This window comes from Athene noctua, chromosome 17 (assembly GCF_965140245.1).
Source record: "Athene noctua chromosome 17, bAthNoc1.hap1.1, whole genome shotgun sequence".
In the NCBI taxonomy this organism is placed as follows: domain Eukaryota; kingdom Metazoa; phylum Chordata; class Aves; order Strigiformes; family Strigidae; genus Athene; species Athene noctua.
Genome location: NC_134053.1, coordinates 12,442,102 through 12,686,496, shown reverse-complemented (window position 1 = coordinate 12,686,496; position 244,395 = coordinate 12,442,102). Strand labels below are relative to the sequence as shown.

The 244,395-nt window shown below is 46.5% G+C and overlaps 8 protein-coding genes and 2 non-coding genes across 23 annotated transcripts; 2 read left to right on the top strand and 8 right to left on the bottom strand.

Annotated features, from left to right (window-relative positions):
* The first annotated feature begins 10,460 nt into the window (after positions 1 to 10,460).
* BICDL1 (BICD family like cargo adaptor 1) lies at positions 10,461 to 58,539 on the top strand. 4 transcript variants are annotated; one of them, XM_074920782.1, is made up of 10 exons: positions 10,461 to 10,805; positions 15,534 to 15,749; positions 42,869 to 42,985; positions 45,016 to 45,162; positions 46,176 to 46,355; positions 46,666 to 46,884; positions 48,049 to 48,192; positions 51,427 to 51,557; positions 54,188 to 54,308; positions 58,336 to 58,539. In XM_074920782.1, the coding sequence occupies exons 1-10, from the start codon at positions 10,461 to 10,463 to the stop codon at positions 58,534 to 58,536; spliced, it is 1,821 nt and encodes a 606-aa protein (XP_074776883.1). In that variant the 3' UTR covers positions 58,537 to 58,539. The 4 variants fall into 4 exon arrangements, with proteins under 4 accessions (XP_074776883.1, XP_074776884.1, XP_074776886.1 ...); XM_074920783.1 differs by lacking the exon at positions 58,336 to 58,539 and adding an exon at positions 55,187 to 55,432; XM_074920785.1 differs by lacking the exon at positions 46,666 to 46,884.
* Positions 58,540 to 66,068: 7,529 nt separating this feature from the next.
* Positions 66,069 to 79,073, bottom strand: RAB35 (RAB35, member RAS oncogene family). The gene is made up of 6 exons (XM_074920787.1): positions 78,923 to 79,073; positions 75,095 to 75,145; positions 74,212 to 74,335; positions 66,975 to 67,099; positions 66,756 to 66,880; positions 66,069 to 66,205 (listed from the first exon to the last, which is right to left on the bottom strand). The coding sequence occupies exons 1-6, from the start codon at positions 78,972 to 78,974 to the stop codon at positions 66,077 to 66,079; spliced, it is 606 nt and encodes a 201-aa protein (XP_074776888.1). The 5' UTR covers positions 78,975 to 79,073; the 3' UTR covers positions 66,069 to 66,076.
* Positions 79,074 to 84,969: 5,896 nt separating this feature from the next.
* Positions 84,970 to 128,202, bottom strand: GCN1 (GCN1 activator of EIF2AK4). 2 transcript variants are annotated; one of them, XM_074921023.1, is made up of 58 exons: positions 128,184 to 128,202; positions 125,577 to 125,679; positions 124,873 to 124,936; positions 124,165 to 124,296; positions 122,936 to 123,044; positions 122,117 to 122,215; positions 121,899 to 122,033; positions 121,352 to 121,420; positions 121,157 to 121,265; positions 120,669 to 120,743; positions 120,283 to 120,411; positions 120,002 to 120,052; positions 119,491 to 119,589; positions 119,039 to 119,212; positions 117,345 to 117,497; positions 116,479 to 116,571; positions 114,944 to 115,019; positions 114,609 to 114,768; positions 113,493 to 113,682; positions 113,247 to 113,371; positions 112,729 to 112,907; positions 112,460 to 112,553; positions 111,578 to 111,691; positions 111,183 to 111,381; positions 110,544 to 110,699; positions 107,664 to 107,845; positions 107,300 to 107,380; positions 106,672 to 106,815; positions 105,838 to 105,965; positions 105,478 to 105,667; positions 104,989 to 105,059; positions 104,044 to 104,209; positions 102,875 to 103,069; positions 102,437 to 102,683; positions 101,691 to 101,812; positions 101,265 to 101,379; positions 100,652 to 100,831; positions 100,100 to 100,320; positions 99,245 to 99,313; positions 98,961 to 99,099; positions 98,656 to 98,852; positions 98,171 to 98,313; positions 97,270 to 97,387; positions 96,886 to 97,101; positions 96,385 to 96,549; positions 95,820 to 95,981; positions 95,275 to 95,367; positions 94,885 to 95,028; positions 93,644 to 93,913; positions 93,257 to 93,370; positions 92,503 to 92,733; positions 91,697 to 91,890; positions 91,010 to 91,124; positions 89,769 to 89,865; positions 88,662 to 88,810; positions 87,968 to 88,072; positions 86,278 to 86,496; positions 84,970 to 85,676 (listed from the first exon to the last, which is right to left on the bottom strand). In XM_074921023.1, exons 1-58 carry the CDS (start codon positions 128,199 to 128,201, stop codon positions 85,551 to 85,553), a joined length of 8,013 nt encoding a protein of 2,670 aa, XP_074777124.1. In that variant the 5' UTR covers position 128,202; the 3' UTR covers positions 84,970 to 85,550. The 2 variants fall into 2 exon arrangements, with proteins under 2 accessions (XP_074777124.1, XP_074777125.1); XM_074921024.1 differs by having other exon boundaries at positions 88,662 to 88,807.
* A 334-nt stretch (positions 128,203 to 128,536) lies between these two features.
* Positions 128,537 to 131,877, bottom strand: RPLP0 (ribosomal protein lateral stalk subunit P0). The gene is made up of 8 exons (XM_074920981.1): positions 131,844 to 131,877; positions 131,567 to 131,670; positions 130,905 to 131,080; positions 130,720 to 130,807; positions 130,294 to 130,440; positions 129,653 to 129,838; positions 129,161 to 129,301; positions 128,537 to 128,777 (listed from the first exon to the last, which is right to left on the bottom strand). Exons 2-8 carry the CDS (start codon positions 131,618 to 131,620, stop codon positions 128,610 to 128,612), a joined length of 960 nt encoding a protein of 319 aa, XP_074777082.1. The 5' UTR covers positions 131,621 to 131,670; positions 131,844 to 131,877; the 3' UTR covers positions 128,537 to 128,609.
* A 648-nt stretch (positions 131,878 to 132,525) lies between these two features.
* PXN (paxillin) lies at positions 132,526 to 179,889 on the bottom strand. 4 transcript variants are annotated; one of them, XM_074920942.1, is made up of 13 exons: positions 179,804 to 179,889; positions 154,055 to 154,281; positions 153,462 to 153,577; positions 151,383 to 151,522; positions 150,809 to 151,010; positions 150,137 to 150,272; positions 142,513 to 142,920; positions 141,836 to 141,916; positions 139,485 to 139,655; positions 138,967 to 139,140; positions 138,322 to 138,403; positions 137,821 to 137,969; positions 132,526 to 135,813 (listed from the first exon to the last, which is right to left on the bottom strand). In XM_074920942.1, the coding sequence occupies exons 1-13, from the start codon at positions 179,814 to 179,816 to the stop codon at positions 135,547 to 135,549; spliced, it is 2,166 nt and encodes a 721-aa protein (XP_074777043.1). In that variant the 5' UTR covers positions 179,817 to 179,889; the 3' UTR covers positions 132,526 to 135,546. The 4 variants fall into 4 exon arrangements, with proteins under 4 accessions (XP_074777043.1, XP_074777045.1, XP_074777046.1 ...); XM_074920944.1 differs by lacking the exons at positions 141,836 to 141,916; positions 142,513 to 142,920; XM_074920945.1 differs by lacking the exons at positions 150,137 to 150,272; positions 150,809 to 151,010; positions 151,383 to 151,522; ... (1 more) ...; positions 154,055 to 154,281; positions 179,804 to 179,889 and adding an exon at positions 143,454 to 143,707.
* A 4,336-nt stretch (positions 179,890 to 184,225) lies between these two features.
* Positions 184,226 to 184,366, bottom strand: LOC141967636 (U4 spliceosomal RNA). The gene has a single exon (XR_012634722.1). It is a non-coding gene; the product is annotated as a U4 spliceosomal RNA (small nuclear RNA).
* Positions 184,367 to 184,817: 451 nt separating this feature from the next.
* LOC141967637 (U4 spliceosomal RNA) lies at positions 184,818 to 184,958 on the bottom strand. Its single transcript, XR_012634723.1, has one exon. It is a non-coding gene; the product is annotated as a U4 spliceosomal RNA (small nuclear RNA).
* A 99-nt stretch (positions 184,959 to 185,057) lies between these two features.
* Positions 185,058 to 193,695, top strand: SIRT4 (sirtuin 4). 6 transcript variants are annotated; one of them, XM_074921085.1, is made up of 6 exons: positions 185,058 to 185,109; positions 186,996 to 187,192; positions 189,554 to 190,059; positions 190,736 to 191,030; positions 192,170 to 192,372; positions 192,835 to 193,695. In XM_074921085.1, exons 3-5 carry the CDS (start codon positions 189,560 to 189,562, stop codon positions 192,332 to 192,334), a joined length of 960 nt encoding a protein of 319 aa, XP_074777186.1. In that variant the 5' UTR covers positions 185,058 to 185,109; positions 186,996 to 187,192; positions 189,554 to 189,559; the 3' UTR covers positions 192,335 to 192,372; positions 192,835 to 193,695. The 6 variants fall into 6 exon arrangements, with proteins under 6 accessions (XP_074777186.1, XP_074777185.1, XP_074777184.1 ...); XM_074921084.1 differs by lacking the exon at positions 185,058 to 185,109 and adding an exon at positions 185,993 to 186,095; XM_074921083.1 differs by lacking the exon at positions 185,058 to 185,109 and having other exon boundaries at positions 186,848 to 187,188.
* A 9,691-nt stretch (positions 193,696 to 203,386) lies between these two features.
* PLA2G1B (phospholipase A2 group IB) lies at positions 203,387 to 205,193 on the bottom strand. Its single transcript, XM_074921409.1, has 4 exons — positions 205,150 to 205,193; positions 204,916 to 205,075; positions 204,088 to 204,215; positions 203,387 to 203,508 (listed from the first exon to the last, which is right to left on the bottom strand). Exons 1-4 carry the CDS (start codon positions 205,181 to 205,183, stop codon positions 203,387 to 203,389), a joined length of 444 nt encoding a protein of 147 aa, XP_074777510.1. The 5' UTR covers positions 205,184 to 205,193.
* Positions 205,194 to 207,463: 2,270 nt separating this feature from the next.
* On the bottom strand, positions 207,464 to 238,475 carry MSI1 (musashi RNA binding protein 1). 2 transcript variants are annotated; one of them, XM_074921619.1, is made up of 15 exons: positions 238,270 to 238,475; positions 237,974 to 238,014; positions 237,762 to 237,843; positions 237,564 to 237,648; positions 232,775 to 232,816; positions 230,965 to 231,057; positions 220,358 to 220,406; positions 218,295 to 218,377; positions 217,535 to 217,652; positions 215,826 to 215,906; positions 214,489 to 214,545; positions 211,523 to 211,591; positions 211,242 to 211,396; positions 210,698 to 210,763; positions 207,464 to 209,758 (listed from the first exon to the last, which is right to left on the bottom strand). In XM_074921619.1, the coding sequence occupies exons 1-14, from the start codon at positions 238,326 to 238,328 to the stop codon at positions 210,722 to 210,724; spliced, it is 1,056 nt and encodes a 351-aa protein (XP_074777720.1). In that variant the 5' UTR covers positions 238,329 to 238,475; the 3' UTR covers positions 207,464 to 209,758; positions 210,698 to 210,721. The 2 variants fall into 2 exon arrangements, with proteins under 2 accessions (XP_074777720.1, XP_074777722.1); XM_074921621.1 differs by lacking the exon at positions 214,489 to 214,545 and having other exon boundaries at positions 238,270 to 238,473.
* Between the last annotated feature and the right edge of the window lie 5,920 nt (positions 238,476 to 244,395).

Below are 244,395 nucleotides of genomic sequence, written 5' to 3'. Positions count from 1 at the left end.
ATTCATCTATCTTTGCAATGTCTTTGAATCAAGACAGTGAGGGAAATATAAAAATGAATTAGATTCTTCACATAAGGCTACATCTGACACTAACCTAAAAGAGGATGATTAAAATAGGCAAAAATTATATTCATTTAAACTAAGATGTTCTTTTAATAATGATGTGTTTCTGAAAGAAACCAGATAACCCAAATATGTGGGGAGAGAACGCAAACTAGCTCACAGCTCTGAAATAATGCACATAAGACTTTGATGACTTTTCTCTTCCTGCACAACAAGGCTGATTTCAAAAGCTCTTGGCAGGCAAAGGTCTGGAAGCTTTATAAAACAACCCGATCTCCAAGAGAGAGGAGAATCACTGTCCAAAGCACAACAGGTATGAAAGGGCAATCGGCCAAACAGAGCTCTGCTGGAGAGCCTGAATTGCTGTAGAGTTTTATCATAGCCTCTGCATCTAAGATGAAAGGCCATCAAGGAGGCAAAATATGCATGTGATCTCTGTATCATTTTACAACAGCATGTCAAAGTATTCATCAATCCCAATGAATAATGTTTGGCTTCATGTTTGTCACATCTCTCATATGTCACGTCGCAGGTCACACTGCTTTCACAAACCCCATGGGAGAAGTTGACTGTGAACTCAGTCCGAGGCTGCACTAAATGTTCATAAATGTCATTTCCGATGAGACTGAGCTTGCCTAGTCTCTGCAGGCATGGAATTCTATCAAATTTTAAAACAGGAAACAAGGATAGAAGATACTTTATTAAGGTAATGCTCATAACTGAATTTCACCCCCATATAGATCATGTGTGGGTGACTATTAGATTTAAGCAGTTAACTGCATGCTGAATATGTTAGTGACAAATAAGGTCTATGCACTTCCTAAAATGTCTAGAAGTATGCAAAGCAATAGTATGGGAAAGGCAAGACAGAAAGACAAAGGCAACTTTTAATCTTAGGGTTTATTTTTAGGTCATACATTGAATGAAGGTTTGGCTTTCCCACAGAACACCCACACCCACGCAGCAGAGCAAAGATTCTGACGAATGTGATACCCAGAGTATCACAACTTTCTCCATGGTTGTTTTTTTCATATAATGTAGTTAGTTAATTAGATCTCCTCTGATCAATCATTGAATTACCGCTTCAAAAGGCATTATGATATGATGAGAGTGCCTGGCGGCAGTTAAACACTTTGATTTTTCTGTCCTAACACATTTACAGCTAGTGTGAACTAGGTCCTCCCAGCAGGAATAAATACTTTCTCTTTTTAAAATTACAATTTGTCTCACAATTTAGAAACGGACCAGAAAATTTACTGTAATATGGATTCATTCTCTCCCCTTCTCCTTTCTGGTATTTAAGATTAATCACTTTCATGTTTTCCATGTGTCTTATGTTTTGATCTCAAGCTCTTTGGAGCTGTGACCTTCTCTCTTGCTCATGTTCTATTCAGCTCTTTTAACACCATCACTGTTACACATCTGTGACTTCAGCTGTGTTACAGCGTATCCTTCCTTGATCCTCAGGAGTCTGTCCCAAAACCCCAGGAAGTGTGGTTATTACAGAAAGGTACTAACAGGATCTCTTGTTTTCCCCTTGCAGCTTGGCTGTTGAAGAGCATTTGTGGTCTAAGACTGTAGGTCACAACTTCAACACCAGATTTGTGCACGGCCTGCGTTGGGAACTGTTGGCTTCTCTTCACCGCTCTGTGGAAGGGGAACAGGGATTACAGGGCAGTGTTACCCCAAGGTTGGCCTCATAATAGTTTCTGTGAAGAGCTTTGGACAGTACAGGACGAGATGGTATGCCATTTTGGGAAAAGTCTGGTTTTGCTGCCTCTCCGAAAGCAGATGACATTGTATGTGTAATATTCAGGGATCTTTGCATAGTGCTGTACAGAGGAGTTCTTATGCCAGCAGTAAAGCAAACAAATAAAAAGCTTTCAGAGTCGTGCTTCTGTTAGTGATACATGTCCCCAAATGGGGAGAAAAGATGCGTTATTTTTTGGAGCAGTATAAATGATGGAAAACAATTTACTTTTTAACAGTAAAGCAAGACGTTTGCCAGATGAAAGAGAGCTGGACTGTAGTATAGGAAGTTCTGCAGTTGCCTTTCTATCAGGACAGTGCAGTCTGCAGGTAATTAAACAACAGAAACCAATACCCATAATTCAACAGTATGTCTTAGCTATTATTTGCCAATTCTTTTTCTTTTGAAAACTCTTATACATAAATATGAGTTCAAAATGGAAATTACTCATAACAAGTTTTATTTCATCGTGAATTGTTCTCATACAGCAATATGCTACCACATTTGTAAAAAAGAAGCAGATCTCTCTCTGTCACTGCCAGCCGAAGCTGACCTGCACTCTTACAAAGCCTGCTGGTTTGAATTTGAATGTGCTACCTGTTGCGTGGGCAGCAGACCCCAGGGAGATGATACACCAGTCCAGCAGCTCTGCGTTCTGTGAAGTGGAAAGGTGCTGACAAACAAGAGGACTTAGAAATCAGCAACTAAAATGAGAAGAGACAGGATTTTCATTTTTCTGGAGAGATTAAGACCTGGGTATTTTTACAGCAAGGTTGATTACAACCCCTAAATTAAACCCCACTACTCAGACAGGGAAACACTCTTTTCCTAGTACTTGCAGTGTTCCCCAAGGCCAGGAAAGGGGAAAGACACATTTCCAGGTGCCCTCCAGAGCTGAGAGAAGGAGAGGTTTCTGCTCCAGATCACCCTGCAGAGCCACTTTTCCTGGGGCCCTGGGAGGCTGATGTCACAGCCTGCGGTATTCACAGACACTACTTCACTTTCCAAAAGCTATTTTAGGAGGAATGGGCATTTTGAATAGAAGCAACTTAAATATTAAGAAGTTTTATTATTTACTTCATTCCTTTTTTAGTGCTGGTTTCTTTCTGAACACCCGTTTCAAGGCAGAGGACTCTTGTTTCTCATGAATTAGTATTTAGTAAATGCTATGAAGCATTTTATTACTTGGTCAATATTAAGAAACAATATCTGGCTTTTCCAGCTTGAGCTGATATGGACAAGGTGAAAAACAAGAATGTTTCCAAGTACAACCCTGTTACCATAACGCACACTGACAGACATCTCACCCTGCCTGTCCCCTGCCTGGCCTCTGTATCTGGATGCCAAAAAGATCAGGCATTTAGCTTCAGGCTTAAGATGAGCACGTATAAGGTAACAATGTTCTTTTTAGTAACTGAACTCTTTAAAAGAAACAAAAGTAAAGAAACCACAGTTTGAAAGCATGAAAAAGGAGAAGGATGCTGGGGAATAGCACTGACTTACTCATGCTAATGCAGAGTCCCTCAACTATGTAGAATGAGCTTCAGCTAACCAGGAGCAACTTAATTACCTCTGTTCAATGGTTTTCCACCTACATGTATGTCATAGTTCATGCTCTTAAAAAGTGTTGAAGAAACATCTCTGGGGATGAAAGACTGATCCTCTCACAGGTAATGGGTGCTGCAAAAACTCTTTCTGAAAGCTTCTGTGCTGCACATATCCAGGATGCCTCCAGCCAGGCAGGATTGTCTGGCTCCTGATGATGTGACAGTTCAGGCTCTGTGATTTTTTTCCAGTGCTTGGGATTAGTAAATAAAAGGATTCCTTTGCACCAGTTTGAAAGCATAGGTTTTGTTTGGACAAAATACCCCAAACCAAAAACCCCTCAAGGCTGCCCATTCCTTTATCGTAAGGCAAGAAACTAGCAATAGATGGGGAGGAAACTGTTAGCACACACACAGCCTCTCTGAAATGTTTAAATGATTGAACAGGAGCAAGAGGTTCGTGTATCAGATTATCAATCTCTTGCAGTGTCCAGTCCCCCATAAATCTTGGTCTCAGAGACAAAAGGACACATCCTTCCTGCCACAGCCTCAAGCAGCATTGACCGCAGCACAGCCAGGGCAAGTTTTTTGGAGCTCGTGAGCCCTGCAGATGGAAGAGAGAAATGTTCTCCAAATCCAGCAAGGTCAGCAGGGGGGTCACCTAAACATGAACAGGAACAAGCTCATCTTCAGTTGTGCATACCCACTGGTCACACATTCTCTAATGAGGGACAACAACTGACCAGATCCTGCACGGATACAAAGGTGCTGGCATTTGCACCAAATAGTTAATAGGCCCTAAGGATTACTAATGACACAAATAAATATATAGCTAACTAAAACCCTGTTATCCTGTACTTTTTACTTTCAAACTTCTTGTTCCCAAGAAGTGAATCAGGCCTCTCTTCAGATAATTTATAGAATACCAGTTTCCATAACAACATAATTGCTCAATGAAGCAAAAATACCTGGCAGAGTTGCCGTTATCATGAAATAATTGACCACAACAGTGAGTGAAGAAGGCTGCATTAAAACCAAGATTGCTTCGTGTCAACATGGTCAATTGAAATCCAATAATGCTAGATCAAAGACTATCGTTCCTAACATGAGTCATTATGAATTGCAGCATATCCATGAGGAGCAGAGGATAGTGAACAAATATTTTTCCCCACAACAAAGCACAAAGTCATGTCCAATCATTTAATGGTTGCAGAATTCCATGGTCAACACCATGACAGGTGATTTTAGGACTTAATGGTTTCCTATAAAGAAATACAAGCAAAAATATCTCACTTGGTTTGTGTCTTCATTTGAACAATCGCACAGGCTACTTCTTCTTTTTTAATAGAAGTGTTTGTTCCACAAAGACTTGTCAAACATCGTCACGTTGTAAGATTCAAGAGGGAGTAACTCACACCCACTGCTGAAAACACCTACTTCATTAAAAAAAACCAGCCCTAGTCTAGATGTAGATCTACATCTACCCATGGAACCATTACATCTTTACTCCTTCTGTGGAATGCAGAAGCAGCAAGGCCAGGGCCAGGTTTGTGTGGGAGTGCTCAGACCTAACACCTCTTAGGTGGGCATGTGGTGCCCACCCTGTGCAGCTCCATCCCAGATCTGCTTTGGACCCTGGTGTTCTCACCATATCCCTGGGACATTCTTTGCAGATTCTCTAGCTGAGAAAGCTTGAAGCAATGAGAAGCAGTGCTGCAGCCACTCTGAGTAGTGTATGTCTGTACCATGATGCTGAAGGCACAGTGGCCATCCCTGCAGCTGGCACAAGAGTATGTGAGGATGGGAGCCCTCCTGGAGTAAGTGTTGGAAGATTGTCCTGGTAAGAGGGAGCCAGCTTTGTCCCTGTCTATGTCTGGAGTCTACCTGGAGCATGGTAATTCAAGAAGGAGCCCTAAGTCCAAAGTGGCATGTATGTCATATGGTTGGTCATGGTCAGGTGTTAAACAAAGTCAAATTGCTGCTGCGGTACCCCAGACAAATGAAGCTGGCCTGAAATACTGGCCATGCAACTCCACTAGCTCCAGGGTAGTTCTGCTTGTTCCCAGCACTGTCAGCTTTGTTCTGGAGAGACCGTTACAGCATGCTTCCAAACTCCATAGCTCGAAGTGACTAGAAGCTGTAGTACAAAGTATTTACGTCTCTAACTCATAGATGTCTCAGCGTGATACTCATATGTGCCATATAACAAGTCAAAACTATTACCCTGTTCTTTTCCCTTTGCATCCCTTGTTCCTTACATGCAGGCAGTAGGGTGAGCACAGTGTGATGTCAGCTTTGTCCTTAGGCAGTCCTGAGTCACCCAGGCCATGCTTTATACCCTTAGCAGTCAAGGGATTTTTCCCCTGACTTAGATGTTATGAGTCACCTTGGTGGATGAGTGGTTTTTCTGCTCTAACTGACGTAATACTGATGATCCAGGGAAACAACAAACTTGCCGGAAACTCTGGGGATCTTGAGCCTTGGGAAGAATCAGTATGGTCTTTTATTTTACTACATGTTGCTTGGCTAACACTCACAACAGCTTTCTTTTCCCTTCTGTTTAACTAGAAATTTCTGTTCTCCCTCACCAACCTCTGAAAATACACTTTCCCCTCTTGTATTTCCTCTACCCAGCACCAGGGAAAACCTGAGCACACACATACTGGATAGCTTTGGATGTTACAGAAGCAAAGACAAAAAAAGGTCACACATGAATCTTAGCTCTGGCTTTGCAGTTCTGGCCTCCTTCGAAAGCAAGGCACGTATTTCCTTTAATTATTCATCTGGGTAACTGCGAACTCTGAGCAAACTGTCTTAGGCTGCCTGCACCTCTTGCTGCCCATCTTCCTGCAGCAGGAGGCTGTGGTACACTGAAACACCTCAGCACAGAGGTACACAAACAACCAGAATAACTAAAACATTTGTCATAAATAAAGTGCAGCAAAGCACAGAGGAAAATAAAGTAATTAATCATTCAAAAAGATGAGAGAGAGAGCATGGCAAAATAAACCTGAGAGCTTGTGCCATCTCCCATGGAAGACTGTCAGCCCACTGTCAGGAAGATTAAGGATGGTGATGGGAATTCCTCTCACCACCGTCAGCTTTAAAAGCACAGGGCAGTAATCTACTTTTACAGGTCTGGTTCTGGCTTTCCCGCAACATGTCTTTTTCTCCCCTTACTCTAAGTGAAAAAGGATGATCCCTTGCAGTGCTTGTTTTCTGAGTGCTGCCCTCACAGCTGAGATTAAAGTATCGATTGAAGCACTTGGACTTTTATTGGATTTGTGGCTTTTCTGATGTGTGAAAAATGTTTTGTGCTGCTTAACTCGTACAGTCCTACACATTCCAGTATTTGTTGGTATAACCACCAAAGGTCCAGACCCTCTGCCATGCCTCCTTTGTGAAGAAACCAAGTGGTGAAACCCCTAGAAGGCAGAATATTAATTTCAAAGCACCAGTTTTAACAATATACTTGACACTGGGCTTGAAGAGCCTGCAACAGCTTAGAGTTCACCTCTCCTTGACCCTCTGGGGAGGACAATACACACTGCCATATCCATAGCTTAAGCTGGATTGCCTGTTTCAGTATCTTGCTCCTTTAGAAACCTGGTTAGCAGAGCGAACTGCACTGGCAGATTGCCCTGAATGGCTCCTTGCGTTAAGTTCTCCACCATCCCCATGGCTTAATTACTGAACTGGGTAATTGTGGGATGGGGAAAAACAAGAAGGAGGAATTACTTAGCAAGGACATCAGTGCTGTCCTTTTTCCCCATACAGCATAGAACTTTTCGGTACTTGGCGTTTCTTTTACAGCCCTGCTAGTTTTTCACCTGAGCAAGAAAAGAATGACTGCTCCTTTTACCAATCAAAAGAATGATTGCTCCTTTTAAGGTGATCTTACACCACTCTTTTCTACTAATGCTTTATTTTCACCCTTGTTTCCAAATACCACAGCAAAGGCCTTCATATGTCCTGGACAAGGTGACATTTTTGTGCTATGTGATGACATCACTTGCATCAGTCATTTTCTCTCAGTTCTCGGTGTGCTTGGATCAGTCTGGCTTTTTTGAATTTTCAGAAAGGGTCATCCCTGTGGTGATTTCCATGCTGAAAGGTAATTTGTACTGTACACACAGGAACCTTTCACGCTGCAGGACAACAGCTCCTGAAAAGCTTGATCTAAATCTCCACAAGAACTACCCACTATTTGCAGTTCTTAGTACCTGAGTAATGAAGTCTCGCATCAGGCTTGAGCAGTGCAATTTAAAAAAAGCCCTCCTGTTTGACTATGTTTCACTTAACATTGAGTTTCACTTAACTCATTCTCCTTTTTTCTAGGCTGAGGTTCTCCAAAGGACATAACCAAGCCTAACTAGGGCAAGAATAGCAGAAATGGGAGTCGGATGTCCCACCTATAAACAGCAACTGTCTCAGCTCTCAGCTGAAATACATCTCAGAATCCTAATAGATAATGCCACCATGTATCTGTAAAGAAACTGTACTGTTGTCTTCTCAATAGTTTTTAATAGCTATTTGATTGGGATAACGTACAAGATCAAATACTAGTAAAGTAACGTACAAATGAGTTTTTAAAAACAGTAACGTAATATATTTCTAAAAAGTAAAATCAATAATTAAATTCACAGGGCAGTGGAAATTTTTTTGAAATGGAAGTTAATAACAGGTCGTGCTATGAACAAAGCTTTAATCCAAGGTTACTCTGGATAACACTGTTACATTTTGCAGTCAATAGGCCCTAAATGAGCATTAAGCTTGTATGGATGCCCAACTGAAATGGTGGCATATCTACTGATTTATATGTGCTTTTTCTCTCCATCCAGGCAATGGCTTTTTTTCATCCCTATCCTAACAGCTGCAGCTATACGTTTTGTCTCAGGCTTTGTTTGGAGGATTAAAACCATCTCAGTATAATCTCTTTTTGTTTTATACACTGAAGGAAGCATTAGAGATGAAAATTAATGCCACAATGGATTTCATTAATCACACCAGAAGGCTTGGTTTGCTGTAGTAGGCACTTCCAACAGAAGGTGCTCACAATCAGTTTAAATATTAAACGCCCTCCTGTGTTTAAATAGTGATGATCAAATCTGTGAACGCATGGTTCCTGTGTCAAGACAGGGGGATTCTTTTAAAAGGGCCAATACTGTTCAAATCACCTCACCTTATGGTGAGTCCCGCTTTCCATCAATTTAAGCATCAGTTGATGGCAAGGACAGAAGGTCTAGCAAAATGGGTGCCTGGGGGAATTGCTACGAGATAAAGAAGGTGTCACCTCTGGGTCAGCATTGCAAAAGAAATCACGGTCCTAATAGCCAACGGTTACCATTGTGGGACGGGTGCTGGCAGGCAACACGGAACGAGGTACCAGGTCTCTGCCCGGTCTTTGGAGAGCAGGTGCTCGCATTACCAATAGCGTTAACTGATGCTGCCAGGAAAAGGGCCAAGTATCGACAAGGGCTGCCGGGGTGTATTGACAAGGACAAGTATAGAGGGCTGTTGGGGTGTGTCCCCATGAAAGGCTAAGTCCCACTGGCAGATGGCCAGGGGGAAGTTTGCATTCCCACAATTCATGCTCTAACCGTCACGAATAATCAGCAGCTCTCCAGGGCCCTGGGTCTGACGCGAGGCAGGAGCCAGCCCTGCTAGAAAACTGCACCAGCCACCAACGGTCCCAGCCAAAAACATCCTTGGACGGATGTGTTGGTGCAGTTGCATACAGATGAGCATGGTCTAAGTTAATCTTCTCTAGGAGGAAGGAAAGGAAGCCCCACGGAAGCATGGTCTAAAGAGAAAAGCTGTAAAATTCATTTCTTTCTGCAGAAGCTGGGAGTCAAAAGCAGAGGTTTCCTTAAAAATGCTTTTGTTCAATCACTATTAAAGCCTTGCCTGAAATTAAAGTGTCATTGGGAACTGAGGAAATGCAACCTTAGCAAATGTGACAATATCCAGTTTTACCCCACCTTGCTCTGCCTCAGCCTCCCTCCTGTGGCAAGAAGCGATGCCTGGATCTAAGCTGGGAGAAAGCCAACAAAACCCAAACTGAGAAAACCGACTGGTCCTGCCCCTAATAGTCTCCTCCCAGAGAGAAAAGTGCTACGAGCAGAACTGACTACAACTCCCGATGTTCACTGAGGCTGCTTTTAAGACAAATTTTATCCGGGAACATCCTAAACAATGTGAAATTGAAAGCAAGCCCCAGTGGTTGTTGGAAGCTGTAGTCAGCTCTCCAGGGGGGAACTACCGAGCAGAGGGTCCTGGGCGCTGCTCTGGTGGCCAGAAGAGCCCAGGCAGGATCTGGAGGAGCGGGCAGGGAGCGGGCAGCAGCGGGCAGGCAGCGGGCAGGCAGCGGGCAGCAGCGGGCAGGGAGCGGGCAGACAGCGGGCAGGCAGCGGGCAGGGAGCGGGCAGGGAGCGGGCAGCAGCGGGCAGGCAGCGGGCAGGCAGAGGGCAGGGAGCGGGCAGCAGCGGGCAGGCAGCGGGCAGGCAGCGGGCAGGGAGCGGGCAGCAGCGGGCAGGCAGCGGGCAGCAGCGGGCAGGGAGCGGGCAGGCAGCGGGCAGGGAGCGGGCAGGCAGCGGGCAGCAGCGGGCAGGGAGCGGGCAGCAGCGGGCAGGCAGCGGGCAGGCAGCGGGCAGGCAGCGGGCAGCAGCGGGCAGGGAGCGGGCAGGCAGCGGGCAGGGAGCGGGCAGGCAGCGGGCAGCAGCGGGCAGGGAGCGGGCAGCAGCGGGCAGGCAGCGGGCAGGGAGCGCCGCGCGCGGCGGGGGCCAAGCTCCCTCCTCGGCCTCTTCAGGACACCCCGAGGTCTGGGCGGGGGTTGGCCTGGGCCTGCCGCAGGAGCGCTGAGCGCCGGCGGCCGCGGGCCGTTCCGGCGGGATCGGCGCCCCGCCGGGCAGCACCGACCCCCCCGCCGCCGCGGGGCCGCCGGGCGCCGCCAGCCCATGAGCCGCGGTGCGCGGGCGCTGCCGCCGGCGGGGCCCGGCGCCGGGGGGCGGGGGCCGGGGGCGGCGGCGCTCCCCGCCCAGCAGCCGCAGCCGCGGGCCGGGCGCGGGGGGCGCAGCGGAGCGGCGGCGGCGGCGCGCAGGGCCATGTCGGCGCCGTGCCTGCGCCTGCCCGCCGCCGGGTCAGCACCGGCGGAGGCGGACAGCGCCGGCGGCATGGAGCCGCCCGCCGCCGCCGCCGCCGGGGCCGCCGCGGCCGCCGCCCTGGAGCTGGCCCTGGAGGAGGAGCTGGCGCTGCTGGCCGCCGCCGGGGAGCCGCCGGAGCCGCCGCCCGCCGCCGCCGCCCGCGACCCCGAGCTGCTCTCGCTGATCCGGCAGAAGGAGAAGGACCTGGTGCTGGCGGCGCGGCTGGGCAAGGCGCTGCTGGAGCGCAACCAGGACATGAGCCGCCAGTACGAGAGGATGCACAAGGAGCTCACCGACAAGCTGGAGGTGAGGCCCCGCCGCCCTCCTCCCTCCTCCCTCCCGCGGCCCGCAGCGCTCCGCAGGGGCCCCCGCTCAGGGCCGCGGCCCCCGGCAGCCCCGCGATCTCTCCCCGCGGAAAGCGGCCCCTTCCGCGGCAAATCCCGGGGGCGGCAGGCGGGCACGGGCCCTGCCGGGCAGCCCAGGAACCCCCCCTGGGCGCCATGGGGAAGAAAGGGTCTAAGAAAACCCTCTTAGGCCTGGGGGAGGCAAATCTGCTGCTCTTCCCCCTCGCCGGCTCCGGCTGCCGTATCGGCCCGGGGACGGGCGGCAGCACCTTGCTGCGAGCCGGCGCTGGTGTGCCCCAGGACCCGGGTACCACCTGGGCGAGGAGATGTGCGCTCTGCTTGCCTCACCTCGTCACGGAAATGCCTCGGAAGTTAAATTTATACGTCAGGTACTGAGCTACAGAGCATATGTAACCCTTACGCTTGAGCTGTAGCAGCTAAGGCATTAGGCATGGCAGGAGATAAGCCCTAATGATACGTCTCTCTTAGCTGGTTGCTCTGAAAAATACCTACAGGTATCTGGAGAGAGCTGTTTGCCAGCAACTCAGTGAATTGTGCTATTTATTGATTTTTAAGGATGAAATAGAGCTAGTGCAAAGAAAAAGACTTGTGCAGGCAGCTTCTTTTGCAACAACTCTCTCGCACAACTACATCAGAGAGCCACTATTACCCCCATTCTTTTTCTCAGAGTTACTCTTGAGATCTTAATTCTCCCAGCAAGTAATACTGCTTAGAAGGCTGAGAAAAAGCCTCTCTCACCTTTCTGTAGAGAGTTTGAACAGTGCTGGATTAACATTCAAATTTCAAGTCCCAGTCCTACACCAATTCCTTCCGCACAGTCCTGCATATCCCTGTGCTCCCTCCTCATGGACCTACATCTCTCAAGTTCAAGAGGATTTGTGAAATTACTGTACACCCTTTGTTACCCTGACAAAACTCCTCTCTATTATGAAATTTAGCACTTCACACTAGCTGATCCCTTCCTCTTTGCAGAGAAATCTCTCTGTATTTACTATTCTGGTAGAAACAATAGTGAAGGTGACATTTGCTCAGATTGTTGTTTAGTGGCACTACTGGTCAGATTAGATTTTCTCAGAGTGTTAAAATTTGCCAGAGCTCATGTTTTCAGGTTGATCTTTAAGCAAAAAGAGACGTATGTAGCACGCTGACGTGGTTTTCCTGATGAGTTGGAGTAGAACCTTTCTTACCGTTAAAGGAAAAATGCACAAGTTTAGGTACTCACTGAGCTGCCTGTTAGGGAGTTCGGGAGTCTGAAATACCACTCACTGTTTGCAAAATGCAAAGATGAAAAGGAGAGGGGGAAAACTATGACTCTATAGTACTTTAAATAACATCCCTCAAACGTATACCTCTGCTCTTATGGGCCCATTCAGAAGGTGAATGAAGGGATGGTAAACACAATCAATTGTTTACATCTTTTCATCCCATTACTATTGCTCTAACTTTCCCGTTGAATAACTGATTGCTATTTTTCAGGCTACCCATCTGATAGGAGTTAGTGTTATCTGCTTAAGGGTCAGATTTTTTCCGCTGGGTTTGGCAGATCTAAGACAGTGCTCCTTCACACACACAAAAAAATCAAGCTTGAAAATTAATCTTCTACAACACAAGCCTGGTAATCCTAGCCTCTGCAGATTAAATGTTGGCCGCCTCCTGTTGCCACTGAAGTGAACAAAATTTCACAGTAAGCTTTTCAGTTTTGGAGGAGCATGTAGGAAGGACCCACATCTTGTTACCTTCCTCCCTATGCTGAGAACTTTTTGATGATGACCAGAAGCAAAGTCTCAGATGAGATCCTTGGTGACAGTTGCACCTGATGTAGTGATGTTTAAGTAGTGTTTAGGAGGAGAGATTTTTCCCCCAGTTATTGGTTCAAAGTTGGTTACAAGAGCTCAGTGAAGCCTCTCCATTTCCCAACAGCCAATGTGCTGGCCTGCTCCTCTGGTGCTTTGCCTCAAGACTAAATATGTTGTAGCTTTGTGGGTCCATTACTGAAGTGCAGCATTCCTGCCATAAACCTACTCTGGCAACTGTTTCACTTCACGGCCTGAATTCAAATTCATTTCTAATCATGGAATTGGAGTCCTGTAATAAATTCTGATATGTGATCCTAGTCAGTTTTATCCTCTGTAAGGGATTAAAACAGCTAATACCTCTATTCCTCTGACACAGAGAAGCTTGCTGTGTCCAAGCATTTTACAGTATGAACCATCTTTATCAGCTGGGAAACTCCCCTTTGCTGCCATCTCTTTAAATGAGGACCAGCCCAGTTCATTTAAGTTGAAGAGAAGCTGTTTTTAGAAGAAAACATCTTCTAGAAAGCAGTTCTGTGTAAAAATCAGTGAGCACCTAGTGGATGGACAGACACCCAGAAAACAAGAAATGCCCCTACCGAGGAAAGCAGTTTTCCCTGTCATCACTACATGCAAAAAAAACCCTATCCAGATCTGCAGCTATGCAGGTGCTGGGGTAAGGGCAGGTGAGGGAAGACGGCTGCTGGGGGAGGAGGAGGCAGGAGGAATCGGTCAGCATGTCCCATCTGTTTATCCTCCCTCTTTGCAACAGCCTCTCTGTGCCCCACTGCACTGTTCTGCTATCTCCATCACAACAGAATAAACCTGATATTCTTTGCCACCCCCTAACTCCAACCTTTGTGACGGCTGGTTTTTGGAGCTGTATGTAGCATGGATTTTCTTTTGCAGTAAAGGACTAAGGTGGTTTTCAAATGATTGACAAGGCTTATTGGTGGCTTCTAAATCACATTTGGCTATGTCTGGGGAACTTCAGCTGCAGTGCTGCTCCTCAGCAAGCTGAAGTTTCATCTTCCATTTAGAGAAGGCCCTGGATCTTTCCAAACGTTGCCTAGCAGTGAAGGAGACAGAGCTATAAAAGACAGCATTTCCAGTGTGCCACTAAAAGTGAAATTGTGGCTGCTCCAGCCACACTTAGGCTACAAATAAGATTTCTTTGCAATGGTTTTCATGGACCTGGTGCTGGGATCTCATGCCTACCTATTGCATTAGAAATAATTATAATAATACTTAGCTCTCTCATTTGCAAGAGCTGTTCACTCTTTTAGTGTCTGAAACACAGGGAAGTACTTTTGCATTGGGCCACTGTTTTAAATCAGCTTTCCCTTACATTTGAGGGTTTTCCTGAAAGTCCTGAATCTGCAGAGGGATTTGGAAGGACACAAGCAGGGTGCTGCTACACTGTGCTGGAAGAAGCATAGGAAAGGATTTGGAAATAAGATTGAGAAAGAGAAAACATGCATCTTCTTTAGAGCAAGAGGTGGAAGATGAGTGATAATGCAGGCCAGAGGGCTGCTGGAGAAGTGGAGAGCATTGACATTCAGACCTGCTCAGGAAGGTGGCAGAGATCCTGCAAGGGAGGCTGTGTGTCATCAGCAGTAGGCACCCAGGGGAAACAGCCACCTCACAGCCTGTGTTTCTAAAAAGCAATAAAAAGCCACTTCACATAAATGCAGTGCAATTTTCTTTTCCTCGTAGCAGGTTTATTTCCCCTCCTATCATAAGTGCCATAGGGATTGCTCACAGGGGGATGGATGATACACTGGAAAAAAATGGGAGAGTGCTGCCAGTGCTGGGCCCAGTGGGTTTCTGTTCTTTGCCAAGACACATTCCTAAAGGCTGGTGAATCTGACAGAGAGTAGCAGCAGGTTGTTCTGGGGGACAGAGGACAACGAACAAGGAGAGGGCTCCTGCTCTTCTGGTTTCCTTGTTAATCCTGGGACATACCCGTGTCCCCAATCTGTGACTGTTGTGAAAGTGTGCACATGGCTTCAGTCACCAGGGGAAATTCAAGCTCGGAGTTTCAGAGTGGGGATTCTTTCAAACGGGCACAACATATATCTGGTTTGACCTGATTTGCAGCTCTGTTTTCATCAAGGCCTCATTTAACTGAGCCTGTAAAACATGCAAAAGTTCCACTAGATTCATGCTGCCCCTCATTTTCCAGCCAGTCCTAAGCAAAGCAGTCTTCAGAACTGAGAGTAGTTTTCTAAAAAACCTGCAACCCAGAATGGGCACGAACGTATTATCTACAGAAACTACTTCATTGCGCCCATTGCCATTCTGGAGCAGACTGCATCAAACAATAGAGTTACTGTGCACTATCAAACTACCAGACAACTAATTAGGTCAGGAATAGAAGGAGCAAATGGATAGATGATTCAACTGTTGTTCATAAGCCCCATATGACGAGAAAGATGCCTCATCTAGATTCCTCATCAGCAGTAAGGATACAGTTTGTGTAGTTTTGACTATAAAGGCAATTTTAAAAAGAATTTGCCCACTGCCCACTGCCACTGCCCACTGAAATATTGCTTTGGAGTTAAGCTAGGCTCTGCTAAATCAATTGGCCTGCTTGACCTATATATTCTGCCTATTGACATGCAGCCTGCTTTACTCTTGGCAGTTATTTCAGTAAAAATTCAATGTGCTGATCTCCAAAGGCCAAGGACAGGCCAATTGCTGAAAATGGAAAACAAGTTTAGTGCCAGGGACCTGCCCTGACATGGGATTACCACACTGTAGTACCATTCTCTTTTCCTGCACATAGTGTTTCAACCCCAAGCACAGAGGAGGAGAAGAATGCAGAGTTCACTTTTTTCCTCTCTTCCTGACCTCTTCTCCCCACTGTTATCTAGCACCTAGAACAAGAGAAACACGAACTAAGGAGGCGATTTGAGAACAAAGAAGGAGAATGGGAAGGAAGGGTGTCTGAACTGGAAAGCGACGTGAAGCAGCTGCAGGACGAGCTGGAGAGGCAGCAGGTTCACCTGCGTGAAGCCGACCGCGAGAAGACACGGGCCGTCCAGGAACTCTCCGAACAGAACCAAAGACTCTTGGACCAGCTCAGCAGGGTGAGTCACCGCGGCACGGTGAGGGCAAGCACCCAGCCGCCTCGGTCACGGGAAAGGCTCGCAGCTCTGCAATAAACCACCCATCAGGCAAATAAGCAGGAAAGCTTCCTCTTTCAGGAAAAAAAAAATGGTTCTGCACCTGGCCAGATTACACTGATGTCCCTATAAAATATGCTGCCTTTAACCTGAATTTTACACCTTAAGGAATGCTGCATTTCATTGGCAAAACAGTTATGTTTCTGGGTTGAGTGATCGTTCACTGCATAGATATCTCCCTCAACTGTTTTTGTATCTAAAACCGATTTAGAAAAATCTGTTTCTAATTTACAAATAGGCTGAGCAAACGTAGCACACAAGAAAAAGGCTAACCTGTGACAGCGAGGTGAAAGGCTTTTCGCTGGCCTCCTTTTTTGGACATACATTGGCTATAATGTAGAACTGAACATACCATCTCATTCTAAGATGGTGTGTCCCTGCAGATAACTTTGCCATGGTTAAATGTGTGAGAACCTGCTGAAATTCCTTGGAATGGCATGTTTCAGCAAAGAGCTTAATTTGCCTCTGAATGAAAGGGGATTTATAGTGAGGCTGCTACAAATGAGCCTAATTGACTGAATACTTCCAGCACGGGTTTCTTTCTGACAGCAAAAGACTTAAGTTTCTGCCTCCTCTCCCAGAAGTTAACCTGTTTTCTAGAATTAAGAACTTGGGTTTTTTCTCCCCACTGTACAGTTAGTACAAGCCATAATTTTAATGCCCAAGAACACAGTTACTCCAGAAGATGAAAGCATTTTCTTTTCACCAGTTGCTTACCCCCAAAATAGCATAGAACAAAAACACACACCACAGACTCATGCTGAAGAGGCCCATCTAATGTTGTTAAGAGCACATTTCAGACTAGATTCTGTCAGAGGTGAGTCTCTGGGGCTGACACAGGGATCACCTAACAGAGGGTCAAAACTTCAATCACAGCACTAGAACCACAAGACTCTGATATGGGCCAAGAGTACAGGTCTCTTCACTCACCCTACGAAGTTTTCCTGTGCCTCTGGGGATGAGAAGAGCAGGTCTTGGGTATAACACTCTACCGGCACTTGAGGAAATCATTCCTCATTCTGCTATAGATTTTCTTGTCGAGTACTAAAAGGACACTTCGTCTGTGGGTTCAGATTTTTTAACTGGCTTAAAAAAAAAAACAACAAACAAAACAAAACCCAAAAAACTCCAAGTTCCTTAACTCAGGAACACTGCTAAATTTATCTGTGTTTTTAAAGCAGTTTCTCCCAAGTGTAGCAGATGAGCTAGTGAAGATCTTTCACCTCTTCTCTGAACAGAGCATATTTCACATACAACATGGATGAGAGATTCCACTCAAGCCCTTACAGAGCTCCTGTGTTGTGCCAGGTTTCTTATCCAGGGCTAAGAACTCGGCTCCCATCAGATTTGGTGACCCTCAGTCATTTTCTCTGTATGCATGATTTCCATCATGCATACATCATGGGAAATGTAAGATTTGTAACGGTCCCAGCATAAGCACAAAGTGAAATACCAGTCTAGGAGGTATGAGAGAAAAACCAGACAGCTTGCTTTGGGCTTTAAACCGCATGGGATTATCCTCACGTGACACGTGTGCTAGAGGAGCCTCTCGCAGCCCAGATGCACAGAGCTGCTCAGCTTAACCATGTGCAAAGGAACCACCAGGTTAGGTCTACCAGCATGGTAGGTCCAAGCATAGGTTTTGTTCCCTTAACTCCATTACTGTCAGAAATAGGCTTCATCTGTCCACTTCAGAACTGTCACATCCTGGGTAAAAGCTGATCTTGGTGCTGCCCTCACTGCTCCAGTCCACCCCAGCTCCCAGCTTGGAGAAAACGACTGTTTTTCTCCAACGCAGATGATGCAGACTGATAGAGACAGCTTACGCTTGCCAAGGCACGATTCAGTGCTCATCGAGTTTGTCACCTGGCCAAAACTTGCTACTAACACAAATATAGCAATGGATATAGCAAAGGTGTAAACACTCTTCCTAGAGTCATGAGAATCTGGGCAAATTGAAAAAAGAGTTGGGAGTGGTCTGTTGTCATTCACCCAGGGCTTTGGCTGAGGCTTTTTAAAATCTCAGCGTTATATTAGCACTTGATTACTGGGTGCTTAGTATTCCACATTTGCTGTTTCATAGTTCAGCTACAGTCTTATTTGTCTGGTGTCTTATGCTGAAGAGGTTATGCCTGTAATACTTGGGGGCAGTAGTAGTGGTTAAACCCTGCACCCACATAGGTCTGGCTCCTGTAACTACTTGGGCTTTCAATAAATAAAACAGACAAATACAGCTGTATGGATGTGCTTGCCTACAGCTGTATTGCATAGGCTGGACTCTTGCTAGGGATCATGAATTGAGTGCTGGGAGAGGAAAAACTCTACAGAGAGGTGGTGTTACAGCTTCTATGAACTTTGAGGTGTTGCTGGTATCTTCCTTGTGTTTCTGGTTCTACATTTTGCACCTGCATTGTGTGTCACAGTGGGTTGTTTGGGAGGAGAGGGTTATGAGAAGTCTGTCATAAGGCAGTGAAAGCTTTATTCAGGGCCTCGACTCTGGCTTTGCTCACGGGACAAAGACAGGTTGCTCTCTGGTATGAGCCATTCTACACTAATAGGTACTAGCTCTTTAAATTTGAATTTCTACAGTTTTTAGCAATTAACACCTCGTGGCCCAATTTCACAACACATGAGCATCTCTCTCCTGGGGAAGGTATTCCCCTGGCACTAGGCTGTATATGTGAAATGACAGCCTCAGCCTCACCAGCTACCAGCACACATGGTCCTGCTTGCTTCTCCAGGGTCCCTGGGCTTCAGCCCCTTTTATCTCAAAGCAGGGCAGCATCCACCATCTCCTTCATCCTACCCCTCCTCCTTCCTGCTGCTGTGATATTCTTTCACCAACTAATTAAGCTTTAGGACGATTTTTTAACCCTGGCTTCCCCAGAGATGAAAGGCCAACCCAAGCACATACTTTTTTTCCAGTCTAAACCTGGCGCAAATGCTAACCAACCAAGCATGCAGTCCTGCACACCCACACAAGGATAGCAAAAGGACCTGGAAAGCTCTCTCTTGCAATTAAAGCATGGGACTGAAAAAATCCATCCTCAATTCTGGCCAAGACCAATAAGGAAAATTCAAGGATAGTGATTTTAAGTCTGTTCCAGTGTCTTAAAAATGGGGATAAGTGACTTGCCTCAGAGTCACCAAGAGGCTAAAATAAGGTCCAAAAAATGATTTGAGGTCTTCAGATGAGATGATGATATAGGAGAACTTTAAATATCTAATAATAGTAAGTAGGCTGTAAGGAACTTAGCCTCCTCTTGAAATACAGCCTTTGGCATGGTTCTCTGCTTTTAGCAGAACGGAGATACTGCCTGGGGTTATAGCAGTATTAAACCATGGGGAAATTAGGTGGGCTGGACTGAGAGCTCATAGTGAAAGACATGATTCAGATGCCAAAGATCAAGTTTAAGATCTCCACAGTAACCTTATTTTTTTAATTTGCTAAGTGATGATTAAAATCCCTTCTGCATGTTAATTTTATTTCCCCCCCCCACCTCAGCACAGCAAAGCATGTAGTAACTCTAAGCAGTTTGTCCACACCAAGCTAAATGCTGATTTTACCTGGGAGAACTGCAGAGCACATTACAAGCAGTATGCCAAGGTACATACCACTCACCATAAATGCTTAAAGATAAAATATAGGAGTCAAAGTACAGTTTTACTGAGAAAGTCGAGGCTTGGGAATTATTACGTGTTCTGTTTCCAGCTCCTTCAGTCTCCCATCTGTTTCAGTTTCCCATGTGGAAAAAAAATCCTATACTTTCTGTCCTTTTATGTTATAAAATTTGGGGGGAGTGGGTATAAGGAAAGGTCTTCTCTTACGTGTGCCCACAGCACCTAACACAGCAAGAGTCCTGTCCCCACCTTTGCACTTTTAGGAGCTACTAATGCACATAATAATGACAAGCAGCCCTTCTCCTATAATGAGGCAACATATTACTACTTTGTCAGGAAGTGAATGAAAAAAGACTTTCACGCTGTTTCTAAGTGGCTTCACCAGATGGCTTTCCCACACATTTCCTGCTACCAGGCTCTGGGCTCCTGTAGCTGTTTGCTGCATGTAGCTTGGGCAAGGATGTATCCTTCCCAGTTCAGTTGGGCTTCTTTTATGGTACATAGAACATAAGGAAGTAATTTTACAATGTCAAGCTCAGGTAGTTTTTGCAATGAAAATCTGTTTTCAGTGGCAGGAAGAAGCGTGTCATCTTGCACCGCTGAAATAGCTCTTTGTGTTTAGAGAGGAGCTCTCGGCTGCCACAGCATCCCTCAGAGGGGCCCTCAATCACCAAGTTCTTATATTCACTCAGCATCTAGTGCCAACGTACTGCTACAAAGAATGAGGTGTTTCAAGTCAATCCCTCCGGTACAGCAAGAAAATAATCAGCCAGCCCACAAGTCTCCAAAGGAGGTTTTATTTGCTAGCCACAAAACCTTCCTTTCAGTAATATTTCAGTTGAAGGAGTTTTGTTTCTAACTTTGCGCTGTAACATGCAGCAGAGCTTCAGAGGACTGGAAGGCACTGCCTGGCTTTGATTTGAGAGAAATATGTTTTTATCCAAGAATGAGCTGACCGTATTATATTCTCCTTTCCATATCACTTTTAAATACATCCTTGTGTGGTCAATGCCACACTTACAAGGGAGGTGGCTCTGTTCTCAATTATTGATTTGAAGAGACTTTTCTGAATGGCTGTTTGTTGAGTCTGTCAGCATAGGAACAATGTTAGTTTTTAGAAATCCGGACTTATCACTGGAAAAAGTTAATGGAACAAGTGTGCTGGGCAAGATTCACTGCTTTTGCTAAGTCAGAGATCTGTAGCCATTACATCATAAGATAGCGTGTCTTTAATTCCTTATTTTATCTGTACAGATGCTTAATACAAGCCTCCTTATGTTTCTTGATTATTAAGTTGTCTCCAATAACCCAGCAGGGTATATTGGGAAACTCTGTGCTTAGCACAGGGACAAGTAAGCCAGGCTGAATTTAAGTACTGCTTTGGGGGGGGTATTTTTAAACAGAAGAGGATCCTGAGTGAAACTAGGCTCAAGAAGAGTTGCTTTGACTAGCCCCACATTTCAAGGTGCAGATCAGTCACTACACCAAATTATTTTTATGAAAACGTCTTTGCTGTGTCTCAAAGTGTTTACTGAACCTATTCAGTAAGGAGGAGCTTACTGTAAGGAACTCCCTACTGAACTACACAGTAGTGTCCTGCATAGCCAGCCTTGAGCAGTCTCTCACCTGTATCACCTCTGAGCAGTCCAAATTCAATGGGGGGGGAGATTGCACAAGAAAAGGCAGCATCCCTTCCTGTTGAAGGGGCTGAAATTCCTACTTCTCATGGCAGCTTAAGTAGGGCTGCTCACTCCTGGGGGGTAGGCAGGCAGCCCTTCCAGCATTGTTTTCTGCCTGGCATAAGGCACACACATTACACATGGTGAGACAAGAGGAAAGCAGGTACCAGCACATGACAGAGCTAAACACTGAAACCAGCAAACCTCCCATTAACCACATCAAGCACCCTGCAGCTCCCTGTCACTCTAGAGCATCAGCAGATGCCAGCACCACGTAACCAGATCCTCAGTCACCCAGTGAATACTGATTACTGCACATGCAGGAAAGGCTCCTTCTCACCAGCTACTTCTCCCTTAGCAGACAATACTTGTTAATAATTCAGCTTCATGCCACATCAGGACTAGAGTGCTTTCTATGCTAAAGCTGTAAATATAGGACATGACTGCAGCTGTCTGTTCTTGCCTGCAAAGTCCTTCAATGAAATGATTCAGTGCCCTAGAAGGTAATGAAGAAACATCTTGAGGTCACTGCTGATGGTGGTACTCACCCACCATCCATCTAGGGGAAGGGAGACAGGCAGAAGAAAGGCTCAACCCTTTGCTAAGAGTCTGGCCAAGCCTGCAGCACCCATTAACCCCATTTTAGGACACCCAGAGCTTCAGTAGCTGAAGCCTGATGGAACAGGGCCATCCAGACACCAAGGCATAAATTCAGCAAACACCAAAGAAGTCATTTCAGCAAAGACTTGGGGGGGGGGGGAGGCACTCCTGTGGAGTCTTCCCAAAGATTTTGCAAGTTTTACCCTTGTATCCTTTGGTTTATGTACTGATGAGCACTGAAGGAACAGGCAGAAAGCTGTACACAGAATAAAACAGGGGCTCACACTGCTACTGAACAGTAGCAAAGCCCTCCCCAGGGAAAGAGTTAAAAAATTACTATTAAGGTAAAAAAATGTTACTATTAAAGCAGTGAAACTACAGGAGTCCTTGCTCATGGGAAAAAGAATAGCATCCATCAGCCCCAGGGTCTGGGTGGGACCCTCATCCTCTCCCGGAGCAGTAGAGCAGGTACCCTGCTATCCCCAGGGTCCCCTTGCTGGTTGCTAGATGACAGCACACCACAGTCCCAGCTGGTGATGTTGCTGTGGCAACCGGCTGTGATTTCTCTGCTTGTAATGCCATGACAGTCAGCAGACACGCAGGGAGACGCACTTGTGACGTCCGAGGCAGGCGGGCAGGTGGCAGAGGCCTGTCTGCCACCCCCATGGGCTCGACTCGCTGCTGGAATGTGTCCCCAGCATCCACCACTTCATTCCCCCCCCCCCCCCAATCCCCCCCTTTCCTCCCCTGTTCAGAGTAATTTTTTCCCAGCAATCACCCTAGAGATCTCCCAGTGCAAGACAGCCTGTTGTCCACACCACCCACAATAAGCTTCTGAGTCTGCTGGTGGAAAAGGAAGCATTTTATTTCCTAGGTAAAAAAAACCCTTATGAGCAGGTCAGTCCACACCAGGGTGATTCCACCAGGGCTTGGCACAACACATCTCCCCTGCGAGTCCAGCTCAGGGAGCACAGCGCAACAGAAACGATTATCTGCCAGAGGCACTTGACCTCGAGCTGTGTATGGCTCTTCTCACATCCTCAGAGGCTTGTGGTGCCTGGATGGAGCAGCAGAGACTGGCCCCATGAGACATGCCTAGAGCCCAGACCTCCTGTCCCCACGCTCTGGGCAGCACATCAGCAGGGAGCGAGCATCCAGAGCACTGTCTAGGACAAATGAGTGGTACGGTAGTCAGCCATACGCTGCTCTTCCCCACACTTCAGCTGAGCCCAGCTCACAGCCCAGCTTTCACCTCTAGCAAGTGGTTCTGGAAGAGATTTCAGAAGTTTCCACAAAGCTTCTGCCTTGAGACATTAGCAGCACCACTAAGCTGTGAACATCTGAAAGCAGCAATCCAACATAAAACTGAAGTTGAACTTGTTCTGGGGTGAGGAGATAAAAATGAGAATGAGTCCCTTCCTCCCCTCTTGCCCTGCACTAAAAATTTCAAGTGGCTATTCTGTTTGGGTCCAGGTCTTTATGTTTATAGGAATTGTTTTATTATGCAGTAGCTCAGGGGTAGGAATACGTGGGCAGAAGAGATTTTTTCAAAATATTTCTGCTTATTCACACTTGCTGTAAACACTTCCTCCAGGAGATTTGAGAAAGTAGGACACAGAAGGTGTTTGCATCCAGCCACTGCATTACTAGCTAGAGCTAGAACCAGAACTAAACATGATTGAAGTCTTTGCAAATATCTACATAAGAAAAACCCAATTAAGAGCATTTGATCTTTAAAGAGCCATTCTGGGTTATAAAGTTTGCACACCTTATAATGAAAGTCTTTAAATTCCTCTTTTTAAGTAAGATTGCTTTTTCTAAATGCAATTTAGTAGACAATAGCTCAAGAGGGAGGTCTCTTCTACACTGAGGTTTTTTTGCCAGCTGTATTAGGTGCTCTGATTACCCATGAAATCATAGAAGCCCCTTGCAAAACAGCCTAGAGCTTAATCAACATTTTGTTTAGAATGGCATTTTGCAAAACCCAGTTTATTTTGAGCACAGATCTGGGATCAGCAAGACTCTCTTGCTGACTTCTGATGGAAGCCACAATGCAAAACAGAGCTGGCTTATGCTTGGCAGTACCAGCCATGCGGATAGGAAATGCCACCGTAGATGGGGAAGAACTCACAGATTAGTACATAAATTGGGTGACCTGCATGAGACCAACTGCTCCTAAGTATGTCAAGAGAACATTCCATTTGGAGGAGATACAGGAGATACCCAACAATTTCATTAGGTCTCCTCCTGTAGAAGCTCAGTTCTGTAGTTGCAGAGATTTGCACCATATTTCCTTCACAGACAGGATCCCCATCAGTGCCTGACAGGGGGGACTGCCAAGATCAGAAGTGCTGGGAATATTTCCATGAACTGGTCTCACCATCTCCTCACGGTTCTCCCCTGGAAGGTTCTGATGTTGAAACATGTAAAGAACATTTTGAAGCGGAAGAATTACTTGGATAGTTTTAGCTAGGTTACAATTCTACCAAGATTATTAGCACAGTAATGCAGATGTGTAATAACTGTAGAGCTATCGCAGAACAGTTACAAGATCTGAGGGTATATGGGTACCTCAAGCATCCAGGTCACTTGAATCTGCGCTTTAAATACCATTTACTAGTTCCACCAAGCAGTTCATCTGACCTAAAAAAAAAAATCTATCGAGTTTTTTCTTGTTTCCACCTTCCCTTTTGTTCCTCAGTCTTTCTCCCCTCCTGGATACATCTCAAAAGTCAGTTGAAGCTTAAGCTATCACCAGTCTCAGGCTGATAGTTGTCTCTGCAGTTTTGTTCCTTATCTGACATGAGACCATGCTATCCCTCAGTTCCTTTGAGGTTAGCTTGGCCTCCACTTACAGTACACCAAGAGGGAAAAATTCAGCCTCGTGATTTCCTTGCTCTCTACATCCTTGGAAGTCCGTTCCTGAATCCACTTCCAGACTTGGCACAGTTCTGTAGTAACACGGGTGCTTGTCAAAAGCTATTCCATTTGGCAACTACATAGCATAAGTTGTTCATGTTTATTTGTTGAACAAAGCACCATTGTATTTGGTTGCCTACAAGCTCAGATCAAGGAAAACTGAAATTTTCTGCAACTCAAGAACAGTGGATTAGTTGCTCACACCAGGGCCACAAGGCAGGTACAAACTTTAAGACTTGCTAGAGGGAAGGTTCTATTTCTTACAGAATAAATCCATAGTCCCAGTAGCTTTTGCAGGTGAAGTGTTTCAGGACCAAGTAAACACCCACAAGTTTTAACAGAAGGGGACCTTTTGAAGAAGTACTTAGAGTTCTCCTTTGTTTCTTTACTTGGTTAGCAAGTGTTTTGCATAGATTTTATTGCAACACCAGAAAACTAAGGCACTGAGAGACTAGGCAATGATGGTCTGTAAGCCAACAAACCAGATCCTAGTAAAGGAAAAGTCTCCCCTCCACCTAGGCAGACCACACGAGAGTTTGAGCCTTTATCTGACAGAATGGGGATTAATTGGGATTTTTTGTGTGTTTGTTTTTTAAAGTATAGATTAGGAATTTCATGAGATATGTTCTTTACTGAAAGTGTACTACCCCAGGAAGAGTTAAAGATTTATTCTCTATGTCCCTTACAAAAAGGACAATGTGTAAAAGTTGCAGGATAAGAATTAGACTGAACATGAAGCAAAACCATCCTAGCTGTAAGGTTAGCCGAGTAGAACAGATGGCCCAGAGATTCTGCAAGGTCTCCATCAAAGTAAGCTTTTGGGAAATGACCAGTCAGGGAGGGCCTGGCCAATTTTTGCCTTGGCATGAGAAGAACTAGGCAAAGTTAAGTTTGAAAGAGGCCTTCTGTGGTTTCTCTTTATACAGACAAGACTTTAAGTAACATCAGGTCAAGTCTTCTTGCTATTTATGAATATTGAAGCAAAGAGGCAGAGAAGCCTGAAGGAATACTCACAAGAAATAAGTGATCTCTAAGGCTTTGGAACAGACTTGTATTTTCCTCTACATGGGCATAAAGTAACTGAAGGGTGAAAGCAAATGTAAACAGGGGACTGTTCAGAGGTAGGTTCCAACCCTTGCTTGAACATGAGCCCTTGAACAGACTCAGATACTGAGGAGTCACGCTTTCCAGCAGGTTTATGTTTAGATTAAGCCAAATGAGAAAGCCCAAAATGACCATGTTTGTTCAAAAGAGATTGTTTGTAGAATTTAGAAGTGTGATATTTATCAAATAACATCTATTGATCAGCTATGAAGTTGTGCAGGTATTTGCTAACTCAAATTATTTCTGTAGTTTTTGCTTCTATTCCAGAGAGATTTATTTCCCTAGGCTTTACTGGATGTTGTATTTCACTTTGTGCACAAATTCTTCCTAAATGTTGTGCTTCTTACTTTTTATTTCCCTCTCCACCTTAGCACAAGGGACCAGACATCTTAGTGAAGACCTTTAAGAGCTCAAGGCAAATGCTTACGATATTGGTGATTTCATTAATACTACTTCATCCTGGGGCCTTTCTGTGCCTGAAGCACGGGTGCCATGGGCCCAGGCCCTCACCCTGCAGAGCTGCAGACAAGGAGGTATCTCCCAGTCTCAGGCTGCTTCACCAGCCTCTGCTGCAAGAAACCACTACCCCCAGATCTGCTGAGCTACCCCATATTCATCTCAGTCTAGGCAAGACAGCCCAAAAAGCCACTATTCAACTTGCTCAGGCTCATCTGGCTTGTTTTCACAGCATGGAGGAATGGGCTCAGCCCAGAGGGAGAGGTGGAAAAATAAAATACACACTCGGGAACAGCTTTTTTTTTTCCTGCCAGTTGCAATTGTATATCACTGGACCTTTTAGAGCTAAGTAAACACAAGCATCTCAAGATCTCCTAGGCAGCACCCTGCCTTCACATGGTGCCCATGCTGGACACAGACCCCAAAACAAGCAAATAGAAAATGGTGCCATTTAAGAGCAGGACTGGAGGCAGGCAGAAACATTGCTCACAAACAATTTTGTTGACTGGCTGGAATAGACAGGCCAAGCACCGTTTTACTTTAAACCCCTTGAAGGGGAGGCAGGTGCCACTGCAGTAACCTCTACTGAGATTGTACAAATTGGTGGCTACAATCTAAAACAACTCCTCAAAACCCACCTACAGCAGATTAACAGGTTGATTTACTTCATTTAAAGAGGCCGCCTCCATTCCCAGCATTATCCAACCCAGCAGCTCAGAGCTGCTTACCAAGATTAACTCTGGCATCACAAGACACAGCCCATCAGCTTCAGGCTGGCACTTAGCAGCTCCTTCCTTTCAAAGAAGTCATTTGCATCAGGCTTTCAAAACTTGGGAAATTCCTTCCGTTTTCCCATCCTTCATAATCCTTCATCAAGAGAGAGTACCACAGACTAAAATGGTCAAGCTGGGGGAGAGGGAAGGAGACAGGCAGCCTTTCTCCCTTCAGGACAGGTCACTGCCTCACCTCAACACAGGGAAGGAAGATTTGCCCAGTGTGGGACAGTTCCAGACCACACAGCTTTAGTGCTCCTGGTTCCAGACGCTGGCTCTGCCCCTTCTCATGGCCAGGAAGCACATTGCCAAGAAAATATTTTGATGTGTAAAACAGATGATTCAGAAGCCTTCCCAAGCATTAATTTATTCAAATGAAGATATCAGCTCTCCTGCTTCTTTTAATCTCCCTAAGCAGAGCTATAAACCACCCCAAGTCACAGAAAATGGCCAGATTAACCAAAATGCCTCTTCAGACCCACATACCAAGTAGCCTGTGATGTTAACCCTTCCCAGGGAATGTGACATAAGCACCCAGAGGCATCTGGCTATGGTGCAACTGGGCTCACCCTGGGAACAGGGAAGGAGGAAACAGTTGGTTATGCTGGAAAGCCATTGACAAAGCACAAACGCAGCGATGCCTATATTCACTCTTCCTTCCCCTCACATGGCATACGAGACATTTGCATGAGGCACCTGATAGTATTTCAAGCATGTGAAGCGGACAGTTTTCATTAAGCCTGTGTCAGCACTACAGACTGAAACGGCTTGTTTATACTTACACAGTCTGCTGATGCCGCAAAGTACAGACAGATGGGCAGCCATCTCGCAACACCACAAAAGCCTTGTCTGCCCCTTTGTGCAACAGTGAATGAGGCCACTACAGGATAAGTTGGAAACATCAAGACCAAGTTGCTGCTGCTTTAATATCACAGGGAAATTTTTTGCTTGTGTACCAACAGTCTCCCATATTCACCACAGAAGAGGCAGTACATCAGAAACACTCAAATAATCACTTTTTGATGCATTCCACCAGCATCATTAGGCTAATGTCCATAAATACCCTTCTCACATATCTTGTCTCACTGAGATTATCCTTGTCTCCTTGGCAACTGTCAGATGATGCATAATGCTAGCAGGGATTAGCCCCAATGAGCCTTATAACCCTCCTGTAAATTCCTACTCTATGAAGAGACCTCGCCAAAGAGTCTTCTTCCCTGGCAACATTAAAACGTTGCCATAAACAATATTAAATACAAGAACATTTCAGTAAACCTGAGGAAGGATGAAAACTAATATGGAGCTTTTTAAGTGGTAGTATTTGTCTTGTCCTTCAAACAAATAAGTTTGAGACATGTGGATATACTTTGGCATTTCACAGCTTGACAAGTAAAGCTGTATTTTGAATCAGTACTTAAGACAAGGCTTGTGCTGAAAACTTGGGCTCTAATATCCTTATCTCCTTTGTCCCTTGGTGCCAGTGGAGATCACACTGGGAAATGCCAAATCCCCACAAGAGCTTAACAAACTTACGCTATGCTTTAATCTATTAATTTCTAAAAACTAGTCTGGATTCAGGTCAACACTTGAAATTCATGTGCATACTCTGACACCAGTTGTACTGAGACTTTCTTCCTCGAGCAAGCAGCTATGGGCTGCACCCTTATGCCCCATCCCTCCCTGCTGCTCAAGCAGACATGACTATAAGGAGGACATAGACCTACTGAGGTGACTTCAGAGGAGGCCACAATGATGAGTGTGGTGGACCACCTTCCTTGTGAAGACAGGCTGAGAGAGTTGGGGATGTTCAGCCTGGAGGAGACCTTATAGTGGCTTCCAGTGCTTAAAGGGGGCTATAGGAAATATGGGGAGGGACTCTTTATCAGGGGGTGTAGTGATAGGATCAGGGGTAATGGTTTTAAACTGAAAGAGGGTAAATTTACATTAGATATAATGAAGAAATTCTTTCCTGTGAGGGTGGTGAGGCCCTGGAACATGTTGCCCCAAGAAGTTGTGGCTGCCCCCTCCCTGGCAGTGTTCCAGGCCAGGGTGGATGGGGCTGTGAGCAACCTGGGCTAGTGGAAGGTATAACTGCCATGACAGGGGTTTGGGACTAGATGGTCTTTAAGGTCCCTTCCAACCCAAACCATTCTGTGACCAAAGTATCAAGCCAAGGAGGTACTGCCCCAACACCACAAGCTTTCTGCAAGTGGAGCATTTCTCTGCTCCATACCATATTTGGGCCTGGTGAGGAAGCAGCTGTTTGTCTCCTGGTACCCCACTTGACCTGCCTGGGCACCCAGAGCAGGCTTTTGCCATGCGTGGTACTAACATCATACAGATGAGACCTGTTCCCATGTTGGAAACACAGAGTACACCCGCACAGGGAGCCAAGCAGCACTGCATTGTATGTAAGTGTTAAAGGTTATCACTATCTAAGTGATAACAAACAGCCTGTGGTGCACAAGTGACACAGTTAAACTGCTTGTCCCATCTTGGGGAGATCTGTTCTAATTCAACAGAACAAAAAAAATTCTCTTTGAGCAGAGCCAAGGAAAGGAGGCTAAAAGAAGCACCAGCCTCAGCAGCAAAACCAGACACACTACAGCAGAAATAAAAGTATTTCTGTAATTAAACAAACAAATCTCTGTCACAGTAGTGTGTCTATATATGAATCCAACACTGTACCATGGGTGGTATCTATTAAACTAATCAAATAGAGAGAGCTAGGACAGAGGAAGGAAAAAACATCTCCAAGATTGTTCCAGGAGGTAGGTCACAAAACAGCCGAGCCAAGGGGTGATGGGGAAGCCAGTGTAGGCAGGGTAGTGACAGGCAGAAGAAAATCCAAGTCTTGGCATAAGCTGGTTAGCAATGATGCAACATGATTTCTTTGCATGCTTCTGTGGACCTGTCTGCTCCCCAGCCATCTGCCAACTCCAGCACACACCTCATCACGTGCAAGGCAGGAGGGGGAAAAGGGGTCAGTGGCTTAAGGCAGGTGATTTTTAGCACAGATAGGATAAAAGTCTTCCTAACTCACGTGCCTATATATCGTCAGAAGTTTTAAGCAACACCATTTCAGACTCTCCTGCACACAGCAAGCACTCAGTAGACTTAGTATTGCTACCACACACTTGTGCACAGAGAAAAATTCAGCTACAGCAGCAGTAGGAACAAAAACTGCTGTGAGCTGAATACCATGGTCTCCTGTCATGGATCACATTCTCTTCTTGCCTGAAAGCAAGAATAAAGTTAATCATTTATATGCAGCAATCCCAGGGAAGATCCCAGTTTAAAATCCTACTGTAGGAGCATAAGAACTGGAACAGTAGATTATCCCGTGCTCAAGTGCAGGATAATCCACACACTCGTGTGAGGCAGCCCTCTTCGCTAAAGATAAAGCGATAAAAGAACACTACCAGAAAGCAATGAAAGTTGCCAGCGTTAAAGTATGAGCACACTCAGGTCTCTCAAAGTGAAGCACACTCCAGCAACCCAGTAACTTGTCAGGGAGACTTCGAAGCTGAAGAACAGGCACTACCACACCACTTTTGTCATGTTTTACTTGGTGTACTTTAGCTCGTCTCCTGTTACCTAGATGGGGCCAGAAAGCATATACACACTCATCAGTACTGACATTTGCTTAAAAGCACCAGAGCCAAAACCAACAACATTTTCCCCTCCCGTTTCTCGCAGAGGGCTCGGGTAGGCCTTTACATGCTGCTCCTCCAAGGCAAATCACTGAGGGTGAAATTAGGAAAGAAAGTATGCTCCCCTTTCTCTGATCATAACAGCTTTATCAAGGATGCTGCTTATTTACAAAGCCTCAGCCATCAAACCTTCAGCCACCAGGTAAAAACCATCTTTTCTCAGCACCAGACACACAGGACAGGCTGCTAACTCTCACAGCCTCTGTCAGCACAAGGTTTCCCAATCTAAGATCTCAGGTAGGGCTTACAGGTCTTCACACCCCAGTGCTGGTTTGTGAGCAGCCTCATGCTCGGTTGCCCAGAAGCCTGGGCTGCAGATCCTGCCCCAGTGCCCCTCTCTGCCTGGCACCTGCTCCCCAATGCACACCCCAGCCCAGGCTCACCACGAGCTTGCTGTGGCTGCATGGGGTCCATTGTCAGAAAGCAACAGCCTCAATGCCAAAACCCCACATCTTGAACGATTCTTACCCCTCTAAGCAGCATCTCAGACCGCAGGGAAAAGGGCTTTCAATTCAATGACGCCTGACCTACATTTGCAAAACCTTGGCTATAGGTGCAAGTCTAAATATAGCACGTGTGTGCCAAATTTGCTGCCCACAGCCAAGCACAGAGGCTTTTGTCTGCAACAGTTCCAGTGGACATGCCGTTGTAACACAGCTGTTGGAAGAAAAATGTGCTATAGCAACATCCCAACAGCATTGCATCTCTCCTCCACCAGAAAAATAACTGCATACATGAAGCGTTGGTGACTGAGGTGCCTTCCCCCATACAGGGCCATCCATGCTTTATGTTAAGTAATATTGACAGATACACCAAATCCTGAAACTCAGAGAGAGGGGCTCTTTCCAGTCCCTGATGATTCCCCTGCATGTCTGTGATCTGGCAGAGCCTAGTATATTTTATACAACATCCTACAGTACATGCTGCACCCACCTTTTTTTTCAGCTAAGTTTGCTCTCCGCATCTACTTGCTTTATTTTTTATTTCCAAGCACAGCTTTTTGTAGGACTTAACGTACCAAAATGCCAGTGAGTTTGCCAAAAGCTGTTATTTGAATAAATTCATGCAAAAACTTTTTAAAAGCTAGATTGTAGGAGGACAAGGCTCCAAGGAGATCCACATTCTTGTTTCTGGACCCTCCCATCCTCCAGAGACTCCAGCCACAGCAACACCCATGCAGTCCTCAGGGAAGCACTTCACGTCTCTGGCTGACACATGCATAAGATCTGGCCATTTAGAGTAGTACTCAGCAGTTTACCCAAAGCTGGGGTACAGGTGTTTGGAAAACTTATCCTTGACTTTGAATACACCTGCTGTGGCTTAATTTAGCAGCTCTGGCTCATGCTAGAAGTTACTATTACATATTTGCTACTCCATACTGATACCAAGGTGCAGACTGCTCTGAAGGCCAAGCCCCTGCCCTGAGGATCTACGAATTAAAGACCTAATCCCCTTAGTGCTTACATCTGTGGCACTGCACAAAAAGGTAAACAAGTACTTCTGTGTTCAAGCATCTGCTGCACTGAGTCATAAGCTGAACCTTAGTGGAAACAGAGCAAAGCAAGGCTGAGAGGAGACAAGTGCTCATGTACTTACTACATATGGTGATGTACAAAGTATAGATCTGTATTCAACTTCAGATCAGAGTGCTCAGATGTTATTAGTAATACACTGTAATTATCTTTTTCAGCAGTCACCAAGAGCAAGGTCTGCCTTGTGCTCAAGGTCTGCTCCAAAGACCTTACGCTCCAAACAGATCTTTTCGTGCTGCCAACAAGGGGGAACAATTCAGGAATAGCTGGAGGCTGCTGAAGTACAGGAAGCAATATTGTTAAGTTAAATGGTATCTCTAGAAGCTTTTTGTCTGTAGGTATCCAGCACAGTCCTGTTGTGTTTAGAATGATAAATCAAATACTAGCTGACCAGGAACGATTTTTAAGTAAAATGTTACCCAACAGCTCCTGAACAATCCTTCAAGAAAGCCATTTCGGACATTTATATTTAAGCAGAGCAATTGTGACATACTGCCATGTGGGGGTTTTGGTTTTTTTCCAAAACTTTGTGATGGTCTTGCTAATTTTTATGGCACTGACCTTTCATTTATGACCCTCTGTCAGTGATAAAAACATTTAGTAAAGAGAACACTTTAATGGAATAGTTTGTAGCTCCCATACTGGCCAATATTCACTATAGGGTTTGGGTTTCCTTATTTTTCTACAGAAAGCAGCCACAAGTTTTACTGCATTGACTAGGAGAAATAAGCCTTCTGCACAGAACATCTATCTTACTTTAGTCAAGCCAAATTCGGGGGGGGGGGGGGGGGGGGGAAATTATATATATATATATATATATATATATATACACACACACTTTTTAGTTCTTCCTCCTCTGGGTTTTGAAATAAATCCATCAAGTTGTGAAAGAAATGAGCAAACACATCAGTACTGTTTTTAAGAAACTTCCTGATGAAAGTTATCGGGAGTCATTCTTGGCAGGGATTTAAAAGCTAATAAAACATCTCTCAGGTCTGTCTACCATAAAGTTTAAATATATATCTATGTTTTATAAAATGTTTTCTCTCTTCCCGTCTGAAGGCTTCCTGAGAGATTAATATATTTTAAGCCAGCTCCTTGATTTCTGCCCCATCTTTTCTGACATCCACTCATTTCACACGTATGGGAATGGACACCAGTATTTTTGTGTGCTGCTGGCTTGCCATCACATATTAGATATCCCCAACAGAACTCAGTTAATTTTCTCTGAAATAAAGCAGATAGAGTGCTTAAAGCCAGAGTAAGAGACTGCAAAAAGCTTAATTGTCTCTTGCTTCCAGGCACAGACATTTGAGTTTGAACACCTCCAGGTTTAAAGTCTTAGGCTAAAACAATTTCATAAAAAAATAAATTCAAGAATGGAGATTTGCTGTCCTGACTTCTGCCTACCAGGGGAAGACAACAAAGCATCTCCAAACAGGAAGGTATATTACATTTCTCTTTGCCTTCATCATAAGCGTCTGCTTCTTTTTTCAAAAGGTTTTAGTGACCAGGTTAAGTCTTCATGTTTCCAGTTCAGCTATTTCCAAGCTAGTCAGACATTTTGTATTTCATTAGGCTATCATCTGACCCACACTTATGGCTCACTAGACATCTACTGGAAGAAGTGTTTTTCATCCTTTAGCTCGAGTAGAAAAGTCAGACTGATCTTAAAAAAATCTGCATTAAAAACCTACATCAAAGGTCATTTGGCCAAAATGCTCTATCAAAATAAAAATATGCCTTTTATCAGGGGAAAAAATAACTTATTCATTAGAAATGAAGCATTAGAAGTGCATGAGAAGTTGTCTAGGAGAGCGGACTGCTGAACTTGATGATGCAAAACACAGACCATCCAACTTTCAAAACTGTACCCCTTCACTCTGCTAGGCCAAGGCAAAGCTTCAGAAACTGCAGTCTCACAGGCGTGAAGGGACAGACTTTAACCTGGAGGACCCAGACCCCCTTGCAACACACTGGACCAAAACTGTACTCCACTGATACTAATGTGATGGTTCCTCTCAGCTCCACTTTAACATCAGCAAACTCGATTATTTAAGCCATAAGCCTTTCTGCTTCCATTTACAAATAGGTAACTAAAGCGCAGAGGAACAAATGCATCATTCAAGGTCGTGTGCAGCATCTACACAGAACTAGAAGAGCCTGCTAGTGTTACACTTTATTGCCCTATTCCTTCTCAACAACCAAGTTGCTGCCAACGAGCCCCATATCCAGCTCTCCATTCAGAGCCCTACAAGACACCAGCCCCGGGAGCCACCGTGCAAAGCTGTCTCATCTCCCACACTACTTCTGCGAGCACAATTTGCATAGAGAGAGCAAAAGCCACTGCGTGCACTACTTAGCATTGCGTGTCCTCCAGGCACACTTTGTCCTCCGAGTTATCTCCAGTGCTAATTTATTGCAGCATTCAAAGCAGCGGGCCTCCGGCAGTCCCTCCCACAGGAAGCAGGCTGACTCATTTTTCCACACGCTGTACTTTCCTCTCCACAAGAGCCAAATGCTTAGGTCAAGAATAAACCACAAAAAAGGGAGACTCGTGTTTAAGCACCTCCTAAAACATGTGCACAACCCACATCCACTTGTGAAGCTCTTTCTTTCATTAAAACAATGAACCTAGAGACACTACACCCAGATAGAGTTGCCCCCATATGGCACACAACTGCCTCTGCTTCTGCTCTGAACAGCAGTTCCTAATCCTGTAAGATGATTTAGCCCAAGCTAATGGGTTTTGGCCTCAACCAGTTGTCTGAGCTCATACTGAAAAAACAAGATGAAGACCACCATTTTGCATTCATTCCCCTAAGCTCTTTGCCAAAGTATTCAGATGTTTGCCTTGCAAACTGATTCCCATATATCAGCTAGCCTTATAGAAAGGGAAAAAACCAACAATTACATTGCCAGGAAAACCCTGTCTACTCCTTCACACTTATGCTTAGTGATGCAGCAAGAGTTCACTAGCCCTACTGAAAGGATTTTTCAAGGATGCTTGGAAAGAAAGAAGTAACAGTACCTTAACATGTCTGAGTATTAACATCAGTTAACTTCAGCACTACTTACAGCCCTCAGAAACATGGAAAGCAACCAAAGTTAGCCAAAGCAAGCAAGCACTTCAGCCCCCAAAACAGGCAATCCAGCTTCAGGCTGAGCAGGTTCAGGTTTTGTGGAAGTTTCCACCAAGGAGCTGAACATCTCCACTCTAACAACACTTCTATACTTCAGCAAGTAGGCATAAGCCCAGCCCCACAGAGGAAAAAAAAAAAAAAAAGAAAAAAAAAAAACCCCACACTTCTTCCCTGCTCTTTCTTATAGCCAGTTCCCCCATTGCCCTCTGCATCACAGCTGTGAGGCATCTGAACTGATGTGTGATTAACTCATTGCCATCCACAAGAGCCCACTGCATGACTGGGGTGTGTTGAGAGAAAACTATGCACATTCTTGGTTTATTTTTATTTTAAAACTCAGGTAAATAGGAGTGAGGTCAAATGATACACTAAGCATTGCCTGCTTGTCCTACAGAAGGGAAAGGGGAGCAGATCTGCAGCAAAGAATTCACTTTCATGCAAGCAAATAAAATATCATATTGCCAAAATGTCATGACTATGGAAGTAGTGCAGATCGTAGCATAAGATGCCACTGCTGTCCTTTGTCTCACAGAATCCTCTCAGACTAGGTTTAATTCTACAGCCATGAGGCTTTTCCCATCAGTAATGGGTCCTGAGCCTGATGCTTATAAAAGAGTAATTCCAGTGCTTCTCCATTACTCAGACTCCTTGCTTTGGTAATTAAGGATCCTCATAGTTTAGATCTTTGATTCCCTTTTTTCTTGACAGGTCCATTTTTTGCTAAAAAAAAAGCCTATTTGTTTTCTCTTTTGTCCACCTACTCTGTTGTCAGTATAGGACCCCCCAACCAACCTAGCTGGCCTGTGCTTTACGTCAGCCTGTTTCCTACTGAAGGGAAGGCTCATCAGCCTGTGACAGCTCTAACAAAGAAGGCCAGACAGTATGCTACAAAATCAAACCCTTTTGTCTAAGCGGTTAGGGATCTTTTGGATCCTCTGAATAAGAAGAGAGAAGAAATAACCTGGAGGAGACCTGCAGGGGTGTAAAGACCATTGCAGGTAGTTGAGTGTGAAGCTGTGTGGTACAAAGGCACCAAATGCCATATACGAAGTAATTTTCCTGAATTACACTGAAAAAGGCGATAGAGGCAGGGAGAGTGTGCTACATCCAACTCACAATTTCACATAGACGTTTGACTTCAGTGACAGGCCCCAGTGAGGACACTTGGGGCTGGATGCTGCATGTCCCTACAGTGGCCGTCTCACTGATCTTACCTAAACAAAGCAGCTGGGGGTCAAAACCAGGAAGGACACTAGCAAGTGGGCTGATGGGTGCTATGGCAGGTTGCAGACATGGTTCCTGGCAGAAAGAAATCTGTGTTAGGAAGTAAATCTTACCTGCAAAGCAGAGCAGATATACTCTGGCTACTGGTATTTAATCCACCTGCCAGTCTGCTTATAGCTACTGGATATATGAGGTATATATTACATAACATTATCCTAGCACTTTTATAGTCTTAAAAATCCATTTATTCTAAAAATACCCCATGGGATCAATGTTAATGGTCTCTGTTGGATGTTTACAACCAGAATATTTTGGAAGTGTTACAGATTTCCTGAATTCTCATTGTTCCACACAGCTTCTCTGGGCAGTGACAGCTCTCACACCAGGACCAATCTGCTACGTACTTTGTATAGTTACATTTCCCCACATCTGGGCAGTAGCAGAGCGAGGGATGAGGCACAGAGAGGAGGATTCAGCCCCACCACATCATTTGGCAGAGATGGGGACAATGCTGGCCCTGGCCATGATGCACAACACTCCCCAACTTTGATGTCCTGTGCTGCACTGGGGAGCAGTGGGAAGAGGTTCTCTGGAAAAAAGCTTAGCCAGGTCATCCTCCTCCTCCTTCAACTTTGGTGCTCATGGGACTGTTTCTCACACTTTTTACCTCACTCATCACTGCCAGACAGTGTTTTGTCCTTTCTTAAGTACATTTTCCCAGAGGTGCCACTGGCATCACTGGCAGGCTCGGCTGGGCCCTGCTGTGGAGCTGTTGTGGAACCAGCTGGAATGGGCTGTGTCCAACATGGGGCAGCCCTAGCCTCTCCTCAGAGAGGTCCCTGCAGCCCCATTGCCAGTGCCTGGCCACCTAGATCAAATAAATTCCACCCCTTGTGCCGGTGAAATGTGTATTTAAGAACTGTTATTAAAATAAACCCCTGTTGCACACTGTTCACAAACTTCACTGATGACATCAACCACAAAAAAAGTCTCACCAAAATCAAAGCGGCCACATCACAACACCACGAAGGTGGGCAATATAGACACTCAGTACAGCCCCACCCCTCATCCCTTCACCACTTTACAACAGCAAAAAAATTCCCACTATTAATCCAGACCCTGACAATGGCCGGTCCAAGCTTTGCCCATTACATCTCCCAGTCACTGTTTTTGTTTCAAATTCCTCTAATGGTAAGTGATCTCCCTGTCTTTGTCTCAACTCACAAGCTTTTCCATCTTATTTTCTCTCCCATCGTGTTGAGGAGGGGGAGTGAGAGAGCGGCTGGGTGGGTGTCTGGCCAACCCACCACAGTGCCATTGCTCTTCTCCACACCCGCGTCGGTGCTGCCATAACGGGCTGAGGGTGCCACGTCCCAGGGGCTATCCATTGGGGAATCCCTCCTCTGTGCACATAAATCAGCAAAGGCAAACTGAAGCCCTCGAAAGGTGATGAACAGTGAGCGCCAGTATGATGCAAGCACTTTCCTGGATAGAATAATGCTTCAATGAACAGTTTAAAGTTGACCTTTGGTATAAAGCTCTCAGAGATTCCCTAATCGGGCAACCTCCGTGTATGCAAAATATAGACGGTTGCTTATGGTACCAGTGTGCCAAGGGCTGGAAAATAGCCATGGCCTCACCTCTTTCTTGGCATGGGTCAGCCCAAAAATCCAGGCTTACCACCACCACTGGCAGACCCCGGCGTGCCAGGGTGCCGGTTGCGGTGGCAGGACACCAATCCCAATACTCTTGGGCTTCCCTCGGCAGCCAAATTAATGTATTTCTTTAAATTATTATTCTAAAGCAAGGTGTTTGTTGTTTCCTCCTCTGCTTGCGTTTCAGTAGCCAAATATATTTTCCTCCCAGAGAAGAGCTGGGAATCCAGGAACCTGAAGCCAGGGGAGGCAGCGATTAGTGGTTTGAAGTGTTAATGGTACCACAGTGGGAACGGGGAGTCCCTTGAAGTCAGCTGTTAGCAAATTAATAAAAGGGGGAACACTCTCCTGAGTGTTACAAATTTAGCACTAATTAGGACTTCTCTTTCTTAGCTATTTTAGGCAAGAAAATCTTCAATATCCTTTGTTAAATTTGAATCATCTTGTTTGTAGAAGTAAATCATACGGAAACATTGGTTTCTTCACCCAGCTACAGTCTATTAAAGTTTTTTCATTCTCCTTTTCTTTCTGACATGACTTATAGCTGGATATTTTGTATGCAATTAGTTTTAGTTAGCAAATTTTCCCCCGAAAGAGGGTTTTCATTGAATGAGACTGACCTACAGGCCGTTCATTTCTCACAGTCCATCCCAAACTCTTCACAGGAGTGCCAGTGCTCCAATTTATTTACATTTATTTACATTTATTTAATTTATTGATTGCTTGTATATTCCAGATGTTAAACCTCACAGAGTTATTGTAACTGGTAAACCATATTTTTCCTACCAAATATGTACACAGTTTTGTATATTTTAGCACTTCAGAATTAATCACAAGAGAAATTTAATTAGGATTGCAATGAAAAAAAACCCTTAATTAGAGCAGAGGCCAAAATGTCCTCCTGCTCTTCCTTTCTTCTTGCACTGCCCAAATCTCATCTAAACCTTGCCTGAAGTCCAGAAAACAAATCTCACAGCTGATTGAATATATCTAATTGATGTCTACACTTTTGCAGATATGTTCCAAACTCTGCCTGGTGGCTGTGTTGTCTAATTTGCCTATACCCGGGAAATTAATTCTTTCTTAAATACAGAATGTGGGGCAATATATTTCTGTCTTTCTGGAAAGAGTATTACTTCGCTCTCACTAAATATGCTCATCATTAAACAATTGATGTAACCACAAAAGGTTTTAGCTTTTAATGTTTAGAAAAACACTTATGGGGAAGAGAAAGCCCTACAGTTTGCATAATGAGAGTAGAGGCAGACTGGCTGAGGAAGAAGAAACTAGTTTCAATTCAACAAAGGCCATAGCTTATTTGAGGAATAAAGGAAAAATGTAGATAGAAGGTTGCATCTTCTGATGAGAATAAGTAAAAGAGTATGTTAGAACTAATCAGTAGTGAGCTCATGATTTAAAACACACATGTACACATGCACACATGTACAGCGGCGTGGAGAACCCAAGTAGACACTGTATGAAAATATGCCATAAAGCCCAATAAATACTGGACAGTGTCAAGGCGGCTTTCCATATAATAATGCAAATTGATGTTAAAATCTAGACTTTGAAATCAATTAGAAAGGGTAGCTCAGCAGCAGTATTAATAATCTCTGAAGCAAATGTAGCATGAAAAGGGAGTTTCCATGGCCAGAGCTCAGCTCAGAAGACTTTGTCACCTGTATATGAAAAGTCAAATCTTTGCAAAGGTGAGACTAAAGGTATCAGTCATTTCCCTATCTTGAAGAACTGGATGAAGACTTTTCCTCATTCTCCTGTGGAGGGAAACACATGATACAGTCATTTCTGTTTACTTCCATTAAACAGCTGGTCACAGAGAGTATTCTCCACTGTATGAGGCTAAAGAAAGTATTATTTTTGCTTTTCTCTACTGTAGGATATAGGATGTGAAAGGTGTATGCTGAGGTGACACAGTAACATCCTGTGTGCTTTAGGTCCCTAAATGCTAACAATAAGTGAGTCGTGAGTCCTTTCTTTCCCCCAGTGGGCTGTAACTGCAGGAATAAGATGTGTGAGCATGTAGGCTGAGCAGCAAGTAGATAAATTCCAGATGATGATTTAAAGCAAGTGAATACAAACCTTACAGTCCTGCATGCAGTCTAGTACTGGAAAGGACCTTTGAGGTCAATTCATTTCCCTTCTGTCGTAGGCAGCCCTCTGAAAGAAACTGCATGATAAAGTGATCCAGCTCCATCACAAAATTAATTTTTGCCACCATTTCTCCTACTGTAATGGTGCAGGAGGAGGAATACTACTGCAGCTCCTTGGAAATGTAGAAATCTTCCTATTCCCAGCCTTAATATACTCTTACCCAGTTTATTCACATCATTTTTTTTCTGCCAAAATTGTGCTTCTGCTTAAATAGCGCTTCTCCCTTCTGTGTGCTTATCCGTGATGTATTTATAGGGAGTCCTCTCTCAGCATTCATTGCATGAGATAAAACAAGCCATCCTTTTTTAGTCTCCTTTCATATAACAGACTTTCCACGATCTGGATCACCCTTGCAGCCCACCCCTTCACCTGCTCCAGTCTGAGCATGGGGACCAGAACTAGCAACAGCAGCTATACATTGTCTTACCATGGAATTTTACAATGCCATTAACACTACCTTTTTCTCACTGCTATATTGTACATTTATACTGTCTGTACATAGAATTGTTCTAGCATATAAATTATGTTATACAATTAACCATCAAATATTGGTGTGTCATCTCATCTGGTACCACTTGTGCTCCTTGGGAGTGTGGTCAGCATCTTGCAGGCAAAATCCTTTGGTGCTTTTCATCTGGTGCTTTTTCATCCTTGATGGCTCCTGCAGAGTATTTCAGGATGAAGATGTTTCAGCAGTCTTTACAAAAGCAAGTGAATCATTCAAAAAAAGCACAATCCATCTATCTTATTTAGTGTCACCAATTAATTAATAGCTGCTCAGGATGCTTTGAAATCTATAGCTGCTTAAAGAAAGAAAAATAACCAACCCCTTCCTATAGTGCTGTGCTATCATTATATTTTGTTTACCCTGCTCATGGAAAGAGGCTTTATTAAATAAATGAGGTGAGGGCAGTATGTAAAGGTCTCTGATGTGAGGCTTTAAAGCACAGGAAAATCCAGGATAAGAAGGGAACTAAAAACCAATTGGTAGTCAAGATTATTTCTTATTGTTGGAAACCTTTTCTCATTCTAGAAGCCAGTGGTCAGAGCCTGGCTGATTTTGGTGGTGGTGCTTCTGTCTTCTGCTGCCCCTGCCCCTGTGGGGCAACCACAGCTTCCTCCGCTTGATGGAGCTTGAACAGTCATTTACCTATTGCTTCTGATTTGGATTATTTTGCTGCAGACTATACAAAATAAGGAACCATTTTTAAACGGGGGTAGTGTTGCCTTTGTGGGCAGCTCAGGCTGGGTCTGTGTGCTCATTCCTGAGGTCACAAGCTGCTAGAGCAAAGTCATTGCACCCTTTGGTGGAGCTGCTGCCTTGGGCTCCCTGTCAGCCAGAGCAACCTGGGTCAAATCCTAACCTGCATTTGCCAGACATAAGGATGCACTCTGAAACCTGCCCACAGCTGCTGACCTCAATGCGGTTTTTCTCCTCTTGCCCCCATCCCTCCCTCCCATCTCACCTCCCACCTCCGCTGGTTGGCCATAGGGCTCTGCCTGTGCCCCAAGCAGGACAGCAGTGCTGCCTCTTGAGGGGGATCAGTTCACTCCCAGATAATTTGCCAGAGGGGGAGATCTGTGCCTAAGTGTAATGGAACCTGATGGAGGCTAATTAAATAGAAAACCATCCATTTGCACTGTCTCATTAGGGATTTGTCATAAAAACCTTATGTTCTCTTACAAGCCTAAACAAGTGTGTTCACCGTGTAAAAATCAGCCATAAAGCTGTCTGGAGAGTAGTTAACATGTCTAAGCTGTCATTTATATGCGCTGTCTGCAGCCTGGATCCTGCAGGTAGGAATGGCCTTACCACTGTCCTCAAACCACCCTGCATAAATGGGACATCCCTCCTTCAAAATGGGAAAGAGGGCCAAGCCCAGCAATCCTGCACCGACAGTCGTGTGGAGCGGATGCTTCTCCGTCTGGCCCTGACAGGAGCCAGAAATCAGAGGCAAAGAGCACTTGTTATTTTAGACCGTGCCAAAGATGTTCAGAGGTTTAGAAAGCATATATCTAATAGTAGTGTTTCCTAGGTGCTATGGAGACTGGCTGCCCTCGCCTTTGTGAGTGGCCTGGTCTTCTTCTCAACCCCAACTAGGCTACTATTTTTGAGGAAAACTGAATTTCCTGCAGGACACAGGAGTCATCATGCTGTTTTTCAGTGGAAAAGAGTTACGGGCTGTGTCCCCTTGGCTGTCCCAAGGGAAAAAATGAGCATGATCTAAATGGCTGCTGTCCTCAACATCTGTCCAGGATGAGCTTTTCCCTCACACAAACTGTGCAGGCTTCAGAGTTTCCGCCAAAACTAGGGCTTCTAGGGCTTGTGCAAAGTCATACCAGGGCAGATCTTCCCATGGGCAGGAGGAGGTAACTGCTTTCAGTCTATGGGATGACCCCCTGGGGTAACGCCAGCTGCTGTCTCCTTGCAGGCGTCGGAGGTGGAGCGGCAGCTCTCCCTGCAGGTCCATACCCTCAGGGAGGACTTTCGGGAGAAGAATTCCTCCAGCAGCCAACACATCGTGAGGCTGGAGAGCCTCCAGGCTGAGGTGAGTCACCTGCGCTCAGGCCTTACGCCTTCAGAAGGTGGCCAGAGCTGTTTTAACTTGTATAATGAACCCCTCTGAACTGAGTAAACAAAACCTGCTGCTTGGAGCAAAGAGAAGGATGGTAGCTGTGGGGCGAAGGACTTCCCCAGTGAGGACTTTTGCTGCAACCCAGGGCTGGCTGGGGTGACATGGCCCAGCTTCCACCGCTGCCTTGACCACAAGTACGCCTGCAAAGTGAATGGATGAGAATGATCTTCCAGGAGCTAAACCATGGCTGTGCTCTTGCAGGGCTGCTGCCCAGTACAGATTAAACTCTGGGGCATGGTGGGAAGGTCTGCAAGGGCAGTTTTTTTCTGTTTCTCATGGTTGCAAAGAAAGCAGCAATCCTCTCCTGCCTCTGAGCCATGCATGTGGGAAAGCACGGAGCCCCTGCCTGTTTTAGCTCTGGTACATTAGCAGGAATGATATTACCTTCCTTCCTCTTCCCTTCCCTGACAAGAACTAGTGAGTAGAAAATGTCCAACTCTACTACCCAATCACTTTTTTAATCTATAAGCTGTCTGGAAGAGCTTTTCTTAAAATCTCTCAATTTCTTCTTTTCTCCCACTCCCACCTGCTCCCTGCTGGTCCCTCGCCTTTTCTTCCCCTCCCCTTGGCGTGGAGCAGCAGGTCCTTGAAGTAAGTATGGAGGCTGAGAAAGGGTTTGCCTGCGCGTGCATCGCTGCTGTCATGCATGCCTGTCACTGTGCATGCCTCACCTTGCCTCCTCGCATCCTTCCTGTCTCTTGCTTTCCAAATCCCTTTCCCCCTGTGCCCTTCCCATAGTCCAGGACGCACAGCAGAGTTTTTTTCTCCTATATGGTCATTCACAGGGTGTTCATTACTGGTTTAGATACCACACATGAACTCTTCATACAACCTCTTATTTTACTTGCACCCCTTTTCTCCAACCCATGCAAATCATGATGGTGGTGGGAAAAGACATCTCAGAAACCATTAGTCACCTAAGAGCAACTTTCTAATACCTACAGCAGCCTTTACCCTGGAGAAAGAGCAAGTCCACACACTTTGCTAATATTCCGTCATGCAGCCAGATCTTTCCAGCAACCTGGAAAGTAGAAAAGAAACACTATCCCAAACAGGCCAAGAAAGCCGTTGGAAGTTGCTGAATTTGTCTATGGTCCATGAATTGAAAGGAGGCCATGGGGAATATTTAGGGTTATGTGGGACTGGTAAATGGCATACTCAGTCCCCAGAGGTTCTGTGTGTACTAATCTGGGAAAAGGTTCCTTTTTCTTGGTTAAACAAGAAGTGACCTTGGCTAGTGCTGATTCATCCTGTGCATTGTTCCCAGCTAACTGAATCACAGAGGTTTTGCTTGGCACATTGTCCTTCTTTACCTGAAATTGCTGCCTTTGACAATTAAAAGAAATGAACCAATTTTAAAGCCAACTGATCGCTGGGAGACTAAAAATAAGCATGGCACAGAAATGAGTCTTCACAATAAAAAGACAGAAAAATCCCTGGTGGGGCCCTGGCAAACATGCAGCAATTAAGTAAAAGCGTACAGGCGGTGCTGTGGCACAGCCCTGCAGGGAGCAGGATCCCCCAGACTCACCCAGTGGTCTCCAGCACCCGTAGAGGAGAAAATGCCACCATGCTCAGTTGGGGAACAGACAGTAAAAGTAACTAGTTTTGCCCAGTCTTGCAAATTTTAAGGTAAAAGGGGTGGGCAGGGCTGGTCTCCGCTTAATGCATTTGGACATTTCTGCCTGCTTGCTGGCCTCCTCCCAGTGCACACCCAGCCCCTTGGGAGCTGCCCCTGCAGCCTAGGGAAGGAGGGGTTTCCTTTCAGAGCCTTCCTAAGCTTTAAACCACACGCAGAGATACAGTTTCTCTTGTACAGGTATAGAATACCTAAGTGCATACTTTTGCTTTTTGCTGTTTCATTTCTCTCTTGGGAATGTGATTTCCCTCCTCTCTGCTCCCTGGCAAGTGCAGGGTCTGACACCACCTCTCTTTCGCCGCAGATCAAAATGCTGACAGACAGAAAGCGGGAGCTGGAGCATCGCCTCAGTGCCATGATGGAGGAGAACGACCTGCTCCAGGGAACCGTGGAGGAGCTGCAGGACCGAGTCCTCATCCTGGAGAGACAAAGCCATGACAAGGACCTGCAGGTGAGGAGGGAGCAATGGGACAGGGAAGAGGGGGGAAATGAAGTAAAAGATGTAGTCTGGGGTAAAATTGACCAGGAAGATAAATAGGAACTGGGAGACAAAACAATTGCAAGAATAAAATGGCTCATGTAAACATGGCAGCAAGCAATGACCTGTGTGTTCCCTGTAGGGACAGATAACAGGAGCCACAGTGGGGCATCTTGACAGCAAAGAGCAGCTTGAGAGGGAGATCTGAGCAAGGGAGTGGTACAGGGTGCTGGGGAAATGAGGTAAATGTAAAAAGAAGCAAAGAACTCTGGTTGCAGTTCATTTTACTTAATGTTTTACTAGTAGAGTTGGCTTCAGAAGGGGCTTCTTTAAGCCCCACTGTCCCAGAGGGCACTCACCGGCCTCGTAGCTCTCACTGCTGAGATGGTTTCCCAGCAAGCCCCATGGTGTTCACAGCCGAGTGTCACCAAATGTCACTCCCCAGAGAACAAGCTGGCACCTCTGTGGCTTCAAGGCATCTTAGTAGAGAACATGATTTTTCCATTTCTCTTCTGTGGATTGACAACCACTGGTTCCCCAGCTCTTCAAAACAGCCCTGAATCTTTTTTTTCCCTTTTTTAACATATATTTGTATTTATATATGTGTATAGATTTTTTTTGAAAACATGTCTATATTACTCTTCTTTTTGGATTTACTTTCTGGTGTGTTGTTTTGAGCAAATTTTTTTACCAGAGTCCCAGCTTCTTCACAATGTTCCTCATTTTAGTGCTGATTAACCTGCTATTTTTATCTTTCAGGATATTCTGGAGTCTAAATAGTGTCTAATGACATTTGGAGATTAAGCTCCAATAAATAGCAATACCAGCCAAGAGTACTTTCCTCCTGGCTGGAAACCCTCTTTCATGACACCCATTCCTCCCTTTCAGCTCCTTCACAAACCAAGAGGTTCACCCAGTCCCTATCACCTCCACTAATTTATTTTTTTTCCTGCTTCCTCGACAAATTGCTTGATTTTCTTTTCAAGCTACACCAAAGCCAGCTGGAGCTCCAGGAAGTGCGACTGTCCTACCGGCAGCTACAAGGAAAGGTAGAAGAGCTCAGTGAGGAGAGAAGTCTCCAGAATTTCAACACAACCAGCACGTCCCTGCTATCTGAGATAGAGCAGAGCATGGAGGCAGAGGAGCTGGAACAAGAACGAGAACAGGTATTTGCCCTCCAGTTCCTGGGAAAGCCCATGAACCTCTGTGACCAGCCCCAAAGGGAGAGGAATTTTAATGCATTTGATCTGGATTTGGAGCTGAACCAAGAGCCAGAAAATTGAGGTTGTAGTCTCAGCTGGGGGATCAACACCCTTTTGACCATATGAAAGTAAATCTCCACATCCATTTCAAAACCAACATAGTGAGCTAGACAAATATTTGTGAGGTTTGGCAATCACATGCCTCACTTCACCATGGAAGGAGGATCTCCATGGCCTCAATGTCCCAGGCTAATGTCAGGCTCTCTTGTTCCAGCTGAGGCTGCAGCTCTGGGAGGCATATTGCCAAGTGCGATATCTCTGCTCCCATCTCAGAGGAAATGACAGCGCAGACTCAGCAGTCTCTACAGACTCCTCCATGGATGAGTCTTCAGAAACCTCATCAGCCAAAGACGTCCCAGCCGGCAGCCTACGGGCAGCTCTCAGTGAGCTGAAAAGACTGATACAAAATGTGCTGGATGGGGCAGACTCCACAGTAAGTTGGTGGCACAGAGAGACCTTGACTTGTGCATGTCCCCTTGTCCAGGTGACAGAGCTTGCTGCAGGTTTCCACTGGATCCTGAAGTCCCTAGTCTTCAAGAAAACCTCTGTGGCCCACAGAGATGGGCTGTCACAGGGCACAGCCTGCTCCATGTGTCTCGAATGGTCAGCCAAGAGCCAAGCCAGCACATGGGGTTTCAACCTGCAGTGGTTAAACTGCCATAACTTTCAAGCTCATACAACCATCACTGGTCTGGGAGACATTCTGGAAAATTAATGAAAGTAGGCTTTCCTTGAGATTTGCAGTCAATCAGAGTTTCAAAATGGAAATCTTGCAGATTGCCTTATACATCACAGGTCAGTTATTTCTCTTAGGATCTTCCTAACCTCGCTCTATTAGCAGTAATATCACAAAAACATCGTAGCCCCAGTGTGGTTAGGTTCTGCCCCTGAGAACTGACACTCGGTACAAATGTCTGGGCAAGAGCTGCCAGACTCAAACCCATTGACAGGTGAAGGATTTTGCTAGCACAATTTGGTATGGTGGGCTATGGTCCTGGGGCTGCTGGAGAGCAGGGGATGACATGGGGGGACCCCTCAGCATCCACAGGAGTACAGAGTCATGAGAAAACACCTCACTTTTTGAAATGGCTCAGATCAGGCCTATTTCCATCACCCACAAGCTGTTTTCATTGCCAGTATGACTTATTTGAGATGCCGTGGTAAGATGGTGCAGACCCTGCAACTGCAGACCCACATGGGAGTAGTCACCCTCCTTGTTTCAGTACCTGCAGCAGCTGGTAAGAAGGCTGAGCATACAGATGAAGTTGTATTTGTTAAATAAAAACCAGAGAGTCCTGCAAAAGTTCTACAAACATGGAGACTGTAGCCATATATTACCACGTGGTTGGTAGGTCTCTGTAAATGTGGTTTATGCTAAGGTGAGAACATGTCTGCGTGTTCTTTTATCATGTGTAGAAGCAGTACCTTTGACTGAGCTTATTTCCATTGTGGAGGTATACAGGAACAAAACTGAAACTCTACCAAAGTCACATTCACACTTTCCTCTTCCTTGTTTAATACCCCCATCCCAAACCAATTATTGCAATTGCCCGTTTTAAAGTGAAATCTGAGCAACAGGTTTCTCTCCCACTCTCAGAGCTCTCGACGAAGCGATGATGACACCTTAGAGGAACAGATCAGGCGAACAAGTGAGGATTCACGAGCCCTGAGGGAATTAATGGAAGGAGAACGGGGGAAACTGAGGCAGAGTTTGGAGGAGCTGCAACGACTGCACAGCCAGGTTAGCAATTCCCACACTTTACATGTGGTCTTGTAACACCAGTGTTCATTCTCCAAGCCATGCCTTCCATAGAAGAGATCAACATGATAAATAACCCAGGAGGATTTGGGCCAAAACAAGTTATGACTGGATGAGGAAGACTCTGTTAAACTCAGTGCAGAGGCTTCATGCATTTAGGATCAGAGTTTTTTGACAAGTTGTCTGGGGCCCATCCCAGACATCATTTCAAGCACCCAAACTTCCTTTAAACCTTTCCCCAGCCTGTTTTTCAGCAGATTGTCTTGCTTAAATTCTTCTCAGCAGAAGACCCCAAAGCAGAAGGCTGCTTGATATGGAGTACTGGAAACCCATAGGTATCCAGTCTGACCCATCTTGCTTGCAGTAAGCCCTTATAAAGGGTGTGTGTAACTGCTGGATGGACAAAACAGCGCTGCTCTGCTGTGCATGGAGCAAGGCTGACCCCCTCCCACAGCAGCATCACGAAACCCTCATAAATGCACACCCAGAGAATCTTAATCATGACCAACCTGGCCCCGGGCATCACCCCAGGGCCAACAGGGGCAGGCTAAGGCTAAGACAATCTCAACAGTAATGAGTGATCCAACCCCAAAACCAGCACCATACCCAAAGCACAGAATCAAACTGCATCCACACTGAATGTAGCATCGTCTGTCTTTGAGGTCCTATGCCAAAAGCAACAAATGGAGATGCTCAGAAATCCCTGTCTCTGTGGGACAAGACTCAAAACGCTGGATGGGATCTGGAGGCTGCAGCAGAAGCGGCCTTTAGCGCAGCTGCTTGTTCAGCACCAGCTGCCTTGGAGCAGGGAATGGGATTAACGCCCGTGGCCAGTCTTGCCAAGAGTGCTGTATCGCCCTTCCACAATACCCTTTTGAAGGAGAAAAAAGAAAACACATCCCTGTTCAGAAAATCAGCACAACCTGGGGTCTGACAGCCTTGTGTATGGTTATGGGAGCTCCCACCATGGGGCCAAAGGAAAAGAGTGAGAGCATCATTAAATACCCCTGGCAGTGATGGCTGCACATGTATGAGGGTGGGAAATAGTCTTGCTGACAAAGCAGCTCATTAGAGGCAGATTGAAGTGAGGGAGCAGCCCTGGCACCCATCCTTCCCTGAGGACTGCTCCTCTCAGCAACGTGGCCACAAGAGACACCTTGGAGGGTGCAGACTTGTGCCCCAGTGAGACGTGAGCCCAGGCGCTCCTCTGGCCGTGCTGCCATAGTCCTGTGCACCACCCACAGGTCCCCCTTGCCCATAAACACACCTGACATGGAGGAGACAAGGGCTTGATCACTGCAATTTGGCCATGCTGACAGAGGCCATTAGAGGCTTATTCACAGATTAGGAGCAACCAGCTTGGTTGTGTAGCTGCAGCACCCCCTTCCACACAAGGCCTTGGCAGGACAGCAGGAGGGAGCAGCACCTGGTGGTTCTTCGCTGTGGCTGATCTCCCCAAACTCCCCAGCCAGGAAGGACCAGAGGATCCGCCCTGGATCACAACTCTGGATCCCCATCTCTGCTTTTAGGGGTCCCTGACTACCAAAACTCTGTATGTTTAGGAAGCAAAGGGAAGGCTGCTGGTTTACATCTCACACCTCTGTTATTTGGAGAGAGATGGGGCATAACTACAAACGCAGCAGACATTGCCCTCAGAGGAGCACTCCAGCCTCACACAGCAAGTACACCTCTCCCGCAGATTTTGCGCATAACCCAGCCTCACACTTGCTCAAGGTTAATAACTATTCTCACCTCCCATAGAAGAGGCAACACTGTCTTCAGTTCAGTACTAAAGAAAATTGGTGCACATGGAAGTCTGGTCCACTCCGGGCAGCAGTGCTTTACTGCCTCTGCACCCCTCTGTGCTGTCACTGGTATTGATACAAGAAAAGGGGAACTTCTCTTAAACAGCTTTTGGGACCTTGTAGCACCAAACATTCATGCCTGAGAGCAAGGTGAGCTGGTAGAGACAGGAATCACCCCTGCCTCTGTCTACATTGGAAAGCAGTTTCATATTTTCTGCCTGGCTAGATTCCTCCATCTGTGGCGTCCCATTCTTACCCAAAACACAGACAAAACCAGTTAATACTCAAAACCTATCCCCAAAGGCCGGTTTTTGGGCCTCTTGATCTACTGTCCCCTGGAATTTCAGCAAAAGTGCTCAGCACCTTTCATATAGCTCCCACCACTGCTCCCCATCACATCATTGCCCCGAGGTGCATCCTGTGCTGGGCTGCAAGAGGGCACAGCTGGGGCAGCCCCCCCGCCCCGATTCCCTGGCAGCCCCAGCACGCAGCAGGGAGCCTCTGCACACACACAGGGCACATTCACACCCTCCTTCCCCCCAGACCCAGCCACGCCGTGCTAACGGCAGATCCTCCCACGCTGTTGATGCGATGAGCCCTTTTTGACTGTCTGCCCTCTATTTAAAGATTTCTTTGAGGATGCAAGCACTACTGAGCTGCATTTAAAAAAAGGAGGTGGGTCAAATGCTGGAAGGGTTTCCAAGTGGTGGAGTAGCGTAACGGAGCATGTGTGTGCCCTAGACAAAGAAATTAAATGTGTATGAAATATTGCAAAGCTGTTGCATGATTTCATACCCTATTAACTCACTCTGCACAGGACCAAAACGATAGATCATTTCTCAGGCTATTTAAGACTCGACACATATTTTAAAGTCTAATTAAAATCGTAAGATGTGCCAGTAACACCTCAAATGGCGTGAAAGGGAATTTTCACATCCTTTGTCTTCAGCTTCATACTACTTCAAGAGATGTAACGGCCCCCTCCAAAAAATCTTACTTGCTGCTAAATGATGATTGCAATAATTTAACCCTGGAAAGATCAGAATACAACAGGCAGGCTCAGAGGATGCATGCATAAGACAAACCACTTAGAGAGGGGCAATATTTCAATGCTGATGCCATAGGTCCTGCCTCACACAGCTGCACAGCGTTCAGTGCAGTTGTTGCACGGTACTGAGGCTGTCCTGGCCACCCATCTTGCTCAAACCAGCACTGCCGGCATCTTGGGGCAAGCCGGCACACCTCATGGGGGGTTGCACCAGCACTAACAGCCCCCTTCCAGCAGACACAGCTTCTCCTACAAGCACAGGAGCTCATCCTACAGGTTGGCTCACATGGTCTTTTTTTCCTCCCCACTCATGATGAATTTGTCTGAGAAACCCCGGGTTTCACACCCTCCCCCTGCCCACAGGTCACACTGCTGAGTGTGGAAATGACGACGCTGAAGGAGGAGCGGGACCGGCTGCGAGGTACTGCTGAAGACAAGGAGACAAGTGAACAGCTCCTGCAGGCCATCAGGGACCGAGATGAGGCCATTGCCAAGTAAGTAGCATGAACAGCCAAAGCCAGGCTGGGTAAGCATTTATGGAGTGCCTTAGCAGGAGGTGGGTTTCTCCCACCCTCCACGAATTTCAGAAGTTGTTACAAAGCGATGGAGTGAGTCTCAGCTTTGCTGGCACTGGGAGATGCTCCCAGGAGCTTGAGAGCAGGGCAGGAGATGCTGATTTCCAGAGCTGCCTCATGGCAGGATTTGGGGCATTTAGGAGGATGCTGTGAACCATATTTTTTCCATCCCTAGTGCTGGTCCAAGTTACAGCAAGGAGGAGAGGACTTCAGGGAACTAAATGGAAATACTAGGTCTGCCCTATTTGTCATATTTTTCTTCTTTTGCTCTTTCAGACACACAACACTTCTTTCCCGCCCATCCCCATTACAGCCCTGCTTGGGACCTCCTCCCTAAACCAGTTCTCTGGTCACTTGTTCTCCTTTCTTGTTGCAAGATCTTTTTTGCATCTCCAGTCCTGTACTGCTCTATTTCTCCTTTCAGGATTCTCCCATTGTTTTGACTCTTTATTTTCCCCATCCTCCTTGCAGACCTGTGCAGTTTTACTACCCTGTACCCCATACACCACTTCCCTGGCTCTGTGCTTGGACTTGCCACACTGTCCTGAGCACTCTTTGCCCTGAGGAGAGCAGCAGAAACATTGACCTTCCTGTTCTCTAGGTAGAAAGGATACATCTGATAATCTTTTCAATAAGCAGATGGGCCAGAACACCACCAGTCCATCTCCTTAAGAAATGTCTGATACTCAAGCCTTCAGCAAGAGGAGAAACAGGAGAGCAGTGCACCTCTGGGGATGTGGGGAGCAAAATCAGCATGCACAACCCCTTCATCTATTTTTTTAAGTGACCCAATCATCATCCATGCTGCTCTCACCCAGGTAGCCAGCTACCGAATTCCCATCTCTCTCCTCTGTAACACCTCCATCTGTTGGCAAAAATCAGGATCATCCCAGCTGCACTGCTGGGTGCAGAGATGTGGTTCTGACATTTCCAGTGCGTGTGGGTTGCTGGTTCTGCTGTGGCTATGGCAACGCACTGCCACCGCTATAAATCCTCTGGTAATATCCAAGCAGCAGTGGGGAGCTTCACAACAAAAGGCTATTTAAGGTGCTCAAATCCACAGCCGGGAGTGGAAGGGTACAGCTTCTCCACGGCGGTTAATGACCCTGCTGGGACAAAGCACTAATATTTACGGCTGACTGTCCTGCAGTGGCAGGAGCCCAGAGAAAGGGGGACGTGACAAGTGTGCATGGGGGAGTGGAGGGTGATTAATGAGCAGAAAGTGGCTGCAAGTGAAAGCAGACAAGAGCGTCTTGTTGCTAGACATGAAAGCATCCCTCCACAGACTAAGGGGGCTGCTGCCTGGGAAGCTCGTGATATGCTTCCCACCTCGCACTTCAAGGGTTAAGTCACTTTTGTTGAAGCCCTCCCAGAAAAAAGCCCTAACTCTGAACAGAAATAAAATCACTGCCTGAGGCAGACATCTGGCACGGAAAATTTTTAGCTTGAAGCTGAAGTTTGGCGACACGGGAAGAAATAGGAAAATAGGATCCTATAATAGGTGGTGTTAAGCAACCGCTACCTGGAATATAAACATGAATTCCCAAATTGCTGCTCTGCTGTGGAGCACAAGGGAGCTATTAGGAGGTGGTGAATTAGCTACAGTTAATAAGATGCAATTATTTCTCCCAAAAATGTTTGCAAGAAAAGATGGTTCCCAGCAAGTCATGTTACAGTTTCCCATCACGCAGCAGCTAATTGAAAACTTAAGCTTTGTGCTCACCTGTGTGCTCCCAGCATTTCCAGGCAGTTCAGGAAATTGCGCCTTCCTAGAAGAAAATTCCTGTCCACTAGGCAGTAGCAACTGGAACATCTCCGTCCCTGAACACTCGGGGCCCTTTGAGCAACCTTGGCCGTGGTATCACATCCCCGGGGGCCATCAAACGCCTGGAAAGAAACACAGCAATGGTGTTCCCAAGGGCTGACACAACCCCATTGAAACTGGGAGCTTTCCCTAAAGTATAACATTTAATTAAAACAATTTTAACAGTTTGTCATTCTTAAAAAGCACCTTTTGTGATAAATTTCCTTCATTCATTCCTTCCTTCAGTCCAAGTCCCAACTGAAAGTAGGTTATACTCTTTGAAGTTCATTTATTTGTTTTATATTGCAATGTATTGATCAAGTGATCAGACACAGATCATCTGGTTTTTAGCACATACCATTTCTTTTCCTATGCATTAGTAGACAGAAGAAAAGGAAAAAATATTTATATGTAGATTCTGTCTTGTTCTAGATCCCCGTTTTTAATGGCAGATCCTGCACATTCTCCAGGCATGCTATATTATCTTACACAGCAGTATGTCTGAATATCTTTTTGTATTCTTCATAGCGTGCTTACCAGAAATCTGCTGGGTTTATAGTAATGATGTATACAGTTCTGTCCCACTCCTCAGCTTAATAGATTATCCAGAATACAAGGAAGATGAACAGTTCAGGATACAGGGACTTGCCAGTGAAAGAAATTGTTGACTTCTCCTCAAGGATATGTTTAACACTTCCTCTAAAAAAAAAAAGAAAAACGCCCCAATTTCTTGCTCTCCCCCCAGGAAGAATGCGGTGGAGGTGGAGCTGGCCAAGTGCAAGATCGACATGATGTCCCTCAACAGCCAGCTGCTGGACGCCATCCAGCAGAAGGTGAACCTCTCGCAGCAGCTGGAGGCCTGGCAGGTGAGCAGCCCCCAGTCACCACAGGGCAGGTCTGGGTGGCACATGTCCCACGAGGCACCTTTGGGTGACTTTTCCCCCCTCCCTGTGGGTTTGCTGCACTCTCAGCCTGAGAGTCCATAGATAGGAGTGTTTGCTTTTGGCTCTGCAGGAGTCAGTGATGCAGCGGGGGGTGAAACACAGCCCTCCCCTGCTCAAAGCCTTTCAGCTGTGAGCTGTTAATTAACTACAGGAATACCCATTTAAAACAGAGAAACAAACTATCTCATGGCTGCATGCAGCGTGAGTAACATATGCTTTGCAGAGTAACCTGCTATGGGGAGGGAAGGTGTCCATGCAGGACATGTCCCGGGGAGATGCAGCCTTGGGGACGCGTGGGCACAGCACATCCTTGCTTTTCCATAACGGAGTGGAAAGGTGGGAGGCAGAGAGGTTGTGGTGATTGTTTTGCGGTATAGCTGCACGGTTGTAATCAACTCAGAAGATGTGGCAAGATGGAGAAGCTAAATCCCAACCCTTCACCAAGGTAAAAAACCAAAACCCACAGAAGTTCAGTGGCTGCCCTGGAGATGCTCTACTTGGGGTCAGTGAAGGCAGAGAGCCCTTGGGAGCAGACAAAGCTGTGTCCTCCCAGAAAACTACCACCGAGGGAGGGCTACTTTAATAGAAAAGAAGCAGATACAAGAGAAAAGGTCCAGGCCAGTTATAGTCATTTGTTGCAGTCTATCTATCAGTCTATGCAAGACCCTGACTCTACTAACAACCAGCCTGACCGGTAGAAACCTCTCCCATACAACCTCACTCCTGTTTCAACTCCACTGTGTTTTCGTTTCTCTTTTTTTTTTTTTTTTTTTTTTCTTCTCTCTTTCTCCTGCTTACAGTTTGCTTCCTCAGGGCTTTTTACTATCTGGCTCCTTTGGTTTCTGATCTAGTGGCCTTTCTCAGTTCCTGTACCAACAGCTTTAGTCGTACACCCCTCCTGCCTTTGAGGTGAGCTCCCTGCACCTTCGCCAAGGACCCACCACCCCCTCGCCTGCTCCATTTGCTGCCACCATCACCCACATCCATCTCTGTCCTCACCATCATCTGGCCAGTGGGGGGGTCTCCATCACCCACCGATATTCTGCACACATCCACCCAGCACCAGGCCAGGGCACAAGGAGCACAGCATCCTACACCCCGTGCTGACGCTTTGCCCCAAAGCCAGGCTGAGGTGTATGTATCATTAATGCTCTGTATTCAGCATATCTGGAAAATTTCTTGAAACACAGACTGGGATTTTACTTTTCAGCTTTGTTACTTAGTAAGTGACATTCAGGGCTCTGCATAGGAAATGTCTGTATCCAAGCTCTGCTTCTGTTTGGATGGGTGGTATAAATTGAGACCTACTTACTAGCACATTCAGTATTTAATTCTGGAACATCTCCAGCTGAGGGTGTTAACAACAGGCATTTGCCTTCTCACTTCACATTATGTCATCCAATTGCAGCAATACAGCAACTCCAATCCTGCTCCCATCAGCACTCTGAGATGAGGATCAGGCCCACTAGCACTGCAGAAAGTTGTCTCCAACATACTGACCTAAAGTGTTATTACGCAGTAGCAAAATAGTTTCCAAGCACCTAATGTCCCCACAACAGAAGCTCAACCACAGAGGCACCAAACAAATCAGGTGATTTATATATTTTGGGGACTATTTGCAAAGCTGAGTATTTCCGTTAAAATGGGATGAGATTCTCTGTTTTAGCTGGGCATAAATGGAGGCTTTAATCTGATGGAATTTTGCTCTTGCACACTTCTAGTCTGCGCTTTTCCAAGGACCATCAACAAAATTACAGTTTTCTGTAGGCACATAATCATACGGACTATAAAGTATGCTAAAAGCAAAATCCTTCATATCCGAGCCTCGCACAGGAGAAGCACGCGAGTGGACGTGCACCTCACTCCCGTGCCTAATCTGACCCCCACTGGCATTCATCATTATCTGACTAGGGGTAGGGAAGGAACATGGAGCAAACTTGAAGTGAAGAAGGCTGCTTCTCTGAAACGAGAGCTCAGTGGCTTCAGTGCAACAGAGACAGGGCACAGTTAAGTTAGAACATGCTGCAGTGCCTGCAGAGAGCTGCAGCTGGCATGGCCACAGCCACCAGCCTCCGAGGTCGCCTTGGGCAGCTCCAACCCTTATCTCATGCAAGGGAGCCCAGCTCCAGCTCTCGAGGAGGATACATGCCATTTGCACCTCCTTCAGCCTCAAAGAGCAGAAACTCCTGCACAGAACACACCTGTGCCACGTTATGCAGCTTTATGGGGCCACTTTATCAGGCAGGTCTCACACTGCTGGTGTTTGTCCTCCCTCTGTGTCCCCAGACACTCCTGTGCCCCTGCCCAGTGTCAGGGCAGAGACCACAGCTCTGCACCAGCCTTGCTCCACACAGCTACCCCGAATCTCCACAGCCAAGTGCTGTGCTCTCCGATTCACGCATCAGACAGGCAGGGACCCGAATGTAGTGCGCTCTCAATAGTGCATACTGTATTTTTATATATATATTATTTTCATATATATATAAAAATATAAAAATCATACTCATCCCCTGTTATGTGGTTAACCAAGGACGCAGATCTGCCATGCTGGAGTCTGGGTGCCTTCAAAGTCCAATACATTTACACATGGCAGCTTCACCTCTGGAAACCTGTTTCACCTTAATGCTGATGTTTGCCTTAACCTCTTCAACTCTCCCTCTGCCTTTCCCCTTACCAGCCCTGCTCTAAAAAGATCCAAAGCTTCCCCAGTCCACGTAGCTCTGCACCCTCCTGCTCCCCCAGGGAAAGTCTGCATTCAGGTCAAGACCTTTTCCCTGCAGAAAATGCTGCAACAAGAGATTAGCCATCGTTCAAGTTTCCAGTTCAAATTGACTGGTTTTGTTCCCCATCGAGTTACAGAGCAGCTGGGGCACCCGCTAGGTGATGGCAGCACCTTCCCTTCTGTCTCAGTGCTGCCGTGATGGACCGCCCTGCACCAGGTGCCAAATGAACAGCACCTCCACCACTACAGCCCATCCAGAGTATCCTTGTGCTCACCAGACGGTGCCCTCAGTCCTGATTGGGACCAAACTGCTGGAGAATCGTTGATTTTTCCTGTGGGGCTAGTTTGTATACACGTGTTTTCACTAAGCTACAGTTTAAATATGCAATTGTAGCAGAAATAATGGCTCTGAAGGTTTAAAATTTGTAGAATTGATACCCAGGTTTTCAAGGAACACATTAGCATGTCATTAACGGCAACAAAACTGACTAATTATTTTGCATAGAGCAATTTTACTGTGCTGCAAACATGGATGAAACCAGAGTGTTTCTGTTACCTCTAAAAACCCACAGTGGTTATTCATGCCAAGGTGTCAGTCAGAGAGCTCCCACTGCTCGCTGGCTCTAGGGGAAGGAGGAGGTCTAAGGGAGGAGGGCAGTTCTCTTTGGTAAGTCTGGTGCAAAACCCGCATGGGGTCTGGTGGTCCCACGCCTGCCCCAGCCCCCCGGCTCCCAGTGGCACCTTCCCCAAAGGAGCCCCGCTGAGTGGCTGTGCAGGCAGCTCTGTCCTGCCTGCCTGCTCCACATGGCAAGCACATAGACCTGCTCAGGACAGATATCCTTACTTTTTCTGGCATTTGCTTTCAGCTGCATTTGTTCTTTTTTATATATATTTCTCGCCCCAAAGGGGACTTCTGCACCCGGAGACAGCAGAGAAACAGCGTTTAGGGGTGTCACAGAGTCCCAAGTAGGCATGATGCTCCTCTGCGAGACCACCTGAGCAATTTATCCCTCAAAACTGTGATTTACCTTCCTGGCTCACTAAAAAGCCTCATGGCAGCAAGCAAGGTTGAGCCTGCTGCCTGGTGGGGAGCTAGATGTGTCCCCACTCTTGTCATCCATCCTCCATCTCATCACAGCACGTTTCACACCCATTTCAGCCGAGTCCCTGCGCAAGCTCCCTTTGAGCATCAGCTGCCACTAACCCTCTCCTCTCTCTCTGCTGCAGGATGACATGCACAGGGTCATTGACCAGCAGCTGATGGACAAACACCCGAAGGAATGGAGCCAGCTTGCTTATTCCTTCTCCAGTGGCTACGGCGCAAAGCGGAGTGCCAGACCCTCCCCCGTGTTCAGGCCGGAGCAGCAGGGGGACGAGCCCGTTGGGGCAGAAGGGAACCGTCTCTTCTCCTTTTTCAAGAAAAATTAATTTGAAAAAGAGAAACCTCTCCAACAATTCCTGCTTCAAGATGGGGAGTGGGGCAGCTGCCCAGCTTGCTGATGGACCCAACGCTGATCCACTAAGAAAAAATGAAGGGGGCAAAGGAGTTAACCCTTGAGACTCTGCACTATTTACACCGCACCTGGTCTGAACCAAATGTTTACATGAACTGGAGATTTGCAAATTGACAATGTGATACTAATAGAAAGAAACTTTTCTTATTCTTTAAGTGAAGTGATAAACTTCAGGGTATATTTTAGGCGCTTTGACACAGTCCAGTTTCTGCTGTGAAGAATAATCTGATTGTCTTAAAAGCATTCTCATGCTGGAGAAGGAAATAAGCAGCCCCAAGACAAAGCAGCACAGGGGATTGAGAACTGCCGTCACAGCGAGCACAGGGGGAAGAAGAGGGCTGAATGCAAGAGAAGAGAGGGGAGTCCCTTAAACTGCCCTTTGGTCCTGGCAGCTGTGATGTCCTTCATCCATCCCACTGAGACTGGCATCGCTCTGGCCCCAGCATTGCCATGTTTTGACAAGTGTAGCTTTCTCCATGGTGGAAGTTGAGTGGTCACCGCAGATCCTGCCTGGGCGCCATCTCCCCTGCGGCTCTGCGGAGCTGTCACCCCTCGCTGGGAATCCAGGCTCCCCGCAGATCAGGGCACTTGTAAGATTGCTGATGTTACTGTCTTCTCTAGCTCCCTCCTGTTACAGAGAGGTAAGAGTTGCAGGGTCTGTAGTTACACAGAATATTAAGAATTTCTCCTCAAGAGGCTGACCATCTACAACAGATTTCAGGCTGGATAAGACTTGTAGATGTTCAGTCCTAGGGCACCTACTGTCCCTCCAGTGGCCAAAGGTAATTGTGGAGCTTCAGCAAGTCACACATCTCTTCCCCAAAGCCATGTACTCCTCCCAAACAAAGTAAGAAACCATTTTAACTGGATAGGCCCCTAAAAAGCCTAACTAATAATTCACTGAAAGCCTACTTGTAATGATGTCAGTAGGTCTTTGACACTGGGTTGACAGACTTGACCCTCAGAAAACACGCAGGCATCTACCTTCACTAAAGCCAAAGGTGATTAGTGTCTCTACAAAGCTCTGGAAAATCTGCAGTTTATTCTGCCCCACACAGTAACGTTAGCTGTGGCCTAAAGAAAATAATGAGTATTTGTCCCTGCCTGCAGATCATTTACTACTCAGCCCTTCAGTGAGTAGGTAGCCAAATCTCCTTCTGATCAAAGGTGATCAGAGCCCGCTTTGCTGTAAGCGTGACTTAATCAACAAGAAGGAACGTAGCTTATTTGGTGTATGCACACAGCAGTGCTGGAAATCCTGCAATGCTTAAGTAGGGGCCTTCCCTATGCACTGGATAGTCACCTTACAGCTCAGCTCTGTCACAGTCTGCCATCATAAACCAGCGAGGGACGGCAGCCTAAGTTCAGAGATGTCCTGCTGCTGTCATGCAATTTTCACACGTTCTCCCAGCTCATGATACCCACAGGCCCTAATTTGTTTCCCTGCTGCTTTAAAGAGGCTACCACCTACACTGTCCCACAGGAGACAGAGCTAGGTACACACTCAGCTCTGCCCCGCGCAGCAACTTAGGTGCTAACACACCATCCTACAGGGAGCTGCTATCTCTGCTCACTACAGTGACAAGCTTTCTGCTAGAATTAGGCATCAAACACCTTCTTCTAAGAAGCAGGTAAGAGGTTGGTGGGTTGGGTTTTTTTTTAATTATTATTCAACTTATCTATGGGATAGAACATCCATAATACCTCAGTACAAATATCCTTTCTGCCTACAAAGATTTGAGCATCCTTGCTAGCATGAAACTACCACTCTGGTATGAAATCATCATCTCGCACTGAGGTAGCTCCATGTTGCAAGGAGCAGAGTACTCTTTGGGATTGAAAACGATGGTGAAAAGCTGAGTGGTGAAACCCATTTACTTGAAAGCAACGAAACCTGGATTGCAGATCCTGCTCCAGGAAATACTTTGGTAAAGCACCACCAACACAGCTTGATGCTTACAGGGAAAGGAGTCTGGAGTCTCACAGGCAGGGAAGGAAACTGAACTGAAACATCTCCTTTCTAGGCGATGCTCAACTGTTGTGTATCTGCTTGTATCCACTGGTGCAAGTGCGGGAAAGGGACTTAGTGCAGTGCCAAGCATGCTCTCAGGATGGCAAGTCCTCATCCTCCTGTCTCGTGACTCCCAGCAGGGCAGAGACACGAGGCATACGCTCAGCTGTCAGGACTGTGTTACGCCCCTATGCATTAACATCAACTTTGATACCTGCAAAATTAGGTATGGGTTCATGGATGCCAGCGATACCTGTGAATAGTTGTCTTACACACTGTTGGAAAAGGATGATCTGCTTATTGTGGGAGAGCCATGTGAACATCCTGGTCCTCACTGACCTTCTTTCTGCTGTCAGTTGTCACTTCCCAGGCCCCACCAGCTCTCTTCAAGCCACATGCCCAGCAGCTGTGTGAGACTCTACCCCCACGAGGACGGATGGATGGATGCAATTCTAAGGCAAAGGCCTTAATTCATCCAATGATAATACAGTAACAAGACGAAGAAAGGTGCCTTCTGCTACATGTTTGCTGAGAGGAAAGTGACTCAGTTGCAGGGGTAGGCCATTGAAATGCACAGCACATCGCTTCATTTAAGGAGGAACCTACCTTAATCCCATTGCAATTTTATTTATTTAATGACAGCGATGGAAGAGATTGCGAGAGGAAAGGCAGCATGTTCTAAGGTGCCAGTTGGGTATGGTTTCTTAAAACTAGCCCCTTAACCCTGAAGACTTACTTGCACTACTAAACCCAGAAAGACAAGAGAATTGGGTTTAATGAACAGGACAACACACCAAAGGAGACCTCCTTGTGCTGAGCTGCTACTCAACCAGAACAGAAACTGCCTTAATATAGCAGCTAGGTTTTCTTGTTTTGTCTTCAAAAACCTCGTCGATGCAGTCCTTCACGTTCTCATTTGTCATGTCGTGTTTTGACAAGGTCCTGACTATTTCACCTTGAGCTGTCATTAAAACACTCATGTCCATCCTGTCGTGGCCAGGAGCCTGGAATCATCCTTGCAGCGTTGGGTTAGATAGAAGACACTCGTGATTCTTGATACTTCTAGGACACACATGGCGTAAGGGAAACATCTGCTCCAGTGAATGAGATGGAGGAAGCACATTAATCCAGCAGGTACTCAAGATCCCAAAGTAGATTTAAGGAGTGGGATCAGCAACTCTAAATATAACATTCACCCTTGCTTTTGAGATAACAGTATGTCAAGCAGTAGTGCTGCACAGTCACTGTTCAAATATTGCACAGAGAAGAGATGCCTGCTGAGATTAAGGTTACAAAGAACTTTCCCACAGTTAAGTAACGGGTGATGGTTTGGGCAAATGTTTATTATGCTAGCCTAAGGGAAAAGGGATCAATCTCCCTTTAGTAAACTCTGCAAGGGAAGCAACTGTAAACAAGAAACAAGTAAGAGTAAATGTAAGGCAAGTCACTAGCACTTTATCTTAATACAAACTTAAATCAGCAACTTGCCCTCGAGATGAACAATAGATCAATTAATGACAACAGAATAATTTTGCACAGAAAAGCAAGAAGTGAGGTTACAGGCAATGCTGCACACACAAGGATGTGATAGCTGCACGCACCTGTCCTACTTAAAATGGTAAATTCCAGATATGCCTCTGCATCAGGCAAACTACCCCCCACTCGGCTATAAAAAGCAAGATTGTTTTAACCAAAAAGCCAAGAAAGGAAGTGTCTGGGTGCTGCAGCAATGATTCCCTTAGATTGAGAGGGGAAAAAGCACACAGCAGGGACAAGCAGAAAGAATGTATCTATAGATATGTACATATACCACAGTGCTGTAATTTTTGTATGTAGCAGTAATGTAAATAAATGTATGGTTTTTATAAGATGCATATTATAAAAATCTATAAAGGCATATTTTTAGTAAAAACAATGCTCTACTTCTTTTGTAAATAGTTCTCTTCAGAATAAAACAGATCATTTATACAATACCGTCTCAGCTCTCAAGTCACTGTTTATCTTGCCTAGCTGCAGAACAAGCTCACTTTTTGCACTGTCATCTTAACACCCAACAGCATCTTTAGTACTTCATCACCCAAGAAATTCAGCCACGTAAAGCACTTGCATGTGTTCAGAAGAGAGCTGCTCTGGCGAAAGAACATTTGAAGCATTTGTATCTCCTGCCACTCAGAAAAATAGAAAGGCAAGCTTGTAAATCATCTCCACCTTCCAGCCATTTGTATCATTTACTGGCGAGACATTCAAGACTTCAGCTTAATGAGTTTAGACACAAAACACAGATGGACAATGAAATACCTCCAGCTCACGCCAGCTGCAGGTTGGACCATCTACGTATCCTCAGGATTCCCCCCTACGTAGTCATACCACAACTGCGTGGACAGAAGAAAAGGCACCTTCCCACAGCAAGTTTTCATCACACTTCTCCAGGAGTGAGGACTTGCCTTCCACAGCCTGCTTGTGCATCAAGGGCAGGCGGGGGTAGGGGAACGCTAAGGGCAACAAGCACAGCAATGGCCACGTAGTTCCTATACAGAAACACGTACATTCATTTCCTGGGAAAGCAAGGAGAGACTCCAGACACTTCTTAATCGACTCAGGGTCTGACCCCTGCTGCCTTTGAGAAGCTTTCAAAGCTCACTCAACACGTCTTGCTGAATAGAAAGACAAAAGGTTATAGCAAAATCATGAGCATCTCACTTTCACACAGAAATAAGGTTACCAGTTCCAGTTTACTCTTTCATTCACATTTAAAACTAGAATAGCAACTAAACATTCGAAAGCATTAATTGTGGCTTTGCCAATAGCCCCTCCCAGGAAAAAAAACCTCTACATACAGCAGAAGAGCTCACCCCTGGCTTGCCACCCTCCACCTCCAGATGCTGGACAGCAGAGGAAACACAGCCTTGAAAAAGATTTGGCAGCTTGTAACCTTTATTTTTAGTTTTTTAAAATTATTTAAAAAGCATAATTAGAAACTTTCATTACAGAAATAATCCTAGCAAACCAGTTAGACATTCCATTGCTCAACATTTAGGAAACTTCACATCAGCACCACTAAAGAGACAGTCCCCACCCCTTCCAATTGAATAGTCAGTGGCAAGAGCAGAGAGGTAACCGCTCCTCTACAGCCAGCTCTAGGAAAAAACAAAAAGAAAAATTCCACTTTAAGCCAGGAAGTTAGACACCTGGATTGGCAGAGTTCAAACCGTGGTCACAAAGACCTGGACTCAAAGAGGACCAATTTTTCCATTTAAGAGAACACTCCAGGCTTGGGTGCACCATTTCCTCATTTTATTGCATCATTTCCAGTAAATTCAGACATTTTCTTTAATTCTGCCTGTATGAAGTTACTCCCTCCTAGATCTGCACACACGCTACCACAAGAGTCCCAAAGTAACGCAGGTGGACCCTTTAATCTGAAAGTGGTAACCATCACCGGACAGCTTCATTTCAACAGGAAGGCTTTGAGGACTGGCCCAGCTCCTTCCTTGGGCACACACCACATCCGACACCAGAAAGCAGACAGGATGGACTGGTGTCACTTAAGCCGCCACTTTCCATAGCTGCTCAAGTCTTACAATTATCAGAGCTCACACTAGCAATATCATCCCAGCTCATTCTTATCCTTGGGTTACCAATGAAAGATATGTGAAGAAAAGAGATGGGTGAAGGCAGCTGGATACACACTCCCAGCACCTGAACCGATTAAAAAAAGTGTTACACATTCATTGTTTGCATTTTTTAAAAAGTCTTTAAAGTGATTGATTGTGATGTGATTGTATGATTAGGGCTCTTACCGCAACCCATAAAATCTAAAAAAATGCAGGCAAAGTAAGTGACTAAAATTTAGCCTCTCCTGGGGGAGTGGGAGGAAGGGAGAGAAGTGGGCTGATTCAAAGCTCATGGACATCAGTGAATCATATCCTACCAATCTAAGGCCAGTGATTCCATAGGGCCACTTACTGACAAACAGTACATCCACCTTCAAGGTCTTAAAGGAAGTCATACCTTCCAGGCCTTTTAGTCATTTTAAGAAAAAATTATTTTTTTATTATTATTTAGGCAATTATTCAGGTGCTGAGCATGTACTTTCAGCCCAAACATTTGATATTTTAGTTACACACACATACACTCTCCACCTTTAACTACATCTACTCAGGCTGATGAACTGAGCTCTTGTTTTCCCAGAAAGGCCAACAAGGGCCAGGAAAACGTTGCTGAGCATAGCGAGACCAGTTTGTTTCCAAGGGTGATCCTCCACCACCACATAACCCAAGCAAGCAAGCTTTCCATTTCTTTACATTAAACAGCAGTCCTGCTTTCTAACAGAAGAATCCTGGGAATGATCCTGCAGCAGCTTTCATATTCAGACATCAATCCAGAATGGCTGGATTTATTTTCATGCCTTTTCTCTCTCAAAAACAAAAGCTTTGCCACCAAAATTCACATTCAAGTTCAGATCACCTATTTGTAGACAGGGAAACAAGGAGAAGTTTGGGGTTTTTGGCAGAATCACATGTTGTTTGTTGTTCTCAAAAGAAATGGACCCTCACTTAGGACCCTGACAAAACCAGAAGCAGAGGTCAAAGGAGTTAAACTTTTTTTTTTTTTTGTAAAAAAAAAAAAGCAAAGTTTTATCCAAATAAATCCCACTTCTGCAGGTCAGTTTGTTTTTCAGTATCTTGATACGAACTAAAGGAGAGCACAGGTACAGCTGGGCTGCAGCACACGAAGGTGAAACCCCAGGCCCCGGCCACAAATCTGGATCATGGCAAACTGAAATTCAAGGCCCCAGCAGCAGCACCAGCTGCCAGCCCAGGGGCTGGTGAAGTGAAACCCCCAGCTCCAGCAGCAACACCTGCAATCCTGGTACCTAGAAAAACAAAGCCTGAGCCCCAGTAAAAGCCTGGAACTCCAGGTGAAGCCATAGGCCCCAGGGGCACCAGCTGCCAGCCTGGAGCCCAACAGAAAGGAAGCCAGAGACCCCAGGAAGCAGTTGCTGCCAGCCCGGGGCCAACTCGAATTAAGAACTTTGCACTATTTCTTTAAAAAGATGAACTCTGCAGTCCATGATTGGTTGACATTAAGAAGGCATAAGCCAAAGCGACAACAGGGAGGCGAGGCTGGTTAAAGCAATATACATTATATACAAACTGTTGGGTTAATTAGTCCACTTGGTAGGCAACGTCCTTCTTGTCTACAAGGCGCACTGGAATGAGCAGGGGAGGAGAGGGGGGCAAGATTCCATCCGATACCTTCTTGGCACTGAAGTAGTAAGGTGCCAGCGCCTCTTGATAGAAAACATGGAGAAAAAATAATCTTTAAATAACGGCACAAAACTGAGAAAGTCCTCCCAAAGCCTGCCCCAGTGGAATTGCCCGAGTCTAGCTGGAGGGGCTGATCTGTCTGAGAGCAGAGTCTCTGCAGCAGGGAAAGGGCATTAGCAGCACCGCTTCTTCCTTTTACTGTTCTTCGTTAGCTTCACCACATCATTCTGTTGCTGCTGTTGCTGCTTTGCTAAGTTTTCTTTCTTTGCTCGCAGGACTAGCTCTGTAATGCAATTAAACATCTGCAAGAGAAACAAGCAAGTTCAGACCACCCAGGAACTCGGGCTAGCTTTTGTGGGATGCTGTTCTTTTGAAATAATTCCATTCCTCCAGATATTTCAATAATGGTTCAGAGATCTTCCCCTGCCCACTACAGGCCAAGTAGAAATCCAGTACCTTCCCGACCCACTCCCAAGTTAAATCAGTAACACCTCTATCCCCTTTCCCAAATCAGTAAACAGAAACAGGTCAGTTTGGCAACTGAGGCCAGGAGTGAAGATTACTTTTAGGAGGTAGGACTGCCCATTCTCCCTAATAGCAAGTCTTTCCTGAGGGCATGCCTAATATGTTAGCACTAAAGCTAGTGAAAATGCAACATGGGATCCTTCATTTCACTTCCCCAACTCTTCCAAACACAGTTGGATGTCTCTTTTTGACATTCTACCTACTCACTTGCAACTTGCATAAACCATTTTATCTTTCTTCCTCAATGGAAAGAACATAATTGATATTTTTTCCCAAACTATTATCCCCAAAACAATTTTATCTATACTCTTCTGCATATTATATTACCTCTTCCACATTAATATTTTCTTTGGCGCTGGTCTCAAACAATTGGATCTCCATCTGTCCAGCAAATTTATAGGCATCTTCTGTTTCTACCACTTTTCGCTCTGGGTCATCATTCTTATTTCCCACTAAAAGAAGGAAAGAAAAATAAAAAGTCAGCTTGGTACTTCAGCAGGTCAGCCCACTAAATAAGACGTTGTAACTCTCTGGTTAGCAACTTACCTAGTATTCGGCAGACATCATCACAGTTTTGATTAATTTCATGCAACCACCGTTTTACATTCACAAAAGATTCTGCACTCGTTACATCGTAGACAACAATGACTCCATGGGTTCCTCTGTAATACCTATGGAGAGGAAAAGACAACAAATGTTAACTCAGGTTGTGTATCATCTTCTTGGCTCTTTCACTTCGCTTCTACAAGATTCCTAACAAAGCTCCAACTTACAGCAAACAAGTGCCCCATTTTCTTTCCACTGGGAGTCATTTAGCTCTCTTTCAACAGCTAGATCACATGCTATTCCTCTAAAACTACAGAGTTCCCTGCTCAATTAGTCTATACAAGTAGGTTTCAAAGTCCAAAGACTGCTGTTTACTTCCTTATTCAGGTTCACAAGACCCTCAAAGACGATTACTGTCTTCCAGCTAGGTGACCAAAAGGTAGTGGTGCCCCCCATACATCCTCAGAACTGGCTGTGATGCAAACTTCCACATTGTACAAGCCACATCAAGTTTTTGCAATAATTTTTTTAACTGTGAAAGATCACTTACAGACTAAAATTTCAGCAGATCTCCAAATATACTCAACCCTCACAGTTCTCTTGCGCTCACAAAAATTTCTGTCTTGTTGAGCGACTGTGTTCTGATTACACCTTCCTACTCAACAGATCGACTCCATATGTGCATTCAATGCGCTCTGTTACCTTTAGCCATTAAAAATAAACTTCATTTCAGTTTATTCCCATTAGTCTTGGGCAACCAGCACCTTTAAAAGATGATAAGCAATTCTGATATGCAGGAAAATTGTCAGAATTAAAGTTCCAACATTATCACCTGCATGAACCTGCTAAAGGCGGACAGTATGCGCACCATGAAAATGTTAGATAAAAAAAGGAAGCTCCACCTTCTCAGTTTTCAGCCACATTCATGGGGCTACAGGGTGTTTCCCCTACTTCAAATTAGTTAGCTTTGACCAAAAAAAAGTAACTGAAACAGTGGACAGTGAGGTCTTCACCAGCATCTAGTTTTGATTAGCCTTATTCTTTCCCTTTTATTTCCTCTTCTTTCTTAGGATCAATATTAAGATTTTTAATGAACCAAATTCAAGATTCCAGCATACCAGAATTGAAGATTTTCCCCTTAAACTGTGACAGCATTTCTAGACTTTGATCTCTTACTATAAGTGCCTCTCCCAGCGCTCTCCCTTCCACTGCATTGTCGATGTCCACTGTGACCGCTCTGGTCCTCTTTGAAGGAGTTATTCCAACTCAAGCACACACACCCCTGACCTTCAAAGCCTTTTACTCTAATCCAAATGCACTTTCAGAAGATCTCAAAGCTTCTGCTCACCTCTGCTACTGATGCGCTTGAGCAAGTCACTCTTTTCTCCACCTTCAGCCTCATCAACCCTTGTGTAACAGAAGCCACCTGCCTTTGCAAGCCATCAAGAGAGAGTTCCACAGACAGGCCTGTATCACACACGGAGCACACACATCTCCCCCACCCCCTTGCTCTCATGATCGCTTTGTAGTGATAGTCACCAGGTATCAAAATTCCTCTGTGACATGACACATACTCTATGGAAGCAGGGGAGCCCGCTCCTACTGCCCATCTGGGCACTTTCAGAAGACAGTCAAATACTTCTTCCATGCCATAGTCTACCCGTGATTTATGCTGTACATTCACTTTCCTTGGCAAGAATTATCACCCGTAAGAACTACCTATTCCCAGCCCCTAAGAGATCTTGCACTTTCAAATACTCTAGTCCATTTGCAATTAGTTCCTTTAACAGTTTTAAAACTTGCTACTGCACTGCATTTGTGCTTTACTTCATTACAAGTTCAACTTTATTTCATAACTTAGATCCTTTAGAGGAAAAAGTATTCCACAGCCTGAATCCACACGTTGCAAAAATAAACCATCCTCTCCTGACACCAACATGCACTGCACACTGGCTTTGATGAATACTGTTTTGTGTGATAGCATCAGAAAGGGAAAGATCTCCAATCCTACCAACACACTAGATTTCTCTAAATCTGAACAATAAATTAATTATGTTCAAGCTCTCCCATATCACCTAATAGTCTTTTAATTCAGCAACCCTCAGGCCGACCTACTATTTCCTCCCTAACACTGAGCATTACATGTGCAAAGACAACACTCAGCCTTTAGAGAAACGCAGTGGTTCAGCTACACCTACGCAAAGCTGCTTCATTCTGCTGTGCACACCATAAAACCATGCCTGGTATCCCAGTCATCCAAACCAGAGGACCCAACAGAGCACCCTGCTGCTCCTACCTTGCCCACGCACCTAGGTTTTCTTCTAAGCAAAGCATATGATGGAGGGGAGTAGAATAACACGCACCCTGCACATACAGATCCCACTCCTGACGTGTCATCAGCACAGTTGTCGTTTGCTCTCAGGGATGAGGACTGTGGGCTGGACCGTGCACCACAGACCACTACGGCATTAAAAACTGCAGGAGCTGGGAGCTCCTGCCACAAAGCGCTAATATTGCCAATCCCCTCAAAAATATTTTCCTTTGTGCAAGACAGCAAACCTTGACTCCTGCTGAGCTCCTACGAGCATACAGTGCTTCTATTTTTAGAAGGGAAGATTGTCTGGCACATCGTTCTAGAAAGGTTGCCAACCCCTCATCTACACTAAAATGTCATTTTCTCCACTGGCTGACATTACCTTTTAGCAGCTTGAGAGATAAGACCATGACTACCTTTTATTCTCTAACTCTTAAGCCCCATAATACACAATTTGAATTCTCAAAAAGCTAGTCACGCTATTTTCTACCACTTATTAGATATAGCCTTGTGTCCTAAATAACATTTTAGGCTTAACAAGTACAGCAACCCCAAGCGCAGGACAGTACTACAAAACAAAATCTAATTTATCTTACCCCATACTTCAGAATGATGCACTGCAGAATTGCTTTTATAACAAGTTGTAGGCTTTGGCGAGTAGAGAACAGATGGGGCTTTTGGCATTCAGGGAGGAGTAGGTGTAAATTTTGTGCTTTTGGCAATCAAGAGGTAGTTGAGGCTTTGACACTAGGGAAGGAATGCCTTATCTTCTTCCCATCCACATTTTAGGGAAGATGGAGACCATAGAAATGACAGCAGAAGAGAAATGAAGTTCTCAATCTCAGCCTCCCATTCAAGGGCTAAATGACTGCTGCTAGCTGTCCTCTACATATGTGCGCTAAAGCCTAAAAAGCCAGTACCTGCTACCACTCCTAGTGATAAATACATCAATGAAATACAGGGGAAAAAAAGTTATAGAACAGTTACTCATGTTGAGAGTGTCCATGAAAGTATCCCATTGAGGTAGACAACCAAACCTGACCTGTATATGCCCTTGGATGCTTGGTAGTAGTCAACTATCTTCCATATGGTTGGAAAAGTTACCTAGATCTAAAGGCTTTACACTTATCTTTGGTGTGGAAAAGGCTTAAGAATGATAACACCTAAATTGAAATAAACACAGTACCAATTAAGTTGCTTGTTCTACCTACAGAATTATATTTAAAGAAGTTTAAAGACATAAGCTTACTGCCTTTGAAAGATCACCTACTAATACTGCAAATTCGATACAGAAAATCTTCAGAACTGGTTTACCAAACCATCATTTCCTTCAGCCATTTGCATTCTCCCCTCACATCTCAGAAGATAAACTTTCTAAGCAGAAGGGAACATTTTGCCATTCATTGTGGTACTGCCTACTACAAGAAACCAGTAAGAAAGTTCTCAGGTTTCCTCTAGTAAATGCTTCCCAAGATTAGCAAACAACTAGTTTCATGAAGCATGACAGTAGCTACATCAGATTTAGAAGAGACAAAGTATTATTGACTGTATCAGTTCAGTGGGGCACATGTTCATTTTTCGGGGGGGGGGGGGGGGGGAAGTAACTGGCCAACTTTAAAGACAGGTCACTGGTTAAATCCAACATCTTTGTTAATATTCCACTAGTTTGTAGTATACACATTTCCTTGGGTTTCAGTCCTCTAGAATTCTAACCAGTTCCAGAGACTTCTAATAATCTGTTTTCATACTCATCTTTTTTTCAGGTTCCTGGAAGCACATCTATTGTCACAAGTCAGTTGACTAGTCTTTTGACCATCAATATCTGGTTTACAAGACACAGCAATTCTATAACCTCAAAAAACTTATCCCTCTCTTGAACGTGCCATTCCACACAAACACACAGCAGAAAATCTCTCTGCTACCACTATTCATCCAGAGCTAGCATCTGACAACTATTAAGAGTCCTGAATTAGGACAAAGCAGTCCTATCTATAAGAACAAATCAAGGACAGGAACTGGTTGTTCATGCATCTTAAGTATTCCTGCTAATACAGCTGAGTCCAGGCATGCTAAATCTCTGGTGAATTTAAATGAAATTTAGAGCTGATGATGTTCCATGCCAAACAAATTCACACAACTTAGCCTCTTCTCCCACTAGGCACCAGCTATCCCAGTATTTCCACATTTAATAGACAGCAAAACCAGCAGCTGTCTTTTATACTTCCCAATCTGAAATTCTGATCTGGTTTATTTCTCCTGTTTTGCTGCAAAATACTCCAGATCAACTTGACTTATGTTCCCTTAACAGTTTTATTCTGTTCTTGTGTAAAATCAAAATAGTATATAACCTTTTAATGTTTCCCAATTTTCTACGACTAACTTCCTACCACCTCTACCATTTTGCAATTCTAGGTCTACACAGCAGTAATTCCAACCTATTACTATTATTACCAGATGGGCTCCAATTTCAGACTTCCTTGCCAGGCTTGGCTCTACATCAATCTGAACTCTACCTTTAACTATAAAGGGACTTCCTAGACTACAGTAATACCGAAGGAACGCCTTTTTATATTGTTAACCTCAATCTAGTCAAAGACTAAACAAAGACTACTACAGTGTTGACAGTGCACTTGCAGTTCACCCATGACTTGGTAGCCAAGCCCTTTTGTAAGTAGTAGCATGGTAATTCAATTTGTCACTCAGTTTGGGATAAACAAATCAGTCACAGTATTACTTTGTCAATTAAAAAAAAGATAGAATCATTTCTAAAATCCAAATCTTGTTATCGCCTGTTTTTATAGGGATATGTTTAGGTCCAGAGCACCTCTTGAAAGGTATCAGTGAACACTAGGCAGTCAAAGCTAGGGGACCTAGCAGCAAGAGGAGTCCTTGTGACAATGTAACCAGCATTCCCAGAGTGCTTTCCTCAGCACTTCAAATGCATTTGGACACAGGAACTTCTTTGCTTAAAGTTGCACAAAATTAGTATCTTTCTTCCCTGACCATGGAAGATTCTGTAAGTACTTTGCCAGAGACAAGGCAGGAAAAGTGGGGCCCTCACTTCCCCATGAGTAAAATATACCTCGCTTTGGTAAAAAGCTATGCAAAAGAAAGCAGTAGCAGAGTTCAAACAGGTCATGGTGACTTTATAGCATCCTTCCAGTACCTAAAGAGGGTCTACAAGAAAGCTGGAGAGGGACATTTTACAAGGGCATGTAGTGATAGGACAACGGGTAATGGCTTTAAACTGAAAGAGAGTAGATATAGATTAGATATATGAGGAAAAACTTCTTCACTGTGAGGGTGGTGAGGCCCTGGCACAGGGTGCCCAGAGCAGCTGTGGCTGCCCCCTCCCTGGCAGTGTTCCAGGCCAGGTTGGACGGGGCTTTGGGCAACCTGGGCTAGTGGAAGGTGTCCCTGCCCAGAGCAGGGGTTTGGAACTAGATGTGCTTTAAGGTCCCTTCCAACCCAAACCACTCTGTGATTCTATGGCACATATGCCTTTGAACCATTGCAGCACCTCAATTTTAAACGTTAATCAAAGAAAGAAAAAAATTTACATAAAACACTGCACAAAGTCTGATCTGCAGCTATTCCTGTTCACAAAAGGAAGCCTCCTTTCCTGGTATTCCCCATTCAGTGCCGGATACCATGGCTTTTTGAACTAGCTGGCATCAGCCCCACGAACCAACCGTCATTAACGCAGCCCTGAGTCGTGTCAGGGAATCAGAAAACAGGAAGGCCATTTGCTGACTCAGCACTAATTGGGGCACTCTGTGACTACTAGCCTGTGCACACAGCTGATGGGAGCCGCAGCACTGCATTGCTGCCTCCCCCTCACCACTTCCTGCCCAAAGCTTTCTGCAGCACTGAAACAAGAAGTGAGGTCACACACAGGAACCCTACAAGAGGCAACCAAGTTTTTTCAAGCTAAACACTTAAGAAACAATGGAAGTAATCCAGTAATATCCGTATAGGAGCGCAGAGGAAAGGGGCGGTGCACACATCAGGTTCAATTTTGCCATGTCTAGCTGTTTAGGTGTAACACAGATGCAACCAATCTCATTATTTTTATGTCTGAGTAAGTTAACCAATACATCAGCTGAGAACGATCCTCCTCTCAAATAGGAGCCAAAAGAGAAGTCAGTCATTAAAGTGAAACACCTAGGTCTTTCAAGAATCATTATTTTTTGTTAATACCCAAAGGAAACAAAAGTTCCATTTCCAAGGGTATTTTTTCCTCTTCCCCTAGTGCCATGGTAAGCAGTCCCTCCTTTATTGCAATCAGTTTACAAACATATTTTATTCTTAGTTGCCACCGCTGCAGCTCTGGGTGTGGTTTCTTCAGGAACAGGAAAAGCTGTGCACACGCTGTTCGAAGGGACAATGAGCATGAAACTGAACTCGAACCAAGGAAAAGGTTAACTTCATGTGGGTGTCTGCTTCAACAGAACCCCACACAAAGAGAGCCGCTAAAATGCATTTGTCCTAAAAGAAAACTAAATATTGGAAATCCTGTTCTTCGATCTCAAAGCTATTCATTAGTTATATGCACTCTGTACTTCTGCAACACATTCAATCAAAGGATGACCTTCTTGGACAGGCTTCAGAGACAAGTTTTCTCTTATATGCAGAACAGCAAAAGAATTCCAGTTCTACCATTTGGAAACTAGCAGCAGAGGAATAAGACAAAGCCATCACAGAAATACACAGGAGAGTAAGGAAATCCGAAAACCCAGTTTCAAATCTAGCCATAATATCACCACCGCTACCAGTTCTAAAACAGCTGAGAGAAGTCCCACTGTACAGACTGCAAAGCTACCATTAGCAAATCAACTGCAATATTAAAATGTCTAAACCATAACTCTTAAGTTCTACAAGATCCATAGAAAGCTACACATCACAAAGCCCAGTTATACTCACGTTGATGTAATAGTCCGGAAGCGCTCTTGTCCAGCTGTGTCCCAGATCTGTAGCTTCACCTTCTCTCCATTGATCTCAACGGTCCGGATTTTAAAATCCACTCCAATTGTGGTAATGTAGCTGCCTGAAGGGAAAGCATGGGTAAGTGAGAACCTAAGTCTTGTTTATTTTGGATGTCCCAAAGCACACTTCTGAACACTATTTGGCAGTAGCTCTCAGACCCTGTTGAAAGGAGAAGAAGGTTCCCCCTATCTGCTTATCATTTAAAATTCCCTATCAGGTCATGCTGATCTGCCTATTTTTATCTGCAGCTAATAGCATTTTTCTAGCCATAAAGCCACTTCTTTCATGCCACCCTTAAAATTTAAAACTCAGTGTTACAAAATAAAATTATTCTTCTACTGCACTGGTGGTCAAGAGTAAGCACCCACATATCTCAAGAAATGGACAGTAACTACGCAAGTATTTAACTTGTGAAAATTCTCAAAGCTTTGCTTTAAACGCTCATGCAATCACTTACTTTGAATACAGTCTGTTCTAAGAGTTACCTCCTAATAAATTAGTTATGTCACAAATGTAAGTGGTTTAGCCACAATATTCAATCAAACTAAATCCCAAATGGCCAATGGGAAGTCTGCACAGAGTACTAAAAAACCTAAGCTATTTCTGGAACCATGTCAGTATTTAAATACTGCGGTACTTTCAGTCGCAAATGATCAGAGAGGATTGCTTGTATAGGCTTATACCAAGAAAAGCAAAGTTAGAAACATAATGTATTCCTCGTACAGTTATCAGTGGGTAAATGCAGAACAACTCCTTGCCAACCAGCAGCACTGGAGCAGACCTTGACCATTTCACTTATTGAAGTAAACAAAACACTCACCTGAGAACGTATTATCTGCAAAACGCAACAGCAAACTGCTCTTGCCCACACCTATGACAAACAAAGACAGCAAGATCTTTGAATACAGTCATCTTCGGTGTCAGGTAACAACAGTTATTTTGCCCATCCATTGCACTTTTAACTCTAACTAGGATATTTTCCCAGCAGATAACTTAGTAGCATCCACCTTGACTATTCATCTCGGTACTCTCCTCGAAGATTTCATCAAGCATGGTGCAGTCATTCCGAGACTTGGTATGCTTCTTGTAACAGTACAGGGGTGTTCTGGTCCCCGAAGCTTCCTCCAGCCCTCAGCAAACTCTCTAACAATAGCTTCTGAACTGTGGTCAGTTCTAGGAGGTCATAGAAGAGTAATAACTAAAAGCAAGTTTATGATCAGTAGGCTTACATCTGTTAAGGAAAGATCCAAAAATGAGTACATCCTGCTAATTAACAAGTACTCAGAACACTGCTCTAAACTACTCTATTGAATTCCATTTGCACATCATGCTTACCACCACTGCCTACCTCCCATTCATTATGCTGTGCTGAATAGCAGTGGAGTTTGGACTACTCTGACAATCAGGCTAGAGTTTGGTACTATAAAGCTTCTGTTATCATGACCATAGTTTAACAGAAGCCTAAACCAAACAGTAGAGTTGGGAACCATTGTTCTGGATTGCCATCCAAAAGAGGCTTGTTCCCGATCTAGCAGGAAGGACACATACCTTTCTGAAGTTGTACCTTTTGCCAAAACGTCCTATGAAACATTCCTCTAAATGCTCTGAGTACCACTTCATCCAGGTTTTCCTTAAATGATTGTTTGCACCCTGATCACACCCTGCTGCAGGGAAGCATTTTTCACAGTGCTTCAGAAAAGAATCGTAAGAAACTCATCACTGCACACCCAACCAAGGGAACCTGAGTATCAAAATGCTTCAAACTTGTTATCTCTGCATAACATCTCTGCTGTTAATGTCCCTTCCCGCCTGAAAAGAAGTCTGCTATGGCATGAAGAGGAAATTCAACTTCACCGAGGTGATTATCTATTAAATCCTTTAAGGTAGAAGTTATTTAGCTAATTATTTTGATGATGTATGACTTGCAAGTTCTTCTTAATAGAAGGCCTATGCAAAGACTATACAGAACTCCAATAGTTCTCAGTTGCTGGCATCTGAAGATAGCTACCAACAAAAAAACAGCCAAACTAAAAATCTGCACAATACCAGTACGCCAGTTCTCATTTGTAAAGAGCTTAAATCACGAGACATCTGAAGAAGCCATACTCATTTCTAGTTGAGTATTACAAATCTTTAAAGAAAAAAAGAGAAAAAATGCTACTAAAAAAAAAAAGTTACAGTGTGCATACACTGAATACCTCTGAGCTCAAAAAAAGGTAGCAGAGCAGTTCCTGAACTTTAACAGAGGACTGGTTATTTAGCAAGTTAAACCTCCGCAAAATACCAGTCAGCTAAGGAAAAATAATTAAAAAAAAAAGAAAGGTTTCAGCAAGTACTATGCTTCTTGATCAAGCAGCCTTGGCCTCCAGCTTAGTAAAAAAAAAAGTAGATGCTGGAACCCACAGATTTGTCAGATCACACCACCTTCTTAAAACGTCAGCCAGGCTATGCTGCAGAGCTGCATGGGCCACACATGACCACTGCTTTATCAGACTGTCCACTGCTGCACAGACAGTCTTGTCTCTACTGCTCTCAGCACTCAGGCAGCTTCTAGAGAAGAGAAACCTCCTGAACTCAGGAAGTTCTACATGCTCCTGATGACAGCGATCTCACTAAACAAACACTGCCCCTGACCCACAATGTTCATGTATAGAGAAACCACACTCTTCATGACCCTCCACTTCCTACACAGAGTTATTTGAAGGTCTGAAAAGAGAAGGCTAGCAGAGCTTCTTTGCTTGTTGAAGACAGAAAAACAAAAGGAAACAAAAAAAGCCCTATTTGCAATCAAAATTAGAAGCAAATTTCTGTGTCATACTGGTTTCTAAAATCCATATCTTACTGAATGGTAGAGTGAATTACAGAAGCACATGCAAAGCACAGATCATCTGTATTATTTTTAAATATATGGCACACCTGAGATCACCAGCAGCTTTTCAAGATGACCTGTTCTAAAAACACACAAACCTACTACCTTCTTGACATATTTGCATACAGGGGAAAGCAGATGAGACAGAATCATCCTATGCAGTATCAGTCCACTTCTTATTGCATGGAATAAACATCAATAAACAAGGCAAGCAAACTGTTTTGTGGAAGCAGGGACAAAGCCTTCCCATTGGGGCTAGCAAAAATTAAAAAGAAAACCAATACTCAAACTCCGTACTGAGATTTAATTACAACACCAGAGAACCCCCAGGTAACCTGACAATTCTCACACTTTTTTCCTCTCACTGGATACACTACAGAGACTTCGCTCAAGAAGTCTCAGCTAAGAAATTTCATTTAATTGGTTAAAGTGAAAAGTCTTCATCAGAGTTGTCACCATCCTGTTTATCTTGCCTGAACAGTTTTGAAACTCATCAGCAAGCAACAGTGTTACTGCTCTACTCAGAATGTAGCATTTGGTTTAATAATCCATAGGCTCCCAAAACTGCCTAGGGCTTTAAGCTATCTTGAAGTTGCTGCCCCTTCTCCCTATTCCTTTTATATTTCTTCCTGCAGACACAGTTTGGTATGGAATAAAATATTTTTACATACAGCTAAAGCTTCTGGAGTTGACAACTGCCAAGATTGTGCAGCATTACACTACTACCCAAGAGCCATGCCTCACTGCATGCTGGGACCTGCTGCCTTATGGACCACACCTCTATTAAAAAAAGAGGGTGGATGCCATCTTCTCTAGTTTATGGAAATTAAACTGTAAGATGTTGGAGTGTTACCAACACTGAACTGGACTGAAGGCAGGAATCTTCCCAGGCCCAATTCCTATGTACCTAGACTAAAGCACAAGACACAGGCTGAGTTCACATGCTACCCCTCCAGAAGTTTCCAAAACTGCTACAGAAGTATTTACAAGTCTATTTCGAAAAATCTGTAACTAGCCTTCGTCCATAACCATTTTATGTATTTGCATCATATACTATACCTAGAAGTACACAAAGCTACCAGCCCTTTAAAAATTTAGTAAAAAAAAGTGACAAACTCTAGAACTGAGACTTCAGGCTGAAGGACAGAAAGAGTCTGAAGAAATAATTAAGATAATAAAGAGTATTCATATGCAGTAGTTGCCACACTGGAAACAATGGTCCCCATGGCTGAGGAGCAGCCAGCCCTTCCCATCGATGCCTTAAACTGCTTGTCACAGGGGAGGGAATTCCCTCCTCATCCCAGCAGGAGATTAGTGGGCGCCCTCAGAACATGCGGCTCGCAAAGGCTGATACCAGCACGAACGCCGATGCTGTCCTCACTTATGCGTGTCTAATCTTCCTTTTCCTAAACCTAGCCAAGCTATTTACCATAATATCCTGTAGCAGCCAGTTCCGCAGGTTCATCAGATAAAAACTTACGAAGCCCAAGCAAAGGCGCCTTCTCATTCAAAGCGCGGGGTCCCCCGGCGACCCGCCCGGCAGAGCCCAGCGCCGCGGCACCGACAGCACAACGGCGGCGAAGCCCCACCGCCGGGGAACCGACCCCGACGGCCCCGCGAGTGCCCCGGGAGGGGGCCTCCCTCCCCGCCTCCACCGCGCCGCCCGCCCCGGCCCCGCCACCGCCCTCAGGCCCCTCACGGCCCGGGCGGAGGCGAGGGGCGTCCACCCCGCCAGCGGCCTACCCCCGCCCCCGGGCCGCGCCGCCCGCCCGCCCTCACCGCTGTCGCCGATGATGAGCAGCTTGAAGAGGTGATCGTAGTCCCTGGCCATGGCCGGGGCGGCGGGAGCGGCCGCGGTCGGCGGAGCGATCGGGGAGGGGGGAGGGGGCAGCGGCGGCGGCTCGGGGCCGGATCCACTTCCCGAACAAACAGCCGGAACTGACAGCGGTGCTCGCGCGCATGCGCGGCGCCGTGCCGGCGCAGCTGGCCGCCTCGGCCGGCGACGCGCATGCGTGGCGCTCCTCCCCGCGCGCATGCGTACTCTCCGCGGAGTGCGGCGCCAGGCGCCTGCGCGGGAAGCGCGAGGCCCGCCCGCCCCTTCGCCGCGGCGGCGGCCGTTGCGCATGCGCGCGCTCACGCCTGCGGTTCCTGGCGCGCCTTGGCAGCCGTGACGGCGCTGGGAGGGATGGGCCGGCGGGGGCTGTGGGCCTCTCTCCTCCGCGCTGGGGCCCGCGCCTGCTTTCCCATCCTCTCCCTGTGCTGAGCCGCCAGGTCACCTCTGGCAGGCAGCACCTCGGCTCCCACAGGTGCTCACATGCGGCCTGTGGATGCAGCAGGAGGGACGGCCAGCACCCGGAAAGCACCAAAGGTGTGTGGGAGCCCCAGTGCTTTCAGGCACTGTCAGCTCCACTCTCGGGAAGGCACGGGAGCAGACCACAGTGGCTTGGAATGTGTTTTGCTTCTTCAGGATGCTTGTGCACCAAAGCATCAGGTCTCACAGCTACAGAAACAGATCCCATCACGGCCTTCACCTGCAGGTGAGGAAGCCCACAGCAAAGTGATATGAAATACCCAGGTGTGTCACGCTGGTCTGGCAATTCAGGCTGGTCTGCAATTAGATTCCTGAGGGTTTTTTTAATCCAGAGATGTGCCTATATATGGCTCAGGAAGGGCCTTGACCTCACACACATTGGCAGCTGTGCCTGCACCATCCACAGCCCAAATCCACAGTTTCAGACAGCACTCTTACCTAACGCACAACCAACCTGAGTAATTTTGCTATCGGTTGCACAAATAATGACTAGGCAAACTGCAAGACTATGATCATTTCTGAGGTGATCGCCCCTTCTAGGTGGAGACCTGCCCTAAGAAGAGTGTTGGTTTTCTCTTTGATTATTTTTCTACAAAAAGAACTCTTGAGAGCAAACAGTGCAGTGTGTTGATGTAGAATACATAAATTACTTAGGACTTGCCAGTTATTAAGGCTTTTCAAGACAAGTAAAAACCTAATAACAAAAGACACTGTGCTAGGTATTGCATCTATCTTAAAAGTAATTTTAGTTTAGCATAGATTCAAACCAAAATATTTACATTATTTAATTAAACTAAGTTGATTTTTAAAATTTTAATCATAAGTTTACAATTCATTGACACAAGTATCTCATTAAAATGCATTTGTTTTTCACAGAAGAACAGAGACCCTTATGGTCAAAGGAAAGATGACACACAAATCAAGGACAGTTAAAAGGACAGTTGAAAATACCAATCCATAATGCTTTTGATAATTACAATCTAAGCAGTTGTTCTAAAGATGCTTGAAGAGTAGGATGCACCTGCTTTGAGGATCTTTTTGGTAGGACCCAAGGACAAGTAACAGATGGAAATCAGTGGGACATCCTGACTGCAAACTATCAGTGACATTGTGAGGGTGTTTGTGCATCAGAACAGGTTGCGCAGGGTGGTTGTTGAGTCCGACACCCCTGGACAGGGCCCTAAGCAACCTGCTCTACTGGACTGTGCTTTGAGCACAGGGCTTGGACTAGCTGAAATCCAGAAGTGCCTTCCAGCCACAACTGTTTTGTGATCTGTGAATGTTTCTTAGAGAATGACGGACAGTTTTTAGCAGTATTGCTTTCTCCCTTAACATTGACTTAAAAGCTATTGACCCTTTTCTCTGAATTTATACAATAGGGTTTGGTTAACAGCAATACTTTTTAAGGCAGTTGTCTCAAACCAATTCTAATTTCCTATTTCTTTTGCAGAGAATATTGTGGTATGGTTCCACAGTTATATTTGTCCAATTTGTATGCAATTCATCTGGAAACAAACCAATCCAGTATGGCTAAAATAGCATGTTTGGGTTGAAGATTTTTTTTTAGCACGTAAAATTGGATCTTCTAAGTACTTCTGATCAAATATAGCTAATGTCTCTGGTTTTAATTATAAACCTTCCTTAATCTCAACCTTCAAAAAAGTATTCTAGCCTTCAAATCTTACCCCTGTCAAGTCTCACACATCCCAAAATCCACTTAAGATGACCTCCATCTCACATTCACTCTGCAATTCACGTATTTAAAACACCACACTCTATAGCTCATTTTGCATTATTCTCAAATATATGTTGTAGCTGAGGAGCAGGAGAAAGGCTGGAGTGTTACCAGACATGAGCATGTGTTGTTTAACAGACTTAAGCTCACAGAAGCCCTGCTAGGTTTGCAGCTAGCCCAAACCTAGTCCAGTGCTAAAGCAACCCCCACCACATACTAGCCACCCCAGTAAATCACTGGAGCAACCCATCATATGACCCAACATGTGCCCTGAGCATCAGGATAGCTGAGGACACTGCAGAGCTGCGGGGAGATCCAGCATAAAAACCACTAGCCCAAACCCAAAATTACAATAACTCATATTACCTTTATTTTTAAGCTCATGAAACCTTATCATGTGAAAAGTGTAAGACAGCATGATGTTACTTAATGAAACAGACAGTACAAACAGTGACTTACCTAAAAAAAAAAAAAAAAATTTGAATATTTTATGCATTCACATTTGTCTCTTTTCCATTGAAATTTTTAGCACCTTGTAAGTTTAACCATCTCTCATGAATTATTTTTTGATCTTGAACTACACGCAGTTCAGCTGTCACTCAGAGACAATTGCTTGACAGTTCAAAGATGTTATTACAGTCAATTGTGGGGAAAAATTATCTTTTACTGACAACTGGTATTTTTAAGACATTTGAAATGAGAAAAAAATTAATTCTTTAGTCTCCAAGTTGGCACAATCAATTTATCAGATCTCATGTTGTAGCAAAAATTATGGGTATTTTACCTCTGATGTATTATATTGCAGTGTATAAATAGTTTAGTGAAAAGTAGCTATCAAAATCCAAATTCAGTGTTTCACTGTAATTGAAAAATCAGCATATTCTCAGTAAGTGCAAGTGAGCTGCTACTTTTTACTCCTCCCCCTCAGAAAAAAACTAAACAGAGTGCAGAAATTCAGCTGCTGTTTGGAAAGATGAATGAATTTTTCTGCTTGCTGCTATGTAAGGTGGAAATATATTCATCAGAATACCCTTAATAACAAAAAATATTATTAGCTAAAATGAACAATTAACAAGTTAATAGAAAAAGGCTACTTAACTGTAATTTTCTTTCATGTATTTGTGTGGAGCCAGCAGCTAAGCACCATGAAGCCACTTGCTCCCTCCTCCCCCCTCCCCATAGAGAATGGGGAAAAAAAGTAAAATTTGTGGGTTAAGAACAATTTAGTAAGTGAGATAAACTAAAAGATAATTAATAATAGCAATGAAAAGGAAGATAACGAGAGAAATAAAACCCAAGAAAGACAAGTGATGCACAAAGCCATTGCTCACCACCTGCTGACTGACGCCCAGCCAGTCCCCGAGCAGCGATCAGCCCCTCCTGGCCAACTCCCCCCAGTTCATATACTGGGCATGATGTCCCATGGTGTGGTGTATCCCTTTGGCTAGTTGGGGTCAGATGTCCTGGCCGTGCTCCCCCCTCCAGCGTCTTGTGCACCCACCCACTGGCAGAGCATGGGAAACTGAAAAATCCTTGATTTAGGATAAGCACTACTTAGCAACAACTAAACATCAGTGTGTTAGCAATATTATTCTCACACTAAATCCAAAGCACAGCACTGCACCAGCTACTAGGAAGAAAATTAACTCCGTCCCAGCCGAAACCAGAACAAACATCAGTTAGAATCCAAGATAAAATAGGTAAGCCAAGGTGCCCATGATCAAGAGCTCAAACAGCCCTTCTTCAGAGAAACTTGCAAAAATTTTTTTTCTTTCTTTACGTCTGCAATGGAGTGATTCCAATACAATCACTGAGCTTTTTACCACCAGTTTAGTAGTTTTTGAATGGCATAAAATTTTGTATGTTTCAGCACACAGAAGTTGTTGCACTGCATGGTTTAACTGCTGTTGTCCTGTCAAAATACAGCTATTTCACTATAGGTGAAACTAATTCCAGTGCCCTGAGACTGCCAAATCCTTACAAGCATTTAGTTGAGTTTTCATTCTTTGATACTGTTACCAATTCAGCACAAAATATTGTTAAGATGGCATAAGATTTGCAAGGATTTTGGAAGGCAAAATCAGAATTAAAAACTACCCTCAGAATGGAGCTATTATGAAATACATAGAATACTATTTCAGTACAACAAGTTCAAAGTGCTGCAGTTTCGTACTAATAGCCAACTACATAAACACAAGATTGAAAATAAATAGCCAAAGAGCAATTCTGTAGCTTGGCTTCATAGGTGATCACAAACTAAACAAACACATCAACAACACTGAACTGTTGCAAAACAAAGAACACCCAGACCTTGTGTCGGGACAGACAACAGTGTGGTACACAGGGCTTACAAAGACATCTTCTCCCCTAGAAGATCCAGTCCAGCAGTGGACATCATGAGGCCAGTATGAATTAGAATGGAACAAATGCAGAGGGCAGCTGGGTAAGTTTAGAAAACATGAAAATCTATGAGAAAGACTGAGAAAATCTAAACTTGTTTCATCCAGGAGTGAGAACATTAAAGTGATGATGCAGTTGCTGGAAAAATGAACTATTTGCAATGTCTGTGGGAACAGGACAAGCAGTAATGGTCTCAAGTAACAGCAAGGAGGATTTTTTTTTTTTAGACACAAGGTAGAGTCTGACAGTCAGAAAAGTTTATATAATGAAATAGATGGCACATAGAGGTTATGGAATCTCCATCATACAATGCTGTAAAAAACAATTATATGGAGATCAGTTAGGAATGGTTTAGTTGGAGCTGAGGTGAGGGGTGAATAGCTCATCTTCCCAAGTCCCTTCCAACGCTATTCCACTGACTCCTACAGCAAATCTCTGTAGCCAGGAGCCTACACCACAGGGTTAGAAGCTGACATAACATCAAGAACATTTTGACAGGTTCTTGTAGTTTTGACCAGAACAAAGCACAGCACTCCCAAACATCTACTCAACTGTATCTTGCTCAGGCATCAGTAAGATCAAATGTTTTTCTCTTTGCTGCTACTGCCATAGCAATCAGCAAATTGGTTCTAGCAGAATGGGTGCTCCCATGTGGTTACATTTTATGCTTTCAAATTTTATGTGTAGTGTTGTGTTCTCCTCCCTTCATCATGGTTTACATGCAAGAGAGATTCCACACACACACACACCACCCCCGCATATGAAACAGCAAATCTTAATGCTCTGGCTTCTCAGGTGCAACCAGCTTCTGTGTAGTTTCATAAAATAGGTAAGGCTCACTTAACTATTACTCTACATAGAATGTAAAGCTCATTTTTCCTTCTAAAAATTTGTATTCTGCACCAAGATTTTCACTATTTCCATCAAGTGGCATAAAAGGTATTAGTAAATTAAAATGAATTTTTAGAAGAGAGAATACATGTGGCCAGGTAAAATAAAATACTGCTTTTCTTGGAGCAGTACAACTCACTGACAAAAAAAAAAAAAGCTGTATGTTGAAAGTGCCAAGTATCTTGTGAAGCCTTTGAAGACATAAAAATAGAGGACTTTTCACAAGTTGAATAACTAAAAAAGCTGTCTGTAGCCAAAAATATGTTGGAAATTAATAGGAGTAATTACCTACAAATTTCATTAAATGTCAGTTCTGGCTCGGTTTTAAGCCCTAGCTTGCCTCAGTTTTGCAAAAGATTTTTATAATTACAGTGCTACCCACTCCACAAACTATGCCCTAGAAAAAGCAGGTCCAAAAAGTAAATTGTAGTGTAAGGTTGTTGACAAATGAATTTGTAAAAAGAACAGTTTACACCAGAAGGATCAAAGTCAGAACCTTTATTAAATGTTCCTTCTTTAATCAGACTGCATTTAATCCCCCTTTCGCATTTGTGATTTCTAAGGCTATTTTAAATACTTTGTTTTACAGGGATTTTCAGTCTTCAGAACCATCACAAGCAGCAAGTTAGCAGTACACAAAAACAATACGCTTTAACTTTCACTGAGTTCTATTCGTGCTTCACAGGGTCTGTGGAAAAGACCAACAATACTTCCAGTACTGGAGTTTTTGCACAGACCCTGGAAAGGAAATAGTGTCACCAGAGTTTAAGCCTGATGTGCTCTAGCCACATCTCACAATTGGCCACAATTTACCAGTATTGATTAGTATATCTGTTTCTTGCGCATTATCTGTTTCAAAAAGGGGACCAAATTTTCAATTTTCAGCTAATGTGGGTCTCATTAAGGCTATTCTGGTATATTTGATACTAAAATACTCTCTGGGAGTCCTTTTCATGAAATCCCATCAGAATTAACATTTTCAAAAATGAAAACATTTAAAATAGGTGTTTGAGTTGAAATGCTGATGCAGCGGTTGGTTCAGTGTTTTCTTGTCTTCTGGAGCTTTATTATCACGTCAGTATAGTATCATCTATCTGTTCATCAGAGTCAGCCTGGCCAGCCAGCTTCTTCAGAGACCTCCTGCAGCTTTCGTTGAGAAGCTCCAAGCTGGCAGCATCTAGAATCTTGGAAACCGACTGTGGAAGCAAAACACCACCAATTACCAATTCCTTATGACAGACCATTCAAAATAAGAATAAATGTAAGTGCCTTACAAGCTGTGTTTATCTAAAATCTTTAACATACCAAAATCCTTCATTGGGTTTTATGATTCCAGACATGGGAACTATACAAAAGCAGCTAAGACTTAGAAAAGAGGTCTAGAAATGGATGTACGAGGTAATCCATCCAAAAATACTCTCCCCCTAGCACCAGTAAAGCTGCAGTAGGATTATACAAGTGACAAAAGTGATAAACCAGCAGTCCTAGGTAAGGTAACTACAGTGCAGTAAAGGCTTAAGGCAGTTTGAAAGCAAGGCTTTCAACATGGGAGGTATGTCAAACCTTCCTTTTATTAATACTGAACCGTAAGGTTGTACAGTATTGGTATTGCTTATTTCTTCAAGGCTCAGCATGAGAACACTGATGAAGGCTTAAATGCTAACAGGAATGTCCCACTCCATCTATTCTGTGAGAGGCTGCCAGCACATCCAGAGGCTCCAGGCACAACACTGAGCCATGCGCAGAGTGCTGTGACACAGCCTTCCACCAATGATTACATTTTCTTCTGCCTCATACCTCAAGCACTTCTTCACCCGCTCTCATCTTCAGAAGATTGACAATAGCTTGGTCGCTGTAGGCTCTTACACTGGTGTTTTTGTCCTTTGTGTTGTCCAGAAGCGCTTTGAGAATTGGTTTAATTGTCTGAGGATCCAGTGAGGGAAGATGGTTTTTATTTGCCCACCAAATCATCTTTTCTGCAACTAACTTTATGTCACTGGATGAGTTCTGAAGACACTGAAGGAGACAAAGATGGACTTAAATTCAGATATACCAAGGACGGGTATTTAAAGCAGTAGTTCGGGGTTTTTTTGGTTTAAGTATGTTAAACTATCACAAGAATTTTCAACTCACAGGTACACAGGAGACAAACTTGTTACCAACAAGTCTGACTAAACTGTGTGACAGTAAAAGATGATCAAACCTTGAAAACAAGACACCTTTTGAAAAGAAAACTTCTAAAAATGTGGTTGATGACAGGGTCACACACTGCTCTCAGTTGTCTCAGGAAATGACAGTGACCACTAAGTGCAGTAAAAGCTGACAGTGTTAGCACCTCTGTAAAATAAACTCCAGCAGCAACAGCCAAGTCGATCTCTGGTTGGAGTAAGGTACATTTCAACAGCGGATTTCATTTCAAAATTAAAAAAGAAATTAGAGCTTTGTATTTTTTATTTAATCTCAACACATCTAGAACTTGAAAGCTAACATCTGAACATTAACTGCATTATTAATACTGTGATAAAGGTATTGTGACAGCTGTGATACTTATATTTGAATACACTACTATGATACAAATTCATATATAAGTGTAGGATTTCAAACAAAAAGTCTGCTTTGAAGAATGATGGCCTGCGTCACGTCAACTTGCATGTTTCAAAGTTTTTCAAGTAAATTGAGAAGAAATATAAAACCTGAAAGTATAACACATTTTTATGTAAAACAAAGATGACAGACAAAATAAAAAACAGCTTTCCCACTCCAGCACTAGCCCTCACTCTCTCTCCCCCTATCTTTTCTAAGATGTTAAAAACATCCAGAGGTTCTAATGTTCAAAATTCAAAGACACTTGGCAGGGCATACAAAACAAAACATGCACACACCAAAAGAAAAGAACAACCAAGAAAGAAAGGCATTTTGAGGTAGAATATTTAACTAGGTATGAATTGAAAAAAGTGTTAACTTCAATACTCTCTTATCTCAGTCTTTCGGAGCTACTCCCACAATAGTGGAAGTCACAAAATACTTCAGCAAAATCAGGTAAGGTGAGATCTGGTATTTGATGCACTTCTGACAAAGGCCATTAGACTTTTAGCAACCTTAAGAAACTGACAACTCCCCCCCCACTCTTCTCTGCTTCTTTGCCAGCTGTTTGTTACTGCAAAGGAAAAAATTAACTGATAAGAATCAAAACTGACGTTTACCACAGAAAGATCAATAGTCACATTTCCATATTACAGCAAGGGTAGTGGTATTGTATTCATATCTGCAAAGCAGGCTGCTAAAGTGATTCTGTACTTTGCCACAAAAAGAAACAATCTAGATTTTCAGGGATCAGGGGATTTAGAGCTTCACAAGCTAAGGCAACCACGTTTTCAGTTTTCATGACGGGTTACTATACAGAGATTTGATAGAGAAAGCCACGTGTGAGTTAGCTCAAAGAAAGATCACGAGAGCAACACCAGGTAGTTATTGTAAAAAGTCTTACCTTAATAAAGAGGTTGGAAAGTTTTGGAGGTAGGTTCCCTCCTTCTTCCATGTGGTATTTCATAAGAAAGCCCATCCCTCTGATGCCACTAACCGCAATAGGAATCTTCAACGTAAAGACAAAAACTGGTATTACCACAGCAGAATTCAACAGCCTTTATAACTAGGCTCATGGGCTGGTAAGACTTTGTGGAAGACTAAACCCATCTTTCAAAAAAACTGTAGCATGCAAAGCAGGAAAACTGAGTTATTATTATTGGGTAATATGATGAAAAAAAAAATCAAAATGCGACAATAAGCCACATGAAATGAGGTGGCAGGCCCCACAGAGCTCCCAGGTTCCCCATACCAAGTTACTCATTCAATCCTAGATTTAAAATCTTCCTCCTAAAATGAAATATTTGCACTTCTTGTAAACCTGGACCATGAATGAGAACTTTAATAGGGAAACAGAAGCATCATTTACTCCAAATGAAAGCTACTCTGCAGCTGAAGATTATTTAATCTTCGTCTCCACAGAGATCAGAACAGTCGTGTAATTTCACTATAAAAACTGCATCTCACCAAGGGATAATCTTCAGATTGTGCTTGGCAATTTTTGTTCTGTTTGGTAACAGAGGGACCCTGCACACCTTTTAAAACCACTCCCAACAAGCGCTTGCAACAGAACTCGCCCACTCTCATGTAGCACTTACCCTGTCAGCCGTGGCATTGCTGAGGATCATCTCCTGAACACTGTTGTAGTATTTGGGGGAACACAGCCTGCTAGGAGCTACATTTACAGCCACAGAGAGAGCCAGGCTTCGTCCGTGTCTCACCATCCAGTCAATGCCAGAGATATCTGCTGCAAAGGAAAGAAAAGAACAATAGCAAGGCTCCTGCTGTCCATTCCTCTTCATCTAAGAAAGTTTTCGTCAATTCACTTCCACAAAATGAAATACCAAGCAGCATCTAAAGCAATGCCTTGCTTCCTCCACTCCTCCCCAGAAGCATACAAGCAGCGCTGAAATGCACCACCTCTACCAGACAGGAACACCTTCTGGGCAGATGTGGAAATCAGACACAAACAAGTGACTCTGTATTGTTCAACCCAGTTACTTCTGACAGTCTTGGTCACACATAATCAGCCCCACATCACTTACTGCATGAAGGAGCTTGTCATCGGAATTACACAAACTTTGACTCTCTAACAAAATTTCAGGTCATCTGTAATTTGAAACTAGCTAACAGATTCCCTTTACAATTCCATAGAGGTGAACAATCCCACAGCACTCCCAACCACTATGAGTTCCTACAAAATTCATGCTTTTATCTAACTTAGAGGCAAATTAGTTAATTCTCCAGAAGTACCAGATGTGGTCTGCAACAAGCATAAGCCAATCTAAGATCACAGTGCCATCGAAGAAGGTGGAACAGCCCTCCCATCCACCCTGCCTGAGCATCTTGTTCCCTCCCAATATCTCTGCATCGGCACTGGCAATCACTCAGCCATGCTGGTACTTTCATCAACGCATATGAAAACAAATTCAGAAAAAAAGTCCAGGGAACCTCAAATAACAACCACCAGCCTGTGCTCAACTATGCGCCAGGGTGCACAAATGAACAGCCATGAGCAAAGAAAAGTACAAGAAAATTTTAGAGTAGAGATTCAGGTTTAAGATAAAGATAACCTAAATAATAAGTCACAATAAATAAAGATAACCTAAATATTTAGTCACAAAGTTTTCCTGAGCCAGTGATTAGGAAGGAATCTTCCCCTGCTTTTAGAATCAGTTCCAGTCACTATGAACAGCTTCACCTACCCAGTAAGTGCTGGTGGAGCACAGTACTGAGCTCCTCTTCTGACAGAAACGCACACAGTTCTGCTAAGCAGCCAGCTGAGGCCATGCGGGTGGCATCCTAACGGAGAAAGGAAGAAAAGAGTAACACCTGTTGAGATCTACACACATCAGAGATAAGCGGCAAGAAAAGCAAGTGACAGAAAATGATACGAAATAAAAAGAGGAGGAGGAAATAAATACTATTCGTAGTATTTTATTCCTACTACCTGTGGATTGCTGTCGGTTTGCAAGGTTTTTTGTACATAATGGAACTTAAAGCCAAATCCACAGTCAAAAAAACAAGCAAGAGACTGAAGAATTACAGACCTTATGTAAATTCTGATTTGTTAAATGGAAAAGCCATAAAGATGAAAATGAATGTTTTAAAAGATGTGTTTAGATTCAGTCTACAAAGTAAGCATTACTTCTAGCCAGCTTATCTCTGTGATAAACTCATTCTACTTTTTAATTAAAAACTTCCAGGCTTCTGATGTTTTGGCTTGCTTATGTGACCATCCCAACACTACTCACTCTACTGAAACTTACTGTCCAGTAACAATTTTTCAGTTATTCTGTTTCTAGCATGCCAACAGTTGCATGTCAATGTTGCACAGACTAAAACATAAGGAAGAAATTACTAGATGATTAATTTTCATCTCACAGATGATATTGTTGTGATCTGCCATATATAGAGGACCCTATATTAAACCTGCAGAGCTTCTTGCTTTTTGGAGAAAAATCTACCATTACCTGAAAAATTTCTCACACTAAATGATAAACCCTACCTGAGAGCCTACAAACAACATATGTGCATATAGTGAAGGTATTGCAAGTCTTCTCCAAGATAAAAAGCAAATCCTGACTTCAGAGCTGCCTCAAACACGTTGGTGAGGAGCTGCAGGTCAAACCCACATATAGGGTTGCTAAGGAAACATTTAACTCTCAGATTTTCAGTTACCAGTGACTGGCTACAGATCTCGAATTCTTGCACCTGACTCTCAGCTAACACACTACAAGGTTGCAACAAGATTGATTTTACAGACTTTATTCAGTTAAGTGAGCAATGCCCAACTACACACTTTATATAAAGTTTCTTTTCACTCCATCATTAGTAATTTCCCCTGGAAGTTGTTTTAGAAAATAATTCTGTCAGAAAGTTCAGATTTTAAATTTAGTAAGATGACTGTCTACAGCAGGGATCCTTCAGCTGGCTGAAACAGTACCTCATCATGTCCCAGCATCCCCAGAAGCACTGTGCTGATATTCTTCCTAATTGCAGCATCTACTTTTGCACCAGCTCCTCGTGTTACAAACCGCAGAGCTTGCAGCATTGTGTCCCTAGAAGTGATCACAATGTACAGTCAAGACACCGCCTCTTCCCACACCCTAAAGAAAAAAATTGAGCTCTGGATACTTGGAACGGTTTCTTACACAGCAATTACACTAACGTGCCTTACAGTTTAGGAGACTGATACTCTCTGCATTGCTGAAAACTCCATGCTAGAGAATATTTCCATGTTTGTGTACTTGTGTCTGCCTGTTACAACATACATAGTTTTTGACTAAACATTTTAAAGTTCTCAAATCAGGAAGTTCATTTCTTAGGGATCTATGCACTTAGGATACAAGAACAGCCACACTACTTCAGGTCAGACAGACCATACAGCCTCTGACAGTGGGCTGCAGCAGGTTGCTGGAGGGCGTGCAGGAGAGAGGAGAACTAGGCAGATGCAAAGCAGTGCTTCCTGATACACTCTTACAGCTTAGCTTCTGATCCAGGAAGTCCTTATCATCCACATTCTTTGTTTTACAACTCTTGATTAACAATCAACTGCTTTCACTAATAAGTACATCTTACTCTCAGAATTGGGAGTTCTGTTCATTTGTCCTAGCCCTTTCTGTCAACTTACCTGATGGCAGAGTCATCACTGGAACGAATTCCATTCAGTAGCTCCGTAAAGAGAGGATCCACCTTCACGTGGATGACAATGAGTTTACCAAGAGCATCGGCAGCTTTAAGGCGAACAGCACGGTTTGAGTCTTGTAGAGCTTTGGTGAAGGTTGTTTGCAATTGGGGCAAAAATGGTTTCAGAGCAATCTCAACCTACACCAGAGATGAAAAGAAAGGAAAACGGTGCGTTCGAGTTTGAAACAGTGGCTAGAAATCAAAGCCTGAAAACAGCATGACCTCTTCTATAGCAGTTAGTTATCACAAACAGCCCTTATTCAGACCTAATACACTACTAAAATAGGAAAAACGTGCAATTTTTATCCCTTTCAAATCTAATCTTATTTTCTGTATACTGAAATACAAGGGTAACATTGTTGGAAGACTTTATACCATCATGAACAGCTTTTTGTATCCAGAGAACTAAAAAGCTCCACTCAGTTCAAGGATACATAAGATGATCATCTTTGCACTTAATTTATAAAAATGGTGGACACAGGAGAGATTAACTACATGGTAGTTTTTAATCACTTGAAAGTGGGATCGGCATTTAGCAATATTTCTAAAAGCCCAGTGATTCAAGCATTGGGAGTTTTTTTGGTAGGCTAGAAGCTGCTGGAAGAATACGATCAAGTTACAGTGCCATTCCTAAATATCAAATCCACACCAGCAGACATCCAAGCTGTATTTACATGAACAGCAACAGATACTTCTGAAGGTTACCATGGAAAATGTTCACTAACCACAGTCAATTACTTTGAATCTTACCTTAGCTAAAAGAAGGCTTAATGTTTCAAGCAGAGCCACTTTGACATTCCAGCTGAACCGATCTCCCAAGATCCGAATAAGTGGCCCGGTAATGCTCACCACAGATGGTTTAAGAGCTTCAGCAGAAGTCAGCTTAATAACCAGCCCTAAGGCCTTTGCTGCCTCCTCCTTCTGCTCTGGATTACCAGTTAAAACACCTTCCCGCAGCACCAGGAGTATGGAAGTCACTCCCTGTCATGAGAATTGGATAAGAAAGCTTAGAAGCTAAGATGCAAAAAATATGTATCTTATTTTTGCTCCCATTATACACCAGATGCACAAACTTGGGAGAGTTTCTCTCAATTTCCTGTTGACCTTCAGCTGCCTGCTTCCACATTTACAGAGCTACTTTTATTTGGTTTGATTTCATGCATCTCTGCCTTACTAAGCCAGTTGCTATGAGAAAAGTGGTGGCAGCTAAGGGAATTTTTAAACCAGAGAAATTTGGCACAGAAGTCCAGCATTACTCCCCCACAAAAAGCAGCCAGCGACCATGACTTACACGCATAACAGAACTGTCAAAGATCTTCTTACAAGAGGAGTCTTCTGTAGGGTAACTCAAGAGCAGCAGTAACCTACAAGAAGTCTCTCCAACATACAGGTTGTTTGCCCAAACAGTCGCTGCTTGTAATTGCTGTAAAGTCCTATCAATCAGTTCCCCCAAAAGGTGGGCTATTGTGGCTGTGACGAATCCACACTCATCCTGATACTTTACCTTCTTAGGAATACAGAATCCTGGCACATGCTCGCCTTTGGCCTCGTTCCCTACGATCCGGATATCCTTGTGCAGATCCTCAATAAGAGCAAGCTGGTTCCCCGCATCTAATTTCTGCAGGAGAGAGGGATAAGACAAAGATGAGGCAACATAGCAACCAGCTATTTTTTGTGAATTCTTCTCAGGTGTGTCAAAAGACAACACCTGTTCCCTGCCTCCTCACTCACACAGCTGAAGTCAATCTCATCCTGCAACTCTCAAATCTTTGCAGCATTTGCAAATGTCAATGTAGTTTACAATCAGAACAGAAGGTTCAATCTAGGCAGTATTTTACCAGCTATCCCCATTTTCTCATTACCACTGGAACCTTTTTAAGCTACCTCTCACCTTGGTGATGGAATTAAGTGCATCCCAGCTTTCATTCAGAACTACAGGGTTGGTATCATTAAATAGACGTATCAAGCCTGAAACCAGGCTCTTGAGATGACCAGTATAGTCTGCTTTTGTCTTGGAGCAGTAGATATTCAGAATGACAGCTGCTGCCTGTCTCATTCCCAGCTCAGGGCTACGAGTAGCTTCTAGTAAATCTTCAGTTATAATTCTTTGTCCAGCGTCATCTTCCACAGACAGGATTACAGACTGGCAGTTTGCCATCTCCTAAAGAGTCCAAATTAACTTTATGTTAACTCTCAAACAAAACAAAGCCAGATTTAGTCCCAGGTTTTTTCCATGTTATCCACAGCATTATCTCTTAGACAAATACTACAACATGTTCCACTTGCTAATCATTTCTCCTTAAATAGCTGGTCATATCACCACCAAAGGCTCGATTCAATCCTGGAGCAGAGATAGGTGTATAACCAACTCTCAAAATTTAACAGCTGACCAAACTCTGCTGAACTGATTGCTGCACGGGTCACTCTTCAGCTGCAGAAGGGCTAATTTACAAAAATTAGAGTAGCTCAGTCTCCCCCATCTTACCCAGCAGAGACTGTGGGTCTTGTCAGATAACATTTCTTTTATTTAGACAGTTTAATGCTGTGTGTCATAATACTAATTAAAAGCACATCTGTGGGTACATTAGAGATCTCCAGGCAGACTTGGGGCTAGAAGCTGAGCTAATGGGCATCTACAGCAGACAGCCAACAGGACTGTGTCACTAACATTCCTAATTCACTAACTTATGTACATGTCTATCAGCAATCACAACTCCAGGATATTCTCTGGAGTCCAAATACCAGATGTTTCGGAAAGCAGTACAGGAGTGCTGTATATGCAAAATAGGAGATTTCCTCCCTTCAGCCCTTTAACCTCTCAGTCTTCTATACCAAGAATAAATACAAAGTTAACTAGACACTGGCAGTTCTCCAAGAAGAAGTAAACTGAGAATTATATCTTGTTGCAGGCCAAAGAGACTTTTATATGGATACAAATAGATTTGGAAAGCATATGTTTTTCGAGTCACAATATGCCACCAGGCAAAAAGACTCATCCTGAAGAAGCTAATGGACTGAATTAAAACATGCAATCTGTGAATCTAGAGAACACAGATTCTGTGCTGGGAAGTAAACCCGAAGCTCTATCTTCAGGCAACCTGTCATAACAAAGAGCTGAGCTGTGCTACTTGCCAATTGCTCTTCACTGGTCCCCAGCTTCTCTTTCAGCGCAGACATCATAGCAGGCAGGATGACACTCAAGTGCCGAGTCAGAGCATCCCCTGCCACTGATGAGAGGAAAGCTAGCACACGGGTGTTCACAGGGGGAGTAGTCAGCTAAAAAAAAAAAAAATAAAAAAAACCGAGACAAAGTTTTTTCAGAAGGAATCTCACTTCATCTACAATATAAAAAATTTCTAAGTTTAAATGCATCACAACCCAAATGACAATGTTTTGAGCATACAATCAGAAGAAAATTTCAAACTATGCTCTTCCTTTTGGCATATCAGTCCAAAGAAAACTGGCAGCAAGCAGCGGAAAAAGACACAGTTTTGAAGTTTAAAAATTTGTTTCCAATTGTACCTTTGGCACCAAATAAGGCAGCACCACACGGCTCTTGACAGCCATAACTTGTTTAAGACCATCCACAGCAAAGTCAGATGTCTCTTCATTATCCTACAGGGAATGATAAAGTTACAAACCTGAGAGATGATTTGTGACACCAAGCTAAACCCTATTTCAAGTGACAGTTTGCCATCTGATCATATAACGAACACACAAGTCCTTCTATCCCAAAATGCTCTCATATTATACAGCAAAAACCTAAACCAAGCTCTTCTGTCACATCAGAAAGATTTTTCGTATCAGGCATGGTGGCCAAGCAACTTAAGCAGGTGACAGCAATTCTCTAGCAGAGCCTGATGTAGCAATTCTTGGGCCTACGCTTCAGCCACAAGACCTTCCCCACCAACAGCTAAGATGACTCCATGGAGGAGACGAAACAGAGCTTCCATTCCCTGGAAGGTCTGCCAGTACAATCCTGCTTCTCCTTTAAGCTAATTTTTCAAAACCTATCCTACAACATCATTAATCAAATTCTTGAGTAATGTTGAGTGAGCAATGCTTACCAGCTGCTTCAGCAAAAACGGCAGGATATCTTCAAGAGCTTGATGTCCAATTGTTGAGTGCAACTGTTCAAATGTTTTAGCTGCAGCCTCTCGGACTTCTTCCAGAGGGTCACAGAGTGCTTTTCTCACTGTAGGAACGAGGGACTCAGAGAAAAGCAGTACCTAAAGATGTAGAGATAAAATTACAGAATGCCTAAAGCACAACAGACACATGCATCTCAGTAAAGTAGCTAAGAATATAGAATTTGCACAACTGAAACTGAATTGCAGTTTGCTTGAAATATACTGGAAGAAGATCAGGACAAATAGTTGCAGTGCTCTAAGGCTACCTAGTGGATGATTGCTATTATTATACCTCATAGAAGTAAGAGCTGTGCAATGTTTTAAATTTACCGACAGATACAAACGCATACATTTGCCTGAACAGCAACTCGTGTTAGTTACAAGCCCCGAATTCAGTCCATAAAACAAGCACTAGCTGTATTATTCTGTCTCAAGTGTGATACCTGCGTCATAACATGAATATCTAGGAAACTGGAGATTTCACTTTCTACACGTAACTTACCGCATCCCTGCTGGTAGATTTCATTATCTCACTCAACCCAATGCAGACTCCTTGCCTCTCATCACTCTTGTCTGACCTCAGTCCATCTTCCAGAATAGGAATGATTTCAGGAAGGATCTTCTCTCCTAACTTTCGGACAAGGTCTCCTAACGTCCGTGCTGCAACCTGTCCTCAAAAATGTATTAGTTAAGTGTTTTCCTGTTTTATAAAACTTAAGAAGGTCAACTGCAAACGAATGTTAACTTTTGACCATAAACTACTGTTCACAGTATAGACAGAGTAGTAGGAATGGAAACACTGCTATTATAAATAACCATAGAAAAATAGTTTTACTCTCATCACAGTTGCCTTCAGCAAAGAGAGCACGCAGACATGCTCATAATCAGAATGACATTAACAACAGCTTTGGAGTGGTTTATAGAAAAGAATTATCCTGTGTTCTTCAGGGATTAGTTTATACAGTCACCTGCAGTAACATGAAGGCATTACTCAGTCTCTCACCGTTCGCTTATCTGCACAAGTACTGGCCAAGAATTTCAGCAGAAGCCCAAAGAGGGTTGGCAAAATTTCACGCAGTGTGCGAGGAGTGTTTGAGACTACAATCTTCCAGACGTGTAAGGAGGCTTGACGCACTACCAGCTGGGTGTCAGAGCGGCCCATGTACAGCCCTGCCAGCACCCTGTTCCTCCTCTCCACACCAAGAGCATTTATAATAGCCTGAAAAGAAATATCACAAAATTGTATTATCCACTCCCGAAACTTACAAAAAGAACAAAAGAAATGATTATTCAGTATGTCTTTTCAGCATGCTTTCCATGCTGGTTTAAAAGAAAAAAAGGAAAATTTGAAAAAAACTAAAGGCACAACAGACGAGAACAGCTTTACCTTGTTAGACTGGGCTGTTCCAAAGTTGTCATCCTCTGAGGCAGTTTCTGTGGTCATTTTTCCAGTGACTCCTGAGATATGGAATAGAAGATCTCCAAGGAGTTGAACTGAGCTAAACCTGGTAACAGAAGCAACAGGGTTTTCAGGCAGTACCTGTTCAAATAGGACAGTACATTAAATACAGATGTGAGCAAAATGCAAGGCAGAGAGCTAGGTCAGCACTGAGATGCTGCTTGGGCCAATATGCAAGATCAGTCTGTCTACATGGCTGAGAAGCAGCCTGCTAAAGAGAAAGGGAAGGAATGAATTCCAAGCTGGAAGGGGCTGAGAGAATTCTCGTATCAAAGCAATGACTCAGGGAATAGCCTGGGCTCTAAAAAGGAACAAGACATTGCCAGTATCTGTCTCAACCCAAAAAAAAGCCACCTGGAATAAATGCACTCATCAGCACTTAGATGACACAAGCCTTTTAGTACAACTAATTTTTGAGCTATTGCTATTAGCTGTGAGCACTCCACTGCACATTTCCATACACCAGAGAACAGTAACTTATTCACCATTTTGAAAAACGAAAACCAATATATGAGGACTACATACTGCCACATCAACTGCCTTGGCAGTGCATTTCAGAGTCACTACCAGAATTAATAATCTAGCAGGAATGCTTTGCAGGTACCAGGAAACCTGATCCACAGCTGGCAGGGCTTTACAGACTCAGTGCTATAAGGAATCATATTCAAATCATATTCAAAATCATATTCAAATCAACAAGCAAAGAGAGACACTTGCTTTTGCTTTCCAGGAGGTCTCTGCATTTTTTTCAGGAGCAACTTGGACTCTAGATCACTCCAGTTTTTCAACTGATCAAGAAATGTCTGTGTATAAGATGGTTATCCCTTACCTTATCCTCCACAAGTCATCAAACAGGCCATCCTCAAGCTGTGGCAGGAGAAGTGCAATGGCAGTCTCAGCATACATACTTATGATTCTCTGCCCAGCACGCAGGGCAGTGTCCCGCACAAACTCATTCTCATCTGCCAGTGCCTGAACAGAGACAGAAAGATGTCTGTGAAAGCTGGGGTTTTTCAGCACAATATACAAAACCAACAGTAGGAAAACAAAATCATGTTTCCTCTCTGCTGTGAAAAGTAAATGAACTATAGAGTTGTGAACAAAGTTGTTTCACAAAGGTGATTTCAAGAAATTACTAGTGACTGCAAAAAACAAGCAAATAACTTGGAAGAAGAAATAATTTATTTTTTTTTTTTATAGTCCAGCCATGCTGGACAAGTCTCTACACATCCCACTGGAAATGATGCTTAAAATACTCTGGAGGCTTCTTTTTATGTTCTAATAAATAAAACTCTTCAGGCCTTTACTACATACCTTAAGGATACAAGGAATGATGGGACCAACATAAGGAGTGAACTTGTCTCCAAAAGTAATTGGCAGGTAGTTGAACATCATGATATAACCATCTCGTACATGTGGGGCAATATCCACTTTACTGGCAGTAGCAACAATCTCTGGCATAAGTTTCTCCAGCTTTTCTACCCCCAAACCAGCCATAACTTCAGCCAGACCTGGGGAAAAGAAGCAGGGAACAGAGCTGATATACACAAGAAACAAGCAACTAATCTGATTTAATAGGAGAAAGTCTGAGCTCAGTATTCAGACATGGTTGTCCCTACCTTGAGCAGCACCAGATCGATCCACTGAGCTCTGCTCGTATGTCAGTGTCTCCATCAGCCATGGCAACAAATCCTCAAAGCACGATTCTCCCATACCCTTCACCATGGCTCCCAGTGCCTTTGCAGACACTGTACGCACCTAACGGACAAGAGAAACAGAGATTCGCAAAATACCCAAAGTTACTAAGATAGATGTGTCAGAGTGATTACAGATCTACAGGAGATTAGGACAAAGTCTAACCTAACACACTGAAGGACAAACTGTAATTGTACAAAAGACTTACTTCAGGTACAGGATCCAACAGAGATGCCTTCAGTCCAGGAGTCACACTGGGTAGGTAAGGAGCCAGATCCTGAAACAAAGAGCCCAAAGAGTAAGAACTGGATTCAAAATTAGAAAGAAACACAAGTCACCTTCATGTAAAGGGCATTCAGTCCCTTTACTTTTTTACTTTTGCTTTTTTTTTTTTACTTCTACATTTTCAGACCCTTTTTAATAACATTAGCAATCGTCCTTAACACCCTGAGAGCTTAATCAGTTGCTTTCACAGCCCTGCAAATAAGCACACTGAATTGTTCTGTAAGTCCAAAAACCAACACTAGTTCTGTGCAGATCACTCAAAACCTTTTTGATGCTCACTCACAACCCAGAACTTCCTATCTAAGGAAAAATCCAACTCTTAACATTTACACAAGGTTTAAGGTAGAGATTATCAGCACAAAAATTAAACACAGATCTTCAGCCTACAGTGAGGTTCTACAAATGCTTTTCAAACAAACCCTGGGTCCATTTGTAAGCCGCTGATCTGTGTTTCACTGGTACTGGTTTTGGTTGTTTGTTTGTTAAGGCATTTCTAATATGGTAAAAATTACAAGACTTTTTCGCAGGGATAAATCTGGTAATAAATAGATGACCAAAGTACAAAGCTGACAGTCTTAAGCACCTGAGAATTGTCACTGTCTTTGCAGCCCCTATCTGTTCATTTATATACATTTAATATTAGAAGCCATACAGCTTCTTTGATTGTCTACCTTAACAGAAAAATCCCCATACCAAAGAAACTCATTCTAGTGCTTGCTCTCTTATCTCCCACACAGTAAGTACAGCATACAGTTAGAGAGCGTTTGTAGCACCGTACCTTCTGATCAGTGAGGGAGTACATGTTCCCAATGATCTGGGCAGCCATCTTCCTGGTGTCTGTGGAACGATCTTGAAAAGCTCTCTGAACAATTGGCATGATCAGTGCTAAGGAGGGAGCATCAATGAAATGGACAAATTTGGTATCCAGTAGAGTCTGCAGACACTTCTGGGTCTTCCTGGAGGGGTCAGTGAGAGCATCCAACAGAACCGGAGCGATTGCTGAAAGTTTTTAATCAGGAGAGAAAAGATTTTGTTTGTACACAAAACAAAACCACATATCAAGGTGACCTGGTGTTCTCTCATGGGATGTTTCAGATCCTTCTACAGAACTAACAGCTTAGGGACAGAGAAAACCCTATTAACAAAACGGATAGGAGCACTGAAAAAGCCTTGAAGCCCACTACTGCTGTTCAGCTTTCATGTCATACTGTTCTAGGAGTAGTTTAATTTCTATAGACATTTGGATTTAATCCTAAATGTTGTGAATATAAACCTTGTTATTATAAACCATGGTCACGTCAGGATGTAAGAGATTGCAGACAGTTCTTACCCAGGATCTCTGGATTCCTGATGACAGACCCAATCTGCCTGAGAGCTTGCTGACCTGCATTCTGCACCTTCACATGAGAATCTGTGAGCACTTCAGTAAGTTTTGGGACAATATTGGGTAAGCAGGAAGAGAGCTGTTTGGGAGCACAGTACGCCATAGCCCCCAGCAGTTCCACTGATCCTGTGCAAAAAGTACACAAAAAGAAAAAAAAAAAGACAAACCACAAAACAATACACAGCATTAAGAGGAGATACAAGAAGTTGTTGATCACATTTACCTCAAATTCAAATCTACTAGTCAGAGAACACATGGAATGGCCAAAATGCATTATGCCACTCTGTGCCACTTAAAACATTTGTTTGTACCCGGGAAAAGAACGTGGTGAGGAAACTTCCAGAGAGACAGGGGGTAAAAAGTGTCCCTTGAATTTGCTGGGGGAAAAAATTTGCTCAAATGTGTCAGGGAACTCATTTGTATCTCAGAAGTTGCACAGTCCCTTACAAGACAGTAAACACCTCGGCTGTCTGTAGGGATGAAGGAATAAACAAGGGGCATGACAGCGAAGGGACCTGTGGGTTACTCTCAATCACGTCAGTTGGATATTGGTCCATACCAGCTTTAGTTCTCCAAGATTCCTCTTCTAGTGCTGCAAGAAGTGATGGCAAAACCAGCTTCACTCCATGAGTACTCAAGTTGCTCATCACGGCTTTGGCACAATCATCTGCAGCCTCCAAGGAGAAGAGAATATTTACAGGCTGTGTCACAATGCATGTTTCTTCCTTCCTCAGAGACTCAATGGGAACAAAGCCTTCATGTAAAGTAATTGTCTAAGTACAATGATGCAGCTAGCCAAGTAGCTCCCAATTAATGGCCAATGAAATAAGATGCTTTCAGCTATTAAGATGATCAAACTGTTATTAGTGGTATCTCCAGGGATAGGTCACCTTCTCCATTTGCCTAGTTACAAACAGTATTTATACCCATTCCATTTCAGTTTTCTCTTAACACTGTATGTTCTCAGAAAGTTAAGGCATCTTACCTCTCGCACGTACTGGTTCCCATCTCCAAAACAAAGCAGCAAATGAGGCAGCACATGAACCACATAGGGCTCGAAGAGCTTTCCAAGCATGCTGCAGAGCATCTCGAAGGCAAACAGAGCCCCTAAAGAAAGAAAAAGGACAGTCAGAAGAAAATATAACTTCATTTAAAGGGGATGGAAAAAGACAAGATTTGCCAAATATCTGTAGAATTTCTCCAAAAGCACTGAAATCTCACAGCTGAAAGTTTCTTGCCTTCCTGCACTTGCAGCTAGTGCTGCAGTGGAGATTTCTGGTGTCAGAAAGGACAAGAAGCCCAGTAGCATTAAAAACATGTAACAGTCCTCCGAGTCTGAGCTTAGGCAAGCAGAAATAAGGTCAGGAAATGTCCAGCAGCAAAAGGAACAACCAGGCTGCAAGAGCCCCTCTGGAGCCAAATAAGTACTGTCTCACAGGGAGCAGGAGCCCACCTAGCAACAGCTGCCTTGGGAGACAGGACGGGGGGCACACATATTGTCTAGGACCAGAAGCCCTTCTTCCACCACAATGCAAACAGAGCAATTTTAGGACACTACACACAGTCAGTGGCCTCATGAAAGATACTTCCCATTTCTTTCTCTGCAAACTTTAGTAAAATAAATGTAGATAAACCAAGCACAGGGGTTCAGCTATCATTTGAACTGACTACAATGGCAGTAGATGCAAGAGAAATACTGAGTATCTGGATGGAAAAGCTTTTGCTTCTTACCCTCACGCCGACGGAAGTTCTTCTTGTCCTGAATAGCATCAGTCAGTGTGGTCATCATCTCCTGCTGCTTGAGAGAGAGGATGCCGAGGCCTTTCACCAGGCCTGCCAGCCCATAAGCCGCACCTTTGCGCTCAGCATACTTATCAGACTCTAAAAGCAGTTGCATTAGCTTCTGTATCATTCCTCCTGCATCCTCCTTAATTGCAGGCACCAGGGGTGGTAAACAGCTTGCCACTGACTCCTGAACCTGTAAAACAATCCACCAGCTATCAGATCACAAAATATTCATTGCCAACATAACCTCCCCCTAGACTTGCATCGACAGTAACAGCTTTCTGTCACCAGAGCCATTTTTCACCTCTCTGACATCCCTAAAAGTATCATAGTGCTAACCTGCCTCTGTGTAGAACCTGAGAACTCCTCCAAGAAGGCACTTACCTGCTGAGATGGTGTGGACAAGGCTGCTATCAGTTTGCCAACAATTGGTTTCACTTTAGGATCACTCTTGTCCAGATGTTTTGCCAGTGAACCCATCAGAATGACCACACTTTGCCTGACAGCATCATAACTGGCATCATTAGGAGCATTTTTCAGGAATTCTTCAAACACTGGCAAGAGAGAGTTAACATTGTCCTGAAAAACAAAACCACAGAACTTGCCACTAGAGTCCACTCAGAATGAGATTTGCTATGCTCAGTGGACTTGTTTGTTCTTCTCTGAGCCAACAAACTGAACAATCACACTGTATTTACAGTTCATTTAATGTGTCACATCACATAAAACCTTGTGCCATCCCAACAGGCAACAAATTATTTCCTGCTAGAGAGAAGTTAGCTCTTAAAAATGAGGTCCCCCAAACCTACCAGCATGATGTTCCACCAGAAGCAATGGAAGCTACCAGGGCAAGCCTGCTAGCCTAAACATGAGTGCCTGCCCTTTTGCTTGCTCCATTTGCAAAGGGAGAACAGAAAGATAAAAAAACCTTCACATGGCTTTTCTATGAAACAGAAGGAAAGAATGAGTAATACGAAAATACTCCAATTGTCTTGGGCTTAACAGAAATGCATAGGGCTGTCCAGAAGAGATGACTGGCACATATGAGGAAATCAGAAGCTGAGAAATTTACACCCTGCACACCTCCCCCATCTAACACTGGTGGAGAAGGGCTGGCAGTGAAGAGAAAGATGGTCCTCAATTCTCTGAATGGCTTCAGTTGGTTCCAGTTTAATTAAGCCAACGATCAGCAAGCTTTCATGTTTTGCTTTGCATGAGGCCTGAAAAGGAATCTTCACCTTCCCAGGATTAAAAGATCTGTGGTCTGATTTTACTTTCATTACTCTAGTTTTATATAATTTTAACTCCAGTTGATTCAGGGCAATTTCTTTTTTATAGCAATGACAAGAAAGAACTACACTTAGTCAACACTTAGTCACTATCAGAACGACTCTGAACACAAACAAATTTCTACTACAAGAAAGTTTTCAGGGGTTACTTGTAACAGCAACCTCAAAGAAATTAAAAAATTAAAAAATAAAAAAAAATCTGTAGGCTCCAAGACAGATCTTTCCATCTTTTCCACTGCTAGAGAAAGAAACATTCAGACTTACTTTGCCATGAGTGTTGAGCGTTGAGAGCGCTGCATCTAACATGCACTTCCTGACTTCAGGACTGCGATCATTCAGAGCATCCGGTACAAAAAACTGAAAGAGGGGCTTCACCTGGGAACTGTCCAGATGCTGTGAGAGCTTGTTGAGGGCCAAAGCTATGCCACACCTGTAAAGATGGTGAGCTTGTAAGCTTACTGACTTTTCACAGAATTGGCTTGAGGTCATAATCACATTTTCTATAAGTAGTACATTACAGAAATTTAGAGAGAACCATTACGAAACCAAAGAGCTACAGTGTCCAACCTACATGTATTTCATTACAAACCCCCATGCTGCAGGTTCTCAAAAGGACAACAATCCTTCAGCCATATAATGACTTTTATCCCAATTAAGCATTACAGATACTTGGGCCAACAGACCATCAGGATCACTTCATCTACCACTGAAATACAGTAGCTTTAAAACAAGGTACATCAGCACTAAAGAATAGATGAGCTTAAGACAGGTAGCAAACAAGATGATCTCCAATTAAACCTGTATAGGGTATACAAGCAGACGAAAAGTAATTATCCAAACTGGAATTTGGCCAGTTCATTAAGGCTTGCACTGCTGCTCCTGAAACAATCAATTGCCCACGCAGAGGTGGGAATACAGTAAGATAAGACAAAAATCAGACACTCAGAGGGAAAGACTCTGTTCTTATCAGACATAGAAAAGATACTGATGGAACCAAAACCATTTCAGTTTGGCCTGCCCAGCCTGCTTGAGGGGCACAAATATTCTGTACCAGAAGGAAGCATGAAACCAGCAAATGAATACAACTGCATATATTTTTGTCCTTTAACATTCCCTTATTTCTCTACTGCCTGACCTTCTACATAAAAATCTGGAACATCTCATTTGGATGCACAGGAAATGAAAAGATCAATCTGAAGATGACTGTACCTTGCTTCCCACTGGTCAGGTGGTGATTCAGATATCACCCGTCCCAAAGCATCCAGAACTGGAGGTGGCCTCTGCAAGGAGAAAAAAATTCCATCAGAATGCCTTTTCCAAGGATACACACACAGTGAATACCATCAGCCATACCTGCAATGCCATTTTATAATACTGCACAGAAGTATGATACCACTAGCAGAAGAGCATAGTAAAAAAATAAGCAGAGCACTAGCCTGGGCCCAAAAAGCCCTAGACTGACCCTGCTCTGCCACAGTCTTCTTGTACCACCTAAGGCATATCTTCCACCTGTACAATGGTGCTATTACTGGCTGACAACCTGAGGCTCAAGACACTAAAGTCTGTGATAAGCTCAAACTCAGCAACAGTAGGCTTCATGCACATCCTCAAGACAGACAAAAGGAAAAGTGATTAATAAAAAATATAAAATAAAGCACAAGCTTATGGCTGTCAATCCCTTAGGACAAGAGTACTTACATAGAGCTTCTCCTGGTAAATCTCTGTAAGTTTATTCATGACCTCTGCTGCTTGGTTTCGATACTGAGCCACAGCTCTGGAAAGAGCTTCAGCTCCTGCTTGTCGCACTGCTTCTTCATGGTAGATGACGTCTTTGATCAGCAGAGAACAGAGGTCAGGCTGCAGCTCCAGACCCATGGACTCCCACAGCCTGCAGTGCACACAAAGAGGGGAGGATCACCCTTCAGCAGGAGAAGCCACTGCCACAGGTAAATATGAGGCTGCCCTAAACCTGCCCTCCACCTGCAGGAGGCAAAGCCCCTGCCAGCAGAGCTCCAGAGAGGTCCCCTTACAATCCAGTCAGCCAGGAAGAACTCTTACCTCTCTGCCAGCTTCTGAATCTCATCTTCCACATCAAACTTTACTACCCAAAGGCGACGCAACAGATTCAGTCCATTCTTCTCATCACTGTCTGGGGTTGGTAGAACCATTTGTAGCTCCATCAGTCCCTGAATTGGTTTAGAGCAGAGTCAGTGCAAGGATCTGATTTTAGAAACAGATGCTTTAAAACACTTAAAACTTTTGTCACGTCAAGCTCTCAGTGGTTGGAAGTGTTTGCTTGTGCAGTACACTGCCTGCGCTGATCAGGCACTTCTTGCTGAAGACAGGCGAGATGGTGAAACTCAAGAACAGCACTCCACAGGCTGCAGAGAGGCAGCCAGGCCCTAAACGGTGCTCTGGTGACTAGTCTTTTCTGCTTCTAAGCACAGAGAAGCCAGCTCAGGTGAGCTAAGCTGAAATTTGTTTCATGGCAAAGAAAACCAAGCATCCTTTGTTTTTTTTCTTTCTTCTTTATGTTCTCAGAAGGAATCAAGCCTGAAGCTTTCCAAAAACACTGGGCCCAATACAGACATAGGAATTTTTTGACAGCTTCTCTCTTTAAGACTAAGCTCTATGCAATTGTAAATAAAAGTGTTAAGTTGTTTTAATTATACCCGTTTTAACAAAAGAAAGGTGTGGCTAGACCGAGTACTCCTTTGTGCTAGATTTATCTTGCAAAAAGAGCATTACTGTTTGGTAGCTACTGCCTCCTCCTGCAGACATGCTGCCAAAAGACTGGTATCACAGCTGAAGCCTCCCTTCATCAGTGTTACAGAAGATTCACCTCCCAAAAGATTAAAGAATTCAGTCTGACCCTGAATAATTCTCACCTACCCTGAGAGCTGCATCTCGAACATTCATGCATGGAGACTGCAGGGCCTGCAGTAACACATCGATCTCCTCCTGTTCTGCATAGGCACAGCCGTCCTCCCCGCTGCTGCTGGTGCACAGGGCGGTCAGCGCATTGGAAGCCAAAACCTAAAATGCCATAAGGAAGTATTAGAGATTCCTGACTTTACTTCTGTCAAAGCAAGCGCAGGGTGGGGGTGGGGGTTGAGTGCTGTCACAAGATAAAATTCTCAAAGAACAGTGACAAAAACAAGAACTGATGAGCTCAGTCCAACTGTTTGCGTTTTTGTTATTATTGACCTTTCTGCTATCTCATCCCTTAGAACAAACACTCAGGGGAGCAACTACTAAACTTCTTTGACAGAACAAGGCCTTAAAGAAGGAATAAAATATCACCTGTAGAAGACTGAAGAATATGTTTGGTGCACTAAAACGCACAGGAAAAAAGCGATGCAGACATTTTACTCCAAGAATACCAAAAACACAGGAGAAAATTAGTAATGTATCAACCACCAGGCTCAGAGACTTCAACCAGGTGGGTGTATTTCCCTCATTTAGACGATGATGAAATGCAGGCAGAATCCTGACTGTGGTTATGAAGCTGAGGACTCACCTGTAACCGTGGAGATCCCGTTCCTATCACCCGGGTGAGCAAAACCAGCATGTCCCTCCGGGGCAGCAACTCCGGGCCATTCTGAACGATTGAGGGGAGAAAAGGCAGAAGGGAGAGAAAAAGCCTTATGTGTCTTGTGACTCCAAAGTACCTTGCCTGTGTATGACACTATTTATAAAAATCACAGTCAAAACCTAGGGCTGGACAGGTAACCAAAACCTGTGACAGGAAACAATCTTACATTGTTAACTCTAACTTGCAGAATTAATCTACTTTGTCCAGTTTACACATCAGCTGTTTTATCCCACGCCTCATTTGAACAACTGCTGAAGCAGGTCATCTGATGCCCACAGCTCTCACTTACCTCATCCACCAGCAAAGCCTGGCCATTTGCTGATGATCTCAGCTGAGCATGGACTGTGAGGATCTGCAGAATCTTGACCAGGAATTCCTCCTTGTCTTCACTGTCATGGGGTGTCTCAGTCATAACCGTCTTTAGGAGAGGAAAGACTAAGGAAAATGCTGGAGCTGATAATGGGGCAGCACCTGTGAAAAGGAAAAACAATCTTGTGAGCATTAACTGATCCTCTCATGATTTTGTTTTATAATGTTGACTGCTATAAAATGTACACCTCGGTAGCTTGCAATGGATATGGCTGGCTTTGGGCTTATGTACAGACATACAAAGTGACCCCAAGTACTTCTATGACCCCAGAAACACCCAGTCTACAGGACACAGTCCCATGTGTACCTGAACTTAACCCGCTGAGCCTGCTGAAAGCAGCACACAGCCAGCCCCTGGTTAGCCTCTACCACTTCGCTTAACAGCAGCAACAGTATGGCTCCAACAGTGACACATGGCACTGCAGGGTTAGCTTAACGGTTGGACTTGATGATCTTAAGGGTCTTTTCCAACCTAAATGATTCTATGATTCTACCTAATGTTGTTGCTGCTGCTACACCAATGGGCTGGCTTTAATTAAAGTCACATTAGGATTCCAAATTACAGTGCAAAAATACATGCTGTAAATGAAATTGAAACAATTCAGTGGATTAAAGTAGACAGACAGCAAAACTGAGGTTTTGTCTATCCTGGAAATACTTGCAGGCAGCGGGGGACAAAACACAAAATCAAATCCATCACACAACCAAAGCTGAAATAAAATCTATTATTTCAAGTGCATTAAGTTTGTGTGTACACTCTAACAATTAAAATGAATTAAACAGACAAAAAAAATTGCAGTCAATTTTGCTTCTGAGCAGGAAGAACCATACAGGAATCTGATACAATTTAACTAATGCACTTTTAAAGTTCATTTGACCCAAAGTAGGGGCTCCTTCCTTCTCACTTGGCTACGGGACATAACAAATGCTCCTTCCAGTCCTTCAGTTAGTCCAGTTAAAATTCAAGTATTAGACATCTCGGAAAAACGTTTGCTTTCTACATCTTATCTGTGCTGTCAGAGAACACCAAATTTTAAATTTCTAGAGATGCAGATGAAGAGCACTGCAGATACAATACTGCAGTATTAGTCAGCTTATGTAGGGCACAGATACTGCAAAATTAGTTCAAGGGAGAAATATTAAATACAAAACACACTGTGAGCTCCTAACTGTTTAACATGAGTAGCTTAGGTAAAACCTCCTCCATTTCTGATGTGGGATTTTCCTCTCTGTTTGCTCAGTATCTGTTTGCTTTTACACTTTTTTTTTTTTAAATTACTGGCCAGATATTTTTAGGCTTAAGCAACTGTCCCTCTATAAGCAGCAGGAGGAGGAAAGCTTTATCTGACAAGATAAATGTTCTATTAAAACAGTAGCTGATATTTACCAATAGGAAAAAGATTATAAAAGGTATCTTGGCACTTCGGCAATGAATGATAAATTTTATCATCCACATTATAATGAGGTATGGTCTCTCTTAGGTCTCATGGTAACCTAAAAAAACTAACCTCTACTAAATAATATTGCAAGACTACACTCTGAAAAACTTTGAAAGTGAGGAAAAATCATTTGGGAATCTAACATGACTTGTCTAACAAAGTGCTATGGAATCTACTTCCTTTCTTTTGCAAAGTGAAAAAAAACATCAGATAGATGTTTGATTAAGCACTGCAAGAAATCTTGAAGAACAAGGGTTGAAAATACTGTTTCTGGAAATAAGCCTGAAAATGGGGTCAAATGTTAATGAACTTGCACTTACTATGGAAATAACTTGCATAGTGGAGACACTGACTTATCACTGAGATGTTCAGCACCGAAGTGGTGCTCAACATGGTTGATTGCTGTTACTCAGCTGTGAAGATTACGTGTGCCACAGTCACACAACTGTGGATCTGACTGGCAATGGGACAGGAAGAGGCGAACTGAGCTACTGGGGTATGAGGATTTATGGAATCCTACATTTCCTTTAAAAAATTTTAAGCCATCTACCACAGCAGCTTTTGATTGAGCAAGATGATGAACAACTCCAAAGCCTGGATGAACCACCTCTATCACGACAGTACACCAGGTGCCTAAGCCACCCCTGCCTCCAAAGGACACCGACCTACCCTCTCTCTTCTGTACTACGACCTTCAGTGTAGCAGTACAATCTGCTTCACAGTGCTTCACCCCACTGTGAAGCAGATTCTGGAAGTGATCTAGATTAAAATTAACTCAGTGAAAAATTAAAAAGAAAACAAAGATTCAAGAAAATAAGGTTCATTTTCACCCAGATCATATTCTTGCACTCAAAAAAAAGTTGGTGTTTGCCTCCGTGTTACAGAGTGGCAACGAACTGCTTCTTCTACAACTGTGCCAGAATAAAATATTCATGAACTGCAGCACTACATAGCAAACAAGCAGAGGCCACAAGCACTTCACTGCTGAGATCACAGATAACAAGCAATTATTTTGTCTTTCTACTTAGTCTCACTGAATCACTTTATGCTAAGTGGTGTTGAAAGGTAGGAACTGTCCTTGGCAAAGATGAGCCTTAATTTCACTATTATTTCTGTATGAACCATTTTAAGCAAAAATAGTTACTTCATTTCTACATTTACTGTACTTGTAACATCACTTCTACCACTACCACGGCAAAAAAAACAACCTTAAGGTTTTTTATATCTATGAAGACTTACTTGATTTTAAAAAAAAAAAGTGAAGTCTCATGTATACAACATTATACAAACCACTGAAACTAAAACAGCTCACAGTTACTGAGGGTGTGGGGAGGGTCAGGGGGATCTACAATCCTTTTTACCTGGCTCTCCCCTGCCTGTTCGGCTAGGAATGGTATGGGCATGCAGCAAGCTAACAACTCTGTTCAGAGCAGTAGGCAGCTCTTCTTGACACCAGGATTCATCTAGTTCACACTCTGGTTTCATCAGGCGCAAGGTCACATGGCTCACTAAAGTACCTGGTATAAAGAATAAAGACTCCATGAGAGGACTAAAATCAAACATTTCTTCAGAGAAAAATTCCCCAGGAACACAGACCCAAGAATGGTAACAAAGCTCTGGGCAACAGCCCAGGCTACAAAAGAGGTAGAAAAGGAAGCACAGCCCGAAGGCTTATAGGGGACAGCTCCCTTCACACAGATGTGAGTTACACTCACATCCTCCAAACTCTGCACAAGGGAGACAAACCCACTGCGACAAGAGCTACTGAGAGGTGGTCACAATGACTAGAAAAAACTCCTTGTCTTTGGACCCAGTCCTATCCAGCAGTGGGATCTCTGGGACATCACACTCATCTTCCTGAGCACTGTTCTAGGGTTGTTTTTCCAGCTGGCTGTCTGTGGTACAGGGTCATGATCCACAGCTGGTAAAAGCAAGGATTTGCACCACCCGGACATAAAAATAATGTGCCCTGCCCTTAAACAGAAACTGCAAATACTAACCAAAGGTTTTCAGTCGAGCGGGCATGACACAGGAAGCTAAGGAAAGAAAAGGATCTTTAATCCTTGGAGCAGCCAAGGGTGATCTAAAAAGTGGCAAGAAGCAACCGATGAGACCAGGAATGTACTGAGTTAGACCAGGAGGCTTTCTCTTTATAACAGTGTCCAGGAGTCCTAGGGCTGTTTCCAGCTCATTATCAAGCTGTAAGAGAAACAATTCAAAGGGTTACCATAAAAATTCCATTGGGGAAAAAAATCAAGTTGTTAAATCTCATTTCTAATGAAAGAAACAAACAGGTTATTGCCAAATATCCTCTATGCTACTCCATTTTCCTTTTATCAAAATGACTTGGGTCATGGTAGCTGCAGAGTTGGCAAAAAGGACTATCAAAACTTACCTCCTTCAGCCGTTTTCTTATCTGAGACTCCCTTTCCAGCTGTGCATGCATCAGCTCCTTCTGCTTGCTTGTTAGTTGCACCTCATCCTTTATTCCTTTCTTCTTCTTTATTTCCTGCCATAGAGCACCACGGACATTATTAACCAAGAGCTATTAACACCATCCCCTCAATTAGGTAGAGAAGAAAGTTGGACATAACACATTGGGGGTTTTTTGCAATTTACTTTTAAAACAGTATCAAAATATTCTTCCAAGCGTATCACTCTTAAGTGAAGACACAAAATCAACAGGTTAACAACACTTAAGTGTCCTGTTAGTGGCATAACATTAGTTTCTCCCATGTTTAAATCGGTCACAAATTATTTGATATCATTAGAAAGAGCTGTCCAGTTCTTTCTACGGTGGATGGACATGTCATCCTCTTCAGAGCAAACGGAAGTCAACCTTTAATAAAAGAATGCTCCAGTCGACCTGGTATGTTCCCTCCCTTTCACCAAATTCTTCCCCTCACACCCATTGCTCTTGGCCAGACTGAACAGAACTGCTGGCTGTCTACAAGTAGGAAGCACCTATTTAACAACCCTTACTGAAAAAGTTACATGAGATACATTGAACAAGAGATGAAGAGGAAAAAAGGTATTGCCAACTAGCAAGCACACTCACAAACAAGTAGAATACCACATAAAATTATACGATTACAGATGTAAGACAAAATAAACTAATACACAGAGATACAAGAGAAGACAACATTAGGTATTCAAAGAAGTTCAGAGAATCTTTCCCAACAGTGTACATACGTATGCCAGAAACCACACAGCAAAACAGATGAGAGAGCCTGGTGTCAGAGCCTCCACTACCGGTTTTCTGTTCCCATCAACTCACCTCCTTCAGCTCCAGCTCAATGATTTGTTCCTTGAAGGAATAAGCTTTGTTCTCCCTCTTCATGTTAGCCTTTTTCATACTATCCTGTTGAGCACTGAGAAGGAAAAGTAGAGAAAAGAATCAGCACTGCTCTGGACTAAGATCCAGGCACACAAACATGGGAACTCCTGTCCAAAAGGAGCATCTGACAAACCCACTGCCTAGATGCCAGAAGCAATCAATCGTGTGGATTAACAGCTGCACAAAGGAAAGAAATTATAAAGTCTTACCTCTGTATTATAGATTTGTCATACAGTTCTCCCTCCGGTGTCTTCATGATGGCAAATTCCTCTCGAGTAACCTGGCACAGAGCTGGATTCTCCATTGATGCTGAGATAGTGCTGATGAGCTGTGGGAGCACTCTACCAGGCGAAAGTAGAGAGAGAGATCCCACTGCATTCATAGATGACTATCAAGAAAACAAAGGAAAAAACGTTATTATTGGTATTCCTTGAAATTGTCTCCAAAAAGTATGCCCTGTTGAGGCAATCCACATTACATTCTAATTCCTTGTTCAGCAGGTACTTGAATCTTATCTAAAATTCTATTCTGTTGCTGATGAGACATTTTTCCCCCCCTTAAATCCCAGCTCCCTTTCACCAGGGATCTTATCTCTGAACCTGTCTTCTCCCCACCTTTTACACAGATCTCCTTCCTTTTAGACCAGTTAGTACTTAACTCCTGCAGAAAACTCTCCTGCTCCAAAGTATCTCCCAAATCTAACACAAGGAAAGCAGAATTTTATCACCTGGTTCTCTGGAGTGTAGGCAATGATCCTCGGTAATATCTCATTTAGGTGTTTGCTGATGAAGTCTTTGGGTTCTATCTTCATCTTGATGAGGAGGGCTGGCCAAAGACCTGGCTGCACTGCCACTAGCAAGAATAATAAATGAGCATAATAAATATGAAGCAGACTGCTAATACAGTGAAACAAAAAGGTAAGAAAAAAGCCCAATACACTGGCCATGAGAGGGGTCTTATCCCTTTCACTTACCTACAGATGGATGATGGCTCACCAGCAGCATCTCCAGTGCCAGCTTTTCCGGCTCAAAGGAATCCACATCAAGCCCTGCCACACTTGAGATGACACAGAGTGCCTCATGAAGGACACGGGGAGGGATGTATGTCCTTCCTAGCTCCGACAGCTCTCCCGACTCCGTCACCAGGACCTCATGAGGCAGAACCTGAGTGGACAACTCATCATTAACTCATCACACCAAGCCCTCCTGAGCCCTGAGCACACCTCCCCACAGGAACACCATCCTGTTCCAACAATCAGCTGTCTTTGTCAGTATCAACAACCTGAAGTTTTCAAAGGGAAGAAAGGATAAAGGATAACAGTGGAACTGAAGCACAGAGATGACAGTGACAGAAAGACTAAGAATGGAAGAGTACACTAGATTTGGCAAGCTGGGGCAAAAATAAAACTAAAATGAACATTTTTTGCAAAGAGGACTTTGGAAAAGGTTGAACCAGCTGGCTGGGAACAGTATGTCCGACTTCTGCAGTCTAATTTTACCCAGTATCTTTTCAAAAATACTTTACTCAGGCTGTATCTGTGACATGGGAAGACTATTTACAAAGCCCCAGCCTTGGTAATGAATTAATGCAACTAAATTATTATACAGCTTGGCACGGTGCTGGCTTCGAAGCATGCCCAATAATGTAGCACTCGTTTCCTTTTTTGATTTTCTTTTTATTTTTTATAATAGTTGCTACTGAAGTATTTACATTACCTTTGTTTTAAATAGGCAGCCTGAGCTATAAGCCAAGGACCAAAAAACAATGGTAACAAGAAAGGAATGAAGCACTTGTCTTTCAGCAAGGATTAAATTTGGGTTAAAATAACAGAAGGACATGGAAAACTGCAGCTTCCTCTCCAAATTATTTTGAATAATGTTTTCTGTGTATACAGGGAAGACTCAGCACAGCAAACACTGATACAGTAATATGCAATAATCTAGTAACAAGTGGCATTCTAGGAGATCTGGAACTGAATCATCTTCATATGACACTGTACGTCAACACTAACAGTAAATCTAGCGTAGGGAGGTGACTGGCAGCATAGAAACAACTGGCTAAGCAGAGACTAGGCTTCTTGACTACTCACCTTATGAGAACTGAGAATCACTTTCAGCTCCTCCAAGAGCCCATAGGCCAGTTTATACCCTCCCAGAGAGGACAAGAGCTTCTTAACTGTTTGATGGGCCTGTCTTCGAACGTGCCAGGTCCGACTCAGCAGTACTGCAACAAGGGCACGGTGATACTGCCTGAAAACAGACAAATGACCAGGTTTAGCAAGGGAGGCAGCTCTGCAAACCAGCTGGACACTAAAGCACAAAGAGTCCAACATTTTGTGCAAAGCCCCAAGCCCACCCCTCCACTGCCCGCATTCACAGTCAGGGATCAGACACAGATGGGTGGCAGCAAGTGCACTCTACGTACTGAACTTTGCTTTCAGGCAGCCGCTGTGCATGATCCAAGAGAAGGCGCTCTGTTAGCTGCAGGACTGTACACATCGCTGTGGAAAAAGACAAATATTTAAAATAGCATGAGATTTCATAGGGAAACAGATTATTTTTACCTGAAAACAAACAAACAGCAAGCAGGACCCATTAAAACAGCTACCCAAACTGAGCCTCTACATAATCTTTTCAGTGAAGCTAGAGACAAATCCAACTCAGATCTGCCAAGACCTGAAACAGAACCATGATTTCATAGAAATGTTGTTAGCTGGATCCCAGCAGAATTTTCCTGACCACTATGTGTGACCTATTTTTGTCTAAGTCAACAGAGCAAACCAAACGATAAACACTGTGCTCTCTACATCAATACTGTTAATTCCTGAGCCCTGCTGAAATGGCTTCAGTGACAATAAAACGTATACAGAATTCATACACAAGTGTGTATCTGACTAGTAGCCTTGGTATTCTACCTCATACCACCTTCTGAGCTTCAACTGCCACTAGGCCCTTTGGGTTGTATATCCATGTTCAACCACATCATAAAAGCAGGACCAGAAAGCCCTGAAACACGGGCTGGGTTATAACCCATATTCAGTATGGTACAGGAGACCTTTGACATTCAAGGCAGCAGATAGTTTGGGGATGCGAAGCATGTCAGCTGGATGGTTTTGCTTAAATAACCAATAATAATACATCATCACAATATTTACTCTCAGCATTAGTTTTGTATCTAACGTTCTAAGGGAGCAATATAAATTTTTCCAAATCATGCTGTTTCAGGATATTTGCAGACTTGGGAGGGAAAATTAATGGATATAAACATCGCCTTCAGGAAACAGGGATCACGGGAAGCAAAGGAGAAATGATGTTATTTCCCATTTAGAAAACTTTACCTCTACTTCTTCAAAGCTTTGTACAAAAGATAAATGAATTCATTACAAAGAAACAATTCATGAACTCATTTTCAAAACTTTCTGTTTAAAATGTAGTCAGTAATGTTTTCTGCTGGGCACATTCCATTAATTTTTTTTTTCAATTAATCTTTAAACACAAGAGAACAAAATGGAGCATAGAGACACTAATTTATAACCCAATTGATTTTCTATCTGTTATTACTCTTTCCGTACATATCTTAAGATTTTCACGTTTTCTTCTCCAGCCTTATTTTACTTTTTCCCATCTTAGTTTTAGGCTTCTCCACATCCCTCAGATTGGCTTCCACTACATACTTACAAACTGGGACACCACACAGACACATTTTTGTATTGGAAAAACTTTTACAGAATATACAAATTTGAAATTCATTAAGAATTCATTATGGTTCATTAAGAAATAAACTAATTGTCAATCTTAGACTACAACTAGTCTAGATGTACTTCTGAGAGTACACTGTTCATTTTAATCTGAAACTGGATTCTCCAAGGATCACAGAACAGGGCTAACGGCAATATTAGCTCTTGAAAGCAATAAGTAATAGTTAAATGTCAAATGGATACAAAGTAACTGACAATTTACCTTCCTCTGACGCAGACTGCAAGAACTTCTCAGATGTAAAAATTTGTTTTTTCTCATCCAGAATCAGCTGCCAGAAACCACTCAGCTTAGACTCTGACAGGATAAGAATAGATGTCTATCAAGGATGTTTCAAAATAAGTCAGAATTCACCAGCATACAAAAATATAGTAGAAGTCTGTCTCCTGAAATCACTCAAGTCACTTCTAGCTTTACTTGTCTTCAGTCATAAAGCCTCTCATCAATCTCAGTCAGAACTACAAGCATGCCCAAAAAACACCTGCTGACAAAAATAGATTTCTGGGACTTACACATGTGAAATGTAAAGTCTGTTTCACCTTAACCTTTCATAAGGCAAACCTTCTCAAAATTAAGGAAAGGAGGAACACCACTGTATATGGCTTTTGATAGACAGAACACGCCTGAGTTTTATATCCTGGATGATGTATGAACTCAGACAGTTCTTGTAATATCCTCTAATGGAAGACAGAATTCCAGTCCTCATGCTTTCCAAAGATGAGTTTGTACAAATACTACACAAATAACAAGCAGGTAATACTTTTAACAGTATCAGTCAAGTTCTATCATGTAAAGACTGGGTGAACACCTTCTGTCAGAATAAAGAGGAATACTGCCCTAAGGGTATGGAAGCTGGAATCTGAAAAACCATGGAAAAGCAAGAATTCTTCACTGACATAGCTGATAGCCAGGGAAAGATTTTTTTCGGTCTAACAAATGGGCAATGATTCTCCATGCAGAGACAATACACAAATTAAGGAATAGTACTATATTATGTGTATTCTCAAGAAAAAGTGCTAACTCTCAGAACCCATGTACATTGGATTCTGTTAGATGTTTTGTGACCTTACCAGTTTGTCCCTCGATTACAGACATCCTGCAGATCAACAAAGCTGCAGCAACTCCTTCAGTTACCATGGGAACCTGAGTACTTTGAGATGCTGCTTTTTCCACTGTCTGGATCAGCATTGGCAGCAAGTCCATTCCCTGTAATAATGTGTCACCTGAGGAGACAGAAAGAGACAAGTCACAAAACAACATGGTCCTTCACACTTTCCACCACAAGGTTATCAATTGTTCTTCTGTTGACATGAGATAAGGAAAGGAACCAGGCACCTACTGTGAAGACTGAATCTCCCAGAGTATTTGCAGTCACTGCTATCATTAAACTTTAACTATGAAAAGCTAGATGATAACCACTTGAGTTCTTTCCTCACAGATAGAACAGTCCCATCTCAATATGAGTTTCTGTTCACGGGAAGCAAAAGAAAATACTAATTCAGTTAAATTAAAAGTATTGGTTCAAATCACAGGAAGTCTGACTTCAAAGATCATGCTTCCCTAAGAGAGGGAGGTAAATTCCTAGCAAGCCACGATCATCTGTTCCACTTCCAACATTCACAAGTCAAGGAATCCCATGGATCTGTGACCCTTACTTCCACAGAAGCTGAGCTAGATGTTCCTGGTATTTCCAGAAGCAGCATCTCACACACAATACCAAAAAAGGAAAGAAAACACCTTGTGATTTTCTACATTAAGTATTCACAGGTACTATTTTAACCATAAATTCCTAAGAGCTAGAATCTCTATTTTCTTTACGTCCCAGGTGAATGCTTCATTGGGTGGTCAAAGCAATGGTAGTCATTGTTCCAGAGGTAACTGATTTTAAAACATAAGTATCTTGAGCCTTGATCCCCTGAACAGCTGCACACATCACACACAAGTAATCCCCCTTGCCTGTAGCAAGCATGAGCAACTTCAGGTCTGCCATACTAGTATCCATGAAAGGAGCACCACCCCTGGTATCTAAGTCGTTTTTAGAGTGGCTTTTTCAGCCTTATGATAGCACAGAAATTCCTGGTAGCTACAGCAGAAAAATATAGAATTACAATTTCACTCATATCCATATTAAAAAATTGATGGTTAATCCATTGTACCTATACAATGCATAGACTTACTGATGTCAAGCAAATGTACACCATTTTTTTGATTCATGCTGCTTCAACAGGAAAGGGAGATCTCACATACAAGCATCAGACTGATCGCCTATTGACCCTTGGATGAAATGCTGAAGTCAAAGGGGATAGGACCAACAGACACAGATCTCAAAAGGATCACTTAAAGTTTAGAATTTCTTAAGATCTTCATTTCAAACACTTTTCTTTTTAAAAAGCTCCCAAGAGCCAAAGCCACAGACCAGGATCTCAGTGTGCTGGGTGCTATATAAAACAAAAGCATGGTCCCTGAGCTAGAAACTTGAAAGTGTAAGACAAAAATAAAGCAATCAAAAATTACTTTGGGAGTATACGAAAGACAGCACAATGGGCAATGATGCTAGTTATACAAGGAGACAAACCATCTTTAGAAACTCGAAGGCAAAAGGGAGTTTAAGGAGAAATACAAAGGAGATCAGTGAACAAGTACTGACTTACAAAGTCTTTCTTAATCCACACACCTATCTACGTATATCAGAAAGTACACAAGTTGATTACTCTTCTCTTAAACCACACAGTCAAGAGAGTTATTAATAGCCGCAGAGTTTTACCTTTGAAAGAAGCTAGCATGCACTGCAGGTAGGCATGTCTCACAGCTGAAGTAGAGGTTTTAAGGCTGAAGGCTTTCTTCAGCCATTCTACCAGCTTCTTAGGAACTTCCGTGGTGAACCGAACACACCAAAGTGCCAGGACAGAGACTGCATGAACCAACGTGCCTTCATGGACTAGGAAGTAACACAGCTCATGTCAGTACAACAATTGCATAAAACACAAGAACATAAAACAGAATGCAGGTAACCACATCAGGAGGAGGCAGGAAAAGAATGCATGTACTTCTAACAGACACAGCACTGTCTCCATGGGGTCGCTCATCAGAACAGGGCAACAGATTTTAAAACACAACAGGAGAGAATCTGGGTTTATCCTGTGTAGCAAGCCATATGAAAGTCCATCTCAAGATAAAGCAGTTTAGCCAACCCAGAACAAAGGCAAGAGGTCTCACCTTCTTGTTGCAGGAAAGGGATGAAAAGCTCAGATATGGTTCCAGTCAGAGCTTGGCTGGAGGATCCAGAAACCACATGGTGACTAAGGCTGCCAATCCCTGAAAGGACAGGATTCTCTCATTAGTTCACAAACTACCAGCCCTTGCTGCAAAATCTAAAAACAATCAAGAATCACCCTTCAACATCTCAATCCTTGTACAGACACCTCTTGTCACTACATCTGGATGTCACATCTACCGTGTACTAACTGCAGGACTTCTGTCTTCATTTTTACTGAGGATACAGTCATCATCTTCCTTGCATAAAACATTTTAGCCCATCAGGCAATTATTTCCTTTGAATACAAAGTCAAGAACTAGCATGTGCTCTCCAGCACCCTCTATGACATCAACTACAGCCAATTCGGAATGACAGGCAGGGAATCCTAAAGGCTTAAGTACAGATCCCTCTCATTCAGCCTTCTGCTGAATTTCTTCCACCAGAGAATCAGCCTTCTTCTAGGATCCTCACCTGAAAGAACACTCATCTTCTGAGCAACAACTGTCAGCTTCCCTTCTGAGCCTGCCAACAAGAAACAAATGGGTAACAGTTGACTCACAGACAAAAAACCAGCAACATGCTACATCAAGAATCTTCTCTAAAATACAAAAGCATGCCCCATTATCCCTGACCCAGGTTGAGCCACCCCTACCATACAGGCAGCTAAAGACAACAGAAAATACAATACCCAAAAGTGCTTGAAGCTGGCAAACCTTTATTCACCTCCATTGCTTGTCCTACAATTTACTCACCCCCTAAGATGGCAAAGAGGTGTTTGCCCAGCGACTCCACAGCCGAAGGGTCACTACACTGTCGAGCCAAGTTCTTCAATGCCACAACGGCTTCATCCATCAACTGCACACTGTTGGACTTCAGATGACCTCAAAAATAATACACAAGCTAAGAGCTCCTTACAACAAACTGCATAAAATCAGCAAGATAAGGACATATCTTTACATGTGGCTTGACTCAGCTTCTGGAACTGTCACGTGAACTATTCCAGCTCCAAGTTACAGCATCACCCTACCTCCCACATAAAACCCCCTCTTCACCAGTAATCAAGCTGTTATAGGTACAGAAACTTGAAGAAAGATTTACTCTGAATTCATCATTCCCTCCAGAAGTTAAGAGTACTTACTGGCCAGTCCTTTCACAATGTCTAGAGCATACTGGCTGAGATCCAGGTTCACAGATACAAGCAAGCAAGAGATTGCTGAAGACAGAAGAGATAATGGCATATTACATTTTCTTAAGTAACTGGTTTTAGCAGTTTACTATACCCTTCCCCACAGTTCACATCAAGAGCAGACAGGGTCAGTAAAGAGTAGAAAGAAAAAAATATTTAAATTGATGCCCAGTGAACAGCTTAATTCAGGATTATTCTTAGCACTCAGCTGTGAAATTCTGTCCTCGGTGCAAACAGTAGCTATCACATACCCAGACACTTGGGATCACAGCACAAATGTTGCTTCTCCACATCTAACGCTCAGACGCCAGACAATCCTGCCACCTGTGCTCACAGGACCAAAGGCACAGTCCAGAGAGACACACTCCCCCAACTCCAGACCTTCAAGCGACAACTATCATGCTCTTTCACAGGGCAATGCAGAGAGATGAGAGACTCACTTTCAATTACATTCTCAGGACTCCGCAGCAGGGATTTCTGCAGAGTTGGCAAAACTAAGTCCTTGAATTCAGCATGAGACATGTAACGAAGAAGCGGGGAGCAGCTGTCCTGCAAAGGGAACAAAGCACTCAGCACAGCAGCGGATGCTGCACGTAGGACAAAAGCACAAACAGCTCTGTAACAGGATGTCTCACCAGCACGTGCTTCTGAGGCTTTGTCTTGCTCATAAGGATGGTCTTCAAGTAGAAATCCAGAAGAGCACCCTGAACAAGCAGAAACACCACATTACAGGCAAATCACAACCTATACACAGTTCCCTGCACACTGTCACCTTGACACCCCACCTCATTCTCCTCTGGAAGGCAGCCCTAGCCACTAAGCAGCAGCTCTGCCTCCATCCTCACACAGGGAGCCAAGCAGAGATCAGGCCCTTCAGCCCAACACTCAGAACACAGAGAGCTAAGTGCTGCCTTCCGTTTCTACAACAGGGGAGAAGGCAGAACGCTGCGGTGCTTGCCATCTACTTAAATGCACAGGCCACAGGAAAAAGCCACGTATCTGGCAGCTCCTCTGTAAATCTATCCCAGCTGTTTTAGTCAAAAGTGCACGACTACTGAACTGACAGATGATGAAACCAGGGGCAGGTGCAAAGTACCAACCTCACCGAGACATCTGTTCAGCTCCCTTCTCCACAATGAGAAGTGACACTACTTATTATCCCCAGAGAAAGGACAGATTTACCTTGTATCGTTTAATAATATCAATCTCTTTCTGGGCTGTGCAAAACTGCACCACAAGTCCCAGCATTGCAGCGTAACTCTGGTTTGGTTCAAGACCAAGAATGACAGATAGGTACTGATCCACCAGATCTTGGTTCTGAAGGGAAAAAAAAGCAAGGCATGTTAACACAACAGAACCTGGAACAGCTACTGAGCGTGGTCAAGTAAAGCATACATCACCTCCTTCCACAGCCTGTTCAACTTCTTCACAGCCCCATCCACCGCCTGCCTGTGAGAACCTCCCAGGACTTCCAAAAGGAGCAAACACTGAACCTCCACCTGCCAAGGAAAACAGCTGACAAAACCCGCATGCATCTTCTCAAGAGAGCTCATATCAAACAAGACATGTCAGATGCCACTGATTAGCTGGATCTGCTTAGGAAAATGTCCTCAGGTTGTGTAAGTTCTTCCAACAAGCTGCCACTGCTTCCACCTCACACACACAACTTTGCAGAACCATCCATAACAGTTTTGGAAACTCTGACTTTGAAAACAGCAATTTACATCAGATTACATCTCTTCTTAAAATGTGTTCCAACTGTATTCCAAGGTGCTAAGAGCATGGTCACAGGTTCAGGTTGTCAAAGTAGGTGAAAAGAAAGCAAAAAGCTTCTTGACACTGTATGACAGAATATCACATGCAAATACTTCAAGGGAGGCACGAGGAATTCATGCCACGCTGCAGCCTGCACCTTGCAGGCACCACTAGCACACCTAGTCTAGAAACACTGGTACACACCACAGTATGCAGAGCAACTCTGCACAGCTGCAGGACTGCCCCGCTGCCATGCTTTATACGCCTCCTGCTTTCTCCAGTGGAATAGGAGAGATCAAAATATACCAGAAAGCAAAAAAGATTGTCATGTAAACTTGGATTTTAACACAACATTATCAGTTACGTTCAGAATTATCTGCAATGTTTCAGGAACTTAAAAGACATTAGAAATATTTAAGTCCTTATCTCCGAAGGGGTATTTCTGCAAACCAAAAAGAACGTACCAGTTTTTTCCATGTTTCTCCCTGTCTCTTGTCAGGTGTTGGAAAGACTGTGCGTACAAGCAAGCAAGTCCAAGAGAGTGCCAGCAGAGCTGCAGATCCACTGCTCTTACTGTTGTACAAACAGGAGAAGGAGGTAAATCTACAGCTCCCAGTATGTAACTTACACCTATTAGTCCATAACAGACTCATCTTTGCCCAAGTCAGAACACCACCTTATAAACAAGGCAATTTTATCACAGAAAAATACAGCTGAAGTCTTAGCATTTAAAGGAAATAATTACTCCTCATAAGCTATGTGTTCCAGCTCCCGTTTAACACTTAGAACTTCTGAACGGCACAAAAGAGGCTAAATCTTGGGAATGAAAAACCCTGCTGGGGATGAAAAACCCTAGCAGAAGACAGACCATTTTTGGATCTTCCCAGTAGCATTACAGAAATGAGAGTTAAATACTTTGCCAACTGAGAGTGTCCAAAAAGTGACTCAAGATTTCTCTTCTGCTGTTCATCTTTACTGTCAGAACTTCCCAGCCTTAGACTGCCAAATCATTTCTCAGCTTACATTCCCTCCTGGCACACTACTCAGTTCTGGTTTCTGCTAACTCTCACCTCCTCCTTCTACTTCAGGTAATGGATCCCACCTTACAGCTCCCTGAGGATCATCACCCCGTTTTGATCTCTACCTCAAAGTGAAAAAAAGCAGAAAGTGTCCTTGCACACAAGGCCAGCCACTGCAACTGAAGGGTAAATACCGTATCACTGCAAGCCTTCAAACCAACATCAGGTATTTTTCGAAAAGCTACGCTTCTACTCAGCCACGGAGGCACTGCAGGACAGTACTCTGTGGCCTACATCAGATTCAAATTTCATTATCTCCCTGTCTACAATAAGGTCTTGAATTCCACCAGCTGAACACCAGATGGGCAAGGAAAACCCCTTTCCTAATCATTTCAGAGACCGTTTCTTGATAAAAGAGTTTGTTCCTCATCTCTTCAGACCTGAAGGTTAACAAAGGAAAAACCCTAACTCAGACCAAATCCATCACCACAATCGTCCTTCTGCTTTCCCAGAAGACATAAAAGAGGTAAGAGAGGAACATTTGAATGGCCATCAGCAGCTTTGTCTCTAAATGTTTTTAACCCCTCTGGCAGGCAGCAACAGAATCATTCCAAACACAAGAGCAACCACCAGCAACTCAGAACTGCTTCCACACAAAGCAACTCATCCAGCACCTGGGAACTCCAGCCTTGCCACCGATCCCTGAAGACTGAAGTGACTGCAGAAGATTTTTTGCTGTTGCATCTGGCTGGGATTCTGCAAGCTGCTGAAGCGCCAGCTGCAGGGCTCTGCGGGATGCTGCATCGCTAGAATGAAAAATGTATCTCCATGAACTTTATAAATCCTGCCAACATCATACATATTACTACACTTGCATCACACAAAGGGCTCTGCTTTCTCATTTCGGCAGTCAAGCTAAGTTATTTTATTTTTGCTGTTCCAAGAAGTAGAGAAGTTTCTGGCAGAAAGCTCCATTCCCTTCCTCAGCTGACAGAAGTTATGTTGAGGCTCTCCAGCAGGTTGCAGAAGAAAACATCAGTTCTGAACAGCTTCTCTACAACAAGCCACAATTTAATTTAATCTAAAAGTGTCTAAAAGACACCCTAGTCTTGCTTCACAAGCACAAGGGCATTATTCTTGCAAACTGAACCACAGGATGAAAGTTTTACTTTCAAAATTCAAGGTGAAATGCAAGGTAAGTGTGGTAAAACTTTTTAATGACAAACCTGAGAACCTAATTACTAAACAGCATCTTTCAGTGTCATGTGCATCTATGTGACACTGTGTGCTAACATCTCCAGATGCCCCATACCAGTTTAACTATTAAATACGTAAATACTGATAAATTATATAGTACAGCCTTTCCACATTAATTTACTCACCGGTATCGATGCAGAGTAAGGCAGAAGAGTTTGCAAAGGCCTTTCACTGCACCCTCTGGAAGATCTGTAACAAAATGTATTTCAAAATATTTCTTCACAAATCAATGAGCGCTTAATCTTTAACACAAACATTATTCACTTCACAACTGAAATCAGTGAACTGCTCACATCTATGATATTGCCTGCAAGAAGCATAGTAAAAGCTCTTTTTATACATTTTGTGCATATTTTTTAAAATAATGGCAAAATTTGAACACATGCTGTTCCACAGTCATCTTCAGAAAATGGGACAAATAACAAAGATCTTTTAAAATCTGCTTCGTTTTATTAAGACTATCTGAAATCTTCCATACTCTCCCTCCCTCTACACACATATACGTGTGTATACAAATATTCCATGAATCATTATAAAAACCAGGCTAAGAGTCAGGAGAGAAACAAAAAACCGATACACTCATGAAAAAAACTTATATACAGATGCTACAACTACAAACTGGAAAAAGCACACATGCTAGTAACCAGAGTTCTGCGTTACCTACAAAACCCAGGCTTAGAATTGACACTGTGAGAAAGAAACAGACTCCAAACGCTGCCAGCCCCCTTCCCCAAAAACCTATCCCTCAAGTTTCATGCAGCCTTTGAAACAAAACATTTTAACATTCTTCTCCACCCTGGTAACCAGAACAGTGTCCCAAAGCTTTTACCTTTACCAGAAATGCATTTTCCCAGCTCACTGAGGATCTCTCTCCGTTCCTTCACACTGGCTGTAGTTACTTTTACTGCAAACCGCTTCAGTGTATCTGAAATCTAAAACCACACACAGAGGAAAAAACATCAGTCTGCCTTTGATATCAACACACATAACAAAACCACGGCAAGCAAAACACGTCACCTGCTGCCACACAAGCTCTTAGTGACCAAATGTGAGCACCCACGGACTTGCCAGTGGGGAAAGGGTCACTGTGCATCATACACGATGAAACTCAGGAACCTCCCCCTTCAGCTGAAGGATGACTGCTTTGTTTGTTAACCTGGTAACTAGCACTTATACTCTGTAAGATACCCCCTAGAAGTAAGACAGAGTGAGAGGTAAGATCATTAGCCTAGAGTAAAAGATCTTTAAAAGCAAAAAATAAAAGCACTTCAAGACTGCAAAGGTGGTTTTCAGCATATGTTATCTCCTAAAGCCCACAGCCCCTCAAAGGGGACCTCTAACTGCAGAGGACCCAGAGCTGACTGTAAGTGCCCGGCCTGAAAACCTGATCTGTGGTTTCAGGCTGTCAATAGTTGTGAAATTCTGTACTCAGGCCCAGCAAAAGAACAAACCACTTTCATTTATTCTTTTTCCAGATTTAACACCCATGTTGCAGGGATTTTGAAAACTGGACTTAACCAGATTACAAAAGCTTGTGCCTCACTACCAAACGCCTTCCATGCACTATCAGTAGCGACCAAGGTTACAAAGGCAAAACAAAAAAAATCACATCATAGACTCATTTTTTTCATGCCTGCATTACTGTGTGCCTGGATCTGCCAGTGGGAAGGGACTAAGACCCCTCACTGAGCTTAACTCCTATAAATAGTCTGTTTCAGTTTTCAAGTGGCATCGAGACAGTGAGATACGCTAGAAACATGAGAAAGAAGTTTAAGTTCTCAGCAACCAGCTCCTCGAACTACTGAAACCACTTCCATGTTTTTCAAGATATGCAAGATAAAAGACCGGGTGTGAGCTGAACAGGGCTCAGCCAGGTCTATGCTTGCAGGTTTTCTGCATTTACATAAACCAAAAGCCAGCTCTCCAGGAAAGGCTTTTAAAACTCAGTCCTAAACTGTGCAACTTTATATCTTAATAATAATAACCATTATCTTTAGGAAGGGCAGCAAACAAGCATGCCTTTAGAAACTCCTCAAAACTGTTCCTTCCCTCTTCAGGCCAAATTCTACCAGTTTTGCCACAGGTCTTTTCGTAAGCACAGGAAACCTGGCAATGGAGACATGGCAGCTGCCTCCATCCTTCTCAAGAGCTGCTTTCAAGCTTTTTTGCTGACAGGCAGGAAGGGTAATCCTGCGCAGTGGCTACCTGGGATTCAGAGAGGCTGCCCCACCTCCCCCACCCTGTGACCACCCACACCCTCAGCTCCCCCTAAACACCGGCTGAAAGTGGCGCTGCTCCTCTGACCGCCTGCGGAGGACAAGCGATGTTCTGCCCATCAGAACCGACAGAACAAGCCGCCATTAAAGAGCTCATCGTCTTTCAGACTCTTCAATTACACATGAGTTCATCCTATGCGAACTGAAACCAGGCTGCACTTACTCATGCTGCTTAATCACAAGTAGGGAGACGTACAGACATGAAAAACACATTTAAATTATCCCAACAGTCTAGAAATTAAAAATATAAATGATGTATAACACTACAGAACTTCCCCAGCAGCTTAGCAACTTACACAAACTACGACTCCCCAGTCTCCACAGAAGAGCTGCTGGGACAGATTTCTCCCGTTCGCTTTTTCCTTTTATTAGGATGTAGACGCACATGCGTTACAAAGCCAGACCACAAGCACCGCCTCGGCAAACAGGTACAGAGAACAAACGCAGTGTTTGTACTAGTTAGGACCTGATCCTAGGGAGGACTGGGATTTACCATGGGAACATCCCAACCTAACACACCAAGGCGGAGAAAAAAGCCCATCAGGGTGTACCAGCCGACCCCCGGAGCGGGGACAACGCCCGGGCTCTCCCTCTCTGAACGGGGCTCCCGGCAGCCGCGGCCGCAGCCCCCCACGGGGAGCGCCGCGGGCCCGCCGAGCCCGGCGCAGGGCCGGCAGCCGCACACGACACGCAGCCGGGAGGGACGCAGCTTGTGCCGGCCGTTTATGGGGAACTCACGTCGGGAGCGGGCGGGACCCTCCGGAGCGCGGCAGCCGCCGTCCCTCGCTCCCCTCCGGGCCGCAGCCGCCCCCGGCAGCCGCCCAGGGAACGGCGGCTCAGCCCTGGCTCGCCGGCCGCCTCCACGCTGCAGAGGCCGGCAGCGGGGCGCCCCTCTCCCCGCCCCGCGGGCCTGCGCACGGCGCCGGTGCGGCCTCCCCGCGGACGGCTCCAGCGGGCAGCGCCGGCGCGGCCTTCCCGCCCCGGGGCGCGCCCGGGCCGGCTGCCACGTCCCCGGCCGGCCGCGGGCGCCGGGCCGGGCCGCGCAGACGGGCGGAGGGAGCGCAGCGGAGCGGGATCGGGCGCGGGCGAGGCCCCGGGCGAGGCCCCCCGCCCCGCCGCCGTCCCCCGGCCGCCGCGCCGCGGGCCCGTCCCGCACTCACCTGCGTGTCGGCCGCCATGGCGCCGCCTGCGACCCCGGAAGCGGTAGCGGCTTCCGGTGCGGGCCGCGCGGGCCGGCGGGGCGGGCTCATCGCTATGGCGACGGCGCTGCGGCCTGGCCCGGCCCGGAGCCTCCCCCGGGCGGCCCCGGCGCCTCCGCACGGCGGAACCGAGCGCTGGAGATCGGGGAGGGCCGGGCGGTGGCTCCACCGCCCAGACGAGCTGCCAGGAGAGGCCCGGGCTGCAGCAGCCTCCAAGGAACCCGCGTTCCTCCGCTGCACCCGGGAGCCCCCGGGTTACCCTTCTCCCACGCCCCGGGGCGATCCGGGGAGTACAGCATCGATGCGGGCACACGTGAAGGTGTAAAACAGCTTTTTATTTCTCCAACTGGAGCAACTCTGACACAAACAGACAGACAGTGGCTGCTGTTAGTCGAAGAGACCGAAGCCCATGTCCTCATCAGACTCCTCCGATTCCTCCTTCGCCGCCTCTTTCGCGGGAGCGGCGGCGGCGGCGGCAGCGGCCGGTGCAGCCGCCTCAGCTACCACAGGCATGGCGGCCACAAAAGCAGAGGGGTCTGCCAGAAAGGCCTTCACCTGCAAAGGGGGGGAAAAAAAAAAGGTAAACTCAAAGGAAACAAACATTTTGAAGGGTTGAACTTTTGCAATCATAAAGTCAACACTGGCAGCTTGTCAGAAGCCAGACCAGACACATTATCGCCACCATCTATGAGGAATCAAAGACGTTCCAGCTACACTCAACGTAACAGCCCCAGCGAGGACGGAACGCCGGGTAGTTCAACTTTCTCCTGCCATTTGTACACAACGTATGGAAGCAAATGCCCCTTTCCAGGACAGGTCCCTCGCACACAGGTGGGTCAGAGTCCTTTCAGACTAGGTGTTGTGCCAGGCGTTCCTGTGGAAGGTCCTGGCTGCAGCTGTAACACCCCCCTCGGCAGCAGCTGCGACTCGGCCGTTACCTTTTCAGCCAGCGGGAAGGTGTAGTCAGTCTCCACCGCCACGGCCAGGACTCGCTTGTACCCGTTGATGATGGAGTGGGGCACAGAAGCGATGGTCGGGTACCCAATCTGCAGACAGACGCTGGCAACGTTACGAACACCCTGTGAGGAGAGAGACTTATGTTTGTGTGCTCTGGGAAATAACCTGGACTAGACACCACAGCAGACGATGGCACATTTCTACACCACCCCTGTTCCGAGGGGCAGCATGCGATGCACACGAGTAACGCAGCTCCAGTGAAATCAGATGAGGATTTAAAAAGCCTCAAATGCTTTCTGAAGTAACTTTAGGTGAAAAAGTCTACGGAAGGTACTTCCCGACAGACTGTTTCTGCAGGGCACTGGGGAGAGCTCCTGGCTCTACAAGACCTTGCAGAATATACCAGAGCCAATGCTTCGTTCTGGGGCAGTGCTGGCTGCCCCCACAGAACCTAACAGATATGTGGCACTCACCTCCAGGAAGCGCTTGTGCAGGGTCTCCTCGGTGATGTCCAGCACTTCAGGATTGTAAATGCTGCCATTGTCAAAGACCTGCTGGATCACCAACCCGAAAGAGAAGGGGGAGATGTTCAGCATGTTCAGCAGCGTGGCTTCGCTGGCACCCACTTTGTCTCCAGTCTTGATGAGCTGCACATCGCTCTGAGAAGTAAGGGGAAAAAGGAGTGAATATGTGCAAGAGATTCAGGAACATCGGTGTGACGGGACACAGACACACACACATTTCCAACAGCAAAGAGATGGGACTGAAGGAACAACTGAGCACAACAAAACAAGGCTTCAAGCTCATCTTCACAAGTTAAGAAGCCCTAGACCATGCAAGCAGGTACATGTCTGCTAGGAGAAAGGCAGCGCCCTTCCTGCATTACCTGCAGGTAGCTCACAGCTGAGATCTAATGAGAACTTCAATCCCCCCGCACTGCGCAGCGCAGCCAGGCCAGACATCCTCCTTCAGGCTCCCGAAGCGCAGCCCTCAGGCTGCTGATACAGTATCTCAGTGCTAATGGGAGCTTTGACCTTTACAACTCCAACAACCACCAGGCAGGGTCCTTCAGTTCAGGAAGAGCTTCAACAACAGCAGCACGCTGCTCACTAACCAGAATTTCAATGGTCCCTCTGGAAATCTTCGTGGTGATGCCCAAGGCCTGGAAAAAGGAGGTCTTCTCAGGTCCAAGACCAGTGTTCTGGGCTGGCACAGTCACATCACAAGGAGCAATAGCACCAGCACGGGCAGCTGCTGGCACCTGGAGAAAGGAAGAACAAGAAGCTGAGTGAATGCCCACCTCTCAGATCTCGTGGGATGCCATCAACTCCCTCCTGAAGTGTTCCTCCACGATGGACAGCACCCAGGGACACACATGTGAGACAGAAGCTGAACTTGAGCAGTCTGGCTAAGGCTGCAGGGAACTAGTTTCCAACCCGTGAAGCCTCCTAATAATCAGGTATCACCCATGCAGTTTCAGTTCTGTTTTTAATTCCATATCTGCCAGCCCAGAGACACAGTGAGGGCTGTTCTCCCCTACCTTGTTAGCCAGCAGCATGTCCCGGATCTCAGTCAGATCCTCCTTGGTGAAAACAAAGCCCACATTCCCACGGATGTGAGGCAGCAGCCTGAAGGAAAGATGACAGCCTTCAGTTCTGCTGCTCAGACAACATCTCCTCCCCCCGGACAGAGGGTCCAGGAGTACTTTCAGACAGCGTTACCCACTTTTCTAAGGCTGGGTTATTCTCCAGATGACCACGAATAGCTTTGCGCATCATCGTATTCTTCCCCATCAGCACAACAGCCTTCCCACGCAGGGACATACGGATTTGCTGCATCTGCTTGGATCCCACGTTGTCTGCTCCCACAATGAAACATTTTGGGTAATCATCCAGGAGTTGCTATAGCAAGAAGAACACTGTAACTATACAAAGAAATCTCAACCAGAGCACAGAGCATCATTAAATACTCAACATGTTAAAATGTCAAAAAAAAAAACCTGTCATAAATTTGAGAGGGCTCAGCTCGTACTGACAGTGGGTGCACCACAAGGCTGCACCTTTCACTCAGCTATCTAGTTAGATCCCTAGTTACCTCTGTAACTGCCACAGCAAATTCTCACAGAAGCCTTAAAAACGGTCAGATCTGGACTATCTTAATGCCTTCGTACTGCCATTGTTCCTTAAACAGACAACCTACGGTACCCCATCTCCTCTTTCAGAAGACCCCCCCGCAAACACGCCAGCCCGATTCCCGCCGCCCCGAGCAGCGCCAGGACCGCTCTCTGTGGGCCGGGACCGCTCCCGGAACAGAAACGGCGGCAGCGCCCCACGAGGGCCGGGCCTCCGGGCCAGGCCTCAGCGCTCCGGGGCCGCGCCGACACTCACGATGATTTTCATGAAGTAGTTGGACTTCCACGTAGCCCTGTCTTCCCTGGGCATCGCGGCGGTGCTCCAAGGATCGCCCGGTGGGTTTAAAGACGAGCTGGGACCTGTCAGGGAGAAGCGCGGCTCAGGCGGGCCCTCACCCTTCCCTTCCTTCCCCCTCCCTTCCTTCCCCTGCCCCCGCCTCCTCCCCGCGGCTCCGCGCCCCCCGCCCGACAGCCCGGCCGTGGCGGCACAGCGCGGGCGCGGCCCTACAGGAGCCGGCGCGCCGCGCACCCACCTCCACGAGGGCTCCGGGAAAGAAAGGCCGGAGGGCGGGCCCGCCTCCTTTTATACCACGGCTCATGCCCAATCGCAGCGAGCCGCGCACGTACCCTGCTCATCCCATTGGCCGCCTGCCGCCTACCAATCAAGGAGGGCCGCCGCTCTGATTGGGCAGCGCGCCGGCCGCCGGCGGAAGGCGCGGTCGGCGCAGGAACGCGCGGCTGGGCGCAGGCCGCCCCCTGGCGGCCGGAGGGCTCCGCGGCCACGGCGGGGGTTGGGGCGCTGCCCCCCCGCTCCCAGCACCCCCGGAGGGGGCACCCGCTTCGCTTCTGGTTTCTCACAAGCTTAAGGGCCAGAAACAAGGGCAACGCAGACGTGAGAATAACGGTAAAAATTTTATTAGCGTAACTGCAAGAATTTTAAATGGAAAAAAAGAAAGCGGAGTTAAGAGGTTTACAAGGAGAAAAGATATCAAATAACTGTCGACCCAGCAGAGCAGCCCGCAGCCCAGCCTGAACGCGGGGTGAAAGACCTTCCCCAGGGGTAGCACTGGGTCAGGGAGGGCTGCACACAGGCCTGAGGCCCTTAAAGACATCCACAGCCCTCCCCCCCCTCCTCTCCACGCCTGGGGACACAGGTCCCCCCTCCGGCACCACCCCCAGACCTCACACCCCATCTCTCTCCCCCCACACCCCCCTGTGGCTGTGCTACCCTAAAACTGCATCTGAAATCAAAGAACAGGCATTTTGGACATCCACAGTGGCAGCAGCCACCAAAGTCATTATTTGGCAGAGTAGCATCCGTGTAGCATCCCAGCGTATCAGAAACCAGACAAATCCAGGACACGCTCCACATCTTGCTGGGGAGGTCAGTGTTTAAGGATCTCTGTTGAGCACTAAGGGCAGAGGAGCCTCCCCTGGGGCGCCACACACCACCAGCACCCTGCACTCAGGGTTTTCCACACGTGCCAGAAGCATCATGCCAGCCTCAACTAGCAGTGAGGTAGGTTAAAGACTCCTCAGAGAGGGAAACTGAGGCACATGATTACACAGTTTGCAGGTGTCACACAATGAGCAGTAGTGCCAGAAGCATCTTCTCACCCCCCTCCAGCACTCCCAACACTACAGCTTCTCATCCTCTTAGCCGGGTTGAAAGAAATTGACCTTTTCAGCAAGATCTAAACACACATGACTCGGAAATGTCCATTTTAAGTCAAATCGATTTCAAAGGTGAAAAGACCAATGCGTAAGGTTTCTTGCCTCACAAACTCTCCAAGAGCTGCGCTCAGCCCAGCTGACGCAGCTTTAGTTCTAGTGCTTTCACCACTCCCTTCAGTCTCACAACCACAAACTGAGGTTCATTTCTAAAGGAAAACCGGTGAAAAACAGTTTCAGTGACCCAAGCAGGGCAGCAAAGCGCTGTGGTGAGGTTACACGGGACAGTAACCTGCAGATTCCAGCCCAAGGTCGAGCTGGTTTCTGACAGAGTTGCTCCCAGACCCCTAATGCACCTGTCAAGCTGAAAAGCACCACCAGATGTTGATGGTGACATTGCTGTAGCACTCTGGAGAAGTAATTCCAACCACTGCTCCCTGGGCTGCTTCAGCTGTTACCACAGAACACCATCGGGTACTCCAATGTAATATTTCACCTTCCATAGCACCCTCCAGCCAGAGTCCTAAAAGTGCTTTAGCAAACATGAACTAAGCCTCACAATAACTTCACAAATCCAGACTAAACTGCCCCCATTTTACAGCTGGGGAAACTGAGGCACGGTCAGGTTTAGTGACTGACCCAAAGTTACACAGCTAGGCAGGAACAGAGTCTGTCTCTCCCAATTTCTTCTCCTTAGTCACAAGACCTTTCTTCCACAGGAGAAAAGGAATCCTTTCCTCAATTGGCCCTGCTCTGGTTTCAGGTGGCTGAAGAGGAAGAAACCCAGGGCAAAGGTCTGAGCTCTTCCCACCTGCAGCATCATATTAAGACTCACTGTAACATCCTGGAAGCTGGGCTTTGGGAGAACGGCAGGTGATTCAAATACAGCAGTTTACAGGTTACAATAAAACCCAAAAAACACACTTTTAGGCAACCCAGAGGAGGGAAAAAAAGAAGCTAAAAAAAAGCTATTCACAGTTCACCTGCCTGTGCTAGGAAAAAAAAAAAAATACAAGTCACATTCCCTTCCCCATAGATTCCAGCCCCTCCCAACCCGCAATAAAAAGAAAATACTGAATGTTAGTTAGGCTTAACAAAGCGTTGAGGTTACAGATGCAGTAAACCAGCACAACTGGCATACTGCCTAGAACAGCACAGCTTGATATAAAAGTTGCTTTCTTAAAATCACTTCAAAACCAATTTCTGTATAAGAGGATTAAAAGTAAATTAGATATGAATTCAAAATCAGTGTAGAAATCTACAGATCTTATCAAAGACAGGATACAGTATTCACTTTGATAGTAAAACTCCAAGTGTGTCACACACACCTGACCCAAGGGACTTGTTATGCCAGTAACAGTCAATATAAAAGGTTATTGCTCTAGCATCTCTCATTAGAACATGTTTAACAAGAGCACAGAAAAAGGAAATACCAAGGGGCTGACAGGTCTCATTAGCAAAGAGAGGAAGAATAAACGATATAAAGTTTGGATCTTTTTTTTCCTGGCTTCTTAAACCCCTCCACTTCTCCCCGCTCTTGTGACAGTTCCAGGCCCCGATAGATGAGAGAGTTTCAGGCCAAATAAACACACACACGTCACACTCGCTCATGACAGGGCTGGATGAAAAAGGCTGTGCTCTAACCTCTCTGCACCTGCTTTTAAAGAAGGGAAGATGCCTCTTCCTCTCTCCCAGGCGGGAGCAGCAGGCCAGGGGAGCAGATGCCCTGAGCAGGTCTGGGTGCTGACGGAGGTGCCCGCCATGGGACATCACCCACAGGAGCGCACATCAGTGCTGAGGGATGGTCAGGGCTTACTGCACCTCCTGCTCCAGTGTGTTGAAAAAAGGCAGGGAATAACAAACTAGGTGGGAAAAAAAAAAAAAAAAAAAAAGAAAACCAACAAAATAAAACACCCCACACAGTAACATCTTGATTCCTCTTAGCAAAAACAAAACAAAAAAGTAAGTGGTATCATCTCCTTACAGTGTAATGGAACTGGAGAGACCCTTGCAGGGTCTTGGCTGCCTGTGCTGATGCTCTGATCTCAGTGAGCCACACGCGCCAGGTGGCTCCAGCGAGCGGAGCCAGGGTGGCACCGAGATCACAGGGTGCCCTCGCTGCGCTATAGCTCAGACTGCACTAGACAAAAGCCTGAGAAAGAGGTGTCAAAGCAGAGGGCTGTGTCGTCTGCAAGTGTCACGATTTGCTCAGGGAGCTGCCACAGGCTGAAACGAACTGGCAAAGAGTGCCAGGAGGGGGCTGGGCAAAACCTCCCTGTTGGAGCCCTCGGGCTAAGCTCAGCTGTCAGTCACACACACAGACACGCACACCGCAATGAGGGAACTCGGCCTCTCTCTACTGAGACACAGCAAGGGCATTTCCAGTTTAATGGTCCGTCTCATCTCTGGATCTACTGCCTCTCCATAGCAGCAGAAAGCGCTCCCACCCACCCCGCCCCACCCTCCTCCCCTGCCTGGTAAGATTTCTAAATCACAGTAATGTTCAGAGAGACAGAACTGCCAAGGGGGTGGCAGAAAGATGCTTAGCGCCCATCTAGGATGCCTTTAACAGAAGAGCTTGAGAAAGCAGTTCTGGCAGTAGGGCTTGTCGTTCTGTTCTTTGAAGGTTCCTTTGTTGAGCTGCTTGAGGCAGAAGGCACAGACAAAGTGTTCGGGGTGAAATTTCTTGCCCATAGCAGTGATGCAGCGTCCTGTGATGGGCTTCTGGCAACCGGAGCAGAGCGAGCCGCGACGCTCGTGGTAATGCACCTCGCAGTAGGGCTGCCCGTCGTGCTCGAAGAAGCTGCCATTGATGAACGGGATGAAACATTCCTGCAGGAGGATAAAGCGAAGGGGACACATTGTGTAACGAGCTGGGGATGCAGGCAGCTCCACAAGCTGCCTCTGCTCTGTGGCACAGCCTAGCTGCACTGCGAGCAGGGTAAACTGCTGCCTTTCAGCATTGTCGTGTTGTTCAAAGAGCCAAACTCTGAAGAGTGTCCAAGGAAAGATTGACAGACAGATACAGCCACAAGCAAGGGAATTAACAACACTCCTCCCGCCAGCTGGTTTCACTTCTCCAAAAAAAAATACTACAAATGAGCAGCTAGATGTGTCCAGCCAGGAGAAAGGAGAACACTCCTTCCCCTGAAATGGGAAACACTGCAACACCTTTCCCGGGTTTTTTTATTTGTTTGTTTTTTGTGGGGTTTTTTTAAATATCTTACTTCAGCTTCCCCACAATGGCATGCAGAAGCAGGGACCAACACAGACTTTCATGCAGCAGAATTCTGATGAAGATGGGACTGGTTCCAGCTGAGAAAATGAGGCACAATTAATCTTTACAAGTGACCTCTTCAGAATAGCTGGCATTACACAGGTACACTTCATGCAGGATCATCCATCCTGAAACATCTCCGCCAGATACACACACTGGGAGAAACTGTTTGTCCTACAATGCTAATCATTTTGAACAGATGAGGATACATCAGCTATGTGCTTATTAGCATCCAGAGCTCCTCACCCTCCTCAGTGTCAGGCACCTGAGGATGCTATCTTCAGAACCTGCAATAGAAGCACCCACCACCCCCACAAGACTGGGGAGACTCCCCTCCTTGTACGAGTGGGCAACTGAGGCAGCAGGGTGTGGGGGAGAGTCGAGGATACTGCCAGATTTCCTGAGCAGATCAGCAGCAAGGCTCAGACAAGACAGATTTCCAGAATCCTGGTTTTGCTCAGCCCCAACACCATCCTCTTCCCCAGAGAGGGCACTCAGTATCACACACAGCTGGACCCCAACATGTACACAGAAATCCAGCAAAGAGCACACGGAGCCATGGATAGCTAAACACTCTCAGTATCAGGACGAATGCAGTTGCCTGCAGCGAGTCCAAGACTTTTCTAATGCTGACAATTAGTTCAATAGTCTCCTTTCTCAGTCAGCAGGACAGCTGAAAAGTCTACTCTGCTTTAGCAAAAACAGGAAGAGAATCCGGTCTCGTGTCCTGGAAGGCATCAGTGCTGGCCCCACGGATACAGGCAGTGTGGCAGCAGGGGGAAAGGAAAGCAGAAGTGCCTGATAGAAGCCTCAATCTCTGCACAATAAGGCACAGCCCTCCCCAGCCCCGAAAAGACAGGACTGCTATCTCCTGCCTCCACTCTCCACATGCCATTCTGGGAGCCACAGATAGTTCTGGGCAGGCAATCCCAACAGCATGGTGACAGTCTGCTCTGAGCATCATACCAGCAATAGGCAGCTTGTGGTTCTACTGTTTGTTCTGGTCTCTGCCTTTCTTTCCCACTCTAGGAAACACTGGCTGATTCTGCTCATCTCTTGGGGCCTGTAAGAGTTAATATTTGCAAGGCTCTCTGAAAGAGTGCCAAGCATTTAATCTGCAGTATTCCTGTTTATTATGTGTGTTGTATGGAGCCTGCCACTATTTCACTGACTTACATGTTTGTCTGAACAAGGTCGGTCTTATTAGTTTACATTGTCAGATGGAGCATGGAAGATCCTCAAAATCTGATTGCTGAAGCAAATGCTTGGAGAGAAGCTTAGCTTACAATTATTTAAAGGTCACAGAAAATGTCTGTTTATCTGTGAGCTGCTGCAGAAGCCCATAATTGCAGCTGGGAACAGAAAGAGCAAAGCAGCTAGAAAGTTTAATGTAAACAGGCAGAGGAACAAGAAGGTGTTTGGTTGCTGACATGTTTTTATCTTGTGGGGCTGGCTGCCCTTCACTACCCCACAGACGCCTTTTCCTGACAAGGGAGCAGATGCCTGCAGGGTGGAAATGAGAGGGCTAGTACAGCAGCAGCGAAGGGCCTTGGGTTTCTTACCCGACAGACAAAGCACTCAGGATGCCACAGGGTGTTCAAGGCAGAGATGTAGTTTTCCAGGATAGCCCGGGCACAGCCTCCACACTTGGGAGCAAACATGTCAAAGTAGTCCTTGCGGCAATAGGCTTTGCCATCCTTCTCATGAAATCCTGCCCAAGGAGAAGAGAGGCAAAGAGCATCAGCTCCTGATCTTTACCTATGGCCAGCCAAGCTCTGCGGGGTAACCAGTGTGGGTAGGGTCATCCTTCCCCCTGCTAACACACACAGCCGGTGGCTGTCCCTTGGTCTGCTGCCCTCCCTGTCCCACGGGCACACACATACCCTTCCTCTCCAGAGGGGAAAGGAAACTACTGCTAGCATCCTTCCCCCATAAACAGCTACATCCCTTGGAATTCCATCTTCAGTAGCTCCCCAGGCACCTCTCAGGCTGTGCCCTAACAGCAGCCCTGCCTTACACACTTGTCTACAGTTCAGGGAGGAGATTGCATAAACCAGTAATACCTTCAGGTCCAAAGAAAGCTCCACACTGGGCACAGAAAAAGTGTTCAGGGTGCCATGTCCTGTCCAAAGCCGTCACCACTTTCTGTTCAGAAGACAAAGTGCAAGTCATGTAAATGATTACTTCAGCTTGGAGGTAAGGGGGGCTGAATAGGGGGGAAGAACACATTAATGTTGGTACTGACAAGAGCATGCATTAAAATAGACTGCCCGTTAGAGAGCTGAGTCAATTCTCCCCCTGCCTCTGGCTTATTCAGGCTTTCCCCACTGCACACTTTTTTTTTTTTACCCTAAAAGGATCTTACACACTGCTTCCTCCCTTATACAGGGCCTCGTCCAGCTCTCAGGACTAGCACTGGTGCCTGTTACTACAAGCTACCAACAGACAAAAACTGAGGAATCATTACTGGAGTGATGGAGCTATGTGGGGTTCTGAAGGAGCTTCAGTGAAGGCAAGAGGGACTAACTCCTCTCACTAGTGTTACAAATTTGACTGGGCTAAGATGTTTTCCTTTCAGAGGCAGGGCAAAGGAAAAACAGAAGTTCCCAAACAAAATCTTCCATCCAGGACACACGGGTAAAGTGGAGTTTTTAACATCCATGCCTGCAGCGCCTTGCCAGCACCCTTAATCCCCCCAAGGAACTCACATCAAGGATGGGCCCATTGCAGTAGTAGCAGCGAGGGGAGAAGAGGTTGTGATAGTCTTTCTCGCAGTAGGGTTGACCATCCCGTTCAAAGAAGTTCCGTGACCCGATCTCCTCCTGGCAGTGGGTGCAGACGAAGTGCTCAGGGTGCCAGGTTTTCCCCATGGCTGTAACTACCTGTTGGCAAGACAAATTATGAAGGACAACTCTATCTCCCTCTCCCCTAGACCACATGACAAGATACCAGCTGGAGGTCAGCAAGAATGACAAGTTCTACTACTCAAGTGAGCCCTGGACTGGGGTAGCATGAAAACTGAATTACCTATCATCTCAGGAGAGGGCAGTCCCTCAAGGGCAGGGTAGAGGTCACTGGAGGAGCTTACAGCGTACCTAGCCAGTGGATAAATACAGTACTTCAGTTTCTCCAGCATCTCCAGTCTCTTCAGCCTCACGAAACAGCCCTCCCCATTACTCCCAGCTGCAGCCCAAGACTCAGCAATGAGACAGCACCTTCAACTCACCTGCCCAGCAATAGGCTTCTTGCAGGCTCCACAGACACCTTTGGCAACGGTAGCAACACCCAGTTTGTTCAGGTCAGACTGGAGACTTCCCAGCATGGTGTCCAGCTGACTGCCAGGCTTGGAGGCTGTGGACGGAGGGGAGCTGCTCCCAGCCTTCCCCTGCGCCATGAACTGCAGGGAAGAGAAAACAAAGACTGTAAGGCAAGCGCTGCTGCTTCCAAGATAAATGCCTGCTGTTGCTGTCAGTGGCTCCTCTGTAGAGACGGACAGGAGATTGCTAGGAGACAGCAGAAGCCTGTGAGAGACAGGATCAAGTACACACATGTTTTCTGCTCATGCAGAGCCATGCAGAGAGCCTGGGATGTATAACAGCAGAGCTGTGAACCAAAGATTTGATTTTCCTTCACTGGGCACACGGCAGAAGTCACCAGCAGATCCCAAGCAGTCAGTACAGCACTCTCTAAACCTCTGCCAAAAATCTTTTATTTCATCAGTTCCTGGCCAGCTGACAAAGCAGAGACACTGTCCAGAGGCCCCTTCCCCTTGACCTCTCTCTATTTCTATGTTGTTGCTCTCTCTCTGTTGTCACTTTCTCCTCTCTGACAGAAATCCCTCTCCTCCTCCTCCTACCACCCTTTCAGCTAGAACATCTTCTTCCTTCGCCTCCCTCTGCACCACTTTCTGCAGATCTTCTTGCCAAGTCTCCTTTGCCCCCATCAGGTGGCTCTCACCCCACGCCTGAGCTAAGCAACTGGAAGCAGGAAGGAAATAACTCTTGGAGCGGCCTGCTGTTTACCTATAGAGAGGGCAGTGCATCCACAGCAGAGTCCTAGCAGAGAGGACCGCAACGGAAAGGCTGCCACGTCTATTGTTGGACAGCTGGAAATGCACAGGGGTGGAGGGAAAGGGATTAAGATAGTTGTCTCAGAGGATGTTCTGAAACTCACAGCACCACAGTACACACAGCTTGGAAAGGCTTCCCAGAGGAGGGGGAGAAATGTTTTACTTAGGTTCAGAACTTATAAGTGTATGTTCTCTTTGGCCACCAAACCCCCCTTTACAGACAAACCACAATAATGAAATGCAGATTATTTTAGCTGACGTAGCACTGCAATAGCTACTGTCAGGTTTAGAGACCCAGAAAAGTCCCTCCCTGAGATGCTGGTCTGGAGCACATTTTCTTTTACTAAGAGGATAGATTAAAACAGACATATAATCTACACTTGTGCACAACCCACCAGCCCGCTGCTGGCACAGCCAGGGGAGCAGGAACACAATTCAGAGGCTTCAGAGCCTTGGCAGAACCTGCCCTTCCAGCTGCAGGAGGAGTTCTATTCCCTGTCCTGTACTTGTAGTCAACTAGTTCACTCAATGACAAACCCTGGTTTCTACTTGTTTCCACAAAAATTCTCATGACATAATTTAAGTTTTTACACACACACATACACACATACTCCTCAGCCTTATGTTGCATGCAGCATGACTCCCAACGGAGTCTAACACACAGCTTTTCCCCTCCTCCCCGCCATCCCCTAACTCACAACCTCTCCTAGTCCAGAGACACACAGCAGAACCATCACACCCCAACATTCTGAGCCTAAAACAAACCCCCTGTCACACAGCAGTTATTTCCTACCAAAGGGTTAACCAGTGAACGTCTCCAAAGCACCCCACTGCAAGGAGAGTTCTCACAGAGGGAGGCAGCAGGCCTTTGTACCCAAAGCCAGGCCAGAGTCCCGGGACAAAGCCAGGGCTTCCCGCATGGCACAGCAGGAGGAAAAGTGCTGGACCATGTCAAGAGAAGCATCTCCCTCTCTCACTCTACCAAGGGATTTGCAGCCACCAGGCAGGGCAGGCACAAATGTCACACACGAATGATAAATACCATCTGGAGAGAAAGGAGGTGAGATGAATTCAACACGTAGCAACGGAGCGTTTCACCCTTGCCTGTAGGGACCACAGGCTCCTGCAAGCCACAGGTGACCTCAGTGCAGGCACAGCCACCTGCACACGCTGTGCCTGGTACCCGGCCTGGCGAGCCAGCCTCCTCCACAGCTCACAGATCAGTCCCCACCCAAAAGAGGTTTGTTTCCATCTCCTGCACACAACGCCTGCTGCTTACAGGGGACATTCGGCACAGCACCCACATAAATTCATCATGCAAAGGCCCTTCCAATTCCCACCTTTCACCCCTGAGGTGTGCCATCAGTCTAGTTCAGTTAGGAGCTCTACGAGCAGCAAACCATGCGCTACAGGGTATCATCTACACCGAGCAGACCCCAGCAGCATCTGCAGCACACTCATCAACGGGCAGAGCACACCATGCTGAGCAATCAGAAAGGAGTTCCTGCCTTCTCAGGGGTGGGGGGGCCCAGGGGTGCATGAGCAGCCAGCAGATTGGCACTGCGGACGAGAGGAGGAGCAGAGGTCACCTGAAAAGTACAACAGTTCAAGATATAAGGTGGTTCCTTGCTCACTGCTTGAGAACTGCCTGTACACGTAACACTGCACACCACTGCACTGCTCATAGTCATTAAGATTTCCCATCATCCTGAAGCTACAGCCCTTCCCTGATGGGACATGCAGAACAGCTCTTGATCGTACATCTCCTCCCCAAAATCCACTCGCATCGTGGACACCTGTCTGAACGTGCAAACACATGAACAACTGCTAATCTGCTCCTTCCAGTACTGAGATTTTGTCATCTTTTACTCTCCACACTCCATGAGAGATTGTGGCAGGGAGAGCTGCAGCCTGTGTTTCAGAGCTGCCTTCTTCACCTCAGAGGGAAATAAGTCCCTGCTGCACAAAGCGATCATCAGGACAGACAGGAACCACACACACTCACCCCAGCAGGTTATTGCACAGGCACTGCTGGGATTAGATATTGCAAAACGAGTCCTCTTTCCTATCTAGCAGTTCAGAATCAGCCTTTACCTGAACATTGCATCTATTGAGCTATCAAGTTGGGAGCAATAGCTGGACTGGAAAGCACTGCTCAAAAAACAAACCAGAGAGAGAAGCCTGCCTGCATCTGTGGGAAGAGAGAGTCATCTTCAGTCTGACAGCCAACAGAAACAACTGTCTTGGTGCTAAGGTTCCACGTCTGGGGAGAACACAAACGCCTAGGATCTTCAGAAGGAGGGGCGCCGACAACAGAAAGCTCGTGATAATCATCATCAGAAGTTTCCCACTGGAAGAGAGGCTGGGGAGCCAAGCTGAAGGAAGAGGCGGAGACTGGACTAGGAGCTGGGGTAGATGGTACATGGGAAGGCTGAGGTGGGAGTGGAAGGAGAGGTGCAGGGCCAGAGGCATGAGAGGGAGCAACATTAGCAGGGACTGTCTTTGCAGCTTCTTTGGAAGGCTGAAGTGGGGGAGAGGCTGGAATAGAGACTGTCCTCCTTGGGGGGAGCGGGGATTCTGGAGGAAAAACCACCTAGAAAGACACGGAGGAAGAAGAAAGGTGAATAAACCCAAAGAGGAACCAACAAGCACTTCCTGCAACAGGAAAGCTGGTTGTTACCAGTATGTTTATCTAAGGGGAAAAAGCAGCAAGAAAGAGAAGGGAACTAGAAAACGTGCTTCTTTGTGTAGCTCAAAGAAAAGCACCATCTTATACCCAGAACTTCCTGCACAGGTACAGTACTGGGGAAAACAAAGCAAACCTCTATGACAGACTTCCCAGTGTGGTTTTAAAAATAATCCGCACATGGACACTTGACATGTGATAGCAGCAGACTGCCCAGATACCATCACCAGCACCCTCAGATCCCACTGCAGTTCTTAAACCACAAGAACTAGGACCTGCATGCTGGTTCCCTTTTCAGGCCAGACAAGGGTTAGTAGAGAGACTTTGTTCTTCATTTTGTGTTGCTTAGGACACTCAGAAACTTAATCTGCACCTCTACTAAATGCTATCTGGACAGAGGGACATGCTGGAAATTCCCAGCACATGTCCCTGCTTTCTACCTTCTCTACTTGCTGTCCACCATTCTGCTCTTCCCCCTGGGGTCTGACAGTGATAATGACCCCCTCTGTCAGCCAGTCATCCTGGCTTTTCCACTCTTCCTGTTCCTGTTTAGCGATGCCCAGTCTGTCCTGCAGCTCTTCAATCAAGCGATCTTGGGACTTGGTCTTGTGAAATATGGCAGGACCTAGTTTACGCCTTGGAGAGAGGTCACGATACATTGGATGCACATTCGAAGTCTCTTTTGTCCTCTTGATTAAAGATTTAATCTAAATGACAAAGGTAATAGTATCAGCAGAGAAGAACAATGTCAGAGCAAGCCCCAAGATGCAACAGCACAAACTCAAGCCATTAGTGACAACTGCGAGCAAGAAGAGTGATGACATTTATTCCACAATGCCAAAATTCTTCTTGGCACAGCCCAGAACAGTGAGTCAGTGCAAGGAAAAACCCCGTAAGGATAATCACAGCAGCCAAAAATAACTGTCTAGAAAAGGAAGGGAAAGATTAACCAGCAGGAAGCCAAGATAGGAGGTGCAGCACGACCACTCCACTGAGTTGTTGCTGTGAAGAAGCCTCAGCATCACAAGGACACAGAGCAGCCTCTCTGTGTTTGCCCTTTACAGGCATAAGACTCTTGGTCAGAGATGTCTGGTGCACAGAGCGTACTTCCAGCGCTGGAAGGAACACTAACAGCTCCAGCAACGAGACCTAAAAAGGCCAGCAGAGCAGAGGAGCTGCCAACCCAAGCCAGGAACATCCTCCGGTGGCGTGAAACAGCCCTTTAACTTTTCAGAAGCCTCTGTGGACTGAACATTACCCCAGTTAGGGAATAAAAGTCCATTTCACAGGGAATTCCCTACAGACTGCCATGTTCTGTGCTGCTGACTGACATGCAGAAGAGACCACAAGATAAAGCCGAGGATTTCAAACCGCCATGACGTGCAGCTGTTGCTAACACTGCTCAGAGCTGCGTGCTGTTAGTGTGGGTGAGTCTGGGCACACTCACACCACACACAACACGTTAGTGCGCTGTCAGAACAGTCCCAGCTAGTACTCATCCTACTCCTACATTCATTCAGTGCCTGCCTGGCCTGATGCAGAAATCCTCTCAATGGGTGGTTTGGAGATGCATGGCAGATCCCATTCAGCTTTCCAGACATTTTCAGGAGATTCTGGAGCGACTGCAGAGCTTCTGAACTGCTCATTTTCCTGGTCTCCTCCAGCTTTGTTCATGTTAGCAGTACCTGCCTTCCTAGGAGTTCTCTCTCTGCCCTGCCTCTTCCTGACCAGCTCAGGACAGGCATCTACCTTGGTTTCATGTGGTACTTCAGCTTTTAGATCCTGTCCTTGCTCCACTACAAAGCCCAACTGGTTTTTAGTGTCTGGGAAGACATCCCACCGATCCAGGGCCACAACAGAAGGTTCATACACAGGATTCAAAATGCTGTCATTCTTTGCATGTACCTCTGGCACATGTGCAGACAGCTCCAGGGCCCACAGCTCATCTAAAGCTGTTTCCACATTTCTGCCCTGGGAAGGAAGGGCTGAACTGTCCCTGAATGCTCCCTGCTGATCCAGCTTTTTAGGTACCTGCCCCCGCCCTTCACCATTTAAAGTGTTTGAAATTTGTACAGTTGAGATTTTGGAGTCAGTTCTCTGCTCCTTGTCAGTCTCTTTCACCAAGCCACTCTCTAGGCCTTGGGCCTCCACATTAGTAGATCTACACAGAAGCTCCACACTGGAAGCTGGCACAGCCTGGAAAACATTTATAGAAGGGTCAGGCTTTCTGCTCGGCCAAACCAAGCTTGCAGAGGTCATCTGCTCCCCACGAGTAGCGGAACCAGAAGAGACCCATGGTGGGGCCACAGGGACCATTTGTGGCAAACAGGGCATATGTGGAGGAGCAGCAGAATGCCCTGAAGTAGGCAGAACTACGGTGTTACTGCCTGCCTCAGTGCAGAGGACTGCTGAGGGGGCAGATGTTGGCACTGCCGAGTCCCCACTGTGACTTGCAGAAGGGTGTTTGGAACGAGATAGCGCTGTTAAGCTGTGAGGAGTGTTGCTGGAGGCTGCACTTGCTGAACTGGAAACTGGTTCTAGAGATGGTTCAGAAATCAGCGACATAGTGGAACTAGTCTGCAAAAAGGAGACAGAAGAAATAAGGGGAGAAAAAGATAGAGATAGAGGTAAGGAGAAGAAAAAAAGCAAAGAATTAAGCATTATAGCAATCAAACCTCCACATCAAAGAGCCATGTTGATCCAAAGCATTACTTCCAAAAGTAAGGAAGGAAAATGAGATATCAAAGAGCAGAACCAGTATGATATTGTGCTGATCTTCACATGAAATTACAGGAGATTAAGTTCTACAGCCACCAAAATCCTTTACTTATTCCCTCCTAAGTGATAGCTCCTGTGTTAACCTGCGGCTGTGACGGGGTCATGCAGCAACCGCTGGGAAGCCAGCTACAAACCCAGGAATGTCTAGACTGTGAGTGAAGGTCACATTAACTTACTCATAGTCAGACATGTAAATTTTACATTTCAAAGCTGAAAAAAAAAAAGCAATCAATGAATAGAACAAAGCATGACATTTTCTTCTTGATACACTAATAAAATGCTCCAGTTGGCTGAGTTCATGGCAATGAAAACAAAGCTTCAGGGCATTCACAGCATGAACAGATGACATGGGCTTTGTTCTATTCACATCACTAATCTCACCTTGGATGTGACACATTCTGAATCTATTCGAGTCTGTCAGTCACTCCACGCCCTTGTAAGCATTGCTTAGGTGGCTAGATTAGCCTCTTTCCCTTAGGCCAAAGGGTCCACATTTACATCCTAATAAAATCACTATTCATTTTGATCCAAAATACACTCTAACAAGAGCAAGTGATACAGAGTTTTTCATTCTCCTTGACTTACAGGGTCTTTTGAAAACAAAAGATCATGGTTCTTCCTTTCCCCATTTTCAGTGGTTCCTGGCAAAACTCTAAGAGATATCATTTTTCTTAAAAAGGGAAAATCAAAACAGTGGCTTGGACAAGTTCACACAGCAAGTCAACCAAAGACCAATGCTGAGCCCTAACAGTTTTATAAACATATCCACAGAGGATTTCCAAATCCAAGAGCTCTCAAGACCTGCTCTGATACTTAAGTCACATTTTCCAAAGAAGCCTCAAGAAGTTAGATGTTTATGATCTAAGATAGTGGGGCACATAACTTCCTAAGCCCATGTATAGTATCTCAGTCTCTATTTACCTTTCTGAGATACTTATCACGAATAAAAGGATAAAAATTAATCACAACATGTACAAAATTTTCCAGAAAATTAAAGAGACATATACCTTCAGCTGACTCAAGCTGCTACCATCTCGAGGGGTCAGGAGCTGGCACACACACACTTGTGTGTCACAACAGTAGTGCTACAGGGAGACTGTGCTCAGAAAAGAGCAGCAATGGGGGACCACAATTTCTTAGAGATTGCTCCTTCCCTCGAGTAGCAGAGCAAGGCCCACAGTCACAGCAGAGGTTAAAAGTACTAAGTACATTCAGTGGCTCAAACGAGGGAATTTCCCAGTATTGTGTTTCCCCTGTATTTTGCCTAAGGTGGATGCCCCTGTAAAAGTAACCCAGTTCCCACTTAAGTTTCCAGACATCCTAAAAAGAAGTCAGTCATTTTCAAGGCAAGACTACCATTTTGCTCAAAAGCAAGTGTTCTCAGCATATTAAAAAGATACTAGCTCCAAAATAAGAGCAACGGTTAAACACTCATCAGTAATAGAAGAGTTAAATACAAGCATCTAGCTATGCAGTAAGCAGGCATCGTATTACACAGAAATGGCAGAGGTTGACAAAACAAGTGCATTAAGCAATCTAGTGCTCACTGACTGATGAGCTAGATAAGCAAAATCAAATGGATTCTGTAAGCAAGAAGAACGACCAACTCATTAAAGCGAGCAAAAGATGATAAAAGGATAATGTATCAGTCTGTAATAGCACCTTTTACTCTGGGGTATGAGGGAAATTAAACATTAGTGTTTCCTTGCACCCCCACCTAATGCAACTTCTAGTTGTACCAACTCCAACTAGTCACACATCATACTCAGTTTTTCTGTCCTATTTCTTGCAACCGCATACAGGTCTGGCACTTGAACAGCCTTTCATCTTCCACCTTTGCAAACACTCCACTTCTCTTCCATCCTGCTACTGGTACAGACTAGAAATTCATTTTTACAGACAAGCTAACACCACTAGTTGGCACAAACACAGAAGGTAACACCAAACAAGGATTGAAGGGAAAATTAAGCAACCTGGGGGACAGGAAAAAGTAAAGTAACGATTAAAAACAGCCAATGACAATATTAACAAAAGGAAAATGATCACAGAAGCCACGCTCTTTGCGCTTCAGGAAGAACGGTTAGACAAGATCAGTTCAATGCCTCATGAAAAGGCATTTTAGACTAGATGTCAGGCAGTATTTCTTTACAGAACGGGTTGTTAGGCATTAGAATGGGCTGCCCAGGGAGGTGGTGGAGTGCCCATCCCTGGAGGGGTTGAAGAATCGGGTCGACATAGTGCTGAGGGATCTGGTGTAGTTGGGAACTGTCAGTGTGAGGTTAATGGTTAGACTGGAGGATCTTCAAGGTCCTTTCCAACCTAGCTGATTCTGTGACTCTATGAAAATACTAGTGCTGTATTTATAAAGGCCAAATCTTAGTCTCGCTGCATTTCTGCTTACTCTCAGAGCCCAACCAGAAACTAAGCCAGGCAGGCAGGCAGTATTACAGAAAGCAGCTCATATCTGCCATGCAAGTTTTATTGGAGTTGAGAAGAGTCCTAAAAATCTTTGTGCAAGACTGCAAAGCATTTGAACACCCACACTTAGAAATGTCCCCTCCCTGTATCTTGCAAGGAAAACCTATGCTGGGCAAGGTCATTCTCAGCTGCCAAGAGCTCACCTAGGAGCAAAGGCTGGTGGCAGCAACCACACCCTGAGCTTGTTTTCTGAGCCTTGAGAAAAGCAGCAGGGGCACTAGGTGATAGCTCTCAAGCTCCCACAGCATGTGGAAGGAACAAGGCAGGGTATGCCAGCAGCACAGGCGGGAACTCTTCTCCAACTTCACAGTTTTTTCAACCAGGCTGCACAGACATTTGTGGATATCCTGCACTCTAGCCTAGGACCTAATATGGAGGAAAAAGGCAACGCTAAGGTGTCAATATTTGCAGTTGACTAAACACACACTACAGTAAGTCTAGAGAAAACAGTGAGTAACTCCTATATTTTTACAAAATGAAGTACTTGTGCCAGAAATAGCAGACTGAATGCAATTCTAGCAAGTGCAAGGCAAGCGAAGTGCTGCAGAGCGTGCATGCTCATTCCCAGCAATGTGTGAACTCACACACTTAGTCAAAACTCTGGGTATTGTAACAACCTCCGTGAAACCCAGAGCACACATCAAAAGTGCTCACATGAATAGGGGCACAGAGCACAGACAGAACAACAAACAGCAAAGCTGCCACTGAATGTCCTGTCTACCTCTCCTCAGCTCTCGCTGCCCCACCTACAGTCATGGTAGGAGAAGATGGAGTTCAGCACAGGCAAGAAGCACCAAGCATCAGCAGAATCTTCCATGTGAGGAAAAAACAGAGTTAGGAACTTCTTTAGAATTAGAAAGCAGACTTGCATGTGCATGTAAGAAAGGCAAACCCAACAATGACGACAGAGACTATATTAGGTATTTGCTTTCTCTACCTCTCTCAGAACAAATTCAATTAAATAATTCAGTAAGGCTATAAGCAAAGCAGATGAAAGTAGAAAGAAGAGAAAATATTTTTCATTTTGCTATGATTACGGGTAAATGAAGTCTCATGAAAATAAGCTCCACAGCTAATCATCTAGTGCAGGAATGATAACATACAGATACAAATAAAAGAACAATTTACCCAAGTACGTATGCCAAGTGCTCCACGTATGAAGATGACCACAGGCAAGTTACTCCTGAGCTTATCCTATTATGGAATTTGTATGTGCTACTTGTGACTGAAGTAGCAGTTCTTTTCCAACACAATAGTTCGATTTCCAAACAAGATTCTGAATAGTATTTGCCATCCTCTGCACCCACAAGAAGCTCAGACTTAATCCCACTTTGAGGTGAATAAGAGATATTGTTTTAAGATGGAAACCTTTGAAGTTTCCAGCTGCCTGATGCAAAGGCTTCAATGCTCACACCACATGCCTGGAAGATCCTCCTTGGGAAAAGTACATCAGGGTAAAAATACGCTCCAAAGAGGAGGGTCATCCCACAGAACAGAGGAGCCTGGTCTCTGTCAGTAAGCAGACTGGTGTCCCATGCTCCCTTACTACTTGTTAAGTTGTAGCACAGAAAAATAATTCACCCTGTACTGAGCAGTACATTGCTCATTATCTTTGACAAACAGACGAACTGCAGAACTGAAGGAAAAACAGATCCCATAACTGCCTTACTCTGCCAGTGATGAGAATTTATAGCAGTCAGGAACACCTACAGCACAAATACCACCACAAGAAGTTTCTCAGAGCAAGTTTGAGAGGTAAAGAGGGCATTCTGGAGACTAAACAAGGTCAACAGGTGTGGCTAATGGGCAAGAGAGTCTGGGGGTGGGGAGGGACAAGATGAAGGATTAAGTTGTCATGATAGGTTACCTTAAAGTCAGAGAGAGATGCCATCAGCTCATCCAGTTCTCGTGTAGCTGAAGAAGCAGATATACGGGTCTGCTGCTGACTGGCGGTGACCCGCTGGGGGCTGCTCACCTCACCTTGGCTCACAGTGATTGCAGGGCTGGCAAGGGGAGGGAAAAAAAAAAGAAAAAAAAAAAGTGCATTTAAGCCTAAGAGAGCACTCCTAGACTGAAAGTCCCACTGCTCCCCCAGGAAAGCACAGCATGATGAGTTTCATCAGCAGTGTCCACCCTGGCCAGCCCTCCTGCAGACCCGGCTTCCACAACACAGACAGACCCTGTCTCTCTGCCAAGTCTAACATGAGTTTGTACACACACTCACCCCCCCCCCCCCCCCATCCATTAGGAAACAGATGATGACCACACATTTATTTTGTCAGACAGTGGGTGTTTGTGATCATCTATAAATCTGAGTCTGAACAATCCACCTCTTCTGTATGAAAAAGTACACATCACATTACAAGTAGACAAAAGAGTATCAGCATCTTCATGCACTTGCTTGGTTTCAAACCCTTTAGATAAAGCCCATCTTCTGTCTGTCACTCTCCTGCAGCATCTGTCCCTACACTACAGTCACTATTCTCACAAGAGTCTGTGCCACCCCACCCAAGCCACCAACCACCAACACACCACTCACACTGGACTTGGCACAGAGCTCTCCAGCTCATCCAGCAGGCTCTCCACACTGGGACGCACATCTTCAATCCCACGTGCACCATTTCGCTTTGGCTTTTCTTTTGTAGGGGGAGCAGCCTTCCCTCCCACAGAGCTGCTGCTCTCTGGGACAACATAGTGAGATCCAGTCACACTGGGCAGTGATGGGCTTCTGCTGGCTTCATCTTGAGAAAGAGGAGCAGAAAAGAGTCATTCAGACCCTTAGATCCATACATACATGCTAATCACAGGCAAGAGCAACAAATTGCCCAGAAATCTTATGGAACATCCATCTTTGAGGATATTCAGAACTTAACAATGTAAGTGCCTGAGCAACCTAATCTAACTTCAAAACTTTAGTTCGCCCAATTCTGAAGTCAGCCTTGCTTTGAGCAGGATGCTGCACCACAGACCTCGAGAGATCCTACCCATATTAAATGAATCTTTGATCAGGCGCTGGAGGGGTCTCCCTCAGTGAGGACGTTAGAAGGGAAAAGCAAGATACTGTTTTGAGAATCAAACTAACCACTCCTACCAAGTATCTTGCTATTCCTTACCTGCTGGGAAGCCGCTGGCGGGATTATGTTGAACGGCATTCAGTTCCAGAAGAAGTCTGTCCAGTTCTGAGAGGTTGCTGCCCAGAGAGGAGCTGGTCATTGTGGGAGATGGTTCTGCAGACTTCTGCTTGTTTGGGAAACTAAAGATAAAAGGGAAATGTGAAACTTCTATGTTAAGACACAGTAGAAGGATGGAGGGAAACTTACATTAGGTTCACAAAGTTTCCACATGTACTGTATTCTTTTCAAGCTGACACTTTTAGCTCTGGGGAAAAGAAGATGTGGCTTTGTGAAGTGACTACAACAGCCACTGCTCAGCCACATCTTCAGTTGTCAGTTACAAAGAAATAGCATTGATGGACAGGGTCTCAGATTTTAGGACTGTGTGCTGTAGCAAAGAATCAACCATCTGCAGATCCAAGGCACACAGAACAGCAGCAGAACCATCAGCTCACACACAGAAAAATTACTTGTTTCTGCTGACATTACACCAAATAGCAAAATCCTCCCCCTGAAGGAAGGGAATGCAGGGCTAGCACAGACTGGAGAAAGAAGAAAAGTACAGTCCTCAAGCTGTCAACAAAACGTCAAGAGCAGCAGGTTATGTGGTAGCCTCTTGCAGCACTCAAGGTCTCTTTTCAAGTCCTCAAGCCTTTAGTTTGGGGACCTCTAATCAATTTATAAGAAAGTAATTTGAAACTGTTCTCTACTATGTTAAATACACAAGCCTTGAAAGAAGTGTACCTGTGCACAAGTGTGTATAAAACACTAGCTGTAATTATTGCTTACCCTATGTGGGTGATCCCATTTACCACACACAACCGAAAACTGTTTCAAAGCAAAACCTAGCACCAATGTAGTGATTTTTATAGTAATTACACTGTAATAACAGTCCTCCTGTCGTCAGTGGCAGAGAAATTATTTTCTCCTAGTTTTACAAAAGAAGAAACAACTTCTAATGCTCTAGAGGTTCCTATTTCATCAAAAAGATATTTTCCAAATCCAAAATGGGAACTTCTGGCTTGTGCACACCACCACATCGTGCTCAGAGAGTTAATATGTTACAGGCTTTAGGACTCTGACACCTGTCATACCAGTAACAAGTATGAAATTCCATAAGGGCAGTTATTATCTTTTTCTTCAGACAAAAAAAAAAAAAAAAAAAAAAATCCATAAATGCAATCTGAGGAGGGCATACTTCATCCCAAGCTAAGCACACAAGCTACAATTCAAACCAGAACCAAGCCATGCCAGACCCTTGTACAGGAGGACTTATGGCTGTAATTACCTCGATTTTGTACTAATTGCATACAGTCATCTGAAAAAATTGCAATTACTGACTCCGTTGGGCCATCTCTGGATATGCCTGCCTCTAACCAGAATTAGTTTGGCTGAAAGCTCAACAGGAAGAGCTGGACATGGTTAGAACACAGCACCAGAGTAACACCAGTCTCCACAATGTAAAAAGGTACCCAGGACAGAGTGAGCTCTAGAGGGCCATCAGAGATGGAATTCTGACAGCCTCTTCCTCACTCAGCCCCATGTCAACAGAAGGGTCTGTCCTACAGCACAGGCTATCATTGTAAGAACAACCTCTCAGTGTAAGAGCAGCTGCCTTTGTGAGTATAAACTCATTATCTACCTGTCATCTAACAAGATGAAAGTTTTAAGCAGTTCAAAATTCAAGTTACTGCACATGCTGCTATGCCACAAGTTACTGAGTTCCCCAGGATACCTGACCCAAAGGCCACCCACTTCCTACAGAATTTTTGTGCTGCTTAACAAGGGGATGGATTTTTCACCTGTCTCTGGATCATATCCTTCACAACACAATCCAGATCCTTTTCTGTCTGATGGAGCCTTAGGCTCATCTGCAGCTGAGCAAATCAAAAGGCTGGGTCGATGTTTGAAGTGAGTATGAAAGGTACAGTGGTGTCTTACAAAAGAGGTAATCAAAACTGACACAGGGCAACATAACATACACAGGGAGCAGTGTTTGCTTCCATTTACAGAAGGCAGCTTGAGCCACAGCAGGCTCAAGCTGTGAGTCAGTCTTATCTTCTAAGAGACACAAGATACCTGTAAACGTGTTCCTCTTCACTGGCACGGGGAGAAGGAGAGCTGAGCCCGTCTCGAGGAAGAGAGGCACTGGAGCTTTTGGCACTAGAGCTGTATACAGGAGACTGGGACTGAGGCTGTGGAAATGAGACTTGCATTGGAAACAGAGAACACAAAGCAAATATACTACTGCATTGCAGCCCCACACATACATACTGCAGAACAAAACCCAGAGGAAGAAGAAAAAAAAAAAAATCTGCTATCTAGCCAAGCCAGCCTCTACCAGACGAGCAACACCAGGAACAACTCTTCTCCACTTGCTTCAGATTTGCCTATGAGTCGCAGATCTGTGCTGGAAACAGTCTGCTTTCCACAGGGTACAAGACGATGACTAACACTAATCTCATCACACTATCATTTTGTCGGAACAGTGACAACGGGTTTCAAATTATTTTTTGCATTTTGCTCTGACCAGCTAGTTCTATTAAAAACCCACATCTCCCTGCATTTCCCAACTCTGTTCACAGCCATACACATCCTCAGTGCTTGCCGATCCCTCATCTACCTCCTTAAGAAATACTGCACCAACAAAACAAGCATGCACGTTCACTTACTTGCTGGTGGACGTATCTGGATACGTTGGGTTGCCACTGGTCTAAGGGGTCAATCACAGTGCCATTCAGGGCCTCATTGGAAGGCGGCGGGGGCACTGGAGGTGGCACAGCAATCTCCTGGTACGTGTGGTTTCCAGTTGGATAGGAGTAAGGTGTTTCCTCCGTTAGAAACACTGGTCGTTTGGAGATATGTGAGGTGGTGGATTCCAGGTCTGCCAGTAAGGCGTCTGCAGGAAAGCAAAAAAACCCACAAACACATCCCCATCAACATCGTAAAATCCTGGGCTACAGCTTTCTCTCTTTCATCTCATTCAGGATATCTGTAACCGTAGGTCTTTGGGAAGACTTCATCTAAGCAATCTACTAAATGCCCTGAAAAACATTACTGCAGCCCAGGACCGAACAGGTTAATCAAACTTCGAGTACAAAGAAAACATCAAGAGGTAACAAAGCAGCCAGAAAAACTGTCAGTCTCAGATTTTTGTCTTAACTGGAAAACCACCCAACAGCTAGTTTCACTGCACCCTGCAGAACAGCCTAGGAGAAACCTGCCCAGAGATCGACTCGCAACAGGATATCGACACAGACTAATTACAGGCCCCACATCATCACAGAGTCATTTACTGTGGCCGCAGGCACTGCTTTCTGCAGGAAACAAGATCTCGGGAGGGGTTTTCTCCAGAGTCTAAGGTAGTGGAAGAAGCATGAAACTTTCAAATGAGTCCATCAGTGCAGCAGGAGTATGCGTTTCAGTTTTCCTAACAAAAATCTCTCTCAGTATATCACACAAACAGTTAACTAGTTTTCAGAGGCTGCCAGGTAAACGCCATTTCTTCTCCTGGAAACAATTCTGAACTTGCTGGGTGGAGACTGCTCACAAATTCCTGAAGAGAAGAAAAACTTCCACCAGCTAGAAACACCATCACTCATGCCAGGCAGAGGAACCCACGTCACACAGTCAGCATCTCTCAGAAATCTTAACGCAGGAAAAATGCTCTCCCTCAGAGATGGGACATGAAACGGCATTCCCATCCTTCTGGATTTCTCCCTGCAAACTACCCTCTGCCCATCCCCAACCCTGAACTCTTCTGCAGTGATTCACAGGCAAATCCCGACTTGTTGGGCCTTCTGTCCTGTGAACCCACCCTGCAGAGCCCACTGCAGTCCCTGGTGGGGAAACTCCAGTGAGCAACTGCAGGTCTGCACTGTACTCACTTTCCAAAGAAAGCCTCGCTGGCCGGGTGCCCAGCCCTCCACTGGGGCAGCAAGCTCTAGCACACCTCTTTAAGGCTATTAGGGAGGAGCTGGTTCACTAGGGACATCAGCACTCTCCATTATAAGAGCATCAGGACATACCTGGCAGGTCCCTTTAGCGATGTGGAATTCAGCCAGACAACAGTAACGCAACTCTGGCAACATTAGGAGAGGGGGGGCTCTCAGTAACCCCCTGGATCTCCCTCCCCCACACACAGACCCAACTGTCTTCAGGCAGTCTCAGTTAGCAGGATTTGTCCTTCTCCTCACACACACAGCAGGTACTTGGTACTCAGGTTTGGGTTGTGAGGGGTCGGCCTGAGCACAGCCACCCCGCAGCATCCTCCACCAGGGTCACAAGGAGCTGAAGTTATCAGGTGGCACCAGAATAGCAACAGAGCAACTGCTCGCCCTAATGGCTGCCTACCGGCTCCGAGAGGGCAGGCACCTGCCAGCTCCAAGCCACTTCCTGAGCAGAGCAGACCACATCAGCCAAGGCACTTAGCAACCCTTCAAGACAATATATTAAAGGGTCAAATGGAGGACAGTATTAATGCATTACAAGATGAGGAAGGTGCTGCTTTTATATTCACTCTCTTCCACAAACCAAAGCATCACAAAAGGAAAAAAAAAAAAAGTATTTCCCTCAGAGAACAGAATACATCCATTAGCAAATTAAACACTGCATTAAATTAACTCTATACACCTTTCATTTAGACAAAAAGATGCTCCAAATCATTTAAGCCACAGGCATCTTCCTAGAGGGGCCAAAATACCCCAGAAGCAGATTCTCCAAAGAGATACAAGTTTTCTGCAGCTGGGAAAAAATGAACTTAATCTTCTTTTTAAGCAAAAGAACAGCTGGTGGATTCCAGAGTGAAAGGCACATACCTCAAGGGAACTGCTGAAGAGCTGCAATTCCTTCAACCTGGCAGGTCCTATGACTGGAGGTTTCCTGCACACAACCTCCAAGAGAAGTGCTATCCGAGAAGGTGTGGTTTTTGCTTCTCCCCACCAATGACAAAGGCAAATCAAACTCCACCAGGAAGTGAAAATCCTCTGAGGGTGTTGGGCTCCTCCAGCCCTGCAGAGGGGACCCAATTTTTCCACCCCCAGCCCTCACTGCAGGACAGGCAGATGTAACCATGTCGCCGCAGAATCACCTCCTCGGCTCAGCACTCTGCTGAATGAGCCATCGGACAGAAAGCCACTGCTTTTTACTAACGGCACAGAAGCGATCCGGCTAGATTCACGGGTTTACTTTTACAAGTCTGCAGAAGAGGAGTCTGGAAATGCCAGGAGCACTCTGCCCCCAGGTTATGAAGGAGTTAAGGAGAAGACATTACAGTTTAATGATTAACTTCCCCCATACCCTCCCCCTTCCTGACTTGAGCAAACAAGGCAGAGCTGAGGAACAGCTGAGGGAGGAGAAAAGGCTGGAGAGGAATCACTCGGTTACCCAAACTGCACTTCAACTTTACAACTGATAGCGAAGCAGTTGCAAGAAGGCACCAGACCACCCGGTGGGACAAGAAAAGGAGCAAGCCAGGCATTCACACACCAGCTTATGGGGGCAAAGAACCCCTCCTCGTGCTTGCTCGCCCCATGTTCTGCAGACCCTGGGTCCACCCTTCCTCACGCCCCAGCCGCCCCCTCCGAGCTCACAGCCACGACAGAGGGAAGGTCTTCCCCATTCCCGCCCATCCCCATTGCTGCTTCCAGCCACAAAACCTGTTCTCCAATCCAACTCCATCAGCCACCACAGTTCCCTGAAGTTCTGCTGGACTGGGAAGCTGTGCCTGTCCAACGTGGACAGTAGAGGTGCCCCGAGGAGGGTGGTGGCACGGTGCCGGCTGAGTCCACCCCACCTTTCGGGGCTTCATCCTGCGAGAGGCAAACGACTCTGCAAATCACTGCCTTGGAGCTCAACCTAAGGAAGCTGCAGTCCCAAAGACTGTCAAAACCCAACCAAAGGGATGAACCTTTTGTTTTCCATGCAGCACCTCAGCCCAAGAGGTCCCAAATCATTTAAGATTTGTACAACTTTTTAATGCTACCAGAAGACAACGTGAGATAAGAGATGATGGAAAAGAAGGGAGATTTATTAAGGGGGAAAAAAAATGCATCACTCTTTCTTTCACACTCTGGACCAGACAGCTGTAACCTGATGAACTGTAACGAAGATGCTGTGCTTTGTGCAGTGCTGCACCTCATGCCACAAGGGTAGAGATCACTACAGTGACCGCTCCTTAAACAGAAAATTAAATACTTAAATAGAAATATTAAAGGTTCGATCGATTCACTGGGTAATGAAGTGTTCCTTCCCAAGGCGACTCCTGAGGGACAGTGCTGCAGGAGGTGTAAATCAACCAGTTAGTCCCTCCCAGCCCGCAGGAAGCGGTTGACTGGATCACCCCCGCGCACCGAGGCGGAGCAGTTCACACAGCCACCGGCCAGAGGGCACCGCTGCATCCTTACAGGGACCCAGGAACCCGACAGCAACGGCCAGCTTGGCAGAAACTTCACCTCCCTTGTTCACCCCTGCAAGAGCCGGGAACCCGTCCCTGTTCTGGGCACGCAGAAACTTTCTGCCAGTGCCCCGTGTGTTGTATCTCCCCACGGGGATGTGCCTCCACACCAGCACACGCTGCAGCATCTCAGGGGCTATGGCCCAGCACTCTGGAGGCAACCACACACACTGACCTCCCCGGTTTTACTGCTGCCCCAAATACTATCTCAAATACTGCAGACACAGCTTTAGGAGGCAGAATGTCTCAAGGTTAAAAGATCAGAAATTCATTTATCTCTAGAGGATTTAACCATTTTGTAGCAATAAAGTAAACCAGACAGGCTTATGCTAGATCTTCAAGCTGTTGCTCCTCCACAGGATCACCCCTCCTTCCACTCTCACCCCTACAAGAACATCAAAACATCAACTCACAGGCAAGTGGACAGAGCGGAATCACACAGTCCAGTTTCCAAAGACTCAGTAGGGCTCAGCCGACCCACAGGCATGGGCTATGAATCTAGAAATTTCTATTTTCCACTCCATTAACAGCATGCTGCTCAGTGGGGTGTGGAAGAGTGAAGGATGTTTGCTAAAACACCACCAACCCAGACACTCCTGCTTGTCATCACTGTGCTGGTGTAGTCACACAGCTGATACAACCCCAACTCCCTGCAGCACAGCGCCTCTCAACATGAGCGTGCCACCGGCTCAGGTAACTCGCCCCAGCACCCGGTAAAGCTGCATGCAAACATGAGACAGAGGCACAGAAGGACGCAGTCCTCCCTCCACTGGGCAACCCAAAAATTACATGCTCCATTGAAATCACATTCAGGCCAGGAACTACTCAAACCAGATCCTCCCCAATATGCGAGGACATTTGTGTTCACATTCAAGTGTTTTTTTCTACAGAAAAACCGTGGAGGAGAGACAATTAAAGAATGATATGACGTTTGATACCTTTACTGCTATAAAGCACTCCAAGACATCTGGAGGTCCAGGTGCACTGATCTGCCCCCCTCTCCCCAACCTTTTGCCAAAACTCGTTATTAACTATGAGGTTTCTGGGATTCTGGTCTTCAAATCCCACACACAGCCCTGCATATACATTAGATATGTGTAAGTGGCCCTTAATACCAACTGCATTGCTTCAGGGTAGCTCCCAGCATCTGCCAAAGTTCTGCTAGTCATTTGGAGAGCAAGAACTCTCAGGCTGATGTCCAATGCATTGAACCACTCAGAAAAAAAATCCCTTTTATGAAGAAAATCAGCAAGATGAAAGAGCAGAATAATACCGTAGGGTAAGTCCCATTTACCAATTCAAGCTGCACTGAAAAGAATAATCATCCCCCAAGTTATATACTGCACATTCCTGCGCTATCTCCCCAGCCCACACCTCTGTCAGGCCGAGGAACAGCTCATGCATTCCAGGGGCTCCGACGCAGGCTCCTTCACCATCGCTGCGTGTCAGCACTCGCTGTCCTGCAAATGCAGTACCCTCCAGCAGAAATGGCCTTGTGTGCAGCCGCAGGGGCACATTCTTCAGCTTCCCATATCCCAGGTTTGTCTGATAAAGAGCAGTAACACCAGCCTAGAGATCACAACACAGTTCTGTGGTACAGAACAGGAATGGGTAACACAGGGACCCCTTTGTAATGATGCACACATCAACCCCCTTTTCTATAAATCCAAGCCACACTCAGCCCCCTTAGATAAAGTTATTAAAAAGAAAAAAAATATATATATATTTGCATGCATCTTCCTATGTGTACCAAAACATGCTTTGTTCATTCCCCTCTTCCTGTGCTTTCTGTGCATCTCAGAAATGCTCCTGGATTAAGGTGAAGCAGAACACATCATGAACTAGTTCTGGAAAAAAACGATGTGACAAGGCATCAACAAATACACATTTGCCAACTGGCATCAAGCAGCTTTTGAATGCTAATTTTCCCTTGAGCAGTAAATAGTTTTCCACTATTCATAAGCAGTCTAGGATTATTGTTATCTTTTTTTCAAGTGAGACAATTTAGAAAAACTTAAATTTGCCTTCCTCTGTTAAGGAGAAGCCTTCTACTACTGAGTGTCCAGCATAACTCCAGTGGGTACAAGGGCTAGAGACACGCAGCATACTCAGTCAGCTCGAAGATGACAGCGTTAGCGCCAGAAGAGCGAAAACTACCTCAGATTTCCATATGCAGTTCATCTCAGCAACTGAGGATGAGCTGTTAAGCCATGCTGACACAGCAAATAAAATGTTATCAATATAGGAAGTATAACAAAAGGATGGTGGTCAAATTTTCTTCTACAACTCATCTACTGCTGGGGGAGGAAGTGGAAGCATAACTGAGGCAAGATATTTCAAATGCCTCAGATATCAGCCTTTCATTTTCAACAGCTGAAAGCCACATCTGCGCACCCATCAAACCGCATGTTGCCTGTAGTTCTGCTTCTTGCATGGGACATCTGGAAAGCGAGCGACACTGGCGACAGGATTCTTCATCCAGCCACCACAGAGAGCAAACACGTTCAGCCAGAGTCCTATCTCCCCCAGCATCTCTACTGCCACATGTCCCTGACAGCCCCGACACAGCACACTGGCTCATCAGGATGAGATGTCTGAGCACAAACTACAGTACTTCCTCTAACGCAGATAGAGAACAGGTGTTTGCACCTCCCCTGTTCTTCCCCAGGCCCCTGTTCACCCAAATAACTAGAACTGCTACAGGTTTTCCTGGCTTAGGCAGCAGAAGATTCCCAGAGGACTGGCAAATGGAAATAAAAAGCAAGATAGCCATAAGGGCAGGTCTATCATGTAAAGTCCGTGTCTTCATTTAATGGTGTCTCACTTGGCGTAAGACAGATTGCAGACCCCTCATATGCAGAATGACACACCATTCTCCAGCCCTTCTTTCTTAATACCTGTAAGGTGGTGAATTCAAATCCTTGATCTTTGCTGTCCCCTAGAACGAGGGGAATTGCACCTCCGGAACTGAACCTTGAGCTTCCAGACTCATCTAAGCAGCTTCTTTGGAAAATCTCCAAATCCAAACTTTAAAAATCTCATTAGGTTCAAGTGAGTCTTCTCTCCTCCACCTCCAGGAGTAGATGCAACACCAGCTCACATACAGGGAGACAGCTCAGGGCAGTAACCTAATCCCTGGCAAGACAGTTTTACATTGTGAGTAACTGCAGAGGAATGGGGAGCTTGGGTATATTTATCCCATTAAATAGCCTTTCAAATGAAACATTTTCAATGCCCTAGAAGAGCTGCATCAAAAAGACTTGTTGGAGCCTTGCTGCAGAGCTTCTCACAGCCCTCAAGTTTGAGTCTGGAAGGGGTGGGGAGCCCCAAAGATCAACACTGATGACAGAACTCCCTTTCTAACAGCAGTTGTGACTCTTCTCAACAGAATGGAAAAGCATTATCAGAAATAGGAAAACCAAAAACAAACAGGTGAATACAGGCATTGACTTCCAAGTAAAAGAAATTTAATAAAAGGTTCTTAAGGCATTATATTCTAATCAATGTTTTTAAATGCAAAAAGATCAGAGACTACAAAAGCAATAAAATAGAAAGACTACATTCAAAACGAGATCTTAAAAATTCAAAGTCCAATTAGATGCTCTTAAAATCCTGAAGTTCTCTGGTTCATGTACATAGAAAGCATGTAAAACAGCTTGGCTTATTTTCTAAAACATTTTGAGAAGGAGACATTTAGAAGTTTTCCAAAACTTAACCAGTATGTTGAGAAGGTGGTTAGAATACGGAACACGTAACAGCTCTCAGCTCTCTTGTGAAGCAGAGACAGATTGTTATTTAAGGTACAGGAAAACTCAAGGCACAAAAAAGAAGTCATTTGCCAGACCTAACAACTGCTGGAGTACCAGTACAGAGCAGCAACTGGTATTTTTACTTCACGTTGTCTAGACCTGCCTAAAGGAAGTTAAGATGACACTGTCAAAAAAAATCACTCAGCTATTTTTTTAATGTATTCCAGTGACTGATGTTTATTCGAAGCCTTGCACTTTCTCATTATCAAGGTATTGGTGCAAATCATGCCTTGTGTCACTGCTTACTAAAAAGAACATCCAGATTAGAATCAGTATATGGTATGGTGAACTCTGACAGAAGACAATACCCATTAAATCCTTGAAGCTTCTCTGTTCTTTGAAACCAATACTGCCCCTTAGAATAAGCAAGACTATGCATTTATGGCACTGATTTACAAAGTTGTGTGGGTACTTCAGAAAAGCTTAATAGCAAAGGCAACCATCTAGTAGTTGTTATGCCTAGCTACACCAGACGGCAGAGACAAGCCAAACAACAGTTCATCCCATGACAGACAGAACTGCTTTTGAAATCACGTGATGGCAGCCACCATCAAACCTGTCTATGCCATAACTGGAATACAGACAGCCAAACGAGTTAGCTTTCCCCAGTACAGCAGTCCATGCACCCAGCTTTGACCACTATCAACAAATGTCTAAACAAAGACAAGACACTGCACTGTGAGATGTGGTCTGCAAGATCAGCTGCAGCAATGATTGTGGCTTCCCATTCCAACCACTGAGACCCGAGCTGAAGACTTTATTCCAGAGCTTGTGGCCAGCTAACTGGTCACAACTAACATGTGCTATTACCACCCCAAGCACAGGGTTGCAAAAGCGTCTACAAATACAGCCTGTTTAAAAAGCATTTTGCATTTTCATTGAGTACTCACTGCACATTTGGGGATGAAATGCAAACCCTTTGAGTGCTCTGGCTGTAGTTTCAGCAGAGCTGACACCACCACACGCTGCCAGTGTAAGGGAAGGGCCCAGCACCCCCCTCCTTCCCCAGCATGCAAACCCACATTGCTCCTGGAACTCACCCTGCTGATCACCAGACACTTTCTGAACTAATTCAGCTTACTTAACCCAGTAAAAGTTTGATGTGTTGTTGGTTTGGTTTCTTTAGATAAACTAGTTACATTTCTTGTAAGCATAGCTCCAGCCACTCTATGACTTATACAGCTTTTAGAAAATGTTTTAAAGCGACCAGTGCCAGAATTTAGACCTTGTCAAAGTAAGCAAATAAAACTTCTGCTTTAAATAGGAAATACTGTACTTTCACCTCCAAAACTCAGGTCAGGACACCAACTGTAAAATCCAGCCCCATCCGGCCATTAGTTGAAATAAATCAGCCATCCTCCTGTCTGATTCCCATAATTAATCTGCATCTCGGATGCAGACCAGAAAAACTTCAGCCTGAAAAGGGAGCAATCAGCAGAGAGAACAAACTGAAATGCTCTTAAACTCTTCAGACATCCTTCACCACTACGAGCCACTTCCACCTGAGCCTACACTGACATTTTATTTTGGCTTTGCAGACTCGGAATCGAAATATGACTCAACCAGTCGGGCTGCATATATTATGTATCTACTGGTGCTATCTCATTTGTGCCACTGAACTTAGAGTTAGCTTTTAACCGAGACTACTCCTGACCATAAAACTTTGAAGATGAGCCAACTCTGTATGCTACAAAAAAACAACAGAAGCCATCATGTGAGCTCAGACCTTCCATCGAATCCCTCTGAGGGGCAAGAGGGCTATTTGTACGTGTGCTGGAAAACCATAAAGGTCACTGCAAGATCCTTCCTGGAACTGACCACACCGCTTCCTTTCAAACTAACACAAGCATTTCACTGGAAGTCAGACCTGCCCTGTAACCTCAGCAATGGTGTATCTGTCAGCATGGTGAGGGTGCTGGAGTGCCAGTATCACAAGGGGTCAGCTAGTTCCCCTGTAACCCAGCAGCAAGGCTTTCAAGGGCACAGAGACACTCTGTAGGAAACCAGCTGACCGGTTTGCCCCTTGACACCAGCAGTCCCTGGGAATCACAGCCTCATTCCTTGAGTGAGTATCTCAGATCCACCTCTTGTCATCTTTGATGCAACAGGCTGGGAAATCCTTCGACTGCTGGCTCTGTTCACATCACCGAGTTGGCAGGAAGGTAACCTAATCTTAACCAGACCCACAGGGCATAGGATCATCAACACAGCATGCAGGCTGAGAGACACTGCAACTGCCTCAAAGATCTGAGTCAGCACAGTTTCCTGGATGAAACTACATAAATCCACAGCGCTCCCTGGCCTACAGTCCAAGCTGTGTGAAAGAACCACAAAAGATTTTCCTGTAGGACCAGAATTTTTCCACTTAGCTCTTGAACACTAAATTTGACCCCAGTTCAAACTGGCTGAGAGAAATGAACCACCACCTACAAAAGGGAAACAGTCATTCTGCCCTCTTCCAACTTCCTTAGAAAATTTTTCATCCCCTTTCCGCTACCTCAGAACTGTTCATTAGATGGCTGAGATAACAGAATTGATGTCTCACAAGGCACGTAACTGCTTACATTGTCAGAGAGAAATATTCCTCAACATATTATAGCTTTGCTGAGCATCCTTACACTGGAAGTAATTTATGATTTAAGTACCATCTCCTTTCAGAAGGGATATATCTGATATTCAAAAAAAAAAAAAAACCCCACACCCAAAAAACCCAATAAGGTTAGCAGAACTTTCAAAGAAAATATGGTTTGAAAATGGTTTTTTGTTTGTTTTTCAGCTGAAAAGCTGCTAAACCAAGTGTAGCCTGTTCACGTTCTTCAAATTAACCTAAGCTGTCCACTACACTGGCACTGCATTTGGAAGCTGTCAACAGAAACACCAGGAAGAACAAACTCTTACTGGTGTTGAAGATCTAAGGAAACAATAGAGCAAAGTGAGGCCGTCCAAATACCACTTCAGTTGGCTGTTGTATATCTCATGTATTGACTCCAAGAGGAGTACTTGAACTTACTAGCAGCACTGTGACATCACTGGTTTCAGAGCCTGCTCCCTCCCAAAGGTGTGTCCTCCTGTTTATTTCTCATTTCCATAAAGTGCTGGGGAGGGAGGGAAGGGTTATTTCCTGTCGTATACAGCATCCTCTTTTTTACAGTGTGGCTTTCTCCACACTTTAAGTGAAAAGACACATCTTCTATTTACTTCCCTCTGTTTATAGTCCAGAGTAGCAAACAGCTCATGTGAGGAAAAAACACCCTATTCTAAGACCTGCTGCCTAAACTGAATTCATGTTCCAGCTTACTAAACAAATAAATGTTTCCGGTTTCGCAGCTACCAAAGGCTTCAGAGAATGGCAGATCCCCAGCTGCATAAGCCTTGAGTGTGTCTGTATAGCGATTCACACAAACGACCCACAGTTGTGTGAAGCTAAAAGAGAAAATAATCCCTTGCGTGGTTCCTTTCTATCACTACTCTCAGAAACCTGAACAACAGGAAACAATTACCAAAGATGGGTAAGTTTAGTCAAAAAATCCTTCCACTGCTCTATGAACAATCTTCAGGAGGATTAGGAAAAGTTTGTAAAGGGTTTTGCAAGTGATAGCTCCAGCACATCCTGTGACACAGTGCATGCAAAAGCAGGCTGAGCTAATCTCAACACTTGTACAATGCTTAAGAGCACACAGCCAGGTTCTGGTTTACCAGACAGAGAAATTGCAGATTGCACAAGAGAAGTTTGTGATATGTAAAATGCTTCACACAGGCTTAACAAGCCTTTACTCAGTACTCCAACTCATGACCTCCAGTGATTCAGACCACCATGATTTAAGTACTACTGTCCTCAGACAACTGTCCACCAACAAATTACAACACTAACAGCAGAAGTGGAAGACATTTTCAGCCAACATTTTTCAATCACAACAGTCAACAGCTCCACACACTAAACCTAAACCTCCACATATTCCATTTCATATGGCTGTGACCTGCAGCATCTGTAGGCAGTAACCCTGCAGTCACTGCACCTGAATTCCAACAAGGATCACAAATCAGAATCCTCACACTGACATTCACACCCCCTTGACAGGATGAAAAATCATCTACCTTTCAGAAATGGAGAACTGATATGCAGCCCTGAACAGCCCAACAGAACATGGCAAGTCCACGTTGTATCAGAATAGAAAGCAAGTCTGACTCTCAGGCCTGTACTAAAAATACTTAAGTTGGAATTTCTCAGTCTGAATCTGCAGCCTGCTATGAGCTCCACCTGCTACCAAGTCTTTTGTCAGAATCCTCTCCTTTTGGAAGCAAATAGGCTGGTGTTCCTATGGGCAGTTATAGTTAGCCCTGTGAAAGATTACGAGGAACAACAATCTGCACAAATTAGAGAGTCTCCATCTCTCTCTCTCTGACAACTGCCAAATTGGAAACAGCTCTGGTCTCCAAGGAGGGTAAGTACAGCCTCTGACTGTCCTCTCCTAGAGTGGCTCTTCTTGTGCAAGATCTATTTCTGATCTCTGCCTGACAGCAAATAGATCTTCAGGCATTTCCAGGAAGTCCCAGACAAAGGCATTAGCAAATAGCCAATATTGACCTAACTGTCTCTGGGAGGGAAGCGATTTGGCTCAGACAAAAGTAAAGGACATTAGCTCTTTTCAAACACAAGCAACACTCAAACTGAACAAGAGTGAAATGGCATCCCAGCCGAGTTTGGTGGAAGGAACAGACTGAGTGAGTATGAACATTTTACACAAGCAACTAAGCAGTTAATACCATCTCACTACTGACCTGGACTGGATTTCAGCCAACATCCTAGATGGAAACAAAAATTTAAAATAAAAATAAAAACATTAGTCACCAATGCATTAACCTTTTTAGTCAGCTGTTTATCCTTACGTACACAATTAGTAAGTTAACCCTCCTCAGGCATGTCATACAAATTTTTATTTGCTGACGGCTTCCCTCAGAAAGCTTCTAGAAACTGGGGTCAACGTTCAAAGTCTGACAAGATCTGCTCTCTTCTGCCAGAACAAAAAAAAAAAAAATCATGAAAACCAAACAAGCAGCCACTGAATGGACCTCTCAGGGACAATTTCCCAGGGCCAAGGCCTCTGATCAAAATACCAACTCCCTTGTATCCCTACAGGAAGAGGGGCTCGGCCAAGCCAGCTATCTGAGGAACCAGACCCTTCCTGCTGCATCAGTATGCAGCTACTCCACAAGTGCTAGGTCAAAACACAGTGTGTGCTGCCATTTTACAAACATCTAACAAATCTAGTACAAAGGAGACTTCCATTAAACAGTGCAAAGACTCCCAAGGATGGGTACAGAAACAGCAGGAAACAAGACACTAGATTTTAAGCCACAGCTCTGGTAAAGGGAATAAACAGAAGCTCAGGGCTGGACTCATTTCTAGTCCCGCGGATGATCAGTCAGGCGAACGCTCATGGAAATAGCACCATGGGCAGTAAGAGCATCATGGTGCTGGGAAATTTATCATACCCTAGAATTTTGCTACAGCAGATGCCCCTCCAAACCAGTGCTGCTCTCTCCAAGTCAGGTACATCAGAATGATGCCATATAATTAATATCTTGCTAGAAGTCAGTTTGTCCTCCTTGTGCAACGAAAGGAAAGACTCCCTCTACCTACTATTCTTCTTCCCCAGAAGCATGCAGAGCTGCTGGGAAGGAAAGTCATCTGCCTTCTCCAGCAGACTAGCTTCCTTCCTTCAGCACAGAAGTACAATCTTTAGAGACCTGAACTGGACAATTTGTTCTCACACCCTTCTGGAAAACAGACAGGCAGACAACAGTAACAACTACAATGATAGTAAACCAGAGTGGAAAACACTGCCATCATTTGTGTGCCAGACCCTGCTCAGCCCTGGACTACAGGACTTGGAGAAAAGCTGCCAAATGCAGAGGTGTGTGGCACCCAGCCACTACCAAGCAACCCCCTACATGCCACTGACATGGGGATAGCCAAGGGCATTTTTTAAGCCCTAGGTGGACTGTATTTGGTTGAGATTTGCGTAACTGTAGCTAGTTAGGTCTGACTTGAACTGAAAATTGTAATAAGCAGCATTGAGGTTACAACAGATGCTAAGCCAGTACTGGATAACTCTTTCACACAGCTTCTAAGCAGTACCTTAGTGCCATAAGCAGTGGCAAATCAGAACGGTGTGAACACACACCAGTGGTTTCCAAACCTTTGGGTTGCTTATGCTCCAGAGACCTCGTGAAAAGTGTGTAAGTTTGACCACTTCGGAGAACACCTTTCAACAGCTGTAGAGCACTTACCACTTGGAGATGATAATTTGGTAACTGCTGATTTTAACTCATCCAGGGAAGGAAAACGTTAAATCAGGGTTTACATGGGAACAGAGCACAGGAGTTCCACTGGACAGTGAGCACCATGGAGCAAAGGATACAGGATACAGTTTCACAAGATGCAGAAAGGCGAATTAACAGTTCACCACTGCCAAAAATGGAGAGGTTTTACTCCCTCTTCCAGACATGTGCTGCTGCCACTTACTTGTGTTGGCTCTAGCCCTTACAAGACCCCTCTGTGAACCAGTTCAACAGAATATACACCCAGACCAAAAAAAAAAAAAAAAAAAGACTGTTTTCTTTTGGGTTAGAAAAGAGAGATGAGCACAGCAGTCAGCAAGAAGGAAGGAGTATGAGGTGTATGCCTGAACAGCCAGGCCAGGGAGCAGAAAAGGGGTAAGGATGAAAGTAAAGCCATCCCCCCTTTCAGCAGCAGCAAACCATTATACTGACTCAGGTGCCAGCAGGACCACCACCTCAGACACCCCAGCATCTGACCTCTGCCACACCAATAACCACAGTTAAGTTAATAATAAGATTGCTAGAGATCGCTATGATCCTATCCATCTGCATATGTAAAAATGGTTTTGGACACAGCCAGAGACAGAATACTGTCAGAGCTTGCACATTCTAAGTTAATTATCTGCCTTTTAATAAGTAACAGAAACAGGAAAGCATGTGGACCCTATAACCAATATAGGGAAGGGTAAGATTTGCACGGTTCTGCAAGAATAGACATGAAACTTAAGGGAGGAAAAAAATAGCATCTTTTAAACAGTGGAAATCCTATCCAAGCAGCATAAACAGATCTGAATATAGACCCGTCCAGGCAAAGTGCCAGTTACAAAATCTGAGACACACATAAAGATGATGGAGATGAAGGGCAGAAATATTAGTATGAATTCATTAAAAGCATTAGAAGCACAAATTCTGCCCATGAGATGTAGAATGCCCTGGCTACCACCGAAAGGAGGATGCCAGCAATAAACAACGGAGGTCCTAAAGAGACACTGCAATTGTACAGACCTGCAATCATATCCATATTTAGTACAGTCTTATTGAGGAATTCCTATCCTGAAGGCTCTTAAATGGGATATCAGAATGCAGACTTGAGAGATTTTAGTCCTTGAAGAGAGTATTTTTCATTAACTTCAGCAACTACCCATTCAGCAAGTAACAAACATACCTCCCAAGAGCATAAATGCAAAGAACATTCAACAAATGCAAATCTACCCTTAAAAACCAAAGTATCTCAAGTTTGAAAAGCCCATGCCTATACAGTCCCAGCAAATCTCACCCAGATACTGGTGATGCCAAATAAAAGGTTAATATATTAAGATATAAATAAAGACAGGTTCAAAAGACTTGCTGTCATGACCTGCCAACCACTCTGAAGTGAGTTGTTTCCCTTTTTTTAGAAAAGCAACTTTTGTCAAATGTGGTATGTGGTTTAACTGGCTTGTTAAAAATCTAATTACTAAGAAAGTACTCTCAAAATGGTGGATTTTTCTTTTTAAGAAGTTTTCGATTCTGCAAGGGTTCTCTGCAACAGAGAGTGGGAGCAGACTTGGAAGCAACACCAAACTCTTAATTAGCCAAGAAGTGTAAGTCATCATCAGCGACTATACACACAGTGCTGCCAAAATCACAATGTAAACTCACAGAGCAGGGCAGGGGGAAATTACAACAAAATATTTAACATTTTTCAGTCATGTGGATCTTAGTACTACTTATAACTATAATAGGTAGAAAGTTTTAAAATTAAGCTTTCAATCTGATTAGCATTCCACTAAAACCTAAAAGATACCCCAAGTAATTACAGATGGTGGACAAGCAACATCTTTGAAACACAACAGAGTACAAGGGGGCAAGAAACACATGGTTAAAAATCTAGTTAAAGCAGCTCATTTTTACTTTAAAAGCAGCTTCTGGAAATAAAAGGAGGACAATGTTCCAGAAATGAATGTGGGAACTGGTCCCCCCAGTCTACTTTGGGAGAAGACGTGGGTGGTAAGTTGATGGAGCTTGCTGATGGCTCTATGACTCTAGAGCACTGTATTTTAATTTTTTTTACCATTGACAGAAGAATGTGGCTGAAGAGTTTCACAATGTCATGACAGAGGCCCACTGAAAGAAAGGAAATTGTTAAAGCCAGACAGAAAACTAACTTTTTTAGAACTGGAATATATTGTAGCCAGTGAATGGAGAAGAGCTGAAGAATGTTTAAGGTTTTCTTACCTCTTCCTACTGGAAGAAGGTAGATGACCTATCCTTCTACCTATCATCTGACATCATGACAGAGCATTAGTCACAAGTCTTGTGCTTGTTTCATCACTGGCAAAAGAAATAGTGAGGATTTCTTCTTACCAAGAGCAGTATTAATAAAGCAATTAAACGCATGACAGCTTCTTCATCTCAGTGCTCTGCACAGAACTTGTTGTTTTGTTAATACACAAAGAAAAATTTTATTATATCAGCCAAAGGCTGTTTTACTCACAAGAGAACTCATGACCACAGAAAACTGCAATTAAAAAAAAAATTACAAAGAACAAAGAGAAAGTAGATTTCTGAAAGGTAAAGATGAGTAAGAGAGCCCAATCTCCAGTGCTGACCAAAAATGGAAATACAGCAATACTGAAATAGAAGCAGCACGAGAATAAACTTCCCTTTCATAGGTACATGAAATAAATCCTTCCTCAAATTACTTTCTAAAAAAGGGTTTTCAGCATGATCTCTGATTGTTCCTCCACTAATCCTATGATAAAAGTCAACAATCATCTGAGCTAACTGGGGAGAATACTACAGAAGTCAAGATTCCCAGCCCCTACATTTCTGCTTTGCTGAAAATTAAGTTGACTTCTTTGTCTCAACCCATCATATTCTCCCCTGCTATATGCTGAACTAGGGCATAGTGGAAAATTGATTCATTTTCTTATGAAGTACCTAGATGCGTATATATTTTACATGGACGTGTACCTATTCATATCACTATCATCCCATGACTGCTGTGTACTGATCCACTTCAGAACCACACCGGCATTCACAACCCACAGAGAAAGAGAGGGACCGGGCTGTTCAACTTACACACTGAATGTACAAAGACAACTTCCTACACATGCACAGCAGCGCAACTGCCCCCTCACCAAGAACAATATTCCACTCCTATCTCTGTGACAAATCCCAACCTAACTGCTTAAAGCAGCTGGAAAACAGACTAACTCCAACTCCTTCCCTACCCCCCCTCCCCTAAAAAACAGAAAATAAAAAAATAGCTGTTTCTGCCAAGCAAGCACTGAATACACTGCATTCCATTTCATTAAAACAATTACTCAGAAGCCAGCCAAGAATTACATAAAGCTTCCTCCCTGCACCACCCCCAGCCCCTTCTCTTCAACTCTCCTCCCCAGCAAGCAGCTTCCCAACCCTGCGAAGACAAGATCACACCGAGCGGTACCACTCTGCAGAAATCAGCCCCAAACACCTCGCATCGCTCTGGCTATCCCATCCCACACAGAGTGGTTTTCAAACCCAAGCAATGCAGCCAGGACTCTAGCAGATCCAGGCAGCCTAGCAGCCCTCTGAATTTCACACCACTGTAAGCCGTACCACGGCGATCTGTCTCATCTAGTTTTCTCCCTCGTGTTTGATGGTAAAGTAGCATCCAACAAACTGAGCCTTTAACCAACTCTTATAGAAAAATTAATTATAATCTAACGTATTTTATCTCTAACTCGCATGGCCAAGGCTTTTATGCATGATCCCGAGGCAGAAGGTGCTGGAGGCGCCAGATTTAAGCAATTAAGAAGTACCCGAGCAGCGTGCCAGAGCAGCTGTGCTTGTGAGGCACTGCCCAAGGGAACTGCTCAGGACAGCCAAGTAGCAAATCTCAGATTAAGCACCAGCAGGATAGATTGAAAACTACAAGCTTAGGGTTATAAGAACCCAATGGACAAATTCATCCCAAACTCCACACAGCCACTCTACAGCTCCCAGACTGACAGCGCTGAGCTCCTCACATTTCACAGCAGAAATAAAAGGCAGCTTCTTCTGGCCAACACCGCTCACCCACCCACAACACTGAGTTGGCCACTGATAAGAGATTTCATGACGTGGATGAAATGGCATTTCATTCCCTCCCCCAGTGCTCCAGCTCTCTGCAGGGATCCTGTCTAACTGCTGGAGCTGCTTGCAGCCAGGCAGAATAGTTCCAGCTGTGTATCATGCTGCCTAACCAGACCTACACAGCCCAAGAAAAGTCTCCCACATAAAACCGTGATGAACAAGAGGGAGAGCTGCAAACCAGAAGTACTACTCCTAGGCATCTACTCTCGCAGACCACCTCTGCCCAAGAGGGGTAATTTGCTAGAGGCAACAAAAAAACCTCTAGTCCCAAGGCAGCTGCTGGTGCTGAGGGATGGGGAGCAGCAGACCCAACTAACTAATGATCAAACAAGAGGAGTGGTAGAGAAGACCAGACAGGCCATCATCTTACTGCAGCTCGTGGAGCACCAGTAACCCCAACTGACATGCAGTTAGCCTTAGGTTCTTTTGTCTGACCCAGCTGAAATTAGTGGCTCCAACCCAAAAGAAACCTTTTCAGAGAGAAGCCTTGAACTTGTTTAGAACCATGAAAGAGGACAGAACAAGAGAATATTAAACCCTTAATCCATGTCAAATCATTTACAGCCCTCCTGCCCATGACCTTTTCTATTTCTGGCTTTTTTTGCCCCCTTCTGCTTTTAGAAAAACCCAGCCTAACTGCAGTCCCTGAACCATCACAAACTTCCTTATAGCACAAAGCGAAATTCTTTGCTCACCTTGCTCTTCAAGGATGGAAATAAAGCAAGATCCTATCAGGCGTCTAGACAGACATAGGATTAATTCTGTCTGCCAGCTCAATTTTGTGACAAAAACATGGGACTGATTTATTCCTGGAGACCCCATACAGTTTGATTTATAGTTGAGCCATTTAAAGCACAATTCCCCATGTAAAGTGTCATTCAGAAAGTTTATTCCCCGGAGCGCCATTTACTTTTTCTGATGTTCTTCACTTCACTTGCAAAATGTTTGAGGTTTAAACACGTGCAATAAACAGTAAAAAAAACCACAAGAAATCAAGCTACACTCCACTGCATGCTGCCAGCCAGACGTGCTCAGTAGCTCACCCAGCAAAGGCATCTACACCAAACTTGCATATAATAATAAGAACACTGTGAGAAGTGGCATGACAAACTGTATTTGAAGACTTCAGACTACCTCATCATCATTTAAATAACTTGAACTAAACTTGTTCACAGAGTAGAGGCAGTCCAGCACAGGGAAAAACAAGCCAAGCAATAACAATGCAGGCTGCCTCCCCATGTGGCCTGCCATGAGTTCTCCTGGAACCTCAGCTTATAGTTGTCTGAAACTGCTTAGATAAATTTCCCATGTAAATTCAAAATAATTACTGTCTGCTACAAGAAAAAGCTGCATTTATATAAGCAGAAAAAGAGCCTACCAGACGCCTATACAACACAAATACATAACCTCAGGGACTCAAGTTCCTCTAACTGAAACACCAACACCAAACTCGTTCCACAGCACTCCAGTTCCCATTTCTACTTCTTTTGCTTCACTGGGATTTAAAAACACACATATGCAGAAGAAAAAGCATGGATTTTAGCACCAGTCAATCAAGGGAGATTGTCCCCAGCCCAGCTGGTTTCTGCTGCTCTGGGGCCATTTGCAATGAGAATAAGCATGAATGGGAAAAAACAGCTAAGAGCGATAGGAGAAAGTCATCACCCACCTCCTATTTTTATGTTATATCTTTAGCACATGACATTCTTTGAATGACTTCATGACACTCTGTGGTAAAGGGAAAGACTAGAGTAGAACCACTGTGGGGAACTTGGAAGGGAAAGGAAATCTTTTCTCCCTACTCACAGCGTGTCATAATAAAGGATGAAGAAAGGATGAGCCATCAGAAAGGCAGAGAGGGAACATTAAACAGGGCAGAGAAGGAAATAAAAACTTACAAATCTAATTCAAACGTGCCATTGTAAGCTTTTCCAGCAATGATGACCAGAAAATGTTGAGTTACTATTCTGATGTATTCACCTGGAAGCTATTTCAGAAACACAAAGATCTCAATTAACATTAACTGTACTTTGCAGGTAAGGAGCTATTTATCTCTATTTCACAGATGGAGAAACAATATGCCTAACATCAGGGCAAACTTTTGAGGCTGTGAATGTTACCTTATGATAGATTAAGCATAAACCCCAGCTAAAAGAGGTGGCCTCACCTTCTTCCCAGTCAACTATCCATGTCAAAAAAAATGACTACCAGAAGAATCAAGCTTGCTGATCCAGCTAACTGCCCAACCGTTTTGTGGACATTTTATTGTGGAAACAAGGAAGGACGATGAGGGCAGAGAACACAACACACCTTACAGCAGCCAGCAGTTAAATCAGGTTAAACCAATTTGAAATCACAACTTCCACTTTCCAATCCACTTAACTCCAGCCCAAAATGGAAAGGAACAGTGCCACTCCTTGCTTCTACACTGCACTGGATCTAGTTACCTTGCCACAGGGCAGGACAGTTCATCTTAGTGATCCAATGGCAAATAATTTGTTCATTTGGGGGAAAGGGATGGTTTTCTAAAAGATCAGAAATTTCAACCAATTCTTTGTGGAGACTGATAATCACTAAGTAAGCAGCAAGCACACAAGATGGAATCACCATTTTTGGCTGCCATCTGAAACTGGATGAGATGAGAGGTGAGATTTTACCAACACTGAAACAAGAACAGGACCCAAATGTCTCCACAGTTCCCTACCTAGTATTTTACAATATAATAGCTTAGCAATCAGGACAACCTGTACTTCCAGGGCTTGTTATTAAATCTAAATTAGTTAAGACAAGCTAAAGTGAACAAAAAGCTCACTCTCTAAACCCCATCTTCTTATCACAGCCCGGGAAAGCTTCCCACAGACAATGCCTCACTTTCAGGCAGCTGGAGTAGAAGAGCATCTTCATTAACAGCTTCCGCATCACACAAAAAGGGACACAGAAGATCAGTACACAACAGGAGGGAGGCATAGCCTGAGACACAGAGCAGGAAACTGGGACCAGAGATCCTAGTCACTCGCACTGATTTTCCACTAGCACAACACAACTGAACTCAGAATCTGTTATGGCCATCTCCAAAGCTGCAGTAGATCCTGGATATCACAACTAATGCATTAATCTGATTCAAACAGATTTGGTTTGCAGCCATGGACAGGCTTTTTTCCCCCCTCTAGTTGCACAGATTTAATTTAAGGAATTTATATATGTCTGTCTTAACAGTATCAGAAAAACAACTCTGATAGAACAAGAAGTGCACTATTATTGCTTGTTCTGCTGCCAGACTTGAGGATTTTATCCATCATTTCTGCAGTTTCACAACTTGTTTCACATAATAAGTACACTTCATGGGGAGAGATGAGGAAAAAAGAGTCTGGAGAAACTGAAGTATCATGATTCCCTAGGAAAGAAAGAACAAGTAGAGAGACAGAGTTAAAGAAGATGTATGAGAAGTTCCCCATTTATTTCTCTAGTGGTAGTGATGGTGTCGGAGGATCAACTTTAACCAGGAGGGCAGCTGAACACTTGGGATAAGTTGACCTCTCCCAGCGAAGGACAAAGAAGCTAAAGACAGCACAGAGTCCGGCCTTTCCACGGAAATAGAGCAACAAGAAAAGAAGCCTCTCTCTGCATCTCACACTGCTCGAGGCAGAGGACTCCCTGTCTGAGTTGCTCAGGACAATGAAGTCCCTGTTTTACAAGGGGTCACAACAGCTAAGAAGCTGAAACAAGTCAGAACCCCATTGTGCAGAGTATTAGTTCTGTTTACAGTTTTCTCGCCCAGCAGCAGGAATGACTCAGAAACCTGAGCCAGTAGAAAGCCAAGGGAGCAAATTACTTTACCAGCGTTCCCCCAATACCATTTCCTGACCATGAGCAATTTCACACTAAACTTTCAGTCAAATAAGACCAAAACCCACTGCATATGACTTCTAAACTGAAGGAACCGAGTCAGAAACAGAAAAGCATCCCCTTCAGAAGAGGGACAGACAGCACAGCACTGCAGAACACAGCAATCTTCCAAATGTTTGGACAGATGACAGATGGAAACATATGCAAGCCCCTCAACACTCCCATGAAAAATCAATGGCAAGATTGCTCCCTTTAAAGTCAATCTTGAAGGGATTAAGTCCTGAAGAGAGGGTGGGTTGGAGTTCCTAAAAAAGAAGGAAACAACTTTTGAAGTAAAATCTTTTGTGCCACTGAACCTTTGCAGTGTTTTGAATTTTGAAGCTACATTGCTAGACAAACCTTTCTGCAAAAGAAAAATCCTCCTAGAAGTGAGCAAGCAGACCTAAAATAAGAAGCTTACAGCCTAGCTTACATGCACAGCCAAAACACTGCCATAAATACGATTTCATTAAACAGAAATAACTTATTTGTAAAACACCTTTTACAAGCTCTAGTGAATGCTGGTTTTTGATTGCAAAATCCAGTTTAAAAAATCTGAAGCCTTAAAAAAAAACAAACAATACCCAAACAGTAGAAAAATGAGAATTTCAAAGCCATCTAAAGAAAGCTTCTAAAAGCAACACCATTTCTGTCAGGAGTTACCAAAGGGGGGGGGGGGAAGTTTTACAGTAGTGTTTGCAAACAACTCCTACAACCTCTTTCAGAAAAAGGCTGTAAAAACATTCAAAATCAAACAAAGCAAATGTACAGTTTCCTTTCTCCTACTCCTCTCACCATAAAATACATGACACACTGCACAGATTAGATTTCTTCCTCTGCAACCATCAGATCTTAATGGATCTGTTCACACATACTACTTAGACAAGGTAGCATCACAGAACCAAGAATAATTCAACCTCTAACTCAGTATCTCAAATTGTCTGAGGCAAATACGTGTGGCTGGTCACTTGCGTGCTGGAACCACAGCGCGCAACAACACGCTGCACTTTGCTAATCCCCTGAAGGGGACGATAGCCCTGAGTTAGGATTTTCCCTCTTTAGGACTAGGTTTTACTTTCTGTGCCAGTTTACAATACTGCAGAATGGCAAACTAATTCAGCAAGTTTCCTGTCAAACTCCAAGCACATCCGCAAAATACGCTTCCTTAGAGAGATTCGAGGAAGACAATCTGGACAAGTCTGGTCAGCTGCTCGAATTCACGGTCTCCTCCCTCCCTTCCCACAAAGTGCTATTCTGGTTTACACCCAGACCCAGCACGGAATGTCCTGTGCCATAGAGGCTCCCCCAGCTCAACGGGGTGCACAGGTTCCGCTCGCAGAGCCCTGAAAGAGCTTCCTGTGTCAGCTGCACACTGTAACACCACTTCTTCAACACTGAGGGGAATAAAAAGCAACAAAGTTGGGGGTTTTTTCAACTCCAAATGAATCCCCAAAGCAACACAAATCCATTCTCACGGATGTTTCATAACGTCTCCAGGCCAAGCTGCATGGAACTGAGATACTTCTGGACCTCCATTTTACAGTGCACAAGTACACACTGATCAACTCCAGCAGCTCCAGGAAGAGGGAGGAGATTTTGATAAACTCAGGGAGTTAAGAACAGACACACCAATGGGTTCTCTGAGGTGTTCCTCATGCCCAGCAAGGTCCATCAGTCACTAGTCATTTCTGCACCACATAGATTCAGAAGCATGGTGTGGAAATACCTAAACTGATCTTAACTTGACATCAACTCTGAACCTCAATGCTCAACTACTTTTGGGCCAAAACTGGCCCTGGAAGCAGTGCAGCTACGTCCACGTGGCATTCTGCCTGAACCAACAAGTCCTGACGGACTGGCTTGACTTTGGACAGAGCCAGCACAGAGGTCTGTATCCATGGCACAGTTAATCCACAACTCTGATAATCCACCCATAGATAATGAGGAAAGAAAAACAAACAACTCTCACTTCAATTCAAAAGTTTTACTTATTTCAGGGGAGTTGTATCAGCGCAGCATTGTTCCCTTATTTATGCATCCCAAGGCGAATGGCTTTAGAAAAATAAGTGAGCAATTTTGGGGCTAACAATGATTTGCAGAGGGAAGATAGCTCATGTGCCTTTCTGTGGTGAATTCCGTACACCAAAGAAAAGCTTAGAAAGGGTCCCAATTTTTGTTCAGCTGCTTACTGCTAGATAATCAGATCTTGTCCAGTCTGGAAGACTGCACAGAAATTGAGAAAGACATGGTGTAATTCAGACTTGATGAAATCAAGTTGCAGAGACAAAAAGTTCTATTTTAAAAATCAGATAACAACTTTTAACTTTTGGTTGTGCCAATACATTTAACACCTCAAACCAGACACAAATTCAGATCTTTCTCAGCATTTCTTTGCATTTCACCTCTAATCCTCGTAACAGAGGAAAGGAAAAATGTGTTGAAACTGCAGTAGCCTATTCAAACAACTGGAAAGTCGCACTACCAATGTTCAAGGAATGCAACAATTGCAGTAGGCACAGTACAGCTTCCATGGTTTGTTAAAGAGCATGTTGATGAGACACTAAACTGGCCCTACACAATGCTATCTGCAAGCTCACCTTGAAGGGCCACTCCGCAAGTCAATACACAGCCTGGGTGAATCCTGTTCTGACTAGCAACACATTCCTGAACAGACTAGAAACTTGCCCCCAATCCCCGAGAGATAACGAGGCTGAGGGATGTGAGAAACGGTAAACAGAACTGTCTCCGCTTAAAGAAACAGTAACTGTGAGAAGCAGCACAGGAGAAATTCATTCTGTTTGCACCACCAGTTACTTCACCCAAGCAGAGGGTGAACTCCCCAAGAACGAATGCTTCGTGGTGCACCTTTCACCAGGAAGCCACGCAGCTGACGGACTCCTTGCTCCCTAAGTTTATTCATCAGCCCAGTTCAGAGTCTGTTTTCTGAAGGTGTGACCACCAGCTTTATGCCAGCACTGTAATGTGAGCTTCCAGGTCCAGTAATAAAACTGTAATATTCCTGGAGCATATCTTAACAGAACGTCTGGTTTCTATTAAAGGTAGGATGGAAGTAACGGATTGCGGCCCCTCCCCAGTGTCTGATTTAATCGGTTTCATAAGCAGAACTCAGTCACCCTCATGTCTCCCAGAGCACAAGGGATTTGGGCAGATCCACCCCCTTTCCGGCTTGGTACCAAAGGAACTCAAACTCTCTAGATCTTTCCAGTGAAACCAGTTGCCTGATGTTTCCCCGCTACACGGTTTCAGAAGGTTTCAGGACACCTGGGAGAAGCCAAGGGAGGAGAAGGATGAGCTCTGAGCCCCGCGGCACGTCGGGCTGGGGCTCTGCCCCGCTCACCCCCGAGGGCTCCCCGCTGGCCACTCCGGATCCCGCAAAGTTACCCCGCAAAGTTACGGATCTCGCCCGAGAACAGGCTGGAGGGCTTGCGGCAGGGAAGGAGGCGTCCGCTGAAACCCGACCACGCTCCACGCTGCTCCCGGGGCAGGGCACCGAAGGGCGCCGTTCCCGGCCGGGGCAGAGCCGGGACAAACACGGACGGCCCGGACGGCGGCGGCCCCAGGGCAGCCCAGCCGAGGGGCCTGGGGGCGGGCGAGCGGCGCGGCGAGCCGGGAGGGCCTGCGCCGTCCGCGGGGGAGCGACACGGCCCCGGGCGCCGGCAGGCCCGGCCCGAGCCCCACGGCGCGGAGCCGGCGGCGGCGCGGAGGGGCGGCAGCGTGGCCGGGCGGGCCGCGGCCGCCGCGGGGGGTGCCCGGGGCGCTGAGGCGCGGCTCCCCCCAGCCGCGGGGAGTACGCACGGCTCGGAACTCACCCAAGTCGTCCATGGTGCCGCCGTGCCGTGCCGTGCCGTGCCGTGCCGTACCGGTGCCGCCGCCGCCCGCCTCAGCGCCTCGCAACTTTCCCGGCCCGCCCCCGCGCGCGCCTCCGGCCCCGCGCGCGCCCCCGCCGCGCCGCGCCCGCCCGGCCCCGCCCCCTACCGGCGGCAGCGGGAGCCGCCAGCCCGGCCCCGGGAAGGGAGCGGGGGGGGGGGGGACACACACGACACTCGGCCTCTCCCGGCCCCGGGGGTGCAAACGCGCCCCGGGAAACGGCGGGAGGGGAGAGCGGCGCCCGGAGCCGCTGCGGCTCCCGGCCCTCGCCGCACGGAGCCGTCCTGCGGCCCTGCCCGGGCGAGGCCCCGGCCTGCGAGTTACACACACGCGGCCGAGGCTGCCGGTGCCCGGCCCGCAGCGCAGCCCCGCTCCTGTCCCGTCACTCGAGGAGCAGGACCCTCCCCAGGGGTCCGACCCCGAGGGCAGCCGTGCCAGGCTGCGGGGCGCTGCTGCCCGGGAGGAGCCCTGCACACCGCAGCGCCCTGCCCCAGCAGCCTTGGAACAAACTGGCGCTTCTGAGCCCCAGATTACCATCTACCCGCTCCACAGGAACGCTTGGGCAGGTGAAACCTTTCCCGAACAATTTTCCACAAGCTGTTGCCACCGTAAAGGAAAGCCACCAACCACTTCTCCTTTGCTGTGTTTAGAAACCGTAACGGCCCTCGTGGATTTATCATGTGAAGGTGCATCTTGAACCACCATTTCCCACTTGCTTTTCCTTTCCAGCCGCGACCAAACCACGCTCCAGCGCAGCCGAGTCCTCAGCCTTGCCCAAACCACAGACAGCTCCACCCTCCCCAGAGCTGGTGTTCACCATCGTGCTCTGGCCAAGTCGACATGGCAGTAAAAACATTTGCTCAGCCCGTGTTCAGCTCCTAATCTGATGAGAGCTACACCGAAAGCTATCAGTGTGGGAACAGCTAAGGATCCAGGAAACATGACTCTTGCAGCACTTTTAGCACTTTTCCTCATGAAATTACTACCGAGTCAGAGAATGTTCTCAGAGCTGAACAGCACATGTCCTGTTGTTGAGCTGAGATTACGGGATTGCATTTTCATAAAAGCTGAGAACATGAGGTCAGCTGCTAGCAATCTCCAATGCTTTATTTTTCACTCTGTAGGCACGAACACACCCAGTTTCTTCAGCTAGCACAATTCAACAGCCATCGTATTTCCTGTGGTAAGACATGTTATAATGAGAACTATCATTAGGTGGGCATGGAAATATTCCCTCCCTAGTCCCAGACGATGCTTGCAAATAATCAACAGCCTCCAGGAAAGTCGTTCCAGGTGTTACTCCAAATCCAGGACTTCTCAGAAAATGACACCCTTACCTAGATCTAGGTACAAATGTAAGCAATGGCTTTCACCATGTGCTTCACCATCGATGCTAAGGATTTCACCTGACACCCCCTTTGCTTGTTCCTGAGCAAAATTTAAAACATTATTTTAAGTCACTGTTACATTTTCTCAAAACCCATCCCTAGCTGTATAATGATGACTTCAGGATGTGTCCTCCCAGGTGGAGTAACATAAACCACCAGCACTTACTAGTAGCATAGTGAACCTAGGGTCATCCAACACGTCCTTCCCTGGGATCAGTATAGTTCTTCTAGCAACACGTCACAGGCATGTGTCTCGGCTTGGGTTGTATTTTTACCTCTGCATAAATAAAGTGCCCACTGTGCTCTGTTCATATTGTGGCCTGGTATGCAATTTTTATCTTCAGCTTCCTACAGTGTCCTTTGGGAGTCTGGAAGTGAGTGCAAATCAAGAAAGCAGTTTCTATTCTGTCTCAGGGCTCAAATTAACATGTCATAGCACCAATTAGGGCTGCACCCGCAAGAAATAGGTTGTGTCCAAACTGCTTAGTCTAAGAGAAAAAAAAGTCATTGCCTCTAAAGCTTTGCCTGTGGCTTCAGCACTGCTATGAAAGGGTCAGTGAGGTGGAAAGGCAGGGCTGTCACATGAGTGACATGCTAACATTTCTTACTTAAAATCTTACTTAAAGGTGTTTGTGAGTCAGAGAGAGTTTCAGATGCAGAAAACAGGTAGATGGTGAGAAAACAGGAGTTCCAGGGAGTTAGGAAGGACAGGAGAAGGTGAACATTGGATGAGTTTAGTCTGAGCCCACACCACTGAGCAGTTGTCTTAGCAGCTTGGGTTTAACCTGCCCCTACTCCTAGGCTGTAGGAGTGTCCCCAAGGCATGCCCAGAGGCTGCTGGTGGGGCTGAGGGGAGAGTGACGCTGAGAGCAGCTACATCCCTCATAAATGGTTCTGGGAAAGCGCCAGGGAACAAAGGCAGGTAGTGCATCAGAGAAACACACAGGGCTTCCTCTTATGTTGTGCCCTGTGACTAAGACACATTATGACTTGACTTATCTTTCACAGAAGGTGTGCCAAGAAGTTATTGCCCCCATTTACAGATGGGAAACAGGGCTGGGAGCTGGAAAAAAGTCAGAGAGTGAGTCAATATCAACATAATGTTGGGACTTCAGGACTTCCTAGCTCCACACAACCCAAGTACTTGCTCAAGGCATCCTTCCCTCCTGTCAAAGCATGGTTTACTAGTTACGGACCAGCTCCATAGAAGGGTGGTTTAACCCACTGACCTCCACAAACTGGAGACTGGATGGATTAACTGTCCGCCTGTCCCCTTCAGGGCTGTAATCTCAGACTGGCTGCCAAACAGAGGAGAGATCCAAGCTAATTTCATAATACCTCCTGTGAAAAGCACCATTATTTACAGCAGACAATCTATATCAGAGAGGAAGATATGAAGTCACACTGACTTGTAAGGCATGATTAGATCTTACTTAGTGCCCTTTCTAGAGTAACTGAAAACCACAGAGTGATGATAATGACTTCATTGCAGTGTGTGTCCTCTGTGCTGTGCCACATGGACATCCAGCAAGGGGTTGTAGCTCTTTCTTCAGGTGAATGCATAAAAGAAAAATTCAGGCAGAGCTTTAGGATTAAGACAATGCAAGTAAATCTCAGCATGCAATTTCCCCATTCAAGGTCCAACCATTGAAAGGATCTATTACAGCAAAACCAACAAACTCGGTTTCTAGCATAAGATGTAGGACATGACTTCACAATGCAGAATGAAAGCATCACGTCAGTGTATTATCACCATTTTGGCAGCAGAGACAAGAAACAGTGAAGTGATGAAGCCAATACATATCAACACAGTTCATATGAAACAAGCAATTAATTACATGAAGCGTACTACTCACTGTAAACTACATGGGCCTTTGGTATTTATCACTGTGGCTTATTCTGCCAAAGGGTAATGGCATCCCTACGCATCAGGTTTTGATTTCAAATTGATATTGCTAACAGTGAAGCACAAATGGGGGGACAAATCCAATCTGTGAGGTTTCACTGTCGCTCTTTGGTCACTGTTGCGTGTAGTACCCCAGCACTGATGAATGTTATGCTGAAACCTGATAAAGAGGGAACGTTAATGTTCACTACTGAGTTTTCTACTCTGCCTTGTTACAGTTTAAAACAGCTGCCAGGTTCTGGGTCTCACTGGTAGGAGCATCCGGAGGGCACACAGGAGCATTCAGGGAACTTCAGAGGTAACCTGCCAGCAGCATAAGCTACATCTAATTCACACGAAGTGACAGAGGGCAGCTGCATCCAGCTCCAGCAGAGATTCAGCCCAGGGAGCTGGTGTGCCATGGGCCCTGGTCTCCTTCCATGGGGTCCACTTAGATATTAAATAAGACAACAGCTGCAAATTAGAAATGGATGGGGTTTACTTATATAATAGGGTTTTACACCAAACCATCAGCTGCTTTTTCCAGAGTAAAGTTTTGTGATTTCTTTGACAATAAGGAGCCGATTTTTTTTTTTTTTTTTTTTAAAGCAAGGGATGCCAATTAGCAAATCCACACACAATGGAGGTTATGGTAGTGTGCACTGAAAGCTGTTCCCTAACAGCTTTTGGAGCACTTCTAGAGCAGGTCCAGCACGATTCAAAGTTCCCCCCCTCGCTCCCGAAACGCCAGCCCCTCTCCTCCTGGCCAAGCCGCCGCCGGAGAGGCCCCTGCTCCCCAGGGCAGCCTCCCCAGCGAGAGGTACGCGAGCAACGCTCCTCCAGCGCCCCCACCTCCATTCTCCCGGACCCATTCCTGCGCCAGCAGCTTTGGAAAAAAAAAAGCAAGAACCAAGTTTTTTATGTAAATGCGCCCGCAATTTATTAAGCCGTGGTTTTGGCAGGAGCAGGCACTGGCCGCGCCGGGAGAGAACAGAAGGAAACCCCTGCCTAGGTGGGTGCTACGTCGCTCTGACTCCCCTCGAGCTGGGTGATCACTTTTTCGTTTCTCTGCTTTTGACACCAAGACTCAGTCTCCGTAGAGACTGTCAAAAATTGCCAATGCCGACTATATTTCAAGTCGTCATGGCGGGGTATTGGGAAAAGTTTTCAATTAGCAATAATCGCGCCTCGGATTAACCTCATTGGCTACGATACTGCCACTGCGCAAAGCTGACCCCCTGCTCCCGCCGCCGCCGCCCCTCGCCCCGGGGCCCCCGCCCAGCTCGGGGCGAGCCCCGCCGAGGCCCCGGCCCCCTCCCGGCCCCCCCGGCAGCGCTCCCCGTCACGCCGTGCTCTCCGCGCCGCTACCGGGAGCGGGGACACCCCGATTTTCCCCCCCGTCACCGAGCGGCGGGGCGGCCGCGGAGCTTTCTGGGAACGAGTATGCAAAGTAGGCGTGACGTCACGCGGGCCGCCGCCCGCTCCGTGAGGGGCTCCCCCCGCCCCCGCCAGCCCACCCCAGGGGCACCCGCAGCCTGCGGGCACCCGCCGCGGGCCGGCCCCGCCCGCCCCCAGCGCCCCTCCCCGCGGGGAGCCCCGCACCACCCCGAGTCGCTGCCGGTAAACGCCACCCGCGGCTCCCCCCCTTTTCGTCGGTATCTGTTGTTAACCACACAAACCCAGTCTCCGAAGAGACCCTCAAAAATTGCCAGTGCCGACTGTATTTCAAGTCGTCATGGCGGGGTATTGGGAAAAGTTTTCAACTAGCAATAATCGCGCCTCGGATTAACCTCACGGGCTACGATACTGCCACTGCGCAAAGCTACCGCCCGCCGCCCCCCGGGCCCCCCGCCGCCGCCGCCCCGCCCCTCTGCTCAGAGCGCGCCGCCGCGCCCGCACGCGCCCCGCGCCGCCGCGCGCCCCCCGCCGCCCCCCGCTCTCCCGCTGCGGCGGGTTAACGGAGATAGGGGAGGGGGTAAGGGGGGTGTTACCGGAGGGGGGAGGGAAGGGCTGCGGGGCCGCGGGAGGTGCCGGGAGGGCGCTATGGTAATGAGCGACGGGGAAGGGGCGGCCCCGAGCCGGGGGGAGCGGCCAAAACTCGCCGGTGCTGCCCCGGGGAGGATGGAAAGGGCCTTGCCGGGCCCGGGCTGCCCTCCCTACCCCGGCAGCGCTAAAGCGAAGGCACCGCCCAACGGCTTGAAAAAAGATTTAAACTCTTAAAACGTGCGCTTAGAGCCTGACAGGCGGTTGAGACTCACGACGTTGGCCAGAAAGGGAGCCCAGGGGTGACAGGGCTGGCACCGCGCGAGCAGGACGCGCTACTCCCTCCTCATCCCCAAATGTCACGCTGCTGTATCCAGGCCCGGGCTCAGCTGGGCTTTGAAATGACTGTAAGAGGCCAGAAAGATGAATTAAAAATTCCTGCAATGTTTTGAACTAATTAGCAAGAGCTGTTTGGAGAAGGCGTTTGAAAAGGTGTCCAAATGATTAGAAAGAGCCCGTTGTGTGTCAAATAGGCGAACATCCAGCACAGGCTGCTACCGTGCAGCAGTCTGCACCCCCTCCTTTTATTTGATCTTTAGAAAAATAAGACTTATTTGGGAAAAAAAAAACCAACCCAAAAACAACAAACAAGAACTTAAGTCATCACAAGCAGCCACCCCTGCCCGCTTAGGAAGGAGGATCTGCTGGATCAACTGCAAAATGCTGGAAGAATCCCTCCCGCTTCCAGAGGCGCTGAGGGGCGTGAGCAGGGGGCAGTTCTGCAGACGGGCTGTGCTGACCCGCTGGCCCGCTCCTCCGAGGTGGTGCCCCCAGCCCAGCACCCCGGCTCCCCCCGGGCGTTGCCAGGCTGGAGCGTGCCAGCTCTGCCCGCCGGCAGGAACCATCCCCAGCACAGCGGGAACGGGCCAGGCGACCCCCAGACCCAGCCCAGGAAGGAGCCAGTGAGCTGCACGGCCGGTACGAGCCCTTTGGTGGCGACAAATTGGATCCTGAAGTGGCTCAAGGTGCCTGACTGTGCCCTAGGAGAGGTCCAGCCAGACCAAAGCAACAGCTGCCCTCTCATTTTTCACCCATGCCTCCTTTGAAAGCTGAACAGAGATCACTTGTCCCATGCTGGCCTCTTGGGTTTTGTCTGGCCACACTAACTGCAGCGCAACAGACCCTGTTTTCATTATTTCTCCATCCTTGCCTTTTCCACATTTCCCTCCCAAACCTTTTTCCCATCATCCCAAATGTGTTTAACTATGAACATCAGGACTGCCCAGCAGGTCCATGTCTCTGGGATGGAGTGTGGGTACCAAAGGAAGAGTGCCAGAACAGGGCCAAGGTGTCAGCCCAGCCTTCCCCCATAGCCTCCAGCGATTCACATCTCAGGGGATTCCTGAGCTAGAAGAGATGTCTTTTAACAGCCCTCAGTGGATTTTTCTTCCACGATTTGTTTAGTCATACAGCCTAAAACCTGTTAGTATCAGTGAAAATGCATGTTTTTATAAGGACAAGCATCTACAGTGCATTTTATCAAAGCTATTAGCCACGTTTGTATCAGATCAAACCTGATTTAATTCCTTCATGTTTCCTTGAGGGCAGCGATGAAGCTCTTGCAGTTTTCAATTTGACATTACCAGGTGTCAGGCACTCGTGGTTTTGATTTGGGTTTGGGTTTGGTTTTTTTTTTTCCTTCTTTGAAGCATGGGAATTGTAGTCTTTGTGCTTGGGTCTTAATTTCTTCATGAACTACATTTCCCAGAAGACTCCTCCTCTGGCAGGCCAGCCCTTTCCTTTTCGCGGCCGGGCACGGCAGCATTATGAAAGGTAAGTTTTCAGGCGTTACTGACCGTATCACTCTTATTTGGTTAGATGTGTTCGGTTCGGCTGTTACCACTCCACCCACCACCATTATTGCAGCAAAAGAGACTCGGGTGATGTGGCTGTCCCTCTGCATTTCTGGCCTGTAACCGTCTGTGGAAACCTTCTGCCTTGAATTTGTCCGATCTCTTTCTGTGGAACATTTTGGATGCGTGTTAAAAACAATCTCTAGCCTCAGATCTCGGTAGGTATGTTTAAAGAGTTTCACTTATTATGTATCATAGTTATTTTTTAATCTGAGCACTTTAATTTTAAAAGCAGCTTTGCACTTCACAGGAAATACTCTGTCTTTTGCAATCCTACACTTCACAGCAGCTCTCAGAATGTATCTGTTATTTTTGCTGCTGGCCTACCCCTTGCCTTCTCTCACTCTTGTGGGCCAACTCATGTTATATCTCCATTTCATTCCCCTTCAGAACATTTCCTTCCGAGAGATCTTCTGATGATAAGGGACAGGAATGGAGAATTTTCATCAGTTAAAGCAATTTAAATACTGTCAGACTGACTGACCAGCCTTTGGGGACCATCATGACAAAAGTTATTCTCAAAGCAAATCACAGTTTATTGGGAGACTTTGTCCTTTCTAACGAATTCCTATGGAAAATTAAAACCTCTTTGGAGGGAATGCCCAACACAACTCCTGCTAAACAACAAATGAAGGCAAAAATCATTGCAAACAGAATCCACTGCTTAGACTTTAAAAGTAATTCAGATTACAGAAGAAGTCCAGTCATCCCTATAGTTCAACTGATGATGCACAGCCTTGAGAACTGGAGATTAACTGAGACAAATCAGTCATGATTTGTCCCTTTGCCAGTAGCATCAATTGAGTATCATGATAATTAGAGCCAAACACCCAGCCTTTAACTGTATTTAAATATTGCTCCATTCACTGTAAGAACTGGTACTTGTGGGGGACTGGGGACTTGAGGCAAAGCAATTTAGACCACCCAGGCGCTGAAGCACGGGTCATCAAAAGCATGTGGGTGCCAACCTTTAAGACAAGCTCATCACCTGAGCACCCTGACTTCCTCGGAGCTACCACAGGTTCTCACAGACACTGTAAGTTTCCTGTAGTCAGCATTTGTGGAACTGCCTACATGCTTTAACCATCTGACAGCCAACAAGCTGCACAGAGCCCTCCTTCAAACCCCTGCCTGTAACACCTGAAAGGGATCTGCTCCAGCTGGCTGAGAACTCCCAGTGAGACCCAGTCCCTTAGGTGTCCTCCCAGTAATTTGTAATGGTGAGGGCAGAAGTGGGAGTGGGCATGAATCTGTATCCAGGTAGCCCATGTTACTGAGCAATCTTTAAACACCAGACTAGCTGGGGTCTGTTGCGATTGCTCTCTAGAGATCATCTCCTTTTATTAGTTATTGAAGTCCTTCCTCCATCTTCCACATCTCTTATACAAGCCCCGTTGCTAAGGGAGATGGCAGGAGTCAATTCTCAGTATTGTTTCATTCAAAACTTCTTGTACTTTGTATGCAAAACCATACAGAGGCCCAGAAAAGAAGGGTTTTAAAATAGTAAAATGGAGAAAGGAGAACTGAAGACTGCTAGAAAGACCAAACAAAATGTCTAAACCAATGCACTCCTGTAACAACAGGTCCCACACACAATTCCAGTCTACTGGTCAACAAAGCCACCCTGCCTGTCCCCAATAGGGCATTCCATTCCTCCCTGAAAGCAGGATATCCCTCCCATTCCCACATGCCAGGCAGCTGTTTCTGCCCCACACACGTTTGGGTGATCTCTCAGCAAAGGCCCGTGTTTCTGCTAGAGAAGCAAAGCAGTACCCCTCCACCTCTCCACTGACTCTGGGGAGGTGGCACCCACAAAGGAGGAGGTGCCAGAGGCATTTAGGTAGTGTCCTGATCATCTTCAGTCCCATTCAAGGCCTGTTCTGCACCAGGCCTTTATAAAAAAACAAAAATTTAAAAAAAACCCCAAAAACCGGGAGTAACTCCAGTCAAGGTCTTTGTCCTGAAAAAGCACCATTTCAAAGTTGTTTTTCTCTCTCTTCTCACAACATGTGCAAAGGATGGGGTAAACAGAAAGTACTGATTTGGAGCAGGCACGATTTTAAAGCAAGCAGAGCAAGGGTCTCTTCTGGGGAAGAGCCAGCCCAGCAGTGACTCGGATGGGGTGCTTGTCCTTCCAGCCATTTCTTCTCTGCTCTGTTGCACATACCCGGGAAAGACTTTTCATGCTCAGGTCTTTCTGGGCTCTGTACAAGTCCTCTTAGGCAGCCAGCCTTTACACCAGGATAGAAGAGAAGGAATCCTGCAAGTCAGGGCTGCTAACTTTGTCCTTGTACCTCGAGCAGTCCATAGTGTTGCCCTCTGTCAAAGGGATGTACAAATGCTGTCCTCAGACCACGGGCTTTAGTTAACATTTCCAAAATAATTTGGGTTTCTTTATTAAAAACAAAAGAGAGCAAAGAATACTTACAAGCATCATTTTTCAGAGAATCCCAGGAAAATGGAATTAAGCACATGCTCTTTGCTTTCTTTTAACCTGCCCTGTGTTCTGTTCTTGGCTTTTAGCTGAACATGTTCTCTGCCACGAGGTTGCGTGGAGTTTGCAGAGCCATGAGATTCCGTCATTTCAGATCCCGTTCTGTATCCAGCACCTCTCCAAACTTGACTTTCGTGCCAGCTTGTCTTCCCCCACATCCCATGGAAGTAGAGGAGCTGCAGCGCTTTGTTTCGAACTCCAAGAGGCTGTTTGTGATGACTGGAGCTGGAATCTCAACGGAATCGGGGATCCCAGATTACCGCTCTGAGGGTGTCGGGCTCTACGCTAGGACAGACAGACGGCCCATCCAACACACTGAATTCGTTCGTAGTGCCACTGCCCGGCAGAGGTACTGGGCAAGGAACTTTGTGGGCTGGCCCCAGTTCTCCTCCCACCAGCCAAACACAGCACACCTGGTACTAAGAGACTGGGAGAAGCTGGGGAAGCTGCACTGGCTGGTGACACAGAATGTGGATGCCCTTCACACCAAAGCCGGGAGCCAGCGCCTGACAGAACTGCACGGCTGCACGCACAGGTACTACTCTTTGTTGGCAGAGGGAGGATGGTTGATCCTCCGGTCTCTCTCTGAGGGTGACTGACAAGGAGGTGCAGTGTTAGCTGCTGAGAAAGGAGGTGAAATGTCAATTCCTGGAGATGACGTGCTCTGGGTGATGGTGTTGGGCTGGGGTGGAGAAAAATATCTCAGAACAGACAGCACTATTTACAGCACAGTATTTAAGAAACATGAACACCACTCCATTTTTTTTGAGCATTATTTGGATCATTTCCCTTGGAGCCTGCATCAGTCAGAATTTCCCCTCTCCTCACTACAGCAAATGTCCTCTCAGTGAAGAGGACAAGTCGATCCTGAGGGTGCAAGGATTATCCAGCGGTAGGCAGAGTGGATAGTGCCAGAGATGCACAGGATGAGTGGACTGGAGAAGGGCCACCACAGCCTCGCTGTGATCACCCAAGATTTCCAGATGAAGAAGCACAGCCTGAACTGGGAGAGAGGGTTCAAAGCTCTTTCTCTAGAGCATTCCTATAAAGCAACAATCAGAGGTGGGAAGACAGCTCCTTGACCTGTACTGTTTGGTAAATAAATGTGGATAAAGACAACAGACCTTACAGGCCTTCTAAGAAACAAGTTACAGACTCCAGATCTTCAGCTGACATAAAATTCTCCATTAAGACTTTGCTCTGAATTTCAGGGTTTTCTGCTTGGCTTGTGGAGACCAAATCTTACGCTCTGAGCTTCAGGAGCACTTTGAAGCTCTGAATCCTACCTGGAAAGCTGAAGCGTTCGGTGTGGCTCCGGATGGGGATGTCTTCCTGACGGACGAGCAAGTGCATAATTTCCAAGTCCCAGCCTGCCGTAAATGTGGTGGAATCCTGAAGCCTGACGTGACATTCTTTGGAGACACGGTGAGCCGGGAAAAAGTGAATTTTGTGCACGAACGCCTGGCAGAATCAGACTCCATGCTGGTGGCAGGATCCTCTATGCAGGTAAGTACGTCTTCCTCACACTGTGTTCCTATTTCTGTGCTACTCTGCCTGCAACAATCCTTGGTCCACAATTTAGGAATACTAATTGCTCATGGATCAGAACAGTCTCTCCAGAGCTTCTTTGTATCTTATTTTTACTGTGGTTGGAATCTGGCGTCACAGTTGGCCTGTTTGGGCATCCCTGTCACTCTGTTGCCAGTCTACTTCATGCTGTTATAAGTAACTCCATTCAGACCTCTCTGCTACCTCCTCCATCAGTACACTGTAGGTTCACAATTACCCATAAAGCCAAGATACCAGATACAATTCACTTCTGCAGAGGTTACCACCCCACATTTCTTCGCTTGAATTTTTTAGCCTTTGGCAGCTTTCTAGGCCTCATGGCATGCTGTGTGAAATACCAGATTTTATTACCTCTAATTCCTAATTAAATTCTCAATAAGAGAGCAGAAATATCTCTGCTTGCTGCTTAGGATTGTCCTTTGTATCATAATGTGTTTTCTCCATTAGCCTCTTATCTATAAAGTAGTGTAGAAACCCCTGTTGTTTAACCCATGGAAGCTTCTGGAATAGAGTTTATAGAAGAGAAATTTGCCAGGAACGAGTTCTATTACATTAAAAAAACCCTACTCTAACGCCTCCCAGAACGAGATAAAACCAAGGCTGCCTGATTGTGATTCTCTTGGCTTCAGGATACTGGAAACAAATTCCTTGAGCTTGCACTTATTAAGCTTATAATCCTTTGTACAGAAATGATTGAAATGCCTTAGGTTCATTCTTGTAGTACCTAAGCTGGGCCATGTGAAAACCATCAAAGTAAAAGCATTTAAGTGCCTATGATAGCTAATGAAAACTGCTGCAGAGATTTACTAAAAGACAAGGCATTTCCCTTCAATGTACTATGAAGTTTCAGTTTCTATGAAACTGCAAATCCTTCGCTGACAGGGGTTAAAAGCTCTTCTTTTCTGTGCACTCCTGAATGAAGAACTTCCTACCTGAATTCAGTGCAGTTGCCTGACACAGCATGTACACACAGCCCATTTTCCCACTGCCAACAGCAACTATTTTACTTTCCTTACTCCTTTCTGTAGCTCTTTTGCCTAAGCTGCCTGTAATTTTGTCTTCTGGTATTCCTGTAGGTATACTCTGGTTACAGGTTTGCTCTTGCTGCCCGGGAGAAGCAGCTGCCAATTGCAGTCCTTAACATTGGGCCCACAAGGGTAGATCACTTTGCATCCTTAAAACTGAATTCCCGCTGCGGAGAGCTGCTGCCTTTGATTGTTGCATGTGACCCAACAAGCTGAGCTTCAGTAGCACTCAGGAATAAAACTATTTCTACAGGGTGAGTACCCTTCCTGGTCAGTCACCTTACAGGGTAAGAAGATGGGTTCCCATCAAATACTGAGACTGAGGTGTGCTGAGTAAAAATATGTTCTGATAATGTGCACCAAAATGTGGCTGTAAATCTTCATCTGTAAATGGTGTGCTCTGATGGGCCGTCATACTGTTTCCCATGATCATAAACAAAAAGCATATTAAGTGCTAACGCTCCCACAAAATCGGGCAAGAGCAGTCAGAAGACTCAGCAGTGTTGAGTTCCAATCCATTTGTCACAATCCAAAAACTACAGGGCATCATCTGCAGATTCAGAGAACCTGATTGACACTGTTACTTCTGCACCTGACAGTTCAAAAGCTGTGCCTTGTTTAATTGATCCAGCTAATCCTAATCAAAACACTGCTGTTAAAACAATCAATTCCATCAATTCCATCTATAAAGCAGCTTCTTCCCTCCACTCCTGCAGGACTCATCATTTCAAAAGGGGAAAACCTCAGTCTCCGAGACAGCTGTGAGATCAGTGCATGGCCCCTGATGACACCAGGAGAGGGCAGCAAGCCTCGCACATGTCAGCCTGGCCAGTTTTCTCCATTGAAACCATCTCCACTTACCAGGAAACAGGATGATGATGAAAAAAGTACTTTTCTGCCTTACCTTGCCATTGTAAACGGTGCCTTGTCTTTTCATTCACTGGGACAAGATAATCAGACTACCATATCTGAGAACAAAATACCTTTCTTATAATAGTCCCCAGAGAAGAATGAGGGACAGGGATTTTGGCCGAGTAACGGCTATAGCGCAGGAAGGCACTGTGGAAAACCAAGTATCTGCTGGAGGATCCAAAACCACTAGTGGGCAACTGTGGAGTGTGCAAAGAGGAAAAGGAGGCAAGAGGAACTGCAGTTGTCATTTTTTAAGGAATAAAAAAAAAGATTCAAATTAGAAGCTGACAAGAGTACTGCTCTTGTAAGAGATTATTTGAAAGCACAGACTATAAGGCTGACATCTTCCAACAAGGAGGAAAAGTCAGCATTTCTCTCAACTGTCAGCTGACAAGCTAAACAGCTTACTATCCGAACCCTTTAAAAATAATATATTGTTGAAATGCCAGAGGAGTTACTTTAAGTTAATCTGACCAGCACTGCTTTCAGTGTGGCTGCTACATTTTCCAGAATGCATTTTTTGAAAATGTTATATAATTAATGAATAGCTAAGTAGTGAGTTAAAATTGTTTACAAGATTGATACTATTTGCATTATAATTTCCTCTCCCTCCTATGATTTATTTTAAGTACAGTCTCAACAGCCAGTTTAGATTCATTTTCTCCATTGCAAAAATGCAGGATGTAATTACTAACAGCTGATGAATTAAGAGAGAAATACAATTAAATCTGTACAATAGGTCTCCCTCAGGAGGTAATCTCAAACTATTAATAGATGTAATTTTCCACACTCCTAACAGGAGATCCATCACTACTGGGTAACCATTTTTTGTTGATCCTTAGGGTGGTAACATAAGCCATATTAAACCATTTATAGAGTAAAAGACAGAATCTTGCCTAGACTACAACACTAAATTTTTGACGCAGCCTTCTGCATGAATCTACCACTCCCCTTCTGGCTATGAGGGAGATTAATTGTTGGGGTCTTCCAAATGCCCCAGTCCTACTCTCCCCATAAGACGTCCTGTATTAGTATTTTGACAAGAACTGTCACACGCGGTTAGCAAGGATGCCAGAGTCACCTGCTAAACGGTCAAGTAGCAAAGCAAGGACAACAGACCACATGCTGCAAAGTTCTTGTTTGCTTTGTTGCTGATTCAAATCCATGCCAGGCAGGAGCAAGTAAACCACAGAATTTAAGGGATACTTAGGCACCCAATTTCTGCAGAAGGTAGAGGAAATTAAAGATACTTAATGCGTTTCAAGATGTGGCTGTTATGGGTCAGAGGCGACATGGCTTCACTTAGAAGCCAAGCGAGGTAAGTTCAGGACCCCTACCTGCATTCTGCTCTCATTTAATGGAGATCCCACTTTCCAGCAAGTTAGGGATCTGCTGTTTGGTAGTGAAGAAAGCTCACAGATGTCACTCATACAGCTGTCCTGCTAATCAAAGCTTTTACAGAGTCTCCACACAGCCAGAGTGTTTCTTTGCATAGGTTTTTCTGTGTAAGAAGAGACATTTATGCCTCCTTAGCAGAGGAACTGGGGCTGGGTTTCTCACTTGTATGTGTCATTTTCTGCACCACCTTGAAACTTGTATGACATAGGTAACAGAGGTTGCAGGTTTAGTGCCAGTAGAGCCAGCATTTCGAGAAGGTGGGGAGCATTGCCAAGAAGTCTAAAACAAGAAAACTTTTCCAGTGAGGACTTGGCATTAGCAATGTGACAGATAACTAACCTCCCACATCTATCCCTGCCTCTTCTCCTGTTCAGCAGCTGAGCCTGTGAGAGACGAGTCAGGGTGTCTCTTCAGTATTACTAATAAATAAGCCATGTCACCCTGGCCCTCCACCACTGATTATACTATATACTTTTAAGTTACTAGGACAATGACTTACAGTAAATTTCCTGTGCATGGTTTATTACTATAGGTTAATGAACATATACACAAAAAGTATGAGGCTGAAGACAAAGGAGTTCCTTTTTTTTTTTCCTTTTCTGCTAAGCTGATCCAGCACTACTAAAACTGACCTTTTAGAGCAGGCTCAGAGCACTTCACCTCTTAACATGTTCCCCAAGACATCATTGAGAAGTAAGTTTACTCAACTGAGAAATGTCAAAGAAAGCCTAAAGTTCCTACACCAAAATCCAGATCTGCATCACTCTGATGCTGATTGACACCTTCCTCTGTCATTCCTTGGGGCCCGTTTGTGTGGGAAGATGCAATGCAGAGAGATAACACCTATCAGAAGATAACTATGTCATTGCAGGTAGCTAGCAAAGACCTGTCCTGAGAAGTTCATGTTTCTCAGCTTGCTGATGTAGTTACCAGCCTGGAGGGAGTTACAGAAACCTCCAGGGTTGAGCACTACAGGATGCAAATTAGCCATGCTGTGGGAAAAGAACAAACTCACTGAAAGAACTGTCCAAGCTTTATTCTCTCAGCCTTTGCAGGATTTGCAAGGGAAGGAAAAGGGGGAGAAATATTGTTTGTAGAAGACTAAACAGTATGAGGTAATCCTTGTATTACTGGCCTAAACTAACAGAAAAATAGTGTCACAGAGCCTGAGCAGTGTTCTCTTCCTCCACCACCAAGAAGGAAACACACATACTTTCTATCTACCTTGTCTGCTTTAAGCCAGCCATATCCTCCACCTGTCAATCCTCGTCTACCTTTTCTGGCTCACTGTTATGAGTCCACCAGTACTGTAGGTCAGGGCTTGAAGTTGTAGCTCTGCCCACCTATGGGTGGCAAAAGTATACATCAGACAACAGCACAAGGCAGTTTTCTACCATGAAATTGGCTGAATCAACAGCTTATCCTCTTCCATTTTTCTTGCAGCTGTTCCTACTAGGACAAGCTCCTGAGGTTTGGATAGAGGAGCTGGGAGTGCCTTATCATGGATTTTTCTGCTGCTCCACTGAAAGTGGCATTGAAGTTAGCCAAAGCAAATAGAAGCTACTTCCTATTTGGCAAATCTTGTCTTTGTTTCTGGGCAAATTCTGAGAGCAAACTTTGTAATCGAGTCTTGCAACCTGAGAAAGATACTTCACATACTGTGCTCCAGTGAGGGCTGCAGATGGCCTGAAGGGCTTGTTCCTGGTGGGTATGGTGTAAGTGCAGCCTCCCACATCTCACAGTCAGATGGTGCCTACTGACAAACGTACTTATTCATGACTTCTGGAAAAGGATGTAAGACCCTGGGCATGGTGAACTTGGGAAGTTCAGGAATCTTGGAGTGAAGGTGACTAAATCTACCTATTACAGTGTGCTTCATCCCCTGTGACTGCCTTGGGTGTTGCCCTTTCCCAGTCTTTGCATCTGTGAGGAGGGAAAAAGAAATATTTAAAACCAGTGCCAACTTACTGGTTTCCTCAGTCAGTTCATTTAAAACCTGGGGCTTGGGCAGGACAGATGGAGTCTTCCTCTCACATAACCTCTCCCAGGACAGCCCCAGGTAAACAGCAACTGAAAGCAACTATCCTAGGAGGCTGTCTAGAGTCAGTGGGAAAGGAATGAGGAGGGTTGGGTCTCAGGCAAATGCCTGAAGTCAGAGTTCTATATTGTGTCTCTGAAGGGTTTTTGAGATCTGAATTAACTTGGCCTTAGCAATGGTGTTTTTAGATTACAGAAAAGATAATAGTGGTGAGAGAGTAAATCTACTATCGAGGACTTTGCTGCTCCAGTCCTACTGGTCTGGCCATTTTCATCACTGATAGACACTGTGAAAATACCTTTCAGATGCCAGATTCCTCCTGGCTGATGCTGTCTTTCTGCAGGAATGGGAAATTCTGGTACATGGGCTGTTACACAGCTTTGATTTCTGTGGTTGGCGCCTTGAAAAGAAGAGATGGATGATTCATTTGATACACCGAAAAGGAGCCCATCAATACTTTTCCTCCTGTCGTATCAGTTCTGTGAGCTTTTCTAACTGCAAGGGTCCCCAGCAGGGGTTGCACAGCCGAGTGCTCTGTGAGCTACGTGCCCAAGTCCTGATAGATACAGGAAAACATGCAGGGGACACAAATGGACAGTAAGAAATTCATATCCACTCACCCTGACAGGACAATTAGGCAGGCAGGTAACAATTACAAAGGCTAAAAATAAGAGGGGTGTGGAAAGAAAAATCCTTTTGTGTTAGAGGGCCTTATGATACAGAGCTGTGACTTTTACGCACTACAGGCAAGCGGTTTTGAGGGAATGACTGAAGTGCTGCTTGCCCTTGCCGAGACCCAGAAAACATATGCAGCTTCGGCATATGCAAATCAGAAATGGTGCCTTTTTGCTAATAAAAGAGGATTTCTGGTGCATTCTGCTATTCCTTTATCAGAAGGCTCTTGCAAAAAAAGAAACTTAGAGATTTAGACACACGCTGCATCCAGATTTCCAGTGTGATCCCACATCTTCACATTGGCAAGGGCAAAGGAGAAGAAAATCCAACTGGACTCTTAACTCTAAAGACTGTCTATATGCAACAAGTCAGTCTGTGCCCTGGAGTTCATAGTCTGACACAAACTGCTGCTGGTGGGAGGGCGGCTGGTGGGAGTGCTTGGCTTCTCACTCAAGCAGGTGGCATATGACAAAAATCCGATTACACCCTCCTCTGTTTAGCACTTGGCGAGACAGAACTTAATTGGGTTGAACAGTTGACTCCTGTGTCTGTGCACAGAACTGACCATGGCTGCAGCGAGGCTCCTCGTCTCTCTGTGCACCTACTACTTCTACAACAAAGCAGCTGTGCCTGCAGGTAAGGAAAGCCAGAGGACCCTCGGGAAATGGAGGCTATCACACACTGTGGGATTAAGGCTACCTTCTCACTGCCATGGGTGTCTTTGTTGCCTGGGGGAAACAGCACTGGAGCTGAGACAAGAAGCAAATGCTTTTTGATGAGCTTTCATGGCTTAGCATGAAGGGGAATAATAACCTCCATTTATTGCATTGCATGCAGCCAAATGGGTTGAAGACAATTCCCAAAGCTCTGCCAGATTTATGGTGATTGGCCCTTTCAGTCAGAGGGAAATTTGGAGCTGTAAAGAGCTGATCAAAGAGAAAAGCTTGTTTTAAAGGGTGTGATGAAACATGGAGCTTGTGGCTCATGAAAACCACCCAAAAAAATTCCAGGAAGTAAGTTTTAGAGATGCACTGCAAAATGGAACATAAAATCAGATGTCTTGCAAAGCAAGTGAGTATGTTTCTCGTACAGAAATGTGCAGTTGCAGCAAGTGGCTTCTGCTCAGGTGGTGGTAGAAAAAGAGGGACATAAAATACTGCGTGCAGCAGCAAAACAGTTCATCTGGGGTAATACCTTCTAAAAAAGACCCCAGAACGCCTGCCACCTTTCTGGCACTTTCCCTGAGGTTCTTCTGCAATTCACACTGGCAGTTCCCATGGCGAGAAGCATTTGGGAGCAGCAAGACAGGCAGAAGGGCATTTCAGAAAGGTGTGGGCTGAACCACTCTTCCCGCCAGCACCCTCCTGTGACCAGACCCCGGTAACACTGCAGGGCCTGCCCCTCTCCAGCTTGGCCTACTGCACTTAACTCTCTGCTGAAGTAGTCTACTAAATACTCTTAGGCTGTTACCAAACCCGCAATACCACTACTTTGCAGTTACAAAAACAAGACAGTGCTTGCATGCACCATTTAGCAGATGAATCATCTCAACCACTTTAGAGGGAAGGAGCTGTAGCTACCCATAACAGACAGAGAAGTCCTTGCCCTCCTTTTATAGCGCATACTATTGGGATGCAGAAGAAGTGGAGTCAGCAGTAGTTGTTCTACTGGTCACTGCAGCAACACAACTGCTTGGGGTATTGGGGAAGGGAGCAGAAGTTCCTCTCAGCAGCCTTTTACCCACGTTCCCCCATGCAGATACGGTGCGAGGGAAGCATGTGCTAGTCACAGGCTAAAGCACAGGGAACAAATGGCCTACAAATTCACCCCATCCTCACTGCCAAGAGACAACAGCAGTTCAAGGAGGCAAGGATGCACAACAGAGCAATTAAATCAACAGAACTTTTAGGTTCTTTCTAAGGAGAAGTATGCAGTTCAGCTCAATGGGACACAGACAGCCAAACATCTCTGCATTTGCTCAGCAAGCCCTCACATCTAGGAAGTCAGGTCCAAGACCTATCCTTGTACACACCATTGCAAGCCATCACCTCTGCTCCCTCACTTGTAACACTCTCCATCTATATTCAGTTCTCTTCACATTACCTTGAAAACTCTTCTCCCGTCTATTAATCTCGGATAAATTGCATGCTCTCCTCTTGTACTACAAGTAACTGCTGTAAAAACAGCCACAGCAGAAACATATTTGTATGCGTGGTATTGAACGTGCTCTTTTCTCTCCAGGTGGCAAAACTGTCTCTGGAGGCAAGTTCTGCCAGGCATGTTTTAGTAGACATGAGCAGTCCAGAAAGTTAATGAAAATGCCAGAGACAAGCTGGGTGAAGTTTTTGTATTCCAGTCCTCAATAAACAGCCACTGGTGTGTCAACATTTCCATGGAAAAAAGTATTCTGAACCTTGGCTGGATCTCCATACTGCCTCTGTCTTTCCAAGGACCACTCTCCACAATAAAACAGGGTAAGAGGGGGTGACCTAAGAGACATATATGGGTCCCCATTCCTATGTCAACAGCAAGAACCACAGCATCCCACCAGTAGGCCCAGCCACACAGACCCAACGCATGGCAGAGTTTGTGGAGCACTCTCTAATAGCTGGTTATCTGAGTGGCTGGCTGTGATGGATTTCTGCACAGGACCAGACTTCTCCGTGTCTCACAGTGTAAGTAACGCGGGTCCTCGCATTGGGGCACATGGGTGGTGTGCAAGGAGCTGCAGGGACCTTCAACAGTCTGCAGAGAGGAGAGAGAAGCAGGAAAAAGCAGCTCTGCAACTGGGCCTTGTCCCCAGTGACACCAAACTGCAGGGACAGTCAGTGTTGAATAGCAATAATTGTCTAACTTCTGTGCAGGACTATATATACCCACTATATGGCCTGGAAACCAACTATCAGGCATTCAGCTTGGAGCCAGAGCAGCAAATATCAAATAGGGACCTCAGTTCCTCTCCTAACTTAAGGGAGTTTTGATAGTGACTTCAACAGCAGTAGATTCTCACTCTTAAAAGAAAGTCAAAGTAGTATTTTCAATTAAATGGGAAGAGTTTGCAATACCCTTCACTGGATGTGTTGTTTTCTGTATCTTGTTTGTGCAACACTCTGGTGGTAAAAGGTGCTTTTGAAATGCTGGATATTAATTACTCAGAAATGTTCCTCTGTCTATTCTAACAGACATTTCTGCTCCAAAAGATGCATATTCTTTATGTCTCTTACTGTCTGGGGCAGCCAGTCCCAGAGGCAACAGAATAGCCAACAGGTGCACAGCAGATTCCCAAAATCACAGAATCGTCTAGGTGGGATTCAAATCAAAGAGGAAAACTTTGGTAGTGTTGAGCAAGGGACAGGACACTAGGCTTGGAAGGATGAGACCAGAGTGAATTCTGAATCGGTTGATCAATCCAGAAGTCATACTGACGTTCAGAAATCCACTTCACGCCTCTGCATCTGTTTTCCATAAAGTAACAGACATAATACTGTGACCTCTGCCTTTTTGTAAGGTATTCTCAGGTCTACTGAGAGAAAGTGTGAAAGAGATGTTACAAAAACATACCACTATTCTCCCCAAGATCTTTCCTGAATGGTCAGGAACAAAACTTCTTTAGGAAGGTGAAAGGCAGAGTCAAGACAGCTGGGATTTAAAACCACTATTCCAAATACAGATAATATCTGCAGTTTTGTGTGTGTCCCCTGTCCTCTCCCTTCCAACTTAGGAACGATATCCAATTACCACATTCTGCACTTTTTCCCTTTTGCATCACTAACTAGACAGTGGCAGAGAAGAAGAAATGCTGAGCCTGAGCAGAAGAGCAACAGTACAAGTGTCTAGTATTGGTCTCCAGGCCCAGATGGAAACCGAAACAGTCATTACCACAAGCACAGTTGTTTGCTCTCTGTATGTATCATCTCAGCTGGAGCATTCTCTCTTTCATCTCTGCAATGCCCATATAGTTAAGAGTAATTCTGCTCTCCCTGCAGAGCCTGAAAAATCTTGGCCTAGAAAATAACAATGGAGAAAAGAAAGATAAGACGCTGAGGCTTCACTTCTGCAACATAAGCCCACAGAGCCACCATCCCTCCAGCATCTCACACGCCAGCTGCAATGGCTGTGGTGTTGTGTAGGGCTTCAGAGCTCCCACACCTGCTGGGCACAGGGATACCTCGTATTTCAGGTACTCTGTGTCTAGTCTTGGACTAGGAATACGGACCAGCATGGCACGAGATCTTCACATAGTCTGTACTCCCCATAAACTGGCAGTAAGTCAGTTCAAGCAATCACTGGCCTGCTCTTTCCCCATTTACTCAGAGTCCTAAAGAGCAACTTTGCACAACCCCTTCAGTGCCCCCACCTGTGCCACTTTACATATGTGGGAAGATCCCCTATGTATGGGCTCACTCAGGGGGCTCTTTAAATATACTTAGGTCTTTTGCACCACCAAAGTGGCATGTAACCGAGCAGCATGATCAGGGACCAAACCTAAGTGCACGCTTATAAAAATCTCTATGGAGCAAGACAGATACAGAATGAATTAGTGCCTTCATCTATTCATTGAGTTTATCTAGGGAATGCTGGCATAGCCAAATGTTGGGTGCCAGGAGTAGATGTACTACTCACTTCAAACCTAGGATTCCTACTACAAGGAAAATTTATACCAACAGTTTCTGAAATGCTTTCAAACACACCTTAGCTCTCTTCCTTGCTTGTGATGATAAAACTACAGTTTCTTCTCAATAGTGATGGTATTTTACTTTTTTTTTCTCTGCAATGGCATTTATCATTTATCGCTACAAAGGGATTTCAGTAACATTTACTTAGGACCTTTACTGCTCTACAAACAGTAATTTCAGAATGAAAGCTAGTGTGTGAAGACAGGTGACCTCATCTTGCACTTCCAGCCCTAAGAATGATTCATTTTAGCTGTATGATGGGAGCACATCCAGGATCCTCAGGACTTCTGCGGAGGACCCCAGGAGCTCAATGTTTCCAGAAAATTCATGTACATAAACACCCAAGAAGAAAAACGTAACAAATATTGGTACAGACTAGGACTCAATCTGCCTTAAGAGGGGGTATCTAGCTGATACATGCTTTTTTAAAAAACAAACAAGATGCAATTCAGCATCCTAGCTCATTATTATCCTAATACCCTTGCAGCTCCAGTGACCATCACTATGAAGGTATTGCAAGTACCTTCAGAGAAGCCAAACCAGCTTCTTCCTTCTCCACCCATTTCTGCTTTCTCAGAGCCCTCTTGCAGATCCTTGGGTTCTGCTCCACGTTTGAGTACAGCTCACGCAGGCATTGCTGAGTGTAGGACAAAGGCTGCTGCTCAAAGTCCTCTAAGGAAAACAGCTTGCAAAATGATAAACTGAGCGGATACTCGTTGTCAAACTCATCCAAGATCTCCATTATGCACCTGATCAAAGATGAGAGGGCGGGCTGCATGCTCTCCTCTGGCAATTGGGGGCCAAGAGAGCTATTTTCTGGTGATAAACCAGGACCTTCCTCCTGCCCTGGCAGCAAACAGGGGCATAAGCAGCCCCTGCCACAGGAGCTCACCGACGCCCTCCTGAAAGCCTCTGCCAGCAAAACCGCCTCTGGAGCATGAAAGCACCAGGTCCGGGTGGGAGCTCTGGCCCAGGACCCCGTCCGGCCACGAAAAGCGGGGCAGATACTGTCCCTCAGGGGCGCTCCCTGCCCTCCCCTGACTGCCAAGCCAACATCTCCTTCCCTGCAGCTCCGGACCAGGGGGAGCCCTCCCCGGGGCGGGCACATACGGGTCTCCGAACAGCGGGCGGCCACACAAACAGCTCCAGCCCGTCCGGTGCCGCGGCCCGGGGGATGCGCACCCGCGGGGGGGGCAGCTGCGCGCAGCCAACGGGGGGGGGCGAGGGCGGGCGGGAGCAGCGGAGCGCGGGAAGGGGCGCGCGCCCCGCTCCCGCCGCCCGACCTGAGGGGAGGGGCCGGCGCGCGCGGCGGGGCGGGGCGGGGCGGCCCCGCGGGGGGCACCTGCTCCCGGCCTCGCGCCGCCCCGTCCCGCCCCCGTTGCTTCCGAGGGCCAATCACAGAGCGCGGCAGAGGGGGCGGGGCCTCCCCCCGCCCTTTCCCCCCTCGGCGCCCGCCCGCCCTTCCCGGAGCGCGGCGCGGAGCGGCGGTGCGTGCATGGCCTTTATTAGCGGCCGCCCGCCGCGGGGCGCGCCCCCCTCAGGGCCGCAGCAGGAGGACGGGGACGGGGACTAGCTGCAGTATTTCTTGGTGTCCAGCTTGCTGTGCTCGGGGTTGTAGGGCGCCTTGGCGAAGCACATGGCAGCGGTGCGGTCGCAGTTGCAGATGAACATCGCGCACTCGTTGTTCTTGCCTGGAGGAGAGAGCAGGAGCGGTCAGACCCCGCAGCCCCCTCACCGGCACGGCAGGGGCTCAGGCAGGCGTTTCTGCTGCCAGCGTTTTGAGGGTGTGCATGCTTCTCCCTGCTAACCCCCAGCCCCAAAATTGCGTGCTCCAGCCCAGTAATCTCCTTGCTTCCTTCCCTGCCGCTCTATTTGCCATCCTGTCTGCTACTTATCTCCGTTCCAGAGCACTATAAAAGCTCCGCCATCAGAGATGTCCAGCAGAAGCTGCCTAACACTCCCGTTTAGCATGCTGATTTCTTAAATCCTGCCATTACAGGGGCTCCCAGAAAAGTACCACAGGGACTTAATTCCCTGAAGAGGGGATGGGCTTCCCAATGTACTGCCATACCACGTATCTTCATAAACCTTTTAAGTTCTGTGCTGTATGGAGAATATTCACTCCGGTGCCCTGTTTCTAAGAACCAGCCCCCCTGGTAGGGATTTGCACTGCGCCTTCCTGCCGCCAAAGCACAGTGTAACACAGCCCCTTTCTTCAGAGGAGAGGCTGAAGTGATATTTGAAGTGGAGCGACATGAAAGTGGACATACTGTTACACGTAATCTGCCCGTCGGAGCAGCTGAAGCTGTACCACTTTGTGTAGGGGTTGTCCAAGAGGAATCTGCATGATTTTAGTTTCTTTGCCTGCGAGTAGCAGTCATCATGTACTTGACAGCACCTGGGACACAAAGAAGTCAGAATGGAAATTCAGCTGATGTGTAAGACACATAAATACACTAGTACTGCTTTCATAAGGCACTGAACAAAAAAATAAGATACCCAGTGATAAGAGGGCCATCACAAATGACCCCAAAGGGACTTTGTTCTGTCAGCTAATGGTCCAAGAGGTGACTGGTACACGTCTGCTTACTAGAGCATCTTCACAGTTGTCTATTGGGCACAGGTAAAGCAAAACCCAGCATTTACCCTACACACCGAGTCAGTGCCCGGTAGCTGAGGAGCTAACAGCTGACACAATTCACTGCATCTTGGCTATCAGACTTGTGTGATCTCTAAACTGCCCAAGTTGCAGCTCAGCCCTGCACGTGTTGATAGTTGTGCGCTGGGCAGCATGCGCAGAGCTGCGTTTGGGCTGCTGGCACAACACTGCTGAAAAAAAAAAAATGCTGGAATGAGTGTAGTGCCGCTGCCACAGAAGAGAAAACAGAGTTGTTGGGATTATATTTTATCTTAGTAACAAGGCATCAAGGTGTGATACTACATATCCTTTCTTCCTTGAATTGATGTTTGAGAGAAAGCTTCATTAACGGCAGACGGAGTTTTGCGAACATTTATAGGCAGGGCCAGACTAAGCTTGCATGCAGAACCATGAAAGCACAAGCAAGGAAAGGGGTTTGTAAAAGCAGAGTCTTATAAACCTGTCAAGCTCATCCACAGGAGTCCCGCTGCCTCCCAAGCCACAGTAGCAGCCGTAGTCAGAAAACTCCAGCATAGGATAGCTGCCGGGGATGGTGCATTTGATCATGTTCCGGAGCTCCCACACAGCCCGCGGTGAGAGAGCAGCGCTGGCTGCACCCACTGAGAAGAGACACAAAGGTTAGTGTTAGGCAAGGTGTTACCATCCAGGGGGGCGACGAGTGCCACCTACACACCAGACAGCAGGAAAAGCAGGGCCAGGGTCTTCATTCTCGGAGGATTTGACAAACTGGTGCCGAAGAAAAGGTGGCTCTTTATACGACAAGCTCACCTTGACATGGGTATGAAATAAACAAGCCAGTATTTATGTTACTAAATGCAGACTTCTTCCATCAAAGGATGTGGGCAGCAGGTTGTGACGTGACCAGCTGAAGGCCAGTGGAGTTAAATATATGAAAGCCGGGAAAGCAAATATTTGCTCTCTAGATTCTTGCTATTAAATTCTTCTAATGCTACTATTAGAAGCCAGCCTGAAAGATCTGGACATTTTTAAGGGCTCTCTACTAAAAAATGGTAGCAACGTGGTAGTGACATTGGCACTTGCTGGCATATAATCACCCTACTAATACTGGCATCCTCTCTTTTTTGGTATCCTACTTACCACTAACCCTGTATCTCCTCATGGATTCTCCTGGCCTAATTCAGAGGAAAAGGTACAAGTCATCCACTCACACCAAACGACCATTTGACAGGAGCTCAACTGAAAAAAATCCAAGCTGGTTTTTACTTTGAAACCATAGAGGAGGAGGTACTACTAGGCAAGAAACAGGAGCCAAGCAACCTGGAAAGCCTCTGTATCTGTCCCAAGCAAGGAATAGTGTCTGTTTTCACATGACCTAGAGGGAGTTATACTGGAAATTAACTGGGCTTAGAAGTTTCAACATACACAGCAGACTTCAGCAGCTTAGAGAAAGCAGTTTCTCTTTCTCCAGCAACGCAGAACCCAGTCAGGCCCTCTGGTTCTCTATGCCAAGGCATGAAGCAAGTTGGGAACCTTGAAAGGACATCAAAAAATGGGCAAGAAAAAGCTTTCTGGAGTCAGCCAGGGGTAAGTGCAAAATACTGCACTCATATTTAGCTGCCCTAGACTGCTCACTTGGTAGTCAGAGTCTGCATTTATTTGTAAATCACCAAACAAGCTTTGAATCTTTAAGAGCAGAAGAAGAGGCAAACCCCACCTTTCTGCAACAGCCTAATATACCAGGGTGCTTATTCAGGAAACTGAGGGTTCACCACCCTTCAGTAAGTTCACATGCGTGTTTCTGTAAGAGGTGATGAGGACATCTTCCCCCTCACAGGGTGCCCATAGTATCCATAGAATGTTGACATATCCATAGGACATCTAGTTAAAGCTAGACATGCTGTTGAACAACCAGAACCATTCCCACTTTTTTGACCTCACAAGCTCTCTAATTCTCTGGGATTCTCCACTCACAGGTTACCTAAGGCCAAACAGATGCTGAGTTACAGGTTCAAGACTCTTGTGTCCTAAGACTGAATGAACACTAAAGGCTGATGTAAAGGACAGTCCATACCACCGTTTGGAAAAAAAAGAATTTAATCTTTTGCCCACAGATCAATCTGCTGACTTTCCTTTCAATATCCATTTAAGTGTTCTTTTTTTCCTTTGCTACTTTTGCCACCTTTACTCTTCATTAAATTAGTATTTCTCTGTTCTCTTACCTACGAACCTTAAGATCTTCCTCACATCTCAAGGCCTGATTTATTATTGATGTTGCCAAGAAAACTTCCAATAAACTGGCCTTTTAAAGTCACAAATCAAAAATACTGTCACATTTTTGATTTCATACATTTTAATTCAACAAGAGGATCACCAAGTGTGAGAAAGTGAGCATGTGAGCATTACAGAAGTGCCTCATGAGAAAAATCCCAGCAGGGTAAAGATTTCTCCACCAATGCTATTTTTGGTTTCCTTGAACCTGTGCTGCATACAAAGCTGCTGGTCCTCAGTATGCTTGTGAGGACATCCCAACTACAACTGGTTCCTAAACTTACAGACTTAAGCCTTAAATTATTAAGACTTCTGTATAATTAGACCTGCTGCACAGGGTTCACTACTGTTTCACACTGTTAGAATTCACCTTTCTCTCGTAGTCTTGTCTGTTAAGGACTTATCTTCCCATCTCCACATTTTACTTTCTTAGATCTAACCTCCTTTGTCCACCATAGTCATTGAAACCAGAGCATCTGAGCCAAACTTCTAAGCACCACGCTATCTTCTCCTTTTCTGAACCTACAAATATCTATACAAAACCTCTGTAATACAGAGAAAAGACACGATCTCTATTAAAACCAGATCTGCCTCACATGATAAACTGGGCCACTGCCAAAGTCTGGGAGCAGAATACAGAGTCAGAGCCCTGCCTGGGGCTTTTATCCTAATGGCAGGATGCGACTCCTGCCAAGTCCAAGTTCACCTGTAATCTCCTCCATTTGCAAATCTCCCACTCCCAAATAACAACAGAGAAGGACAGTTTTCAAATAATTTATTAGGAATTTAAAACTGAAATCTGGAAAAAGGGTTACAGGTGTGGAGAGAACAAACATTGGAGTGTAATAACTTACTGGCTTAAAAACACAGCTTTATTTCTTTTAAAAAAAATGCCCACCCTGAAACCGGAGCCCCAGCCTCCAGGCAGTGACAGCACTGGCCAGAGAGTGAATCACAGCCCAGCAGCAGCACAGCTGGCCTTGGATGTCTGGAGGGGGCACAGAAGCAGTTCAGCGCATATACCAAGAGAGAGGAAAGCGCTGTCCGCAGACCCAAATTTGAAGTATATAGAATAAAAATAAACCCAATAAAATGCAGCTCTTCTTTAATTAGGAAATATTTAAAAAAACAGACATACAGACTCTTGTCTCAGTAACAAAAATTATTGCTTTGTGTTTTCAGTACTGATCTGTTAAGTACCCTCTTACCTAAACAGAACTCTCCAAACGCATCGCCCAGGTCAGGACAAGCTCCGGCAGACGGGGGAGGGATGGAAGAGAAAAAGGGCCCCATGGGCACTGTGGCCCTCCCAGTCCTTTTCTGAACGCCCCTCTCCATTACAGGGGCTCAGTTTGGGGGAAGAGAGGGAATGATTTTTAAAACTTAAGATGAAGCTGTTATTTCCCTGGGAAAAGAGTTTGGCTGCATCTTAATAAAAGGCTTAATCACCCCCCTTAACAAGGTCTTTGGTTCAGTGAAATCCAGACCCAAACCTGCCCCGGGTACTCCTGCCGGAGGCTTCCCCTGGCAGAGCGCTGGCTAGCAGGGGCCTGGACCACGCCAGGGGACGCCCCAGCAGGTTCTGGAGAAGGGACCAGATCACCCCCACACAGGACAATGGACAAATTCCCACAGTCTTCAGAACACAGAGTAAAGCAAAGGGGAAGCTGCAATTCTATAATTCATATAATCCCTGAGAAGCCCTTAACCCGCCCCCAAATCACCACCCTAATGCTTTTCTCCCCTGTTAATGACTCCCCAACCCAGCGCCCTGCCCTTCAGAGAACAACCACCCAAATCTCCCCCTGGCCCTGGCCAACACCCCTTCCGATACCCTCGCCTCCAGAGGAGGATCCCCTTTCCCCGGAAATCTTGACGCAAGCGATAGTGTTTGGAGAGTGAATTCCTTTCAAAGTAACCAAGACAAGCAATGGCGGTAAAGCCCTTTACCTAAAGCCAAACCAGAGGCTGGCACTACGGAGCCCAGGGATGGAGTCTGTACATTGAGCAACTGGAAGCAGCTTTAACCCGCTCAGCAAAACAGCCGATGGCCGGTACGTTTCACCCCCACCCCCACCCCACCCCCCTCCCCTTTCCATCTCATCAGAGGTCTTAAAATCTTACAGTAAAAGGTGTACAAAAAAAGAACGGAGTCCTGTCAGGATTCTGCTGGAGAGTATTGCTCACGCTGCGGCACCAAGTCCAGGACCTGGAGCTGCTCCTTGGAGCCAGGCTGCAGGCAGCAGCCAGGTTCAGCTCGCGATATTTACATATTATACAGGAGGAAAAAGAAAACCCCACGTAAAACTAAACCTAGGAAAAAAAAAAATTCTTTCAGCTGTAAGGATAGTGTTTTTCACTTAGCAAAATATACATTTGTTTTGTTCCATAGCGATGTCCAACGTTTTCGGATCCTTGGAGTTTCACACTTTTCAAAGCCTCACATTTACAAAACAGAAACAATTAAAAACAGTTTCTTTAAAAAAAATAGAAATACATCAGTTCCTCTCAGCCTTTGCTCTCTCTGTGTCTCTTCCTTCCCTTCAGAACTGCATTCTTGTTACATACCGTGCTTTAAAAACACTGACGACAACAACAACAGAGTTGAAAATATTCAAAACAGTTTCAAAGCCAAATAAAAATACTCCTCAATAAAAACTACCTAACACAATCACAAAGCCAATTCATAAAATATGTCTACTAGCTCGGGAAAGAGCAAACAACAAAAAGAAGGGGTAGCCCCAAAAAAAGATAAAAAAATAAAATAAAAAAATAAAACTAACAGCTAACAAAATAAATAAAAGAAGAATCGGTGGGCTTGGGGGCAGGGAGGGGGGAAGCGTAAACCATCGGTGGTTAGTAAGAAAGCGAGATGATCTCCTCGGGTTCAGTCCAGTGTGGTCTGGTCAAAGGGAGAGATCAGGGCAGGGTGGCAGGAGCCTGGCAGCCAGCCGGCAGTGTGCAGTTTGATTCAAGAAAAAGGTAACCTTGGCTCATCCCCCGAGGCTCACCAGATCCTCCAGCCGCTGTCCTCGGTTAGGTCACTGGGGAATCTGCGGGACACAGCAGGGGAGGAAAGGGACAGGATCTAGAACAACCAACAGCTTTTCTCTTGGGTGTGATCTGACAAAGTCTCGATTCCCAAACCTGCCCCAACACAGACTCATGCTGCATCTCACTGGCACAGCGATGGGGCACAGCAGAGATGCTGCCATCTTTAATGGCAACAAGCAGGCCTGGGCAACAAGGCCCCATGCACCGTGCGGCCGGCCTGCCCGGCCCTGCGGCACTCCTGGCTCCCGGAGTGGGGGCCACCTGTGGCATAGCAGGGTGCAGCCGTTCCTCCAGCACTGGGCTCAGCCCTGACAGGCTGCCAGAGGCTCCTGTCCGGACACTGTTCCCTGCAGACTTTTGCCTTCCTTTCTGAAAAATTGGGGGGTGGGTGTAATTTTAATTTTAAGCCAGCTAACTTCAGCCACATTTGCAAAGCAGAGACCTCTCAGGCCCATCTGAGGATCAGAAACAGAACTGATCAGACACAGATTTTCCTTCTGCTCTTTTCCCAGGCAGGAGAGGAAAAACCTCGCTCCCCAGAGACAGCGGTCCCAGAGCAGTGAGAACCACCAGCCAAACGGGGGAGGCTTCCCCAGCCATGCGGGTGAGCCAAGCCTGTCTCTCAGGACCACCACTGGGTTGTGATTCCAGCCAACCCTACAGACCTTTCCTCTTTCTGTCAGTGCTCCCATTTCCTTCCTCTTTCCACCCAGACACTAAGTGACCTCTCCACATCGCTCCAAGCCTGGAGAGCGTTAAGGTAGGAACCCAACCTGCCAAGCCTCTGGTGCAGAAGAGAGCTCCAGGCTGGCCACAGGGCTCCTCCTGCACGCTGGGTCAGGCCAAGGAGCCTCACAGCAGCATCCACAGCTCCTGCCGAGAGCCCAAGCACAGGGTTCAGCTTCTTCATTACCCGTCTCTGTTCAAAGCTCTCTTACCTCCTGCCTCCTTGGTCCCCAGCTTCAGTGATACCCATTGGTAAAAGCTGTTGCAATCAAGGGACCCTGTAAAGAAAGAGTTAGAACCCCACTCTTAAACAAAAGAAAAGTGAAGGAGAATTACTACAACAAATTCAGTTATGGCCCAGATGCCAGAAAAGCTGGTTTCAGTTGGAGGTGCCACATCTAAAGAGCAAACACCCTGCAGGTCACTGCATCAGGGCCAAGACGGGCTCTTGGAATGTTTGGGCCAGATTGGAGAAAGGTCTGGAGATCGGGATCTTGAGTGGTGGTCAGGGAGAGCCAGCAGAGGCCAGGGATGAGGGCTACATGTGAACTGCTGCATTCCACCCCGGCCATCTGTGGTCTGGGGCTCAGCGCTGGCATGGCAAATGCTGCGGCAGCTGGCATTTAAGAGAAAGCAGGCTGTGGGCTGGGAAGGGGGCTGCCCACCACTGCTCTCTTCCATCACCCACATGGAGATACAGCCCCTTCCCTGCTCCATCTTCCTCCCCCTGTGCAGAGCCCGGCAGGGAACACTCACCCCTAGGCTGTGGCCGAAGCCGGTGCTCGGGGCTGGGCTGGCAGCGCTGATGTAACTGCTGACCCCTGAGTCCTGGTTGGCGGCTCCATAAAGCTCTGCCATCGGCCCAGGGCTGGTGGTGCCCAGAAATCCACCGGTGCGACTGGGAGTGGAACCTACAGGAGGCAGCAAAACTACGTAGTGAAGATCCCAAAAATGCAACCCCGTCCCACCCCCCTCCCACAGCCCGCCGCAAACCTCCGTGACAGGACACCGCGCTGGGGGGGGAAAGCGGCAGTTACCTGTCCCTCGCACCACGGCCGCCGCAGCTGCTGCTGCCGCCATTGGTCCATACGCAGTGAGGGGGATTGCTGGAAAAGAAGGGACAGGCATCTCAGGGGCGCTGTGGCCACACAGGAAACTCCTCAACAGGACCCTTCAACTCCTGCTGCAAAATACCAGGCCCACACAGACATACTGGCTTAGTGCATCACACAGGACATCAATGGATGACAATAGGGAAGTGCATGGCCCTGCATTTATCAGTATCCTTTTGCACAGCAAATGGCCGGGGGCACTCACTAGCCATGCTCTGCTAAACCCACAGCCTGGAGCAGCTGAGGGCACAGCGTGCAAGAGCTGAACCAGAAGTAAGCAATTTCAGATGTAGCCTGTCGCTACTTAGCTTGCAAGATGTGGTTAATCTGAAGCTACAGATCCAGATTTTGGCTGTAAATGTGGAGAAACGCATCAGCTCAGGGACAGCAGCTGATAGCTCAGCATCCTGAGGCTCAGCCCCTCCTCTCTGCCCCTCGGTAGTATTCTTGAATAACGGTTTAATAGCCTTTTCTCCCTGTTTACTCTGCTCAAGACACACCATCCTCCCCACTCCGAATTTTGCTCCTAGACTGCTCAAACCCTTGCTGTTCATTGTAGAAGGGCAGGAAACATATACCTAGGGAGCAGGAACTAGAAATGGCTTAATTAAAACAGTAAGTCTTAATTTATATGTAGCAGTTCTAATTCCCAACTCTACTGCCACAGGCATCCAGCCCTCGGGGCAGGAGGCATCTAGCCAGTATGTTTCTCTTTGCCCTTAAAATGACTAGGTCAGCATTTCATGCTTGAATGTGAAATTCGCTGTGATTCTGTTTAGAGCACCATAAAAAGAGGTCAGAACAAATCAATCGCGTCAAGGCTGAAACCCAGGCTAGCTTATAAGGGAATATTTAGTAGCAGGCACCAGGCTGTTTCAAGCAAACGTCATATGAGGCTTATATCTGGGTTAGCCGCTCATTACAGGCCCTGGGCCAACATGAGCGTGTTGCTGCTTCGCATCTCCCCCAGAGATGCTGTTCCAGGGAGGAAAGGCTGCTGGCAGTCACCTTCCTGCCCCACCATCGCTTCAAGTCCCTAACACACAGCTGAATAAACGCAGTTTTACTGAGGAAGGAGATCAGGTCTTCTCAGAAAGACTTCAGTTCTTTTTCGAGGAAAAACCCTCCTTTGCCTTTGCAGTCTATCTACCGAGACACCAGGTTTCTGCTGCTGATGACAAAGCACCTGCATGTTCGCTCCCCACGTGCTGGAGCAATCATCCCTGCTTGTGCCATCCCCTCATCTCAGCTCCACTTGCCAAGCCCATAAAGCGCAGCCCATTTACGCGCACGCATCCACTTGAAGGCACAAGGGCCCTCGAGCACTGCACAGCTCGCCCGGCCTTTGTAGGAGCGAAGGGGGCCCTGCCCTTCGCGGGACCAACTCCAGCCTATACATGGGAATCACAGCTCTTGGCCTAGCCAAGAGGCTGCACAGTGACTCTTTAACAGTAGGTAAGCGTAACGGGAAGGGAAGAATGCCACGATCCCCAGCTGGTACTTCAGCGAGACACTCAGGACTGTAAGCTAACGTGGCACCCAGCCAGGACAGCAGCATTAGTAACTCTTGTTGTACAGAGCCCTGGTGCACCCCAGCCGCCGGTGACAGCCAGGCCCTGGGCGATTCACCTCTGCCAGGAAAAGGCACAGTGAAGCCAGGGGTGGACCTTGGAGGGAAAAGCACTTTGCCAAGTCACCAACATTCCTCTACAAATTTTAGGGGTTTTGCTGAAAAACACATACGTAAATAAACAACTGGACCCCCATCTCCTTTGCTTGGCAACCAAAAGGCTCAGAGGTGGGGGTCAGGTGCTTATGCAGTTGCATGTGTGGTGTCAGGGAAGGGTTTTATTAAGAAGGACCTGGGATTTGGTCTCCCCTACCCTCCTCAGGGCAATTTGTGCATTGGTGGCTGCCAACCTCAGGAACAGAGACTCCCTGAGGATTGATACAGTTCTGTGCCACAGAAACTCCCTTTCAAGCCTGTTGGTACTGATAATTCCAGAAGAGCTTCTCAGGAAGCTTTTCCACACCCCCACTACAGAGAGAGTCAAACCCTGAAACAGGTGGAGGCAAGGAAGCGCTGGAGAGGAGGAACGCCACAGAAATGAGATGGTACATGAGGAGCAGGATGCTACACAAAGCTGCTTTTCTATGACAAAAACCACAGACAGGACAGAGCTGAGGAAAACGTGGCCATGGAAGGGAGAGTAGACAGAAGGAGCACCACCTAGAGAGAACACACGCAACCCAGGGACTGAGGATCCAGAGGATATTTGCACTGTGAGGACACTGGGCCAAGACTAGTCTCTGGAGAAGTGTCCTCTGCCCCTGTTTCATTCCACAGTTCCCTACGAGCACTGCAGGACTTTGTAGAGTCCCACCACACTCACTTCTGCCTGGGAAGTCTGTGTGGGAGTAGCTGGGGAGCTGCAGCACCCAGAGCAGAGAGAGCATTCCCTGTGGCCCCTCCTGCACAGGGAAGCAGGATTAGAGTAACCAGGAGTGCCCCCACACCCTCTCCTCCCAGCACTCCAAATCTCATCCTTGCAGCAGCTCAGGTTAAGGTCATTTGTAGACCTTTGAGAAGTTACCCTGCTCTCTGCAGTTTTCCATATCTGGTTTACACCCGGCCTGGGACGAGTTGCTAAAAACAAGGCAAGCAGCAGGAAACACCATCTAAGGATTACATGCCTTCATCTGGTATGACCTGCATTGCCCCTCCATCTTTCCAGCCCCAGCTCTGGATGGAGCTCGTACAGATGGAAGAGGAAATAAGGAACATTTCCAGTCTAACTGCGCCAGGCTGTGGAGCAGCAACACCACTGGAACAGCCCAAAGCCCCCTTCTCCCCTTCCAGCTTGTGAGTGTAGGAAATGAGCGGGACTGACCTGTGAGCTCAGGGAGGACGGGGGCACTCGGGAGAGGGGTCCGCTCTACACGGAACTCTAAAAACGAAATGCAAGACAGCTTAGGAACTCGTCAAACACTCCGAGGGAGACCCCGCAGAGAGACGGCAGCCGGGGTCTGCTGGGGGAGCAGCCTGCAGCCAGACTGCAACCAGACCAGTGTCTTCTTTAAAGTAATTTATAAGAGGTGCTGAAAGGTGCTGGACTCCTGCCCTGGAGACTGAGAGGATCCATTTATCCTTAGAATAAATCTGGCCAAGGCAGGGCAAGTGCAAGCTTCACTGTGCAGCCTCAGGTCTGCCCTGGAGCACGGCTCTGCGACCCGTCCAATCTGACCTCTGAGCTGCCATGCCAGTGGGTGCTCAGGATGTGCCACACTCATCTGGGATGGGTTTACAATGAGGCACTCGAAGCCTCTATGGCTGGGAGCCATAAACTGGATTCACAGAGAGCTTCCAGACAGCTAGGAGGCAACAGCAACTTTCAGCCACAGTCAGCCTGGGCTCACCTCAGGCGAAGAGGAAACTTCCCATTCCCAGGCCCTAACATCAAGGCTTCATATATAAACCATCACACGGAGGGATGGAGTAAGGAAGGGATGCTCAGAGTTGCCACTTCTCTAGAAAACAGCAAGACAGTCTGTTCCCTGAGTGTGCTCTGCCTCATTCCCCTGCCTCACAGAGAATGGGAGGGAGAGGAGGCCCCAGAAAGCTCTGAGCAGCTGCAGCACAGCAGGTTCCAGCCATTGATCGCAGAATCCATGTTCTGAGCACATGGCGGGGTTGGGAGCTTGAAACCACCCAGTTTGTGGGGGATCTGCAGCCCAGTGCCTCAGCAGATGCTTTCTGAGACTGTGAGTGGTCCAGGCACTTTCAGAACACAACTGTAGCATTACAGGCGCCTGCGTTTCAGGTGCCTAGGAGTTCCCTGGCTCATGGAAAGCCACGTTTTAAAATTCTGTGCTACTTTCAGAGCAGTGGCAACTCTGGTAAAGAGAGACAGACACAGACAAAGGCAGCGAGACAGGCAGAGCTGCAGGGGCCCTTCTGTGTCACAGCAGCAGCCCTACAGAGGAGGCTAACATAAAGGGCGTCAGAGCAGCCTTGGGCTTTTCCTGCCACTGGAGTGTGAGGATAATCCTAATGAAGGACAGGCTATTCCCACCTATTCCAGGGCTTCTCCCCTCCCCCTTCCACATCCGTCTCCAATTTACAGAAAGACCAAACAGGGGAAAGGGGCAGAGCCTGGGTCACAGATCATGCCAGGGACTCCCGTCACCTTGAGGCAGGCCAAAAAAAACAGCAGGGAGCACCACTCACCAGGGAACTGGTAAGTGTAGCCAGGTGCAATGCCAGTGTAACTTCGACTTGCGTAGGTGGCAGCTTGGAAGCCTGGATAACCTGCAGGAAGAGAAAAGGGCTCTGTTACTGCAAGCTCGCAGGGTCCACGTCCTCAGTGCCTGGCTGCTCATGAGCAGTGTGAGCATTAGTGTTGGAAAGCATGAATAGGGCTAATAGCATAAACCCCAGGAAATCGCTGCGCAGAGTGCACAACACATGTGCGTCTGCAGAAGGGTTTTAGCAGGCCCGTTTTAATTTTTCCCTCACTCCAAACACGTTAAGGACACGGAGGTTTCCTTCTCAGAAGCTCATGGCTCTGCAGACTAAGGCTTTCTGATGCATCAGCTGGATTTACAAATAGAAGGAGATCAGGGAGGTGGGGGCATTTGAACGACTAAATAGCTCTGAGTCACTTTTGCACTAGAAGTGCTGGCGAATGCAGGCAGAGCACAGCGCTTCTTCCTGGTGCCGGGTGGGAGGACAATTCCTGCCGTTCCCCAGGAAGCTGACCACCTATACAGAACAGGCCTGTGAGAATGCAGGGCATTGACTCAGAGATTAATATTTGATTTGAGATCTCCCAAGACATGAGTACATGGATTTCCCAGTGACTCAGCTTGAGCCTCGCTGCTTTAAAATTCAGATGGCTTAGAAAAGGCAAAACCCAAACCCACAGGCTGGAGATTTATTTTCCTTCAATAAGTCAAGTGAAAACATTGGGGAAAAAATGCCCTTTTTGGCGTTTTGTTCAGTGACTAACTGCTACTCGGCAGGCTTAGCAAGGAGACCCAGGCTGAGTACACCCTGCCCAGCAACACCAGCAATGATCCTGAGCAAACAATGTGCTCTTGGGTCAGCTCGAGCCTGACTAGAATGAACACGGGGAGGGAGAGAAGCCAGGAACAGCACCCGCGCTGGAAGGATCAAGCTCAACTCGCAGATCCAGTCATGGGGGTTTGCAGACCTGGAAGGGGAGGCTACAAAGGATTTTCTTTTTTAAAAATCTTTTATCTGAACACGTTTCCCTTAAAATCACTGATAGACATGGAACACAGCCTGCTTGTCACCAATTACTCCTTACAAGACAGTCCCACAATAAGTGTATAGTTTTCCTTGCAATACCAAATACTTGCTGTCCCTGAGAGGGAGGGAACAAAGTGAGACAATGCTTAATTAGAACTTCAGGGGCATTTTTATAGTCTTTAAATGGTAGTGAGGACATTTATATGGACCCCTGTTACAAGTGGAAGCACGGGGGCTCTTTAATCAACTAATTCATCAGAAAGCCTGTGAAGCGTGGGAGGAAGGTACCTGGGCACAGATTACTCCAGCTCGGTTCAGCTATGTAGTTACAGCCTATTCCACGAGAGGCATTCAAGAATTACAGCCTATATGCTATGGCACTGTGGGACCGTTAATGGAGTTGCAGAGGGCCAGAGCTGCCCAGCACATGGCTGTGCCCGGCCAGCTCCGGCTGTCGCAGGGCAGCAGTGACAAGTTTGCAGTTTTTCCAGGTGCCACCAGAGGGCAAATTGTGATCGCAAACAGGTCCCGGCGCCACCCCAGCGTCCCCAGCCTTGTACCAGGGAGAACTGCCCTTGGCCGCCCTGCTCGCTCTTGGAATAAAACCTCTAAGCTGCTGCCTGGCACGACCGGGAGCTGGGGAGGGGAAGTGTCCTTGGGCTTACCCAGCATGCCGATCCCGAGCATGAAGGCATCCATCCCGTAAGGCATGACTCGGGACCGCCCTCGTGCCGAGCCCGTTGGGGACATCACCTCCTTCGGCTGAGCTTTTTTACACTCCACCTGCCACGAGAAAGTAGGGATCAGGCTCGGCGGCCACAGGCATGGGGCGCTGCCACGGCGCAGAGGCAGCGGCGGGGCCGCAGGCCAGGCAGGGCTGCCCGCCGTGACGGCACCCCCCAGCCCTGGCCCCCGCCGGCAGCCCGTCCCGCTGCCCTTCCCTAGCACCCTGCCCCTGGTCCGCAGGCTGCCAGCCTTCCCCCTCGCTCTGCGGCCACCACAGGCAACGGGGAGCTCAAACACTGTTGTCTCCTCCTGGTGCTGCCCTTGATGCTCTGCCTGGCCCTGCACCAGGGCCTCAAAGCATTATTTTCCTCATTTCTGAATAAAGGTAAAACCTGCCCCCTCTCCCAGGCCACCAAGAGGTTTCATGTAACTTCAAAACCTCCAAGTACTGCACAATTCCTCATTACAGTTAGCTCTTCTTGAAAACTCTGTATTGTGCTGGTTCACCTCCACACTGTGAGTTCCTTTCCCAGGCTGCTATGATTTGAGGAAAAGACACAATCCAATAAAAGAATCTAATTCCCACTAGAGAGAAAGTGCGTCAGGACCCAAGTGCCTCACACCCTGCCCCTGTGCCCCTGCCCCGCTCCATCCCATACCTCTGCCCCTTCTCCCCAGGGTTCTCTCCCAGACACTCACCATTTTGTTGTTGATCTCATGGAAGTGGATTTCACACACTTTTTCCACAATGTCTTCACTTTCAAATGTGACAAACCCAAACCCTGAAGAAAAGGCAAAACTCCCTGATCAGGTCAGAGCTCTGTGCAGTTTGCACCTGCTACCCACATCCTTTTATTGGCAGAAGAGAAGGACAGTACAATCAACCCTTTCTAAAACGGCTGTCACTCATCTTCCCTCTCCAGCAAATCCTGCTTTTATGCACAAGGACAGGATCATCCCCTTACAGATTCCCCTTTCCTCCTCTTTCTGTGTTTCCTACCTTCTCTGAACCCACCTGCACTCAAAACCAAGTATTTTTTTCTTAAGCTTTGCTATTTGCAAGGCAAACCACATGGCTGATAATGCTGGGGAGGATCCCGACAGACGCTCACACAAAGAGAGTCGGTAGAGAAATGAACAGCTGCTTGCCAGGACATCGCCATCCTGGCTAAACACTCCCCACCAGCAATAACACCCTGCATGTTTCCTCTTCAGTCACCGGTCACAAAGCCTGGCGTAAGCAGGCAAATATCAGCAGTGCAGTTGTACAGAACGAGACAGATATACACAAGCAAAGCAATTTGCAAAGTTTCACCAAAGTAAGGTTAGTATCTGCGGTAAGACAGGACAGTGTGTTCTTGGCCCCTGGCCCATGCTCACACCTCCCCTTTGCTGACAGTTTTGGCAAAGACCAGCTCGGGTGGGCAGACTAAACTCCTCTCAGCTGACTGCAGCCGCTTCCGGAAAACTGAGGCAGGTGGGAGGGTGTCTTTAAGCTTGCCTTACATGCAAGCTGGGATTAAGCAGAGCTTTCCACTTTCCAGAACTGTCCTATTCCATGGTGCTTTAAAATAACTTTTAAAAACAGACAGGGATCCACTGCCCAGAACCCCACTTTTTCTCCATACTGCCAGAAAAGTCTCTCCATAATCTCCTCCATCTGTCTGTGCCCAGGTAGTTACCTGCCATTCACCTCAACACCCACAAGCAGCGGGGCTCAGGAGTTCAAGAAGAAAACCCTGATGCCAAAACCAGTCCTGAGCCCCAGCAGACCCCCACCAGGCCTCCTGTGCCAAGCCCCTCGCTGCCAACACCATGGCTGGCAGCTCTCCCTGCTCCCTCCAAAACACCTGACAACTCTAATTGGACTAGTGACTGGGAGGCACCCACAGAGGAACAGGGGTTAACACTTCTTCCCTTTTAAGATGAAGCTGGAACAACATCGGAGGCCAGGCAATCAGAGTAGATTTAATGGCTTCAGAAAAAAAGCAAAAACCTGAAGGGCACACAGTGTAACAAGAGCAGAAGGGAGCGTTCCCTTGCTGATCCAGGGGCAGAGGTGCTTGGAAGTGCTTCAAACAGACATGAGAGTGGCCCAGCACAGGGGTGTTACTGGCCCCGATTTGGAAGACGCCGAAGCTAAGTTTGCAGTTTAAATTGTTGCCAGCAAATCTCCAAGCTGGTGCAACACTAGTGTCCAGCCCTGCCACGCCACCAGGTAGTCAGGCTGAAGACTTGCCTGGAAAGCGGGAGGCAGGGACACCCATGGGTGGGCTGGGTCCAGATAGCACAAATATTACAGCCTTGTTCCCATCCTGTAACCAGACTCCGCCAGCAAAACTCGGGTAAGAAAAGGTGACCTGGGAGCACAAGCGGGCTCCGGGCCGAGGAAGGGGCGAGAAGCAGGCACCCTTCAGGCTCTCGTGTCAGCTTTCCCGGAGCTCAGATTACTCAGGACAAGGTAAGACACACACTGCGGGCTGGAGCCACCGAGGTAAGCGGGCAGGGGAGGGGGCCGTCTCCTCTCACATATCTGCAACTCGGCGAGTTTACAGCACAGGAAACACACTGGACAAAAGCTCTCTGTGCTGCAAGGGACGCTGGTAAAGGATGCAGATGCAAAAGGACTGGGCGACTGGAGGCAAGATAAAGAGCAGCTGCGACCCGCATCCCCTGCTGCTGGGATACTAACCCCTCCCTAGGCAAGACAGGAGGCAAACCCTCAGCAGTTCCCTCTCCTACAGCCATAAAACCTCTCTCACCTCGGTGTCGGTTGGTTGTCTTGTCAAACATCAGCATCGCATCGTCCACCTGCAAAGAGAAGGGCTCTGATCAGATTATTGCTGTTGCCAGGAGCATCCTCTGACACACTTGCACAGAGCTTCCCGGGCCTCCCCAAACCTCTCTCCAAGAAGGAAAAAGGGTGTGTGCAAACACACACACACATCGACTACCACACCGGGCACTTCCCCAAGCCACAACCAGCACGGCCTCCCCACCAGCCCGGGGCAGGTGCTGCTGAGCTGAGCCCCCTCGGCCCGGCCCCTGGCAGCAAGCGACCCCAATTGTTTGCCTGCGGCTCCAGCCGGGGGGCAAGGAGCAGGGAAGGCATTGTTCCCAAATCCCGGCCTCAAAGGAGAGGAGAATTAACGGGGGGGGAGAGAAGCAAAGCTGGAGTGGGGAGAGGAATAAGGGGCCTCCCAGCGACAGGGGAAGCGGAGGCCTCAGACAACAGAGCCTGCCTGGGAAAGCTGGGAAGTGCCCCCACCCCCACCCCAGAGGAGCCTTTCCTCTAAGTGAGGTTTCCCACTGCTGGAGGCTGTAATTAGAGCAAATTTACTGCAAGGCCTGAGCAGGGCTGCCTTCCCGGGGGGAGGGGCGGCCGGATCCCATCCCCCAGCCGGCCTGGGGCTGCTCTCCTCCCTGGCGAGCACATCACCGCCTGGTGCCACTTTTCCCCCCACCTTCCCGCTGGGTGTTGCCTCGCAGAGACGCATCTGCACCGCTCCGCAGGTCAGGCCGAGCAGGGTTAAAAAATACACTTCAATCCCCTCCGTGTAAGCTCCAGTGTAAACCTGTCCCACTGACCCATCCCTCCTCTCTAATACCACTGCTTTAATCCGATTATGAAACTGGACGTGCAAGTGCTCAGGGGAGGAGGCAGCAGTCTCTGACCAGCAGCTGCCCCAGCCCTCCTCCTCCTCCATGTGAGACAGCCGCTCCCCGAGCAGTGAGCCCCGTGTGCCCCCAACTCCGCAGAGGATTACTCCCTTGCCTCATCCCCGGGAAGCATCTGCTTTGCTGCCTTCTCCAGAACACCCCACCAGTGAGGGCAGAGCGCTGCCCGTACCCTGGCGCAGGCAGGCACTGGCTTTGCTTGTGGAGAGCCCACAGCCCCAAGTCAGGGAAAGGAGAAGGCTCCTAGCCTCAGCCCCCCCGGACAACATGGGATACCTGGATCCACCTCAGTGCCACAAGGATGGAAGGAGCCCTTGCTAACGTTTCCAGTGCCATCATGAGTAGACAGAGATCATCTCTGATGCCCTTGGGCTCATCCAACACATCCACCCCCCAAGAGCCAGCTGACAACAGACAACTTGGCTCCCGCTCATCTTGCACTCTTCCTGTCACGGCTCAGCCTCTCTCAGCCAAGTCAACAAACACCTGAGAAACGTGCCGGGCATCCAGCTGGAGCCACAGGGGATGTACAACCTCACACAGACCTGAAGCAGCCCAGCAGCTTCCCAAGACACAGCCAGGGAGCTGGGGGCTGACAGCAGCTCACCACGCTCCCATTCCCCATCACCCCTCACTCCTGCCCCTGTGCCATCTCCCTTCACAGTGCCAGCACAACTGTGATGTGCCGGGGGGAAACCTGCATGGCTTAAAAATATTTCAAGAGGTTTTACTGCATGGTTTTGTTCATTTTTTAAGCTAGATCCATTTCACCATCCAGTCCACAGAAAGACTGAGCACACAGCTGTCCTCCTCCCCAGTAAACTGTGGGAGAAAACTTTGTCAACATCACTCTGCGGCAGTGCTACTCCTGAAGACTTCAACTCAGGTAGCTAGAACCCACAAACCCATCATGATAAGAGATGGGCACAAGTAAGAAAAACACAGCAGCGACAAGCACAACCAAGCTGCTGATTTACTCTGTCCAACCAGCCCCAGCAACCACCTCTTCTTCAGAGAGCCTGGAAAGTGGGAGCAGCTGCAAGTGGCAGAGCCCAGCACGCATCCACACACAAAACACCTCACAGCGACGGCTGGGCACTCCTGCAGTGCTTGAACACTCTCGAGCTGGGAGATGTGCAACTGCTTCAACCCAAACCACAGTCCATACGCTGAGAAGAGAGCTAGAGCCTTCCTCCATCAGAGCTTTTTTCTAAGTTTCTGGTGGTGTTTGGAGATCAGGTGTCTACCCAGCACCCCAAAATGTACTCTGCTTACAAAAAAATATTTACAATAACACACATATGCTATTTGAAAGCCGTTTCCTGCCATGAACTAAATCTTAAGAGATTTACGTGTATATACACATAATACGTGAAATAGTCTCACCCCACTCAACTCTAGGGCCTCAACTCTGAATATGGCCAGAACTGATGGTTTTTATTGCCAACAAAACCTATACATGAGCATCTTCTCGATCTCCTTCCAAGGTGACGGGTGAGATGAGCTGGGAGGTCTCAGCACACAGCCAGTGCCGTGAGGTAAAGCAGGGCCCTGCAGCCGGGCGGGGATGCAAAGGTAGTGCTGGAGCCTACAAAGGCCAGTGGACAGGCTGCAGACTGGAGGGCACCGCAGAGCTGGGAGAAAGGCCTCACCTGTGTCCGCAGGGAGCGGCCATTCCCAGCACCCTGCCCGCAGGGTCAGGCCTCGCTCCGGCTGCCCCCCAGATCCCCTCTAGCTCTTGCCATCAGCCCTGCAGCCAGGTGAGGGGATGGGGACCAGCTGCCTCAGGTCACCGGGCTCCCTGAGGCGAGGCACTACCCACACCCGCGGGCAGCCCCTGGCACGAAGCACTGGCCACTGAGGGGATGGAGGCACCACGGCCGGCTCCCTCCAAAGGCCAGACCCCGGCAGCCCCGGGCCCCAGCGTGAGGGCAAGCCGAGCCCGCACCGACTCCGCTGCCACAACCAGGCACGAGCGGCAGCCCCCAGCGGGCAGCTATTGCGGCGGCGAACCGACACTCCCCACCCCTCCCCGCCGCCGCGCCGGGCCCTTCCCGGCCGGGCCGCGCCGGGCCCCAACAAAGGCGGCCGCCGGCGGGGCCGTCGCCACGGCAACGCGGCCGCCAATAGCAGCTGCCGCCCGGATTAGCGCCGCGCACAAAGCCGCCCCGCCGCGCCCGCCCCGCCAGCGGCGGCGCCCTCGCACGGGAACGGGGCACGGCCCCGCCCCGCCCCGCGCGCACGGGCTGCGCCCCGCCAGGGGAAAGGTCCGGGCGACCCCCGCGGGACGGGCGGGCCGCCATCTTGCCTCACCCCCCCGGGGAGGCGGGGGGGCGGTGGTGCCACGGACGGGGCACAGGGGTGGCGGGGCGGGGGTCCAGGCCCTCCGGCAGGCAGGAACGGAGTTGCCATCCCCAGCCAGTCCCCGCGGTTGGCAGAGACAGAACAGGTCAACTGCCCAATCACTGGATGTAGAAGGGTGTGGAAAATAGCACTTGAAGAGCTTCAGAAAACCCTAAGTCCATTTTTAATAGGGTGTAGGAATAAACTATGGTCATAACTGTAGTTTACAAAGGCTTTTTTGCTGTGTGAATTGTCTTTCTCCTCATTCTCTCTCCCCCCCCCTTAAATAAATATTTGTTTCAATTCTTTAAACATCGTCAAAGAAACAGATCACTTTACTAGAAAACTGTTTAGCTTAGTGGTCAAGGCTTTCTCCCAGGGAACTTTTTAACTTGCTGGTCCAAGCTGCAGTTACCCAACATCTGAGGTTAGAAGTTCAAGGTTTATTAATTCTGAGGAATGATGTCTCTCCCCATGTTTAGCCAAAAACATCAGGTTAAAAAGAGCGGGTCCCACGAGCAATGACTCTTGCTCTGTAGGTGTATCCGTCCCAAGGAACCCTACACAGGAGACTACTTCTCTGGCATGTACTTGGTAGTTCAGGGGTAAGTCCCACAGCCCTTACACCCAAGTTGTCTAACACCATCTCTTCTGAGTTCTGTTTCCAGGGGCCCTCTCTAGCTTTGGAAAACCAAATGGGAATGGAAGAAAGGTAAAGGCTTTGGCTCAGTGAAGGTAACACAGTCAGAAAGTGAAGAAAGGCTTGTCCCTGGGGAGGAAGCTGTTCTAATCCCCCATGGATTTGCCACTGCCGAGACCTCCTGCAAGAAGGCAGCAAGCAGCACCATCCTGAGAGGAAATGACAGGCCCTTCTCAAACCAGCACCTGCTTTGGATGAGAGCAGTGTGGTGGTGACAGGGAGGGAAAGTCACAATCACAGGTTTCAGAAAGAGACTCTCCACCACAGCAGCCCTCAACCTGCCAGAATATTCAGGTGCTGTTATAAGGCATTTTGTACCAAAACGGAACACAGCACAATCCATCTGGCCTTGGCCAAAAGACCTGCTTTTTTTCAATGGTTTTGTCTCACTCTAGTATCTTTTAATCTTCCTGGGACAGTCATAGGTGTCTGCAAAAGCCAATCGCAGCCTCACACAGATGAATAAATAAATAAATGAAATTTCCAACACAAGTTGGAAATGTTGGATGCACTTCCACACGGGCAGATCTTGAAGATAGTTGTAAATATTCAAGGAAAAGTTTTGCAGAAACCGGCATCTTTCACCTAAACAGCACTTAAAGATGGTTCGGCTAGTCCTAGAAGGAACCACGGCAACATAGTTGTAGCAAAATCAGGCAGAAGAATAATAGCTGCCCGAGACGGCTCCAGCATGAGGAATATAAACCAAACAATCTAGAAACCACTCGGCCACCCTGTCAAGAGAGGGCACACCGGCAACCCTGCAAGGTTCTCCCCGCTGCTCAAATGAGACAGGCCGATTCTGGGGAGGATGCACCAACCCGGAGCCTGACTCAGTGAGCAGGAGTGCTGTGCCTGCACGGCGCTGGGAGGACCCTTCTTACCCCACTCTGCAGAGCCATTCTCAAAACTCTGGGAATGAGACTCAGCCAAGGGACAGAGCCCGCTCCGTGCCGCAGGTGAGCGGGACAGCCTGTCCAGGTGTTCCTGCCCGCTCGGGCGCTGTGCTGCGGGCACCTGGCAAATATCAAATGAACCACTGAAGACCTGAATGACCATTACTGCTACAGCATTTTTGGCTATCTGCCTACCAGATGCGGAGCACAGAGAACCCTTTGTTCCAGAAGCATTGTTACCACAAGCCAAACTGCCTACTGCCGCAAGAGAGGTGATCAGATTCCCCTTCTCCTCCCCTCCCCATCTGTTCGTTGCAACCATGTTACATGTGAGAATTTGCATAAATTGCCTTCTGATCTGTGGAAGAAAATCCAAAATCCAGTTTGGAAATCCACAGCAGGTTGACAAGTAGCTTTGATCCCTGAAATTTCCAGAGCGCGGCAGATTAAGGATTAATTAATTAACATTCTCCCTATCCAAAGTGAGGGAAATCATGCCCACTGCAAGCACAGGAACAAGTCTTCCTCCATCAGTATCTAAAGGTTCTCCAGTTAGTCAGCAGGGAAAACTCATTTCATATACCCAAGTCAACCACACCGTTTTCCTGGCAGGTGTACATGAATATGCATTTGTGACAGACACAAAACCCCTCATCAAACCCAGTGCCTCAGACACAGTGGCTTTCTCCTGGTCAGGACAGTACTGGAGTTTGCCCAAGTGAGATCTCAGAACCTGTCTCAGGCAAACAGTCCAGAATTTGGACTGAGTATTAGATGGCAGCCTAAAGGTCAGAATCGTCCTCAGACCTCAGCAGATCTTTTTTCTTTGCTTCCAGGATATTTTTAGAGAGCAGATCTCTCTCTGGGCACGATCTGCCTCACAGAGAGGCTGAGCTTTCGTGACCGACTCATCCACATACGCAGATCACCTACAGGCCCAGGGAGAGACGCAGACTGTTTTTAAGCACTTTTCAAGCACCCTTGGAGCCACAGCTGATTAGTGAGTCATGCAAAGACGTCATTGTGAATACATTTCTTGCACTTCTGCTTCACGAAATGTAAAAGCACACAAGAAAACCATGAGTTCAAACACCTTAATTGGCCACCATTCCTCCCAGTACCTCTGCATTTCTAGTTTCTGAAAGGATCAACTTTTTTCCTAATGACAAGCAAAAGATTAGAGCAGAGGTCTTCCTTGCCCAAGACCTCCCAAGATACCAACCAACAATAGACACCTTTGGAAGAACGTAATGACAAGGCAAGGATATTACAATAGACCCCAGAATACCCTCTCATCTTCCAAGCTGTTTGTGATTTGGGGATTTCCTGAACTCAGAGAGGTGTCTGTGTATTTAAAAGACCTTCCATGAATCTGTCCAATCATTTTGGAGCCTATGCAAATTTCACCAACAACTCCTGGGGCAGAGATTTCACAGTTTAGATAAGCTTCATGACAAAAAGACCTTATTTGTTCTAAGCCTCCTATCTTTCTCTACCACAAACCTCATCAGACCAACCCCTGAAAAAGAAAGATGATCTGAGTTTTTTCAGTTATGATTTGAAATAAATAACTTTGCTTACAAGATCAGAGACCCAATAGTCCAAATAAATTAGTCTGATGGACAATCCCTTTTCCCCGGAAAAAATAATACAGAACAAAATGTTCCCACAGGTTGAAGTAGAAAAGGAGAAAGCTGGGACTCAAGCTCCTCTGAGGCATCCTCATACATGCTGAACTAGACAGAGGACTAGGTATGCCTAGGTGCAAGATACCTTCTTCATCTCTTTCTGTTTCAGGTTTCAATGAGGGTGGTAGCCTGAATCTAGAGAGGCTGTTGAAATACTTCCTTCTGCAGTCTGAAGATCTCCAACACCATCCAACTTAAGCCAAGATACTTGGCTACACATACTGTAAATGCAATTCTTTCCAGGACTTTTGTCCTACAGTGAAAAAAATAATCTCCTTTAGAAAGCATGTCCATGGCCTTAGCCTGCATCTCAGAGAGATTTGGGTTTTGGAGCCAGAAGTGTTTCCTAGAGATCCCGCTATATTCAAAGCCCTAGCAGCTGCACCTGACAAACCATAGCCAGCTTGAGAGCACTTCTCAGGCTCTCTCATTGTACTAAGAAAAAAACCTTTGTATTTTCTTCCTCAGGAAAACAGCAGCCCATATTTTTCATTCACAATTTTGGAAGAAAAAAAAATTAAGTAATCCTTCTTCCCAGCAGAGAAACTCACACTGTATTTGGGATCCTCTTTGAAGCTTCACCTTTTATGTCTGTTAAAACCAAGTATTTTGATATGAAGAACTGGGGTGCCAGCCTCCCCCTTTCTTCCTTTATACCTAAGTAATACTCATGGATTTCCTCCTCACACATTTTCATTTTTCTTATGTGACCTCCATTTTACAAAGCTGAGAGAAGGTTTTAGACACAGCAAGGAAAGAGAACAAAACAAAAATAGGAGAGTAAGCAGAAATGACAAAATGGAAAAATCAGACTTGGGAATTTTGTTTTATGAATTTCGTCTTTAGCCCAAACTGCCAATGGACACACGAAGTGTATTGCTTCTGACTTGAGATGCACCAACACTAGCTACCTTGGTAGACTCGTGAAGTGCAGTTCATGGATTTGGACTGGAGAGAACATTATGATAATCTAATTTGACCTCATCTGTACTGCAAGCCATAGCACTTCCTCTCATAATTCCCACAGCATGTGCATGCCTTCTGTCTGGACTAAAATGGTTTTTTTTAAAAAGCACCTATTGTAATTTAAAGGCCTTGATGGCAAATCTAACACACATTTGGGCTTGCAGCCTGAGGGTTACCTAGAAGACAACCTTCACACAAAATCCATTCAGCAGTCTGTACATCCTTGTCCTCTAAAGCAGAGGGTGATCTCTCCCTGAAGCTGAGATCCAAACTGAGCTTGCCACTGAATTCTCAAAAAAACCTGACTAAAAATCTCCCCTGGGGAACCTCATACCTTGATCTCGAGGAACCAAGACAGGATGACTTGGTGCTCCCCATTCTCTCCTTTCTAGATCCTAAGCACTCCCATGCCTCCCTGGTCAGGCAGGAGGAAAGAGGAGTGATTTTTCTCCTGTCAGATCCTAGAAAACTGTGGGACCACTTCGAAGAAGGGGGAACCTAGACAAAGCCATTTCCTCAGAGGGTAAATCCTCCAAGGAAATGCTTTGAAAAGGGCATATTTAACAATTCCTTTTCAGACAGTCCCAGTCCAATTCCAGAAGTAGTTCTGGCCCAAATGACTTAGAAAATATTTCTTCAGACAGGCTTTCCAAGATGAGGATAACACAACTTGAAGCTCCACCTCCTCTCATCTACATGCCATAAATCAAGGAAATTAAGACCACAGATTCAGGTGCCAAGAGCGCCTCTAAAGAAGGGATCCTAGGAGACCTCCGAAAGCGAGAAGGCCCCAGAGTATCATAAACAAACACCAAAAGAGCCTATATACCAAAATCACATTCTCCATGAGTCACATCTCAAATTGAAGTCAACAGGCTTTTCTTAGCCCTACAAATGACAGAGCGGTGCATTCAGAGCTCAGAACCCCAGAGCTGATGGCCACGGAGGTTTTCCCCTGAAACACGCTTTCTGTACTGATCCTGCGCATCAGCCACACAGAGCTACCAAACGGAGATCACTTCTCAGGAATCAGTTCTCCTCGCCTCCAGCAAATGTGAGGCTTAGCCTGGAAAGCCAGGAGAGATGCTTTATACAAGAGCTCTGAGGAGTCTCTCCTCAGATGAAATGGCCAGATGAGTCAGAAAACTGCCCCAAAACTAGAGAGTCAATCTGACCAGCCCTGACCTCTCCCCATGGACGCTCCCCAGAGCCAGGAGACCAGCTGCACTGGCCTCATGCAGATTTCGAGTGCCGGATGTTGTCCGGGATGCTGGTTCTTCAGAAATGAATTGCACTGAGCTATGCAGAACTCTTCTTTCTGCCCAGACCCAAGAAAACAATCTGACACAACCAGTCCTTGCCAGCCTCCTGACGTCAGGACACCTTTCGGCACATGACCATTAAACAAGAGGAACGTAACAGTGTAACACCCCGAAAGAACTGGAAAGTACTTCTCAAACCAGAGCAACTGCAAATTCTTGTAAACTGGCAACCTCCATGACATGCTGCTTCTTCAAATTAACAGAGGTCCAGTTAAGGTTAAAAGGGGATTATGCCCAAGACATTTTGTTTCCCTATCAAACGCATCCATCAGCAGCGGAGAAGCACATGCAAGTCAAACTAACAACCTTTAGACTACACAGACACACAGACACCAACACCTTTAGTGAGGGACACCTTCAGTGACACCATATAAAACCTCTTGGGGACACCACAGAATTTGCTATTTCTAATAGAAAATAAAATCACACAGCTAACAACAAGCAAACATGGGGATATCTGACCACTATTGCCACTTTCTCTTCATATTGAACAGAAATACAGATGAGTCCCACTTTGCAGTCACGACAACATCCCAGGACATGCAGACTTGACTTCAGAAGCTGAACCAAGATACTGAGCAAACACTTGTTCCAAATTTTCTGCCCAGAAGTTCCAATGATATGGCAAAGCTGGTTACAAAACTGCCCTTCCTTTCACCAGCTATGTGCCTTAACATAACGTCACCCTTTTGCTGGACTTTTCAGAAGAAAATTAATACCAAAGCCTTCATCCCTCCCACTCTACAGTTCCCATGGTACTTTCTTCCACATCCATGATGCTACCAGCAACATCCTGGCCAGATTACCACCCAAACTGTGTTCTGCTCCCCTAGCTGAGCAGGAAGGTCCCAACAGCTACAGAATCCAACACTTCCTGCCCCAAACAGTAATCTCACGCACACCACCACTGAACAACCATGAAACAGTCACAGTGCCCTGCCCCAGAGGTGACCACAATCAGCATTTGGGTATGATGATCCCCTTCAGTTCCTAATCCCATGAAAAATCTTGGGATCCTTCAGTCTAATAGTACTGAGATTGCTCCTGGGGATGCTCACAACCTCCTGACACAGCTGAAAGGCCAAGACTGAGTCCCCTTCTAATCTCCAATTCAGTCCCAAATCACAACTTGCACACGTGGCTTTCACGGACAACAGCACTTCTGCCCATGGAAGCCCACCCTTCCCTGAGCCACCAGCTGGCACAGAAGAGCCAGACCAACACAAGGGACAGCTGCAGTGCCAAATTTTCTTCAAACATTCAAAACTAACATCACCACTTGCCCAAGACTCAGCAGAAGAAGTTTCACAGCCAAAAGGATTATTTTTAATAAAGTATTACTGAAATATCAATCACGAGGCTTCGAGTTAGAAACAGGCCAATAAAAAAAATCACAGAATCACAGGTCTGATGCTGTGGCCACTCTGTTAGGAGTGTCTACAAACCTTCCTCCCGCATTTGAACAAACCGCAAATCTGCAAGCCACAGGAGGCCTCTGGATAGGGAAAAACTGGAAAACCATTGCCCTTAGCCCAGGTCCTACCAACTCCAGGAACAAGCACAAACTCTTTGTTTCATATCATTGCAGGGCAGGAGTCACTGGCTGTAGCCCCTACAAAGACATTACAGCTACCCAGCGTCTGTAACTGACCTTCAATCTACTTAACCCCGTGCAAAAGACTCACAAGCTTCTAATCCCGCCTCCACAGAAGTTCAGAAAACTCCTTTTTGCCCCAGAAGCAACAGCTTTGATCCAACACCACTCAAAAGACTTACCTTCCCAAACTGTTCAAAATATTGTTTCACATCCTCCACAGTAGTGTTCACAGACAGACCACCCACAAATATCTTCTTCGTTCGGGTCACCATCTGGAAAAGGGAAGGACAGGAATTCACCGAATAAACCCAGAGCAAGCAGAGAATGAGACTCAAAAGGCCACTAACTCCCCTCTGCTGCCGGGAAGTGCCTGCCCCTTCACTGCAGCTGAGCTTCCATCTCCTCAAAGCCCTCTGGCCAAACATGGCTGGTCCCATGCCAGACCCCAATTTGTGCTCTTGCCCTCGCACCACCTCATAGTGCTCGCAGTGCCCAGCCACCACCTCCTCCTCGGACAGCGCGTTACCAGCCTCTCCCCTCGCTAACCCGCTGCCGTTCCCCCGAAGGCCTGGGGCCCGGCTGTCCCCCCCCCGCCCCTCCAGCTCTTCCAGCAGCCCCGCTGCGTTGCACCGCCGGCCTCCTCCAGGCTCCCTCAGAGATGCCGGCTCTGCTTCCCAGAGCAGAAGGACGGGCGGGAGCCCTACCAGCGCAGGTAGGCTCCCAGGCTTCGCCCTCCTAACTCACAAATTACAAAGCATCCAGTCTTGCGTGGAATAAGCCTCATTTCGCACCCATTCACCAGTCCTTTAAATGGAGCCCAGTCAACTCCCAGTTAAATCTCTTTCGCCTTTGCAAGACGACAAAGAGAATATCTCTCTGTCACTTGTCACTCGCACAGCTGCGACAAGGAAGAAAACTAACTACCCTGAGAGGGGCCATTGCTGCCAGGCTGAGGCACACCAACATCCTTTGAACTGGCTCTCCAGCTGCATCCTCCCCTTAGCTGCTTGGCTACACCCCTGCTCTCAGAGGAACACATGGTCCTAATTACCCCAAGGAGCATAGGGCTAATCCGCAGCAATTCCCTGGCTTGGAGAGCAGCCCGTTCTAACACTAAAGCACCTTCTGTCACCAAACTGCTTAATGGAATTAACCCAATTCCTACCATGTGCTTCCTGGCTCCAGTTACTTGGGATACCTGCTCACCAATTGTTCCCCATGCCTGATCCCCCTTACTTCCCTCCCGGCACCAGTCCTTCCTCCCTCTCTGCTTCTCGACACTGCTTCTCCTCACTCCTTCTCCCATGGCAGCGCTTGGAATCAAGACTCTAAACTTTAAAACTCCCATCCAAGAGAAAAGTTGAAGGGAGACTCAAAGCCTAAAGGCATTCTCCAGCCTGCTGCTGGCTCCTCAAGTTAAAAGTTTCTAGCTGCACACCTGGAAAAAGTTCCTGCAACTGTGCCTTTCAATGCCAGAGCCTCTTGTAGATAAGGTCCAACACCAACCTCCTTCTGCCTTTTCCAGTGCTGAAGCACACAAGGGCATTTCACAAAGTGAAATCCTCTCCCCCTCCCTGCCGTACACCCATTTGTACACACACACGTGCACACACACAACCCTCTTTCCACCTGTATCACATCCCAGCATGGAGCTGTTCTCCATCTCCTGAGGCCTGAAACTTCCAGACGTGAGCTGCAACCTTGGAAGGACTAAGTTCATCTGGGCAGCATTTATTTCACCAGCTCTAACTAGTGCATCTTCAAGTACAACTGAGGAGCCTCCTGGTTCCTCCCGTGCCAGCAAACCCCCAACACCACGCTGCGAGCCCGACGGCAGCGCAGCGCAGTGCAGCTCCTGCTCCGGGCGAATCCTGAGCAAACCCCAGGGCGCAACTCTGTTGCGTGCACTGGCAACCTCGCACGGAGAGACAGGATTCACCACCACGAATTTCACCCTTTGGGGTGGCAAGGGCTGCCCACAGTGCTTACCTTGGGCTGTGCTCGGCGAGGGAATGCTACCTTCGGGTCAATCTGAAAGAGATGGGGGGAAAAACAGGTGAACACGCTTTTGCTGCCTATTTACAGACACAGGGTTTCCTCCATGCGCACGGCTGTGTCTGCCCACATGGCACCTTGCTAAAAACCCAAAGAATCTACCCGAGGTGCATAAAATGAAGCTGGCTGCGGACATCTTTCCCTCTCGGTAAGGTGTAATCCAGGGAGACTACAAGTCCCAGCATGCAGTGGTCTGTCTCCGGCTGAGCACTGGCCAGACGCACCCGAGAGCCCATCACATGCTGGGATTAACAGGCTCGGCTGCACCCTCCCACTCAGCTGCCCCTGGGTGCCCTGCATCACCAGCCTCACATTAGAAGTGGTTTCTTTTGCCTTTTTGCTCTCTCCCTCCACTTTACCTACAAACAGAGCTTACCTAGGTAGTAACAGGACAGAGAAGAGGCAGCGCACAAAAAGCCAAACATTTCATCCCACAAAACACAGGGTGAAGAAATAAAAGAGCAGATAGGATGGCACGAATTAAACTGAGGAGTCCAAAGCCCCACAGGCTGCAGAGACTGTGGCTGCAGGGCAGCGTGCTGCCCCTCTCCCCAGGCTGCGCTGCACACAATGACGCGATGCCTCCCCTCCGCAGGCTGAGCCCTCCATTGTGCCTGTTCAGCTCCTCTATAAACCTGTCGCCGGCCGGAGCTGCCGGTCCCCACGCCGCCATCCAGGTGCCGCACATTCTGCTGGGCTCAGCACGGATGAGCGCGTGCCGGCGTTGGCCTCACACCACCACAAAAGCCGGGACAACACTAATGCAGCTGCAAGCCAAACGCCCACGAAGCCTCCTCTTCTCCTTAGCCACCACCTCTTTCTTTATAGCCTGTTTTTACAGCAACTCCTGTAAAGTTACATCACATCGGGGATGATCCAGACCTACAAATCAGCTTACAAAGACCTGTGGTAAAGGCAGGTCTAGCTCATCCCCACACTTGGACAGGCTGCAACTGGGAGGGCAGCTCGGACCGTCGTCCCATCAGCCTGGCAGCTCAAACAGCCCAAAAGGAAGCTGTGTTTCTCCAGCTCCTCTCACTGCTTTGTTCAGCTTCCCAGCCTGGCCGCCCTCCCGTCCCGCATCCTTTCACTTGTCACACAGCCCCGGAGCTTGGCCTCCCTGCGCCCTTCCACCAGCTCCTCTCCCTGCCTTCCCCACCTCCATCCTGACTCACAGCCTACAACATAAATAAACTCAGCACGTAAGTAAACAGAGGCAAAAGTGAAGAGCACAAATAAACTCAAAAATAAACCTCCCTCCCCAAGCTCCAAGAGCTGGCAGATTAGCATACCCTGCATACCCTCCGGTGCCTCCCTGGGGCATCTGAACTGTCCCTCCCAGCCCCCCCCCACACATACACACCCCCCCACCGCTTCCTGGCTAGTGCAGACACCCACAGCGAATTCTGAGGACAGGGGACGGCAGGAGACCAGGAGGTTGATGGCAGATAATAAGCAAAAACAATAATCTACTGTCTTTTACTTCTCAGCCAGTGTCATTCAGCTCCTGCCAAGAAGATGCTTTCATACTCAGCAATGCTAAGCTCAGCCTCATTTTCTCATTACCCTGAGTGTGATCAACTGGGCAGAGATAACGTGTCCTCCTGGCTGGAGGGAGCAGGCAGTCATTTCACAAATTCTTCTGCACAACCAGCTATTGTTGCAGGTAGAGGGAGGCTGGGGCGACCGACTGCAGGGGCAGCCCTGGGAACACGCGGAGAGGAGCGAGTTCAGTGCTGGACTCAAGTTACTCGAACTGGACTGCTCCTTGGTGGCTGGAGTCTTTCTAATTAAAGCAAAAGCACTGGTACCTTATTCCCCCATTTCTGGTGTTAAAACAAATAGCCCTGGAGGAGTTGTGTTTCAGTGTCACCCACTGACGTAATGGATCCTTTTTCAAACCTAGATAGAAATCTGCTAAGAGCAAGAGCATTCAGAACTGCTCAGATTGTATCCAAAAAACCCAAAACCCCGAGATCAGGCTGCAGTCAGTAGAAGTCACTTGAGCACAAACTGCTTCTACTTCACCCCGCAAGGCTTTGGGGATGAGGAATCCCACTGACGTCGCAAGGTGGACCAGTGGGCCGGCCAGGCTCCTCAATAACGTTCTTCAGGCCACCTATGGCACCATTTAATAGCTCAGGTCGTGTAACTCCTGCATTAACCCGGCTGGTAGCGGTGCCCCAAAGCAGGGGGAGGTCAGGAGGCCCCACAAGACCTCAGGACTGGGTTTGTTCATTCATCGCACCTCCACAGCTACCTTTGCTCCGTTGGTCTGCGCTGCCCGAGCGCCACAGATCTCTCCCTCTGCCACAAAAGACAAACCCAGCAAAAACTCGGTAACAGCAACAAAGAAACAACAGGGCAACCCAGCACCACCAAGCCCACTATTTCCAGAGTGCATAAAGAAGCAGCTCAAGGCAGCGGCCAGCTGCAGCTTTACAAAGTCATGCAAATCTTTTACCTTGAGACTGCAAAGCCAATTCTCATATCAAGCATTTTCATAAATAACCCTGTAGGCTGCTGCTATGTAGCTTGTAAACAAAGAGAAGTCTGAAAAGCACAAGGTTTCCCCGGAGAATCGGGCCAACAGCCCTCATTAGGGTAGGAAGAATCAGAAAACAATGAAGCAACAAGTTGGGCAGACACTGTCTATCAAGTGCTGCTTGCCAGGAGACACCGAGCCTCGAGAGAAGGCTGTCCTTTCAGGACACTGGGCCTTTTCCTGCAAAGTTTCATAAACCCCTAAATTAGGATTCAGATGAGTTTGTGTCATTTAACCCATGACTCACAGCAGAGCCTTTCAAGCTCAGCAGGGAAAAAGCATATGGAGGTTCCATGCAGTACCACAAGACCAACCTCTCACCAGGCAAAACACCCCAAAACATCCGATCCAGCTGAAAACCGCGCTAAATAAAAAATAAAAAGGAAGGGGGATGAGGATCAAAGTTCCTAACAAAGGAAGGGCCCTGGTGAAACTGCCCCCATTCTCTCTGCCGCGCCGGCGGGGCGAGCGGAGCAGATGCAGCCGGGAATTTCAATGGCTGGCCGGTCCCCACGCGCCCTGCGCCACGAGGCCCTTCTGTTCTCCCGCAGCGCCCACCCGTCCACCCCTGCCCTGCCCGTCCCTCCCCGCCCTCGTGGGCCGCACGGTGGGCTGCAGAGCGGCTTCGCACAGGCGGCAGCGGCGCTTCGGGGACAAGAATGGAGATCATGGGTTCCGGCTCGCTCCTAGCCCCAAAACGCTTTCAGGATTAGTGCCGCAACAGACACCCATCACTTGCCTTTCCAAGGGGGGGTCTATGCCAGCCCACAGACTCATGATGGGACTAGCTGAGCAGACACCGTGTTTACACAGGCTAGGAAAAAAAAAAAAAAAGAGGAAAAAAAAGAAAGCCTTGGGCCCGCCTCGGAAGACTTTACCATAACCCTCCCCCAGAGCAAAACTCACTTTACATCACTCCTGAAAGGAGGAGGGCTGGGAGTCCTGGGGACCCAGCCTTGACCAGGAAGGCTGGGGTAGGTTTAATCGGGAGCTCCCGTGGGGAGGAAGGACCTGTGCACATCAAAGGGAGCGATCCAGGCAGTTAAACAGGAACAGACATAAATCTCGCCGCAACTCACGCCGTAAACCCTAAGAAAGGGGGTCTCACTCTCCCGCCCTCTCCCTTCTGCCAAGATAAAAGCTAGGACGCCCGAGCCACGCGCTGGAAGAAATAAAGTTGCACGTTTGGACTCCTCGGCAGCCCGTGCCCAGAGCCAGAACATCTCCCCTCACAGTGCCACCCCCATGCAGCCCCCACCGCTCCCCCATCCCTACCCTCACCTTCACCCCGGGGCAGCAATAAGGAAAAGGAATTCAGAGGAAGGCAAGTCACTAAAACTAAAGAGAAGGGACCTCCCACTCAGACACCTCACCCCCACCCCCCCCCCCGAAACAGCCCGCACATCTCCTGAGCGCCACAGATTTGCAAGGCAGGACCGGGCACGATACGACAGAGACCCAGGGAGCCACCAAAATCTTTCTGCTGGCCCAGCCGGGGCTCCTAACCAGCTCCCGCTTGCAGAGAGAGGGCTGGAGCCGCAGCCACTCCAAGAGGCCAGTGGTGGCCCACATGGGTGGGCACTAGCCACGCTCAGAGACAATAAAGTCTTGAACCTCCATGACCGTTACAAAAACTTCGTCTGGGGAAACCACGGGAGAGTCTGTGGGGTGCAGAGCACGAAGGCTCTCCACCGAGGGGAGGGTGCAGGCCACCGTGGCCAGGGGAAGCGGGGCCTGGGCGCTGGGGAACAGCACCCCTGGGAGGGAGCAGCGCTCGGCAGCACACGGCGGGGAAGGGGCGGCTGCCCTCTCCCCAAACGCAGCCGCATCCGTTTCCCGGTGTGAATCCCTGCCCCAAACGCGCTCAGGTGTCCCAGCTCCGAGAGGGCCACAGTCGCTCCCCGGAGCGGCCTTATGACCGCTGGGTGGGAGGAAAACCATCGCCAGATCTACAGAGCCACGCCAGGACGCTGGCCCCGGGTCGCCAGCAAGCCCGGCGCTCGGGCAGCAGCTCGGCTACCCGCCGGAGAGAGGGGCGGAGAAGGGGCCGATCGATCCCTATCGGGAATCGATAGTTTACAACCTCTAACTGGAAATCAAACACCGCAATCGACGGCTGCTCCGAGCACAGCCGCTCCGCTGGCAAATGCACCCCTGAGATGAGAGAAGTCATCTCACCGTCTTGGAGTCCAGTTCATGTCTGGATTGGGCCAGGACCTTGTCGACGCCAGCCTGGTCCATGAACGTGACGAACCCGAAGCCCCTGAGCCCCGCAGCCCGGGCAGGAGAGGGGATGCGGAGAGAAGAGAGAAAGTTGGTTAAAGTGGCGGCCGGGCCGCGGCGGGGGCGAAGGGAGGCGCGGGCCCGGCCTCTCACCTGGATCTCTTTGTCAGCGGGTCCCGCATCACCAGGCACTCCTTCACCTCGCCGAACTGGCTGAAGTACTCCCGCAAGCCCTCTGCAAGCACAGCGCCCACCGTGGGTGTCCCAGCCCGGCCCGGCCCCGCCGCCCCCGCCGGGCTCGGCCCCGGCCCCGGCCCCGCCACCCCCGGCCCCGGCGGCAGGTGCGGGGCCGCCGCGGCGCTCACCTTGCGTGGTCTGCCAGCTCAGGCCCCCGATGAACATTTTGCTGCGGGAGGAAGGAGAGAGCCGTGAGCGGGGCCGCGCCGGGGGGCCGCGGCGCCCCGCGGGGGTGGCGGCGGCGGCGGCGGGGCCGGGCGGGGAGGGGAGGGCGCGGATCGGCCATGTTGGCAGCGGCACCGCCGCCGCCGCCGCCGCCGCCGCCGCGCCTGCCCGGGCCGGGCGGCCGGGGCCGGGGGGAGGGGGCGGCCGGGGCAAGGGGGGCGGGGGGGCGCGGGGGGGCGGCCGGCGGCGGCGGCGGTACCAGGGGTCGTGCGGGGAGTCCGGGGAGGCGAGGCCGGGCTGGCTGCCGTCTGTCTCCATTCGGACCTCTTCTCCCTGCGAGGAGCGGCGCCGCACTCCCGGGGCAGATGAGCGCTGGAAAAGGGGCCGGACGGACAGGCCATGCTGCCCCCTCCCCCGACCCCTCTCCGCCGGGCGGGGAGGGAGCGAGGGAGGAGGGCCCGGCGGGCACAACCTGCCCGGCTCCTCCCACCCCCGCCGGCCCGCCGGCCGCCCTGCGCATAAAACCCGCCGGCGGCGCCGGGGCCGAGCGCCGGGAGCCGCGCCCGCACCGCGCCGGGGGAGCGCGCTCGGCCCCGGGCACGGCGGCGGCGGGAGCGGCCCGGGAGCCCGCGGTCGCTTTGTCCCCGGCCGCGCCGACCGCACCTGCCCCGGGGCGGCGGACAAAGGGCGGCGGGCTCAGCCCCGCCGCGGCGGAGCCAGGCCTGACCCGGTGCGCTGGAGCTCGCCGCGGCGGACCCCGGGGACCCTGGCCATCCCCTCCCCACCCCTCCGGTGTCTCACCGGCACCGGGCGGGTTAAAGCCGGCGCGGGGAGGGCCCGGGACCGGCCCCCCCCCGGCCACCCTCGCCGCCGAGGGCGCTTCCAGGGCGGGACCGGGGCTGCCCTCCTCGTCCCGGTACCCCAACCGGGCGGCGGGGAGCCCCGGCGCCTGCATCCGAGGCGCCTTCCCGGAGCCTTGGCACCGCCGTGCCCCCTCGCAGCCCGCGGGGACCCTGCGGGGGTCAGAGGCCGCCCGGCCGTGCCCGGGCTGCACCGGCCGGCGGGCCCCGGGCAGAGCCGCCGCTGGGCACCGCGGTTGAGCCCCCGCGGCAGCAGCAGGTACGCGGGGCCCAGCCCGCGGCTCACCGGGGAGGGTGGCCAGGCTGACCCCTAAGTCCCGGCGCAGTTTCTTGCTCATTCAGCTTGACGGAGTCGTGCCAAGCTCCAGCCTCTCTCCGCTGCCACACGAGTTCAGCCACATAGTGATGGCTCCTGGGGCAGGTCTGTGCACTCTCTGCTCTTTGGCAACCCGGGCCGGGTGGCTGGAGGAGCTCTGCGAGGAGCAAATGAATACTTGTGAAGCTAGAGCCAGAGGAGAGTTGTAGCCTCTCCTGCCTGCACTGTGCATCACTCTGAGACAAGGCACTCGTCTGCATCTGTGGCTATGGGAGCAGAGCAGGGCACACAACCTCTGGTGACAGTTGCTGTGAGCCCCTCTCATTGCAAGAGCGTATCACAGGGTCCCAGGCACGTGCCACTGTGCTGCCAAATACTCCCCACACATCTTTGGCTCCATTTCTTCCAGCATGAGTCTCCCCTGTAGCCTCTCACTGCCTAGAGCAAGGTATTAGCAGCTCTCAGGTCAGTGCCATCCTCATCTGACCCTTCTTCCCCTTCTCTCATGACTGCTTTTCCATGTGCTAATACACCTCCCCTCCCTCCTGGAGAGGAACCAGGACACCTTTGCTTTAACAATACTTTGCAATAGTATCTTTCACTACATGGGCTCATCCCAAGGCCCATGGCTGCAACTCTTGAGTTAAATTCATCCTCTGCCCGTTAGCTTTGCCAAACCACTATTCACCCACTCCATTTCCTGAGCTGGGTCAGTGACACTGTCCTGTCTCCTGGCCCTGTACCCGGGCACACCAACACCAGAGACATGGCATCCACCCCTGGGAACTGAGCCACAGAGCAGCCCCAGCTCCCGCAGCCACCGGTCCAGGCTGAGCTGCTTCTCCAGAATAACCCACTCATCATTCCACGGGGCTGAAGTCACCGCTTTGGGTGGAGGTGCCCCGAGAGGCATCTGGGCTGGTGCAGAAGAGAAGTATAAATGATGACGCGCAGAGGTGGTACTGCAGCTGGCAGTGACGGGGAAGGGCTGCACGGCCAGTGGAAGCAGCGGTGCTGAGGCAGCATCCTGGCCATCTCCCCTCGTATGTCCTGAGAAAACTGGACGATAGCTGGGCTGTCAGAAAGGCACCGCTGCCACCTGCCATGCTGCACAAAGTCACTGCTGCTGCGCTGCCTCCTGGCACCTGCTCTCTCCAATTTGGATGGCAAATACTACAAGGGGGGGACTAATGTTTTGAAGTCACCTGGCACCAGTTTCATGCTCCATAATTGCCCAACCTAGGCACAGTATTAATGCTAATTAAACACAAGAAAGAAAAAAAGAAACGAGCTCAGTGTTGGACACAGTAAAGGATAATATCATTTACTACCAATGCATTGCTATAATTTTATATGTGTATTATTTACAAGACAGATAAAGTAGAGCACTCTGAAGGACACAGTGTTAAAATGCTTCATTGTATCTTTTTTGCATTATGCTTATTATTTTATTCCGGTTTTCTCAATCAAAATAATACTGGGGGAGGGAGAACAGGACAAATATAAGTTAACATCTGTGAACACCAGAGAAAAAAAAAAGTGAGCCTGCAGGAGGATTTGTATGGAGGATGTGGTTGGACTTGCATCACTGGGAATGACGCTGTACCATCTAACTTATTCTGAGGCCTTTTCCAAAACATACATGCAATATTTTGTATTTCCACCTTAGGACCCCAAAGTGCTTTGTAAATATCAAATTCATTTACCTCTGTACACACAAGACAGCGGGTCTTGAAAAATCTGTTGATTAGTGACAGTAGGAAGCTTTCCTCACAGAGAAGTAAATATATAAAACATTCCAGACCTTATGATTGGAAAGATGATCTGCCGAATATAAAATAATGCAGCATTGTATTCCTGGGGCTGCAGACAGACAGCTGTAGTGCCTCTGTGGCTGCTGCTGAGAGGTTGCCAAACACCAGCGAGATTAACAAAACTGCTCAGTTTTCTTGCTGCTATTCAGCGTCTTGTGTGTGGTAGAGTGACACTATCAAAATCATGTCCACTTCCTGCTGAGGAGGATGATTGGCAAAGCTCTGCCCAGCACCAGTGGCAGACACTGGAGTTATTCATGGCAAGAGGGAGGTTCCAAAAAGTGGAGGTTAGGGGAGGGGCAGGGCAGCAGCCGCCTCTTTTCCTCCCTCATCATATAAGGCTTAAGAAGAGATTGTGTCTTGGAGACCTGTCTCTAGCCACAAGGCTTTGGCAGTCAAGTACTACGAGTAGTTTCGCTTTTCATTTAGTTTGGACAGTTGATAAACAAACTTGTACTGGAATTCAAATAATTTTTGTAATATTTGCGTGACGATGCTGAACATGCGAACCTGGAAGATATTAACTGCAGCTCCGCAGGCAGCCTGGGGGCAATGCCAGTCTCTGGCAGCGGCTTCCGGTGGTGCTCCCGCCCGCGTTGGAAGGGATGCTGACCTCTGGAAAGGCTGATGGCAAAACCTCCCTGCTGGCCCACGCACGAGGCAGCCAGGGCTGTCTGCCTCAAAGAAAACCCACTGCCTGGCAGGAGCTGGCTTGGGGCAAGAGTCAGGCATGCAGCAGGAGAATAGCTATTTAAAGAAATTTAATTATTTAGACTCCACTCAGGTCAGGGGGAAGGGACAGAGTCAGCAACAGGAAGAGAGGAATGGCTGCAAAGGCACCAAGGATTTCTTTGCTTCATGTGAGAAACCTCATGGAGCAAGATTTGCCATGGGAAAACAGGCTACATGGTGCAGAGCATTGAAGAACAGGGTGGGAAAGAATAGAGGAGAGGAACAAGGCTGCATGCAAGCAGGGAAAGAGAAACATAGGTGTGGGTGAATAAGGAGCAGGAGAAAGGATAGTATGACAAGTAAATCAAGACAACTGGAAGAAAAGAGGGAGGAGGAGGTCACCCCAATTACCATAAAACTGAGGATCCTCACTATCCTCAGGGAAAAAAAGGGAAAAAGGTCTGCACAGGATGGAAAATAAAAGCAAAACATCAAGAGAACTTATAGCGTAGTAAATAGGGATTCAGCGTAAAACAGCAAAAAAGGAGAGGTCTCTGAAGGACATCAGGAGATTGCAGGCTTCCACTCGCTGTCCTGGAAATGATGGCTAAGGGAAAAATCGGAGCACCCCCTCCTGCTATTCTCCCTCTCTACAGGCTCTAAAAACTACTACGTGGTGTCTAGTCTCCATGATCCTATCTAAATCGGTCCAGCAAACGAGGGAGGAAACACTGACCGCTCAGTCTAACACCGGAGCTGCTCCGCGCACGGAGAGCCCCAGCAGCACCCCAGCCTGGCCCCTGCGCAGGTGCTACCTCTCTGACACAGCCTGCAAAGGGTCCCCCTCTCCGGAGAGGAGCTGAAAACATTTTCACTTCCTGTTAACCTTTTTCTTCTTAACACAACACTCCGAAGATTGCATATAAAGTGACAGAAAGCAACAACAGGTTTACAAAAAGACCTCTCCTCAAAGGTGCCCTGAGCTCCATCTTCCCTCTAACCTTAGTTACCATGTCACAGACTTCCATCAGTCACTGCTTCCTGCTCCATCCTCGCTCCTACCTAACCTCTGCCCAGTCCTCACTCCAGCAACCTGTGTAAAGGGAACCTTTTCCAGAGCACCCACTGTTAAGAGGCTCTTCCCCAGCCCAGAAACGAAGCACTGTCTCCTGCTCTTCTCCTCCTCACCTGGAAGCTCAGAGCTTCCCATGGGATTGTCCAGAAGGACCCATTTCCCCCTGTTAGAGAAGAGAGATGAGGACAAATGCAACAGAAGACCACCAGATACCCTAGACTGTTTTCAAAAGGGCATTGATAAGGCTGTTCCTTGTGCTCATCGAGGATAAAAGCAACTGGCTCAGTTGGCACAGAAGGAGATAAAGGTTAGATATTAGGAGGAACTTAGCAACTATGAGGATGGCTAAAGATGGGAGATGTTGGCCATGAAGGCCAAGGAATCCCCATCCATGAAGATTTTCAAGAACAAATTAAGCAAACATTGGTTTGGTGATCAGGCTCTATTTTGTTCTTGCCTATTGCAGAGGTGAACTCTTGGCACCACTTTCAATCCTCAGGTTCTACAGTTTCTTCGTCATGTGAAGTGAAAGGACAGAAAGAGTTTGGAGTAAAGGAGGCAAAAGAGACCTTTTCTAGTGGAAAGGGGAGTTTTGACTGTGTTCCAGTGCATAGATAGAGGCTAGAAAATGGAGGAATAACACAGAGAAATTTAAACTTCATGTCAGGGTAAGGAACAGCGCAACATGGGGCTGGGCTGCACCAAACACCACCAGGACTGGAGAAAAGGTCTGGGACTGAGTCAAGTAAATAGGGGTAACAGAAAAAGGTCTGCGTCAGGTTTGAGACCACCAGCCAGAAGAAATCTTAGACAAAATGGGTTTCTGTATTAACATTTTTTAAAAGTATTAAAAATCAATTCCTCTGTCCCAGAGGTGGTAGAGAGAAAAAAACCCAAACATAACACCACAGCCAACACAGCTTTTCCAGTGTCTCCCTGCAGCAACACTGCTGGGTGCCTTACAGCCCAGTCTGGTGGGCCTCCAGTAACCAGCTTCTCAGGCAGGGACCAGTGATGCTGCACTATCAGTTGATCTGCACATCCTCTGCAGGTCTGATGCATGTGTGAATTATTAATCTGGGGCTGAAGTCAGCACCATGTCAAGGACCTCTAAAATCCACCTTAAAGATAGCCGAGTCCAAGGGAAGAGGGGAATAAGGGGAGAACAGGGCTCAGGGGAAGGAGAACTGGATCCTCTGCTGAGATGCTTGCAGGAGGCAGAAGGTCTGGGTACTGGCACTGTCCCAGAGCAGCACCAGAAGGAAGAAAGAGGCACTTACAGGAGCAAACAGAGAACTTTTGGCTCAACACATGAACAGGAGCTGAGCAAGCAGAAGCCGTTTCTTCAACCCCTCTCTTTCAGGACATAATCGATTTGCTACCTCTGCTATAACACTCACACCGGCTTTTAACTCTCCCATTTCTTCAAGACTTATTTTCTAATCTAAGCTGACGGGACCTTTGCTCCACAAATCCCAACAGCACTTCTCAGAAGACAACTTTATAGCGTTCTGGTACTATGGTGGTGTAAAGTAACTGGGACTACACTGTTAAACTTGACAGCACAAAATTGAGAAGGTTTGCAGATTATTCGGAGGAACGAACAGAAAAGAGCATCTTTAAAATCCAGGGTGCATGCTGGAGCTCC

What these genes read in the sequence shown, in the direction of transcription:
- GCN1 (XM_074921023.1), bottom strand. An exon ending in TGTCCACACCATCTCAGCAG is followed by an intron (nt 102,684 to 102,874) that starts GTAAGTGCCTTC and finishes ATTGTTTTACAG; the next exon opens with GTTCAGGAGTCAGTGGCAAG. An exon ending in TTTCCAACCTCTTTATTAAG is followed by an intron (nt 86,497 to 87,967) that starts GTAAGACTTTTT and finishes TGTCTCCTTCAG; the next exon opens with TGTCTTCAGAACTCATCCAG.
- PXN (XM_074920942.1), bottom strand. An exon ending in GCCCCCCCACCCCTGAGAAG is followed by an intron (nt 139,656 to 141,835) that starts GCAGGAACTCCT and finishes TCTTCCCTGCAG; the next exon opens with TTCATGGCGCAGGGGAAGGC. An exon ending in GCAATGGGCCCATCCTTGAT is followed by an intron (nt 138,404 to 138,966) that starts GTGAGTTCCTTG and finishes TCTTCTGAACAG; the next exon opens with AAAGTGGTGACGGCTTTGGA.
- RAB35 (XM_074920787.1), bottom strand. Translation starts at nt 78,974, where the DNA reads ATGGCCAGGGACTACGATCACCTCTTCAAGCTGCTCATCATCGGCGAC. An exon ending in TGCAGATAATACGTTCTCAG is followed by an intron (nt 74,336 to 75,094) that starts GTGAGTGTTTTG and finishes CTTTCCCTTCAG; the next exon opens with GCAGCTACATTACCACAATT. An exon ending in AAAATATTAATGTGGAAGAG is followed by an intron (nt 66,206 to 66,755) that starts GTAATATAATAT and finishes TTTCTCTTGCAG; the next exon opens with ATGTTTAATTGCATTACAGA.
- PLA2G1B (XM_074921409.1), bottom strand. Translation starts at nt 205,183, where the DNA reads ATGAAGACCCTGGCCCTGCTTTTCCTGCTGTCTG. An exon ending in CCTGCTTTTCCTGCTGTCTG is followed by an intron (nt 205,076 to 205,149) that starts GTGTGTAGGTGG and finishes GTCTCTTCTCAG; the next exon opens with TGGGTGCAGCCAGCGCTGCT. An exon ending in CCTGTGGATGAGCTTGACAG is followed by an intron (nt 204,216 to 204,915) that starts GTTTATAAGACT and finishes TTTGTGTCCCAG; the next exon opens with GTGCTGTCAAGTACATGATG.
- BICDL1 (XM_074920782.1), top strand. Translation starts at nt 10,461, where the DNA reads ATGTCGGCGCCGTGCCTGCGCCTGCCCGCCGCCGGGTCAGCACCGGCG. An exon ending in GCCATGACAAGGACCTGCAG is followed by an intron (nt 45,163 to 46,175) that starts GTGAGGAGGGAG and finishes TTTCTTTTCAAG; the next exon opens with CTACACCAAAGCCAGCTGGA. An exon ending in TGCAACGACTGCACAGCCAG is followed by an intron (nt 48,193 to 51,426) that starts GTTAGCAATTCC and finishes CCCTGCCCACAG; the next exon opens with GTCACACTGCTGAGTGTGGA.
- MSI1 (XM_074921619.1), bottom strand. Translation starts at nt 238,328, where the DNA reads ATGGAGACAGACGGCAGCCAGCCCGGCCTCGCCTCCCCGGACTCCCCG. An exon ending in GAGCTGGCAGACCACGCAAG is followed by an intron (nt 237,844 to 237,973) that starts GTGAGCGCCGCG and finishes CTGTGCTTGCAG; the next exon opens with AGGGCTTGCGGGAGTACTTC. An exon ending in GGCCGTGGTGCGAGGGACAG is followed by an intron (nt 211,397 to 211,522) that starts GTAACTGCCGCT and finishes TGCCTCCTGTAG; the next exon opens with GTTCCACTCCCAGTCGCACC.
- SIRT4 (XM_074921085.1), top strand. Translation starts at nt 189,560, where the DNA reads ATGTTCTCTGCCACGAGGTTGCGTGGAGTTTGCAGAGCCATGAGATTC. An exon ending in CTGCACGGCTGCACGCACAG is followed by an intron (nt 190,060 to 190,735) that starts GTACTACTCTTT and finishes TCTGAATTTCAG; the next exon opens with GGTTTTCTGCTTGGCTTGTG. An exon ending in TGGCAGGATCCTCTATGCAG is followed by an intron (nt 191,031 to 192,169) that starts GTAAGTACGTCT and finishes GTATTCCTGTAG; the next exon opens with GTATACTCTGGTTACAGGTT.
- RPLP0 (XM_074920981.1), bottom strand. Translation starts at nt 131,620, where the DNA reads ATGCCCAGGGAAGACAGGGCTACGTGGAAGTCCAACTACTTCATGAAA. An exon ending in GAGGGACCATTGAAATTCTG is followed by an intron (nt 129,839 to 130,293) that starts GTTAGTGAGCAG and finishes CTTACTTCTCAG; the next exon opens with AGCGATGTGCAGCTCATCAA. An exon ending in TGCACAAGCGCTTCCTGGAG is followed by an intron (nt 129,302 to 129,652) that starts GTGAGTGCCACA and finishes CTCTCCTCACAG; the next exon opens with GGTGTTCGTAACGTTGCCAG.